This window comes from Episyrphus balteatus, chromosome 1, assembly GCF_945859705.1.
Source record: "Episyrphus balteatus chromosome 1, idEpiBalt1.1, whole genome shotgun sequence".
In the NCBI taxonomy this organism is placed as follows: domain Eukaryota; kingdom Metazoa; phylum Arthropoda; class Insecta; order Diptera; family Syrphidae; genus Episyrphus; species Episyrphus balteatus.
In genome coordinates, this window is record NC_079134.1 from 13090652 (window position 1) to 13317947 (window position 227296).

At 31.3% G+C, this 227296-nt stretch overlaps 5 protein-coding genes, 2 long non-coding RNA genes and 1 pseudogene across 14 annotated transcripts; 6 read left to right on the forward strand and 2 right to left on the reverse strand.

Moving 5' to 3' along the window:
• Positions 1-15339: 15339 nt before the first annotated feature.
• On the forward strand, positions 15340-16967 carry LOC129905552 (uncharacterized). Its single transcript, XR_008770616.1, has 2 exons — positions 15340-16653; positions 16723-16967. It is a non-coding gene; the product is annotated as an uncharacterized LOC129905552 (long non-coding RNA).
• A 12653-nt stretch (positions 16968-29620) lies between these two features.
• Positions 29621-115621, forward strand: LOC129907406 (uncharacterized). Of its 7 annotated transcripts, XM_055983592.1 has the most exons (7): positions 29633-29719; positions 53275-53369; positions 88679-88706; positions 105873-108272; positions 109443-110203; positions 110267-111017; positions 113871-115621. In XM_055983592.1, exons 4-7 carry the CDS (start codon positions 105960-105962, stop codon positions 115473-115475), a joined length of 5430 nt encoding a protein of 1809 aa, XP_055839567.1. In that variant the 5' UTR covers positions 29633-29719; positions 53275-53369; positions 88679-88706; positions 105873-105959; the 3' UTR covers positions 115476-115621. The 7 variants fall into 7 exon arrangements, with proteins under 7 accessions (XP_055839563.1, XP_055839568.1, XP_055839569.1 ...); XM_055983588.1 differs by lacking the exon at positions 53275-53369 and having other exon boundaries at positions 29621-29719; XM_055983593.1 differs by lacking the exon at positions 53275-53369 and having other exon boundaries at positions 29621-29719; positions 109455-110203.
• A 5036-nt stretch (positions 115622-120657) lies between these two features.
• Positions 120658-126145, forward strand: LOC129907206 (uncharacterized). The gene is made up of 4 exons (XM_055983303.1): positions 120658-121698; positions 121751-122337; positions 122407-122833; positions 125208-126145. The coding sequence occupies exons 1-4, from the start codon at positions 120784-120786 to the stop codon at positions 126090-126092; spliced, it is 2814 nt and encodes a 937-aa protein (XP_055839278.1). The 5' UTR covers positions 120658-120783; the 3' UTR covers positions 126093-126145.
• Positions 126146-130571: 4426 nt separating this feature from the next.
• LOC129906021 (DNA mismatch repair protein Msh6) lies at positions 130572-141186 on the forward strand. Of its 2 annotated transcripts, XR_008770702.1 has the most exons (5): positions 130572-130893; positions 131001-131890; positions 140277-140405; positions 140473-140785; positions 140919-141186. XR_008770702.1 is itself a non-coding variant. In XM_055981645.1 (4 exons), the coding sequence occupies exons 1-4, from the start codon at positions 130779-130781 to the stop codon at positions 140524-140526; spliced, it is 1188 nt and encodes a 395-aa protein (XP_055837620.1). In that variant the 5' UTR covers positions 130572-130778; the 3' UTR covers positions 140527-140907. The 2 variants fall into 2 exon arrangements, 1 of the variants encoding a protein (XP_055837620.1); XM_055981645.1 differs by lacking the exon at positions 140919-141186 and having other exon boundaries at positions 140473-140907.
• A 2598-nt stretch (positions 141187-143784) lies between these two features.
• LOC129905755 (heterochromatin protein 1) lies at positions 143785-151472 on the forward strand. The gene is made up of 4 exons (XM_055981315.1): positions 143785-144017; positions 144184-144369; positions 144453-144587; positions 150617-151472. The coding sequence occupies exons 2-4, from the start codon at positions 144217-144219 to the stop codon at positions 151106-151108; spliced, it is 780 nt and encodes a 259-aa protein (XP_055837290.1). The 5' UTR covers positions 143785-144017; positions 144184-144216; the 3' UTR covers positions 151109-151472.
• A 14816-nt stretch (positions 151473-166288) lies between these two features.
• LOC129905153 (uncharacterized) lies at positions 166289-173053 on the forward strand. Its single transcript, XR_008770553.1, has 3 exons — positions 166289-166653; positions 172422-172563; positions 172624-173053. It is a non-coding gene; the product is annotated as an uncharacterized LOC129905153 (long non-coding RNA).
• A 2155-nt stretch (positions 173054-175208) lies between these two features.
• On the reverse strand, positions 175209-188947 carry LOC129905154 (inactive hydroxysteroid dehydrogenase-like protein 1). The gene is made up of 6 exons (XM_055980556.1): positions 188148-188947; positions 176867-176989; positions 176678-176788; positions 175834-176054; positions 175549-175776; positions 175209-175481 (listed from the first exon to the last, which is right to left on the reverse strand). Exons 1-6 carry the CDS (start codon positions 188353-188355, stop codon positions 175368-175370), a joined length of 1005 nt encoding a protein of 334 aa, XP_055836531.1. The 5' UTR covers positions 188356-188947; the 3' UTR covers positions 175209-175367.
• Positions 188948-193703: 4756 nt separating this feature from the next.
• Positions 193704-203207, reverse strand: LOC129907067 (hydroxysteroid dehydrogenase-like protein 1; annotated as a pseudogene).
• Positions 203208-227296: the final 24089 nt, after the last annotated feature.

The following is a 227296-nucleotide window of genomic DNA, read 5'->3' on the forward strand; positions in this document are numbered from 1 at the left end:
AAAACTCTACTTTCTGTATTGGATACCTAAATTTATCCATTGTTTATCGTATGTTTAGTTGTTTGAGTTGATTATATGACGAAAAAATGGATATTCGAATATTTATACTTGCTAAACTGTTGATTTTCTCGGCTTACGAAGTTCGCAAGCTTGCTATTTATCACAAATAATTTGGATCAATGTTGCTACAAGTTCTAAAAAGTCACAAAATCATCAGCAAATAGTTTGCCACTGTTTGCGAACTATTGCGAAAACATGTTCGGACGATTTGCCTGCATGGCACATATTAATTTTGTCAAAAATTTTGGAATGGTGCTCATAAATCTGCATTGGCATCAAATTTTATCAACTTAAAAACAATATTTTGGCCATAAGACAGTGTGAATAATAATTTTAAAGAAAACAATTAAAATAAGTGCCGTTTCAGTTATATTTTGTAAAATGAAAACAAGAATAGTAAACCATGTTGGTTATCTTCCATCAAGAAGTATCAAAAAATTTCACATTGCACCTGAAGGAAATATTGCATCTAAAATAATTATAGGTAGGCAATTTTGTTGACCGTCATGTAATTGCAATGTTTACTTTTTCAGTGAAAATTTCGCTCAAGACTTTTTTTTTAGGCAACTTAGATTTCAGAAACGACTAGCCAATTCTTAATTGACTTCACCGTCAAATGCCAAACAAACTTTTTAATTCTTTTTTTTTATCAGTCTGCGTATTTTTATTTGTAATTTTTATTTAAACATTCTCAGACAAAATAAATATTATGAATATGTATGTAGTTAAATTTCATGGTCAAAATATAAATTCCGTTAACAAAAAAAAAAAAAAAAATGAGAAAAAAACTCTCAAAATGACAAGCACACATCAGTTCAGATCACATTTTGTCTCTCTAAATCCAACAAAAAATAAAATAAACACAAAAAAAAAGCTGTTCAAATATATTCAATTGAAATCTATCATAAAAAAGTGAATAACCGATTAAGCTGCTATAAAAAAATAAACACTAACCAAAAAAAAAAAGACAACAAATCAACAACAATCTATATACTCTCCAACCCGATGACGTCCCTCAATCTATTTAATCTCATCATCATCATTCTCCCTTGGTTATCACTTCCGCTACAGCTCTTCTACACCGCCTCTATCACAGAATTGCCAATTATCACAGAGATATTCAATTAATTTGTCCAAATTACACTAAAAAAAAAAAAATTATTTGTGTCAGTAATAGCTCTTGGTCGCTACGCCTTTTCAAACATTCCCTTTTCATTCGCTCTTTTTTTTTTTGTTGTATTTTCATTTTGATCTAATTTCCGTGAAAAAAAAAATCAAAAAAATAATAGATAAAGAGAAGAATTGTTAAAAATACACACAAAGCTTAACGTTTAATTTATCTAAATTTGTTAATTTTCCAATTCAGCGAACCACCACAACTCACCACGTTTTTTCGTTTCTTTTTTGTTGTTGATGATTGTTGATATTTTTTTTGACGTTTTAGACTCAATGGTGACCATCTATCTCACTCTCTTTGTTTGTATTTTGATTACGGTTTATGGTTTGTGAGCATTTTGAATATATTTTTGGACTCTGGTCATAGAAATAATGCGTAATCTATCTGAATGTCTATCAATGGGCCTCGCATTGTGCGCCATTTATAGATTTTTTTTTCTTTATTCAACTCCCCAAACCTATACACTTTCAATTTCGATGGTATTTTTTAGTTTGACCAACTGACCATTTGAACATGATAACAAGCCAATTCTTTTTCTATTCATTTTGGCATCGTTTTCGTAGTTTTTTTTTTCTATCTTTTGTCTATGTATTCTTGTTTTATTGCTTTTTTTTTATTTTTCGTTTTTTTTTTTTTTTGTTTTTTGCTTTGCTGTTTGTTTTACTAATCACAGCCTCTGGCTCATTATGTATGGATGATGGACAGGCATGGCTGGTTGTAGGTGAAGGTTAAACGCGTTTACTTGACTAGAATTTTAGTAAAAAAAAAAAAAAAACAAAAGAGAAAAAAAATTAAACGTTGTTTTCCCTTTCTTTCTGTCTGTCGAAAAAAAAAACAGAATTTGGGAAAAAAACAGTTCATACACATTTTTTTGTTAAACATGGTAAACAAGAAAATTTTGACCAAGTATTTATTTTGAGCAGCAATGTCATATTGACGTATGATCTGTCATCTGTCAGTTTGTCCTTTCTTTCCAGGGATGGCTGTTTTTTTTTTTTTTTTTTTTTGTAAATAAATGTGCAATTAATATTTTGTTAATTTTGTTGACAGAAAGAAAAAAAAATAACAACAAAACAAAATTAACATCTTCTTATTCTTTTATTGTTTTGTTCAATTATATTTTCTGTGTTTAGGGTATGACTCGAATTGTTAATGAAAAAATAAAAAAAAAGTTTAATTTTGATTAAATGATTATGACACTATGGTTGATGTTTCGGTGAATTATTTCTGTTTTTTTTTTATTGTATAATTTTTTCTTTTTCTTTTTCGTTTTGTATTTTTTTTTTTTTTTTTTTAACTGGTAGCAAGCACTTGTTGACGGTGATGATTATAGTGATGATGGTTTTTTGAGGTTACACAGAGGTTTTTTTTTAAGTTTTAAGTTATAGGCCGTGTTGTGATGTATTGTTGATGTTGATGGCCATAAGGGCACGTGCTAAGTAGGAGAAAGTGACAGATGGTTTTTTAACGAGGTTATTTATGGAATTTATTTGTATAGGGATTTTCAATGCAATTTATTTTTTAGTCATCAATATAATAAAAGAGAGTTATTCATATGATTTTTTTTGGGGCACAGGGTTAATATAAAATAATTTTATATTATTTTTATTAAAGTGCTAAATGATGTCGTACATAATTTTTGACGGCTACTGGAGATACATTGAAGTTTTTTTTTTAATTGTTTCCTGATGATAAATGTGTCTGCTGACCTTGATTGTGGTTTTTACAGACGTCTTCTAAAAATATACATACCAACTACTTATTATTATTTTTATTGTTTCAAGTAGGTATAGGAACTTTGCAAATTACTTGTCTATTAAGTGCATGAAGTAATAACATTTTTTTTTAATAACAACTTTCAGTTAAACATCATTTCTTATAACATTGAGATTTGAGGTTTTAATAAGCACGTGGGTTGCAGTTTTTTTTTTTTTCTAAGGAAAAGGTTTTTGTATCTTAGAGAATTATTCTTCAAGTTTTGCTGTCTTGGAATTTTTTAAAAGTTATGGGTGTGTTTGTACCTAAGGAATTGGAATATTAAATTTTTCAGTGCAATAGAAAATATTGCTTAAGATACATCAAAAGAAACTTTTGAATAAAGTCAAGGTATTGTTATCACATTTTAAATGATTTTCACATCAAGCTTTTTCATTGTAAAAAGTATTTATGTTTGTTTTAAATGCAGGTTTCCAACAAAAAAATCAATTGCTGAAAAAAAAAAACAAAATGGCAGCTTCTGTCGTAGGAAAATAAAAAAAAAAATGTTTAAATTAAAAAAGTGCCTTATATCAGCCTTGTTTTTCTCACATCACTCCCATGAAAGTACAAACTTACCTGGAGCCTTTATCATCACTTCTATATGATAGTTGACGTCTTTTTTATAATCAAAAGCTAAAGGTCCCAATTTAATAACAGCATCATGTTTAAGGATTACCTACTTGTTATTAGAGGCGCAAAACTGCCTCGCGTAACAAGTGACATTACAATGGTGACAAGTAGGTAATGACCACTAGCTACTGCCATTGTTTAAAATTGGATTTCTATAACATGGGCCTTATTACCCGACAGTGAATATAACCTCCATCTTCCTTTTCTAGTAATGAAAAAAGTATGCAATAAATTTACTGCACTAAAAGGCTGTAAGATCTTGCTTATGCTCTTCGAAATTTCTATTGACTAATTCTTTTAGAGAAGCTACACATATAAACAAACCAATTTGACTTTAGTCACTTTGGATGATTCTCACCCTTTCCTTAAGCTCTGCCCATAAATTCTCAATATAAGGGCTAGGCAATGGGCTGGCCAGTCCTCATACAATTTCTCTAAGAAATTCAGAAGATTACACGCAATTTGGCATCGAGCGTTAGAACATGACTCGCTATCTTTGGTCAACCCATCAACCGTATGTAAATGATCAAATTAAAGTCGAGCTTGAAGGTGCATTGGAGTCACTGCACCTTCGTTTAAGGTTCTTTCCTCTTAATTAGCTAAGATATTCATAGACATGAACTCCAGTTAAAAGACGAATTCGTAGAGAAGTCATTACGAATAACCTTTAATCTCTCTCAGTGTTGCAGCACAGACATTCAGTTATTGGCTTTCGTTCACTTTCTTCGGTTTCCCTAAGCCGTCTTTACATTTTTTTTAAAGCAAGAAGAGCTCAAATGAAGCTACGGCTATTTGCATTGTATGGAAACTTGTTGGTTCACTGTGGTGTATGTGTAACAATTTATTGTTGTTAATCAAATAATGTATACAGCTGGTTCTTGTGAATCATAAATTAATGCCTGTGCATTTTACGTAATAATTTTCTAGACCATTTCCAAAATTAAGTTGTTTTAAAATTAAACTACTTTATTCGAATCAAGCGCCACGTGTAGGACTCTGTTAACAGCCACTTGCGAGTAACTCATTGTTAAATGTTTGTGGGGAAAATCCTACTGACTTAAAAAAAAACTTGTACCTGTAAATATCTCATTTCTCATGAACGAAAAATCCTATAAAAATGTATGTGGCGCATATTTGGTGGCTTGGTTGCCAAGAAGGGTAAAAAGTGAAGAGGAACATAAGGGCTTGAAAATCTGCGGAAATTTTAAGACCTTATTGATAGACTCAATAAGTGTGAGTGAGGTGCTGGGCACCTGTTAGTTGCCACGTCAATGATATTCCTTGATTAATAATCTTCGAAGATCTAAGACCTTAAGATTTTCTTAAATACTGACGATAAAGTGAAGTATAATAATCTAATAAGAATACCTAAAACTTTTAAAATTCCCTCCAAAAATATCAAACTCACAAAATGACTTTCCATTTAAAATTCCAAAGTCATTATTCTCATGTGAACAAAAAAAAAAAAAAAAAAAAAACAAAACAACCGAACCACAAATATGCAAGCCAATTAAAGATCTACACCTTACAAAGTCACAATGCAATGCTTCAAGGATGAGAACCATTAATTGGCAAAGCTAAAAGCACCACCACCGCCGCCACCACTATCGTTGTCGTTGGTCGTTGTCGTCTACTCCACCCAAATAGACGCGCAATAATTGCTAACAGATCATCGCAATTAATAGTGGAACAGTGTCTAGTGCAAAATAAGATAAAAGTTCTTATTTTGTTCTGAATTTTATCCAAATTCAGATACAATAGCTATACTTTTATATGTTTTTGCCTGTTTGTTCCATCAGCATGTTTTCTAAAGTACTCATCTGATTTTAACCAAACTTCACAATGTAATAGATTACAGTCGGAGGATGAACATAGTCTATCTTTTTTCCAATTTTCATACTGTTCTACCCCACTGTCCGGCTCAACCACGGTTACAACTTTACCCTCCAAACTCCCCCGCTATCGATACCTATATTTAATTGCAGCAATTCATTTTTTTAATTAAAAATAAAGTTAACCAAACCACGGAAACACATTAAGAGAATATTTCATGCGGAGGAGGTAAGAAAAAAAAAATTAAAAAATTGGCTTTTGTCATAGGAATACCTCAGATTTAAAAAGTCACAGACGCAAACGTACATAAGTTATTCGTCAAAACCTCGTAAGTCATCGTTGTTGTCGTTATGATCGTCGTCGTTTCAGTGAGACATTTGGTTCCGTGTCCGTCAGAAGCAAATTCAAGGAGAGAACAATCAACCATCAATGTCGAAGATGACAAATCGAGACCTGGAATCCTAATTAGTCACAAGTCACAAGCTCCACAAGTCAACTTGTAATTTTTTATTCATATTTTGTTTTGTTTTTTTTTTTTTGTTGCCACTGGCTGTCTTGGTTTATTATGTTTATGTGTGTTCCTTTGGACGTCTGATGGTGGTGGCTGGCTCCCCAATGATGTACTAGGTGATTGTGGGCGCGTGCTCATAAGACCCCAGGCTCGATTTACCTTATAAATGGTTTTGATTTATTTGTACTTTTTTTTTTCGTTTCTTATCGAAATAAAAAGACAGAACTCAAGAATGCATTTGGAATTCTTGATGCGAACTTCGTCCGTCGTTGTCCGTCGTCAATCGTCAAAATCAATAATAAAGACGACTTCGACGACAATCCGAGGTAATTTAAGAATCAGTTCTGATACCTATACCATTTTGGATGAGGAGGAATGCGTTTTTGTCGATATATGACATCGCCATCGACATTCAAATGCGCGTTGCGGTGTGCTCCTAAGTGCTACCAAAGAACGCAGTCTCTCGCAACTCGCAGCTCAACAACATTATAAAGTTACACTGCGGCACTGGCAAGCTTGGATTGGAGCTCTGGCCATCTAAGTTAGTGCAAATTGAGACGAGGCTTCTGGCCTGGAATACTAATGGCCGAGACTGTTCTTCGGAACCAATTCACCTTCGCAAGCTTGGCTGCGAGAACTCGTCGAGAACTTTGCCGACGACGATAAAATGCCTTGCTTATAGATGTTTTGTGATTTGTGTTTGGTGTTCAAGTCGTCTCGCGCGCGATGCATTTGGAACTGGTGCTGGCGAATCAATTAAAAAAAAGCTGAATTTTTTATTTCATTTTGCTGAATTCTAAAGCAGCACCTCTAATCGTGTTCTTTGTTTGTTTGTTTAGACGAGACGAGGAAATCGAATTGGGTTGGGTTTTTGTGTTCTCTCGAGCTACTTAAGATTTTTTGCAGGTTGTTGATGGTTTGGGGCGGATTTTTCAAATTTGGTGGCATGTGTCAGATATGGCAGTCAATACCAGGTAGATATATGTGATGCATCGCCATCTGATGCAGTATGCGGATGATTTTGTGTGTCGCGCCACAATGATGCATAAAATGTCTCCACAATTAATCACTCTATTGGATCTGGTACAAAAAATATACAAACTTCGATTTGACTAATTTATGCAGACTCTGAGACTTATTATTTTGCATTGCATATTGTAGTTATATTTTTTGTAAGCTAAGCCAAATGATGTATGCACAATCGCGTACTCGGCGGGGAGGCTGTTATGACTGACTGCATAAGGACGTGACATTAAAGCCAAAAGATCTTAATTGCGCGACGAAAGACCGCGAGAGCTTATAACTATTGTTCGTTTGTTTGATTTTTTTAAAATCTTATCGTGCGTCTTTGGTGGCTATGGCGGCAGTTACAGACATAAAAACATACAAAACAAAACAAAAAAATGAAAAGTAACTTTTGACGCATGGACATGGTCAATTTTGGGATGATGCTGTTAGACATGGTGTTTTACGTTGTTAGACATTTGTTTGGTTTTTTTTTTGTTTTTTGTTTGTTAGACGATTTTGAGAGATTTATGATACCTTAGTGAAACTGAGTAAATGGACCTCAGCTACCAACAATAACTTGCAGAAGATGAGAAAAGGTTTCGTAAAACAAGATGCTTAGCCATCAGCCGAATTGACAAAGTGCTGCGAAGACCTCGCTTTCAGATACTCAAGATGAAATTAATCATAGCACATCATCATCAGATATCACTTCATATTTCTAGCCCTCTTTACAAGCTTCAGTTTTCTAGTATTCGCAACATGTTCCTAATGGTTACTTACAAGAGTGTTAGAATTAAGGAGTTTTTTAATGAAAACTATGCAAAGTAAATTTGCAAAATTTTTGCGAAAAGAGACCTGAACAGATGTTCCACAATTACCTTTACTGATTTCTATTGATTTCCACTACGCTTTTGCTGTTGGGCTTTATAAGATTTTAACTGACTGATATATAAGGAGTACAAAAGATTATAGTATTCGTCATAAAATTGAAATAAATTATTGCAAAGTAACCCACTCCATATCGTGGGCACAAAGCCATAACCACGAATCTGCAAAATTTTTGTTTTGAGAAAAACGCCTTCAAAGTTTTGCAAACTCATTTAATCTTATGGAAACTCGTGAATTGATAGTTTAGGCATCTAGGGTTCTAGGCAACAGATTTTGGATTGGGATTTGGGATCGACGCAGTGAATAGAAGGACCGATAACAAGTAAAATGAGTCACTGTAATGCCTCGAATGCAGATTCGCCATTTTGGCGTTGGTTGTGTCGACGATATTATCGTTAAGTTAAGACAGAAAAGTCTATCCATCTTCAATATTGATATTCATAGTTTGGAGTTGATTTTCGCCTTATATACAAACCATTAACGTTACACGTTAGACTTTTAAAAAATTTCATAGAAATTTTAAACCATATTACCCATAACTTTTTCCTCTTATGACTGAAATCTTTCATAACTAGGTAATCAAGTGCACCTTAAACAACCTAAAACTTGGTGATACCGATATCGCTTCATACTTATGTATATTATAATTTTACCTTTTATTAATATATGGTTATATTTACATTTATTACATTTATTTTCGTAGATTTCTTAAATTTTTGATTCTGAAATTTCCTATTTTTAAGATGCAGAGGTAAGAAATATCTCACAAGAATGGGCTCTACAAATCTTTATTTAGGTCATGAGTTTAAAAATCCAACATTTATTCCTATTTCGTGACTCAAAATAATGACACATAAATATTTCACAAGAAAAAGTCAACACAAGAAATAATAATCGATTTAATTATTACATAATGCCCAGCAAATACAAAACCAACAAGATTGTTATATATTTTCCACTCTGCATCTTTCTATATTTATTATCTAACAAAGAACAAGAACAAAAAAAAAAAAACCCTTATCATCTTGATAATAACACAGAAAAGATGCCTCTCTACTATGTATTCCAATTCCAAATTCCAATTTTCATCTTTGTCAATGTCATTATATTCCAAATGTAGGTACCTCTATTTATTATAATGAACAAAACTGAATAATAACAACAACGACGACGTTGATAACACACAAATTTGTTTAGAGCTAAATCCATCATCACAAAAAAAAAAAAAAAAAAAAATGTGGTAAACATTTTGCAAAAAAAATTTCATTCCACACAACAGAATAACAAGATCTTTACAACAATCACTCAAGCTTTCAATTATCCATTAGAAAACAAAAAAAATTAGAAAAAAAAAATGCAAGATGTGAAGAAAGAAAACAATACAAATAAAAGTCTTCCCAGCATGCACTTTTGTATAGAATCTTCACGTTTTCTTCCTCTCTCCACTTATCACCATCAAACCATCATATTTAGTTATATACCGAGACCTCTACCAAACCAAACGACTTGCTAAAAACTTACGAAAAACACTCTTAATTCCCTTTGTACCGCGCGCGACACAGTAAAATTCCATCTAACACCCAAAGCTAGCCACCACCACCATCAACCCCAACCCCCTTAACGGCGTCGGCAAGTCGCCGCCATTATTCGCCACCAAACTCAAGCCCAACCACACCACACATTATACACAGAAAGTTCTCTCCAAAAAAAAAATAACAAAAACTTACAAATTGTACCCGAAGGAGAAAAAAATAATGTGTGCTAGTTGTTGTTGATGCCCACATTTTTAGCTTAGCACAGCGCACTGCACGAATGCACTGCTGCTTCATCTAAAAACATCATCACTGCTGCTGCTGATATCAAGCTTCAAGGTCAGCATTCTCCGGCATGCTTTACTCGATGCGATCCTCCTCCGTCGTGTCGTCTTCCACCCTCTCTCTCTCTCGCTGGCTACTAGACCCGCGCTGCGCTACTGCCTTCTTCCGCTTTAGGTTTTCTTTTACGACAATAGCTTGCTTGCTTGCTGCTGCTTAGCTTTCAAGACCTTCCCTTTAGCCCTCTAACCCCCTCCTCAAAAAAAAACTAAACTTAACTATCAAGAATTTTCTTACTGCCCTCGGCCGACTGACTGCAAGGGGTTTAAAAAAAAAGTCGAGAAAAAAACGTACCGAAGCGAATGCACCGAACCAAACCAAACCGAAACCAAATCGATCGTGCTGTGCCGCTGCTGCCGTTGAGGAAGAAGAGAAAAGAAAACTTGTGCATATTACACTTTTATACTTCTCCTGCTTTGTTTGTTTGTTGCCTCCTCTGCCTATGCAAAGTATCTATACTTTTTTTTGTGTACTTACACTCTTCTACATTTGTATCTGTAAATTTTCTTTTGAATTTTCTACCACGATCACCACCAACAGTTCTCGTGGGGCGGTACGACAACGGCAGCAGCAGTACGTTGGGCCAGCAACGCGATCGCCGCAGACTTCCTTTTTAGTTGGATCGCTGCCACAATCACAAGTGCAAGTCCACAGAAGTCTCAGTGAAACCTACCAGCAGCAGCAGCGGTTTATTGTATCAGCTTCAGTACTCTACTCTAAAAAACAGCCCCTCTTTGAGAGAAGCCCGAACTTTAGTCCGAACGAAGTACAAATACGCTTTGACGTGTCGGTCGTTCTCGTTGATCGTCGTTGTTTGATCGTTGTTTGTCGATCTCCGGTCGTCGCGTGTTTTTTGTTTTTGTTTCGTTCTGTGTTAAGTTTTTCCAAGCATTTCCAATCCCGCGCATTACAATCATCATCAACATCATCATCGTGCACGAAAGCTTCTTCATCGAGGCACAGAGCGCTAGTGATCTTCCTCCACCAGCAGCAAGCAGTGTTTTTTTTTCTCGCTGTAAGTTATTATTATTTTTTAATCTTTTTTTTTTTTTTTTGTATATTATTACTGGGGTTGAAAACAGAGAGGGGGTGTAACGAAGTCGTAAAATATAGAAAAAAAAAAAAGCTTCACAAAGTTGTCGTGTTCGGTAGAAATAATAACAACAATATAACAATGTGACCTCGAAATATTGCTCGTCATCGTTTGGCGTCGTTGTTGTCGTTCGTATATATATAGTTGCTGTGTGTGCTCCAAAAGGGGTGGAATAATGCAACTTAAAGAAGAAGAACAACAACACAATATTGAGAGAATTCTTTCTATTATCATCTCGCTCTCTCTCTCTCTCTCAATTTTGTTTTTCCTCTCTTTCTCTTTTTTCTTTCTTTTTTTCAAAACATACCAGCACGTAAGATTGTAAGACAGAACGAAAAAAAAAATACAATTTCCAAAGTAGTTTTCTAGCAATAGATTCCAATCTTTTCATATGCCTCTTCAGGGCTGGATTATGGGATAGAGGGCCCTCGGGTGACGTAACTTCAAAGCCCATTGTTTCTTCGAAATTTTTGTTTTATTTTAGTGAGGTAGTTAATTTTGAAAGTCGGTTGACCTGCTTTTTTCCTGGTAAATGGTATGGTTTGCGAACTATTTCTTCGTTGATTGTTCGAACAATATTCGTTATCAGGGTTTCCATTTCGAAAAAGTACCCCGAACCAGAATTTCGTTATTGAGAGAGAATCTTCAAAGATATTTCCGTTCTTGTTCTTCATAGAGTCACGGATAACTGGGTTGTTTCCGGACTTGTCCGTTAAAGAGAAGTTGAAGCCCCTTCAAGATTCGGCAGCTGTACCCAATGACTGATCCTAAAAGCTGGTCCGTTGTTTCAACCTTCACTCCCTCATGTTCTTAGGTCCATTTTCTTCACTCGGAGTTGAACAAAACTTGAGAATTTTTATATTAAAAATTCTCAAGTTATGTTCAACTCCGAGTGAAGAAAATGGACCTTAATCATTTCAAAGAACTTATTGCATTTTGCGCTCTCAGATTTTATAGTGATGTTTTTTTGTTAATGTGGTTCTAAAAAAAAAAGAAGCAACTCATGAAAGGCCAAGGCTTTGTGGCTTACAACTCTCAAACAATTCTATGAACCCGTAACTATTTTGCTAAAATATAGGGGACTTACAGTTTTCTGGTTTGAAAGGTAACATGTCACTTCCTCGCAAAAGGCAGTATACCTGAAAAAAGTATTGGTGGTACATCTGGCTGTCTCCGAGGAACGCTAAGATATTTATTCACGAAGCCTTAAATGCCTCAATCATTAAAAGTGCTGCCTAGTTACTTGGTTAATTTATAAGTTTTTTAGTGTCATGTGTCAATGTAAGGTTCTAGCACTTTTCACCTACCTGGCTACTCATATCCTTTTAGTGCCTTATCTTTCATGAAAAGCCTTATTTTTTTTTATTTAGAGTTCTACTTTGGCAATTTTGTGTTTCATTTTCGGACGTAATTGTCAGTTATAGTTTGTTGTTTGATTTTCAAAGTGCTTTACATAAAAGTCCAAGCTTGTCCTGAGTATAATTCCAAACTTTATACACTTAACGATTGAATAGTAATTTTCGGAAGAATTAATGGAAAATATTATTTTGATAGTCTTCAATCCAATCGACAATTTCTAAAAGCATCATAACTCTTCAGCGTGAAATTGATAAAAGGTATTGGGCGTTAAAGATGTCTGGTAAAACATTTTTTTGTAAACGGCTCTGACTTTAGTAGAGATCAAAACTATCAAAGGAAGTAGCGAAAGCACCTGTTATTGATGCAGAAGAGCAAGAAGTAATGATATTTGGAAAGAGCTTCTGCTGATGCGAGAGATCTTTACTGTCTTCGTAACTGTGTTTTTGAGAAGAAGATCCTAGTGTTGCAAAAGGTCATTACTGTCTTCGGTAGCATTTTTAAGGGAGTTAGCTTAATGATGAAAATCTCTGATACAGAAAATCAGTAATTCTTCGGAAGAATTTTAACTGGAAGTAGGTATTTGTTGTTTAAGACACCTAATAAGTACTTCTTCAGAACCTCAGACTTCATTGCCGTCTTCAGGAAGTCTTTTTAATGGAAGAAGCAGTTGTTTTGGCAAGATATAGTAACTTCTTCATAAACTTCCTTTTGTGAATAAAATGTTGTTGGTGAAGAGGATCATTACTTCTTCCGAAACGTCTGCTTTTTTTTTTGTGTCGTTATTGCTCACAGCTTTGGTTTCTTTTCTCCAATTATTCAGATTAGTTTACTGCAGTTTGTGGTATGGAATGTATTTCGGTAAAATAATAGTTAGTCCCTCTCTAAAATTCGGCTAAACTTTTACATTAAAGTGAAAATACTAGCGCCTACCAAAAGGGCCTTGGCATGGATTTGCTTATGGTGCTAGTTTATGAGTGTTTCTTTTTTGCTTAGTCATAACACAAGTATTTTAAAATTTATAGAATAAAGATCTGAATAACTTTAAACAGCTTTTAACTTCTTTGCTTAGAAGAAATGGAAAACAATCGCAAAAACTACACAGAATTAATATGTTTTTAGTTTTTGTTTACTCAAACCCAAATTTTAACGAAATATAATTTATCTAGACATTGGGACCCCAAATTTAATGCATGGGCCCTTCATAATAACACACTTTGCCTTTTATTCAATCCACCCCAGTAATTTTTTTCTCTGTTCTTCTCAGCCTCTATATAACTTTAGCCCCTATATTACTCGTATATGAAGCAAAAAAAAAAAATCATCTTCTCTCGTCATCACCTACTTTTTTTAGGCTTATTTATCTCAAGACTAGAATAAGAGTAGGTACTTATTACATCTAATGCAGTCGAATACATCATCTTTTTTTCTTTCTTTTTCTTCTTAGAGAATTCTCTCTAACCAATTTTAACCCACAAAGATATACAAAATACAAATAAAAAAAATAAAAGATGATGATGAAGACGAACAAAAGATACTTCTTTTTTATCTGCAACAGATATTATTTATTTGTTGTATATTTGCATATGTTTTTTTCATAAAAAGTAATCTGGTATAAATTTTGCTTCCTCAAAAATATGCGATGTTGTTGTTAGGAGCAGATTCTGAGGAAGAAAAAATCAGGTCGAGGATTTGGAAGGGTGGTGGGGATGCTTGGTGCTTTCGGGGGAGTCTATATACACACACACATTTACACACAAATGTATAATCATAAAAACACTTCATCACCGTGGAAAATCGTTTATATTTGACTCGGTTCGGGTCTTTTAATTTTTACTTTTACAGGAAAGATATTTATTTTGACGTTTTTTGTTTGATATTTTTCACCTGTTTTGAAAACGTTCTAGCGTGTCAATCATTTTTCATATAATAATTAAGTTGCAGCTCATAAAGTATAGAGAAGCGAATTCAAGTCTTCAAGGTATAGGTACCTTTTTGTCGTGACTCTTTTTTCTTTGCTATTTTGTGAATTTTTTTTAAATAAATTTAATTAATAATAATTTTTCTGCTACTGCATAGAAAGAGACAGAAAGTATATGCATGTTCAGGGCATAAATTCAAGTGTATATTGAAAGACCTTATCGCCATTTGGTTTCCGTGTACTTCCTCATTACTGAGTGCAATCAAGTGTGCAATACAAAAAAAACGCACCTTAAAGCTATTTAGTCTCGCATCTTTTTCTTCGAGAAGATATTTTTTTTTTTTTGTTTCTTGTTTCGAAATGAAAAATGTCACAGATTTTTTTTTTGTATTTTTTTTTTTTTTTTGTGAGGAGCTTACAAGTTTTCTCCTTCGATCTTAAAAAAAAAATAAACAAGCAAATATTATTATTAATGCTTGTGCACGTCTTTAAGAGGTGGGGTGGGCTATAGGGGTATTCTATAGGCTTGAATTTTTATAGGTTTTTTTACATCAGTCAGAGAGTTGACAGAGAAAACATTTTGTGTGCATTCTTTAGGGCGACCAACAACAACAACGACAAATAGTGTGTGACGTTGAAATATTTATCCATGATGATGTTGGTGATGAAATCTTTAAGATGAATTTTTTTTATTTTTATTTAAAAGCTCAAACATTGGAAAGCATTAATTTTCTTTTTTTATTTTTAAAATACTTTAAAATATTAGGGATTTTCCAACTAATAATTCTAGGAATGATTTTTCGTTTCGTTTTGGAAATTTTGTTGTTTTTGCAAAATACATTACACCACGCGATTCTAAGAAAAGTCTTTTCGATTAGAAAAGTCAGTCGAGGTTAAGAATGATAACATCTTCACTCTTAGCCTTTTTTTTTCTATTCATCGTCTTCATTAAAATAATGTAAGTGTATTTTGCTAAAAACACACTATAGTATCTATAAGTTTTGTAGCCTAGTTTTGTGGTGAAATAATAATTATTGTAATTATCAGTTCTTGAGAAAATTGTTATAAGCTTAGTCATATAGTCACGTCTATATTTGATGGAGGAATGGCGTTTTACAAAACAACTATCTTTCAGATTCTATTTTTCTCAGAATTAGAACCAGAAAACAAGAATATAAGACTGATGTTGCAAAAGTCTAAAAGTCCAAAATGAATATCTACTTGAGGTATTTTGTCTGTCACATATTGGGTGTGACACAAAATATAGATGGGTCATTGCAAATTATTACATTTCATTATTTTAAAACTTTAGCACCTTATTTATGACTTTTTCTCGTTTGCATAGTAAAAATCTAATTCGGTTTGTCATGATATATGGAACTGGGATGTAGCGGGTGTGACATTAAAAAATGACGAACTTTATATGAGTTTTTCTATTCTTTTGCACATTTGAGAATTCTCAAATAAATAAAAAGCACTTAATTGAGTCAAGAGTATAGTAAAACATGAAATTTGTGTCACACCCAAAACTCCATGGAGTTGTAAGTCATTTTTGACTTGCGTTTATACATATTTTAGACATGATCTTAAGGTTTAACTAAGTTTTCTGTTAAAACTAATTTTAATATTGTTTGAACTCAAAACTATTTTGTAACGAAAAGTTAAAAAAATAATGTAATATCATTTATTTTAATAACAACTAAGTTAAGGTATCAAGAGGTGATACAAAATTTGCAGGAATAGTATAGAAACAGAACAGAATATGAACTTATACTGTACCTTGAAGTACACCTAAATTAAATATCTTTCGTGTCAATTAGACAATGACTCATTTTTAATTTAATCTTGTTGTTCGCTGTGTCACAAAACAAACAGACGCTTTGTCACATCAACAAACATCTTTGTTATAAAAGGGCTCTTTCTTATTGCAATGGCTGAAATGTTTTGTAAACCACTCAACTGCTGTTGACATCCCTTTCTATAACTTTAAAGTAGCCCGACAAAAATATGTTTTAGTTAAAAAAAAAACCGTTTCAGGTGCTACACTAATATAATTATTGACAGCAGTAGCAGTATTATAGTGCTAAAGGCATAGAAACAAAAAACTAATTAAAATCATCAATGTTAGTATGAGATTCTGAATTGATGGTATTCGAACCTCACGTTGGGCGCCATTTGGTTAATAAAATTAAATGCAATTGTCTCTTTTTGGGTACATATTTATTTTGTTAACTGCTATCACAAAATCAAAAAAATTTGTCTCCCATTCCAAAACTTGCCCAATCCATAGATATAGGAAAGAATTCTCGACATAAATGCACACAAAACCACTCAATTAAGTTCCGCTAAATTATTTCATTTGAAACAAAAAAAAACTATTGCTTGTCATTTCAATAAAAATGTCACATTCTTTCAAAATAAGTCGTCAAAACAGCACTTCTACGCGATTGTCACGTTCATCGATGCAATCGAAATCAGTGCTTTGTCAAAAAAAATTTGATGGCACTCGATATCTTCGAAAAAAAAAAAAAACTTTAGCGACAGGTTGATCGTTGCCATTGCGTTGTTTTGCATAAATATTTGGTATGAATATTTGTGTTTTTCTTATCGAAGGTGGTCTCTTCTGAATATTACTCATCGAGATCGATTGCCATACAAAACTGCATGGAATTTATAATTGATTTGGTTTTTTTTGGGACTTTTTTTTCATACAAAAAAAGTCAAACATCAATCAATGATCTCACCATCAATTCAAGCCTAAAAAGACGCTTGTAATGCTGGACTCAAAAAATTTATAAAATAAAAATATTAAAAAAAATTCCAAATGATTCATAAGGCGTGTGCATACGCAAATTGCAGATATATTGTTTTATTTTTAATTTTGGCGAAAAAAAAAAATATCAACCTATCTAGAAACAAAGAATTTTAACAACCCAAAAAAAGAGTGTCATTGTACGCGACTTTGTTTTAAATGCTACTGACACCTTATTGTTAAACAATAAGAACAAAAAAATTATGAGATAAAAAAAGTAAAACGAACGTGTCTATTTTGTACTTGAAACATTTCCGAACTTAACACCACAACAAACTAATTGGAGATAGAAAAAGTCATAACCATCAATTTGTCATGTATTTGAGTAATTAAGCCAACTATTGTACCGAACATTTGTCACGAATTATAGCGAAATAGAGAAAGAATTTGGTGTTTCTTTTGTTTGGAGAAAAGGTGTGTGCTACTGTATTGGATACTGCAGCTGATTCTACATTAGATATGACCACATTTCTTGGAGAAGAAACAAACAGAAGGAAACAATTTCTAAAAAAAATATATGTCATCAAAAGATGTTTCATAATTAAAATTCAATCAAGCTCTTTTGATGTCTTTTTAAAGTTTAAAAAAAGTAAAAGAAGTGGAGTACCACAGGGTTCCATTTTATCACCAGATCTCTTTTTTAAAATTTTTGAAAATACCAGTACAAGTTACTTTTTTTTATAAATTTCTTAATTTTATTTTTAAACAAAACAAGAGAAAAGACTGACGAAAAAAATGTTTTAAAGGATTTTCTGTATTAAAAATCTGACACTTTTCTTTTCTCCGTTTAATATTCAACCACATCGAACCAGTGTGTGTTACAAGTAACATATTTCCATTATGCTTAAAATACTGCCCTCAAATAGCCCGCGAAATGCCTATTTTACACATTATTTATGTAGGTTTGTTATAAGTCAATAAAAAATAAAAAAAAAAAAATACTCTTTACTTACTGCCGTCTGTCGCGTCGTTATGTCATGATTGTTTCACTTTCTCGCATCGTTTATGCCACTTCACACAAAATGTCAATATACCAAACATAAAAAAAAAGGATTTCAATTGATACACCATAAGGGTCGTTGCGTCAAAAATAAAAGTGATAGCCTTTGAAAAATAAATAAACAAACAACCCAACCAAAACATCAAACATGTAAAAAGTGTGTGTTTTTGTGTGTACATTAAAGGGTCATCAATTTAATTTATGCGGTAAAACGAATGGCTTGTACTTCATGCTTAGAAATTAAGAACCAAAATACCCTTTGATTTTTTTCATATAAAATAATGAGACAAGAAGTATAAAAAGTTAAAGGGAGTGTTAAGGTATTATTTGACACATATTTTGGTTGGTTGGTTTTGAACACAGTTTGAACAAAGTTTGACCTGTATTTGAGGAAAAAAAGTATTTAGCGCCATTGAGAATTCTGTAGTTTCACCAATAACAAATGGCGCCCAATGCGGGGTTTTAACCTCTTAAAACCGTTTGTAGAAACAAAATCTCCTGCTTTATTTGAAATTTCTAAAATGATGTTTAATGCGCATTTATTGCAGATATAATATACCCCATCATAAAAATCTAGCTTCATCTTAGTTAATAGCGCCCAACGCAAGGATTAAAAGTCTGTGATCCATATAAAGATTAAACAAAAAACTCATGTTCAAGTCCATTGCATTTCTTAAGTCACATCGTATGTTAATTTTAAGAAAAGAATACGAGTCCAACAGAGAATTCTTCCATTCATTCTAACAAATGGCGCCCAACGTGTTGTTGGTATATACCCTACAATCCAGAATGTTATCAATTAGCTTATCTTTTTGCTTAAAACTTTTGTTAAATAAGCCCTTGAGTGCATTTTAAGAAAGAAGAAAGTCCAAGAGAGAAAATTGTTTTTTTTTTTATAAATGGCGCCTAACGCATGTCTCAAAACATTGCTATTCAGAAATAAATTAATAATCTTATGATCGATTTTAATGCTTTTGTTTACAGATATCTGATGAGTATTTTATGAAGAAATTATAAAACTCAACAGATATATCTGATTTCATTTTAACAAATGGCGCCCAATGTGGGATTCAAACATATCCAAGTAGGGAATTATTTTAGTAAAGGCTGATGTGTATTTTAGGTAAAAGTTTTATGGCCCAATAGAAAAATCTTGTAAATTAAATAAATGGCGCCCAACGCGAGGTTAAAAGAACTTTTTATCCAAAGAAAAATCTTATATTCAACTTCGTTATTACTAATGTGCTTCTACACTGAGGGAAAAAAGAAATTGAAGTTGAAACGTCTTTATTTTTAAGGTGAACTACTTTGATTTATGTGGCTTTAAAATAGGTTACCATCAAAAACTAACGTTTTTTCCACGTTGATTTTAAAATGTTTATCTTCAACGGAAAATCATTTCGAATGATAGTTAAATCAATGTGGGTTTCATTGATTTTATGTTGTTTTATGATGGCTTTTCCCTCAGTGTAGGAAAACACTGTACAGCACAACTAATAAATTTGGACTTCATTTTACCAAATGGCGCCCGACGCGGTGTTCAAAGAATCTCTGAATGTTTAATCACGCTTAACAAATATTGTCTCATTTCGTTATTTAGATTCTCAATCATAATCTAATGAATTTATTTGTGGTCTACGTTGGGCGCCATTTTATAAAATAGGCAAAAAGTTATTATGAAGGAGAAATTGATTTGAGTGAAAATAAATAAATAAAAACAAATCATTGCCCTAACTGTCTGCCTGTCAAATCAATTTACAGAAGTTATGCCCTTCAATTCTTTTTATAATCAAATTATTGTCACTGTTTAAGCCAACATTATGATTAAAACTCACACTTATCGTAGAGTTTTCTATATTTGTTCACGAGTTGCGGGTGTTGGCTAACTTATTAATAAAAATGTTATAATTTATTTGACCATGAAAAAATGTGCATGCGGTAGCTATAAAACCAGACATTAAAGCAGTTAAAAACGCAACCATAAACAAAAACCTATAATAAGTGTCACCCATCTCTAGCCCAAAACCCCCCCCAATCCAACTGCATAAAAACCAATACTCACCCCCTTGCCATCGTCAATTTTTTCTTAGTGGCTATAGAGACTGATGCGGTATTAGTGTTGGTGTTATAAAAATAACAAGTGAATTACAATAATATCTCGCCTCTCATCATGTTAATTAAAATATGCGCCAATAACACCAACAAACTATAAACTATGATAAGTAGTACTTTATAGTATATCACTATGAGTACAATGCCATTAACAGGAGACTCACCCACTTTACTCCTCGTACGTTTTTTTTTTTCCGTGCCGTGTCGTCGTAGTACGTATATACTCTCAAACGACAACGACAAAGTCATAATGCAGCAGCAGCGGCAACAGTTTGGTGTGCAAGCAGACGCGCGGCGCGTGTAATTGATATTCATAGCGAGTTTCTGTGTATGATATGTCGCATGTCTGTCATGTGAAGTATACTCTGGGACTCTCCAAGTCAGTCCATGCGGAGAAGCCCCCAGAATGTTTGAAGTGGTGCTGATTGTGTGTCGTAGAGTAGAGTCTTCGTCGTATAGTAGTCATTTCGTAACTTTAACCCAATTTTTTTTTTTTTTTTAGTTTTTTTTTTTTGTCAAAAAATTTGACTGCTGATTGTTGAAGTATGCTAGAGATGCTGGTACTTCAGAAATGTAACCTTCCAACCATATATCATCATCATGTTTTCTGTTTTCTGTATTTTTTTTTTTTTCTTGAAGCAGCGGCTTCCTTTTCTCTTTTCATGTAATTTTTTTTTTATTTTGGGGAAAATTTTCACTTGAAATTTGTTTTTGGGGTTTTCTTTTGTTTTGTTAAGGAAATATTGTCTCTTTTTTTTTGGTTATCGTTGTCGGTGTCGATGTTATATAGAGTGCTTGGCTTGTGACACATTTTGAATATTTGTTTAAGCATTGTCTCACTTCGGATGTTTGTTTTTGAAAAGAAACCACTGGAAATTCTATGAATCATTATTTAATATTTATTTTTGTTGTATTTTTTAGTTTTAACAAGTGTTTTTTGCCAAATGATATCAGAAGAGGTTATAAATTGACTCTATTGTACCTGAATTTAACGGAAATTCCATCTAAGTAATATTTGATATTTTTATGAACAAAATAGTAAACATTAAGTTTCGGTAAATTATCGAGAAGTACTCATACTGAAAGACTAAGTTCACGTTGGGCGCCATTCGATACATCAGAATAATGATTATTTCAACTTTATATGAAGCTTACTGACTTCTGATACTGGCTCACTGGCTATCTGACTTACTTATCTTAAATTTAAATAATTAACATATTTTTTTATATTGAGTCAAGAACTAGATAAATAAATCAATAAAATGGCGCCCAATGCGAGGTCGAACTTTTAGCTCTCATGGAGATAAAATATTTTGTTTCCGATTTGTATGCACACGTAAGTCAAAGTAACCAGGTGTTATTAAAAGGACAAGAGTCGAGAAACTTGACCTTAACTGTTATAAATGGCGCCCAACATGGATCCAAAGTTTTGATTTTTGGATATAAAATTTTGTTTTAATTACATGCCGAACTGTATGCAGATTGGACATAGATACAGGTCATAATCAATGAGACAAAATTAAAACATAATACAAATTTGTTCATAAAATTTAAAGTCTTACTAACAATAAATGGCGCCCAACATGGATTTTGAATTCTTTGTCAATCTATTAAATGTCTTATTTCCAATCAATAACGAATCTTATGCGCATCTAGAGCACAATAATTTTGAGGCCAAAAGCAACCAACAACGGGTATCAATTTTAAAGTAATATAAAAATGCAGAGGTTCGGTAAAGTTCACGTTGGGCGCCATTTTTTTCGAAACTGTTTTATTTGACGAATTTTGATAAAACTAACGTTCCACATAGAAGAAATAACTATCACCCTTTTTCCCCTCATAATTGATCCTAGATAACCGTATTATTTTCTGCAATCTAACACCAATCCCCTCAATCATTATCATGATTCTTGTGAACAATCTTTCACAAACTATAAAAAAAATTCTTTTATTTCAAAACTTAAAGAATCCCATATCTTTTGTACAATTTCAAATCTAAACTAGCTTTATGGTAATCCCCTTTCGACGAGGCAACTTACACGAATAAAACTCAAATATCCCCTTCAATTGTGAATCCCCCATAGCTTATATCTCGCACACAAAACGAGATAAACAACACAAATCCTAGCAATATTTTTTTTTTTTGTATCCTTCATAACCGCTATATCGCCTTTGCCTCCTCCGACATTGCGCGTCGCACATTCTGTTTTATTTTTATCATTTTCTATAAAACCTTTGAGTGAGCTCTGAAATATGATATTCATCTCCGGACAGCAATATTCATATTTCCTCTCTATGAAATAGGTTCTAGGAGGGTTTGGAGGGAAAAGTTGGAGAAGAAAAAAGAAATAATTTAATGAAAAAAATCCCAGGATTGAATTAAAGTTTTTTTTCTTTTTTTTTTGACGTTTGTTTGAAGAGAAAGTAAAAGTGCTAAAGTGTCATTAAGCTTTCACAACACCCAACAGATGATAAAATAAAGCAAAAAAAAAAGAGGAAATATAGGCTTGGTCCACAGGTATATCAATCTAAACGTGCGTTCAAGATCACAAACAGTCAAAATCATCATCATCATTGGCAGGATTTCTGTCACAATGACAGTTGAGGTATACTGTCGCCGTGATGGCGTTACGTTAATAGTTTTGGGTGCTTTCGATGGGTATGATGATGATGATGATTTTTCTGCCCTCATTCATCTTTAATAAACAAACAAAAAGACACACAAAAAAAGGTACTTTAAAGAAATAAAGAGAAAATCATAATAATTCAATTAAAGTGTCACGACTTTTGTCATCATCAACATCGTTGTTGCTGTCGTTGACGTTATCATCGCGCTGTCATCCCAAAAAAAAAAATTATAAAACAAAAACAGACCACCGCGAGCAGCGCCGAAATCCATTGTCAGTTTCAAAGCCTGAAAGAGAACCACTCCCATCCGAGTTGGTTCGGTTCGGATATAAAATAAAATTATGTTAAGCTGCCATTTTTGATACGAGTATGATGATGGTGACCTCAAAAACGTACGTAGTCTGCGTTCCCTTCGAACTTCTCTCGAGACTTCGTCGAAATCCACCTTGAAATTTTTTAAGTTAAGTGGCATTGTTGATATTTTTAACGTTCAGTGTGAAGTCCTCTTGCGCGAACAACAATTTCTTTGACACTTGAAGAATCCTTTTGATAGGTGCGATTGCGATGTGCAATGGCGAACAGAACTTTCTTCGAACACGTCCCATTGTACGCACGAATTGGGTACAACTTCTGCATCCAAAATAAACAAAAAAAAAAATTAAACTTCTTTTTGTTTGAAGTTGATATTCATTACCAACTGTGATGACAGAAATGTCAGTTCATAAGAAAAAGAAGAAGAATAAAAAAGTGACAAATGTCAATTGTGTGTACAGAAGGTCTTGAGATAATTTCACTTTAGACTTCTTTGTCCTGTTGGTGCATTATTGTGAGTAAACAGACACAAAAGTCAAGAGTCAAAAGTGAAATTATTTAAACAACAATAATTAAATTTTTAACATTTTTTTTTTAAACACTTTCGAGAGATTCTGTCTGGATGTCTCAAGACTTAACCAAAGTTCATTTTTATTTTTAACTTTTTTTTCTTTCTTTTTTTCACATAACAAAAAACTCTGCTTCTTTTTGAAAAATGAAAAGAAAAGTATTTAAGACTGAGAGAATAAAAGATAAAAATATGTACATTTATATAAAGTATAAACCAGCTTTTTGGATGTGAGTTGACACAGGTGAAATGAATTGGGCCAATAATGTTTACATTTACTTGCTTTTGTGTTATAAATGCGATGATATAGACCTCTTTTGAAGATTGTACCATTCACTGAATGATGGTATTGAAATTGACTTAAGACAAATAATAAAATTGTGACAAGCAGAGCGGAAAGTTTTGTTTTTGTTGGTTTGGGTAAAACCGAATACAGTCAGACCAATCAGATTGAAAGAATTCGCTTCTGGTTTGACAGAAGATCAATGACGCGAAGTGGATTGGAATTTTTTGGAAGTTAAAAATGGCACGAGGTTGATCTTTAAATACAAATTATTTTTTTTTTATCGTTATTTTTGTTTTTATAATTTTGTCTAGGTTCATACCACTCACATTGTTTTCTGAGGTATTTTGTCGTTCTTATAAATTCGTTTTCTGCTGTTATTGTAGGTTTATAAATGAAAGCTTGAAATAAATGAAGAAATGGTGTCTACTATGTTTAATAGACGATGATGTGCTCCATCTGAGCCTTAAATTCAAGTTTGTCATAATGGCGCCCAACGTGAGGGAAGTAGATGAGTTAAAACATCATGTTCTATATTTCATCTAAGCGTAGAATTTAGACTTTGAGAATGGAAACAATTAAGAATCGAGCTTAGCTTTTGGAAAAGTAATAACGAGCTTAGAATGGCGCCCAATGTGGAGCATAGATCTGTCTCCAGTCATAGGAAGAAATTCTGAGTTTTACCTGAATGTATTGTTTAGATTGGATCAGAAGAAACCACTCATTAATGAGTTTAGCTTCTTGAAAAGTAATAAGTTTGGAATGGCGCCCAATGTGGGCGCTTCTTTAAGCTTCGTGAAGCTTCTTAAAAAATTAACACAAGGGCGAAAACTGTGAAAGATATTGATGGGCGCTATGCAAAATGTATGGACACACTGAAATACCCCCAAACTCAAGTTTGTTGAAATGGCGCCCAACGTGAAATCAACCGCGATAAGGAGTTCGAGAGCTATTCATGATGAAGAAAATAATTTGTAATGGAAAACTATAAGAAAGAGCAGTGATTGTACAAATTTACTCTTTGTAAATGTGGCTAAATTAGTTTCGTTAAGTTTCAATTATTAGTTTTTATTGAAAGAATAACATTTTCATTTGAAAAGAATCAAAAAAGTAACAGAAAGGAATACAAAAAAAGTTTCGTTAAATTTTTTCATCCATTTCTATTAGAATAATTGACATTTTTAAGTCAGATGACATACGACAACATTTTATGTTATGAAGAAAAATACTAAAAATTTGGTCCTTCGAGCCGGATAAACTTTTTTGTTTCCGTTTATACATTATTCCCTTTAAGAAAAATAATATTTTCCATAAATTCAATAGAATAATTTTCGTATAGTTACATTCATGTACAGACAACCAGACTGAAAAAAAAAATCTTTCCATCTTCATCTTTAGTCTCCATAAAGACCCATCGATTGTAATCTCCCATTCTTCAACCAAAAAAAACCCACTTCCAAAATAACAATTTCTAATTTATGCACACTCAAATATTTTTTTTTTCAAACACTGACAAAATGTAAGAAAAAATAAAACCCTTATAACACAGAGAAGACCACACAAAAAAAAACTAAAAAGAGAAAATGAATTCCGAGGTCAATAGGTCAACTACAAACAAGCAAACTATGCACATCATTCACCGAATCAACAATCGGCGGCGGTTGGTCTCATTTTTTACACCCCAAAAATAAAAAAAAAAAACAAACAAAAAATACAAAAAAATAACAACAAACACATAGAAAAGAACCCAAATACACAAAAGTAGAAAAAAGTGTCCCATAAAAAAAGTGAAAAAAAGCGCGCAAAAGACCCCCCAATCCAACACAGAAAAACTAACCACCACTACCGTTATTCATGAAGAACTTAAAAAAAAAAATGTAAAAATAAAGAACCACAAATACTACTACAAAAGGACGGACGACGGACTCCTCTTGGGCACATTTAAATATTCAAATTGCCCTTTGGTGTAGTTTTCTGTCATTCGTTTTTTTTTTACTTTTGTGACTTTTGTTTTGTTGTTTGTCATTTACTCAAATTTAATTCCTTTAGTTCTTTAACACATTCTTTTCATTTGAGAATAGCAAGCGCATAAAATTTGACACCCTATCGCGCGACAGTCGAGACGCCTTGACGTTTTTTTTTTTTTTCAAATGTTTAAACCATGAATGTGTGATTGAGGTTATGATATTCTTTTTCTTTCAAGAGGCACAAACAACGCTAAACAAAACATTGACACTGACACACACAGAGAGATCATTCTCACATTCTTTGGGATCTACTTCTCTCCTGTTTTAAAGATAACATGCCAAAAGGAATTCGTTAAAGATGTGATAAAATATCATCATCATTTTCAGAGTGAGAGCAGAGGAGATATGGGAGCCTCAAAAAGCATAAAATATGCAAAATGCCTTATTCTTTGTCAAACTCACAGCACCCAGAACGCACACGATTCTTCATGTGTTTCAATTTTCAGACGAAAGAGGGAGCGAATGACGCACAAAAAATCCAGGTCTTTGACAGTTCTCATATCTCACTTTCTCTCTCACATCACTCAGCATTTGGGTATTTAAAATGTCAATGGGGGTTTTTTAGTTTTTTTGTTTATTTCCTTAGGCAATCTTCTTAACATCCATGATGATGATGATGATGGTGTCAAAAAGGAAAATAGAGGTCATCTCCCCATCATCATCATCATGACGACGCCATTCGTCCTCTAGAATTGTTTGCAGAAGTTGCAGCATTTTGTTGAACATACATTCTATCTGTCACATTTGACTTTTTGAGTGTTTTTAAAGAAGACATACTTTTTTTGAGGGGTTTATTTAGATGGAGAGGGGGTTGAGGGACATCGACAAGCAAGGTTATTCGGCCTGATAGTAAATCACTTGATATACACTCTGTTTTCTCTGCTGTCGTGTCAAAAAGTATGGAAAAGGATTTCTTGTTTTTTTTTTTTTGTCAAGGAGACTTTGCCAAGTTTTTTTTTTCTTAAGTAACATCAAGCACGAAGGTCATATTATATCTAGTTTCTCTATTCTACCGCTGCCATCACATGGGTTGGCTTTAACAATTTGATAATATTGGCTAAAGATGGAAGCACTGTATAGTTGTGGGAGTTTTCGAGAAAATGTCCTTCGATGAGTTTCCTCCACTTTCTACAATTTATATTGTTTGCTTGTAGCATTGATGGAAATCACTGCAGAAAAAGAAGTCTTGTCCTTTGTGGGAAAAGAAAAGGATTCTTTCTCCTTCTTCCGTTGGTAGTTGATTTTCCTCGTTGCTATGAAATATTTCTTTGTTTTCTTTTTTTTTGTTTGTTGTCTCCCTGTATAAAAGCTGATTGATGCAATTATATTTGTAAGCATTACCACAGTTGTCTTGGTGACTTTAATGTCTTCAATTATATTTTATATTCATCGTAGTTCAAATGAACGGAGGGGGATTTTTATTTATTTGTGTTTATGAGCTAGGGGTCAATTTGTTGAACAAAGGGTATTCCCTCATTTAAATTATATATTCTTCGATGGTTTTTCTAACTAGCACAAATTCAACAGCTAACACCAAAAAGGTCTGCTTTAAGTAGTTTCGTTAAGTTTTTATTTGCATGTTTCACGGAAATGATCGTCTTTTCTGAATAAAAAGAAGTGATATAATCATCTGCCTTAGCTATCTTACCCATATTAGAAGTTTCGTTAAGTTTTTTCATGCATTTTTCATTATGTGAATGACGTTTCGTTAAGTTTTTTTTCATGCATTTTTCAAGCTGTGAATGATGTTACAATGAATTTAAAGCCAAAAAAACTTAAGCACACGAACGAATGGCCTTAAAAAAATAGTTCAGTTTAGTTTCGTTAAGTTTTCACTTAGTTACACACAGTTCATCATCGTCTCTAAATAAAACTCAAAACTTTATTTGAAAATAGGAAGCAGCAGTGGTGTTTCAAATTCACGCCATTGTAACTTACAAGTAAAGTGTTTTCGTTAAGTTTCCTATTCATTTCTTATAAAATATTTGGAATTGCTGGAATTATAGGAATAACTTGGAGAGACACACTGGGCGCACTAATTAATTTTTTGTATAAAATTTCAACATAGCATATGGTTGTTTCGTTAAGTTTTTCTTGCATTTTTGAAAGAAAAAAAATGTATTTTTGTGAATAAAAACTGAATAAACAACTCTTGAAATTGTCAGAATTTAATACACAGAAGAGTTCGTACAAAATCTATCTTTGTATGAGCTATGAATACGCTCTCTGAATGTTCGTTAAGTTTTCGCATACATAATGGAAGAGTGGGTTTTTCTCTAACTAAAAATTGAACTATAATATTCAAATCAGCGCTGTTTACATAAAAATTCACTGTTTTTGTGAACTATTATAACATCAATTTGAGTTTCGTTAAGTTTTTTTTTTTTTTCTGGAATGAATGCCCCTGTGACAACTATTGTGCTACAGAAATGCATTTTCCTTACTCTCAGAAACATACAAAATTCTGAATCTAAATTAACAATTACAACGAACACACATCACTGTCACACACATAATTGCCAAATGGCATTAAAAAAAAACACCAACTAAAACTCGTAAATTTGACATTAAATTGTCAACCACAACATATCACAGCGAATCACTAAAAGTGCCAATGAATTTTTTTTTTTATTTTCTTATACAAAAAAAAAAATTCAAATGACAATCTTAAACTCCATTAAAAACCATTAAGAAAAAAAAAAGTTCAGCAGTGTCATTACCAAAAGACTTGACATCTCTTAACTGATATATACTTTTTCGAGTGCATAATAACTTGACGCGTTTAGTTGGACACAAAAGTGTCATATAAACTATTTAAGTTGGCTGTCATTATAATAGTAGTATAAAGCTAATACCAAGTCTACTCGCGCAGTGCCAATTTTTCAAGGTGCATAAGGAAAAATCGTCTTGAGAATATAATTATTATTATTATTTGTTGTTGCTGTTTTTTTTATGATTATTGCTTCTAACTTGGCTTTGCATTCGAAAGAACTTTGCGTTGTCACAAACAAAACATATTTTTAAAATTAATATTGGTAACCTTGTTGATATGTTTTGCCGCGAAATACAGGGCTTGACTTTGCACAAAAAACTAAAACTGAGCGTGTCTTTAATAGGTTGCTAGAATTGGAATATTTTATTTTTACTTCCACAACCGCAAAATCCCTAAAATCCAAAGTGACTAATGGCGCTATTTTAAAATACAACAAAATTAAATATTTTAATTTAGTTTCTTAGTGTCTAAAAGAATTAGAAGTGTCACTCCAGTCCAGGAACGCTTATTTCCTCATTTTTAGGATCAGAATCACTTTTATGCTTTGTTAAGTGGAAAAATGTAAGAGTTCCTTTAATTATTTTAAAATCTTATTGAAAATTTTATAGTTAACGAGGGAGAGCCGACATGTTATATCTGTGAGCGTTCCCGTAATAATTTTTTTTTTTTTTTGTTCAATATCGAACGATAAATTTTGATAAAACGTCATCTATAACACGAACTCCATAAAAATAAATAATTTATAAATAAGCAAAATCTGTTAAATGCGTTCCCGAAATGACAAAGAAATATTATATTAAAATAAAAAAAATTAATTAACAAAAATGAGTAAACACTTGTTTGCACTTTTTGAACAATAAGAAATAAATTTAAGATAAAATTATTGTTTTAAGAAAAAATTTACTTCATTTAATTTTAAGCATACCAAATTTATTGATTTTATTTGTATTTTATTAAGTTTAGTGCTTTAATATTGTTTTTTTTTTCTTCTATTTCAGCAATCAACTATAACTACGAGTTAAATTGTTTGTTAATATTCAATGTGTTCTTTAATCACATTTTTGTCAATAAACTTTATACAAAATCATCAAAATGGTAAGCTTTTATAAATTAATATTTTAAAATTGAAAAACAAAAATTAAACTTAAAATTATGAATGAATGAAGAATTGTTTTTTTTTTATATGTGTGTGTGATTTTGATTTTGCGAATTTGTAGTTTGTATTGAATTATTTGCCCAAGAATAGTCGAGGTAGAAATTGAAAATGTCAAGATAATAATGTCACTCGGAAGTCATAGCCCTTCAAGCAAACAAGTCCGACCTCGGTCCGAATCCGCTCCGCCTCAGGCGGAGTTGAGTCCGACTTCGGCTCAGAAACTGGTCCCAAGGCGGCTCAAATTAGTATGGAAATTATAATCACCGCTGAGCCGATTTTATATGTATTGGTTTTTTCACCTCGATTTCTCCTTCGACTTTGTGCTCATACACAAAAAGTTGCAAGTGTGTGAGTGCAACCCCGCTTTTCTCGGTCGGAGGTCGGAGTGTCTTTTCTGAACTCCGTTTTCTTGCTTGAAGGGAGGAATTGCTTATGCCCATTTTCTTTTACAGAACAAAATGTTAGTGACAACACTTTTTTTTCAATTCTCTAAAATCCAAAATATGTTTATATTAAAGAAACATCAATTTATTTTATCTCCGTCAAATAATACATCTAAGACAATTGTTCTGAAAGTCACTTTATGTCATGTAATAGCCTTAACACTTCCTAGATGCATCTTAATTCATGTCACGCCAGAATATGGTTTACTAGCCTTCCTTATAAACACAATAACCATACGAATTTTGTATGTCATCTTTTTAATAGTCTGGGAGGAAATGATGCAAACAAAAAATATTTATAATTTTTTATTCTACCGTAAAACTCAGTCATTTTTTCAAAAGATTCGATTTTAAAATTTTGTTACTAAGTCTAAAGTGTTTGTCATACAAAAAGCTGCTCAACAAAACTTTTATTTTTTTTAACAGTTTTTTTTTTTTGCATTTTAGGTAACTCTATATAATAAAAGAGGTAACGCACTATGTCTGTACATAATTTAAGAAGTAACGCACTGTTTCTGTAAAGAAATTTATGAGGTAACGCACTGTTTATTAACATAATTTACGATGTTACGTACTACATATTTTTGTGAATAATTTACAAAGTATCGCACTAAATCAAATCTATTTATAACTCCTTTTTTACAATCAGAAATAACACTGTTTTTCACTTCAAATAGTGAAAAATTTGAATTTCAAAAAACCACCCAACGCACAGTGTGGTAATTCGCCAATCTGACTGGACAAAATAGAAAAAAAAAAGTTTAGCCACATGATTTTAAATCATGAGTTGAGCTTCTCAATACAATGGGTAACTGTAATTCATGTTTGGTATTTTGGTTTTCATCTCGGATTAGCGTAAGCTAAGCTTGAAAGTTGGTTCTTGTCAACAGTTGGATGGAGATAATACAAAGTATTCTATTTTTCGCTTGAGTTTGGTTGACGATTAAAAACGCTGTGGTAGTTTTTTTGTTGTAATTGTTTTTTTTAATTGTTAATCTACATTTGAGGGTAAATTATTATAATTTTTATTTATTAATTATTATTGCAACTATTAAAAAAAAAAATTCTGTAAGGAGGCTAGGAAGTACAAAAAAAAATATCTTTGTTTTTCAATTAGAGGTAAAGTTAATTTTTCCGCATTTTTCCGGTCTGAAATTAATTAATTAATGTATTGTGGAGTGTTGTCATTGAGATTAGCTATTTACATGTCTCGCGTTTTCTCGACCGCCATACAACTTTTTTCACTTTTCAAAATGAAGTCAAGATTTTCAAAAAAAACAAATTTTCGAAAAATGTGTCAAAACTGCCAAATAAGATCGAAAAGACAGTTTTTTTGTACTTTCAATGAGCAGGTATCATCTTTGGAACATTTTTGACAATAAATAAAAATTAAAAACATATATAAAAGTTTTGTTCTTCAAGTTAAGCGAAAAAAAAAAACAAAAAAGGTGGAAGACACTTTGGACCGCTCTTTAAACTGAATTCCATTTTGCTTGACCAATATTATGTGGTAACTAAATAAAAAAAAACAGTAGATAGTAAAACAAAGAAGAAAAGAATTTTTAAAAATTAAAAAAACGGGAAAAATATAACAAACGGAAGGTTAAAAGTGCACCTATCCATTAGAAATAGTTTAAATCAGTAGAATCGCTCTCCGCAAAATTAAAAAAGCATATTCCAATAAAACCGTAAAGGATTTAACGAAATTTTCTTTGAGTGGAGGATCAAAATGTATAAAAGATTAAGGTCTGATCCTCTGGAACCACTAAACCACTGGAATTTTCAACTAATGAGGCATTATCATTGATGAATGATGCTTTTCTGTCGGAACACCTAAAAAAAGTTAAATGCAAAAAGCAAGCAAGTGTAAAAGGCCAGAAATAGGGTCACGAAGAAATTTAGAGAATTATTAGCTTGAAAAACATCGAAGGTAATATAAACACAGCTGTTTTTAATAGGCCCTTAAGTTTTAAGTTTGCATCGCACGAAAAGGAGTTACTTTTTTAAATTATCTGCAGATATTTTTAAAGGTGATGCCATTTTTTATGTTTGGGAAACATATATAATTAAAATCATTGCTAAAATTTTAATTTAAAGCATGATATTGACAAATAAATCATATATGTCACCTGTCAAAAACGTGTGTAAAAGTTCTATTTCTTAATAAAAACTAATTATTCTGCCTCTCTTTTTTCGTGAATAGCAATAGGGTTTTTATTTATTGAGATTTTTCAAGCGTTTTTTTAAATAATTAAGTATATCCAATCAGAGAATAGGTATGTTTACAGAAACATAAATTCAAAAATGCATTTTCTTCATCACTATTTTGACCCACTTTTTGCAGAAATTATTGATTTATCTATTCACATTCATTTTTTTAAAACTGTTTTGAAAAAAAGTCGATTTAACTCGAGTTATTAATTTTGTCCAGCTAGATTCGTGATTGGCCACACTGTGCAACGCAGCGTTACCTGAGGAGAACTATCTTTTAACCAATAAATTTTGCAGTATTTTTTTAAAGACAGTAACGGAGAAGATCTTAAGTGTCTACCTTTAATTAGTTTTTTATGAAACTTAATTTAGTCCATCAACTACTGAGCTTTTAAGACTCACCAAGTCACTGGATAACAATTGTCTATATTATGTCATCTGCGTTACTTTGAAATGGCCGTTATGCATCCCTCAACTAATAATACTGCTTCTAAAAAGTCTTACATAATGCTACTGTAGCTTCTTTAAAGCCTTATAAAAGCAGAATTTTTAGTTGGATCATTCTAAAATGCAGGAAAATGAAAAATTCGGTCAAAATCGGTTCAGGAGATCGTGTGGATGTTTCGTTGAAACTCATTGTTCTTATGAAAAATTTTTAAAATCCTTGGATAACCTAACTTCCGAGACTATAATTCTTCATAATGTCCGCCGATTCTTGAAGAATTCTTTCATTCCTGATTCCGTACTATTACATCACAGAAAAAAAGAAAAAAGAAGAATAAAGAAAAAAAAACTCAAGCTAACTCTGTTTGTACTTTTTGGCATCTATTCGACTCGTCCTCGAATCTATTAAGTGCTTTTAAGTAAAATTGATGAAAATATTCCGTGTTTAAATGTTAGATTTCCTCCTCCTTCTTTTTTTTTTTGTCTCTATCATTTTGATACAGAAGAAAGGGGGTTTTTCCATTCCGATTCCCCTTAATTTTTTTTATTTTCTTTAAATAAATATAACTTGCCGCAACAATTAAACTATTAACCGCGATCTAAAGAAATAGACCGCACCATTCGTCGTAAAATAAAAAAAAAACTTATGTGTTGTAACTTTTCATAGAGGTATATACAAAATTTGTGTGGGATGATGATGTGAATGAGAGTATCTTATAACTACATTTTATTAGCTCACACCAAAGAATGTATGACATTGAGATAGATACTCTTATTTGTTATAGGCTAGCTTTGCGCCTGCAAGCTGCTGCTGCATTCCATCCATGTGCAAGTTTAATGTTAATTTTTTTTTCTCATTTTTTTTTTCTTAATTATTATTAACAAATGCGCACCATCTCTCAAGTGTTTGGTTGATGATTATTCTGCGGTGTTGACGATGATGAGTGTTGTTTTTTTTTTTTTTTTTCATTCTGCCTCGATATATCTTATAGATTCAAACCGAACCAGAATAATAATAATAATTCCACACTTTCATCACGATCTCGATTTCCGGGCGTGGTTGTATATCAAGCTACTACTTCCATTTGAAAAACCATCTATCTATTAGTTACATATATCAAGACTCTACCTTATTTCTGCTTGCTGCTGTGTGTTGCTTAGATGTGCCGATGCGCTTCGCCATTACAACCGAAATCGGTTGTGTAAATATATCAGTTGGTTTGAAATTAGAACGCAGAAGATGCACAACACATCGAAGCAGCAGTCAGCACACGTGTTATAAATTTATTCTCGATAAATAGATGCAACTATAACTCTTCCTTGGAACGAACGTCGACTAAGACGGTTTTGGACATTTATTTTATTTCTCCGACATATCTGGAGTAATTGGAGTTTTTTTTTCAAAGAGTAAGCAATACGACAATCGTTGATCAACCAGATCGATCTTTGAGAAATGTATTATAAGCTGTGACAAATGTCGGTAATGTTACGTGAACATAACATATTTGCGACCTATTGACTTTGGGCGATCGAGCGGCAACACAAAAAGGCGAAGATACAAATGTATATTCTATATATATTTGTCGTCTCGATTGGCAGATTGGTATGGATGACGGTCATTATGGGAACAAAAAAAAGATCGGATCAAATTTTTTACTCCTATAGAAAAAAAAAAGACGGTTAAGCTTGTAAACCTATACAATATGGAGATGTTGGATATTATGGAGGAGTGGTTGATGATGCATGGTTTGTGCCTTATCGTTTGGGATGATTTAATTTATTTCTTCAATTTTTTCGATTACGAAATCACAAAAGCTAGGTATTAAATTGCTTCTGAATTATTAACATTTTAGTAGATGTCACTGTAGGCTATATTTTTTTAAATTGAAGGTTCGGGTAAAACACTAATAATATAATTTGTATGTTTTATCACTAACTCTTCTTTTTAGAAATAAAGCAAATCTTAACGAAAAAATTAATACTGAACGAAATAAAGCTGAATTTCGGGCACTTAGATTAAATGAAATACTGTTAAACAAGCTGGCAACCTTGATGTCCGGACTTGTTGATTAGTATCGGAGTCTTTTGACTGAAATTATTCCATTCTTATCATAGTTTTTTCTAAGCTGTTGTTCTTTGCCCATCGGTCAATGTAAAAGGCTTTTTCATGGAGATGGACAAAACCAAGAAAAACCAGAACCTCGAAAATTAAAAATCCCGAAAGTTCAGAGAAAGTTCCAGAAAATTCCAGAATTTAGCTAGAAAATACTGAAAATCCAAATAAAAAAAAATCCAATGTTTGGAAATACTCGAAATTCCAAAATCCACCATATTTTTTTTTATATATATATATTTTGCAACTTTGGAATTTCGTGATTCTTGATGGTGAGTTGGATGCTGTCCTGAGAATGATTGCGCACATTGGACAAAAAATGATTATGAAGATGGACAAAACCGAGTAAAACCAGAACCTTGAAAATCAAAAATTAAAAAATCGAAAATCCCGAAAGTTCAGAATTCCAAAATTCGAAATTCTAAAAAATACTGAAAATCCAAAATCAAAAAAAAAAAAATTAAATGCACGACTGGGGTCGCACGTACTTGCTCTTATGCTTAAAGTAACTCCAATGTTAAAGCTTTTTATTCAAGAAAATTAGGAAAAATTTGATATTTCCAAGAATTTCTAATAATTAATTAAACATCGTTTTAAATGATGTTTAAAAAAAAAAAAACCAAGTATGCCATTTTATTACTTGTATAAAAAGCTATTTTTAGAAAAAAATTTTCGAAAATCGTAGGAGCCGTTTTTTAAAAAATAATATTTTATATATAAAAAATGTCTAACATTTTTCAAAAAAATAGTTGGTATGCCATTTTGAAGAAATAATTAATTTACACATAAAAACTAAATTTCAAATTTTTTCATTAATCCGTTTTCAAAAAATTGATTTTCAAAAAAAAAATTTTTGAAATATTTTTTAAAAATCCAAAAATGCGTTTTTTGAAAATTTTAATATTACTTTTGCTTAAACACTTTTGTATAAAAATTTTCATTAAAATCGGGTTAATGTTGTACGAGATATTCAGAAACGAAAAAAACCGTTCTATGACAGGTACCGTTAATAACGGTACAAAAAATATTTTTTTTATTTTAAAAGTTGGCTACAACAAACAAAAATTTGAATCAAAATCGTTTGAGCCGTTTTTGAAAAAAAAAATAACTTTTGTATTTCCGTTATATGGTAACGTGGTCATAAAAAAAAAATTTCAATTTCCCCTCTAGGGAATCACCAAAAACTGTTAACTACCAAGTTTGAAGAAAATCACTTCACTTGTTTAGGCTACAGCTCCAGATAGAGACAGACACACAGACAGACAGAATTGCCGGACCCACTTTTTTGGCATTCTCCATCATTGTAATGTCATGTAAAATTGTTATATCGAGTTCGATTTTTTTTACGAATCCTAAACTTGCCCTATAGTACCTATATCGGCAACAAAAACAAAGTCCCAAAAATCCAATATTTAGAAATACTCGAAATTCCAAAAACCTCCATGTTTTTTTTTATATAACTTTGGAATTTCGTGATTCTGGATTTTCGGAATTTTTAATTTGGTGAGTTGGTTGGTGTCCTAAAAATGATTGTACAAACTATGTACTAAATTCTTGACTTTTTCAGGCACTTCGGGGCTTTGAATTCTCTCCGGAGCTGCCAGTCATTATAGCTGGACTGAGTTCTTGAACAAGTTTTTTATTTTCATAATATTGAATTCACTCTAAAAAAAAACTTAGGACTAACACTGTTCTTGAAATTTACCTCTTAAGTGAAGCCGGTCAAATAATTATTGGTATCTTTCTTTAAAAATCAGCCGTTTTGTCCTGCTTCCGGCAAGCAGTCATCCAAGTGATTTATATTGCAACACCGATAAAAAAATTAAATCTAGAATTTACTGCTTCTATAAAGCTACTTTAAGGCTTTTATAAGAAGATTATAAGCTTTTAAGAAAGTCTTAGCGCATTTCGGTAAAATGTCAAATATCAGATATCAAATCAATAAAGCTTCGGTTAAGCTTGTTTTATGTTTATTACAAGAAAAACCTTTTCGAAGTTTTATCGAACTCCTATAGCGAATTAAGGAGAGTTGAACCATGATTCTTCTCCATATTCATGGTTTCATGGTCTATCGCTATAGATATCCATTTGATTCATAGTATAGTTAAAAAAATTCAAGAAAGATTTAAAGAATTCTATTAATTTTTTTTTGTTAAATATACGTTTTTTAATGACAATAACCTCTTATAAATTGAATATAGTCCCACCCTTTTTCATTACATCATCCTTAAGCAAATTCTCAAGATGAAGACCCAACAGTCGAAATCTGAATCAACAGTTTAATGAACGTAAAAACTTTGGTACTTGTTGAATTTATTTGTCTCCTTTTATTTTCTCTTTTCTTAACCATGACGCCAAGCAAAAACAAAAGCAAAAAAAATATCGATTCTTCAGCTAATGTCTTCTTCATGACGCATCACCCTTGCTATATATCAGTTTTCTTTTTTTCTTTCCCTTGAGTGTTGACCACAATTGCCACTGGTCTACTATACCACCCTCCAAGTGTCCACAAGAGAATGAAAGAAATAAACTTACTTGTGGTTCTATGCGTTTGAAGTATTATAGTAGTTTTCCCCTTCCTTAAATACTTTTTACTCCCTTTTTTGCATTCTTTTATAAATATTTAATTGAATTTCTTCACTAACTTGCTTGTTCTTGAGTTTTTTTTTTTGTTTTCTTTTTTGTGTTATAAAGTGATATTTAGAAAAAGAAGAAGAAATAAACAAACCGCACAAAAGCAATCAATTTGTCAAACTTATACGGTGTACACATTAATAGCACCAATTAGTTTATAGAAAACATAATCACGTCATCAAAAATTATCATTGTCATCATCGTCGACGATGAAGACGAAGAAGAAGTTAACAAAAATGGTTTGGAAATTAATTTTATAAAGAATGAAGATGTTTTAAGCCAGTTGACAAGAATTCTTTTAAATAAAAATTTCATTGTTGTTCTTTTTATGGATTATAGACAAAAATAAACACAAAATTACAGAGAATTAGAAAGAAGTGACCTTGACTGAAGTTTTTTTTTTATAAGCTTCCATTTTAAGCGTGTGTTGGTGGTTTATTTATTTATAGTGTGTCATTAGAAATGAAGATGTGGTTTTCTTAGAAAAGATATAATAAAGACCTGCTGCAGACGACTGCGACTTATTGGAAGAAATGACATTAACACGTTTATTGAAAAGAAGAAACACCTTAAGAATTTTAAAGACAAGTTATTAAGGTTTTGGAAAGACAACTTTTGGGAGAAAAGTCAGTGGAACGTAGTAAACTTTTTGAGAGTTGGTTCTTGGTTTCTTGTTCTTAAAAGACGTATAAATTAAAATTTGGTTTGATAAAATGTCAGCACTATTTCTAACATCTTGTTCTCGTTCCACCAAATCAGTTTCCGAAGGCAAACTCTAATATTTCCCGTATAATTTTATTATAAAAAAAATAGATTGTTGCACAAGCAAGCAATCTTCAAGAGTTTTAATCCAGATTTCCATTATCATTCTAGCATATTTTCAGCAGAAATAAAAGTCCAAAAGCTCTTACTTTATACAAAGAGCATCAGATCAGGTACATCAGCAGCTATTAGAAAGCCTCCTATTGGTTTTATTGATAGCTGGAAATAGTATTAATAAAGCCTTCTAAATCAGCATCAATTAGCAGTAGCTCAGGTACAACACCTGGACTGGATACCACTATAGCAGACTTGTAAAAGCTTTTTTGGTAATTCAGCAGTTGAAATGTAGATCAGCAGGTATGGCCTAGGAAACAAGTGTTGTTTCATCGACAGAAGGAAATAGCTTCGGTAAATAAGCATTGGTACATCAGTTGGAACTTTGTTAAAAAAGAAGGTTTAACCCTCTGTAGGCACACATCTTTTTTGCGAATTTGGTTTATACTTTTTCATGTCGCTAGAACTTTTTTCGGTCTCACTATTTTATAGAGAATCATATATGAAATTGATGAAGAATATTCCGAGGAATTCGAATATTGTATTCACAATTCAAAACAAATGTATTTTCACCCTTATAAAGACACTTTTAATTTGTGACAAGTAAATGCACACCTCCCAACACTTTTCTAGAAACTAAAGACTTAGAAAAGACATTAAAGTCCAACAGCACTGATCCCAGCAAGGAACTGATTAATATAATATAACCACGGAAATGACAGAAATAAGGCTTTTTCGCCAAGTCTTTTAGGACTAATAATATTGTCGTTTCAACACAAACTGATTTCAATAGTTACTTATCATCATCATTCTGAAATTGTGTTGATTTAATAACAGCTTTTTCTTTCACGGAAACCATTGATACTATGCATCAAGCTTAATTGCTTCCAATAACCTACCTCAACACTATTAACTCTGTAACTTTTTTGTTGAAAAAAAAGAGATGACCTATTAACCCTTCTTTGCATTCCTAGAAGAAGAAGCATCATCATAGTGGATGGATATAGAATAAACAATGCCCCGCATCTAAAAATCAAATATTTACCATGATGTTTTCTAACTCATCCCACATTGTTTACAGCAAAAACAGTGTCACGTCCGGTTCCGTGTGTTTGCTTATAACTCTGGGGTGTGAAGAAATAACAAAAATAGAAGCAAAAAAAAAAAAATATCCGTCTGGGTTTGTCTGCAAAAAATAAAATTCTGATCATGCGGTGGACAAGAGGGATTAAATGGAATTAAATTCTTTTGCTTGTTTTATTTTACATTTTTTAGTGTAGAACGACACGACGAGTAGTTGAGAGTTGCTGCTGTGTTTTTCAAATGTATTCAACAGATGCAGATTAAGTTCAAGTGTTTTGTTTGGTTGGATATCTGATTAAAAAAAACACTGTGTTGCACGTTGACAAGCGACACATATAAGAGTCACAACAAAACAATTGTTGACGATTCCAAAACAGATTGATATAAGGTTGCAATATTCTCTTAAAGATTTCTTTGTCTAAAAAAAATGACAGATTAATAAGGCAAAGTAATATGGTGTCAAATGTTAAGTTTGGAAAGTAATAAGAGGACAATTGTTAAAGAATATAAAGATGCTTAAGGGGATTTAATGTTTAACAGAAGATTGTGTGAAAATATTGGATAACTTCATTAAGAATCCAATTTCTATGTCACATCATGATCTTTGGTATCGCATCAAAGAACACTGAAAAACGCAAACTGATTCTTGCACATGCGACTAACCTGGATATAAGATATCTTAACAGGGAATTATTGAAATAAAAATTTTACGTGTAACCAATTAATTCTCTTGAGTTTTCTTCTGAGAAAATATTTTTTGTTTCTGTCGTTAAATTAATTTAGCAAGAAAAAAGTTTCTAATGTATTTACTATTTTTTGTTCATCAGAATGACATCTTTTACACAGAACGAATTCGGAAAATATTACTTTCAAAACCTCCCTATTAACAATTTTGCCCCCTTTAAGCTTTATAGGTGCTACTGTAACTGATATAAAGCTTTATAGAATCAGTCTCCTACCCTGTGGTAAGTTGTAGGTGACATTGTGATTTTTAAGTTGCTTATAAAGGAACAGCTTAGTCCTCTGGTAGAGTCCGACACCTTTCGTATCAATTTATACATACAGTAGAATCGAAGTTTGCTTTCTATAAATAATAAATTGAACTGGAACAGCTCATTGAATTCTAGTGACTCTACCAAGAAGCTTGACTGTTGTAGTGTTTTTTTAATAAGCTATAGAATCGGGGGTAAAGTCTAGGCACGAGATCGCCGGCAAACATATGAGACTTGCCGCATTTTCAAAATAGTGTTGATCTGAGAGGATGAAAAGGAATCGTCCTAGTTTGGATCCCTGTAGAACGCAGGATTTTATGACTTCTGTTGTTGAGAAGCAGCTATTAAATATGAACGAATATCATGAGGCGGATGGATTTGAACCCAGAGCTCTGACTTAATAGTTCATAGCATAGTAAAGAGATTATGGTAAAATCAATTCACTTTCGGCTATATTAAGCCAAACTCTATTTTAAAGGTATTTCTTTATATCGATAAAATATTTTTGAACAGAATCCAAAATTTATAAAAAAAAACACACACAAAATCGATGTAATTTCGTTATTTGTTTTAAGAATTTAGAATAGAAAACTCAACGCAGATAAATGCCTTCACCTTCAAGCTTTTGAATTTGATACTGGCCTTGCTAAAGCTTCTATCAACAACTCAGGTACCTACATTGCATTGTAGCCATGAAATTGTTATCTCTTTTCGTCGCGAATTTATTAGTCATCAGTCTAAGAAAGTCCCTCAAAAGTCCAAAGACTTTAGCTTGACATTTTTTTTTTTTAGAAACTGTCATAAAACCCAAAACCTCATGGTCAAAATGATGAAATATCAACATAAATTTGCACCAAACAAGCAAAAAAAAATTATTTGTCTTCTTTTTTTATAGCTTTTTGCCATAAAAAAAATTATAAAAAATATATAAAATTAACCTCTTGTCCACTTGCACTTATCTGTCTATCTTTCTCTTTAAAATAAAAAAGAATTAGATACGCTTAAAAAAATTAAGTAAAGAAATTGATTTCATTTTTTTTTGTTAGCAACATCATCATCATCATTTTTTTTATGGCTCATCTTCACTTTCGATTTCTTAATAAGAAAGTACCATCATCTCTGGTTTGATGAATGTTATGTCATTAACACAGTTGTTTATAGAATATTAACATCTATTTTTGTGGTGACATATCTCTTGTGGAAATATATGTGTTATTATGAGTGGACCATACATCATTGACCTCTTCCTCATTTCAATTGGCCCCCCAACTGTGTGAAATACATATAACAATTGGACTCTTTGTCACAAATTGTTAACTATGTTTATGTACAGTACTTTGCTGCGCTGCATCTGTCACCATCAGAATTCAGATGCGTAGCTTGAAAGGGTTCGCATTATTCATTGAAAACAGTATTATCATGTCAAAAATTCACCGGAACATAAGAATCCACATACATTCCACAAATGATCGTTTTAAATAAATTAATATAATATCAAATTTCTGTGTAACTAATTTTTTTCTAGAGTTAACGTATTGTAAAGATCCAAAAAGGATTGTGGAACGTATTCATTTTAAGAAATAAAAGCTGTGGAATGTAAAACTGAGTTGCTATTACTTTTTGATGTTCATTCAAACTGAGAAACGTAGCTGATTTATATTCAAAAGTGATTTCTTAGCCTTAAACTTTGAAAATATCGAATGTGGATCGTAAATGAATACGTTCCACAATGGTGAAATGTGTGTGACATGTGTCAAATCATCATTTATAGTTGATTTAATAGATATGGGGAGAAACCGCCAAAGGTTTTTTGTTGTAGGTACAATTTTTCTGAAGAGAAAAAATTACAAATACGTTCCACACCTTGTTTAGATCGGTTATCCGTACAAAAACGACTTTTGAAGCCAGTGGATCGTAGGAAAACAAGAAAGATAAAATAGGAAAACTTAAAATTTGTCAACGGAACTACAAGATTCTAAAATAGAAGGTGTGGAACGTAAACATTTCACGCAAGTGAAACTGAGTAAAAGGTCTTAAGTTGAAGTATTTCACCTCCCTTAGATCATCGATTTAAAAACTTTTAATGATTTTTCACCATCACTTTTTCTTCCACTTCTCATTTCTCTGTAAAAAATAAACTTTTTTATGTTATCAATCCCCTTTTAAAGCTACGGCTTTTCTCTATATCAATCCATTCCCATCATCAAATATAAACCCTCGTTCGACCATAACATCCAGTAATTGTTCTTTTTATCTCTTACTACACTTGCATAGATACATATATAACGACTTTATAGTTAACAGATGGTTTTATGCAGGAAGACCCATCATCTATATAACACAAAAAAAAACAATCCACGGATTTGAAAAAAAAAAAAAATTGAGGATTGGCCGATTTGTGGTACTTTTCTTTCTAAGCCTTTAATGGTTTCGCTCCATCAAACATTTTGTCCAATCCTCCACTCTCTATACCCCATTCTTTCTAATCTCTGATGTGTCTATATAGAAACAAAGAACCAAATCATAAGGGTAATACGCTGCTTAGTTTGACAACTTATACAGACGACCAAACCCGTGGCGTGTCACAATTCCATATGAATAAATAGTGGTGAACGGAACCACACGAGCTATTACAGCACACAAAGATTAGAAATCTGCGGACGATATACAGCTTTAATGTCCACACCCTAAATTTCGAAATATCGGCCGGCCTGAATTTTGAAGAAGACAATAAACACAAATAAAAAAAAACTAATTTCCTTCTTCAAGCTTCTTTGGTTTGAGAGTTCTTGGAAGAATTCGGTAATATCGAAGATTCGAAGACCATGGAATATAGACTTATAATGTACGTCATTAATGGGACATATAAAATAGAAAACAAAGTGTTCTTTCTGAAACGCATACTTTATCGGTGATCTCGCAAGAGGTTACCCCAAAGCATTACCTCCCCTGAAATAAGCTAGAAGTTATTTTATGTTCGTTTTTTTTTTTCTTTTTTTTTCTTGGGGCTTGATTATATTGAGACATAGCAGCACTTTGTGTTCACTCACCATTCAAAAGACTGTTTCTTTGGAATCTTGTCCTTCTTTTGCGATGTGCGTCGTTCAGTTCTAACGATCATCGTCTCTATACTCGATGTCATTGTCATTTGCCCTGGTTTTTTATGTGGATGCCCGAGAGTTTAAGTAATGTTTCCGTGGTATTGTGCGTGGTGTTAATTTTCATTAATTTCAAACCAGCACACACAATAATTTTGGCATTTAGATTGAGTTATCATTTAATCTAAGAAAAGAATATGAGTGCTTTGTGGTTTTGAATGGATTTTTAGAATGTTTGGCCGGGTAATCGTATGCGTGATCGAATAAGAAAAAAAGGAACTTCTAATTTCACCATGCGATCATTTCGCAACTTGTATAAAACCATTTTATTCAATTTTATTAGATAGTTTACCATTAATTACGGACTTTTGTTTAGTAAATGTAACTTATGACATGTAAAAATTTTGCAAAATGTGATCTGGTGTATGAAATACCATTTCGCATTCAAAAAGTTGTTTCGCATTCCACAAAACGTTGTTTCGCATGTTGATTTCGTCCTTTTTCAGAATACCAACTGGATTGTTTGGACTTGAATGCTTCTCCGTGTTGCATTTGTTTTTTTTTTTTATATGTGAGGGCTTCAGTTTAACATGATCCTTGCGAATCGCAATTTTATTTGCGAACTAAAATTGGTCATATTCTTTTATTACTTCTAAGCTTTGCTGGACTTTATATAAGCACTATGCTCTTAGTTAGTTAAGTTCTGTGCTGTTGTTTTCACGCAAAATTTGCAAAAAAAAATTATCGCCTTAATTCCTTCAAGATCGCAAAGTAAAAATGTATTTCTTTTTCTTATTAATTATTTACAAGGAAACTATTAGCAAAGCTCTTGAAATACCTGAAAAAAGATTTGCATTGCATTGCGGTGCACGGTTCAATATTTGGTTTGACTCATACTCATAGCATAAAGCAGTTTTTTTTTCGAATGCAAGTTTGCGAAGCAAAATATTTGTGAAATAAATTCTTTCAAAATTGCGAAATCGATAAAAATGTTTCCAAGTTTTTTTCTATTCCAATTATATTTACAAGGAAATTTTTTTTATTCATATATAAAATATTGCTAGAGTTGCGAAATCAGTTTTTAATTTTTTTGGATGTAGTTGAAAATATTCAATAATGATAGCAAAAAAAAAAATATTTTAAAATATTGAGAATGAGTTGCGATATGTGCGCAGTTAATTTTTGGGATTGTGTTGGACAATATGCAATTTTCTTACCAAAAGATTTCAAGTTAAAAGTGATTTATGGGGAGTTCATGAGTAATTATTTCACAATATTTTATCACAAAAATATTTATTTCTCCCGAAGTTTGTAAATAGAAAACTCTCAACTTTCTCATTATGCCAAACTTGTTGCAAATTTTTCAATTTTGATTATTTTAAACCTGCAACTTGTTGTTTCGCAATAATTCATTTTACTGAGAAGAGATTGGCAATAAAAAACTTCGCAAAATGACACTTCGCAATGTCATGTTCTTTTTTCATATTACTTTAAATCGGCGTATTCAGATTTAAAATTAAAAGTTTGTACCAGGTTGAGTAAATGATAAGAAGAGGACCTAATTGACTGCCTTGAGGGACCTCTGATTTAGAAAGCAGATTTAAAATTTGAAAAGGTTTAATGTTAAGACCGAGCATTTGAAAGAATAGATGTTTATGAAGAAATATTATAAAGGTCCAATCCTAAAAATTGTGCAATGACGTCAGTTTTTCAAGAACAGCAGGCACTGAAAATCGCAAATTCACAAAGAATTTTTTTTAAAACTGTTAAGGTTTCTGTAAGCAGTCAAATGTTATTTGCCTGCCTGTTGATTCTTATGAAACTTTCTTAAAGTGTCAAATACTCCAACACTATCAAACACTTTATTGTGTGGTCTTTCCTATTTCGCATATATAGATAGAAAATACTAAATGAAATATAAAAATTCAAAGCCAAATCATTCCATTTATCTCTTTAGGTCAAGATAAGATTAAACAATCAGACCAAACTAAGACAAAATGCTTATATATGTGTGCCAATAATGTTCTCTATACTTAAATATATATATATTTTTCAAAGTAAATACTCACTAACAACACACAAAATGAAAAACAACAGACAACAACAACAACAATACAAAAATAGCCTTTTTTCTTCAATCATCTTATGGCAATTCTTGCGTATCTATCTATTATGGGGACTATTTGTAGTCTTTTGAAGAGATAGAGAAGATGTATACCTACTTTATTCGTATCTTTTCAAATGAAAATTCACATCTTTACGTACATATTCAATTTATATAATGTTTGTATGGTTATATTTTAAGAAAGAACTTCAAGTCCATACAAGTGACAATTATCATCAATCATTCAAGCATCTCTTGCTTTAAGAAAATAACAACAACAAAAATCATTGAGGGGTTGAACTCCCCCCCCCCCCCCCCCCCCCATCATGCTATACGCATTTTGTGAAAAAGACGCACAAGGTTTGTTTGTTTTATGTATATTTAATTTTTTTTTTTTTTGTGAGTTGAAATGATTTTGAAAAATGTTGTTCCTACTGACCTAATAAGATGTGTGTTTTTGGAAAACAGTGCAGTTTCTATCAAAAGTAAAATGAAATAATTGGATTTTCATTTGTTTTATCATTTTGCAAGACGGTGTTATCAATCATCTGAATACTTGATATTTTATCCGGTATCTGAAACTATTCCAACAAGTGAAAAAAGAGTAATGAGTTCTACTCTTTGTTGTGACACTCTCATGAATTTAAGAGTATGAATTTATATCAAACCTCTTTCTAAACCCTATTTTTGTATACAACAAATATTTAACGAAAAATCGTCAAAAAATATAAGATATCACATAAACTTCTCTAAATAAAAAAATTGAAATTCTGGTAATTTTTTTAAAAATCACTTCCGAAATTGCAGAAATTTCGAGCTATGTAAATAGTTTTAAGTTTGTTAGCAACTCATTTGTGGATATTTCAAACTACAAACTTATCAAGATTTTAAATAACTATCATGAAATATCTCTGCAGTTCAAAAGCTATAGGGGAGAGGTGCGGACAGTGAGACACCCTTTTTTTAAATTGCTATATCTTAGAATGTTTTCAAGATAGCTTAACAAAACTTTGAAGACAGTTAAAGACACATTTTATCTTAATGTTGCAAAAAAAAATTGTAGTTAAAGAATGAATGAGAGCATTACATTGGACTTAAATGTAGAAAAAGTCAAAACGTCTCACTGTTTGCAAGGGGTGCGATCAGTGAGACATTCTCAGGTGAAACAAAAAATTTACGAAAACGTCAAATAATTAGGTAATTGACAAGTATATAAATAATTAATTTAACCCATTTTTTCAAATAAAAATAACAAAAAGCCCAAAAAAAAACGAAAGAAAAAACACTTCGAAATCATATTGAACATTCTAAAATAATAGATTTTTTTAAAAACTATATGTCTCACTGTTTGCTTTTTAAAAATCGTATGTCTCACTGTTTGCTTTTACATAATGTCTCACTGTTTACTTTTTGTCATTTTTCGGAAAATATAAAATTATAAAAACAAGAAGGAATTCTAATTACATGATATTTTTTTATGAAAGAACATATAAATATAATACATATGTAAAAAAAGTTCTCTCCACTAACCAGATTTTTTTGTGTTATACACTCTTTTTATAACACTCCAAAAACTACTTTCACCTGATTTTGTGTGATATTTTACGGTGTAGGGAAATGGACAGCTTTAATTAAGTCGGGACAAAATTAAAAAACGCAGACGGGGAAATAAACGTTTTGACCCAAACTAGCGTTACTGTACTTATTTTCAGTCTCACTGTCCGCACCTTTCCCCTACCCAATTTTTAGAAAGAAAGTCAGTGAAGTAGCCAGCACTGTGGAAGCCCTGTATACGAATTATTTTGGGTGCCCTCCCATCTTCATCATAGCTTAATAAGCCTTTACGGGACTTTTCTTGGTCGAAGATGCATACAGATTTGTGCTGATATAATAGAAAATGCCTGACTGGGTCCTACGATTTTGCTCTTAATGTTCAATTTAACTTAAATTTTTAACTAAATTTCGGCTCCAAGAAAAGTTGCAATTTTTTAAGAAGCATTAAAAAAATATTCAAAACCTTTACAGGCGCTAACATTTTTTTTTTACACGCGTCTTGTGTTTTTTTCGGGAACCTTTATTCCGTGGGCCCTGTTATGAATACAGCTGATACAGCAGTAGCTACGCCCCTGAAGAAAGTGCTTCTTTAAGGTTTTGTCTAAGCATTGAACTATTTTATCAGGATCTGGTTAAAATCGTCATTCTTTGGCCAAGAAGCGAAAAAAAAAACTTCCTCGAAGATGTTGAATTTGTACTCCTTTTTTTTAAAAAGCTTATTTTTTTGTCATCAGAAGAGAGTTTCATATGTGCTGAACGCTGTATAATGGTGACGTGAAGTACACTAGTCCGAAACCTGGGGTCAAATTACGGGATACGATTACGAATTACGATCATACTTTAACGTAATTGAAGCAAAGATCCTATTAAAATGTTAGATTTGAACTCAGAACCTCGTTACTATTTTACAAGAAGTTTGCTTTAATAATGTGAGTTTTATTTTCTATGGTTCTAAAAAGTTCTGCCTCAGAAGTTAAATTTCCAACAATAAAATTCTGTACATTTATTGATTTCTATTTTATTAAGAATTCATAAATGACTTTACGTCATCATACAAAATCCCCTCATAACATTACGTTCTTAAAAATCTCTATAATACTTGTTGATGTTGAATAAAAACATCAAGTTTTATGATTTATTATTTACATTTTAACAATTCTGATGCCACACAACATGTGCATCGGACTATTTAAACAAAATTTAATTTACATAAAAACATAAAAGAGGCTTTGCTAATTAGTTAGCCAGTCATCTTATTTAAAATGATAAAATTAATTTATTAAAATTGTTTAAGTGTTTTTTTAAGTCTTCAAAATGACTCCTAAAGAATAATAAAAATCAAGATAAATGGTCAAAAAAAAAAATACAAAATATGAAAAAATACAATGTTAACGCCTTTTTATGAGCTTGTGAGTTCTTTTTAAAAGATTTATGTATTTCTTATGTTTTATGATTTATTGCATTACGAAGTGATTTTTCCTTGATTTTTTGTTTGTAAAATAAACTTAAGTCTAGTAAATGAAAATGAGAAAAAAAAAAATACAGGCCCTTGTGGTCAACCTTGAGGTACTTCATGTTCTTACTATTCTCAATATTTTCACAAAGTGACATTGTTCTTTCAGTTGAGTGAGTCATTTTGCATTATTTCCCTTTTGAATAACTAAAGACATCTGCACTTAAATACGCCCCATAATTCTCCTTTTCAATTTTCCTAATTACCCCGTCGATACTTACTTAATTTCTTTTTTATCTTTAATCTTCCACAACCAGAAAACTAAACGTGCAACTAAAATTTACAAAAAAAAAAAAACTATCCAACAAACATCTGCTTTTCTAAAAACCACGCATCGCCAGCGGACTATCTGTGTAAGTCATTTTTTCTGTGTTGTATTTTCACTTCAGTGCAATGGGGCTAAAATGTAGGTTAATAGGTACAAAGCGGCATGAGTTTGCTATAAGCTACTATAGCCAGCCCAGTTGTTGTTGTTAGTGTATAAGTATATTTGCCGACAATCTGCAAATAATTTTTGCTGCTTCTTATCTATCCATAACTCAACCCTCTTCTACTTTATTCTCGTTTTTAAATGAAAAAACAAGCAAAAAACAACCTAAAACAAGCTACATACGAGAGTATACTACAAAAATGAAGTATAAAGAAAACATCCTAGAAAAAAAGATGTGTAGTATGCGCGTTGTGCTCTAAATTTGTACTCATTTGCGCAGCGATGCACTTAAGAGAGTAGCCAATTTTTCAAGTCATTCGTTCTAAAAAGCTACAAAAACAACAACAACAAAAAAAATGGATGCAAAATCCAGTCATCCATCCATCATATAAAAGATTACATAATAGACGAACGTGCCTCTGGCTGCGTCGATTTATTGATTTTAATGTCTGCTTTTCGTTCTTTTTTTTTGTTTTTCTTTTTTTATTTCCACGAAAGTATTTTTAAATCTTACATGATATATGTATGTACTTACGCCAAAAGATCGAGGCTGTCAGTCTGGGCTTCACTTGATGTTAAGTTATTTTGTACACACCAAAATTTAGAAAAATACAACATGGTATAGTTTCTTATTTAAAAGAATCTATCCAGCTATTTAAAAAAAAACCTCATTTCGGGAACGGATCTCTCACCATTTTTGGGGATATTCAAAAATAATTTTATACTCGTACATTTTTATATGAAACGATAACAACTGTTATTTTATTTTTAATAAACGAAACGAAAATCTTATTTTCTCAAAGTAGTAACTTGAAAAAATTCCCCAAAATACGCGTTCCAGGAATTCAAAGAGTCATTTATAAATTTTACATTTTTTCAAAATAAATACCTTACAAGATAGGCTGTTTTTATTTTAAAAGTGTTTGTAAAAAACAAAAAAAATTTGATTTGCCCAAAAACAAAAAATACCAACTGCGTTCCCGAAATAACAAATCTTATTACTTTTTATAGAAACAATAAACAATTTTTTTCTTGGATTGATATGTTCACGAAATGACAACTTGTCCTCAGACAACTATTAAATTAGTTTTTAAAATTACAGACGCAGTAATAGCATTAATAAAGCTTTATAGAAGCGAAATTTATAGAACAGAGTATAAAATTCGACCATTTGAGTCTGTACATATGTAAAAATGTGAAATTTACATACACTATTTTTTTTTTTATTTTTTTTACATTTCACAGCTAATAGGTTCTATATGATTTCTTGAAAGCTTTCATCACAAAGAGATTTCTAAACTAATAGAAGTTAGAACATCTCTTACAACTTTTTTCAAGTTAATCAAAAGTGTTAAAAAGAAGTTTAAGCGAACTTCGATAAGACTTCGGTAAGTAAGCTTAAAGAATTTAGAGTACTTTGGAAAGACTTCTTTAACAGCTTCCGAGACTGTATACCTAGATAAATTCGATAAGACCTTATAAAGAATGTTAACGAAATTTTTAAAAAATTTCGATGCTAATAAATTATACTAAGTTTTCTTAACCGTTACCATATATTCTGTAAAGCATTAAAGAAGCAAAATTCATAGATGGAATAGTAAGACAGTAAAAAAATTATTCACTTTGCATTGTCAGAAAACTGATGAGAAAAAAAAAACACCTGTAACCCAAAATATTATTTTATATAAATATATTTTAAAGCAAATATGAGACAAATTCTTTACTTCAAAAATTCCATAATTGAAATTCTCAAAACTCATACTTTCTTAGTCATATAATTCCCTTTCCACTACACAACACATCATAATCCATTATTAATTAAACAGACAGCAAAAAACCATTTAAATTCACTTAAAAATTTGCATTCATTTTAATTGCATTATGAAGAAGAATATTTTATGTTAGCCCCGCTTGCTTGCTAACCAAAAAAAAAAAAAAAAAAAAACACCATCTCTTTGTGCCAAAAAATCCAAGTCCATCAAACTGAGAAAGCAACAACAACAAAATAAGAACCAACAAAAATTATATTCAAAATTTATTACATTTTCAGTTGCTTTTTGGTTGACGTTTTGTTAAATTTCGTCAACCAAATCATTTATGCGCATCAAGACAACTATATACATAGCTATAGCGAGCTGTCTTTCCATATTTTTTCACTCTCTTCTCAAATAAAAATTCCACAATCAAAAAGAAATTCAACTCATGTGCATTCTTTTTTAAATTATTTTATATCTCCATATCAAGTGAATTATATATATCGCTCGGTGACTACGAACGACTGACAGACAGACAAACGCTCCGAAAATGGTCACTTATATTCAAAACTTCGAAAAGAAGATTGAAAGACTTGCCACCAGAGCGACCGGTGGAGGTGATCGTATTTTCTGAGCTGATATTTTGCCTTTGATATATTAAATGACATTGACATTGTCCGAGTTATGACAAATCTACTGCTGGCTGCTTGGCCAGATGTAAAGTGTACAGAACAGAACAACTAAATGGAATTTGTACTGAGATTAATATCTGCATGCTGTTGGATCCGTCATTCACCGTATAATCGCTACTGTCCGTCGTTGTTGTTTTGTGGGGGCGGATAATTATGATCCTTTGTCTTTTTTAAATCGTCAGACAAAGGTGTTTTTCTTTTTTAAGCTTTTGAGGGAAAAATTAATAAGCCATAAAGATATAAGCTGGATTTGGATAGTTTTTCACTGCTAAGGTGATTAAAATGTGAAATAAACAACAAATAAAGAAAAAAAAAAACAATCCATCCTGACCCTGGAGATCACACATAAATGCATTAGCACAGTCATAAACTCTAAGTGGGAGCACCAGCACCTTAATGAGGTTATAAAACAGTAAAAGCTCCCTTAAGTGAAGACTCAATGAGATCTTTCACTTCATTTGTGTTTCAAATAAGAAATAGCAACGCTAAACACCTGTCATTTATGACTCTGCTGATGATTTTGACACATCTAAACTCTAAGTTATTTTTGAGAGTTTCAAATTCAAAGCTAATGAACATTCTTAAAGGCTTTGAGATTGATTGGAACGTGTTTTGAGCCCGGCAAGTTGCTTTTCCAATAGTTTGAATGTAAAACTCTCATAAGTAACCCAACATTTAGATGTGTCAATATCATCAGCAATGCCATTAACGACAAAAATGTGACATTTTATTTCGAAATTTGTGTCAATTTCCTGGAACTGTCCACCCTATCTGGTCTTTCTTTAATGAGAACTTTTACTGTAAAAATTTCAGTGGTTAGAATAAGCTTCTAAAACCATGCCCAGATGACATCATGGGGGATAGTAAAATAAAAACCAACAAACATCGCAGCAAAAAGTGTTCACATTTTTTTTTAACGATACTTTTGTTCAAGTTAGCAAAAGTCCATTGTTAGATAGTCTTGTCCAGCACATCACCACATGCCAGCAGAGCGCCAAAAACACTCTTCTATCTCCATCACCTCTGCCCTCTTTTCTATAATACATACCTATTTCTGTTTTGTCGTAAAAATCCCCCTCTCTCTCACCCACACAAACATTCACAGATACAACAAAAAAAAAAAATTAAAAAAAGATAAAATTAACTTTTTTGACAAAAGAACGTCAGCTTTTCAGTTTTTCATCATCATCATCAACATCATCCACAAAAACCAAATGCATGTGTGATGCCTCTGCTTCCTTCACTTCCACCTCCACCCACTTACAAAACAAAATATAAAATAAAATACAAATTCCTCAAACAATTTGGACGAACTGTGCCATGCCGATGCCGACGCTGCTAGCCGATACCGCACCGTTGAGAATTTTGTACCGAGACCGACAAGCTTTTGTAAATTAGTTGGCTTTTTGTCCGTTTTCGTTTATATTCGATGATGATGAGTTTGAGTATGTGTAATAAAGATGTGTGAGTTAGTAATAGAATGACGATTTAACTGAAGCCTTGAAAATGAAGAATACAAAGAATTTGTTTTGTAGTACTTCTAAGCTTATAACCATTCTCTCTATTGAAGATTGACAAAGATATCCATCAAACAATTAATATTATCTCTATAGGTTTGGCTCATCGCGGTAACTAACATCCATCTACATCTTTTTAGATATGCACATTTGAATTAGCAAACGAAGCGGCACCTTTTGGTTTTATATTGGTAGGTATCTATATAATCTTTTGTATATAATTCAAACAAAAGTCGATTCTATTGGGAGGTTTTTTTTTGTACTGGAGAGTCCAGAAGTCAGATATTAACTCTTAACTTCCAATTTTCTAAGAGTTTTTGTATGTTTGCGAAAAAAGTGAAAAGTTTCAAACGGGTTGGGGTCAAAATTCTGCCGGGGTCAAAATTCTTTTGTCAAAATTCTGCTTTCAAAATTCTGCTTTACAAAATTCTGCTTTCAAAATTCTGCTTTTCAAAATTCTGTTTTTCAAAATTCTGTTTTTCAAAATTCTAACATTTTCCAAACCCTTTTTTAATTTTTTGCAAAAATTTGTAAAATCATCTTCTTGAAAAATGTTCTGCTTATTTGGTTACTTACCTTCATAATTTGTCATTCTTTGGAAGCAAATTAATTTTTGTTTTATAAATGAATAAATTTGAAAATATTAAGAAAAGGTTTTAAATACATTTCCGAAATTAATTAAAATTTTTTTAATTTATCAAATAAAGATGAATATTCAAAAATTTTAATAAGAAAAGGAATATTTTGTATCAAACAACATCGGTTCCAATAAGTTAAACATAGATTTTATTTGAAAGAAAGTCAGTCTATGCATTTTAAAAAATATTTGCAACACTTAAACAAAAAAATTTAGGAAAGTACCAATGTTGAATTACATTAATGAGGTGTATTTTTCTTTAGTCAGCGCATATGCTATAAAAAAAAAAAGAATTGGCAGAATTTTTTTGTTCAAGTATAATGGTGGCAGAATTTTGAAAAGCAGAATTTTAAAAAGCAGAATTTTGAAAAGCAGAATAGAAAAAAAACAGAATTTTGAAAAACAGAATTTTCGTTAAAAAAGCAGAATTTTGAAAAGCAGAATTTTGAAGCCAGAATTTTGACCCGATCCCGTTTCAAACCTCTCGGAATTAAGGAATTTCAAGACGGAATAAGACAATACCTTAGGCCGTGTGTGAATTGCGTTAAATAGTTAACACCGTGTAAAATTTTTGACACTATTGAGGTGAATAAAACATTTTCAGCTGTTAAAAAATTTATTGGGCTCTGGGACCTGGTTAAATTTGAGTTAAATTTTTTTTGCAAATGGTTTTGTTTTGTGTTTTTTTTTTTATTAAAAAGAAGTATCATGACAGAAAAAAGGCAAACAAAATTTTAAACAATACCTACATTTTTTTTTTAAATTTTTTTGTTCACCTCAATAGTGTCAAAAATTTTACACGGTGTTAACTATTTGACGCAATTCACACACGGCCTTAATTTCAATTGAAGATTATACTGTGTCGACCAATGAACTAACTATTTAAGCCTGAAGAAGTTAAAAATAGTGAAATTTTTACAAATGAGTGTCAATTCAAGTCGAGATGACAGTGGACCATTTGTCTAACTCTATTTCTCGGTCTTTACATAAAAAGAAGGATTTTGTTGATGTTCAAAAAGTTTTGTATTTTATGCGTTCAAATTTGAGCAGAAATTATGAAGTCGAGGCGAAAACTTTTCAACACCGGAGAATTGTTGTGCAATCTTCCTTGCAACGGAAATGGGTTCGTCAATGCCATTGAAGAGATTGCAGAAGTGATGTTTCTTGTTTTCTTCTTAGTCTTTATAGGCTCTTGTTTGGAGACTGTATTCTTGAGATATCCTTTACAAATTTTCAAGTTGCTAATTTCTCGAAAATGGCTCTTACGATTTTGGTTAAACTTTGCAGACGTTATATTCAATCGTGCATTTTATTTTGTATACAGTTGTGCATTTGCATAGAATTCGTATACACTGAACCAAATCCTTACTTAAACACAACGAAAAAATTCGTTGAGCCAACGAAAATTTAACTAATTTTCAGCCCATGAAAAATTTAATTGGCTCAACGAAATGGCTTTCATACGTTAACGAAGAACTTCATCAATTAACGAAAACTGTCGTATTTTAATGAAATTTTTCATAAAAATTTTTGATCGAGAATTACCTAATGAATTTTTACATCACTTAACGAAATTTTTTCATCAATTAACGTAAACATTCGTAAGCTAACGAATGTTTTCGTAAATTTTATGAATATTTTAATTAAATTACGAAAAAATATTCGTTAGCAAACGAAACATTTCGTTGTATTAATTATTCTTTTAGTAGATTATACTTACTTGATTTTTGTAATACCTACTACGAATTTTTTCGTAAGCCTACGAAATTTTTCGTTCATTTTTCTTCCCAAAAATTTGGAATTAAAACCTGAAATTAAAAAAAAGTGGAGCGGATCGAACATTTTTTACCATTAAAGACAAAAACATTTGTTATTTTGAACTTGAATTTTTTATTTTTAATAATGGGAGGGGATATTTAAAACATGGAACAAACAATTAAATTAAATATATTCCTTCAGGGATATGTTGTCCTCTCCTATGCCAATCAGGAATGGTTATTGTCGTTTAATTTTAATTAAGTACACATCCATAAGGTAACTTAGGATGACATCTTTGGGATCTGAAAGAAAAAAGAAATAGAAAAACAAAACAAAAAGTCAGAATACTTCAAAAAACAAAAATATTTTTCATAAAATATAGGAAGCAAAAAGCAATAATCAAATGGTACTTACTTTCCAATATCTCATCGTTTAACTCCTCTTGGTTAGGATCAGCTTCCTGGGTGCTTGCAATATTATAATTGCCACTTATTTTTCTTACTTCTTGGCCTTTTGATTGATTTTTAACACTTTAATAGTTTCTTTTGTTTTTTAATGAATTTATTATTTTTACTTATTACTTTCAACTTTTTCAGCACACACTATTTGTTTTATTTATTACGCGTGATAAGTCTCCCCGCTTGTGACTTCGACTATCAGAAATGCACACAACAAACGAAAATAAAGCGTGCTCTGTATGCATTTTCTCGTTAGTCTACGTTTTTTCGTAATTGATGTAATTTTTCGTAAGCCGATGTAAAATTTCATTAGTCTATAAAGAATTTTCATAAGGCAATTATTTATTTTTTCATAAAATGATGAAGATTTTCGTTAGTTAATGTTGAATTTCATAAGCTAATGAATTTTTTCGTTACTTCATTAAAATTTTGATAAAGTAAGGAAAAAATTCTTATTTTTATTCTTTAAAATGAGTATGAAATTTTTCGTTAAATGATAAATCTTTTCATTAAATTGGATTTTTTTGGCACTAAAAATGTATGAAACATTTTCATTAATTGATTAAGGTTTTCATATTACAAAAAATTACATATTTTCGTTGAGGGAACGAAAGTTTCGTTGGGCCAACGAAAATGTAGTGTATGAAACGATTTTCGTAATTTTACGAAATTTATTATTTTCAGTGTACAAACTCTTAAAAATACCATTTAAGGGAGCTAAACACAAAATTATAAGTATTAACGCCAAATTCTTAAAAAAACATTGCAATCATGTTAACCTAATTCAAATAAATTTAGAATCATAAAGAAAGGATATCCGATCATCATGAAAGAGAAAGGAAAACTTGTATATCCACCATCGATCGCCTTCGAACTGCCAATTTCCGGTATGTTTTTCTCAAAAAATTCAAATCAAACAGTGTTTATTTTTAGATTAAAAATTTAGTGTGCCAAAGATCTAAACCATAAATTTCTAACCCACAAACATCTAATAAAAAAAAAAAAACTTACTTTACCACTGCATTTCATCCATAAATAATTTTTTTTTTTCTGAAATCAATCGATTTCCAAACAAAAATATAGAAGGACCCTGTTGCAATTTAAACAATAAACAAAAAAAAAAAGTTTTACTCTGACATCGCCATCGTACCGTTTCACACGTCTTTCCCCTTTCAAAATGTGTGTTAAATGACGCGAAATGAAAACAAAAATTTTTACGTTGTTTTCAACATTTTTCGTTCTGTGAAGAAATAAAAAAAAAAAAACTCGAAAACACTGTGTTGTCCTCCAAAATTAGTTTTTTTATTCTATATGCGTGACGTTAGAAGCGAATTATGATTTCGAATCACCACCGTGGTAGTACGTTAGTCAAAGCAATAACCCAGAAGCGCCTGATGTTTGGCGATGTGTTTTTATTGTCGGAGGTAAATACAAAATTTGACTATTGGATTATAGGGTTGCCAACTTGCAGATTTCACACCTAATGATCCAAAACACAGAAAGTCAAAAGATGTCTTAAACCATTCTAATATAACGACATTTTGTTGGGCTTTTAAATTTCTCAAATATTGTTCTTAGTTTCGAAATAATGGCAACCCTGTTTAGAATGGTCATTTCACTAAACAAAATTGAAAAAAAAAAAAAACACAAAAACTAAAAATTTTTCAAATGAGAAAAACTGAAGGAAAAACAAACTGAAGAAGCATCACAAGCAATAAAGTAGATTACCCCAGTCCCGGTCCAGAAATAGAATTTTTTTCTTTCTCCCTACAGACAACAACGACACGGACGCCGAGCGTACGCTTCTGCTGACGCGAACTAAAACAAATAGTTGGTCTGCCTCACACTGCATTTTTCACTTGTACGCGTTTGTGCCATGTGGAAAGAAATGTGGATTTGATGAAATTTATGAGAATCCAAATGCAAACGTTCGATGACTGCGAGACTCTTGTGAAATATTGACCATTGATGGAGGTTAGGTTTGTAGGGAGGCTTTTTGTTTTCTTGTATAATTTTGAGTTCTTTGTATAGAATTTTTAATTGAGTCACATTTTTTTTCGTGGAACTCAAAGGATACAAAGATTTAAAATGAAAAGGTATACAAACAAAAGAAATTTAAATTATTTTAGCAATTACAGGAAAAAAGCAATAAATGTAGCACAAAGTTGTCACAAAAGTGTCACAACTTAAAGATGTTCAAAGTGTTTATGGAATATTTGATTGACAGTTAAATGTGTAACACAAGTTTGTCTTTTCCACGACAGATTGACTTTATGAAATTAAAACAAACTTTGTTGTCATTGTTTTTAAGATATATTACCGGAAAATTAAGGAATTAAAAGACGTTTTGAATATATCAAGGAAGGAATTTCTTTTCAGTATTTTTTCTCAGAAAGTTAAAGAAATTCCTGTTAATCTCATTACCATTTAAAAATTAAAAACCATTGAAGTTGAAGAAAAACTTTGTTTTTAATTGGCGCCCAATTTGAAACCAAATGGCTTTCTTTAGTTTATTATAAAGACTTTAACACCGATTTGTTATGATGCTATCTACACTGATTTTACTATGGCATTTGACAGGGATTCATTCATTCAAGGATCACTAATCGAACTAAATCTATATAATAATTCATTTGGTTTTCTCAAGGAAACCACATAGGTCAGGCTGTTGTAAATTCATGCGTACAGCATTAAAAAAATAATCTTAAATAAAATGCACGTCTGTGTGGTTAAAGTATTGATTTGTTTTAATTTGATTTTATTAAGAATTCTAAAAACCGTATAAATGTTTTAAAAAATCGGAAGATGAACATTTTGTTCAACCACTGAGTGTAAGTGTTTATATAATTCCGAATAGAGTGTGTTGGCATCTGGGCCAAAGTTATAATTCACATTATTTGCACGTTGTCAACATTCACTGTGGCGTATACGTTTTTTTACTTGCTCTATAGGGCAAGTACCTATTGGTTTCGTGTAGAAAAAAAAAATCGAGGTTTTAATCAAAACCAACATTACGATGATGGAGAAGATCAAAAAAGTGGTTTTCGTCATGCCGTCTGTGCGTGTGTGCGTGTGTGCGTCCATCTGTACATCGAGCTACGGCCTAAACGGATGGATGGATTTGCTTGAAACTTGGTACAGATGATTTTTACGTAATTCCCTAGACCCGTTTTTTTTATTTTTTTAATATCTCCATTTTAACGCATACCTCCCATATAACGTTTTCGAGGTATTGCAAATTTCTCGAAAACGGCTCTAACGATTTCGATCAAATTTGGTGTGCGGAATACTCTTATTGATTCCAAAAAAACTGCGTTTTTAGTTTTTTTCAAAAAAATGCGGAGAACGGAAATATGGCGTTGCCGTTTTTTAAAAATTGGCATATTTTTTAAGTTCATATATGTCATCAAAGCATTAGTTATTTTATTTAAAATTTACAGAGATCATTAAGTATAAAATGTTAAAAAAAAATATTTTTAAAAACATTTTTGAAAAAAAAAAATTTTTTAATTTAATTTTTTAACTTTTGATTTTTTTTTTTTTGATTTTTTTTTTCTACAAAATCTTAAATTTCCAATAGATATTTAAGATAAAGATACTGTGAACTACAAGAGCAAGTACGTGCGACCCAGTCGTGCATTTTATTTTTATCAAGGGGCACGGTAGTGCCCAGCCAAGTTCTCTAGCAACTTTGGCACTACACCCTTATTTACAGGAAACAACTCAGGCCAATTTCGACCCCCCTCTAACTTCTACACCAAAGATGCTAGAAATTTCAAACTCACTACATTTGTTGAGCTGGTCGAAACCAAACACCTCACAAAATTTCAGCCTCCTACGATGAGTAGTTACTGAGATATAGGGCTTCAAAAATCGCAAAAACCGTAACTGACTCACTGACTCACTGATTCACTGACTCACTGACTCACTGACAGATCATCAAAATTATGGAGTACTTCCCGATGTCGTAGAAACTTGAAATTTTACACGGTGATAGGACTTGTGGTGTATACAAAGGAAAAAATCGAAAATTTGAGATTTTCAATTCAGGGGGCGTGGCATCCGCCCATTTCCGCTGAATTTTCACCAAATATTATAGAGCACTTCTGATAGTCGTAGAATCTTGAAACTTGGTAGAATGGTAGAGCTGGTAGTTTATACAAAGGAAAAAATTTAAAATTTGAGAATTTCAGCCAGGGGCGTGGCAACCGCCCATTTCCGCTGAATTTTCATAAATTATTATAGAGCACTTCTGATTGTCGTAGAATCTTGAAATTTGGTAGAATAGTAGAACTGGCAGTTTATACAAAGGAAAAAATTTAAAACTTGAGAATTTCAGCCAGGGGGCGTGGCATCCGCCCATTTCCGCTGAATTTTCACCAAATATTATAGAGCACTTCTGATAGTCGTAGAATCTTGAAACTTGGTAGAATGGTAGAGCTGGTAGTTTATACAAAGGAAAAAATTTAAAATTTGAGAATTTCAGCCAGGGGGCGTGGCAACCGCCCATTTCCGCTGAATTTTCATAAATTATTATAGAGCACTTCTGATTGTCGTAGAATCTTGAAATTTGGTAGAATAGTAGAGCTGGTAGTTTATACAAAGGAATAAATTTAAAATTTGAGAATTTCAGCCAGGGGGCGTGGCAACCGCCCATTTCCGCTGAATTTTCATAAATTATTATAGAGCACTTCTGACTGTCGTAGAATCTTGAAATTTGGTAGAATGGTAGAGCTGGTAGTTTATACAAAGGAAAAAATTTAAAATTTGAGAATTTCAGCCAGGGGGCGTGGCAACCGGCATTCCCGCTGAATTTTCATCAAATATTATAGAGCACTTCTGATTGTCGTAGAATCTTGAAATTTGGTAGAATGTTGGAGCTGGTAGTTTACACAAAGAAAAATATAAAGTTTGAGAATTTCAGGCAGGGGGCGTGGCAACCGCCCATTTCCGCTGAATTTTCATAAATTATTATAGAGCACTTCTGATTGTCGTAGAATCTTGAAATTTGGTAGAATAGTAGAGCTGGTAGTTTATACAAAGGACTAAATTTAAAATTTGAGAATTTCAGCCAGGGGGCGTGGCATCCGCCCATTTCCGCTGAATTTTCACCAAATATTATAGAGCACTTCTGATAGTCGTAGAATCTTGAAACTTGGTAGAATGGTAGAGCTGGTAGTTTATACAAAGGAAAAAATTTAAAATTTGAGAATTTCAGCCAGGGGGCGTGGCAACCGCCCATTTCCGCTGAATTTTCACCAAATATTATAGAGCAATTCTGATAGTCGTAGAATCTTGAAATTTGGTAGAATAGTAGAGCTGGTAGTTTATACAAAGGAATAAATTTAAAATTTGAGAATTTCAGCCAGGGGGCGTGGCAACCGCCCATTTCCGCTGAATTTTCATAAATTATTATAGAGCACTTCTGACTGTCGTAGAATCTTGAAATTTGGTAGAATGGTAGAGCTGGTAGTTTATACAAAGGAAAAAATTTAAAATTTGAGAATTTCAGCCAGGGGGCGTGGCAACCGGCATTCCCGCTGAATTTTCATCAAATATTATAGAGCACTTCTGATTGTCGTAGAATCTTGAAATTTGGTAGAATGTTGGAGCTGGTAGTTTACACAAAGAAAAATATAAAGTTTGAGAATTTCAGGCAGGGGGCGTGGCAACCACCCATTTTCACTGAATTTTCATCAAATATAGAGATTTTATATTCTACAGCCATACCTTGCAAAAAGTAGTGAAATCACAACAAAAACATTACTGTTAAAAAAAGAGCCAAGTTCTCCTATGTTGAAATTATGCTGGCACAAAAAGTAGGTACTGAGATGTAAAAGTGTACCAAGTTCTAAAGTTTGGGTTCAAATTCGTATCAATAAAATTTTGATTGTTTACTTGGCAATTTTTGAAATAACTTTAAAAATCGATAATTAAGAAAAATTGTCAAGAGAACAATCAAAATTTTATTGATACGAATTTGAACCCAAACTTTAGAACTTGGTACACTTTTACATCTCAGTACCTACTTTTTGTGCCAGCATAATTTCAACATAGGAGAACTTGGCTCTTTTTTTAACAGTAATGTTTTTGTTGTGATTGGTTTTAATTGGTTTATTTCATTTAGTTGCAAATTAAACGATAATAAAGGACGTTTTTTTCTTGTATTAAATTGAACGTTCTACAAAAAAAAACCTTTTTATTCATAATTTTTTTTTTTTATAAACCACCCGTTTCGAAGTTATTCAACTTTAAAATATAAAATGTAATGTTTTCTTAATTTTTTCCAATTTTTTGACGAAATTATTAGGTTTAAAAAAAAAATTGGCACAGTTTTCAAATTTGGTTGTATTCTATGTTGTTTTTTGTTTTCACAGATCCTTTTAATTAACTGTCAAAATCCTAATCCTATCGTATTAGAATTTTTTAATAAATTCGAACTATTTATTTTTTTCAACTAAAAATAATTTTTTTTTTTTTTTTTGTTTTAATTTTCTAAAAACATTTTTGTAGAGCGTTCAATTTTATAAATGAAAATGATTCAATCTAGCCTTTTTGATGAACCATTAAAAAGTTATAAAATTACAAACTCAAAAACTCAATCTTTCCCATGTAAATCATAAGGGAAATAGAAATTTTCTATGCGGCAGTACTTAGTATTAATATTAAGAGCTGTAGCTTTTACAGGATTTTTTTTCGTCATTTCCAACAAACCAAAAAAATATACATATATATTTTTTTTTTGAATCAGTCTAATATACAGATACACCCTGTGAATAAAATGCAATAGGTACCTACTTATGAAATCAAGTGAAAGGGTGCTTTTTTTTGACTTTTTAATTTTATTTTGGAGAATTTTGAGAATTTTTGGGAATTTTGTTCTGAAGGAATTATTTTATTATATTTAATATTTAAGAATTAAATATTAAAATATTTTTAGAAGAATATCATTATAATTGAAAATGCCTTATTAATATTTAAGCTTTATTTAAAAAGCAAAATACAAAAACTCATTTCCTAGAAATGAGATCATCTGCCACGAGCTCAGCAAAGATACTGATAACAAAAAAAAAAAGACGGATAAATAAAGAAATTCCCCAAAAATGAGCTTTTCACACTTCATTGCATCAATTAAGCAAAAAAACTATAATCTACTTAATTTCGAAAACTCAATTTTCTACCCTGTAATAAAATCATCACTTCATAAGGCACATAAACTAGGTATACGATACTTTCAAAAATTTCATAATTTATAAATCCCAAAATAAAAGAAAAAAAATCTCAATTTGTATCCCCAAAAAAAATTGTTAAAGCAGCTTATAAAGCACCTCTCAAAACAAAGTACAAAAACAAAATACAAACTATTACAAAAAAAGCTTTTGCATTCCATCATCATTAATCCGCTTCTACTTATGAAAAAGAACAGAAGTTTCCTGCTGCTGCTGCTATTTCTGCTTCCTAACGAAAAGATTGTGCTCGCACGTATGAGAACTAACCTTTCAACATAGTACCTATCCGACACCAACCAACTCCATCATCCACATTTCCACATCCATCTTACTTCTTACCTATTGAAAATTATAATTCAGGAAAACACTTTCTTATACACATTTCTCTCTCTCTCTCTTTTTTTCTGATTTTCAATCCATCGTCGATATAAATTCAATAGAACTCAGCAACAACAACAACACAAGGAGAGCTTATATGAGTACTATAGGAGGAAAATTGTTGTTGTTTTTTATTTGAGATATCGAAAAGAAGGAAATTTTATTACCACCACATGGAACCACCACATTGTTAGTTGTTGTTTGTTTGTTTTTTTTTTTTTTTTTTATATTTAGAACTCAGGTTCTTTTTCGAAGCTTCTCCCAACAACACCATCAGCCTCCCCCGTGTCGTCGTTGTCATCAACATCATCATTGGGTGGAAATCGTTTCTTTTACACTTTTCCTTCGAAACAACCCGATTGCGCCATATAAACCCTGATTCACCATTCTTTTTGGATGATGGTCTTGTATTCGGTGTTGCCGGATTCTTTTAAGTTGCTTCTGTTTCTGATGGTGGCTGCTGTTGGTGCTGCTAATGTTGTCACATGCATACCTGAGCATCCAAAGCGCATGAGCTCTCTTTTTTTTGTATTTCTATTTTTTTATTATTTTGTGTCATGTTAGTCTCTTTGGAGATTTAAAATCTATTATTAGACAAGCCATTTGGGGTGCTTTTAGGGTTGCCAAGAGATTAGTTTTGTGTTTGATAAAAATTACCTTATTTATAAAACAAACCTGCTATACAATATACATAAAAGAATACAATTGAACCAGCAAAGGAAAAAAATTAAATAAATGGTATAACACACATTTTTTTAATACGATTGGTATAAAAGTTAATCTACGAATTATCTCAAGCTTAATTTTAAAGCAATCGAAAGGTAAAAGAAAAAATCGGTGATTTTTTTTAGTTACAACCCTGTTTTTTACAAGCTATAAATTATTTCCACCTGAATGGTATAAAATGAAAAATTCTTAAAGAATACAAACTTTTACCTCGCATAAGAGTAAAACCTGTTGGTGAATGTGTTCTTCAGTGAAATTCATATAACTTTGCAATTCAATCCTTTTATTTATATTGGTAAGGATGTCGAATTAACCTCCTCAGATCACTGAGGCAAGTCATTCAATATTAAATTGTTACAAAAGTATACTATTTGTACATATTGTACTTTAAAAACTAGAAGTTTTAATGACAATACCTCTTCTCGTTCTATTGACAAGACATGAATTCAGTCATAAATGTTCAATGTAATAATTTCAGCTAGCACCTATAAATGGTATAAAAAAGTAGCCCATCAAAAATGTGTGATATTTTATACGGTGATTTTTTAATAATTAATTTTTAATAGTTCTAGGTTCCTATAAAAGTTTATACCAAACATCCAAATTAAAAAATTATATGTTAAATAGCTGTCTAAATTTGTATTTATTGTTTCGTTGGTTGCTTGACACAAATTAAAAAGTAATGAAATATCTTACATACTTACATATATGATTGGTATAAAAAAAACAATTGAAAAGTAATACTTTTTTTCACTTGTACACAAATTAAAAAAAAAATAGCATCAAATATATGTAATTATTTGTAGATTTCTATATTTTATGATTGGTATAAACTCACCCAATCTAAAAAAAAACTAACATCTGAGAATCATAAACGGTGTTACTTTACACTAAAGGTACCTTGGATAATACCATATCGCTGTTCACTACTCAAATATTTTTACCTGATTGGTATAAAAATCAACACTTGCTGTGATTGGTATAAAAGAGAAACCAAAATCAAAAATTACAAGATTTTGGAATTAATTATCTTGATTGTATAAGAAGTAAATCTTAGCCAACAAAAGAGATTAGTATAATGCCACTTATCCATTTAAAGCGGCATTTTCATAATTTCAATACATTATTAATTACCTGAATGTTATATAACAACAAAAGTTCTCTATCGTCATTTCTACCAAAAATTATTGTTGATGTTTCAAATCTTATTGGTATAAACTCACAAAGTCTCATTTTGAAAACAAAACTTTAATCCGTATTTATTTATCTATATAGATAATGTTATACCAATCATTCTCGTGTGGGCATTTATACAGCTTGACATATCAATCTTCGGATTGGTATAAGCCGGTATAAATTAACTTTGACAAATATGTACATTTTTTACTTGCCCTAGGGCAAGTATTGGTTTCATATCGAAAAAAAATTTGAGGTTTTAATCCAAACAAACATTACGATGATGGAGAATTCCAAAAAAAGTGGGTCTCGCAATTCCGTCCGTACGTCTGTACGTCTGTGCGTCTGTGTGGTTGTGCGTCCATCTGTACACATTTCCACAGCCTAAACAGGTGGACGGATTTTCTTCAAATTTGATACAGATGATTTTTATGGAATTCTGAAAGTTGGTTTTTTTTTGTTTTTTTTTATATCTCGTTTAGAACATATACCTCCCATACAAAAAAATACGATATTGCGAATTTCTCGAAAACGGCTCTAACGATTTTGTTTAAACTTTGTGAACGTAATATTTAAAGCAGTGGAAATAAAACTGCATTTTTATTTTTTTTTTAAAGCCAAACAACAAAACAAAAATTTTCATGCCCTAAATGTCGGCTCTTCCCCCAATATCAATTTTTTTTTCAATTAAGAGCCAGCTTTTAAAATCTACAAGTAGACTAACATAAACTGCAAGAGCAAGTACGTGCGACCTCAGTCGTGCATTTTATTTTTTCTTGATTGACGAAAAAGGACAAAGTCAAATTGATGATTAGACAAAGCATTTGCTTCTATCAAAGTTGCTTATAGAACTTTATACCAATCATGAGATAAATTGAGGAAGATATTTGTAACATTGCTGGCTTAATATTTTGTGACAGTGGCGGCGTTTTAAAGTGAAAAGAATAAATATTAAATACTCTTTTTTCCAACGTTACCTTTAAAAAAAAATTTCTGCTCGGGCGCCATTTTTATAGTTTAAGAGTTTTTTTTTTCATTTAATTGTTTTGATCACCCGGGCTCCATTTTTTACTTCCGAAGGCAATTTCAGTCGATTTCCTACCAATCTAGTCTTATTTGGGGTTAGGTGAAAAAAAAATCATTAAAACATCCACCCGATGGCAACCCTAATTGCAGAAAAACCAGCAACACCAACCAAACAGCAGCAGCACCAGCCCACCACCAAGCACAATATTCATCCAAGAGTTTGCTGCTACTTCTGTTGCTGTTGCCTATGCTTGTGCTTCTACCAGAGAAGAAAAAGTCGGCTTTTTGAACGTGTTGTTCTTGGAAAAGTTAAATCAGACATTTTGACGAGAGCTTTTATTTTTTCGTATATGTGTCTCTCTATAGATATTATACCTATAAGCGGCATGCCACACAGAGTTGCTTCATATAGCTTCGCCTTCATTTCGATACTTGTATAGTTTCTGTCGCTCGAGAGAGAGAGAGTTGAATGAGATATATGGTACCTAACAGCTAGTCAGTATTGGCTCATAAGTTCTCTGGTGATGTGGTAAAGGAGAAGACTCTTTTTAAACAAGAAAAGCACCAGAACCAGCCAGCTAACAGCAGCGCAACAATTTATAAAAAAACAACAACAACAACAAAAAGGGAATAATATTGTTTTTCGGTTTTTTTTTTTTGTCCACTTTATTTTGGCTTTAAGCCAATGAGACCAAATAATAACGACCACCGCATCAAACTGAAGCAGAAGCACAGTACCCAGCAGCTGCTGCTGCTATTGCCGTGAGACGAAGACGACCAAACGACGACGACAACATCACCAGAATCATCAGCGGCCGTGTTTTTTTTTTTTTACTTTTTTTGCTGGTATTCATGTTCAAGCCTTTGTGTACCACACATCATATCGACATCACAGTCTGCTGCCGCCAGCAGGCACTCTAAGGTGTACGTGAGTGATTTTTGAGTGCGAACCGCGTGCGATTTCGTCGCCATAACGCCTTCGTCGCCGCCAGATAGTCTTTCAAGACCCCAAACTTTATTAGCTCTTCTTCCAACTTAATCGGTCAACTTATGTAAAAAGTGAAGATAAAAAACAAAGTTGAAGATCTCAAAAGAAAGTAAAAAGGTGACGCCGCGACGAAGACCGTTCGTTGGGGCCAACACATTACCGGTGTCACATTACCCGCGACCCACATTTTACTTGACTTCTTCGTGCCATATAGCCCCTGCCCTATTCTTCTAGCCGAAAAACTTTTCGTCGATATTCGTCGAGCAATAATTTTTCCTCGCGACCTCGTCTTGCCGCAAACCCTAAAGATAGAAATTCTCCATATGCAAAAGAGTGTAGGTTACTCGCAAGTATCTTTTACTGGATATATGGCCTTTTAGACCATCAGCGTAATAATTGTCATTGTTAAAAAGCTGAAGAAATTCATTAGATTGCTTTGCGGTTCGGTTTTGGCTTTTTCCCGTTTTTTCTGTGTTGGTTTTTTTTTTGTCGTCTATTTTTTTTTTTTTGTCTTCTTGGTCTTGGCTGCTTTTGGCAGGAAGCCATGTTCTGGCCGAATTCATTGTGAAGTGGTGGTGGCTTGTTTTTTTTTTTTTTTCTTTTTTTTGAGATGTTTACCAAAGTGCGGTGGATGTTATTTGTATCTGTTTTTACAAGAGTGCGACAGTTTTGTGGTTACGCGAGTGCTGTCGGTATATGAGTCAATTTGGGCCAAGGTATTTACCGACAACACAAATACGAGGCAAGGCGAATTGAGTCTCGTTGTGTTTTTTTTTAGTTTCTGTGTGTATAAATGTGGAGTTAATGAAAAATGTTATGGAAGCTATTTTAAATCAAACAAAACAAAAAAAAAAAAATACACATAAATTTAAAAATTAGAGGATTATAAGATAGATTTGAGTATCTTTCTAATACACGAAAAGATACTATCAGGTGGGTGTTTCTATATTATCTTTAGAATAATAAAGAAGAAGTAAAATTTTGTGTGTTTGTTGTGTTTTCTTTGTGCTGAGATGGATGAATGATTAAAAGGTAGGATTATTTCCTAGTACTCGTATCTTGTATCTATTTTTCTATCTAGACTATTTGATTGGCCTTAATTTTTTTTTTCCCTTCTTCTTGGTTTCACACTTTCATCATCATCATCATCAAAATATGTATAAATTCTTGTGTAAATTTTTTTTTTGTTTTTAGTTGCTTTATCATTGCATTGTATATATGCGAGTTGAGTATAATAATAATATCCTTGGTAAATCCTTGAGAAAATGTTTCTCTTTCTCTCTTTGTGTGTGGTATTTTTTTTTGTTGTTGTTTATTTTCTTTAAGCGTTTAACTTTGACCTTAAAATTATTAAAATTATGTAGAGGGTTGCTGCTTGGTGCTTTGTTGTTGTATATCCAAAAAAAAAACCCTCTTTTTGATAGATGATTTGATTTACATTTTAATATTGATTTTGGAAATATTTTATTTTTGGGAGCAAAATTCAATGTTCTGTAGTACATAAAAGCATCTTTGGCAAATTTTATATTAATTTTTAATTAGATTTTACTGGAAGAATTTTGTAGAAGGAGTAGGTGTGAGGAATGGTTGAGGAAATTTAAGTGAATACTTAAGCCTTAAATTTGGTGGAATTTTTGTTCTGATAGGGTATTGAATATTTTATTAAAGATGGATTCAAAATTTAAAGTGTGTTTTGGTTTAATTGAACATTAATGAAATTGCACTAGGATTTGGAAGGATTTGTGAATTACCCGGGTTATTTACTTCATTGATCCATTTTAGTCCTTTTTTTTTAATAAGCCTTAAAACTCTTATAAAATTGACCCATTTAATGATTTTCATTTGGCCTTATTTATATTATGAAAAATTATAAAAATTGTACACCACAGTTGGAATTAAATTAGAAAAAAATATCGAAAAACCGAGTTCTTAATCTTAAAAAAATTTTGTTCAGTCTGTCACGTATAGACAAATTATGTCAAAAGTGTGCAACAGAGTAAAAAAAAAATTAATACAATTTTATTTTGGCAAAATATTAGTCCAACACTTCATTGCCATTAATTCTATATTTCACCCTTTTCTTTTCGGTTTAAGTGAAATACAAAATTGACATTCCAGTGGTCGGTTTGACGTTTTGCTATAATATTATTTTATCCCTCGAAAGAACACAAATCACTCCACAAAGTCTAATTAATTTGATTTATTGTTACAATAGTATTTGTATCAATTTTGAAAAATAAAATTTTAACGGTCACTAGGGCGTATGCGTAACATTTTTTTCAAAAAAAATTTTTTTTGGTTAGGAATCCTTTTTTTAAATCCAGTTGACATTGGAAAGTTATCAAACCAAATTAAACATATGAAGGACAGAATTAAGATAATTTTAAGGAGATAAAGCTACATTAATAGATGTTCAAATTTGTTGTTAAAACATTTTTTGATTTTTTTCTAGTTCATATAAAGTGGTTAACTATAATAACATAATGCAGCGATGTCTTCAATGATGTTTCTACATTTATTACAGTTAATACATCGAAAATCTAAACTTCTGCGTTAATTTACTACAAATTTTAGTTTTACAAATATAACAGTTTTAAACTATACGAGTAATAACAACAAAACACAGAAACATTAATTTGAATTAAAATATTTTTAATACTTTATATCATTGCGTTACCAAAAATTAACTTCATAAACTTTTATAAAAGGCTCCATACAATTTTTTCGCATCTCCTTTACATTTTGTCAAAGTTAGTGTGCTTGGTATTAACATGTTAAGCAACTATTCAAATTGTAACAAAGAGTGTTTTTATGGCAACATTTCACAATAAGCTGAAACATTTTATTCTCTATGGTAACGCATTGGAGCAGTAACGCAGTTATAAATTTCTTATTATATTGTAAATATGAACTTCATTTCAAAACAAACAGCAAAAATGTTGTCACTCTCAAAAAAAGTTAGCATTAAAACTCTGTATAAGAATAAAAATACCTAATACAAATTTGGTCTATACTTATCTCTCAAATGCGGTAACTCAGCTGTCACGCAATAACACTAGTACCTATTACAGTACTTATCTCAAGTAGCACAAAAGTCTAAAATACACCAAAATATTTGGGGTATTTTTTGCACTTTAGTGATATGCATTTTTAATATATAAAAAATATACCATTTTTTTCGTATATAATAAACTCCGCTGGTTAAAAAATTAAACCGATTTTGGTATATAAATAGAGCTAGTGGTATAAAAAATGAACTGGTTTTTGGTGAAAAATTATTCCTTTGAAATTGAAAAATACACAATAAATCTATGGATAAAATAAACCATTTAAATTATTCTGATTTATAATTTGAACCAAAGTTTATTTTTTAACCTTAAATAGTTTGATGAATTAAAATGTACACTATTTTTTATGAAAAAAATGAAAATTAATTATTCTCTATCACAATACAATTAACTTATGATTAAATATGAATTTGAGTGCCTAATTTAAGAACGAAACAAATTCCATCTACTTATTTTAGACACTACCCCGTTTAAAAATCGAGCGCCTCAAAAATTTCAATGAATTAATGATTTTTTTTTTCGATTTTAAAAATCAGTTTTTCAAAAATAAGAATTTTTTTGTTGTTTTTAAATTTTTTTAGAAGCGTTCTCTTATTATAATATAAACGAATCGAAAAAAAGTAAGAATGCGGGATATTAGGGCGATATAGTACTATTATAGTAAAATAATTAATCGCTGTTTTCATTATTTAAATGGCGGCCATGGAAAAATATGACGTCCCCCACTTATACAGTCTGGTGAATTTTATGTTTACAGGGTGTACTTCCTACACCAAAGAGAGTTCATTTGAGAATTGAATAATTTTATGCACCAACAATGGTGTATTATAAAAACAATTGAATATCGGTGTATCTTAAAAGAAATGTTGAAATTTTGCACAGAAAAGATGATGGTATAATTTTTATACCATCTTTTTTGATAAATACACCATTTTTTATTCAAATTTCTCAATTTTACACCAAAATTAATGAATTTACACCAATTTATACACCAGTGTGCTACTTGAGATTGGTCTAGCCCACCTGACCAGTGTCCATAATTTATTCAAAGAAATTATACATGTCAAACTAAATGGGGAAACCGACGAAGTTACGAATACCAGAGTTACAGGCGACAGAGTTACGAGCGTCAAAGTTACGCGAAACCGAAGTTACGAAAAACTAGAGTTACGAATTCTAAAGTTATGTTAAGCTATGACATGTGATTTTTGGGTTGGCAACAATTGCGAGGAACGACATGGAATTATGGAAATACAAACAAGAGATTAACATTTTTCTCATTGGTCAGAACTAAATAAGTAAAGCGAAAATAGATGTTATTTAATCTTGTAAAATTTTGATTGGATATGTATAGATAAACATATGTATATGGTTTTGTTTTTGTGAGAAGATTGCAAAAACGTTGAAATAGAAAAAAAAACATGAGTATACTTATGTAAGTTTGGGGGACATAATTGAATTTAACTTCTTATTTGTCTAACTAATATTGCAAATACGTATTTTTTTTTTCTATTAATTAATATAATTATTCATAGCGTATTTTTTAATACCCACTTTGTTATTATTTATATTAAAATAATAACCAAACCACCCCTTTTTTTTACAGACGTTATTTTGGTGTGGTGAACTGTTGTTGCTATTGTTGCCAACCCAAAAATCACATGTCATAGCTTAACATAACTTTAGAATTCGTAACTCTAGTTTTTCGTAACTTCGGTTTCGCGTAACTTTGACGGCCGTAACTCTGTCGCGCGTAACTCTGTTATTCGTAACTCCGTTACCATTTCAACTAAATGAGGTACTCTTTATTAAACTATAGTTATATTAGGTTTTGTCACATGGTAAAGCAATGTAGTTAAAATGTTGTTCCTTAAAAATAATAGTGTTCCTTTACAATGTTTGGTTTAAAGACTTAAACTTGTAGTAATATTTAAGTTTTTTAATTCGTGCCTTTAGACGGTGCCATATTTAGTTTAGTTTAGAACCTTAATTTATGTAGCCTCTATAACCAACAAAAAAACAAGACGCTTCCAACGATACCTTTATTTGTCACATTATGATTAGTTAGTTAAGAAAATATGATAGAACAGATGAACATAAACTGTATCTAAGATTTGCATCCAAACTTTCAAACTGTCTTAAGTTTTCGCATAAAAAACGTCTTTCACTTTTTTTGGAAAAGAAATAAATACAACACAAAATTCGTCCCAATTTATTCCTCACTTTTAAAGAGGGTTAAAAGTCATTTAATTCTTGTTTAGTGTTAATATATTTAATCATAGTAAAAAACAAAACGCCAAATGACATTATTTAAAGCGAGGAAAAGACATTTAAACAAAAAACAAAATAAATGTATTTGACAAAAACAGACTACAAATTTAGCACAAGGATTTGCACACACATACCAATTTTCATATATTCCTAAAACAAAACAAAAAAAAAAAAACTGTTAGATGAGATAAAAATCCCCATTTTTATTTACTTCTCTTCCTCACTGTCATTTTTTTTTTTTAATTTTATTTTTATTCTTTTTATTATCCTAGCGCAGCAGCTCTAACACACACATTCTTCTTCATATCATCGCAGCACCTACAAAACTAGGCAACTAGCTATTTTTCATTTTTATGATGACAAAATCATGCACACACATCAAGTGGAGTCAAACGTCTGCATGACCTTCTGCTTTGACAAATTCACTCGCCATCTCTTGTTTTACATTTTTTAGCACTCGCTCTGTGTCTCTTCCTGTGTGTGATATCGCTGTGTGTATATTATACAACTATACTTCAGCTCCCTCTCTTGTCATTCCTCTGTAGCCCACTTTTTCAATGCAATGTCCTTCTTCTTCTTCTTCTTCTTCTGACATGGTCCCTCTGTGGTTTGGTAATAACATCAACAACAGCTGTGCAGAGCACCTACTTCTCTCTTTTCTATACGAAACATACATTAGGGTGGCGCGCAGAGGTCCTTTCTAACAATATAAACTTAGAAAAAAAACATAAAAGTTATTAACAAAATGGTTAGAGTTGGTAGTTAGAGCGAAATGTAAAAGTGGGACTAGAGAGATAGAGCGCAACCTTACGGTGGGTGGCGGAAGAAGGGGGTTTGGTTTTGTTGGCTGACTAAAAATGAAGACAAAAGCTTTTTCTCATCTCTACAATAGGTATGTGTCGTATACACGTATACAAATGGATATAGAGAGGATGACAGCTCGTTGAAAAGAGGGAGAACAGAGAGGAAAGGGGAGACAAATCGTTCTAATGTGTGTTGTACACACACATGTGCTACAGGGATTAGTTCCAATAGCTTGTTCTTTTTTTGGAAAAGTATTCTGTGTGCATCTGGGTATAAGGTGGATTGAATGATACAGCTTTCCCTGTTCCTTGTCTCTTTGGTGCTGTATAACTGTTGTTGGATACCATCCCATCATCATCATCATCGACCAACAATTTTCTCTCTCAACCACTAAACCCATATTGGCAGCATTGTCGGTGTTCTTTGCTGCAAAATTCGTGCCAAACATCTCAGATGAGGTTTTTTTTTCCTTTTTATTCGTTTTTGTATGTTTTCAAAAGATGGCCTTTGCTGCTTTCAACAAAACGTCGCTTCTCGAAAACCGGATGTACGGAAACGGGACACAATCAGGTGTTTGATGATGTATGGCTCTATGAAGGATATATAGTACGACGTGTATATGTGTATGCCACTTAGATTTAGAGTGGCAAACAACGATTGGTTGCGCTTGTCATTCCGAGGTAATTTAGATAAGTTATAACTTTTGTTACAATTGGTTTTGAAGTATGATGGAGTAGGTATAGTAGTAAGTTGGTATGGTGTTAGTACTTTAATAAGTCCTTGAGAATGCAGGTGCCAAAAATGTATAATGTCATTTAGATTTTGTTTTGAGTGGTTGATGATAAAAACAGAGACAGAGAGAGATACTTTTTACAAAATTCCTGTCATACTTTGCATATATATCTTGCTTAGAATATCTTCATGTCTTATACATTATTTTGCCTGTAGTTATAAATTCTCTTTTTGTGATTTATGAATATTCTATTTGACAAATAGTTTGAAAGAAAACTTTCATGTACCTATGGCAAGTGCCTATAGATTTCTGGTAGGATACAAAAGAAAAGCCTAAGGTGTTTAACTTAACACGAATGTATACCAGGGATGGATTTAGGTTTTATTACATGAGAATTATAAGAAAATGTAAAACTTACAACGTTTACATTGTTTTTTTTTTTTCACCAAATTAGGCGTAGCAAAAAGGAAGATTGTGTATTTATAATCACTATGTGTTTTTATCAGAGATCAGAAATAAATCTCAACCTTTTGAAAGGTTCCTTAATAACTCTTATTTGTCGCCATTTTCAATAAAGGTCATAAAATAACCTTTATTTTTAAAAAAGAAAAATTTCGGTCAAGGTCTGAGAGAAACCTTTATTTTTTGTTTTTTTATGTTTCGGTCAACCAGTGAGATTTATCACTGAGAGAAAAAAATAAATCTCATCTGGAAATGTATCAATTCCTAGAGACATGGGAGTGGTGCCATATGAAAGCTTATATTCTCAACTACCCGATAGTGGCATAATCGGGTTTTGGACTTTTTTTTTCAAAATTCCGAGAAAATCGCGTTTAAAAGTTGGGGTCAAATTTTTTTTCGAAAAATCCCCGAATCTTTGAACGCTCCTGGAAGCTAAACCTGACATGGTCCCTCTGTGGTTTGGTAATAACATCAACAACAGCTGTGCAGAGCACCTACTTCTCTCTTTTCTATACGAAACATACATTAGGGTGGCGCGCAGAGGTCCTTTCTAACAATATAAACTTAGAAAAAAAACATAAAAGTTATTAACAAAATGGTTAGAGTTGGTAGTTAGAGCGAAATGTAAAAGTGGGACTAGAGAGATAGAGCGCAACCTTACGGTGGGTGGCGGAAGAAGGGGGTTTGGTTTTGTTGGCTGACTAAAAATGAAGACAAAAGCTTTTTCTCATCTCTACAATAGGTATGTGTCGTATACACGTATACAAATGGATATAGAGAGGATGACAGCTCGTTGAAAAGAGGGAGAACAGAGAGGAAAGGGGAGACAAATCGTTCTAATGTGTGTTGTACACACACATGTGCTACAGGGATTAGTTCCAATAGCTTGTTCTTTTTTTGGAAAAGTATTCTGTGTGCATCTGGGTATAAGGTGGATTGAATGATACAGCTTTCCCTGTTCCTTGTCTCTTTGGTGCTGTATAACTGTTGTTGGATACCATCCCATCATCATCATCATCGACCAACAATTTTCTCTCTCAACCACTAAACCCATATTGGCAGCATTGTCGGTGTTCTTTGCTGCAAAATTCGTGCCAAACATCTCAGATGAGGTTTTTTTTTCCTTTTTATTCGTTTTTGTATGTTTTCAAAAGATGGCCTTTGCTGCTTTCAACAAAACGTCGCTTCTCGAAAACCGGATGTACGGAAACGGGACACAATCAGGTGTTTGATGATGTATGGCTCTATGAAGGATATATAGTACGACGTGTATATGTGTATGCCACTTAGATTTAGAGTGGCAAACAACGATTGGTTGCGCTTGTCATTCCGAGGTAATTTAGATAAGTTATAACTTTTGTTACAATTGGTTTTGAAGTATGATGGAGTAGGTATAGTAGTAAGTTGGTATGGTGTTAGTACTTTAATAAGTCCTTGAGAATGCAGGTGCCAAAAATGTATAATGTCATTTAGATTTTGTTTTGAGTGGTTGATGATAAAAACAGAGACAGAGAGAGATACTTTTTACAAAATTCCTGTCATACTTTGCATATATATCTTGCTTAGAATATCTTCATGTCTTATACATTATTTTGCCTGTAGTTATAAATTCTCTTTTTGTGATTTATGAATATTCTATTTGACAAATAGTTTGAAAGAAAACTTTCATGTACCTATGGCAAGTGCCTATAGATTTCTGGTAGGATACAAAAGAAAAGCCTAAGGTGTTTAACTTAACACGAATGTATACCAGGGATGGATTTAGGTTTTATTACATGAGAATTATAAGAAAATGTAAAACTTACAACGTTTACATTGTTTTTTTTTTTTCACCAAATTAGGCGTAGCAAAAAGGAAGATTGTGTATTTATAATCACTATGTGTTTTTATCAGAGATCAGAAATAAATCTCAACCTTTTGAAAGGTTCCTTAATAACTCTTATTTGTCGCCATTTTCAATAAAGGTCATAAAATAACCTTTATTTTTAAAAAAGAAAAATTTCGGTCAAGGTCTGAGAGAAACCTTTATTTTTTGTTTTTTTATGTTTCGGTCAACCAGTGAGATTTATCACTGAGAGAAAAAAATAAATCTCATCTGGAAATGTATCAATTCCTAGAGACATGGGAGTGGTGCCATATGAAAGCTTATATTCTCAACTACCCGATAGTGGCATAATCGGGTTTTGGACTTTTTTTTTCAAAATTCCGAGAAAATCGCGTTTAAAAGTTGGGGTCAAATTTTTTTTCGAAAAATCCCCGAATCTTTGAACGCTCCTGGAAGCTAAACCGCTTGAGAGCAATTTTTGAGAGTGATGCCAAATGATAGCTTGTGTCATGGGCCTACGCTTTACACATTGTCAGATTTTTAAAAAATTATCTTCCATGTTAAACTGATACATCATGCCTATTTTTTCAGAATCGGTCTTAACTTTTTTTTTTACCTTTAAGTTCTCCTGGTTTGAGAACGCGTGCACTTACAGGGACGGTAGTTGTACCCAAATTTTTTTCATTTTTTTTTTTTTCAAAATTCCGAGATATAGCCGTTTGAAGTTGGGCGGGCGAAAACGCTTCTGGAATCTGAACACTTTGATCTAGATATTAGAACATCGGTCTCCTGAAATATTCGAAATTGCATTGGTTGTGCTTGACGTCCCAGCGTCTTTAGATTTTACTTTAAACGAAAAGAGATATACTCTTGGGTCTAAAGAAATTTGAGAGTCTATTTAGTTCATACATTATTTAATACATAAACTTAGAAAAAATATCCTTTTCATATTTATTTTTGCAATATAAAGACATTCTTGACATATTTGACATTTTCCTTTGAATTGACCATTTTTGATTTATTTTCAGCGAAAACGGTTAGAGGTTGACCTTTTTCATTTATTTTTTTGTAAAAATCTCAACCATTGAGATATTTAAAAAAACAAATTTCAACCTTTAACCTTTATTTTTGATTTTAAAAAATAAATCATCTCAAACCTTAACCGAAACAATTTAAACTAATGTGGTAACTCTCAGAGAGAAACCGATTGAAAATAAAGGTTGACTGTTATTTCTGGTCTCTGGTTTTTATTTGTTCATATGTTCCCTCATAACTTTTAAGCTATTTGTCATTATTTGTCAAAAAAGGTAGTGTTGAAAACGTGTTGTTCTCCTACTGATTATATAGATTATAATGCCATATTAAATTGAATACAATATCCTCTAGAAATAAAACCAATTTTAACTTCATTAGGCAGGACAAAGGCTGACAGTAATCTCGGCATTTTACCAAAGTTTGTTTTTTTTATAACAATTATTTGGACTTCCAATTTTTATCTTAAGCTCTATTCCAAAACCTTTGAACTTCAAAAGATGGTGGCTTGTCTGCTCTAGGTAATATATGTCGGAAAATTTAACTTTTTTTACTTGAAGCTGAATCCGACTTTTTGCGTTTCGTTTAAATTGAGTATGAACTATATTCCCAAAGAAAACGTTCTTTAATATACTTTAGGCTCTTTCACATTATGAATTGCTTAGAATATTAGTGGACCAAGCATTTGGCACGCCATACTGTACGATTTCCTTAGAGTTTCTTCTGCCTGTTATAGCTCTCCCTAAGGTGCGTTTCTTAGTCTTCTTAATCATCTGCCATCTTACCTAAGCCATTTCTGAACTCAGTCTTAACCTTCCCCGATAATTTTATTAATTTGCTGTTCGGTTTCACCTTCATGAGATAATACTCCCAAGAATGGGACTTAGAATGTTTATATTATGAAAACAGGGAGGTCCAACATGAAATCCTATTTGTTCAGCATTAATTGTGGCTTCCAGGTAATCTGTATTCCTTTCCAGCACTTTGTTTTATCAACTTCATAAGGTCAGATCTATTCTTTTGGAAGCTTGAAGATAATTAAATTTTCCGCTCTTCGGGAAAGCATTCGCTGACCAAGACTGTCTCTATAAGTAGTTGCGAAAATTCGATGGATTGGTACCGCTTGTAACATTTCTCCGGAAATGCTGTCAAATGATACCGCTTTGTTATTCATTACTCTACTGATATTCTACTAGGAGAGTGTGTTACGCAATCCGGAATTTTCGCTTCGTTATTGGACGAATGTGTTATTAACTTTTAGTTGAAAAACTCCTTTACTTTTCACTGATACCTACCTCCTCTTTGAAAATTAGAACATTACGTTTGTAGACTCTAAGATCTTCTTATGCAATCTAAACCAAGCGGAATTGTGAAGAAAATATAAGAATTCTACCTGCCTTAATTTCTCCAAGGACGTATTAATATCAAACCTTTTCTTATCATTTTGTAAAACTTTAGAAATTCTTTCAACTTTCTTGACGTTTCTTGTATTGTTTCTTCTTCCCAGACCACTATTCAACTTTTTTTGTTGTTGTTTTTTTTTTTATATATTCCACTTTGGATAAGAAAAAAAATCTATATTTATATAAAGCCTACCACAATGTCTTTCACAGGATGCGGTGTCCTCTTTTTTTTTTTGTTTTTTGTTTTTGGATATAATCCAGTTCACTAAGATTCGCTTCGAAAACAATGGAGCACTTTCTATGTCATGGCTATTTAAAAGTTATTACGCCATTTATTGTCTATTTTTTTTTTGTTTGTGTTTTGTTCTTGATACTTCTGCTGTTGCTTTATTTTAAATGGAAGGACTTTTTCTTGTTTCATGTTTCTTCTTCATTCTCTTCTAACACATTCTACTATCTACCTTCCATCATCCATTTCTGTTATTAAAATTTTAAAGTCACGTGGTAAACTCACACCCAGACTCTTTGTACTTCACAATATCATTCTATACCATAATATAAGTAAGGCTTTGTTGTTGTTGTACAGATACAAGTAGTATAGAAATTAGTTACAGTAGGTACTCGCTCTTGTCTATATCATCTACATACTCTTCTACACACAGTTATGTGGATGCACCTTAATAAAAAAAAACAAAAAAAAAAACAAAAAAAAAACTAAAAAAAAAAATGATGAAAAAAAAATTAAGAACACACCCACACACACAAGCAAAAGAATAATGCCGAAGGACAAAAGTGTATAATATTCCAACTCCCATAGCTCGTAGTCGACACATAACACTATAACAGTAGCAATAGCAGTATAGAGTACACTATATCGCTTTGGCAGTGTATAACCTTGGTGTATCTTATATTGGCATGTGGCATGGATGGAGGAACTATGTCAAAGAGAAGTACTCCTCTCTGTATGTAGTATAGCAAACTACGAGCAAGTGATGTTCTTGTTTTCTTTTTTATCAGATATCTCTAAGTCATCATCATCATATCCTTGAAGGATTTTAGACGCCCATCTAAACATAACACACACGCCACCACACATCCTATAGAAGTTTTTTTTTTCGGTTTTTTTTTTCTTGATGTAAGGTTCCTCTCTGATGTTGGCAGCATGACCGACCGCACTTTCATCATAATCATCATCAGCAGCAGCATTGCTGAATATGCTATACTATGAGCCTATAAACCGAGTCATGTGGTGTGTCTACGGCTATTGGTTCTGGTTCTGCATAGTGGTTGAGGTTGATGTTGAGGATCGAAAGATTGGGGTTGAGATTTTGTGGTCGTAGGCTTTCTTATATGCGATGTCCTTGTTAGGTAATTATACATACCTCAGCTTCTTCTAAGAAATTTTTTTCTTTTGGACTTTGTTATGTTTTTTTTTCTGCTCAAAATTTTCCATGGGCCACCCTTTGTTAATTGTTCAGGAGGGTGGTTTTCTTGTATTTATTTTATTTCACCATTATTATGACGCATTGTTTCTGTTTTGACATAAATTTTGTTGAGGAATTTCAGTGTTCTTACTCATACCGATGCAGGAAAATAAGTCCTCAAGTCCTCTTAAGTAAGCGCGGGTCATTCCCAGCTGACTAAATCAGTTGTTGATAATTCGTCGCTGCTTGGCTGCCAAAAATTTAACATATTCGTCAGCTGGTAGCCGCCGAAGCTTGATATGTTGATATGTTAAACTCTATCAGCCAAGTACTGCTATCATGAGTTTAAACGATAAAGGCTATTTCTAGGATCTTCGCGGTGGGCTTTTTTAAACTTTCTGGTACTTAAACCTCCTCAATCAGTGGAATAAATTTAGCCAAATAAATAAGCTGAAAGCCAAACTGTCAGACATCCAAAGAGCTTAAAATACTTATTTTAACTTCACAGCTGACTTATTTTCTTAACAGGTCGAATTATTTTAGTAAATGAAGCCGTTCCATTAGCCTTAGACGAGAAGAACTCGAAAACACTGTTTGATTTGGTTCAAACAGTATCTCAGTAGGTATCAGTTGAAAGACTATAATTTCTATGCGTGTTGCAGCCTTGAATAGTTTGCAAACCCTCAGGAATGTCCCTCTACTTTTGGGAGCTTGTCATGCTTAAGCAACTTCTTTTCCGCATTAAGGCAAGTAAGTAAGTTAACTACGATTCAACTTTACTCAATACCTATATTCAATAAAAGTATTAAAGATCAGCTTACCGGAAAAAATGATAGCCCTTCAGTTTCAAATGAAGATTAATTCCATGATATTCTTCGTTGTCTTAATGCTCTGTCTCAATTTGTTTCCTTTGTAACTTTCACTAGAAGGTGACCGGTTCATAAAGCAATATACTCCAATATGAATTCTATTAAGAAATAATCAAAAAATCGTATAGTATTGATAGTAGCTCCGAAGAAGTAATGGTGTGTCGAATGAGGCCTTGAGAATAACTTATCAAATTATTAAAAAGAAGCTCCTCTAAGATAAGGTACTTTTCACCAAAGAAGATGTCACTCAGTTGACGTTTTCCTTATAGTGACCGTGATATTCTTAAGTCATCATTTACAAAAAAAAATACCTAATTGAGTTTAAAATTTTTTTGATAAACCTTTCTAGCAAAAACCCTAAAGATGAATCGCTATATTTTATATTCGTATTTGCATCTGAGAAAAAAAAAGTGATGTTATTGACAATTGTTCCGAAGAAGTCATCCTGTCTCAAATGAGGTCTTGAAAATAACTCATCAAACTATTAAAAGTAAAGTTCTCTAACCTGAGGTACTTTCTACCAAAGAACAATGCATTCACTTGATTACTTCATTATAGTGACCGTAATTTCCTTATTTCATAATTTGTATAAAAACCAAAAAACGGATTCAAAAATTTTTTTTCTTTAACAAGAAATACTATGGACATTAAATTTTTTAGTTTAAAACCGAATGCAACCTGAATACAGCTTATTTTAAAAGCAGACAAAAATCCTTCAATAAATTTAAAGAAGAAAATTTTTATGTACCAGAGTTAAGGCTTTCAGTATAATGTTCCACAAATATTGTTCAATGCAAAAAGTATACCTAAGTTTATTTTTTAGTTTTCTACTAGTAAAGCTAATAATCTCTTTTGGAATCTTTAAAAAGCCGCAATCAGTAGTTAGTTGTTGAAGATTCTTTAACCATCTACCAGCATCACTTCTTCATTAGATTCTTCTTCGTTTGAATCCTTCTTCATCTTCTTCATTATTGCTAGTTGTTGTTCTTCTTCTTATATATATTTTTTTCTTCGTTCATATCTCTTTTTCTTTCATGATAATAATCATCCTTGGCTTTTCTGTACAATACCGGAAAATAAATGAGAACACTTCAAAGACAAACCATCGGTTAATGATGTTGCGCTATAATATAAGAGATGCTTCTTCTTTTCTCGAACACAAGCAGATATCAGCCAAAGCTAAAGCCGAAGCCACTCTACGCCTTCATCATATTCGTATCATTGCATGCATTTTTTTTTTTCATCGTCGTCGTCTTTTCTTCATCTTCTTGTTTTCTGATGCACACACAGCTTTTTGGTTAAATTCCTTCATTTTTTTTTTTTTTGTTGTTGTTATACTAAATCATCTTCATCATGCATCAGGCCAACATCATCATCATCTTCACCGTCATATTCATCATCATCATCATTATCATCACCCTCTAGTTCACCTTCGATTTAGCATTTTTTTTTTCTTCATGTAGGCTGAGGCAAGCATCTCCTTATGAATAGTTCGTTCGTTCTTCTTCGTCATCATCTTCTTGGGTCTTATACACATATTTGAATGCACTTGAAGACTAGGTAGGTTGTATATTCTTCTCTTCTTGCATGTATCTTCTTAGGCTTGGTTGCATTCATTTTTCGCAGCTCATCTCTTGCTCTTGTCATCTTCAACCATGAATTGGTCTTTAATGGTGAATGCAACTCATTAAAGGATGCTCTTACAGCAAATCTGTGTGGCATATACACACACACAACAAACAAACAGACGAAACGACAAAAAAAAACTTGCATGAAAAGATTCTGGTTTTATAGATACTTTTATTCTTTTTCGTCATCCTCATCGTCCTCAACATCGTCGTCGTATTATAATTTTGTCTTCTTCTTTTCTTTTTTTTTTTCCTGCTAAAACTGAAGTGATGGTAGTTTGTAGATGGAAAGGTCATCTAGATCAACTTTCTATATTTTTTTTTTTTGTTCGTTTTGCTCCTTCCTCGAAATGATGATGCTGTGATGGTGTAGTAAGCTTCCTTTTTTGTGCGTTAATCTTATATTTGCCCTTCTTTTACATACAGACGAAGGACGACGAGGACGATTTTGCTTGAGATGAAGGGAAATTGGTGAATCGGTAATTTAAGTAAGAAAAGAAGAAGAAGAACAACAAAAAAAAAGAAATAGAAAGGAACAATAACCTTGGATTGTTCCGGATTGTTTGATGTGGAATGGGGAGTCCTATAATGAGGTTGATAGCTCCTATAATGCTTACTACTACTACTACTGACTGTATGCGCAGCAGATGGTGTAAGGGAAAAAAAAAACTTAAGAAGCTTTACACTGCGTAGGATATCCTATATACTCTCTCTATAGCCAGGATAAAATATAATTGGATTTTCCTTGTTTAATTTGGCACTTATTTTTAATCTTTGATTGTTGTTTAACCATCAATGAGAAAGAAGCAGAACCAAAAGCTGCCAACAAGACAGCCGGCGGCGGCGACGAGTACATACGTCCTTGTTAAAGCGACATGGCGTAAGGATAATAATAAACTCATGTTGTTTAATTTTTATTTTTATTATTTTGTTTAAGGATGTAAAATGAAAAAGAACATGTGTTCTGTCAATATTATTATTGTGACTTATTAAAGAAGAATAAGGACAATTTGAAGACTAATCTGTATTGAATGGAGGCAGTTCTTTTTTTTTTTTTTTGTTTTTCCTGGTTTTACTTTCATTTGGAAACACAAAAATATTGGTTATTGTAGAAAATTGTACTGTGAGGATGGGGATATCCCACTTCTGATATCTTGTAACTAAGTTGTTCTTTTCTACAAAATCACTGTTAGAGAAACATTTCTTTTATAAAATAATAGGTAATGAGATCAAGTTGAACATAATTCTGTCGAAAAAATAACTAATTGACATGAATTTCAACACAATTCAATTTTTTAAGGTCATCTTTCTTTAATGTTGGTCCCAATGACCGTATTTCATTGTTTTGTTATCAGCTTTGTATTTATTTTTGTTATATACCTATTACCTATTGCATCTTTTTTTAATAAAAATGTTTAAGAATTAAGAATTCTTAAAGATTGATGAATTTGTTTCTGACTACCACGATAATTTTCGTACAAATTGAATTAATTTTTCAACAAACTAAAGATTCATAACTATACTGCAAACTATATAAAACTATAAAATTTTCACTAAGAAGCAAAACTCCGTCTAACATCATCAATCATAACCGTTTTCTCAGGTGAAATGTATAAATAAATAAATAATAATTTATCCTATTTTCGTGACCTTTTTTCCAATCAAAATTTTGATCCTAAGTGGATCAAAATTTTAAATAAATAATGTTTGATGTAGAAAGTATATCCGAGCATTCGTACTTTCGTAGTACTGTTAAAGTTTTGGCACTACAAGTTGCAAATTTTGAGGTTACATTTTCTTCTTACTTTTGATTTAATTTTGAGAAGATTTTAAAATCTTTTTTTTAGATCAAATCAATTGTCAAAACTAATTAAACCAACAGATAACGATGCGAAGATCAAGTTTTGGTCACTTCTTGATTCACTTTATTAGGTGTTAGATGAATGATCCAATAGCTTACCTAAGCAACTCGGATTTAATTAAATACCTCCTATTTCCGAGTTGAATTTAGCTGGTGAAACGTGAAATTCAAGAAGTTGGGGTTTAAGGATAATTACATTTGTGCGATCCATGACTGTTAAGCGATGAAGTAGTATCGAACGAAAATTTCGTAACGGATTTAGTCTCAAATGTCCTAATCGAGAAAACTGTAAAGAAGGGGGAGTTCTGTTTTGGAAAACTAAACAACAATTTTTCTTCCACTGTGAATGATTACTTTCATAATATTTTTGGAGTTTTTGGTCAAGGATATCAGGTTTTAATTGGTAAACAATATTTACTCAATTTTTTTGTTTTTATATCTTGTATATGAAAGAATTGTTGATGCATTACGTGATTGTCTGAAAAGTTTTGGGGGATTCAAAAACCCTAGCGTTTAGCGCAAACAATTTTTACGGTAGTTAAAAAGCTTGACACTTTTGAATGTAAGTTCTCTCTGACCTTATTTGTCACTTTGGCTTGAAACATAGTTTTTAATAAACTAGAAATATTCAATTCATAGAAAAAAATGGAATTATACCTTGAACAGAAAATTTGATCGACTCAAAAACGCTTTTGGTGATGAAAAAATTGGTTCCTACGCAATCTGTCTTCCACTACTAAATAATAGAATAATTTGTAGTGCAACGATCTCATGATGAATCAAAGCTTACACTATCAAGTCTTTAATTTTTGAGAGTAGTTAATCAATTGGAATGAAGGAGTCATTTCCCTACCAAAACCAGCTTTTGATTTCCATTGCAATTGCTCTTGATAAATAGATGTTTTGAAGGTTTTGACCATTGCTCGGAAGAATACCTTAAACTTTAAAAATCTGGCGTAGAAGTCCAATGCCATAAAATAGCCATTAATAGATACTACTCTTCGACCAAAAACTGTAAATTTTTTTTTTTTTTTCTTTTCAAAAAAAAGCTTCATCCCAACTTACCTTTTCGAACGTGTTTTCAACCAATTTTTTCCAAACTAAATAAGCATTTTTAAACTTAATATTTACTCGGAAATGGTTGAAAATCTACTTGGCGTGCGAAACAGCGAGCTAGCTGGCGAAGCTTGTTTGTTGAGGCCCAAATCTACAGCGAATTGTAGCCGGCTTACGGCGCTGGTTACCCTAAGTAAGTAATGTTCCTGGCCAAAAAACAGATGTTTACTTTTTAATATCATAATGTCATCTATTTAAATATCATTAATTCTCAACTCCTACTATTCTTCAATGACTTAAATCAGTATAATTTTAGTTTTAATAATTTCGTCAATGGAAAATGGAAGAAATCACACAGAAGTGCATGTTTTTTTTCTAAAATTGTATGATATACTTCATAGTTTTATGCTGCATTGTGATTTTCCTATTGTTACTCAAACCAATTTAACTATCAGAATTGACGGAAAATTTAATTTGGCTATGGACTTTGGCTAAGTAGGTTGCTTTCTCAATTTGGAGAATCTACGCTCCTGTCTTAAGGATAGAGTTGATTTTTTTTTTTTTTTAAGACTTTTGTGTTGTGAGTTATTTTCATTTTCATAAACCTTCCTCGAAGAATCTTTTTCCGTTATTCTATTTAGATAAATTGTTTTCACAATAATGTTATTTTATACCAAGAAGAACTCGTTAATAGTCTTTTCGCTAACACTATACTTTTTCTCTCGAATACCAAACGCAAGGTAAAATAAAATTACCTACATATGAAAATAATAACATAACAAAACTTAATATCTCGTAACCTTGTTCTTTCTCGAAGAACACTCTTATTTCAACATCAATTATTATTATTATTGATAACCTTGCCTTCAAAAATTCTATAGTAAAGAACTTCCCGTCCACCCTATATGTACGCCGAGAGACAGAAAGAAATACAGAACCCAACCAAACCCCTACTAAACCTTGATTTGCGTCAAAGGTGTAACATTACTTTACGTATTTTAACACACACGTGAGGCCACAAGCCAATTAATAATTTTTTTTTATTATATTGTCACCTCGACCTTCGATTTGGATGGCCAACTACAAACAGTCGTCGTCGATGAATAAAAATAAAAATTGGAAAACAATATTTAATTTACATTTTATTGCTGCGCTGCAGCCAACAAGCAGTAGCAAACTGTCCACACCGGTGCTGCGCTAAAGCCATGGAACAACTTCATTTGGTATTAATTTCGTGCTTGATACCAAGCAAGGTTAATCAATACCGCTATAGAGTCAAGCGTAACGACGCGACGCGACGACCGGTGCGGTGCCGGACGGTGGTATTATCGACGCAGAAAGCACGATACAGTGACGCTACTTTGAAGCTGGAAAACATCCATAAACGGTGCGAACATGAAGCTCATAAATCTCCTTCTAATGCTGTTCGATCAGCAAAATTATATTCACCTCTCTTCAGACCCTCCTCTTGCAACTGCATTACCCACTTTATCACGATGCATTATCAAGATGACTCTGCATCACGGTGAGTCTGACTGCAATGGCTGCGCGACTGCGTATACCATCGTCTCTCCAAACCACTCACGTAATACCTGGCCAAACAACTTGTGTGTGTATGCTCCAAGCAGACTTGGCCAGACCTCTTGCCTCTGGCCATCTAGTCGCCGCGAAAAGACGCTAAAAAAAAGTGGCAAAACAAGTGCTGACAGCTGCAGCAATGCGCCGCGCGCAGCATATACAAACACACAACGCTCTTACCCACATTGTTGACTTAAGAACCAGGTCAAGGATACGATTCCTTGGACAAAGTCAGAGTTTAAAGTCGTCATCGTTCGTCGTCGTTGTTGTCGTGCCTCGTCGTCTCTGGCCCGTCTCTTGGTTAGCTCGATGGTAAACGTTGCCATAGGCGCAGTAATTGCAGTGCTCGCTCCATTGATCGATGGATAATATGGTCTAAACGTAATCGAGAGTGGTGGAAGCGAAGTGGTGGAGGTAGAATAATTGGTGGTAATATGAGCGAGTGCACAACTTCATAATGATTTTATGGCGCGGACTTGGTTGCTTGGTGTTGTTGCTGGTTGCTGCTGGCTGATCTTATGCCAAATGCAATTCATTAAAACAATTAATTATGCGCGATGCTTTTTATAGCTTTGTGGCTGGTTTGTGTATTGGATGGTTGTTATATTGGCGATCTTTTTGTTGTTTTTTTCTGTTTTTGTTTTAAGAAAAAAACATGCATGAGACACCTTCGACGGTGTCAGGGAAAATTCGCCGGCGGTCTCGTGTTGTACTTGATGTTTATTTTCTGCTGCTACACACTCAACTCTTTTTTTTATCATCGTTGTTGTCGTCGTCGTCATTGTGCGTTTGAGTGATTTTATTTTGGTTTTATCGATGTTTAATAGAACTTGTTTTTTTTTTTTTAATTCAATTTTGTGTTTTTTTTATGATTTTATTAGTGCGGTAGATTATTATATTGAAATGGTTGATTGAATGGATGACGATATGAGTGGTTATTTATTGAGTGGGCGCCTTTGGTGTGAGATTGATGATGATCGTTATGTTTGATGTTGATGATGATAATAATGATAAGATAGTGTTTTTTGTCTCTAATGGATTTTTGATGAACTCACAAGTTGGAAGCTACAAATCTTTAATAATTTTTTTTTTTCTTGTTTTTCTTTATAGAATTTTCTATGACGTGCAGTTAATTATGGTGAGTAATTTTGTAGAATATTGATACTTTGATAGTTTTGGTAATAAAAAGTGTTTTTTTTAACACCTTAGAGGATAGGTAGTTGTTGCATTGATTCAATTATGGCTTATGGGGGTTTTGTATTCAACTAGAAAAAGAAATATAAAATACAAAAACGGTCAAGGTATGCTGCAATATAAATTTAAGTGTCAATTTTGGATTATATGGGTGCGTTCTATTTTAACTTGAATGGTGTTTTGTTGTCATTTAGGATAGTAAATTGCAAATAAAATTGATCTAATAGTACTTGAAATTAAGTTCTAGAAGGTAGAATTTTCTTTAACCAAAACAATGAAAATTTCATAGCAAGATCTTCGATCTAGAGCGTTATGTTATTTTATATGGTTTCTTGTTTGTTGCATGTTTAGAAATTTGAAGATGGTTTCATGCATTTTCTCATAACAAAGAGTCACTTTGTGTTTAATGATCATTTTTTGATTAAAAAAAAATCATGTGTGCAATTAACACGTGGTAGAAGTGAAACCTTAAAAATTATTTTTCTTGCTAAAAATAAAAATCGAAAAAATTTACCTTTTTTTTATTCCATCACCTTTAAACCCATATTTTGACAACCTAATAAATTAAATAATAATAAATTTTATATCATCTGAAAGCTTATTATTTCACCTTTTATATGACTTTTCAATCATGTTTCTACCATGCCTACAAAAAAAGTAAGAATTTTTTAAAGCCAACCATGTCGAAATTGAAAACTGAGATTACGGTACTTCCTACACTGGTGGCTGGTCATTGGCAACAGATCTCCACACGTGTTTTGAGGTATTTTCAAGTTTTTAAATTTAAGATTTTGTTACTTGTAGATCACGTACCGTTATGCCATAGTTTTTATAATTCACACCTACTTTTAACCGAACTAATGATTAAATAAGTACCTAATAATCAAGTTTTCTATAGAAAATCTTAATTTTTAATCTCGAAAAATATGTAATTGTCATTACAAAATTTTTTGTGATAAGTTCGCAGTCTAGTGGCCGTTGAATTGAATTGGAATTCCGACCGTTGAAATAATTGGCAATTAAATTATATACATTAGAATGGTTCTTATGTAGGACATGCAGTTGGATAGCCGTCATTCGGTAAAAAATTTTGAGAAAAAATGTCCCTAATTTTTATAGATATAGATTTTTATTTGACTCCCTTCAATTAAGTATAACCTACAAAAAATAGATACGTGCAATAATTTTAATTAGTTTCCAGATGTCGCAACTTTTCAAATTTTAGAAAAGGTATACCTTGAAAATAAAGGTCTTTCACATTAAACTCTTGAACGGAAAATTTGATGGAGAAGATTTGTACACAATTTGTATATTATTTGATATTTTACATAAAACCATCAACAGGTTTTTCAAAAATATCATTATTTTTACAAATTCGTTAAACGTCCAAAAAGTGTTAAGCTAAGTTCAAAAAATCCATTTGAGACTTATAGGTATTATTACTGAGAGTATCCCTCAAACTTCGTGAGTGTAGATTTTTTTTCCCAATATGTATCATTCGACTCTCAAGAAACTTGGGGAGTATTCGCAAAAGTTTTATCATTGAATAATTGTTTAATTCTCAGATCAGATGAATACGCTCCTTAATAGTATGTGTTAAATTAATGTTTAAGAATGTGGCATTTTTGTTGACTGATGAAAACGCAAAACTAACGAAAAAATGTTACGAATACGCCATAGTGACCCTTTTATGTGTTTGAGAGTTTATGCGGAAGGAAATGTAAAATCTTAAAGTAATGTTAATCTTAACTTTTTTTTCTGTTTCGTATTAACAAAAGGTTCTAAACTAAAGAACATTACCAAAATTAATTAAATGCCTATATATTGATTACTTTTTAAAATTTACAAAATCTGCATTACCGAACATTTTTTAGAATCCATCTACAAATTCTAAATCATCGTGTTTTATCTTTCAATAACATTAGTTGACTTCGAAACCTAATAAAACCAACCCAGGCTCGTGCAACATTAATAAAATAAATACATACATATTTTCCTCCCAAAACTTCATAACAATTTCAAGTTCATATCCAACTTTTTAGTTTCAAATAAATTCACCAATTTTATCACGTTTAACCATTTACATAAAAAAAATAATAAATACAAATCTAGGTTACCAAAGACGAATCTTGCACTTGATCTCAATTGGTCATTGAAAATCGTGCCAAGTCGCACAGTCCAAGATCAAACCGCATCTCCACTGATGGATAAAACCAAAATAACAAATTGCCTCCGATTTATCTGAGCAAAACAAACTAAAAAAAAACATCAGAAAATATAAACTGCATTGCTTTGGATAAAAATCAGATCGTGTCGACCTTGCTCTCCCTCTTCATTCTCGCGTTCTCTTTCTCACACAGCTCTGCAATAACCTATTCCCCTCAAACAACTAAGTTTATGCCTTGTCCACATAGTAAACTGCATTAAGAACCAGGTGTTTCAAGCCGCCGCCGCGCAAAATCGCTGCAACGTTTAACTTAGCATCAGCAATATAATAAACCACTCTCACACAAAAAAATTCATGTATCGGAAACACTGGTGCGCGCAATCATGATTGCTTACCTTAATTATCTTATCTTGGTAATTCAAGAATTATTAATTGAATTTCAAGCATTTTCACGGATCATGCATTTTTTTCTGTAATCTGAACTCCCCCTTAACGCCTTTACGTACAATTCGCATACAAATTTTGCAGAACCTTGTCTTAATGTCAACCGAAAGAGAGCCAAGAAACAGCCGCTGTTATGCTTATGCTTTGACGTTCAACGACGACAACGATAACACCGCCAACATTTTACTAGAGTTGTTGTAGTAGGTATACCACTTTAGAGGGATAAGTGGTTGCACTTGAAGCTTGATTTGGATGACTTTGAAATTTCTTGCCAAGCTTCTCTCTAGGCTGCGTTTTGTGACTCAACATTTGTTGATTCTTTCTTATTTGAACAGAAACTGAAAAAAACTACATTACCAGTGTGACCTCTGCTTTAAGCTTGCTGTAAGTTTTGAAGCTAGTAGCGCTTTATCGCCAGTGGGCCGCGACAACCATTTTTGTATTCCATGCGCACTGACATTACCAGTCCGATGCTATTCTGACTATTTCTGTTTTTGTTCCGACTTGGAACGCATTGCGTTTTTTTTCTCTCCTTCTCTCTCTCTGTTTGTCAGTTTTGTTAGGGGAGGCAGGGGTGGCAAACACAAAACAAGTAGAAAAAAAAAGTATAGAAAATATTCAATCGGTCATGGTAATTGGGTCTTTAAGTTGCATACTGCACTGAACACCCGGAGCAACAGCGCAGCGGGGCTTGAAGTCTTGAAACGCATATGACGACACGTCCTTAAGCTGCTGCACAATTTCATCGCGCGCATATGACTATTCTCTATACAAACTTGCAAACTATTTTTGTTTGTTGTGTTGATATCTTTGAGAATCTAAGCCAATGTCAGGCAGAATTGACTGACTCTTCGCTTTAAATGGTCACGATCAATCGAATACCAGTTGTCGCTGCCTGTCAGATCTGTGTATGATCTCGATTAACTTAATAGATGGACTGGTTACCGTGACTTTTTTTTTTTTTGAAAAACACTGGATGACGTGATATTGCCTTGAAATATTGCGAGTGTGCGTTTTTCAAGGACATCATGATTATCATCGTTTTTTTTTTTTTTGTAATTTTTTCAATGACAATCATGTTGATGGATTCCTAAAGGCTATAGATGGTGATGGCAAGTTACAGATTTACTTGAGAAAACGAAAATTACGGAGGATGTACTTACTTGTAATTTTCTTTTTTTGGTAATTGGGAGCAAGGTGAAAGTGTGTTTTTATTTATGTTTGGGATGGTTGAGGTGATGAGTAATAAATGGATGCACTTTGGTGTTTTGTCGATGTCAAGTTTGTGAGTGACAGATGGAAATTAAACAAATGCTTTGGGCTTTTATAAAACCTAACTGAGCTTAGCTTTTTCAAACGACTTTGAAAATTTTGGTTTATTAGAAATCGTGTTGGACAGGCACTTTTGGCATTTGTGTTAAAAATATGTTTGTGGATGTGGCATTGTGGCTTTATGATAAAAATGCAAAATTGAAAAAAAAAATACGCATACCTACACCATGGTGACCCATATTGATATGCATTCATTTATATAACATTTTACAAAAAAGGTATAACAGACAAAAAGGTATAACTCAAGTTTTTATGTAAAACTGTTGTTTCGTAACAGCAACTGACCCTAAACAGATAAACATAACCAAAAGTAATTCAACATACATATTAGTCGTTATATTTGAAAGTGGTATAGTTCGCATTTTACTTTCTTTAGAGCCAATTTTTCAATCTTCTAATAAACAGTCAGTTAACTGTTCGACGAATAAAGTTTTTAGGCTCATAAACAATTAGATAAAAACATTGAATTTTTCAATCAAGAATAATTTATTCTACAAAATAACAAAAAAAAATTGTCAAATTCAAAAATATTTAAAATTAAACGTCATTTTTATTCATGATTGTTTTTGTTTTCTTGTGTTCCACTGTATTTTTTTCAAAATTCTTTCAAAACAGCTTTGACAACTGACACAATATTTTTGTTGAGATTATTCCTTAGAATAATTTTTATTCGTCTCTGAAAGAAGCAGATAGTTTTATTCTAAGGAATAAGCTATATCTGCTTGTTGAAAAATTGATTTTTTCTCTGTCCTGTACTAAATGACTGTTTAACTGACTATTGAAAAATTGGCCCTTACAAAAATTATCAATTTATTTTAGCTATTTTTTGTTTATAAATATTAAAATTTAGTAAATAATAAATCCATTGGCTGTAATGCTTTGTTAAGAAAAACGATACTGTTTAGTTGGGGTTAATTTGAATTTGAATGGTTTTTTTTTTACATTAATGGATCATATTTTGATTTTCGTCATTTTGAAGTTTTACTACAATATTAGGTCATACTCGTGTTCGAAACAATGCAACAACATTTGAAAGCCAAAAATAACGTCTGGCGTTTACCACAACACGCTCGATTTGGGTGACAATTGATTAAACTATCGAATGCATTGAGACTGAATCCCCTGGGGGTAAGGCGAAGTGGAACACTAGGGCTAAGATTGTCTACGATGAGAGGTTCTCCTGCGAAACTATTGTTTAACTTTCATAAAGTTTTGGAACGAGTTCATTTTCCCATTTTATTTTCGACAACAGACTTTAGTCAAAACTTGTGATTTTTTTTGTCAAGGAGTCATAATACCACATCTTGAAGTATTCTGGAACACATTTAACATTTTAAAATTCATAATTCTTCCAGTAAATTTTAAGTTCTGGATTGTTATACTTATTAAAATTTCACTGTGTGGATTTTATTTAATAAAATTTAAACCTGATTTATTAACCTTACATAGAGACGAAATAACGCAGGGATAACCTCACATCTGGTATATTTTACTTTATTTCTTGTATATTGAACTTATTTCTGGTATATTTAACAATATTATGATTAAATAAAGTTATCCCTGGCGTAATTTTCTCAGTTTAATTGAGGTTCTTAATTTTTTTTTTTTTTTGTAAAACTATAGCTGCGTTCCTTTGGAAATATTTATCTACTTTTTAGTACTTAAAACTACTTTGAACTACTTTGCTATACTGAAAAAGTAGTTCAAAGCAGCTTTAAGTACTAAAAAGTAGATAAATATTTCCAAAGGAACGCAGCTTATGTAAATCTCAGCTAAAACTGGTTAGTCTTAGCTTGAATCAGGAATCTAAACAATAAACTGCTTAACCTCTGCTTAGACTGGCTGCATACAGCCGAACTGTTAGATCTCAGGCAATGTTGGTAATATCAGCAGAAACCGGTAAAAATTCTAAATCTGAAAATTAGCTGCAACTCGTAACTCATAGCTAAAATTCCTTAATTCGAAAATAATTTATTACAACCATTTAATTATCTCAGCTGAAGCTTAATAATATCTACCGAACTGCTGAATATTTGCTGAAACAAATTAATCCTAGCTGACTGATAAAATTTCAGTAAAAACTGTTTTCTTCCAGCAAAACTCTAAGCAAAAAAAAGTTAATCTTACCGGAAACCTGCATTCTTTCTAGGAGGATCCAATTTTATCTTCGACGTTTACCTTCTATTCGATTTTCAAAAATTTCAAACCCTTCTTCAATTAACATGCAATCAATTCACTCAAACTAATTTCTTAATTCTTGAATTGGTTAAGCCCTTGAAATACCCTCAGGTATTGAAGTCTTTTTTCCAGTGATTGCTCTCAAGTTTGAGGTTAACAAGTAAAAATTGTTAACCATCCAATCCAACCCTCTCTCATTTATTTTCAATATTAACATCATCGAAATCCAAAATAAAAGAAACAAAAAATAACAACAAGGATATATTTTCTGTTGAATAGGTAAACATCTTCTAAGCAACAAAGCACTCAACAGCTTATAACAGAACACATAGATGATTGAAGTAACTCAACTGGAAATGGTGTCGGTTTTTTTTTAAATTAACTTTTTTTTTGTGTAATCTTTTAATTTCGGTATTTTTTTCTGGTATGGAGAGTTGGTAACAATAGAAAACAAAAATTAAACATTTTTCCAAAAACCCTACTTCACGGTAAGGATTTTAAAATGTATTTCCTTCTCTTATCAAAAAGTAAAAAAATCCCAAAAAAAAAAGTAAAAGAAAAACACAAAAAAAACGTGTCTGCCTTTAGGAACCCAATACAAGTTGATGTAGCTCCCTGAAGAATGTTTTACTTGGCAAATATGTAACCCGGGTAAATACCTACACCAACACACAACAACAATCCCTCTGACATCCTTCACTCTGCCTTTTACTTCCTTCTTACTTTTTTTCTGTCGTTTTTTTTTTTTTGGTTGTTGTTGCTGTTCGATGCAAACAATAAACCATATAGCCGATGAATATAAAGGACCTAGCAAAGCAATAGAGTTCCATTTCATGTCGTGTTTTTGCTATTTTCAGCATCCAACTGAGGTCATTCTGTCATCTACTTTTACTTCCATTTCATTCCATTGGCGGGCAGGGGGTGGCAAACACACCCCCATGGGTATAAGCCTTTTGTCATGGTATATCCTTTATTAAACGGTTTTTTTTTTTTTTTTTGGTTTTGGGTAGAAATATCCTGACTCTTTTGGTTGGTTCTTTAGTGTGCTATGGCATACTGCTAATCGCTTCTTCGATGACATCATTATAATCTTGTCATCCAGCCGTGGGTAGGTAATTTTTCGGCTCCTCTTGGGATTTTGTGTATGTAAAAATTAATTCGTCATTCGAGCGTGTCAAATAAGGAACGCGTTTGCACTAAGTGCTTTTTACAAATTTAACAAAAAAAAAATCTTAAAAATTCGTTCACCAAAAAAAAAAAACAAAAGTAACGTTCGTTCCTATAAATGCACTCGGAAAGGACATGAATGCCAGGATTAAAAAAATGTGCAGTAAAAATAAAAAAGGAGGGCTGAATGAAAATTCCTTGGTGAGCAATGAGATAGATGTGTGTGCAATGGTATAAAAAGTGTAAAACAAAAAAGTCTAGAAATAAGCTTCTATTGTGTGTAGCTTCTCGTTGCTGGTTTGGTTTTTATTCACAAAAAAAAATATGTTGACGTGGTTGATCCTTGGTTGCATATTTACGGCGCGTACTAACGTTCCGTATGTAAAACCTTAAGCAAGGGAGGATTAAGTAGGATGGTGTATTCTTTTCTTCTTTTTTTTTTGTTAAATTAAGTCATTCATGCAGGAAAAAGAGAAGATATAATGTCGATATAACTAATTGAGTCTCAAGATAGCTTTTTAAGCTTAGAGCTTTTTAACACGGAACATAAAATAGAAAAAAAACAAACATTCTCTCAGAGAGTTTCATGACATTTACGACCAGAGATTTTTTTCTGTAAGATTGTGTGCGTACAAAAAAAAATAAAAAAAAAAAGAAGAAAGGGGTTGCCAATCCTTTTTTTTCATAGTAAAGTGCGGGTGGAAGCATATTCAATAAAATAGAAATTTTACCAATTTTCAAGGAGATCCACTTCGCTAAATTAAAAGTTGCAAATTTAGAAAATGCCATGCAGAAGGTAAAAATCATTATTCAGAGCTTACGTCACCAGAAGTCTTTTTTGACGATTAACCTCTAACTTTCTATGATAATTTCATGGGATCTGTGATAATTATAGAGACAGCCCCTGTTGATTTCGATTAAATTTCTGTGATACTTGCTTGAGCAACCCGTGATATTTATCGAGAAAACTCATCATATTTACCATCAGGCAACGTATGATATTAACAAGGTTAATCTTTGCCTCTTACCGGGCAAATCTTTGATACCTAAAGAATTTCTTTCAGCAAAATAAACGCTTCCCGGCTAGGAGTATGGTGTCTTATAGTTCAAAGTTCTCTTTTAATTGATATTTATTATAGTTTACCGTGATACTTGAAATTATCTTGTGATACTTACTGAGATAACCGGTGATATTTATTAGGACAACTGGTGTAACCACCCGAAAACTTGTGATACTTATCGAGCAACCCATTATATTTTCCATGATGCTTTAAAATTTAATTTACTTGCAAACTAGAAGTGAGTAAAAGAATGTCTTTCATGAAACTCACCAAAATCCTATGATACCACTGGTCTGCAAAATTTAACTTCTTTTTTCTCCTTCAAATAATTTTTTGATATTATGAAAGATTAGACTTTCCTGAATCTAAATCTGGTTTCAGAAAAATTCTATCAGGTACCATTTTTGTAAAAATGGTTTTTGAAAAATGTGGGTAGTTTCTAAAAAATCAATATTTTAGATTTATTTGAACTCGTGCAAAACTAAAACTATTTGTAGCATTGAGCTCAAATTTGGAGGACTTATTCCTCGTAATATGGCCTATCGATTGACACCATATATGTCCTTTTACATTAATGTTTACTCATATTTTAAAATACTGATTTATAAAAAAAAGCAGAAATATCGAAATCCTTTACTTTTTAGTAAATCCAACAAGAACAAAAACACCTTAATTATAGAAAATGTAAAATATTAACGCCCAATATATTTAAAAAGTCAAATATGTAAAGAAAACCATAATAAAATACATTAAACAAAATTTTTACGTGTTTTTTAATTTTATATACTATTTATCTATTTAGAAATATCTTATTTGTAATAAAACATTCGATAAACTGCCTTGTAAAGCTTCAGATTTGTTTCTCCTAGAAACCAAAGTATACTTTTCTTATAGTTTTTGATGTGCTGAGTTAGAATCCGAAGTCAACAAAATTCTATCACGTGAGGATTTTAAGATATTGGCATTAAAGTATCACAAAATCAAGTTTTTTCTTAGAAAATCTCAATAAAAAACTACTATATCTCACAAACCAGAGCTGACCGAAATTTTTTGAGTTCGGATTCAAAATCAGCACACTAAAGTCCATTAGAAAAGTATATTTTTGTTCTAAGGAGAAAGATATATTAATTTTTAGAGATCAGTTTTTTTTTATGATAAGATATGCCAAACCTACTAAACTTACTTAAATTAAGATTTTCGGTGAACATCTACTTTCAAGTTCTATCTGTTTGCTTTGCAATTGTGGACTTAACGACCTGTTCTCTGTCAGATATCCTTAAATTTAAACTGATATTATTCTTATAAAATTTTCTTTCATATCAACAACCAATTACTAAATAACTTAATAAAGTTAACCACACTGAAATGTATTAATGTACATATATATCATCGCTATAGAAGAAAATACCTCTAATTTATTTTAGCTATTTGCCACTATTAAACGTTCCAGAAATATTTCTTAAAATAAACAAAGATAATGTGTTTGAAAGTAAAAATTATAAGGTCTAACATTTTTAAGCTTCTATTAAGATTCCATACAGTTTGTTTCGGCCAATATTTTTTTTTTTTTGTTGCTTATAATCTACAACGAGTTTAAGATTTAGGGTTTTATAAGACTCTTTAACGAGATCCTAGTTAAACGGACCAAATTCAACCTATTCTTTTTCGATAACTCTGAGTATAGAAAAATTTCCACAGTCAAGGGAAACAAACTCTATATCCAATTGCGCAATACCTTTTTGGGATTTTGTCTTGCAGATGTTTGTTTTGTTTCTAAAATGCTTATATATTTTGCAATCCATTAATATAACTTCAATAAAAATACCAACGAAATTACTTGTCAAAACTTAGAGTATAAACTTCTTTTTCACTATTTATAAACTTTGCTGTGTACTACCTATTACCCTATAAAACCTATTTTGTACGTCTTCAGAAACATTCACAAAATTCAAAATTTCGTTAAAATAATTAAGTGACTTCATTTATTTTCTTTTTTATACACATACTTTATGCAATTCTTTTCTATAACTCTAATAAGGTCTTCATTCAAATCTTATGGAAACAACAAAGTAAGAAGAAAAGTAGGCCTAAAAACTCCTTGTGTTTTATTTGTGAATATTAGATTCGAACATCATAAATGGTTTTGTTTTTCAGTCATTTTTTCTTATTTCAAAAACTCAAGATGGCAACCCTATAAACGCGCAAAATACATTCTTAAAAAAGTGCAAGAAGTCCTTCTGACAAATCAGAGAACACCAAATCGACACCATGCCAGACCACCCAACACACAAAAATAAACACACACACAAACACACCATAAAGAGAGAACACCCTAGCAGGGAAGGAATATACAAAAAAAAATATATAACCTTCTTCTCCGAGACAACGTGGTTGTTTCTGCTTGGAGATGGCAGAGCAATGGTCTACCATAACCAAACCATACCATACCATACTACCACTTAGACTATTCTGCTTCGTATGATTTACAATAGCTTGCGCTGCTGCTACTCATCCTACTCCATTATAGCTTTGGGTTAATGGAGAGAATCTCTGCACGGATGGATGGATTTTTCCATCCATCCAACCAAACTAAACAGCACCACCAGAACCAGCAAGCAGTACAAGCAGCAAGCAGCAGCCGAAGCACCACCAATCGAAGCAGTGTTTCTGGGGACTCTTATGTGTTTGCCGTGTTGTACCCTCACACAGTTCTTTCACTGGCATCGTTTAGTTAAGTGTAACTGGAGCTTTATTTTATTATTCCCCGCGTTGACTTCTTTTCACACTTTTTTTTTGTTTCTTTCGCAAAAAAAAAAGAAAAAAAAAACTGTCAGTGTACTATAGTATAGAATAACGGTAGCTATTTAGTTGCTGTCATTTTACTTTTTACTCATCCGGTAATGGTGGTGTTTTCCCGTCACTCTACCTCTACTCTTGAGTTTATACCATTCCAGCGACATAGCAATGACGACGATTTAATTGTTGTATTTCCTCGGTAAGTCCTTCATTTGGAGAGAGAAAAGATACCCAGCTATGAAGGACGTCGTCATCCTTCTCGACGTTGTCGTTGTCGTGTCGTGGTTTGAAGGATGTGTCTACCTTTAGCACATTGCAAGAGTATAGTAAAATCATTTTAGTTCAGATGATGCAAAAGCAACTACAACAACAAGAATAATTAAAATAACTGGATATCATTCAACTCGAAACTGCAAAACATTAATATCAACGAGATTCCGTTGAAAGTAAAACATCTGTGTGTTGTTTCTATTTATTTATGTATTTCTTCCTTCTTCTTCCCTTTGGAATATTTGTTTAACTGCTTTTTTTTTGTACATTTTGTGATCCTTGTGTTATGATTTTTTCTTCTATCTAATTAGTGCAATTGTGGAAGGCAAATAATAACACAAACACATTTAGTCACTTGAGGGTGCGAGCGACGATTGAGTTTGAATTTAACAGGAAAAAGTGTTAAAAATGATCGCTTGAAGGGGTTTATTCCTATGCTTTTGTCCTTCTAATTCCATTTCTTTGAGAAGCAACAATTCAATAGTAGGTGTTTTTTTTTCCTGTCCTCAAACCAGGTTTTTGTTTGATGGAATTAAATTCCTCTCGCTCACTCTCATCCAACTATAATGAGACTTATGAGTCCCATAGTGATGTGTGTGTTTGAAATTTATGTTAGCTTCCAGTCTAAAGGAGTCCTTTGGGAGAACTATGAAGAACCCGGCAAAGGCATACAAACAACAACCATCATCATCATCAACTACCGTTGCCGTCGACACTCTCATATCCATATGAGCATCGAGAAAAATAGAAAAAGGGTTTATCCTGTAAAAGGATAAAAAAATATATATATAATAAGACCAAATTCAAAACAGCAGAGGCAATCAGCTAAAATGCTCTCGGTTTCTGTGGCGTATACGTAATTTTTTTCTCTATTTTTTTTTTTTTTTTTTTTTTGTGGTAAATTCAAAATGTTTATTTGTGTGCGTGTGTAACCTTGATGTAAACAACTATATCGTGTGTTTTATATTTATTTTGGTGTTTTTTTTTTTCTATATATCCTTTTTATGAAAATATACAATTCTTGTGTCCTTAAAATGTGTTCATTGGGTGGATAGTTCAAATTTTTTTCTCTGCATGTCTGTGTTTTGTTGTATTTATGTGCACATGTTTGTGCAGACGACATTATTATATTCCATCCATTCAGGCGGGTAATGAACTTTGTTGAGCTATAAAATTCAGCCAAAAAAAAGTGCGTTTATTGTATATACTTACTACTTTTTTTTGTTGTGTTTGATGCGCGGTTAACGAATAAAATTGGTTGTTGATAAATATAATGTAATAAAATTGAATACACTTTTAACCATACACATACACATTTTGATTTTAAGGTTTTTTTTTTTTTCTGGACAGATTGTTAAGAGTTTGATGTGTCGTTGAAATTGAAATGATGACAAAAATTATATAGGAAATAATATTATTATGGTATTTGATGAGACCACATTTATGAATCATTACTAATTTTTATTACAAAGTAAATATTATTATTAGATTGATTTTTGGATATAAAGAATGGTCAGATTTTACTAGACAGAAAAAATACATTTCGAGTTGAATGAAAATATTTCATATTTTTTTCACAAAATTTCTCATCACGTATGGCAAACGATATCGTTTTTGATATCGATAACGATAGCTATGCTTCATATATAAGAATAAATAAACGTTTATCGTTTGAACAACATCGCGTAGAATATTAAGTTTTGCTACACGTAAGAAAAAAAGCTTTCGTCTAGTCGATATCGTATGGAAGATAGGTTTTTGAATTTTCTTTGCATTTTTACTCTATCAGTTTTAACAACAAAGTATAAAATATAGACAATAAACTCGTTCATGGTTTGTAGAACCAATTTTTTTCATTTGAGTAAATTTTTGTTTTCCTTGAAAATGATTTCAAATTCTAATTTACTTACAAACGAAACAGTTCAAATCCAACCCATTTTGTTGAGATCGAAATTCATTTCGAATAAATTCCTTGCAAGCTTTCTGATTTAAGAACTCTAATATATTTTAGCAGTTTTCACTTTATTAGCAATTCTGAGACTCAAGTAGAGGAAAGTAATAATTATTTGAAAATATTAGAAGAGATGGACAATTTTGAACAACTACATCAACTAGTCTCAGTTCGAAATCTTATAAATAGTTGTTCACAAATTTGTATCACTAGATGTGTAGTAATATACATATCGTCGCGACGGCTTAGAGTGTAAACCTGCTAACTCCATTAAAGTAAATTTTACAGGAAAGAGAAAAAACTTCTCAAAATGGTTTTTATTAGAGATGCCGCGAACATTCGGCCACTATTAGGTATTCGGCCTATTCGGCCTATTTTTCAGGTATTCGGTATTCGGCCGAATAGTTTAACTATTCGGCCGAATACCGAATACCAAATGGAGAAGAAAAAAGACATAAATTATTATACCAAAATGTGTGTTTTATTAAAAAATTGTAATTTTAGTACTTATAATCTACTAAGGCAGTTGTGGTGAATAAAAACTATTTGTTCCGCATTTGTTGGTAGTAAATGATTACGTTTATCTTCGTAGACTATTCCTCCTTCGGAAAATAGTCTTTTACTGTAAACACTTGTCCCAGGAGACGAAAGGTAGACTTTAGCAAATGTTGTCAAAATTGACAGCTGCCCATTGAAATTGTTATTGTAAACAAATTTGTCTTGGAAATTGTTGTTGCTTTTGACTTTGCCAAATTAAACGTCAAAAACTTATTACTCCATTTTGTAAAATGGCGACTCTAATGATCATACCTTGGGTTCTTATACCATATTATGGGTCCGACGTTCGATCTTGGCGAACAGTCTTCATATATAATTCGATTTCAGATGTCTACTTTTGCAGTAATAGGTAGTGTGTTCAGACATTTATCTTAAAAGTAGTTCAGTTATTCATCGTTGCAATACGATGTTGTTGGGAATTTTTAGGGCTACATATTTTCTTATACAAAGTATACCTACAATTTTTGATATTACCAACGTTTTTTTCTGAGTGTCCTTGGCCGAATATTCGGTATTCGGCCGAGGAGCGTGACCGAATATTCGGTATTCGCCCAAACCAATGTTCGCGGCATCTCTAGTTTTTATCAATTTATAAGAAAAATCCAAAATGCCATGTTGTGTGTTGAGTAGTGATCTTCATTTCTATACGAAAGCAGATTCAAAAAAAAAGTAGTAGTTTCGTATCTTTTTAGTATTTTTGTGAGTTAGCAGGTTTTCTTCTGTTAGTAATGCAAAAAATATTGGATTTAGCAGGTTTTCCTACAAAAATTAAAACAATGTTATGAATTGTTTACCAATAGATTTTTTTATTTTCTTGTAAAACCAGGGTAATTCAGGAGGAATGTGCCAAGAAAATATTCATAGAGGAGTGGGGGGGGTTGGTATTTCCCAGCCCTATAGACAGGACGGCCAATTTTCTAAAAAATTGACTTAATTTAGAAAAATAAATATTACAAATCAGCTGTTACACCTACTAAAAGTGGTGTACCTTTTTGCTATCCAAAAACCTCGTCTATTTTCTTGTTTAAAGCTGTTTTATGTAATAGTTTTTGAAAAATGAATTTTCAAAGTCAAAATTTGGAAAAAAAATTTTTTACAAAATTAATGCAAAACGTTAATTCCCTTCGAGGAAAGAACAAAATATTTCCGGGTGGAAAATTGTCTATGTAAAACCCAAAATAGGGCTAATTGACACCAAGAAGAGTATAAAATAATAATGTGTAGTTCATTTTAACGCGTATCAGTGTCAAATACAGAATGGAACTGGGTACATAATGCGGTTCTTATTCAAACGGACTTTTTTGCATTAGGTTTTTTTCATTATCTCACTCAGCCTCATGTTAACTTCAGGTGATTTGAATGCCAAACATGTAATCAAGAATGCAGTTGTTCTTACATATTATGAGAATAGGTACTCTTATTTCTTATTTATTAATAAGATAACTGTTGATTTAAGAAGTTTTGATGGAGTTAGCAGGAATTCTTTGGGAATAATGGAGTTAGCTGTTTTACTCATCACGCAATTTGGCTGACTTATAAGTGGAGTTGAACGAAAATTTTGAGATCAGACGATGCGCCTTCCCTAGACCTTTCAAACTGCATATCTAACTCAATTTTGCCCAAAAGTGGAGTTAGCAGGTTTACACTCTAAGCCGACGATATCATCTATAATTAAACTATCGACTATTTACTCTTAGTTAATTCCTTCTCTTTGTCACATATCCTCTGCGCTCTAAGAAGCCCGTTTTGGTTCGGAATTTTGAATGGCTACATCTGCACGCACACGAAGTTGTAGATGAATCACCTTCACACGAAGTTAATTGTGATATCGTAAATAAAAGTATGACTCACACTCCCATACAAGATAGTATAATGGACTATCACACTGAGGATTCTGGATTAAAATCCAGCCTATACCTACACCTTGAATTTTTTTTACCTTGGACGTTTTTTGAACTTGGCCAGAAAATTGTTTCTTGCAAACTATTTACACACAAATAGAAATGCTTCGTATTTCTAAGTGTAACAGGTCATTAGGAATGGTTTAAACAACAATTTTGCTTAACAAAAAAGCGATTGGAGCTTTGGTTAGGTAGTTATGCAGGAACTTTTAATAAAAAATGTTGTAAAATGTAAAAACAAAAAATCCAAAACAGGAACCGAAGAAATGAAATGCAGGAACGCTGATTTTTTTCAGTTCTTAAATAAGATTGTTAGAAAAGCTAAAATCCTGATTTTCAGGGCGCTACCCCGCGTTTTGATCATTATTTTTGAAACTATTAGATAAAACGATAAAAATGTTAGACCAAAGTTGTAAGAAACATAAGTTAAAAGTACCTTCTGTATAATCATCGATTCTCTTTTTTTTATGGTTATACTTAAATTAAGTTGTTTAATACAATTTGAAGTTCTAAAAAAAAAAATTAAACAAAACCGCCATCTAGAAAAATATACCTTTTAACAGTAAAAATTTTAAACAAAACTTCTACATAACTTAAGAATAAAATGTAGATTTTTGAAATTAAATAATTATCTTTGCCAAAAAATTTAAGTGGGATGTAATGTGACGCCAAAAGTTCTTCAAAAACCACGTTTTTGACCTGTTTATATTTAAATATAACATCATTTTTCTTGGTTACATATCTTGTAATGTCGTGAATATATTTTTATCATTGATTCCTGCCTATCCGCCATATTTTCTTTCGAAAGATTATTCCTTTGGAGAAAGAAAAATCTCTGCATTCTTGCCGTTTTGGGTTGACTTAACCTCAAAAATTCGTTTCTAATATTTTATTTAAGTCAGCGATTACTATTTTTAAGGCTAATGCTGCAGTTTTCTATAACCTACAGATTTTGGAACAATGTAGAAATTTCATCTAAAATTTAAGAGCTGTTACTTTCCAAAAAAAAACTCTCCTTCCATAATTTCTGATATTTTCCCAGAAATTTAAAATAATTTTATCACAACATCGAGTTTGTTTTTACTTTGTTTGTCCAATTTCTTGACAAAAATTCTTAATATTATCAAAGGTTCTCTGTGAAATAACTAAAAAAGTCTTTGAAATCTTTTCTAAGAAAATTTATATTCCAATCAAAGCCGAAAGAAGGTTCCGTAAATTTCTATTTTATTTCTTTGAATTGAAATCAATTCCTTTTATTAATTTCTTCTATTTTTTTCTTTTCCAGATAACTGAACTATCCCAAGTCTTCCTTTGAAACAAGAACAAAAACAAAAAAAATTAAAAATAAAATCCAAGACTGTCCTCAACGACCATGGATGTCCCATCGATGGTCCAGCGTTCAGGTGATACATTAATAGTCCGCAGTGTTGTTAGCGGCAATCAAATATATCTGGACCAAGAAACTGGCAATGTGGTAAATAATCCACCGCCAGCGTCGTTATTTGCTGCTGCAGCAAATCAACGACAACAACAACAAAATCAGCAACAACAACAGCTACAACAACAACAACAACAACTACCACCACAACAACAACAACACAACATTCAGGAAAACGATGTTCAAAATAACGCTGAACACCTTAAAGACGAAGGTCTACCGCAATGTAAAATCAAACGGAACTATTCCTGCAGTTATTGCACCTATTTCACCCAAAATCCCCGATATCACCTCACACATTTGCGCGATGTCCATGGCGAGAAAATTGTCATTAACAAATGCAAGCTGTGCTTGTACGCTTCGCGACACTATCAAAAGCTCGTCAGACACATGAAAATGGTTCATGGTTCGACCGAAGGTATTGCCGGCAATCATGGTCAATCGAGAAAGAGAAATGTCAATCGGGATGCTGCCGGCAAGCGGAAGAGCGATGAAGTTGCGAGAGCCAGAGCTGACAGAATAACCCAGCGAATGCTGGAATATGAAATAAAATGCGCTGTCAAACAGAATATGGTGATTGCCGAGGAAGAGCGCAAACGCAAAGTTGAACAAGAGATGCAAAATCTCTCCACCCAACAACCGGATCCCCAACAGATCTTTCAATTTTCAATGCCAATTCCCAAAACAGAATCCCCTACGGCTGACGAAGTGCCTGTGCACCGCCTTCTAAAGTGCAGTCTCTGTGATTTCACAACTCTCTACCGAGCACAGTTGGTCGATCACGAGCAGGAAGAGCATTGCCGGACAAAGTTCTTCCGCTGTGACAAATGCACTTATGTCACGCATATCAAAGCACGATTCAGCAAACACGTGAAATACCACTCCATGCCGATGATCAAGTGCGTAACGTGTGACTTCCGAACGCCATACAAATGGAACCTGGATCGCCACATGAAAAACCACGGCGGGGCTGGACCGTTCAAATGTGCGGCTTGTGATTTCACAGCCGATATCAAACAAAGTTTAACCGTTCACGAGATGAACCACCACGTGCCGCCAGTCGGTCATGCCGCCGGCATGAGCTTAGCTCGCCGCCGGAACAAAGTCGGTGGAACAGACATCTCCGACGATTATCTCAGTGATCCCGGTGATCCTGACGATCAATTCAACAATAACAACAACAACATCGATGACTTCGATGAAAGCTACGCCAAAAAGTGCAAATACGAAATGCCCGACGATGATGACGACGACGAAGAACAACCAACCGATTTATCACAAAAAGGTGGCGGTTCCGATGCCGGCAGTCAACATAATCAAAAAAAATTAGTCCGACCAGTGCCAAATCTTATACCAATTCAATCGGCCAATAATGCACTTAATCTCTCCAAAGACTTGGCTTCTTCGAGAAATTCCCTAAAAGACATTGCTGCATTGTATTTTGCTGAAAATCAAATTCCCGAAATTATAATGCAAATGGATAAAGCCGATGCGGCACAATTATCCCCATCGTCGAATCATTCGACAGCTAGTAAAAGAAAAGCAACTAGTTCGTCATTTTTTGACGAGCTGAAAAAATCCTTCGAAGATGAATCCGCCCGTAATGAGAATCTCTCGTGCAATTGTGGCCACATCTCAAAGTGCCTCTCCGAATCCATCATTCATAAGAAATCGTGCAGTTTCTCGGATGAGGATAAACATTCCACTAGCATATCACCGATTAATCTAACAGTGAATTGTAATGGTTCGTTGCGATGTCAACATTGTCGCCATCGATGCAAATCGAGTGCGGATCTATTGAATCATTTGAAGAATTGCTCAGATGCTGGTCGTTGTCAAAATGACTCCTTCGATTCGATGTCAACATCGGGCGGGAGTAGTGGCGGCGGTGGTCGACATCAGGAGCACGATGACGATGGTGCTGGTTCGGAGGATATGAGCAAGCATCCGATGGAAAATCGTGTGTTTGTTTGGAATAAGATGCCAGAAATGGGTGGAAATGGTGGGGGTGGCAATGGTGGTGGTGGAGCAGATGGTGCTAATGGAAGTGGCAGCAGCAAAAGCGATGTCAATGATAATTTAGATGTTAAGAATGTGATGTTGATGGGTGGTGGTGGTAGCGTCGGCGGTGGTGGTGGTGGAATTAGTGGCGGTGGTGGAGGTAGTGGTTCTGGTGGAAGCACTAGTGGCGGCAAAAACGAGGACAACAGCTATTATGGCGTTGAAACGGCGCCAGGTTATGGTGAGGTGAGTGATTTTGTTTGGAGAAAAACCGTGTTTCTATTTTTTTTTTATGGTTTTTTGATTTATGATGCTTTTGGGAGAGAAAGTCATGTTTATTATGAAGAAAGAGTTCATTTTTATCGTCTTTGTCTAAAAGGAGCAATATATTTTCTTTTCATGTTTTATTTATTGAATAGAGAGGTGGTTGTTTTGCATTAAATTGACAGGTGGAACAGTTTTTGACAGGTGACAAGATTATGCAAAATATCAATTTTGAGCTTGTGTAAAATGTCTCCGTGAAAAAAAACTATCAAAAATGTTTTCGAAAATGATGCTGAATATTTGTTTTCCAGATGAGTTGTGACATTTCTAACATCTGTCAAAATTTTAACAAGTTTCTAGAACGGGCACTTGTTAGTGTTTATATAATAGAACTTAAGTTATAGCAAGAGTCACAATATAAATTGATCCTAGCCGTTGATTTAGTCATCTTTATGACTCCGTTTAGGTTTATGTATAACAGTATAACAGAAATATTTGAGTAGGTACTGTGAATGCGTTCTGAAAAGAAAAAAGAACAAATATTAGAGTATTATAACTGTTATACTGTTATTTAAAACAAAGTTTTTACAAGAAAAGTTCAAGAATTGTTATATTTATCCAATAATTGGAGTCAATATTTTTATGAATGGTAGATCGGTGGTGTCAAAAGCTGATTTATTATCTAGTTTACATACAAGTATAACAGTTTTTTCACATTATATTCAATGTACAAGCACCCTCACAAAGCAATTCTGCAAGTTTTCATGTATAAAAAATATAACTGTTATACAAAGAAGGCCTTACTTAATATAGAAAAAGAAATATATCTTATTGGAGTCAATATTTTTATGAATGTGAGTGGTGCCAACCGATGATTTATTTCACATGAGTCACAATTAGCCCCCTGTATCCCTTGAGTACTTGAGTTTAGGAAGCCGCTAATTACAACTTATTGTGATCGCAAAATTTTGCTCTGATTCCGTCAGATAGTCAGATCTTTTGACACAGCCGACTGATCGGTAGAGGTTATTTTTTTTTTTTTTATTTTAAGCTCTCATACATTATACCAATTTATAACAGTCACAAAAATCTGCTTTTAATCGCATTTTAACAACCATTCCCAATGAAATCTGAGACTTTCAATATTTCTAGGTAACCAAAAAGATGACACCCGAAGAAGAAGCTGCCAATTCATCCCTGAAAAAAGTCTACAAATGTCCACATTGTTCATTTTGGGCATCGACAGCATCACGCTTCCACGTTCACATTGTTGGACACTTAAATAAAAAACCCTTTGAATGTTCTCTGTGTGCCTATCGTTCCAATTGGCGTTGGGACATTACCAAACACATTCGACTAAAGACTATTCGTGATCCAAGTCATAAAAATGCTCGGGTGCTAATGAATGATGAAACGGGCCGACGCAATTATACAAAGTACAATAAATATATAACTTTGATGAAAGTTACCGATGAAGATGGTGATCCGAAATTGATGAAGTCGGGTGAAATGACACCGAATCAAGTTGCTTCGTTGGCTTTTCTAAATGATTTCAATAAAGCTGCCTCTGAATCAGGGGTAATGGTAAATGGGGTAAAGAGTAATCATTCACAAGATGGTAATTCACCAACGAGAGATCATCAACAACAACAACAACATAAAAATGACAGTTCACCGGATTCGGTTGTCGATACAAATGGTTTTATGCGTTTGCCTTATTTAGCGTCAGCAATGATGAATGCAGCCATTGCGCAGCAAAAGGAACAACAGGAACAAGATGTTATTCCAACAGCTTCGATGGTTAAACGTAGTCCACCACCGTTAATTAAGCCCAGTGACGATCTAATAACAGATGTCAAAACGGAAGGATTTGTCAAGAAAACTTTCTACAAATGTCGGAAATGTCAGTTTAGGTAAGTCAAAAGTCTCCATTGAACTTTTCTGTCAAAATTTAACATTTTTTTGATTGTTTGTAGACATGACAACCGAGATGCAGTGTTAGCTCATGTTAAAGTCCATTATCAGGAACCCCTGATGTGCTTCCCCTCTCCATCCAAATCCAATCACAGTACACCCCTTCAAGTAGCTGTTAACCCAACGAACCTTTACATGAATAAGGTTCTGGCAGCCGCTATGTGCCTTTCACAGAAACAACTGCTTCAAGAGCAACAACAGAAGTCTCCAAACAGCAGCAGCAGTCATAGCAATAATCAACATTCCATTCTATCACCAGGTGGTGCTGCTAGTCTCCATCATACAATCTCTCCAAAGGCTTTGGCTGCTATACAAGCCGCAGGTACCACCATCGAGCATGGTGACATGATCGATGAGGCAAGTTCTTCTAATCCTGTTATTGGTGGTGGTGATGGTATAACAACAACACCAATGCATCCAGCGGCGGTTATGGTGGCTAACAATCCAACGGTTGTATGTAGTTCAACTACATCGACTGTTGGCGGTAGTATTACGCCATCAAATAATAATATTCCTCTTCTTAATGCAACTACTACTACTACTATAAGTACTCCAACTACTTTAACTACTTCAACGGGTGGTACTACTTCATCATTCATTGGTAGTGATAATGCTCGTAATAATTCGAATACGGTGGTAATGGGTGTAACACCAAGTTCTAACTTTAGTAACGATAGCAACGAAAGGCGAGAACCATCACCCTTTCGTTGTGGTCATTGCCATCAAGTATCAAATTGGAAGCATGTCATTCAGGTATATTGTATAAGAAATGCACACAAAATGGACATTATTATTATTTTACACACATTTAAAAACTAACATTGAGGCAACCCTGGTCAGATATTCGATTGGAGAGTTTATGATTCGACGGATATCTGGAAAGGGTTGTGGTACATATTTTACTAGTCAGTGTTTCTGAAAGACTTTGAATTAAACTTTAAAGATTCTTTTTTTATATCCAGGTCGAAGGACCATTTTCTGTTAATTAAAAATGCCTTCAATTTCAAGAGTTTTGTGTTTATTTGTTTAATTTTATGGCTGTTTTTCTAAAGTGAGACATTAGACTTATCAGTCATCAGATCATACAAAAGAATTGGAACTTATGTCCCACTTAAAAGAGTACTTTAAAAAAATATATAGCATTTTTTAACTCACTTTTTAAGTGTTACTTTGATTTTAAAATAGAATCGAAAATACTATATTTTTCTAAAGCATTAGTTTTTTAGATCCATTGACTAGAAAAAATATAAACATTTTTTTTTTTTAATAAATTCAAATCCAAATTTTAATTTGTATCCTTTTTTATAACCTTTCGAATATCGATTTAAATTTTTTTACTTTTGCTAATTTTTTATCGTGAATTTTTTTATTCGTCTTAGCTTCTTCCCAAAAAAAAAAAACACCCTTTTCTGTGTTTGTCGATGTAGGTATAGTTTCAAGCTACTAGATAATTGTTATCAACATTGTCCTAGTGAAACTTTTAAAAAGTTTTTGTATGTATTCATAAAAATAAATATTATTTATTTTTTTTTTTTAATTTTAAATTAGAAATTATGTCCGTGTGAGTAAAGATTATACATTTATCTTATGCATAGATTTGTACTTTTTTTCTTGCATTATTTTACATAAAATTTCGCGGTGGGTGGTGTTAATTTATTATTTTTATAAACTTTATGTCTGGTTGATGGGTTATTTTTATTGGCATTATTAAGTTTTTGTATTTATGTTAAATTTATAGTATTTATTCGGTTCATGGTTAAAAAAATACATTCCAATTCATTATGGGCTATAGAATGGTTTAAAATTCATTTAAAATGGTGCAAATGATGGGTTTAATGTTCATACTTTTACATTACATTCAAATTCTTCATCTTCTTTGTTTAAATTAAGTTAACGTATTTCTGTTGTTGGTCACTCACAAGTACTCGGCAACCCTAAACTTTGGCTGAAAAGGAAGTGTTTTTATTGATTTTTTGCATTTGCGTAGGGTTGCCGAGTGCTTGTCTGTATTTTATTGAGAAGATTTTCTCAGCTAAAGTCTGATGTATATATTTTAGCCTTTAATTCTATCAAATATCATACATTTTGGCTGCTGAAAAAGAAGACTTTTCAGTGATTTGTTTGCATTTGAGTAGGGTTGCCGAGTACAGTATTTTAGAGGTGGCACCCTAAATTATTAAGCTAGAACAGACTATCAGCTAAATTCTGATGTATGTTTTAGCCTTTAACTGTATTAAATATCATAAAATGAGTTGTTTTAGTGATTTTTTGCATTTGCGTAGGGTTGCCGTGTACTTGTCCGTATTTTAGAGTTGGCACACGACACTTTTTAAAGAAAGAGGAGAGTGTCAGCTCAAGTTTAGAGTACAGTTAAGCCTTTTAGTGTACAAAAAGTTGTAGTGTTTTGTTCAAAGAAAATTTTTTGCCGAGTTGTTTTTATTTAAACAGGGTTGTCACATTTGTAAGTTTACATTTCTTAAATTATTTTATTTATTTTATCCACTATATAGGCTTTAGTTTAGTATTTTAAACATTTTCTTGACTGATTGAACAACAAAGATAAAACAGCATTAGTTATACGACGATTTTTCCTTCAAAATAGGGTTGCCACATAAAAGTTCCCATTTTAGAAGTGACAATCTCATTTTTTCATTTTCAGTTTCACTTTATCTTCCATTTGTTACCAATTTTAACATCTAACCTTATGAGCTAATTAACTTGACGGTTACCGCTTGGACTCTTAGGTATTACTGGAACTGTATACATCCAAAAATTTCCGTGAGACCCCTTTTCCTTTTTTGTCCTAAAATGTATTCTTGCCCATCGGTAGTATTATGTCTTTTAGTAGTTGAATCTTGAAAATAAAAACAAATCGCATTTTAGTTTTACATTGGGCGCCATTTTGTCAAATTTATTATAATCTGTTTAATTTTGTATTTTTTCAAGACTACACTTTTCAATTCGAGTATAACTATGCTCTTATCTCGTAGTGTAAATTTTGAAAAAAAAAACATAAAGAGAAAGGTTGACGTTGGGCGCCATTTAGTGATAACAAAAAAATGTTTAATTTGTATTTCTTAATTTAAAAAAAACATTTTTTTTCTTATCTCGTAGTGCAAATTTTGAAAAAAAAAACGTAAAGAGAAAGGTTGACGTTGGGCGCCATTTAGTGCTTACAAAAATGTTTAATTTGTATTTTTTTTTTGTTGGCTAGTTGTTTCGCAGTAAAATGGAGGTCATACTTAAACTTACATTTCCATAAAATATATTATATATTTCTAAGGCATAAGGTATTACGATTATTATAAAGAAAAACATGAAACTCATGGTGATGGAAAATGTTACGTTGTGTATTTCTTTGTAGCTGGTCATAACATAAGCAATGCTCATCAAAACATCCCAGTTATTTATTTTTAAGGTCATTACTTTCATTTATGTTTATATTACTTTATGTTTTTATTTCATTTGGAAAGGTTATTCTTTTAAGTTTTTAATAAAACATTTCCTCCCCACCCTTTTGCTAACACAATTTTATAAAAATAATATAATTTCAATATAAACCATATCAATTAACTAATTTAACAAAACTTTATTTAACTTTTACAGCGTCACTGTCGCTTAAAACACTCTGGCGACATTCGCATCGAATCCCTTGATCGCAATTGCGATGCCCCAGTTTATCGTCCACTTGGTCTTGGTGGCAATGGACAATCATGTCATGTCCTTGGTCCATCAGCAGACAATTATATTCTTGGAGCAATGAAAGCAAATCATCTACAAAATCAGCAAGCACATAATAACAATAATAATAATAATGTACTTAGCAAAGATGATCAATATCCCCAATCTGATTCACCAGCTTATTCAGATCAACAACAACAACAACAACAAAAATACAGACCTGATATTCCATTAAATCGCATTGAAATCACACGAATACCTTTAGAAGGTAATCCATCAGCAGCTTATATCAATCAATCTTCTTCAGCATCATCAAATAAATGCAAACAACAAAAGTGTCCTTCATGTCCATACATTTCGGAAAGTAAATCCCAAATGAACTATCACATATCCCTGCATAAACCAACACAATACGAATGTAATTTATGTTCGTACATTTGCACAAAGAAACAACATTTAAGTAATCATGTCAAGGCGATGCATGAAAGTGGTGGTCTTTTCATTCAGGATGCTCCAGCTGCTATTGATCTTCGATCGAAGCATTCAAATTGCAGTGATGATGAAGAAATTATGGTCTCGTCGAAGCTTATTTCGTACTGTCCGAAATGTCCGAAGAGATTCGTGAATAGCACGAATGATTTGATGCAACATTTAAGAGCACACGGTGCTACTTTTGACTTTAAATGTGAAGCTTGTGATTATTCGACAAAACAGGAGAATATCCTTCTTTCCCATTCGTTTGTCCACACAAGTACGTATCAGGAGAAGACAGAACAAATTGCCGCAAGTGCTAAGGAGGATCCCGAATATCCAGCTAGAAAAATGCAACAGCTGAATTTGCCCAAAACTGGTGCAACCGTTTGGGTAGTTGCTGATGTCAAAGAAGAGACTTCATCGTCCTTTGGCGATGGCGATGGTGGTTCGTTGCTGAAAAAGCAACTAGAAACTGGCTCAATTAAAGAATCAGTCTCGCATGCTACTTCAACATCTCCCAGTTCGAGTTTGGTAAGTGAAACTGGTGAACCGGAGAAATGTTCCCATTGTCCGTTCCAGACCACCTGCAATGATACATTCAAACGCCATTTGCAATATCACATTTGTGTGTCTAATCAACCTGAAAAGTACACCTGCGAACATTGTGACTTTAGCATTTGCACAGAGGCCGCTTTGGACGAGCACACGCGTATTCATTTCGAGGCGATTGGAAGTCGAAAATCGGTGAACTTTTTCACGTCTTTGGACAATCTTGAATTGATTGTTACAAACGATGATGATTCTAGGAAGGGTACACCACCGAAGCCAATAAATTTCAACTGTGATTTCAAGAACCCACAAAATTCTGACACTAAACCGGATAAGGATAATGTTGCATCGAACCTGCGTCGTAGCAGTCGTTCGAGTGTGCATAATGGAGAAGATAAAATAACATCGCAACAACAACAAACACCACCATTACCACCACCGTTACCGCCAAGCCATAAAACTATATTAGTGAATCCCAAAACTGGTCAGGTCATCAGGAGGAATTAATTTTTTTTTTTTCATAATTTTTATTTTGTTTAAGTTTTTTTTTAATTTTTAAATTTAACAAAAATTGTTTTTTGTTTTTAAGTTAAATTTTAAAAATAATTAATGAATACAGATGAGGTGTTGAGGTAAACTCAAAGCCTGGTGATCATTTTGCAAAAAAAAAAATGTTATGTTTGTTATTTTTTTTTTTCTAAACATTTTTATGTTTTTGTTTGTTAAAATATTAAATTTTTATTTTGTAGATAAAACAAAAAATAAAAATAAAATGGAAACAAACAAAAAAGTCTAGTAAATAGTCTGTTTAATATTATATATAGATTAAAATATTTTTAAATAAACAAAACAAAATATATATATATACATACCTTACACTTTGTGGAATAGCGGGGCCATATTTATATAAAAAAAAAATAAAAACAAGAAAACTAGATAATTAAATATTAAATGTAATATTTAAAAAAATATTTTCGTTTAAATTTTTTTTTTTTTTTTTTTTGAAATTAAATATAGGTAACAAAGAAAAATGTGACTAACATTTAAATTATTATAATTATTTTGTTTTAATTATATTTGTTTGTGTATTTTAATTTTTAAGTGTTATATTATATGTAATCACATAATGATTTATTATTTGTTATTTACTAAATGTTTTTTTTTTTGCATAGAAAAGAATTTGTTTTTTTTTTATGGATTTTTATGTCACCTTGTTACTAATCAGGAAAAAAAGGCACCAAATTTAAGTTTTTCTTTTATAATTTTTAAGTTTAAAATTAAGTTATTACAATATTTAAGAATTATATTATGACACCGATAGCATTTGCTAGTAAATTAGGTACAACATATAAATATTTGGAAAAAAGGTAAAGCAAAGACGTAATTTATCCGGCTCGAAGGACCAGTTTTAGTTTGAGGGCTTTCAATTTCTCAAGTTTGTTTGATATTTCTTTCTTAACAGAACAGTTTTATTTTTTCAGATAAAATGGAAAATTTTTAAGCTTAACGTTGCGCGCCATTCAGCAAAGAATATTATATTTCCCCATTAAATATAGTTTTTTAAATCATCATCAAGACCTTATCTGGCAGTGTCATGGTCATTTCTAAAAATAGATAAACTCAGATTTAAGATTCACGTGGGGCGCAATTAAGTAGAATTATTTTGTGGTGAAAACTCGGCCACAAAGAATATTTTCATTTATTTATTAAGTCAAGAAAAAAGTCATATTTTAGTTTCACGTTGGGCGCCATTTCAATTCAAGCTGAAATTCAGCCATTCAGCGAAAGAAACAAAATAAATGTACAGAAAGTTTAAAAAGTCTAATTAAGGTTTCACATTGGGCGCCATTTAGTCACTTCGATGCAAATTATTTTTTGCTAGGTGCATATTACAAAAATGATGAAAGCATATTGCAACTACTTGTGACTTTCTAACTTCAGTTGAAATTCAAATTTGAACTTAAGTATGATTTTTGAAACACAAATATAGATTTCACATTGAGCGCCATTTGAAAATTAAATTAAATTTTATAAAACTAGTTTTTAATCGTAAAAAAAACTGTTCTATAACAAGATTAATAGGTGGTAGCTGGAAGGCTGGAGTTTAAATACGTTTTTGCAAAAGGTATAATAACAACACAAAAAATATGTAACAACAGAAGAACTTCTTTTAATTAATTTATTTATTTAAAAAAGTCTTGTTTTAAATAAAATTATATAGGTGTTAATTATATATATTATTTTTCTCTTAAGGTATTTGGTGCAGCATTTTTTTTTGTTAAGTTTAAGATTTTGTTCTTATAAAATTACAAAAAAATAAAATTACTTATCCTTATCCTTAGAAAATAAAATTCATTTAGATAATTATTATTATTATATAAAACAAAGTTCAGAATTTAAATTAAAATTTATATATATTAATAAAATATAACAAAGTACTAAAAATTACTAAATTAAAATTTTACAACAAACAAAAAAAATAACAATAAACGGTTCTAAATTTAAATAAAAATACATACATTAAAAAAAATTAACAACAAAAATTAAAAATCAACAAAAAAAGAATTATTTTTTAATTAGTTAGAAAATTGTCAAACAAAAACAAAAACATCAACAAACAAAAAATAAAATTAAAAAGAACAGAAAAATCAAACTGAAAATATAATTTATATACAATAAATAAGAAAAAACAAAAATAAATATATATATTATACAAAAAATATATATACACCATACATACATAAATTCTACAGACATTCGAATATATACATTTAAACTATTTTTAAAAACAAATTCTTAAATTAAAAACAAACAAACAACAAAACAAAAAACTTTATTACATAATTAAAAAAAAAAAAACATAATATTAAATATACTACTAAAAATTAATATGAAAACAAAAAAATAGTTTATAAGTGAATGATACAAGAATGTAAGGGAAAATCTCATTTCATTTTGATAAGAAAATATATAAAAAAGGAAACAAAACAATAGATATATATTATATATTAACATTTAAAATAAATTAGATATTTTTACCAAAGCATTAAATGCCAAATATTTGTTAAACATGAAAAGTTAAATAATGAAACAAAAAAAAAAAATAAAATAAATGTGTATAAACTTACACACATAAATATGTACATATACACACAAAAAAGTGTATGTAAATTTTAACAGAATGTATGTTAAAAAAAAGTGAATAATGAAAATAAAACACTTAAGAAAAAATAAAAAATCTAAAATTAATATAAAAAAAAAAAAAAAAACAAAAATCATACAAATTTATGTAAATTAATTTAATGTTGCAATAAAGTGAATTAATAGGAAAAATGTTATTGTTTTATTACTTTCTTTTTTCTCCAAACGACCGGAAGTACCTACCATGAACGTACAGGTACACTATACAGGGTGATTCGCATACGATTAAGTGGAATCAAGAGATTTTATTAAAAAAGATAAAAACGAATGGGAGGGACGAGCGACAGTTTCCTAAAAAAAAAATAAGTTGAAATAGCAAATATTCAGTATTTAGAAAACAAGACATTTTTCCATCTATATCGAAAATTGGAGACGTGAGTTCTTCAAGGATGTTTTTTTTTTTTGTGATGGAGGTCAATTTTCCAGATGATTTCATCTATCTATGTATATAATGTATAATTAATTTTGCCTGGAGATTCTCTTTTACCGCCATCATTAAATTAATGTATGCATTTTTCTACAAAATTGTGTAGAATAAATGAAATTTTTTACTCGGAATTGACAATAGGAGGAAAGTGAAATAAAACCCTAACAATAGAGCTGATTATGCTAATTAAATTCTTTTACTTGCGATGGACCGAAGTGTCCACTTTATCATCATGTTTACTTTCAAATATATTTTTTTTTGTAATTTATTTTTTTATTCAAATACCTAATTAAATCGGAATTTGCTTTAAAAAACCATAATTTTGATTTGGAAATATCATAATTTTCTATTCTCGATGTCTTATAAAATATAGCTTTTTCAGATTGCATAAATAATTTTGAAAAAAATTGACGGTGATTCAAAGTCAATAGTACCCAAAAACGTCGTTTTTGAACCGTTACTATTCAAGTCTTTGAAAAATGTGACTTGCTAGTCAAGTTTTGAGTTAAAAAAATTTAAATCTAGGATATAGGGCCGTTTTCTTACAAAAAAAAAATATATTTTTTGTAGGTATACAAATTTTGTAACGTTAAAAAAAATAGGTATGTTATAAGTCATTTTTAAGAAAATATTGGAAAACGAAATTTCGAAAAAATTTATAAACTTAAATTTCAAAAAATTGATTTTTTAAAGAAAAAAACAAGTTAAATATTTTTTGAAAATCCAAAAATGTGTTTGATATGAAAATTTTGAAATTTTAATTTTACCGTAACTTTATTACTTGCGTGTAGTCTTTTTTTTTTTTAAATCGTTCACCAACGAGAAATTCAGAATACGGTTTTGTGGTAGATAACGTTCAGAAAATAGTTTGTTTTTTTGTTTTTTTTAACTGGGTCTTATTTGCAACATTATACACACAAAAATTGTAGGTAATCAAAATTGGTATAGCCGTTTCTGAAAAAAAAAAATAACTTCTCTCTTTTTGTAATTTAGCTCTTTTTATAAGGTATATTGCCTGAATAATTTCATATTTGTATTTATAAAACAAGTTGCAGTTCAGTGAAAATAGCCCTTTTTGAGTAAGACAACAACCAGCAACAAAAAATATAGTTATGTAGGTATACCTAACCAGTTTTCAACTCAGAACAGAAAGAAATTATAAATAAAAACTTTCATTTTTTTAACCCATAAATGTAAATGTGGTCCAAAATGTAGCCTAATTCTAGAAATAGAATTTCTTAAAAACATTTTTGTCAAAAATTTTTCGTAATGCGGTTAAGTTTTGAAGTTCAAAATTTATTTGTATTCTTTTTTTTTCTCCTTTGAAAAACAAATTATTGGTTTTTAAAGTATTTTTTTCTCAATTTGCATACCTACATAGTTGCTAAGTGCTTTAAGAACTCATTTCATCTTTATTTCTATGGCAAATTAAGCTGGTGCTTTCATAACGGTAACATATTTTTTTCTTGTCTATTTTATTTTCGCTATTAATTGCTTCCCTTAAAAAAAAAAAAGAATTTTTCACATCAAAATCATATATGTACAACATCGTAACATCAAATCAGCATCCCCCTACCTCTTTTGTGTCTCTTTTAATCTATCATTAATTTTGAAAATGAAACGTAGGTAATTAGGTTTTACCAAGTTTCTTGAGAGCAACAAATTATTTTATTCTTCTTTAATTCGGGGCTGTTACTGCCATTAATAAATAATATGTATTAACATTTTTATAACGGTTTTTATTTCCGACTAATACTCTTATCAATTTACGTTTAGTGTACTTTCGCAAAGCGTCTTAATTTTTAATTTTAGATTTTGTCTTACCTCTTACTCTTACCCAAAGCATAAGAACAACCACTTTTCATTGAAAAATTTTAAAATTGCTATTTAGGTTCAGTTATACACGTAATACTAGGTACACCCAAATTAATAATAATCCTTTTGTTTACTATATGAACATTTAAAACAAATTGCAATGTCCAAAACCTTTAAAATAAAAAATAAAAAAAAAAACACTTTAAATTAAACCAAAAAATATCTACCTACCAAAATTCAAACGAAGTTAAATAATCAACTTAGCATTGGTTTTTCAAATTCCATTGAAAAACCATCCACACTTCAGTCAATTTTGAAAATAAAAATAATTTCAATTTCAACAGAAATACATTTGATCCCTCTTTCAAAACCATGAATTACCCATCATCCCGTGATAATAACAATCAAGAATATAAAGACTTGCCTCAATGTAAAATCAAAAGAAACTACTCTTGCACTCATTGTTTATATTTTACTCAAAATCCTCGATTTTATCTAACCCATTTGCGAGATGTTCATGGCGAAAGAATAACCCTAAACAATTGTAATCTCTGTCTATATGCTTCTCGTCACTATCAAAAACTAGTTCGTCACATGAAAATGGTTCATGGCACAACAGCCGAAGCAATTCCTGGACAAACATCACGTAAGCGTCCTCTAATCGAAGAAGTCGTAACCGATTCCATTGTCATTCCGCCTCTGCCAACTCCACCCAAATGGATTATCGATATTGACAATCTGTCCTATGATCTTAAATCATCTCGCAAAACACTCAGAGACATAGCTGCCATATATTTTGCTGAGAATGATATTGAAGAGATTATGGCCAAAATGGAAGCTAGTGATGTTGTTGAAGTTGTTCCAGAAGTAAGTAAAGTTTCAGGTTCTATGGGAATGTCTGTTGAAACAGTATTTGGTGATCCAAAATCCATTGGAAGTGAAGATTTGGACATTATCTGTGAATGTGGTTACGTTTCCACGTGTTTCTTGGATTCAATCATTCATGGAAAGTCTTGCTTAATGCATCAAAATGTGAAAGACTATGAATGTACACCATTGGATCTTAGTTTAAGGTCCTTGAATGGTAATCCAACAAATGGTATACAAATGGAACCACAAGTAGCCAAACAGGTTAATTCAAAAAAGTCCTTTTTGGAGCAGTTTGAATATTTTTCCAACTGCGAAGACATTGATTTGACCATAGAAAGGGTAGAATCTTCAAAAGAAGTCATATGGAATCCAGAAATAGACATAAATGGAACAGACAAAACAGAAAATCAAGATGAGGTGAGTATAATAATTTCAAACTGATTTCCGTTTTAAATACAAATTCTTCCAGACTCCTATTATCGCCAAAGAAGAAGTTCCAACTCCTAACACGCATAAAAAAGTATTCAAATGTCCACTGTGTTCATTCTGGGCATCGACTGCATCTCGATTTCATGTCCACATTGTTGGCCATCAAAATAAGAAATCATTCAAATGTTCTTTGTGTGCATATTGTTCCAATTGGCGTTGGGATATTACAAAGCACATTCGTCTTAGGACCCTTCGCAGTCCGAGTCATAGGAATGCTCGAGTTTTGATTCATGGAGAGATTGATGGTGGCCGACATAACTATGAGAAATACGATCGATATATTACTTTGGTTAAGATTTCAGAACAAGATGACGATTTGAAATTTAAGAGGTGTGGTGAATTGGTAGAGAATAAAGAAGATTCAGAGGATTTGAGTAAAGATGATTTGGAGACTCAAAATTGTAGTCTTGAAAAAGTTCAAATACCAACGGTTATATCAAGTCTACCGGAAGTTGTGCAGAATGAAACAAATTCACAGTCGAAAATCAAAGAATGTAGTCCTCGGACCTATTTGATTTTCGAGGATGGTGAGAAACCTTTTTACAAGTGCAGTCAATGTTATTTTAGGTAGGAGAATCGACCTTTGCCATATTCAAAGGGAATTTTTTAATCTTATTTCAAATATTTTATTTCTAGTCACCCAAATCGTGATGCAGTTTTAGTGCATATTAAATTCCAGCATCATGATTTGCTTACGAGTCTTATGATCTCATCCAAATCAGGGAAAACCAATGCAGGCAAAGTTCAAGGTTCCAAGGAATTACCAAACGATGAAGTCAAGAGTTCCACTGGATCAAGTAATTCTTCAAAGAATATTACAGATTCAACATTTATTGATGTTGAAAATGATGATATACCAAAAAGTGAGAAGCATGTCTCTACTGACTTTACTTCATCCCCAAAAGATTCATTGGAATGTGTTGATATTAAAGTTGAAGATGGTCAGAAAACCGTTGATGGAGGAGTTTCAAGTTCAAATAATGATGAATTTGATGCAAGAACTCTTGCTGCTTTTCGCTGTTGGCATTGCCATCAAGTTTCGAATTGGAAACATGTTATTCAGGTAAGGAATTTCTGATTTTGAAATTTGTACAATGTCAAAAATAGTTGCTATTTCTTATACTATACATGAGCGTTCAGCTTGCTCATCCTAAAAAGTCTTTCGTCTTAAAATAATGGTACTTTTTTATAAAAAAGTTACAATAAGGCAATTCTCGTGTTCAAAAAATGCAAATGCACGACTGTCTAAAGTTTTAAGGTGCTTACACTTCTAAATTTGAAAATTTCAATTAAATTTAAAAAAATATCAAAACATAATTGGGTCTTAAAAGAATTCAAATGAATAAAAGGTCAAAAAAAAGTCAATATTTGATTTCTACAATAAAGATCCATTTTCAGAAATAAATTTTCAAAGTTGGCGAAGGCATTTTTTAAAATTACATATTTTCAAAAACTAATATACTTTATGATTTTTTAAATACAATTTAATTTTTTTTGAAAACGGATTAATAGGTATGTTTGGTATTATGTTCTAAGGTAATGATTAACAATTTCTTAGGATTTTTTTGTTTATTTGAAAAATGTTGGATGTATAATAATTTAAAAAAAAACTATTCTACCATTACTTCATTTAAGCTCTAATTGAATAATTAAAAATTCCTTGGGAACCCTGCCGTACAGGTCCGATTTTAATAATCTTTAGATATACATTAAAAAAAAACTGGAGAATGAACAATTTTTGAAAAATTCTTGTCCCCGAAACCAGAATTTTGAAAAAAAAAAATGTATCCTGGCCCTGGGTTTTTTCAAAATTTTTGATAAGAAAATATAAATTTATTTTTCCAAATTTTCTGGTCATATTTATTGTTAGTTAAATTTAAAAAAAATTAATTACAAAAATTTCATTGAATTTTCTAGATAAAGACAAATTTTTTAATTAAAATATTTGATATTCTCTAAAATTTTGACAAACTTTTTCTATTTGACCTTCAACAATAAAAAAACTATTGAATGAAGAAAAAATAACTTTATATTTAAGTGTTAAACTTAAAAATAAAATAAAATAATATAAAATAAAATTGTTTTTGAATTTATTTTTAAAGTTCAGATAATTCCCTCTTATGAATTCATTAATTCCCAAAAATAATTGAAAATAAATTAATTAGGAAAAATTCAAATTTTATTATTTATTTTTTTTTTTTTATTTTAAGGTATAACTACAGCGGCCACTTTTGCAAAAAGTGAAAATTTTCAAACTCATTTTGTGAGAGTACCCTTTTAGTACATATTTTTGCACTTTTGAAGGTTTTGTGTTCTTTGACGCCACAAAAGTGTAAAAAAAAAATTACTCCGGAGTAATTTTAGTACTACGGAGTACCCCAGATTTACTCCACATTTTTAGTCAGATTTACACCGATTTGCACACACACTTATGAATTTGAAGTTTGACATTTTAAAATTTTGTTTGAAAAGTGAAAAATGCGAAGAGTTTTTAACAAAAACAACCATTATGAATATATTTTTTACTGTATTGTATTCCGCCAGATATATTTCTTCCATTTTATTCGTTAATTCTTCACTTTTCCAAAATGAAATAGAAAACCGAATAAAAAAATTTCTCAGCCAGTGCTCTTCATCAATAAAAAAAAATCCTGTGCCAGATAAAAAAAAAATCCCATTTTTTTTCTGCGATGATGGGATATTTTTATTTTACAATTATCAAACTAAGGGTGTGTGTCAATTAGGCTGAAAAAACCGATCAGATAATGAAAAATATACCAAAAGTAAAACTGAGTCCGCTTCTACACGAAGACGCAAAGCGCGAGACTCACATAAGAGCAAGGGAGAAATAAAGTTCGAAAAAAAGGGAAGGAAGATTTTCTACCGTGAGTCTCTGGTACAAAATTGTGTGACTCTTTTTGACGTTTCTTTTTGATCTTGTTCTTTTTTTTTTTGCTGGTTTGCTTGAAATTAAAAAACATAGTCTGCTTCTACACGAAGACGTAGACGCACAAGATGCACATAAGAGCAAAGGAGAAATCGATCTTTCTCTCTCCCTTGTTCTTATGTGCATCTTCTGCGTTCACGTCTTCCTGTAGAAGTCGTCATACGAAAACAAGAACAAAATAAAACCAAAGAAAATAGCTGTCAAATTTGTATCTTCTAAAAATACTACGTGTAAAAGCGCGCGACGCACCGAAACGAAAATCAAAAGTAAATTCGAAGATAATTTCTGCGCCTTGCGCCTTCGTGTAGAAGCAGACTAATCAACGAACGCTTATTATGCTTCATATGTTATTAATATTAATTTTTTTTTTATTCAATTTATAAATTTTTTTCCCTAATTGAATCTCATATAATTTTAGCAATTGATTTTTAGTTTTTTGATTTTGTATACAAAATTTTAAATAAATTAAACATTTTTCATATTTTTTTAGCGACATTGTCGACTCAAACATTCTGGATCGATTCGCATTGAATCCATCCATCGCAGTCCTGATACAAAAAGTCCCATCTACCGAATGTTGAATCTTTCATCAAACTCATCTGCTTCAGAAGCAGTTTCCGAAAATGGCGCCCAACTTGAAACAAAAACTAATGACCAGAAATACAATGACATAAAAAATAAGTCCATCAATTCAGATAAAGAGAATGAAAAACTTCCCAAAAACTCGAAAAATAAAACTCCACTAAAAATTACTGAAAAAGTTGAACATAACCTACTAAAATTTGCATGCATCCATTGTCCTTTTATTGGCAAAAATGAATTTGGTTTAAATAGACATTGCGCCATAAAACATAAGGCATCAAGTAGTATTCCTAAGACACCTGAAAAATCTATTGAGAAAGAAGAAGTCATCAAATCAACTGCTATTTCCGAGGTGAAAAAGGAAATTTTAGATGAAAATGATATAACATATCCTCCTGAAAAATGTCTATTTTGTTCATTTGAAAGTGGTTGTCCATCTGCAATGAAATTTCATACACAAACTCATATCAAGATTTCCAAAGTTGAAGAAGTAAATATCAAAAAAGAAGTTGAATCAAATATCAACCAATCAGAAGAAAGTAGTTCTAAAAATACGAACCATCTCGAAATATTTCAAAAACTAGAAAATTCCTCATCAACTCACAATACTACTCCATTGAAGACGAATTCCGCGTTAAACTGTGATAAACAGCCCCAATTGAATTCTAAACTCAACAAAATTTCAAATGTAAAACCAAGCAACTATAAAATGCCTTCAACTCCACCAGCAGCATCCCCCAACAAAACTATTTTTGTGAATCCAAAAACTGGTAAAATTGTACGGAGAAATTAACATTCCTTTTTATATTTTATTTTATTAATAAAACATCAGTAAATTATACAAAACTTAGTTTTATTTAAAGTTTGTAGTAGAACTATTAGCGGTTTTAAGTGTATTTTTTTTTACATGCAAGAGGTTTTTCGAAAATCAGGCGTGACAAAAACTTTGTAGCTGTCCGGATAGTTTGTTGTGATTAAGGAAGGACACACATGCGTTGACTTGAGAAAGAGCCTTTGGACACTAGCTGCGTGCTTCTTTAAAATTGGTATAAGTGCTTATACTTACTACTTTTTTAACCCAATTCCTGTTTGAGTAGTCAGAAACTATGTAGAGCGCTTCGAGAGAAAACAATTTCATCTTTTTGAGTGTGTTTCTTTATTTTTTCCGGATAAGGAACAGAATAGACCGGCACGTCGGCTAGACAAAAGCCCTGTTCCATTGGAGGTGGTAGTTTACTACTAGTAGATGTTTTGGTTAATCTAGTACTATCATCTACTCATGCTCTTCTTCCCGAGTAGATACGATTTGTATTGAATTCGTTGAAAGTGCGTTCCATTGAAAATCGCTAGTAAACTACTAGTAGTACTTTGCCACCTCCCAAAGGAACAGGGCTAAAATCGAAAAATCCAATGAAATTGGAGTAATTTTCAATTTTTTTTTTTTTTTTCAAAGTCATCATATATATCATATCATATATATTACCTTTTCTTCTTGGGAATTTAACTAATCATATCTATGGCCAAAATATTTTTAAAAATAAATTCATATTTTATTACGAAAAAAATTACGAAAAAGTTTTTTCAAAAACTGTTCATTAAATTTTGTGGATTTAAATTTTATAGATAGGAATGAGCTTTTGGCTTTTTTAAAATGTGTTTTTTAATATTGTAGGTGTTGCTGTTGTGTTCTAAATATATTTTTTTTTGTGTTTGAAGTCAGTTTGTGTGAAAATTGCATTTATCGCTTAAACGATGGAAGATTGTCTTTTACTTCCATATATATTTTTTCCTTAAATTGCCTAGAGAATCTTTTGGTATAATTGATTTTATGAAATTTAAGCAAACAAAATGGTTTTGTTCAAAAAATATTTAGTTTTAATTTTAAAAAACACTACGGCAACATCAACCCTGTTCCAATGGAGGTGGTAGTTTACTCGTGAGTAGAAATCTAGTACAACAACTACACATTCCTATCTCCTCGAGTAGAAGATCATGTGTTAATTCTAGTACTAGTAAACTACCACCTCCAATGGAACGGGGCTATCGGCAATTTTCAACCTATAGACTTTAAAGTATTTTTAATTACTGACGTTTGAAAAAAAAACATCAAAATCAGAGCTGTTTGGCCGGGTTAACCCGGGAATTCCCTAATAATTTGCTCAGTTACTTCACTAAAAATATTAAGAAAAATTGTTCGAAAAAGAATACAGTTTTGCTATTTTTTGTTTCTTTATTTTTATTTTTTCTCAATCAGTGTTGTTAGCCCCGTGCCATTAAAGGTGTTAGTGGTAGTTTACTTCATAGAGGAAGGAATACCTAGAGAGCCGACTCGTACCCCCCTTGCCTAAAACACCCGCAAATTTAATTTCAGATAATCTCTCTTATTTTTCTCTTGTTTTCCTATCTGTGAATACGTGTGAAAGGTACAATTCGTTTAATACCTTCCTTTCACCAGTAGATGTCCTCACAAACTTTGAATTTAAACATGATTTTGGTTTGTACATGAACTTGAATAGCTCAAATAGCTCACTCCAGACACCCACCTTTCAATAAATATGTACAGAAATAAAAAAAAAGGTTCGTGTTTTGAATTTATTATATTATTTTTTTATGAATTAATTCCTCTACTGAGCACTTAAATTGTTTTTAATTGTTTTGAGCCCAACTCCACAGTTGAATGTGTTGGTGCCATTTAAAATGCACGGGAAAACTACCACATATAAGCACTGTGGAGTTTTTCCTCTCATTGCAGCTTGTAGGGTGGAAGAGAAAAACCAACCGAAGTCGCGTCTCTAGGTATTCCTTCCTCTATGGTTTACTTATTCATGAGTAGATCTAGTACTAAATTAACAAGTGATATTCTACTCGATGAAATAGGAATGTGTAGTTGTTGTTCTAGATTTCTACTCACGTTTAAACTACCATCTCCAATGGAACAGGACAGGACTGTTGTTTACAGTTTTTGACGTTAGGCCTGGTACGCTGCTCGCGCTAAATTAAGCCAAGATAAAATTTCCATACAAGTTATCGATAATTTGTATGGGACTCATTTTAGCCCAGCTAAATTTTTTCGATAATTTGTATGGGAGCTAAAATTTAGCGCGACCAGCGTAACAGGCTTAAAGAAGAAGCAGAAAATTTTGTCTTTAAAGTGTTTGGTAACTTTTGTTCAATTTTTCTTTCTCCGAGAGGACTTTTTCATCCTCACTTCTTTAAATTTGACAGATTTCTTATTTTTGTCCGAAAAAAAACCTATTCTGGGTTTATTAATCATTCTGTCTTTTAAGAAAAAATACATGTTATAGAACAAATTATTTATTTATTTTTCTCTCAACTTCAGACTTCAAGATGAAACGGTGGTAAACCTCTGGGCCCTATTCATAGATAATACATCACATACATTACATACATCATACATTAAAATTTTTTTAATACATTACATACAATTTTTTGTTTCACAGATTTCATTGGAAGTAATGTATAAAATCTATTCTGTTGTAGTTGATGTATTTATTTTGACATTTCGTTTGAATGAATTGTGAGGTTAGGTTTCGTTGAAGTGTAGGAATTTTTTTTACTGACTAACCAAAACGAAAAGTAGCAGAAACTTGCGTGTCATAATATTTAAAAATAAAACAAGAAAAGACAATGAATTATTGTTTTCTTTGCAAAAACACAAAATATAATATGTGGATATTCTTTATGATTAAATTATGAACAAAAAAATAGCATTTCAATACTTTCATTAAGTAAATAAATTTTGTTTACAGCAAAAAGACTTGCTGTATGAAATGTATGAAAAATTCACACAAATTGTATTAAAATGATGTATGATAAATTTCTATGAAACAGTATCATACAACATTGGAATACTTCCAGTCGATTCTCCGTTCATACACTGATGTATGACAGTTCTTCATACAACATTTATATGAAACAGAAATAATACATCAGAACTGTCAATATCATACAATGTATGTAATGTATTATCTATGAAATAGGCCCCAGGTTTACCAAGAGTTTATACCGTTGCATGAATACCCTTTTTATCAAAATCCAATACATTTTCCCATTTCAAATCAAAAAACTCTTCATTCATTTAAATCTATTACATTCTACTATACTAGATTACCCATATAAAATCCACATAATCCACACCACCACTCAACGAACACATCCATTCCAATATATCAAATTGGAATCCAATTCAGTCAAATTTATGACAGATTGTTGGTGCAATTTCAAACAAGAATGGCTGCGTTCACGTACCGATCCAAGGGTATCCGGATACCTTTCTGTTGTTGTAATCCCATATAAAATCTCAGTGATGCGTTCTTTTATTCGACAATGTTAACTATTGTTAACAATAGTTAACTTTCATCGTTCCTAAATGAGAAAAAAGTTACAAAGTGTAACATCGTGACGTCACAACATCGTTCCTAAATCCAGTGTTGAAGTGTCAAATAGTTACATTTTGTTACTTTTTTCAACTCAGCTCCTGGACTTGAGTTTCAATGTTAATCTGTCAAACACAACTAAATTGGGAAGAGAGGGGATGATGTGAGAAGAAAATTTCTTGTTTGTTTCCGTATTTGAAATTATTGAATGCATATTTTTGTTTCAATTTGCTTAGAATTCAATTAAAAAGAATTATTTCAGTACGAAATTAATTTTTTCTTGTTTATTCATTCATAAAATTAATCTCAAAAATTTTTCTTTTGACAGATCAACAGAATGTAACATTTAGTCGTTCCTAAATCAAAGTTGACATTTTGTAACAAAATCTAACAAAAACAAATACAACGATTTTTTTGACATAACAACAATAGTTAACATTGTTCAATAAAAGAACGGACAACAGCTGATCGTAAACATGTGTTGACAAGCAAAAAAATCTAAAGGTATCCTAAAAATTTCTGGATTCTCGTATATCTTATGGGAGATTTGAAGAACAGCTGATTCGTGTTCACAAACGTATCGGATACTAAGGTATCTTGGATAGGGTATCTGTGCGTACGTGAACGCACCCAATAAGTTAAAAATTTATAAAAATCCAATAAACCACTTGAAAAATCAAAAAATTCTCCATTTATACAAATCTTTTACAATCTACTATACTAGATTTACCCATATAAAATCCACACACTATCCACACCACCACTCAACCAACACATCCCCCATTATTCCAATATCCATCAAATTGGAATATCCAATATTCCAATTCCAATTCCAATCCAGTCAAATTTATGACAGATTGATGGTGCAATTTCAAACACAAAAGTCAAACACAAAAATAAACAGACGAGAATAAAAATATAAAATAAAAAAAAAAAATTTTTTCTCTGTTTGCAAAAATTTTTTTTATTTTTTTTTTATAATAAAAAAAAATACAAAATATTCCTTTTTATTTTAGTTAAATATTATTTAGTAAAAAACAAATTTAATAAACAATTTAAAAGAAAAAAAACCCAAATGCACAATGGATTCAAAGGGTGATGATTCCGGCAGTGATACTCTTGATCAATCCTTGCAGAAAAAATGCGTGGTCGCCGACGATGACAGTTCAACATCTAAAAAACAGCCGGATGCAGCAGGTAATTTGTAATATATAAAGAAAATACAAAATTACAAAAGAAACTATTACATTTTTTTACCAAAAAAAAGACAAGAATTTATAAATAAAATTTTTAAATGATAATAGTGAGCGAAAAGAATGCTGCAGACGCCCCAACCACCGAGCCCGGAGGAATCAATATGTCTGACCCCAAAGATTCACCAGCATCACCATCGCCACCACCACCACCAACAACAACACAATTGTTGTCATCATCGCCGACAACAATTATTAACATTTCAGAAAATAACATTCTTCAAGTTGAGTCTGCTGCTGTTGCCGTTGCCACTGCCACTGCCGATGGCGATTTAATTGTTGCTAGAAATAATGACAACACTACGACGAGTAGCAGCAGCAGCAGCAACTCAAATTCGAAAGAAGACTCTCGAGGCTTCGAGTCGAAAGTTAGACAGATTTCAGACGATCTTAAAGACACGACTTTGGCCGATGAGAATAGTTTAGAAAAGGTCGTTGTCGATGGCCAACAACAAAAAGATTCGTTGGTGACACCTTCCTCCGATGAGACTGTTGTTGCTACTGCTGCAACAGCGACAACCTGTGTCGATATAAAAAACGATAGCGATGGTTATGATTCGGATAGGACAATAACCTACGAATCGCCATCGAAAAAATCATCTAGTTCGTCGGATAAAAAGAAATTAAAGAAAATTACGAAAAAAGTTCGATTCAAGTATAATCAACATGGTAAAGTGTGTCCCGATGAAGGTGATGATGAGGACGATGATGATGAAGATACTTTGAATGAAGGAGGTCGGAGTAAAAGTATATTAGATCCTTCGCAATTTCCATTGTCCTTTGAGTCGGCACACGATGAGGATGATGATGTTGTTAATGATGATGGAAGTGGTGTACTACAACTGGTCGCTGGCGATGCCGATTTGGTGGATGATGATGAATTGCCGCCGGAGGAGGGTGGAGTTCAGAGTATTTTGGGAAAAGTTTCGCAAATGGGCAAGGTAATAATATGTTGATTTTATTGATTTTTTTCTTAATTTATTTGGATTTGGATAAATTATAATATAATTGGTGGTGGAAGGAACAGGAACAAAGAAATTTCTTAAAAGGAATTCAATTGGATTATTTAAGATTAAGATTAGGGTGAGAGGTGGGAATAATACACCTTATCACTGCGGCCTCTGATGGGCCTATTGTGATTTCCTCTTTATATCCTGAGTTTAGAAAACTTAGAGCCATTTTCTTCACTACAAGTTGAACTCAACTTGAGGATTTTTATTCTCAACTTGTGATTTTGTTTTTCTTCACTAAAAGTTTACAGTTTCAACTTTCATTTTTCAACTCTCGAGTTGATCAACTTCTGGTTTTCTCAACTTCCAAAATAATAGAAGTTGAGAGAGCAAAATTGAGATTTTTTATGAAATGTCATGTTTTTTCTTTCAATTTTTTGTTTCAAACGTTTTTTTTTATGCTGAATATCGCGATAAAAACAAAAAAAAATATTTTGTTTGCCTGAAAAATGTCACATGAAATGGCTCTTAGGATTTTTTTTAAAGAAAAATTTAAACATTACGTACATATGCACATATCAGAGGGTTTACTTTCACGTTTATTTAAATCGCTCATTGATGCACTTTAAATCAAATTTATGAAAACATATTTTTCCAAGGCAGACAGTTATGATAAGATAAAAAACTATCATTTCAAAATTATTGAGAGGCACACACACAAAGCAAAAAAAAAAAAAAAAACAAAGAAAAATGCATTCTAAACAACGATATAATTTTATTTCTAATTTAAAAACGAATTTGAATTTTTGAACAAAAAATGCACAACTTCATTTTAAATGACATACACGATTGCTTTTCATATTTAAAACTGACAGATTTCTATTAACTGTCACAAATATCCCAGGGATATTTTTCAAACTTGATGTTGGCCAACTTCTGTTTTTAAAACTCGAGAGTTGAGAAAAAAATAGTGAAGAAAACAAATTCTCAACTTGTGTCTCCACTTTCGAGTTGATGTCAACTCTCAAGTTCGGCCTTAGGCCCATTTTCTTCACTATTGCTCAACTTGAAGCAAACTTGAGAGTTGGTGAACTTGAGAGTTGACTTCAACTAGAGAGTTCAAACACAAGTTGAACATTTGTTTTCTTCACTTTTTTTTCTCAACTCTCGAGTTTAGAAAACTGGAAGTTGATCAACTCTCAAGTTTAAAATCGAAAGTTGAAAACGTCAACTTGGAGTGAATAAAACCGAATTCGGAAGTTGAGGATAAAAATCCTAAAGTAATGTTCAACTCCGAGTGCAAAAAATGGACCTTAGTATGTATGTTTTTGGGTGAACTAGCGGCGATGTTTTCCGCTTCGAGATAATACCCTCCGAGGTGACGTCGACGTGTATTGATCAAGCAATTACAGTGACACAGTATGTGTTCGGCTGTTTCTTCGTCTTCGTTGCACATTCTTGTGTAATGCTTATGGTCTTGAGGTGTTTTTTTACTGAGCAGTGTCCAGTAAGAAAGCCTGTGGTTATGTGAATCTGACTCCTGGTGAGTGTGAGGAGTTGTTTCGTTCTGGCTTGGGAGATGTTTGGTATACATTTCTTGGGTTGTCTGTTACCTTCCGCTTGCGTCCAGTAATTATAAGCCATATCTCTTAGCCATTTATTTATGTAATACTTTGCAGTACTTGTTGGTATGCCACAGAATGGTCTTGGCATCATAAATGCAGATGCGGAACCTTTTCTGGCTAGTGTGTCTGCTATTTCATTTCCTACGTGACCGCTTTGACCAGGTATCCAAATGAGTTGTACTCTGTTTGTACTGGCAAGTTGGTGTAATAGTTGTGACTTCATTGTTTCTAAGAGCTAGGAGTGCGGCCTTGCTGTCAGAGAGAATATACATTTTTTTGTTTATCACAGCTCTGTTTAAGTTTTCTCTGAGGCAGAGTTCAGTTGCGAATATCTCTGCTTGAAATACGAAATTAAACTTGACCATGCTCTGGTGTAGTAGGGTTTGAATCTTAATTAGTTTGTGATCATGTTGGCTATTCTTTTGGAATTTTGGGAAGAAAAGTGTCATGTTCAGTTTCGTTACACCATTTTGATGGGCGTTTTATTTGTCTTGGAAGGGCTAATAACAAAGCCCATGGGAAGTTCATAAGGCATTGGGTATAGGTTTGTTTTGGCAAAGTTTAGCCAAGTAACCAACTCCATGTCAGTAAATAAAAATAATCCTTTTATGATGTCTTTTGCAGATGTTTAGTCCCGATTGTACAGTTGAGGGGTTGATTTGGGTTGAAGTGGAATTGGGGTCTGATTGATTGATATTTGTGTTATAAGATGCACTACGACCTATAAAATCTATTATACCCCCTTTTAAGCAATCTGAGCTAGTTCCTCATATTATAGCTCCTCCTCTAACCTAATTCCTTTCATGATATTGAGTATTTGTGGTATTTTTATAGAGTGTAGTTTATCCTCTTCGACCTGGTAGAGACCCATGTGTTTAAATCTTTGGTGTATTAGTGCATTGCAACTACCCAGAATGCTATCTGGTGTATCTTCTTTTTCGCTACAGAATCTACATGTTGCACTATTTACTGGGTGCCTTCTCAATATTTAGGTGCCTTGTTAATTTACAGTGGCCCGCGAGGAGACCAGTGATTATAATCTGATATTGTTCCTACTTAGTTAAAGTTCCCGAGAAGCGTTTTGGCTTCTCTCAGTTTCGGTAGTTCTGCCCAGTTTCTTTTTCTCCTGGTCTCCTCGTTTAATAACATTTTCTCCTATTCCGCAATACGGTTCAGGTCCCATTAAAGGCAAATTTGCTCCCGTTTTTGCTAAAGAGTCCGCCTCCTCGTTCCCCTGGACACCAACGTACCCAGGTACGCAGTGCAGTGGAGAGTGACTTTGTTTATTTTGACAAGTTCTTTAGGTTTTGCGATACACTTCAATACTAGCTTGGAGTTGAATTCGTAGGACCTAAGTGCTTTTAGATCAGCTTGACTATCAGAAATAATGACAATGGTTTTGTTTCAGTGATTTAATTCGAGGTTTATTTCTGCACATTTTACAATGGCATTTACCTCAGCTTAAAATATACTAGGGGATTGATCCATTGGTATGGAGAGTTTGGTACTAGGCCCAAAGACGTTAGATAATGCGATGACTGATGAAACACATTACCCAGCTCGCTTTTACCAAGACCTGAAGAGAGTTGGTGTTTAGTCACATTCAAAAATTGACTCTGTATAAGAGTAGAAACCAATCTTTTGGTGTCTATTAGGATTATATCAAAGGTTTCCATGGATTTAAAATACCAAGTTGAGGATGTCATTACTTTATAGTCACCCTTTTTGGATAGAAAGTTGGGTTGGTTAGTGGTGTTTAGAACAAGTTTATTTGCTTATTGCATAAGATACTGGTCCAGTGCCTTAATTTAAAATTTCCTTAGGCTCGTTTGCCTCGGAAAAGCTTCGAAGTTTAGTTGGTTTTAAAATGTTACTTTTGAAACAGGAAGTCCTACATAGATATCTTGGAGATGGTATACCAAATACCACACAGGAAAACTGTATATGATGATAAATCCAAGTAACTAAGTACATATATGTTAAATGTTTCTTTGGCTGTGTTAGTCATGTTCGTCTAATAGGTATTATACAAACTGAGAATCCTTGAGTGTAGAATTTGAACAAATAGCTTATGGCGTTTTTAATTGGCAATCTGGAAGCAAAAAAAAGCAATCTGAATGCGTTCAATTGGGCAAAACTGACAGTTCTGATTCTGAAAAAAAGAGAATTTCTCTTCTGGTTTTAAAAACAGAATCAGAAGCAGAATCACTCACACATTCATAGATTTTAATGTCAGCAGTACAAAATGTTTGCAGCACAAATACAAATGAAATTTGGCGCGAATACACATATATGTGAAACACGTTAAACTCAAACAATACATTCACACCAAACTTCAGATTCTTAGGAATAAAAAAAACTGTTCAATTGGGATTCCGAATCGAAGAACAATTCCGGATTGCCAATTAAAAACGCCATTATAGTGACTCTTCACTTCACTATTGGCTTTATTGTGGCTAAATCCTTATGAATGAATGCGTAGGCTATTGAGGAACACATGTTCCAGCTCCGATTTGCCGTTTCGAATTCACCATTTGAATTTGTATAGCAACAAAATTGTAATAAAGTAACCCTTGCTGCGTGATAAACAAGCGTCACCAAAAAATAAGTTCCGCCATTCAGATGGCACAGATTAATTTCACGCTATCAGACTGTAGAAAAATCCTTGAGTGACTCCAACTTAAACAGATTTAACTGTATACTTTCATTTTTTTGAGTTAAACGAAAAATTAGATCGAAGAAATATATCAAGTAAACGTCATAATTGGAAAACCTGTTCGGGGTTATAAATTCACAAGTGGAAGCGGTGATGCGATGCGTAGTGCGTCGACCTCCCAATCGCTAGGTCGTGAGTTCAAGCCTCGCTTGGGCAATTTTCAAAATAAATTGAACATAAGCGGCTTAGCACCACTGAAAGGAGTCTCATGATCGGGTTGGTCCCCGTGATATAGCTATAACTCCAGCCTATGAACTTGGTGGTAAAACACACAAGTTGTTGTTGTTCTTTCAATACTTTCAAAATATTATTTTTGTTAATGTAAATAAGTTCAAGTATTCAAAGTTTTTTTTCTTTTACTTTTCGCTGCGACATGTCACACATGCGACAGCCCATCGAAGAGCAACGTTGCGATGTGAATTAAGTGACTTTATCAAGTTTTTTCATTTAAGTTTCAAATTCGTAATAGTAAAAATGAGTATGAAAAGTTGTGGTTATTACAAAACAAATAGCAAAGTTATTTAATAGATGTGATGTTCGGCCAGAAAATTTATTCTATCAGACAGATACATATTTCACACACTAAAGAAAACGAAGAAGTACTTTACAAATGTGGTACTGCTAAAGAAGACTATCTGCTTTAGTCGATGAGTATTTATTTTGTCTATCGTTTTTAAACTTGAGAAGAAGAAGAAGAAAACATAAACAAATTTTGTTTTTGTTTATGCGAAACACATAATTTTGGACTAAAGATCATAACAAATCAATAAAAATGAATTTATTTCAAACAGCCAAAAAAAAAAAAAACAAAATTGTATTTGTTTTCTTATTCTTAATAATCACGGACAATGTTGTTTTAGGTGTCTGAATTTAATCAAATTGGACTCAAATTATATATTTTACAGTGAGTTTTCGCTGCAAAATACATATATATGTGTTGATAATTATCAACTGGAAATTTTGCGAAAGAAGGGTACATCAGCTTCTAAAGCATGAAATACACGGTACATTTTTCGTACGCGATTTGAGTTGTACCGATATCGTTAACAATATCGAAAGAAAGCATATACACCATGCGATTCACTTACGATTTCATTATCTGCCAAATAAATTTTCTCATTTTTATCCATTATTTGGATGTTTTTAATTAAAAAAATTGAATATAATCTAAAAACTGAATCATAGGTGAATTAAAAGCCCACACACGGTACAACCCTCATCTAATCAATCGCATACTACCTCTTGTTTTCCATCATCAGCATTCGACCGTGCGATATGGGTACAGCGGTTACATTGGTGCACACACACGATACAATCGGTACGATAATCGGTACTAGGGATGTTGCGGATGTGGATTTTTTCATATCCGCGGATGCAGATGTGGATGCGGATTTTTGAAAGTTAACATCTGCAGATGCGGATGCGAATGTTTAAGATATTTTATACAAAATTAATATAAATAATTTAAAATAATGATACAGTTATAAATTACATTTTTTTTTATTTGTATTTAATGAGAGAAATTAAAAATAGGTGCTTAGTAAAAAGTAAAACCACCACCTTCTCTGCATCAAGTCGGTTACACAGAGGTTGGTTAATCAAGCCCCACTACTAAATAATTGTTCCTTAGGAAGACTGGCTTATGGAGTGGGTAGAAATTGTCGTTAAGTTCTTTACTGGCACTTTTTTTTGTCCGGAAAGAAAGATCTTTATTAATAGCCTGTTTTCACCACAAATTTTATAATTTCGCAAATTAGGTCAGTTCGTATTCTAAAAATTTCCTATACAATTTGAAATTCGACTTAAGGCTCTAGTGAAAACGGACTATATTTAAGACTTTTGCATTTTTTCTGTGCTTTGCCTAAAAAAATCAGTAACAGACGTATAATTACTCGGTGTGACTCCCACTAGTACGCGCCATTCGCTGGCTCCACCCAACTTCTTTCTTGTCGCATCTTCTTTGCATCCGCATCCGCATGAAAATCAGCATTTATTATTGCGGATGCGAAGGCGGATGCGGATGTCCCAAATCATGCGGAAATTCCGCATTTGCGGATGCGAATATTTGCAACATCCCTAATCGGTACTATAACGGCCATTTTTTTCACTCGGAGTTGAACATAACTTGAGAATTTTAATCCTCAACTTCCAAATTCGGTTTTATTCACTCCAAGTTGACGTTTTTAACTGTCGATTTTAAACTCGAGAGTTGATCAACTTCCAGTTTTCTCAACTTGCCTAGAAGTTTGCCGACCAAACTTTAGAGTTTGCTTCAGATTTTTTTTTTAATTTTTCTGTCAAAATTTTGTTGGCAATTATTGTGTCAACAAATTAATATTCCAAAGCAGACAAAAATCGAAAAATTAAACACAAAAAAGAATACAAATATGCTATGGATATGATGGATTCAAATTTTAATTGACAGTTTTTGTTTCATATTTCATAAATATCCAAGGGATATTTTTCAAACTTGAAGTTGACCAACTTTAGATCTTCAACTGGAGAGTTGAGAAAATAATTAATGAATAAAAAGAAATTAAAACTTGCGTTTGAACTCTCGAGTTAAAGTCAACTCTCAAGGTGGCAAACTCGAGAGTTTGCTTCAAGTTGAGCAATAGTGAAAAAAATGGCCCTAATTGTACCGTGTATTCCATGCTTAACTTCAAATCTTTTAGGCGTCGAAATTTGTCTCCTAAAAAGAATTTTAGAATGCTAGTGATGTCGTCATATCAAAGTTACGAGTACAATCGACTCCCTCTAAGTCGAATTTCCCTCTAACTCGAACTTTTTCACCATTTTTAATAAAAAAAAATTGAAGAAAAAAGAATATATTATCTGTGTTTTATTATTCCTGTGATCCAAATCAGATCATTGTTTTTAATTGCTGCAGGATCTCGCTTTGTTATTGTAACGCTAACAATGTTCTGATCTGGATCACGGGAATAATAAAACACAGCTATTATTCCATCTAACTAGAACCCATTTGTGTGTCCCATGAAAATTCGACTTATATGGAGTCGACTGTATTTGTTCTGGTGCAAATGATTGCAGCTTCAGGTTATCATTCAGGTTCATTGTCTATTGCGGCTCGGTGGTAAACTGTTGATCCTCATCACCAATTTTTAGCTATTTAAAATTATCTCCAAATATTTAACCAACTTTTACCAACCTCAACCCCTGTTGTGTGTTTTGAAATTGTGTATGAAAAACTTTTTCGGTTTCCATCAACAAGCATTTATGCATCTTCTCGACTTCACGCTGTTCTTTTCTTTACTATTATGGGACCATAGCGATCAGGAAAATGCTTAAACTCGAGAATTTGTGAAATTTCAAGCACATATCCCACAGTAATCGATAAGAAACCATTGAGATTTGGTTTTCCAAAATATGGTTTTCCAAAAATTTTGAATTCAACAATAGTTTATTGTTAAATATGAATTTTTGTATGTTACCAATAAATAAAGAAATGCATTTTCAACGAAGAATAGCTGTTCAGTTGGAAGTATTCTATGCAAAACATATTCTTTCAGTGATTTTCTATCGCATGAAATACATTTAATTTTCGATTTAAAATATTTTCCTGATCCGTTTGCCTGAGTGCTAAAACCGGCCTCTATATTAACAATTTTTTAGGTTTTTTTTTTTTTTTTTGAAAAACGATTATCTCGTCTGGTCCAATCACTTTTCCTTTTTTTTATCACTACTGTGAAATCAAGAACTTCTTCCAAATGTGTTCTTTTTCCGAACTCTCTGCATTATGTTCTTCTTCTTTTCTTCTACTTTTCTCTTGTAACGTTTGTAATCCACTTTAAGGTCTCTTGTTCATGTATAATTAGAGAGGTGTCCAACCTTTGAAATCCATTTTGTCAGCCTTAATAAGACTGCAAGTAGCTTTCGCTTAAGGCTCACTGAATTCTTTTGAACTTTATTTTTATTAGTTTCGATATGAATGAATTATGTAATTGTCTAATAAAATGGAAATGTAATCTCTCACAACAATATTTGAAATATGTGTAATTAACTTATTTTCCTACAGATTGAATATCTCTTCCGATGGGTTGATAAGCCCGGCGTTCAGTGGGAAAACGAGGAAGTGCTCAAAGAAATTTGTCCAAATTTAATCAAACTATACGAAGAGCAACGTGCTAAAGAGCGTGAACAAGATGTAAGTCTATCGAAAACCTAAGATATCAAATTCATACAGTTTTTCTACTTTTTTTTTCTTATTACAGATGCATTTTGCAGTTCGTCGTAAAAAAACTCGTCAGGGTCTTAGGAATGTTTAAATATTTATAAATATATTTTTTTTTTTTTTCAAAAATCAACTAAAAATAACCTATTTTTGTTTATAAAACAATTCCGGATAATTCCAAGAGCTACTAAACATAACTCCGGTTCTCTTTCTAAACAAAAAAAAATAAATAAATAAAAATAATAAATTTGCAGCAGCGCTATAAAAGCAACAAAAACAATTTAAAGGAAACAAACTAGTTATGCAAAAACAAGAAATTAAGAAATAACAATTATAAGCGAAATGTGAACGAAGTGAGGGAAAAAAAGCTTGTGTTATCGGTAGACTAAGTTTGTTTAGTACTTTAAGAATATTTCTAAACAAATATAGTTTTTAATAAAACAAAAACAAAAAAATAAACATTGATCAAATTTTACCCTTTTTCAGCTCAGTTTAATTGCCTTACTTTTTTTAAGAAAAGGGCAACATTGGACATTTTTATACGGACTTAATATCCATAGAGACTGAATGAAGAAGATGAAAACAAGTTCAGCTTCTACAAGCTCCACGCTAAAACATATGAGCAATGTCCATATAACGAAATTAAAATGAGCGATTGGGAGATTTCAGGGTCAATATTGTAAAGGACATCACTTCCGGAAACGAACTAAATTTCTACCGCAAATGAAAACATCAACAAGAGAATTTTCAGAAGGTAATACCGTACTCCATACTGAAACAATGCTCAACATTTGGGTAAAGCATTTAATTTTTGTCAAACATTGCATATTTATGTAAGTTGAGCTGAATATTATACGAAATTTACGTAATGAGAAGGTGTCTCACGATAAGTCAACTGATGATTCCAAGTGAGCTATACCGGGACGAAACTCCAAATTTTTGTAAGAACTATATTTTTATAAAGATCCAACATTCCACCAAAGATCAACCTGGATGATAATCTAAACGTAACCAAAAATGAGTTGAAGATAGCAAACAAGAAGTTTAAATCTAAAAAACCTGCCGGATGAATTAAACTCAGTACCATCTTGCCGATTTTCGAAAAAAATTAATTTGAATAAAAAAATAATAGAAATATAAATTAAAAAATTCAAGAAAAAACATCCGATAATATGTTTTGAAGCAAAAACAAAACAAATTTAATTTCGTTCAAGATTTCGTTAACGAAATTTTATGTGGAAAATTTCGTTTCGCATCAGCAGCGTACTAGGCTTAAGTCGTTAAAAGAATTTGAATTCTTGTATTTTTAAACGAACAATTAGCTTTTTATTCTCTATCATGTCGTTAAAAAAAAAAAAACAAATCTAGACCAATTTTCGAATAAACAAATCAGTCCCTAAATTGCATGCTTGCACCAAACGAAACCCCTTTAATCTGAATCTTTCGATTCACATAAATCGAATAGCAGAATAGTGTTGTATTTACCAAAAAAATAATTTAAATCTTAAAGCCTTTTGCTCCAAAAAGTGGAAAACCGATTTCGTGATGGGTTTTTCAGCCAGAAAAATGATGCGGAAAAGCAAAACGTAGCTAATACCGTTAAGGCTTCATAGGTTTATATACTTTTATAAAGCTTCTTTAAAAATAATTTTAACCAATAAATCCTGGTACGCAGATCTAGCTAAATTTTAGCCGAGATAAAATTTCCATACAAGTTATCGATAATTTGTATGGGATACGTTTTAGTTCGGCTAAAAATTTTCGATAATTTATATGGGAGCTAAAATTTATCTCGAACTTGTATGGGAATTTTATCTCGACTAAAATTTAGTTCGAACAGCGTACCAGGCTTTAAGCCTGGTACGCAGCTCGCGCTAAATTTTAGCTCCCATACAAATTATCGAAAATTTGTATCTGAGCTAAAATGGATCCCATACAAATTATCGATAACTTGTATGGGAATTTTATCTCAGCTAAAATTTAGTGCGAGCAGCGTACCAGGCTTTAACAAATTATAAAGTCTAATGCCAACTTTTTAAGACTCATTTTTTGCCGAGGTGCGAAATTTTTCAGAGAAAATCCACTCGTGTGAATGCAAGGAATATCAGGTGACTAAAGTCGCCTTTTGTTGTGATTCGTTTATATTATGCGGAAATAATCGACTCGTGAAAATTCGACTTTGAATTGGCACTTTTTAGGTAAAATTGAAATTTAATTTTGAGTTTTTTGAAAAAAAAAGCGCAAAATTATTTTTTTTAAAACTCAGTTTCATAACTGAATTCGTTCATTTTTAAAAACTGAAAAAATGTTGGCAGTTTTAATTTCTGAACTGAACTCTGTCATTTGAAAAATTCTTAGAATATATCGATTATCGATTTTGTTTATGAAATGAAATCATTCAGCTCCGTAATGCCGGACTGGTGAGCGTGGTCGCCGAGTTTGTACTTTTGCAAAAATTGTCAAGGCTAGATTATGTCAAAATATGTGATTCTGATCATGTTTCTACATTTTAATATACGATGAACTAAGGAATTCGATTCCCTTTATAAGTACATCTTCATTCTTCATCTATCATCCGTATATCTTGTCCAGAAACTCAAGTGATTTAGAATTAAAAAATAATCGAGTATTAAATTTGTTTAGCGGTTTCTGAACTGAATTCACTCATTTACAAAATTGTAACCGGACGGAAGAAGCTATCATCTGACATTTTGACACGGACGCCATTTTAGAAATACAAAACGTAAACATTCGTCCTGTTACGTTAGCCCTATTCCATTGGAGGTGGTAGTCTACTAATAGTAGATGTTTTGGTTAATCTAGCACCATCATCTACTCATGCTCTTCTTCCCGAATAGATACGATTTGTATTGAATTCGTTGAAAGTGCGTTCCATTTAAATTCGCTTGTAAACTACTAGTAGTACTTTGCCACCTCCCAAAGGAACCACAGGGCTATTAGTTCAAAGTTGTTGAAACTACGGCGCTAGTAGTTATGCTCCAATCGCCAATTGTCTGCATTTTTGTTTTGTTTTTCAAATAATAACCAGCCGACATAAAAGAATACTAATATTTATCAGAGTACAATAAATTATTTATAAATCAGATAGATTCAAATCACATTTAATATAGATGGTAATAGGAAATAAAGCATTTTAGCATCCCACATAAAGTAGTTAAAAAAACCCCTTTTAGTTACTGAATACATTCATTTATGTCCCACATGCATTCCACATTCAAACATTTACCATCCAAATTGTTATCGATAACACTAATTTGTCTGCCAAAAAATGCCCGACGCCATTTTCCTCCATCCAAATTATCGCCGTGATTTTAGACCACAAACCAACACTTCAATTATATTTGCGAGAAGAGGAATGTGCTTGTGTTTTATAAAAAAGTTTTCGAACTCTGGATTTTTTTGTTAAAAAAAAATATATATAATATAAATTCATTAAAAAAATCTATAATTTATCACATATTTGCCTCATTAATGTTATCTAGTTTATTTTAAAAAAAAGTTTATCACATTCGTAAAGCAATTAATTGACGACGAAATATCAATTCGAAAAACAACCGGCGCAAAGTAAGTTACATGAAATTAAAAAAAAAAAAAGTAGCTATAGGTGAAACAACATCCACATAAAAAATCGCGTACAACTCTGCAAAAAGAGAGACGCCACCAAAATTATTATAACCAAGCCAGCAAAGAATTAAATTTTTATTTTTTTTAATTTTTCGATTTTTCACAGAAAAAAAAACACAAAATTTCCGACAAAAATAAAATGCGTTCCAAGAAGGGATCCACAGAAACGAAGAGTGTCGAAGGCGGCGAAGACCCAAAGAAAGCCTCATCCACGCCTCCCACAGATGAAGAGTCTTCCGAAGAAGAATACGCTGTCGAAAAAGTCGTAGACCGAAGGACGCGCAAGGGAAAGGTTTGTCTTTTTTATTTTATTTTTTGTCATTTGCCAAAAATAATTGCTTTTCTTCTTTTTTTTTTTACTAAAAACCCGGTTAGATTGAGTATTTTCTAAAATGGAAAGGCTATCCGGATGAGGACAACACTTGGGAGCCAGTTGAGAATCTCGATTGCAAAGATTTGATTGCTACTTACGAAGCTGATCGCAAGAAGCGCGAAGAGGAGGCAGCTGAGGTGAGTTCTATTGAATAATTTTCATTTCTTTAGGTGTTTTTTAAAAGGAAAATTGCGCTTTTCCCCAACAAAAAAAAAATTTCGGATACTTTCTTTTATAATTTTTTCTTCTGTTTCATGCATTTGCGCCCATTTCGTGTAGAAAATTTTTGTTGTCGGGAGGGAAACCTTTTTTTTCTTTTTTTTTTTTTTTTCTTTCTCTTTGCACTTGCACACGTTTGTGTGTATGTGTGTGTGTTTGTATCTGGTGCGCCGTTTTTTTTCTATTTGGGTGACAACATACAAACAGGGGCTCTTTTTTTTGGCGGGAAATGTTGACTTGGAATAATTTTTTTTTTTATTTATTTATCGTGGAGATTGAAAATTTTTGTATTTTTGTTTACATTTTTGAATTTTGATTAGAAAAAAAATTAGATTTTGGTATATTTTTGTTTATTTATAAAGAAAAAAAAAAGAGATTGTAGTATAACTGGGTTTGGTGTAATTCTAAAGCTTTTGTTTCTATTCCTTCTGTACGACCTTTGGAATTTTTTCGTTTGTGTATTCGCTAAACTAAATTGTCTGTCTCATCGGTTTTTTTTTTTTTGTTTTGTGATTTTCAATAGAAATTAGCACTTTGTTAGCATTTTTTGCAAAGTTATGTAAATATAGGATGCTAGCAATTTTCGAATAGTTTTCAGATTTTGGTTTTAATATATGTACCTTAAGGGGGTCCTTATATTGCTTTTTGTCGAAATTCCTCGATGGATGGACATCAATTAGTTGTAAATAGCGGCGAATTTTAACCCTTTACCGCACAGTGGCTTATATATGAGCCAAACCATAAAAAGCAATTATACTTTAAGGTTAAAAAAAAAAAATCTAGTTTTGTTTATACTTTTCGAATTAAGTAATATAAGGCCCTTAAATATCATTATAAAACGCCATCTATAATGATTTGGGCGAGCATAATTATCCGCTAAAGTGGCCGAACTGGTGATAGGCACGACGGAGCATATTTGAAAAATTGAAAATTGAATAAAAAATATAAAACAATGAGTAAGAACTTTTAAAAAAATATGCCAATAAAGGATATAATGTCATTATTATTGCTAATATAATTTTTTTTACATTAACCAAGTTTTAGTCATTTGAAAGTGGCATTATGTGAATGGATCCTATATGAGCCACCGTGCAGAAATGTTCCTCTCCTGTTGGTCCATATATGAGTCATCATACAACAAGGGAACAAATTCTTTTTTTTTTTTCTTATTATCTATACCCGTTTTTCTTTACGTTTACGTGCGGAATGTCATAGGTACATTTAATTTAAAATAGATTAAAAGGCCTTTTAATCTATTTTATTGAAAGTCATACAGTTCCAGCGCGTAGTTTTTAAGTACATATAATTAATTTAATTTAATTTTTTTTTTCGTTTTCTGCTCAATGTGCCAAATGTGATTCAAACCGGAAAACCCAAAATTTTCTGACTTTTAATCAAAAAATTGAAAAATCCTGAAAACGTGTATTTTTATTTAACAAAACTACCATATCGACGGTTAAACTGCAAAACCTCATAAGTCGTTTTTGGCTCTTTGTTTAGATATCGAAAAAAACATCTTAAACAATTTTAAAAAAATTAAAGAACTAAAAAAATAGTTGATTTGAGTTATTAAATAAACAATTTTTTTATTTCCTTCATTTTTTTAATTGTTTTAAGTGGTTTTTTTTTCGATTTCTAAACAAAGAGTCAAAAACGACTTACGAGGTTTTGCAGTTTAACCGTCGATATATATATTTTTCACGCAAAAAAAAAATCATGCGGTAAGGGGTTAATTTAAACTGTCTAGTCTCCCGATACAATCCAGAAAACACCATATAAAATTGAATCGTCAGTTTTAAGAACGGAATAAGTCCACTATTTTTCGAAATTGACTTTTGGATGCCAATGTTATCTTTAGGCGTAGACAAATCTTCTAAAATGAAAAAAAAAAAACAAAAAAAAAAACAAAAAAAAAAACAAAAAAAAAACAAAAAAAAAAACAAAAAAAAAACAAAAAAAAAAAAAACAAAAAAAAAATATTTTTGGGGTCGAAGTTACAGGGCTTGAAAAATTTTATAAGTTTGAAAAACAGAATAAATCCAGGGGTGGAATCGGCTATTGTGATTTGTGATTGATGATAGTCACAAGAATCAAATTTATACTGCGTAAATCATATTTTTCAGAGCAAATTGGTCTTTTGAGATTTTCACCGATCACAAATCACAATAGCCGATTGTGAAATCCACCCCAGGATTTCAGGCTACTGATTAAGTCTTAAACCGCGAAGAAGATACAAAAACTAATTTCACAAGATTTTATTTATTGTTTATGTTCTATTAAATATTCTCTTTTAACTTATTTAATAAAGGCTTAACTACATAAACCACATTTTGCTAGCGCAATTGTTTTGTAAAAAAGATTATACAAATTGTTTATTAGACGCGAAAAATAAGCTTTCTGTATCATTTGTTTTAATTTTTCAAGCCGAAAAACTATATAAAAATGCGTTTGAAAATTTTCACTTTTGTACTTTTTCAGTTTTTGAGCTAATGTAGTTGAGTCAATTTTAAAGTTCAAGTGACCTCAACTCCAAATTTATAAAGCGTTTCGCCCACGTATTTTTTATTATTTTTGTTATTTTTTCCTCGTTACAATGTAGAAGGTTTAAGAAACAATTAGACATCATTCCAAAGAGAGCATGTTTTTTACTTTGATTACCATTAGTTTGGAGGACAATAATGTGTTGCAGAATTGAAATAACTAAAACGTCAAACGAAAACCTGAAAATTTCCGGTGGGAACGCATTTCGAGTTTTCAAATTTTAAATGCCTTAAACCTCGTTTTGGGTTTGGTGGGAAAAGGCTATAGGTCACAAAGTTGCACTTTTCGGGTTTTGATGAAATAAGAATAAGCTCTTTTTGCTCTTTAATTTGGTATCAAAAACATAAATTTAGAGCAACTTTTTCCTGTAAAAATAAGAGGATCAATGCTCAAAAATGCATCGATTTTCATACATTAGCTCAACTTAAAATTGACTTAACACCTTTGTACCCGGCGGCAAAGATATTGTACTAACTAACATTTCTATTAATTTGATCCTTTTATCATAAACCAGCACAATTATTTTTCATACTTTTACTTATGCACTTCACTCCCTAAAAATTCTAATTTGTATGAAAATTTAATGAAAAATAAAAGCAAGCTCTTTAAGTTTGTCATGAAAATTAAATATTCCATGGTAAATATAATTAAAATTTGTTTTATTTTTGGTTCTCATAATATGTAGGTATAACATTTGAATGAAGTCCAAAAAAAAATGCATAAAGTTTCCATGTGATGCAATGGTACCATTTCAAAAGCGTTCTTTCTCACTAAAAAAAAAACCCTTTAACCTAAAATATTTTGATGGCCATATTTTATTATTTTTTTTTACATGTTATATGAAACGTCCATACAAAATTTTATCAGCCTAGCACTCTTTTTTAAAGAGCAATTGGTAATATTCTGATTCTGGATCTTTAAGTAAAAGACTATTTATAAAGAGTCCAATAACTTTTTACATGATGGTCGAGACATTTTGGTATTAATTTTATTCAATCGGGAGTTAAAAAATACATCGAAATTATATTAATATAAATGTTTTATTACTATTATAGTATGCTATGCAACAAAGTGAGTGCTACACAGAAAAACTCTTGTATCTACCCTTCCGAATGTAATACAAGGTAGCCCAATTTCTCAAATTAACTCTTATATTGAGTACTACCAATGTTGTAAATATCATGATTTTATCACAAAGTACATAACGAACATAACACTTTTTTGTTTTGATTACTCAAACTCTTATCAATAGTTTAATTATATGTTTATTTCATTCAAAATTTCGCTTTTGGGTGAAATTTCAAACCGTAAGTTTTAAGAACGGAATAAGTCCAACGTTTTTAAACCGTTATACCTGTCTACCAGAAAATGATAGAAATAAACGATAGACTCAAATCTACATAATCTTTATTTTATATGAAGGTCAAACATCTGCAAATAGTAAAATATTGAAATTATTCAGTATTTTGCGTTTTCCCAAAAATGTTTGCAAAATGGAATGCCGTTCTTAAAACTAAGATATAATTTTTTTTTTATTGGCTGCATGGGCAATTCTTCAATGACTGAAAACCTTACTCGTATTCTTAAGTTAAAAAAAAATAGTTGAATTACTTACTGGTGGAATAGAATGCAAACTCGCTTGTAGCAAAGAAAATCGTCGTAATACAAGATCTCGAATAAAATCGCTCAAAATGTAGAAAAGATAAGCAGAATATGTAGCGCATTGAAAAATCAAGTGCGTTGAAATTAAAAAATATTTTAACTGAACAACCCGATTACAAACATCAAAAGTCATTGCGCTTGTAGCTTGAAGTAACAGTTGACTCGACTTGTACCACAGCGAATTTGCTTGCTACAGCCACAGCTATGTACGTTTTGGCACCAATGTACTAATTTCATACTTTTTAACTTTGACAGCGCTACAAGCTACAGCTAGCCAGCTACATCATTCTGTTCCGCCAGTTAGTGTTTCATCCAAATAATAACGTCTTCAAATCAGTTTAGTGTAGAAAAACTAAAACACAACACAGTAGAACAACACAAGTGCGTGAAAAATGTCACAAAAAATTGGTACCTGCCTATGACCAAAAGTACAGTTTGTGTTTTTAAAATTTTCCCATCAGTGAAGATGAGAATTCAAAATTATAGTTGGAAAAAACTACAATTAAACTAAACAGCATATGCTTGACATTTTTCTTTTTCAATTACTCTTAATCAATACTAGGAGCACACATATTTGGTTTTTCCTCGTAGAACACAAAATAAATTCATAAAACACATGTTGTTTTCTATTTGCTTTTGAGATTTTTGTGTAAAAATCTCAGATTTTTCTTGCCAAATAGAAAAAAAGGAAATCTAGTTTTGTAATTGTGTATCTACGAAATATGTTCATACAAAAAAATCCTTTTTTAAAATAAAACAACAACAAATGTTCAGACAAATGTCAAACAAAAAGGTGTGTGCTTGTACATATGTGTGAATCTTAAGATTCAGATTTTTGAAACTCGAGTCCATTTTTCAAAATGGCCCTCCGAAGGTAAGGGCTTGCATGTTGAATGCAACGACAGTAAATAAATAATTTTTCATGAATTCAGTATATATGAAAAATACAGTATTGCAGTTGCAATTGTTGCCTCGAAAAAAGTGCATATAAAGAAAAGAATTTCTCAATGAATTGATTAAGTGAGAATCTCTTCAATCGTATCAACTTCATAACTCCCTGAATGCAAACATTGCAAGCAGGCCCAAACCCCCTCCAACCACTGCACCGAAAATGCTAAATTGTTATCTGTATTAAGACTATTAACTACCTACCGACCTCTTCCATTGTAATTGCACATCCTTTAGAAAGATCCGTCCTTCATATTGGCGTATTTTCTTATGTGAAGATGTTCTTCATTCCTCTTTTCTCAATAATTCTAATGGCTTTATGATCATGCTGGTTCTCAATATTTGCTGCTAGTTACATAGTACTTTTAACGATTTAACTGCAAAAAAAAAAAATCATAAAAAAATACAAGAAGATCTCGGTGTTTGAATTTTGAGGTTTGAAAATTACGTACTACCTTTAAAACATTTCGCCGGTAGAAGTCGAATAATTTTAATTGTTTTGTTGTTGTCTTCTATTCTCGGTATAACGATAAAATCCTCTGATATTATTTAATATCACAACTAAGAACCCACGTTTGCTTATACAGTCGACAGACACTAATGCTTGCTTTTTAAGTCTGCTATCAGCCTGCACAAATTATTAAATATCAAAATGAGCACTGCTGACAAGCTACCAAAATTCTCCATACCCTTTTGCTTGTGCGTTTCGTATATCAAGTTGCTTAACGATTTATCATTTAAGTATTTCTATCTAGCAATTTCTAATTATGTATTTTCATAAATTTTCTCATTACAGAGCAGCTCAACAAAATCAGATAAGGCAAAGCCAGCATCGACTGCTAAACCCGGCTCAAAACGCAAGTCCGATGAAACAACAAATTCAAAGGAAAAAGTCAACAATACGTCAACATCAACGTCGGCTAAACGAAAAAAAGCTGACGATCACAACCAGGACTCGAACAACAGTACGGCGACAAACAACACAGCAACAAATAACAAAAAGAAAGGACGAAGAGAGTCATCAAAATCCGATTCGGATAATGATTCACCAGTAAATGATGCAATCGGAGCAATGAAACCCGAAAAGAATGGCTTCGAACGCGGACTCGATCCGGAGAAAATTCTCGGAGCATCAGACTCCACCGGAAAGCTTACCTTCCTCATTCAATTTAAGGGCGTCGATCAAGCCGAACTCGTGCCGGCTACCATTGCCAACATCAAATGTCCTCAACTGGTGATAAAATTCTATGAAGAGCGACTGTCGTGGTATTCGGACGGTGAAGATTAAACACGTTTACAATGCGTGTCCACATTACAAGTGACGAGGATTGTCCACGTCCAAGTTATAGTTATATAATAAAATATAAACAAAAATCAATTTGTATACTTTCCAAAATGTTATCAATCATACAAATCTGGAGGCATACATCATAACAAAACAAAAACAAAAAATCATAACGCGGAATAACCTTCCTCACGACAAAAAACATTTCAATTTTATTTAATTCTTCTAACTCCTCTTGCAAATCAAAGAGAACTTAGAACAACAAGCAAATCAACACCAACTAATAGAAACTAAGCCTATATCGATGAATAAACAAATTTGTCGTTTATAGGACAAAAACTGCTCCTGAAAAAAAAAAAACAACAAACTTGTATTAGAGATTGTAGTCTTCATAATATTGTTCCCCCATATTTTTTTTTTTAAACATCTTAAACTTATGTGTTTGTTCTCACCACTCGACGAATGAGCGAGAGTTGTGCTATGAAATAACTTCTTAAATAAAATTACTATTAATATAATTTTTTTTTTAAACTTTCATTAGATTTGAAAATTAAAATAAAATCAAATTGTTTTTTTTTTTTTTTTTTAATTTTGTTATTGACTGATTTCGAGTCGCAAAAGAAAAATTATATAAAGACGATGCTAAGGATCGTAATGAGACTCAAGGACATGACACACATGAACACACACTCCTCAGACAAACAAAAATGCCTTTTCCATCTTAAGCAGTTATTTAAAAAAAAAGATATTTTAGTTAAAAATAAAAAAAAAAAAAATAAAATGATATTCAATATTGTTTTTATTTTAAACCATGGAGAGTTCACAAGGTGGATGGACCAAAAAGAATCAAAAGAAAAAATCGGGATATATGTACATACATATCAACGATACTGAATTAAACGATAGTCACTACGAAGAACGATTATGTAAAACGAGTAAAACGATTTTCGTAATACGTAGTCGCATTTTAACAAAAACGAAGTAGTTTCAATCGTTTAATCGTTTTACAAAATAGGGCCCCTGTAAACGTTTTTGTAGATGGATATAAGGCTTGCTTATAGCATTTTCGAGAATGTTGAAGGAGTGTTTCGTTCAATTTATTTTCGGGCGTATTTTGGTGCATATAACCGAAATGTGATTACGCAGTTTTATAACATTTATTCTGAAGACAAATTCAAAAGTCTGGCAGCTATAATTCGCAGCTTTAAATTCAGCCTTATTCTCCCGGGAAAATGTGTTTGGGAGAAGAGCTTCCAATTCCAATCAATCAATAGGGGTTAAATTGTCCAAATAATATGAGAATTATATGAGGCCAAAGTGACACAAAATTCATATATGTTAAATACACATAATATATAAAAAAAACTGCTGCTGTCAACATCTACGATTTGACCAACAGAAATGATGAAGCTGTTTAAGCGTTTATGATTTGCAGCTGCAGCTTAAAAATCTTTTCCAACCAGGGTTCGAACCTCGGTCATGAAATTTTGGAGCAAATTTGAAAAAAAGTGGAGCAAATGCAAAATTTCCGGAGTAGATTTGAAACAAAAAAAAAAAAAAATCTTTACCTTTTAGGAACTTTTTTTTAATCAAAAATAATTAAGTCTTAAATTAAAGTCAATTCAATTCATAAAAAAGAACTATTTTCTGATAAATTCACCTTGGACCAATTTATATTGTTTTATTAGCCTCATTAATGCAAGTGATGGTTCAAAAATGTGTTTGCAATTCTAAAATAAGTACAATTTCGATTTAAAACATTCCAATCTGGTTAGCAAAGTTAGTTCAGGAAGCAATTTTTCTGTGTGGAAAAAGTGGAGTTAAACCTGAAAAATCGGAGCGTTGGAGTAGATTATTTTTTTCCCTCAAAAGTGGAGCAAATTTGCTCCGATCGGAGCAAGGTTTTAACCCTGTTTCCAACTATACATTTGTGTCTGTCAAAATTTAGCGCACCGAAAAAAGTGAAGAAAAACGGAGAAAAAAAAAAATGGCAGGAGGTAGATACTAGGGCTTTCACTTTTTTTTTCAATGCAACAAATCTTTAATTTTTATTTCTAATGCTGAAATGTTAATCAGGAATAAACAAGGTTGTCAAATAAAGGAGGACATTTACATGTAGTCCAGTAAGCTTTTTGATTCTATTGGGGAAGACCGTGTCTTCTGGGGCACCATTTTGTATTACGAAACGAAAGGTAAAACAACGATATCCAGGAAAATGATAGTCACGACATAGAGCGATTAAGTGAAACTATAATGAATGCATGAAAAAGTTGCCAAATAAAAATGAAAATAACACTGGTCAACAAGGTTTTTGCCACAAGAACCAAAATATACTTTTCTAGTAGTTTTTGGGGTGCTGAATCCGAATCTGAATTCAGAAATATTTGATTGGCCTTCGTTTTTGAAATATTACCGTTAGAAAATGTCAAAAAACATAATTTTGGTTGTTTTCGAGGTTATGTTTTTATGTGGAGTAATTAATTGTGAATAAATTTGTAACGGTGCCTATAAGAGCTAGTTTAATTCTTTCAAAAAATGTTAAAATCTTTCCGATATCTCTTTTATTGCCCGAGATATTTAAAATTTAAGTAGCGGTCTTTGAATCAGAAACAACACTGGCCAACCAAATTTCACTTTTTTTGCCACAAGAATCAAAATATACTTTTCTGAAGGTTTTTGGGTTGCTGAACTCGAATCCACAATCAGAAAAATTCTATTAGCCTTTGTTCTTAAAATATTACCGTTATAAAATGCAAAAAAGGTTTTTTTTTATAACGGTTATATTTTAAGAACGGAGGCTAATAGAATTTTTCCGATTGCGGATTTGAGTTCAGCAGCTCAAAAACCTTCAGAAAAGTATATTTTGGTTTTTGTGGCAAAAATTCTTTGACCAGTGACTTAAACTTTAGATTAAATTTAGTTTCTCTTTGACTTATTAAATGAAACTTAAGATATCTCGAGCAATAAAAGAGATATCAGGAAAATTTAAACAGTTTTTGAAAGAAGAATATTTGTTCTTATAATAACCGCTACAAATTTGTTTACAATGAATTACTCCACATAAAAACAGAACCTCGGAAACAGCCAAAATTACGTTTTTTGACATTTTCCAACGGTAATATTTCAAAAACCAAGGCCAATCAAATTTTTCTGACTTCAGATTCGGATTCAGCACCCCAAAAACTACTAGAAAAGTATATTTTGGTTCTTGTGGCAAAAAAAAGTTAAATTTTGTTGACCAGTGTAATCGATCTTATCACGAATTCCATTCGTATCGAATATTTGCTACAATTCCCGAAAAAAACAAATACAAATCGTCACAACGATCGGATTTTGTGATTGTTTTTTTTTCGGCAATCATAGAAAATTGCCGATACGAATGGAATGCGTGATAAGGCCAAGTACATACATACAGTGGCGACAAAATAAATAGCACATGTACCCTAAAATTTCTAAAATGAAAGTTTTTCGCACTTTTTTAACTTAAAAGGGTTGTTTTATTAATGAGGAAGTAAGAACACAGATATATTTGATTTATTAAAAAAGAAATTAAGTACATTGAATTCTTTAACAAAAAATAACAACAAAATCATTAATACAGCTCAAGTTTTTTAGGACAAAATAAATAGCACACTTCCTAAAAACCAAAACAAATTAACAAAAATTTTAACACAGTTAAAAGAAAATAACTAGTATTTGGTTGGGTAACCCTTATTATTTATCACAGCATAAAACCAGCGGTTAATAGACGTAACAAGACTCCGAAATCGTTCAAAAGGTACTGAGTACCAAGCTCGTCGAAATTCCTGCCAAAGTTTGTCCAAATTTGAGGTATCAGACCTGTTAATCGCTTTTCCCACGTCACTCTACAAGTCCTCAATAGGATTCAGATCTGGGGACTGGCTTGGCAATTGCATAACACCGATTTTTTGGACGGATAGCTATTGTTTCACAGACTTAGTCTTATGTTTTGGATCGTTATCCTGTAGAAATGTCCACTTTAAAGGCATTTCCTTCTCAGTAAAAGGTAGAATAGTGTCCCTTAGGATTCCCTTGTACTTAAGGTGGTCCATAATACCCTCTATCCGATGAAATGGCCCCACACCATGCCAAGAAAATAATCCCCAAACAAGAATACTAGCCCCACCATCCTTAACAGTCTATATTTTATACTGCGGGTAACATTTCAACTGCCCCACGCGGGGAATTTCCGTATGGGGCATTTGGACATGCCTCTTATGCCCCATAGGGGGCATTTTCAAATGCCCCATACGCAAATTCCCTGCGTGGGGCAGTTGAAATGTTACCCGCAGTATAAAATATAGACTGTTAAGGATGGTGGGGCTAGTATTCTTGTTTGGGGATTATTTTCTTGGCATGGTGTGGGGCCATTTCATCGGATAGAGGGTATTATGGACCACCTTAAGTACAAGGGAATCCTAAGGGACACTATTCTACCTTTTACTGAGAAGGAAATGCCTTTAAAGTGGACATTTCTACAGGATAACGATCCAAAACATAAGACTAAGTCTGTGAAACAATAGCTATCCGTCCAAAAAATCGGTGTTATGCAATTGCCAAGCGAGTCCCCAGATCTGAATCCTATTGAGGACTTGTAGAGTGACGTGGGAAAAGCGATTAACAGGTCTGATACCTCAAATTTGGACAAACTTTGGCAGGAATTTCGACGAGCTTGGTACTCAGTACCTTTTGAACGATTTCGGAGTCTTGTTACGTCTATTAACCGCTGGTTTTATGCTGTGATAAATAATAAGGGTTACCCAACCAAATACTAGTTATTTTCTTTTAACTGTGTTAAAATTTTTGTTAATTTGTTTTGGTTTTTAGGAAGTGTGCTATTTATTTTGTCCTAAAAAACTTGAGCTGTATTAATGATTTTGTTGTTATTTTTTGTTAAAGAATTCAATGTACTTAATTTCTTTTTTAATAAATCAAATATATCTGTGTTCTTACTTCCTCATTAATAAAACAACCCTTTTAAGTTAAAAAAGTGGGAAAAACTTTCATTTTAGAAATTTTAGGGTACATGTGCTATTTATTTTGTCGCCACTGTATGTCCATTTGTTAAACAACGCTTAGTTTAAAAATTTTTTTTCAGAAAAGGCAAAACATTGCCTTTGTTGTCTCGTATTCGACTCCTGTTTTCCCACTTTAATTTTGGTGAAGAACAAAAAAAATAGTTTAGCGGAAAATGTTTATTCCCTTCGAGTGAAACTCGCAATAGCTTTTAAGCATCCGGTCTGGCGAACAAATTGTGACAATCGGGCTGAAAAGAAAAAAATATTTAATGAAAATAATTTGCATTGAAATTTTATTTTTAAACATGGCCAACAATGCAGATTGAGCTAAATTTGTACACCCATTCAAAATTCTCAGAGCTAAATTTTGTTCAAGAATTTCGGTTGAGTAGTGTGCAGATCCAACTTAAAAATCGTTTCCAATTGTAAATTTTTATCTATCAAAATTAAGCGCACCGACAAAAGTGAAGAAAAATCTACGGAGAATTTTATTTTCAAAATAATGGCAGCTGAAATTAAGTATAATCTGCGTAGTAAAGTTTTTCTTTTTTTAAATTTGAATGCAACAAATTTTAAATTTGCAATAAATACTTTTTGTTTTTTAATTTCGAATGCTGAATTGTCAACAAGGAATATATAAATACTTGCACCAAATATATATACAGGGTGTCCCAAAAGTAATGGATCAAACGAAATATGCTGATAGGAGAACTTAAGGGCTCTCAGAATTTGGTAACTTGTTCATCCCAAATCCTTACGGTTTTTGATTTAATGCAATTCTTGTGAAATTTCGAAAAATCCCTACTTTGCAACAGTATTTTGCTTCCTGCGCCCATTATTGATTTTTGTTTTTTAAAATACTTTTATAAAAATATTGCTAATTAATTAGGAACAATTAATTAATCAAAATATTTTTTATTCCATACGCCATTTCGCTGCAAATTAACTAACAGTTTCAAGTTTTATAAAAAATCAATTTCTAACTTTTATTTGAGAGCAACACCGCAAAAAAAATTTGTACGGTGTGAAAATCGTTTATTATTTTAAAAAGTTGCCCTGTTATTCTAGTTTTCAAAAATGATTTTTTGAAATTTCACAAGAATTGCATTAAATCGATAACCGTATGGATTTGGGATGAACAAGTTACCAAATTCTAAGAGCCCTTAAGTTCCCCAATCAGCATATTTCGTTTGATCCATTACTTTTGGGACACCCTGTATTTACGGTACACTCACATTTGATTTCACATATTCAGTCCTATCGTGAGTTTTACGTGAACAAGATTCCACCCGGAAAAAATTTAATTTCACTTTTCCCCTATTGTTTTGGGCATTTCCCTGTGTGGGCATTTCCCCGTATTTTCAACATTTTTTTCAGGTGATTTGCGGATTATTCGACAGCTCTTCTCTCACTTAAATTGTAGTGCCGAATAAGAAACTAGTATAGCGGAAAATGAAAATTCCCTTCGGGTGAAACTCATGATAGCTTTTAAAATTCCGGGCGAACAAAAATATTTCGGGCGAAAAACATTTTACGTGAAACGTACGATAGGGCTGATCGTATTTTCTATCGATCTGAGACGTATTTATTCGCAAAATGTATACATAATTAAAGTAATTAAAGGGGAATAAAGTAACTCATTGTATCTATACCTACTTATATTTACTGCGATGTTATTGTAAAATAATCTTAGTTCAAAAACGTCCATATAAAAGTATGTTTTAAAAATTTGTTTAACTCAAATTTATAAAATGAAATTTCCCTGCAAATGCAAAATTAAAAAAGAACAAAGATTATAAACAAATAAATTGAGTTCTTTGAGTATCCCAGGAAGAGCTACTCTTGTAAAAAGTAAGTATCTAAAAGTGGCCCCTTCACCACTACTTAACCCTCTACCGCATACTAACCCATATATGGTTTATCGACTTCATATCGATTTATTCCCGTTATATTGCACCAAATGTCAAAAAGAAAAAACTTTAATAAAACTATGTCTATTTTTTTATAATTAACCGGTTTTTATTATCAGTAAGAGAGTCGAGATTCTGAAATAAACTCATTGTTTCAAGAGCATGTCTAAAGTGCAAATCAGTGAATAAAAGTGTGAACTTTTCAAGTGTTTTTTTTATAATAAATAAGTAAGTTGCATCCAATTAAAAATAAGTTTCGTATGAATTTATTATACTTTAATATGTTTACGAAGTTTGTTTTTTGTTTTTTTAATAATTTTTGTCTTTTTTTGCGTTTTTTCCAAAACACCATATATGGGTTATCATGCGTTGGCGACTTACATTACTGATTTTTGTGGGAATTTTATTTTTTTCTGTAAAATGAATTCGAAGACTTTCTATGGAAAAAATAAGTGTGATAATGCTAAAACTGGTGATGGCTTTCGAAGTAATGACGATCTAGCTTCAGATTCTGAACCTTTTTAACATCAAAAAAGCCATCTCCGAGCATTTTTGCAAATCTGTAACACCTACAATGTCACCAAAAAGGGGATGCCCTTCAGCTTTGGCAGGTGATCAAAGCAGAGATGGAACAAAACAAAGCTGAGGGAGTTATATACAAGTCACGGAAGTCCAGCCCCATCTAATCCCGAAATTTCAATTCACTCACAACAACCAAGGGCAAAAGCCGTTGAATTCAATGCTAACTGAAAACATGGACCATATCCCTGAATGGCAAACAAAAACACCAATATGTCAAATTTGCGGACTGAAAACGTTTTGTGTGCGTGTAGAAAATGGAAGGTGTTCTTCTGCAACAATGATAAAAGAAAGAGTTTGAATAAATTCCATGAATAAGGAAAATCCAATGTAATAAAAACATACTTTACAAAACATACCTTGAATGCATACTAAACCATATATGGGTTATTAATTGTTTGCTGGAAATCGACTTGCTGCATACTAACCCATATATGGTTTATGTTTCTAAAAATTTATATACAGTAGCGAGCAAAAAAAATGCAAACGAAAAAGTTTTAAAGAGTTTTGAACAAGAACTAAGTTACCAAATTTGGCATATTGAAACTGTTTTATTTTCATTAAACAGAGTCAATTTGTTCAATATTTTACCCCAAAAACATTATTTGGTCAAAAGTCTACCTTAGTATGCGTTTTTAGACGAGCAAAAAAATGCAAATGTTTTTATTGTTTGCATTTTTTTTGCTCGCTACTGTATATGTAAAAAAATAAAAAAATTTATGTAATACCTTTTTTCAACCCCTAATAAACCTAAAAAGTTGTTAAAAAATTTTTTATTTCATTTCGTTCATAATTCATGCAGTAGAGGGTTAAAGCAGTATTGAAAGAATTAACTGATATCAACTAAACTTACGAAATTTGAAAACCAACATTTTGGAAACCATTATAGACGGAGAGATGGATGCAAGTTTTCGGACTCACTCGGGAAATGGAATTTTTTTTCATGAAATTGTTGGATGGGGTGGGTTAAGCAAATGCCAAATTGGCAGAAAGCACACTGGATGGAATAAGCGAAGGTTTTTTGGCAAAAAAAAACTTTCTCGCTTTACGCCACATAGTGATGATTTAAGACTCTAATCCTTATTTCAACATCTTGAAGAGCTAAAATCAATAAAGATTGAAACATTCGGGTATTTTTCTTTTCATTTTTTCCATTTTTGACAATGTTGCATTCGAAATTAAATTTTTTCGAACGAAAAATTGATTGTTCATGTTCGTAAAATGTCCTTTGTTGAGACAAATTTAGGGTTAAATTGGGATGCTGATTTGGGCTTCAATTTTGAAAATTATATTTTAGTGGAAAATTCGTAATGTTTACTATGCACAGCACTGTATAAGTATATTTTAATAATTTTTGACATTTTTTATTATTTGTTGTTTTGGTTTTTTTTTTGCAAAAATGAACAAGCGCAACCATTAATGTATTACACGTGTATGTTCTAAAATCAAAATTTATGAGATATTTTTCCTTCAGAAGTAGTACCTATCTACAGGGAATCATTGTTAACCTTAAAACCAAACTGTATCAACAAAACAAAAAAAGAAGTTTCGAGATAATCTGAAAAACGATTTGACCCAAATTTAACATATGTATAAGCGCGTGCAAAAACAATATCATAATAAAAAATTATATTAAAATAAATTCAAAAAATATAAATTAAAAACTAAAAGAAAAATAAAATAAATAAATATAAAATAAAAAAAAAAATTGAGATAAAATTAAACAGCAATAAATAAATTGATTGTATTCTCAGAAAAAAATGACCAATATTTCTATTTATATATTTTTAGCAATAAAACCAGTGATATGTTAAACAAAAAATAAATAAATAAAAATATTTACTAAGGGCCAATTTTTCAATAGTAAGTTAAATAGTCAGTTAGTACTTATTCTTAAGGATAGAGAAAAAATCAATTTTTCAACAGGCAGATATAGCTTATTCCTAAGAATAAATCTATCTGCTTCTTTCAGAGACGAATAAAATTATTCTAAGGAATAAGCTCAATAAAAATATTGTGTCAGTTGTCAAAGCTGTTTTGAAAGAATTTTGAAAAAAATACAGTGGAAAACAAGAAAACAAAAACAATCATGAATAAAAATGACGTTTAATTTTAAATATTTTTGAATTTGACAATTTTTTTTTTGTTATTCTGTAGAATTAATTATTCTTGATTGAAAAATTCAATGTTTTTATCTGATTGTTTATGAGTCTAATAACTTTATTCTTCGAACAGTTAACTGACTGTTTATTAGAAGATTGAAAAATTGGCTCTAAATCAGACAAACCACCTCGTAAGGTATAGACATTAGAATAGGAATTTGAATTTATTTGTTTCTCTCAATAATATAATTAGGTAAAAAATAAATATTTGAAACGTCAAAAACTTATATTAGATATTTGCTGTAGTGTGAATGACTTTTGTGTTTATTTGGAAAATGGGCGCGGTTCAACACCACTTAAAAAAAAAATATCTTTTAAAAACAATTCAAGAGACAAAGGAAAATTAGAGTGCATATGTATGTATGCTTGGAACAACGATGGACAGCATTGTCACAACACACATGTTTTAAATGGTCCCCTTTCCACCCACGCGTGGAATATTATTTTGTTTTTTGAAAAAAAAAAAAAACTCAATACGCTTCATTTAAAAATAATTTATTTGTTGATTTATTTACAAAACAACATTTTCTTCGTACTTAATGTTGATGAAGTCGTCTTTTGTTAAGAAAAAAAGATACTTAGTAAATATTTTCAATTAAATAGAAATATTCTATATTCATGCACACTTTCGCTATATTAATGACGCAGATGATTTTTTAATTTTATTTTTTTTATATAAGATCGTAAATTATAGAAAACTAAAAATAAACATTTTTTAACGCATTTATCAATTAAGAAAATTCCAAAACATATCCAACTATAATAAAATGGTGATTTTTTTATTAGAAAAACTTTTTCTTATAATTTAATTATTAATTTTATTTAAATAAAATGAGTTACTACAGCTTTCTTTTATAAAAAGTAAACATTTCTGTTGAAAATGTATTATTCATTTGGCACGCATTTTGTCAACCTTTGGCAATTTGTTTAAAAAAACTAAACACAAAATACTCAATTCTTTGTTATTTTTTATAAATTAATAATAAAATAAGCAAAGTCCATATGATATATAGCTATTTTCGACAGCCGGTATATTTTTTTTTTTTGTGTTGAGAAATTCCATTTTGTTAATGTATTTGTCAACATTTCTGCGTATTTTTCATGAGACAAAATCTTTTTTAAACAATTTTTTTTGTTCGCATACATACAAGCATAATGTGTTAAATGTTGATTTTTATATACCTTTCTAGATTTTTTTTTTTAATAATAAATCTTTTGGAAAATTAAATAAAAAAAAACATGCTTTGTTCAAGAAAAAGTTAAGAAATTATATTAGAAAATTTAATTCAGTTGGAAATCAGGTCTCTCAAAGTTCGGTACTTCGATCAAATTTTATAAAACTTTTTCTTCTTCGTCGTAAATAAAAATCTCAAAAGGTTAGACACTAATTTTGTTAAATTTAATTTTTTTTTTCAATAAATATACCTATTTTTTGTGATAAGATTTTATTCCTAAAAAGTTTTTTCCCAATAAAATATTACACTCGTTATTTAATATTAGATTGTGTAAATAAAATACAAATAAATAATTTAGAAGTGAATATTAAATATTTGATTGTTACAGACAGAAATAAAAAAAGATTTAAAATTTTTAATTAAAAAATTAAATAAAATTTTTCGGACACTTTGTGGGTGGTCATCGCATTTTGAATAATCAAAATGCACAGTGCATTCTCAGTAAACTTATAAATGTTCTTCAAAAATAAAATTAAGTTATAAAATAATTCAATTTCATACGAAAAATATATCAATTTGTTATTAAGTTTATTTATAACTTTTAATTAATGCATCGTATCAAAAGGCGATCATTTTAAATATAACTTAAATATATTTTTAAAAAATTTCAGAACAAAATCGGATACAAAATTTCGGGATAACTCAACCTGCTACGCTCTGTTTTTTTGACCAAAAATTAAAAAAAAAAAAATATTAAAAACTATTAAACTTATCAGATTATAAGGAATTAAAAAAAAAAGTCAAAACATAGATAATAAAAGAAAACTGTTTTTTAATTAGCTGCCATAGATACATTTTGGAGAGTTTTTATTTTTCTCAAAAACGACTTACTCAGGCTTTTATAAAAAATTTCAAATTAGATATTTCTTTTGGTGAAAAAATTTTTCTTCAAAATTTATATTTAACTACATATCTCTTGAACGACTCAGTCGATTTGATGCTAAATTATTTACATGGTCTCAACTAAATTAAACTAAATGGTTAATTTAGTTTGGAAAAAAATAAATGGGTTTTTTATTTGATGATGAATCAATTTTTGAAAATGGTCTTAAAAATTCATTTGAAATTTCATTTTCGAGTTTGGTAAAGAGTTTTGACTACATTAAATTTTTTTTAATTTATCTTCATAAATTTACTCTTATGTACACAATATTTTTAATTAAAAGGTTAAACAATCAAAGCAAGTAGGTACATGCAACCCAGCAGAGTTTTTTTGTATTCCTTTCGCTATGTTGTTAACTATTTTATTGTATTTACTTGCAAAGCTTAGATAATGTATTAGACTAAGATTCCGCCATAGAACGACCGTACCGCGATAATTTTGTTTAATGTATATATTTATGTACTATGGTCGAGATAAGCAAATCGTAATAGGGTTGCCGCCCAGTATCCCATCATAGCAATTTTTAGTTTATTATTAAAAAAATTAAATTTTTCTATATTTTGAGGTGGCAACCCTAGTAGATACATTTTTGTCAGAAAATGGTAGAATTCCACTTCATGCCACAGATCCATTTCCTCTAGAGTCTAGAATATCCAACCAAACATCAAGTGCATTTGGCAAGGATGAAGAATCTTCACTGATTTGCTTCATAATTCAACAGAATATCTTCTCTAGATCAAAAGCATTTCATCGGCTTAGAGTGTAAACCTGCTAACTCCCAGCTGCTAACTCCACATAAAAATGATTTCAAAAATTGATTAAAAATACAAAAAGCTTTCAAATCTTATCAATTCTTTTACATTTAATAGTATGAAATCTAAGCAATAGCTTTATGCTGGCTTGAATTTATTCAAACATTTAGAAAATATTTTATTTTTTAACAATTTTGTCACGATTGTAAAAGTGGAGTTAGCAGGTTTACACTCTAAGCCGACGGTTTGCTTTTTTTAGATGCAAAATTCTATCACAAAATGTCACCACCTATGAAGAATGTTGTTTTGATTTGATCTTTTTCCACCTGATCAGATGCAATTTCAATAAGGATAGGCACATTCCATATGTTTCCTTGCATCACCAGTTTAAGAAACAACAAACGTTAACTGGCATCGAAATAACCAAAATACTATATCACGTAAAATGCAACTCTTTTGCATTGGTGATACCGTTTGGTTTCTTACACAAAAGGATCAAAATGTCACAGGTGGGAGAACTTTAGATTTGATGCAAATACTTAAAATATCCTTTGAATTGATAAAGAATGGAGGTCAATCGCTACATAAATAAAATGCACGACTGGGGCCGCACGTACTTGCTCTTATGATAAAAGTAGCTTTTATGTCAAAGATTTAGAAAAAAATAATTTTGAATTAGTTAAAATTTGATTTTTTTAATTCATAAGAAATACAAAAATACAAAAATACGAAATTATTTTTTTTAGTTTTTCTTACGCCATATTTTTGTTACTCGTGTTTTTTTTGACAAAAACAAAAAATGCAATTAGCTACATATATTAAAATCACTTAAAGCATTATGTATGTCAAATTTAGTCTAGAAAATTGTAATAACTCATTAACGGTGTACGGGAAGAGCCGACATCAAAGATTAAAAAAAATGTAAAGTCATATTTCCATTATCCGTATTTTTTGAGAAAAACTAAAAATGCAGTTACGTTAGATTTACGTATAACATTACTTGTGTAAAATTTAATCGAAATCGTTAGAGTCATTTACGAGAAAATTGCAATAACTCCATTAAGATGTACGGGAAGAGCCGACATCCGCGATTTAAAAAAGAGTTAATGTCATATTTTCACTATCCGCATTTTTTGAGAAAAACTAAAAACGCAGTTATGTTAGAACTACAAACAGCATTACGTATGTTAAATTTAATCAAAATCGTTAGAGCCGTTTTCGAGAAAGTTGCAATAACTCCAAAACTTTGTATGGGAGGTATACGTTTAAAGCGAGATATTAAAAAACAAAAAAAAACCAACATGGGAAATTACAAAAAAATCATCTGTACCAAATTTCAAGAAAATCCCTCAACCCGCTTCATGTACAGCTTTTTGTGACGACGCACCGACGCACAGACCGACGGACGTCATGACGAAAACCACTTTTTCGGACTTCTCCATCATCGTTATGTTAGTTTTGATTAAAACCTCGAATTTTTTTTTTTACACGAAACCAATACTTGCCCTATTGAGCAAGTAAAAAACTAACGAATTGAAATTATTAAATCAAATAATATAATTTGAAATGAAAATAAAATAATTGTATAAAATTTTATTTTACATGTAAATTAAGTTCTGAGAAAATTATTTAAAATTTAACTTTAAGTCAAACAAATGTAAACACACTTTATAAATTTTATTTTGTTTATTAGGTACCTACATATAATTGAGTTTTTAGAAAAATATATACAAATGATAATTCGTAAAAACATTTACCAACTTATAATTTTTTTTTCCGTTTACAGCACAAACATGAGTGAAGTCAAGAGCTTAATGTCAACATTCCTTATTCTAGTTTCACTTCTTATATTCCTGTGGGCTATCTATGCTGCGTTTAGCTCTTAAGCAACATGGACAACTATTTAAAAAAAAAACTTAATTTTTTACTCAAAAACTTTTAGAATAAGGATAAATAAATCATTAAAAGTAAGTATCTAAATTTATCATACAAACATCAATTAATCATATAATTTAAGAACAACTAACAATTCCCTATTTTTTTTTTTTTGTAAACATAAATCCCCGAGACTTTCACTTTTTTTCAAAAGTAATTTTTTAAATATTTTCAACACCTAATAACTCATACAAATAAAATTAATTTGAATATTCTTTACTTGACACAAATTTTCTTAAGATGTCTTCATTATAAAAAAAAAACATGAAATACAAAATTTTGTATACGTCAGACTAAATTAATTGCTAGGCTCTATTTATATCATGTAGTGTGCCCTCAAATAATTCCATTCCTACACCTATAGATCTTTTATTGAAAACTAAACAATTATACCAAACAAATAAACAAAAATACAAATGAGACTGTAATAAGGCATGTAACATTTGTGTACTTAGATTTTGAATTGTACAAAAACTACATGTAAAATTAATTTTATAACATAAAAAAATCTTTTATCAAAAAAAAAAAAATATACATCATGGAAAACTGAAAATCCAAAATTATCTTCCGAATAAAAAATCTAACAAAATATACAGAACAAGTGTTGGAGATGCTATAGCAACCAACAACTTGGAACACATATAGCTATTTGATTTTTCTGATATTTCAGAAAAAAAAAAATTCCAATATTGTGGAAATTTTGTGGAAGCACGCGTCCCAGTTTTTAGTTAGCGTCCGGTTAGTTCAGTATCATCAATCGAAAGGAATCAAACCCTTCGTTTCCGCAAATTAATTGAAATTCGTTTTGATCTCTCGTGTGTTTAAAACAAATTAAAAAAAAAAAAAAACATTCAAAATGAATGAAATGACAAGTTTGTTAACTACTTTTACCATCTTGGTATTCCTATTGGGATTATTATACGCTTTTTACGTTACACTATCTTAGGCGGTTGTATTAATTTTAATTAAAATAGTCAACTAGTTGTATTCCATTTATTTTGTCATCATGTATTATTAATATTGAAGAGGATGTAATTTTTAACGCTTAACAAGGTGAGAAAAATATTTCATATTATGGTTAATTTAAAACTATAAAAACAATAAAATTTGTCCCTTTTTGTTTGGTTTAATAAATTGTTTTGTCAATAATTATATTGACGGAGAATTGAAAAAAAAATTAAGATCAACGCAAACCAAATTGGTTAGTGGATAAATAAATAATTAGAATTTTGTAAAACAATTAGAAAATAAAATGCACGACTGGGGTCGCACGTACTTGCTCTTGCAGTTCAAAGCACTTTTATGTTAGTCTACTTTTAGATTTTAAAAGCTGGATCTAAATTTTAAAAAAATTGATATTGGGGAAGAGCCGACATTTAGGGCAAAATTTTGTTAAATGAAAAAAAAAATTTTTTGTTATTTGACTTTTTTGAGAAAAAATAAAAATGCAGTTTTATTGCCATTGCTTTAAATATTACGTATACAAAGTTTAATCAAAATCGTTAGAGCCGTTTTCGAGAAATTCGTAATATCGTATTTTTTTGTATGGGAGGTATACGTTCTAAACGAGATATAAAAAAACAAAAAAAAATCAACTTTCAGAATTACATAAAAATCATCTGTACCAAATTTGAAGAAAATCCATCCACCCGTTTAGACGCACAGACGCACAGACGCACGCACGGACGGAATTGCGGGACCCACTTTTTCGGAATTCTCCATCATCGTAATGTTGGTTTTGATTAAAACCTCAATTTTTTTACGACACGAAACCAATACTTGCCCTATAGAGCAAGTAAAAATAACTTTAAAGTGGTTTTCTTTTTATGTAAAAAATGAAAAAAAAAATCACTAGGTATACTTATTATACTAATTATATTTATGTATTCATATATTTAAGTTTAATTTTCTTTAATTTATAATTTAAACCTTGGCCGAAAATGTTATAACCATGGCACATCTCATAAAATTTTTAGTCAACAATTTGAAATTGTTTGGAGTTTTTTCACCAACCTTTAATAGGCAAGATTTTAAAATATTTAGTTTGTACTTAAAAAAAAAAAACTAGGTAAAACAAACTAGTTTTATCATAAACAATTTCTTTAATTTTGAATGAAAAAAGTCTTCTTCTTTATTTAGTCAACTTTTTGTTGACATTTCTCATTTAAGGAAGAAGAAGACTGGTTTTATAATACAAATTCTATTTATACTACTGAAATCAGTAAAGTAGAATTGGACTTGTTAAATTATTGATTTAATATAGCTTTTAACGGCCTTTAGTCCAAACAAAAACATTTTGTTTCAAACAAAATTGTATCTAGAACGTTTGCAGGATAAAGTGTTTTGTTTTGTTCATGCTTACTTTTTTTATTTATCCATAAACAAAAATTTTACTTAAGCAAATATAATTTAAAATACAAGCAGCCTTATTTATTAGATTTCACTAAACAGCTCTAAACGGCTGCATAGTTATACAATACATAAAGTTTTATGTAGCCTTTATGCAACGTTACATAAATTTCTATTTTTAAAACATTTTCTTAGCCATTATAATTATGCTAGGTTTGTGTCCAAATAAGTACTAAAAATGGAAAATTAGTTCGACAAACAACTCCATCTGTCGATAAAATAACTCCATTTGATTCAAAAATAAACAAAAAAAAAAATAAACAAAAACGTGAGCGAAAGTTCTCAATGTCATATGTAGAAGAAAATCTCTAAAAAAAACACATTTCATTTGATAACAAATTGTTCACATGTATGAAAATGTAGGCACATAAGAAAAAGATGAATACACTACACACATGATTTTATATCTCGTAAATTACATCAGGAACAAATCTCCAAATTTCTTATTTTTTGATTTAGTTGACTTCAAGTTGTTCATTTAATTTAATTTTAATTGAAAATGTAATCAAAAAAATAAATTCTTCAATGAAAAAACAAAAATATATACAAATATTGATATTTTTTCTTTCTCTGAAAATTATTTGATGTTCAAATGACATTTAAGCTAAATAAATTCTTATTCAGGCTCTAAACAACCTAAAAACTCGTTTAGCTTATACAACCTTTATTAAACTTTGCATAAATATTATAAATCACAATTTTTTGTTTAAATACATTATAAAGAGTACATAATGCTATGTACTCTCTATGATGAATTTATAAATAGGGCTGAAGGTGTTTTTTTTTTTTTTTGATTTAGCTAAAACGGAAAAAGATGTTTGAAATGAAGCGGGCTAATATATATTTTTTTTTAATAAAATAACTTTCCTAGGGACACTCGGGCGTATACGTGCTTTTTTTAAAAACATTCATGGAGATCATAATCCAAATGGAATAAAAGTGAAATTTTTATTTTTAAAAGTCACCTCGGCTGTCATAATAATATCATTGATTTTATAGTCAGCACATTTTTGACATCATTTTTGGCTTCCAAATACAAAAATGCTTCAAAAGATTCTTCAAAGAAAAAAAATTATTATTTTCATGATATCAGATACGAGTTTTTTTCTTCCGTTTTTTATATGGATTGGCATGGAATCAAGAATTCTGGCAATATTTAACACTGTTTTTTTATAGCATGATATAAAATAAAGCTGTGGTTATTTTTTAAATTCATAATTTATAATCAAAAAGATTGTATTAATAAATACAAAAAAACATGCACAAATGTTGCCAATTTTTAAACTGACACACCCAATATTTTTCAAAATTTTTTTAACAATGCTTTGAAAAAAAAAAAAAAATTGACATGAACACCACCGCATAATAAAACATTTAATTAATCAAGCGTCAACAAGGAGAAATATTTGAGAACACATCTAGTCTATTCTATTTTCAATATATTTGATTTCTTTATCATTTTGATGTTTACTCTTGACTGATGAAAAATATTGGCTCTTACCTTCAAAGAGAATCTCGAGAATCATCAAAAATGCATTAAATTTATGGTTAGCAAAAATGTTTACAATGAAAACAAGTGTTTTTTTCTTAATACATAGCAACTTATTTATGTAAACAAATAAAAATCGAGTGTTTTCATATTATTATTTAATATTTTGTTTATATGGGTATGTAAGCACATAGGACCAATAACATAGCTTTAATACTTTCTCTCTTAGATCTAATTGTTACTAGTTTTAATGGCTCGATTGAAAAAATCTATGAACATAAGAAAATGAGATCCAATTGTAAAAAAATTTAAATATTAATAGACCATTATTAATGGTACCTGTCATAGAATCGTTAATATCTGACTTTCTCTTAAATGGTTAAACCGATTCAAACGAAATTTCTCATACAAAAGTGTTTGAGTAAGCGTAATATTAAAATGTATAACAAATTTTAAAACCTTCAGTGTTGCATTTTTCTAAAATATTAAATTTTTCTTTTTGAAAAATAAATTTTTTGAAAACGAGTTGAGAAGCAGAGATGTAGGTACTTTTTCAAGACAATGATACTCTTGGAGGGTTTGATCCCTCGCAACGGGCATTACCTCTTAAAAATTTTTTTTTTTTTTTAGGTAGAGGCTGGGTATGGAACCCAGAATTCTGGCGCTAAGGCCCATCTCACTTAACATCCCGCCAAAGGGTAACAACTATTTATGGAGGTCAACCATTTTAAAAGGTGGTTTCGTTATTTAAAAAAAAAAATAATTTGTTATCCTTTTTCATTCTAACCTCCATGTTGTCCAATACTTCTGCACGGTTATTTTCTTTAAAAATCCTAGTTAATCTTTTGGTGTTACTTAGTTTATTAAACTCTCAAACAATTTTCGGGAAAAATTTGTATTTGTTCGTAAATGAGGAAATCCTCAACTAAAAATGGCTCATCAGACGCTCACTTGAGAAACATATCGACTTAAGTTAATATTATAATTAAGAATTTAGCTTGAACGAATTCCTCCCTACCTTCCTACATTTTGTTTTACCTAAAATTAAAAATGACTTGGACCCTAGTTACTACTTACAACCTTACGATACCGCCTTTTGTTTAAGTTCTTTTAATTTATTTAATTAAGATATATCAGTTATTTCCATATTATTAAATCTTTGGCTCAACTCTTATAATATTCCTTTATAAAGATAATTCTGATCACTCGGGCGTATACGTGACTTTTTTTCTTAAATAACACTAGTTTACAAGGGTTTTGTTGCCGAAAAAAAAAATATACTTTTCTGAAGGTTTTTGGTGTGCTGAACTCGAATCCGAAGTCAGAAACAACTAATCAGCTCCCGTTTTTGAGATAATACCGTTAGAAAATGCAAAAACAGGTTTTTTTGAATTCTTCGGACCTTATTCTTTTTTATAAAGAAAATTGTTTGAACATATTTAGTAACGGTTTCTATAAGAACTGTTTTCCATCTTTCGACACCTGTTTAAATCTTTTCAATATCTTTTATATTGCCCGAGATATCTCAAACTGAAGTAAGTGGGTTTGGCTTCATACATAAAGAAGATAATGACGTTATAAAATTTATAAAAATACCAAACAACTTAGGATATCTCGGACAGTAAAAAAGATATCGGAAAGATTTAAACAGATTTAAAAAGGTGGTAAATAGTACTTATGAAAACCGTTACTTAATATGCTCAAAAAATGTTCCTTATATAAAAGAATAAGGTCCGAAGTACTGCATTTTCTAACGGTAATATTTCGAAAACGGGAGCTGATTAATTTTTTTTGACTTCAGATTCGAATTCAGCACACCAAAAACCTTCAGAAAAGTATATTTTTGTTTCGGCAACAAAAAAAAGTTTAATTTTATTAACCAGTGTAATTTATTTCGCATAAAAAATGAATATTTATGACGATATAAGCATCAAACTTTTTCTCTTGTCATATTTTACCACTGCTGAAATTATGAACAAGTTTCTCGATAGCTCTTTTTGAAAATAATAGCTTAAAATATTGAACAAAAAATCCACAAAGACATATTTTAGATCACAGCAATTTTTTATTATTTTTTATGTGAATTGTGTTGGCATCAAATCAAAAATTCGTATGTTCTTCAAAATTTTTTATTATAACTTTTTATTGCTTAATATAAAAATAATCAGCTATTTGTTCATAAAAATGCTTTTAATGAATAAAAGGAAAATTTAAAATAATATAAAGTAAACTTTGCATAAATTCAATCATTGATCTCAAGGCTGTATGAAACAAATTAAGTAAACACGTATTATTATTTACTTAATTTCTTTCTTAAAAATATACTTTGAAATAAAGACAATGTACCAGACTATTGTTCTAAATATTAATTATATTTTCAATATCTCATGCCTGATATCAAGTATATTTTTCTAGTTGAATGCATTCTTCTTCGAGTAAAAATAAATAAAATTTAATTGAAAGACACAAAACTACCCCCAATAAATTATCTTCATTTAAATCTAATTACCAAAACAAAAAAATACATTCATTCACAAGCAAAGAAAAAAAAAAGAAACATTTAAATTAAATGAAAAATAAAAAAAATTTCCTCCAAACAATTACGAACACAATTTAGTTCAATTCAAAGTAAACAATCGAATGCAATTAGTCAAGTAGATTCGGTCGAGTCAATTTATTGCTACCAATTTAAACCAAAATTGCGTTTTTTTTTTCGAGTTTACTCAAAAATATTTTCCTTTGCCATTAGAATTCTGCTCATCATATCTGATTGTGTGGAATTTTTTTCAAAACCATTGCCAAAGATTTTGAAACCGAAAGCAATCTGTTTTGTTTCTTAAAATAACTCCCTGACAAGATTAAAGACACACATCACGAATTAAGTTAATTTTAATATTTATTTTATTTTTGTTTTGCTTTACAGATGACGTAATGACGGATATGGCGCCAAGAAAGGGAACAACAAAAACGGATATGCAATTTCAATCATGTAGACAATATTTAAATTGGCCAAAATAAAAATTACCCGCCTACAACAGCAAAGGTGATGAATTCAAAGACAAATGGTAATTGTGAATGTGAATTATAAACTAAAACAAAATTCTAATACAGATTTCATTTCACAGGTTTTTTTTTAAATGGATACTTCTGTCTGTCATGTGTGTTGTTTAAAAGCGGCCTGTTAAAATCTCAACGTCATCTTTAAAAACAAAAAAAAAAATCAAAACATCAACACTGCTGTATTTAATTTTTTTATTTTTAGCAATTATTCGTCATGTTCAGTTTATTTTAAAGGGTGCACCTCTGTTGAATTATGCGTTTTGTTTAATTTAGCTTACTTTTTGCAATTTGTTATAATTTCATTTCAATCAATGTCCATCGATTTCCCGGGATTGATGAGATATCCATCAAGTTTTATGGTAAATGTATTTATATTTTTTTTTATTCGCTCTTACCAATGAAATATTTGCATTTTATTTTTCTATACACAAAAAAAAAGAATATTTAATAAAAATAACGATCCGATAAATAATTTTCTTGATTTTAAGAAATAAAACAAGTTTAAAATAAATATTATATTATTTGATAAAAAATGTATTTTTAATATTTTGGTTCACCATTGGCAGGTGTAAGTTTATCAGAAATAAAAAAAAAAAAAAAACAAACGGAAGTAGGATTGGTTTTGTTTTTAACGAACAATGCAATTTGGTTGCAATCACGATTCCTATTTTCAAAAATGTAGCATTAAATCCATTCATCTGCGGCTATATGTACAAAGGATCCATATTTTTACTAAAGACGTGTAAATAATGATCTAATATTTCTTTTTCAACTTTTTAATGGGTTTATTAGATGAATTATAGCGGGGAGTCTCACCACCTACGAAGATGTTAACTTTTACACGTTGACTTCCATAGAATAAACTATGGCATATATGAACCTCTACCTCTAAGAAAGCTTTTAGTTTGGAAATGATAACTTTATGCATTGGAAAAGTCTTTGTGAACTCAGTCCCCTTTACTTCGCTGTTCTACTGCATTTGAACATTTTCTATAAACAAGGAAATTTAACTGATTTAATGGCCAGCTCGAACAAAAAGAAAAGGGGCGGTACTAACGTATTTTTTCGCTCCACTTTAAATAAAAATAATTTTTTATTATTTTTGTTATTTTTCTTCGTTATTGGTACTAATGTATTTCTACATTTCTTAAAAGAATTGATCAATTGTTATTTAGAGGGATAGTGTTTTTGACGCAGTTAGTGCTTCATCAATATAAGTAAACGTAACATATATTATTAATTCCTATCACTTAAGTGTTCGAAAAACAACTGAAAGTTTGCTTTCCTGAAGTCAGGAAAATATGAGCAATGGATTGTACACTAGCCCAAAAAAAATTAAAGGAACACAAAAAATTCGTGATTTTTTTTTAGTGATTTTCGATAGGCTGTATCTCCGTAAAAAATGATTGAATCAGGACAAAACAAAAAGCTACATTCTTCTTGTTTTAGAATTTCATAAAAAAAATAGCTAAATCATAGGAACTTTTCAAAAACCAAAATTTTCCATTTTTTTATTTTTATTTTTCTCTTATGTCGTTTTCGATTGGCTCTCCGGAAGGGTCCGGAATCATTCAGAAGCCTTCTGAAAGTGTTTTATTCACACGAATATGACAGGCAGAACGCTTCTCAGAATAGAAATTCTCTTCTTGATTTCAAAACAGAATTCAAATCAGAATTCACTCACATGTCAAAAATAAAACACTCAATCAGTGTTTTTTTGTTTTTCATTCAACAATTTATTGTTTTCTGAAATTTAAATATATATATAAATATATATATATAATTACAAATCAAAAATGGATACATTAATGGGTTAATAACCATTTACTTCAAATAATAATTCATAACTTTCCAACTCTAACGCCATACCTTTCGTTTGCAAGAAAAAAAATAATACAAATATTTGACATTTGAAATTTCAGAGAAATAAAAAAAAAAACAGAATTGAGTGGAAGCGATTTGACCTGTTCCATTCGATTTCAGAATGAGTCAAATCTTGAGTGAAACCAATCGAAAACGACATTAAAAAAGTGGGAAATTTTTTCTAATTAAATGATAATTATTTTTAGAAAGGCTATTTATTTAGCTTCAAGATTCTTTTTGTTTGAAACTTCTACGATTTTTTTTAGACTGCGAAATCAGTCATCAAACCAAAAACCACACTCTTGACTTTGACTATCAATACCTCAACAACGAATCACTGTTAAATTCAAGGATACAGAAACAGTGAAACAGTCTTTAGATTCGGTTTCAGCGACCCAAAGAAAACAACATATTTTTCACCTACAGGCCAGATTTTTTTGCTGTGTATCTACACCTCTACACTCTACAAAACATAGAACAGTGTTTAGGAAAAAAATCTGAAGTCACAGTATTTAAAAAAAAATTTATTAGGTACGAGTAATATGAAAAAGATGGTTCATTATATCTACTAGTTAAATATTTACAATTATTATACAATAGTTATTTATCAAAACCAAATTCATATCAATTTGTTAATCAAACATAATGCTTCCCACCGTAAAAAAAAATTGATAAATTTGACTCTTAACATTTGCTTTCCGGTATGTCAAGACTAACAAACTTGAAAAATGTATGGCAAAATTTGAACGATGAACTCTTTCTACAGTCTTCAAATATTTGTTCATATTATTTTTTTGAATTCAACAAGAAGTCTTAAAAATATTTCAAAAAATGTGTACATCACATGAAAAACAATAGTTATTTACAAAGCATCCTTAACACAAAATTAAAATTAAACTTGTAATTTTATATAAATTAGGCACATTAAAAATCTTTGCTACAGTCTTTATGAAGTTTTATTATCGACCAGCGAATTTAAATATTCCGTTCGAAGTCTTTGTGTAATTCTGTGTCCAATTTTCATCCGGATCCATTCAGGTACAATTTTACTAATGGCATACTTTTAGAAAAACAAAAAATTAAAATTTAATAAAAAAGTTACATTGGTAAAATATCGTAAACTTTACCTGAAGACCATGGGTCCAATAGCCTGTAGTTTCACTAGTCCTTCCTAACGTGAACACCGCCGATTGAGTAAAACTCTTAACATCTGGTATAAGAAAGCCTCCACTCATAACCTTCTTTGAATACTGATTCATTTTTGTAACCAAAAATAATGGTGTAACACATTGTACAGTGATTCCATATTCGTTAAGTTCTTCTTGCAAAGCTAATGTAAGACTTTTAACATATTTCTGCAATGGACAAAAAAATAATTTTCAATTTCTTTAACAAAAGATCAAATAACTCACCTTTGTTGCTGAATAAACTGCCATATAAGGCAATGGTTGTAGCTCACTTCCGGATGATATATTAACAATGGCACCTTTTCCGTTCTTTTTCATTTGATCAATCAACATTCGGCACATCATTGTACATGCTGCAACATTGATGTTAATTAAATCCCATAAAATATCTTCAGGCACCTTTGCTAGCTCATCTGGATAATCGTACATTTTGCCAACATTATTAACTGTAATTAAAAGAAGGTAAACATTTGAATGTTGGGAATTTTTAATTACCTCTTCTTTGACATAATAAATAATTACATGGTACAATTGTTGTTGTAACAACATGATATAGTAACCGTGGTAAAGTAATGTTGCCACCTCGAAATAAAAATGAAATAGTAAACATGAAGTATTGCAGAATTGCAGAGGAAAGGCAAAATGAAACCTCAAAAAGGTTAAATTGTAGCCATGAAAGCATTTGGTAAGGTCTGGTCTCAAAGACAAGGTTGATCGAAGAACGGTAGACACTATAAATTTCTTTAGGGCTTAAACAGTTTATGTGTAATTTGGAGGCTGAAGCTTTAATTGGACCTTATAACGGCCTTGTGAAGTATTTCATGAACTACTATTACCCATATCTTTTAGTAGTTAAATTAGTAGTAAGTTTTTTAGTAGTTAAATTAGATTGAATAAGTTTTATTTCGATATTTTTTTTTTGTTGCTCCCAGATATTTTAGAGTTGGGATATAGCTTTGTACTTTGGCGGAAAAAGAGAAACAATGAGGGGTTGCAAAATTTCAGTTAAAAAAAACCCAAGGTTTTTGTGATGGAAAAAAAAAATCAATTTAAAAAAAATAAGACCCACCTAAAATACCAACTGGTATCCCATCCAATTCTTTTCGAATGTGTTCATAAACTTCTTTTCCTTTGGCGAAATCAGCAACAATCCATTTGGTCTTGACTTTAAATTCCAATTCTGTAATGAGTTTGTGTTTATTAATTAAGATTAATTGCAATAATTTACAAATATGTATATCATTTCAAATTTATTTACCAATCTCTTTTGCAACATCGATCAACTTTTTTTCTGTCCTCGATATGAGTACAACATTAATTCCTCTCTTGGCCAATTCTTTCGCATATTCCTTACCAATGCCATCAGTTGAACCAGTAATTACTACAAGAAGAAGAAGAAAAAAAAAAGAAATATTAAATTTATATTAAATAAAAAATATCAATGACTTGCACACATTAAGCGCGAATTCACATTTTCGTAGTTATTAATTCTATAATAAATGGTTTTAACCTGATTAAAGTACAAACGTGATTTAAGTGGTTATTTTGTAACTTTATCAAATATTTTTACAACTACCAATAGATATGTATAAATGTGTAATAAATTAAAATTTTTTTTAAAAACGGATATTGGATATTTAATTTAAAGTAATTTATGGGTAGATGATTTTCAAAAAGAAAAGAAACAATAAAGTAATAGATAATGACTTTAAGGTAATAGAGTGATATCACTTCAATTCTATTTATGAGTGATTTTGATACAATGTTATGTTAGCACTTAAAGTTTTTAGGGTGCATCATGCCAAGTCATAACTAAGGTTATCAGATATGCTGATTTATGGCTAAAAGATCGACATTTCATTTGGCTACAGAAAAATAAATGTGGTGACGTGTACAAGTTGATAACAAAAATGGGGATTTTGAGTTTGAACCAAAATCCAAGTATATTTTTTTCAATTTTATATTTTTTTAAATTCTATTTTCTTAATGCAGCCATTGTAATTATGCTCATTGTAAATATGGATTTTTGTCCTATTCCTAAACAACTATGCCAAACGTACTCGATTTTAAGGTTAAAGTTTCTTTAAAGGTTGAAAATTTGTAAATTTATTGGAATATTCAATAGAATAATTTTAATTTAATTTAAGCATTAATTAAATTAAAAATTGAATTAATAAATAAAAATTAATAATTAAAAAATATAAGAAAAATATAAAAAGTGTTTTTTAACATCACGAAAACACTTTTTTAAATTATTTTAACGCCCTCCAAACGAAGTATGATGACATTTGGTTTCTCAGATAACAAAGAATTTTTTATTTAGTTTTTTGAAATTGTTGGAGTCGTTTTAAGAAAAATAGTTTCACATTTACAAAAACAAATTTATATGTCATTCTGAAGATAAAATTAATCCATAGATATAAACGAAATTTCAAAAAATTTTACAGACTAATTTTCAAAATATTGATTTTTCAAAAAAAAAAAAAAAAATAATTCTGTTTGTCGAATCCAAAAATAAGGGATACAAAAACGTTTTAGTAAAAGAATGCTAGAATATAGTCCCTCCATCTGATTATTTAAATGTAGTTCACTATTTTTACAGTAATATTTCTAGCACAAGTAGGCCAGTTAATGGGTAATTTTGCCCTTCAAAAGGTGTAATCGCATCAACTTTTCACATGTTGACTCTACATACATACACATCTACCAAAAATCAAAACAACCAGATTTAAGGCAGGGTCCTGCTCTACCAGAAACGACTGTACTTACTATAAAAATTCATAAATTAATTATTCTGACCCTATACTCGTAGCTACCCTACCTTTCTCATATTTATTATTCGAAGCTCAAAATCTTCTCAAAATACTAGTTTCACACAAATGTATTCATAACCATAATAACAGTTTTTATATGCTGAAATATTTGGAATGGAGGTTATAATATTGGCCGTTAATTTGGATCCTTTAACAAAATAGAAGCAAATTATTCAAGTTCTTGTCTTGTTTATAAATTTTTTTCCTATTTTTTCTCCGACGTTTCGAAAGATGTTTCAATCTTTTTCAAGACGTTCATCATCGAAATTTTTCGATGATTTGAAACGTCTTTTTCACGACTTCAAATTTTTTGAGATTTAAAAATATTTAAAATTAAAACAAATAAATTTTAACAAGTTCTTAAGATTAAATTCTTAAGGTTAGAAGACAGAATACTCTACCTGAAGAAGAAACGTTGGAGAAAAAATAGGAAAAAATTTATAAACAAGACCTGAAGCCCACTTAGGATTGAATTTGAATTAAAAAAAGGTCAACAAAATTATTGAAGCAAATTATTTTTAACTTTATAACTTGTTTTCAATTTTTTTTTCAACGTTAGATATCATCAGGCCTTATCTTTAAAGCAAATAAAAGATTCAATCTGCCCTTCAAAGACTGCAAACAAACATATAAAAGTATGATCATCACTTCATCCGATTTGCAATCTGACGAACTTTATATAAATGGAAAAGTAAACCCGACTGACCCACATACCTTTTCCACTCTGCCATTTTGGCACTCAGCCATATAAGTCTTTTCATGGAATTGCATCTTGCTGCATTTTTGCAGCTAAATTTACCACTTGCATCCTGCAAAAATTCAAGAAAAGCTGGCTTTAATGTCTGCAGAAAAAAAAAAAATAGAAAAATCTCGTTTCGGAGTATGGCCAACCAAAACCGCAAAACAACCAGTTTTGCGAATTATGCAAGTGCAATCTTCAAATAGTTTTTTTTTTTTTAATTTTTATTTATCCAAGCAAAAATTGCAGACTCTTGTTGTTGATGAGGTTTTTTTTTTGTGTGCATTTTGTATGCAATTTAATGATCACACGGTAGCGGGTAGCTCACTTACTAGTTGCATCAAAAGGAAATATTGACCAACAACTTCTACCACTGACCAGTTTATCGTCGATCAGGTAGTCATTTGAGCTGCTAATGTGTTATATTGCATAGTATTGTTTGGCGGAGCCAATGTAAACTGTGAGTTTTTTAAATGAAATTGAAATTGCACAGTGCAGTAGCTTAGATGACTTAATATGTATCTGTTACTTGGTAAATAAACTGGGAATGTGTGGTTAAGAGTTTGTTAAATATCTAATTTTAAAATTAAATTCAATTTTTGTTTGTTTAATAAAATTAGTATCGTAAAAGTAATTTTTTTACATAATAAATTTAAAATTATGAAAAAAAAAACTCAAATACACTTCAAAATTTTACAAAAGGAAATATTATAAATGAACTTGTCGGTTTAACTTTGTCATAATGCAAATGACTGTAGGGTGTAGGTGAATGCAACAAACTCTTCTACATTCAAGGTAGTTCTACTTACAAAAATCACGTCCTCTAATATTGTAATAGATATCTTGCATCAGCAATCACAATAAACATCTGCAAAGTTCGACATTTAATCATCTTCAATAGCTTTTTCATATAACCATTACCACAAACCACACATGCGATTTGGTAATAAAACGTGGTTTCATTTATTTAAAGTTAATAGATCTCAAAATCCAAATAATATCTAAATAAATAAAACATTTACAATTGGTTTTGTCAGTTGCTCTTCATGCTTGTGCGTTCGATAGTTATCGAAGTTTTAGCGTTTTACTCGACAATCAGATATACAGGGCCGTCTTTAACTATCCTGGGGCCCTTGGGCACACAAGAATTTGGGGCCCTTTTGGAAAGTAAAATAACTACAATAGTTGGCTTAAAGGCAATGGTTATGGTTAAAAAGGGGTGCCAATATATCGTTCCATATAAAGTACCTAGTGTTTTATTATTGACAGGGGGTGCCATTAATACGTGCATTGAGACATCAATCGTTGCCACTGCCAATAATTGTACTTTTTATACTGCCAATAATTATACCCTGTATCAGTTATAAGTTTCAGTTTGAAGAATTGGAAAAAAAGAGCTCAAACGGATTGATAGATTTGCTAAAAACTTGGTACAGACGATTTGTACGTAATTTCCAAGAGCGGTTTTTTCTTATTTTTGTTTGTCTTTTTATTTTAATGTCTCCTTTTCAACGCAAAAAAAAAACTTGTAATGCTGAAAATAAGGCCGCACTTTTGAAAGAAGAAAAATATTTTTTTGGATCGTTATTAACGGTACCTACTTGCCATAGAACCGATTTCTTAATGTAAACTACACAACCGATTTTAATGAAAATTTTGACATAAAAAATGTTTATACTGACATTAAAATTAAGAAAACTTAAAAAAAGATAATTTTTGGGTTTAAAAAAAATTAATTTTGTTTTTTTTTTTTTTTTGAAAAACAATTCTTTTTAAAGTTATTTAATGAATTTTATGTGTCAGTCTTTAAATACGAGAGCAATTCGCAATGCAAATAAAAAAATGGTGCCAACCATTGTACCATGGCATTTTCGATTGAACCAAAACATTGATGTACCATCGACGAGCCGGCAAAAGTTTTTTCTTAAACGTTTTCCAACGGAAAAAGTATTGATGTTTTTTTGCCGACGAATTGATTCTTTTTCGTCTTTTAATGCAAATCTACACATATTTTTACACTGATTTTAACACGCACTACAAGTTTGACAGTTTTGCAAACTTCAAACGAAATTATTTTTTAAGGAAAAAGATAATGGAAGAGAATTCGTTGTTTTTATTAATAAATAATAAATAATCTTACCTACAGTGGAAAAAAAGATATTTTTCTTGTTTTTTGAAAATGTTATTGTCTTATTTTTTTTTGTTGAAAATTGAATTTGGGTTTGGTCGTTTGGATTTAAAATTTTGTCCGTATACAACGCCACATAATTTGTTTTCTTTTTGAAAACATAATTATATTTGCCATATAAAAACTAAAATTTTTTTGTAGATGGTCTGCCCGACAAAAATGCTTGAGAATAAAAGTGTGCGAGAAATTTGCGTACCTTCGGGGCCCCCTGAGAATGGGGGCCCTGGGCACTGGCCCCGTGTTCCCTTATGGTAAAGACGGCATTGCAGATATAGTTGACCAACTTTTTAACCCAATTATCTCGACAAGCGAAACTTTAAAATTATTATTAACGTGTACCGGCAAACTATTTTAAAAATAAAAGTTATTCGCAATTTAATTATTTTGATGTTGAAGTTGTATGCCCGCTAGGAATGTGTAAGTAGGTAAGGTAAGGCAGAAGATAATTAAATACCGTTGTTGTTACTTTCAAGGTCACATGACTTTTTGTTTCTATAACCAAGAAGGTAATGTTGGTAGTAGGTAAGATACCTGAGGTATCAAGATTCTCATTTAATTGCACCATGGAAAATGTTGAATGGTTGAATTATATGATGATGACCCCTAACTACCTGGTGGTTTAAAAAAATATTAAAACTGTTTGTGGTTTGTGGATGTACCATGTACCTACACGATAGTTGAAAGAAAATCTGCAAAGTCTCTGCGTATGATACTTCATGTTTTCAAGGTTGTTTAAATGTTGTTTGCATATACCGTGAGAATTTTAATGAATGGTTACCATCAATGTTGAGGAAGGTATATCGTTTATATATACCTACTGTACATATACGTTTATAGTATTTATCATATATGATGCAAAATAATTAGGTACCTACACGCGAAATTTGACATTGTTAAATATTATAATAATAATCTTCAAAACATTTGACTCATATTTTTAACATACATTTTCAATTTTATACGAATTCAGACCTAGCGATCTTTACTCTGTTAAATTTTTAACCGCTTTTCATCTCGCAGAAAAAAAAAGATAATTTAATGAATTTAAGGTCCTTCTTCTTCTTTTTCCTTTTATGCCTTTCATTAATTGGTCCAAAGATCCTGATGATAAAACTTCTTTAATTCCTTTTAATGTCAGTAATGATTCTGAAAGTATAGTTGTGGATACTTTCTCTGAATTCGGATTAAAGCAAATAAATTGCTTTCCAAATAGTTTGAATAGATTCCTTGACTTAGTGTTTGTTGATACCGAGTTCAGGGTGGGTATTCACAACCCAAACCCACCCCCATTGAGGAATTCTGACAATCATGTTTGTCTTTCTCTAAAATTTTCCTTTTATAAATACTTAAAACTGCAAAATAGTAACCTTTCTTATAATTTTAAAAAATGTAAATTTAATGAAATATCCAATGTAATTATATCTTCCTGTCAGCCATCTGTCTTGAACAACTGCGAAATTAACATTGCATATAATTTTCTTACTAATTCTTTAAAAGAGGCAATTGATTTATTTATACCTAAAATCTCTAAAAATTATGCATCAAAACCTAAATGGTTCAACAAAAAACTAATAAATATTAACAACAGAAAAAACAAAGCTTTTAAACTATTTAGAAATTCAATTAATGATTTAGTTCTCTATAACAAATATCTTCGATTACAAAAGGAGTTTGATTTTTTAAACAAATTCCTTTATAGACAATATGTCTTGAATATGGAGACTAATCTCAAAAAAAATAGTAAATGTTTTTGGAAATTCATAAATGAAAAAAAGAGCTCAGCTGGTATTCCAAACATAGTTCATTTCGATGGTGAAACATCTAGTGACCCATTTAAAATGTGCAATATGTTCGCAAGCTTTTTTCGTTCAGTGTACAAACCATCTGTACCATCAACCATGGAGAACTCCGATTCTAACTTTAACTTAGTAAGCATTGGTGATTTACAAATATCTTCTGAAGAAATTGAAGATGAATTGAGAATGTTGAACGATGATAAACATCCAGGAGCGGATGGAATTGTTCCATTAGTGTTAAAAAATTGTGCAAAAGCTCTGGCTTGTCCACTCTCAGTCATTTTTAACCGTTCCCTTCATGAAGGTATTTTCCTCGATGCTTGGAAATTATCATACATTCACCCAGTTTTTAAATCAGGTTGTAAGAATGAAGTTTGTAACTATCGTCCGATCTGTAAAATTCCTGTAATACCTAAACTATTCGAAAAAATCGTTTATAACAAATTAGTATTTCTTTTGAAAGAAGTTATTTCTCCTCTCCAGCATGGCTTCGTAAATGGGAGGTCTACTACTACGAACCTTGTAGTCTTTAATAACTATTTAGTTAACTCCCTTGAACGTGGTTTTCAATGTGACGTAGTTTATACGGATTTTTCGAAGGCTTTTGATCGCGTAAATCATTCAATATTGCTATCAAAATTGAAAAAAATTGGGTTTTTCTCCTCGATCTTAAAATGGTTAGAATCTTACCTTACAGGTAGAACACAACGTGTTCAAATCAACAATATTCTTTCTGATTCTGTAAATGTTACTTCTGGCGTCCCGCAAGGTAGTCATTTAGGACCACTATTGTTTCTTATTTTCATTAACGATATTCCTGATCAGTTCAATAATTGCAAATGTTTAATGTATGCTGACGACATTAAACTCTATATCAGAATCAAGTCAACTCTCGATTGTATTCATTTACAAAGAGACTTGAATAGGCTTTTCGAGTGGTGTGAAGTTAACGACCTTCATCTAAATGTTTCTAAATGTCAGTGTATGTCTTTTTATCGAAGTCAATTCCCAATAATTTTTTCATATAGTTTAGGTGAAACACCTTTAGCCAGAATTATTGAAAAAAAAGATCTTGGGGTTATATTCGATCTTAGATTAAACTTTTCTGATCACATTGACTATATTGTCTCCAAAGCAAGCTCAATGCTTGGTTTCATTTATCGTAACTCAAAAGATTTCTCAGATCCTTTTACGTTAAGATCACTATATTTCAGCTTCGTTCGATCTATTTTGGAATACTGCTGCATTGTATGGAACCCTATGTATAAAACTCATTCTATGAGAATTGAAAGGATTCAAAAGCGTTTCACCAGAATGGCTATCAAAATTCTTCATTGGAATATTGATATGCCTTCTTATACTTCGAGGTGTTTGTTATTGGGAATTCAATCTCTTGAATCTAGAAGAATATATTTTGAAATAATGTTCATAAGAGATATTATTAACTTTAAAATCAATTGCCCTTTCTTGCTTTCTTTAGTCTGTTGGTATGCTCCTGAGCGTAATCTTCGTTCTCGATTGCTATTTGAGATCCCTTTTCACAAGGTGAATTATGGTTACAATGAAGCTATTACTCGTTGTTTAAGACAGGCTAACTCAGTTTGTAACATTACTGACTTCAATATGTTTTTAAGCAGAGATGTATTTAAAAAAAATATTATGTCTTTTTTCTTCTCTGGTGGGTAGAATATATATATTATAAGTCTTATTGTATTCTGTAGTCTATAAGAGATTTATAACTCTGCTTGACGAAATAAATAAATAAATAAATAAATATTCGGCACTACATGTTGACTTCAGAATTTGGCGGCAAGCCTCCCAGTTTTCTATTGTTCCATTACTGAGACCAACCGAATGAGTTTTAGCAGCGGCGGCCTTACGAATTGCGATATTCAATTACTACATAATACATTTTTCAATTATGTTTTAAATGCGTAAATTAGTTAAGTAATTTTATTTTTACTTACCGCTATGTTATAACCCGAATAAAAAATTAAGAAGCAAAATCAAAAGTTTTAGATAAAAAAAAATATAGTGAATAAAATCCATACATGTTTTTAAAAAAATTGCTTGGGTTGTTGCGTGAGGCCCCTGCAAGAGCGAGGCCCCCGGGGGTTTGCCCAGTTCGCCAACCCCTAAGGCCGCCACTGAGTTTTAGGCCCTAATAAACAGCAAAGCGAAAGGACTCGACCCTCCAAGTTGGGGACCCTTGCCACTATGGACGTAGAAAAAGCAGTACTCGTACGTTAGTAAGAAATGAACCAACTGTTCAGATGTAAAAGATGTAAACGAAAATTGGACAATCAATTTCGGATTAGCACGTGGAATGTCCAGACTTTAAACAGCTCACTTGCAACCACACAAATACTGGATATCCTGAATATATAGCAGATGTTGCAGAAAATACGTATGGTAGGAAAGAGCGGCTTTGTGGTGAGTAGAAGATTTAGGTAAGAAGTATTAAGTTCTTAGAACTTCGAGCCCTTTTTGCCATTTTATCTTATCTACAATTATCTTTGGCAATTTTAACGCTAAGATTGGAAAGAAAGTTAGTTTTTAGTTTCATCTGCGAAAAGCATAGCTTGTACGAAAACATCTCCGGTTACATGCTCAAGTAAATCGACTTGACAGCAAAAAGCACACCTTGAATCGAACTCATCAAAAACAATCATGAAGGAGTTTTACTTCAAAAGAGACTACAAAAAAAAGGAGCCTTTAAAATTATAAGACATTAAAGTCTAAACCAGAACTGTTTTTAACAATGCAAGTCACCTTGACTTTAAATTGCAACAAACTCCTTTTTTGGAATTTTGTTTAAATATATGCCAGGAGCTAACTGTCTGGTACGCGAAAAACCGTTTAATTTTCAGACTTTTTTTTTTCAGTTTTTAACTTACCAAAGGTTCATTTTATAGTTCAAAACTTCTTGAAATAAAACACTTCCAAAGTTTGATATTTTTCCCACAAACTAAAGTAGGCAATATATGGCGTCCAGCCATGAGACTGGTAGCCAGCGTTGCCAACCCGTTCAGTCAAAATTATGCCTCACTTGAAAAAAAATTATGCCTTTTCAAATAAATTATGCCTCAATTTAAATTTCTTAGTTTATGCTTAAAAATTATATACAAAAAGTACACAAGTACACAAAACGAAATGTTTATTTAATCAATTTATACATTAAGGGCCAATTTTTAAATAGTCAGATAAACCTCAGATAGAGATTATTCCTAGGAATAAAATTTTTTATATTGAAATTTATTCTTCTGATAGTCTAACTGACGATTGAATAGGCAACTTATTTGTCACGTAACGGAAACTTTTTTTCTTCGAAAAGAATATTTCAAGACGTTGCTTCATATAATTGGAAGAAATTAGCGGCCAATTTTTTTCACCAATAAAAAATATTAGCCTATTTGCAAGCGTTTTAGACCTTTTTACAGCAACAAAATTAGATTCTTTTCTAGTAAAAGTGATAAGTGTAAACAAAATTCTTCGAAAAATTAAACACTACCAAGAGATGGTAAAAACAAATTCTGTATATAAAATTTCGAACAACCTTTATTTAAAAGACATAGAAAATATAAGTTTTTAGTCTTTTTATCAAAATATTTAAAAAAAATATAAGAAAGTTTTAAAATATAAATCAAGAGTAGAAAGGAAAAAATTATGCCTTTTTGGCAAAAAATAAGCCTCAATGCCTTAGCTAATAAAATTATGCCTAAAAGGCATAATTATGCCTCAGTTGGCATCGCTGCTGGTAGCTGAAGGCTACTGCATGCAAAGTGTGAACATTTTGAAAATCGTATACATATACAAATACATGATTGGTACATATATTACTTTACACAGTAATATCTAAATATATACCACAAAAACGATCTTCAAAAACATCACGCTTTATATGCAACAGTGTATAGATTTTTTTAACACCAGTCTCATGGCTGTACGTGTACGCCTTTGGACCTTGCCCCATATAATTTTGCCTTATCTCCTTTCCAACTTTTGGAGTTATTTATTTCAAGGAGTTTTGAACCCACAGAACTTTAATCAAAAAAGTTAATGCAAAATGTAGGTATCTTCTTTAACTAGTTCCTATTGACTTTTTACATAATATGAACTTTTTGAAAAATATAAACCCTAAAAAGCGTCAAAAAATTTCCCGGTTTTGCCCAAAATGATCTAAGTTTATCAATCTCTAAAGTTCAATGTCCTGCAACATAAGAAATGCTTATTCATAGCAATAAAAAAAATGTGTCTCATCTTGGGTAGTTATTTACGTTAGAAGTTAAGAAAGATATGTTTGTTTAAAGTTGCAATTTTAAAGAAAAAGAAAATATGTAGATTTATGAAAAGATAAACTAACATGTGATGGGAAGTTTGACAGTGATGAGAAACCTACTTTAAAAAAAAAATTGCAGAGAAAACAATTGCATTCAAATTCTTCTTATTGTAAAATTCCTGTAATAATGTCATGAAAAACGTGTTATTTTTTTTTGGGTGCAAAATGCCTTTGTGGCTCTTGTCCAAAGAATGAAAACATTGTGCATATATTGTCTTCTTATGCAGTGGTAGGTAACTGGTTTGCATTCAAACCTATATTACATGCACCTGCATTGTTTCTTATTTATCTGCAAACAGTGATATCTCTGTATATAAATTTAAGGCAGTCAAAAATAAAATAAATATCTTCCTCATAAGTTACATATTTTGAAAAACAAAACTTAATGACTCATTAATTTATGTTTTCTTCATTTTGTGTAGGTATTTATGTTTTCTAATCACATTTAAAAAAAAGTTCAGATAACGACTCGTATAAACTTCAGGTAGTATCTTAAAATTAATTAAAATTCTTTCCACATTTATTTTTAATATATCAAACCATTAACAAACACACACAAAAAATATTTGATTAAAGAAAAACAATAAACAAAACATAAAAACTCGTAAATATTTCGATACACCATTTGCATGCATATTACAAAATTTATTTCATTATAACTCACCCGCCCATTTTCCATATTTTTCAATCAACGACTTTTGAGAATTCGGTTGAAAGTATGGCTCCAAAATTGATTTGATAATTGAAATCACTGATTTAAAATTATCATACAAATAAATAGATAATGCGTAAATACCAATAAAATATATAAATGTTTTCCAGTAATCCAAAAGGATACCAATTCGAAGGATATTCAATAGATTTTCAATCATTTTAATGCTTTTTTTTTAAATTGAAATTTAAATGTGTTTCAAACGAACACGCTACAAAGTTTCTTATCACTAAAATAAATCGTTACACTTTGATAAGAAAGATTATAATGAAGTTCAACTAATCGCACTTTAACAAAGTAAACATTTTTTTTTTAATTTTTGTTTATTTACAGTAGCAGCGTGTACTATAGCACCACCAACCGACCGTAAGTGTTGATTAATTTTTAGCTTCCTTCTGCAAACAAAGATCATCGACTGAAGCCACCAGTTGAATATTTTCAAATCCGCAGCCGCATCGAGGAAAATCGTTACAAACGTTGCCGCACTCCAAACAAATTCACATACATACAAATCGTATGAATGTGCATGTGTTTAAAGTGCAGATAAGTATACATTTTATACTAGCATACCACCGCATCAGGCCGGCAACCGTACTGAATCTTGCCTCCTCCATGGACTGATAACATAACTCACATATGCGTGTTTGTCTTTTATTTTTGCTTGTGAGTTGTGACGTATTAATTAATGACGAAACGGCTTTAAGTAAAGATTAGTTGCTATCAGAGTACAACAACCTAATAGTCTGAGATGGTGAGTTGCATTACGTAAACAAATTCAGTGTTCATTTTTTACTTGCGATTCAAATGTAAGTTTTTTTTTATTGAAAATCATTATTAACGGTACCTGCCATAGAACCGTTTTTTTTTTTCAAATCCGATTATCTCCGAAAGTGCTTATTCGATTTCAACGAAACTTTTTATAAAGAAGCATTTATATGATTTTAGTATAAGCCAAAAATAAAATTTACAAAAAAATAATTTTTTGATTTTTGAAAAAAATTTTTTTTGAAAAATCAAATTTTCGAAAAAGGGACATTGAATTTTTTTGAAATTTTGTTTTTAGATGTTGATTAAAGATTTATATAAAATGGCATACCAATTTTATTTTAAAACTTTTTTTCCAAAAAATTATTTATAAATAATTAGTTTTTTAAAAAATGGCTCTAACGATTTTGAATTTTTTTTTCTAAAAATGCATCTTAATATATCAATCAAAACTGCATACTTGTTTTGGAGGGCAATTTGATTTCAGATTTTATTTTATTTTTTTAAAAAACGAATTTTATTTTATTTTTTTTTTAAATTTTTTTTTTGTTGTACCCATATAGTAGGTACCTACATTTTCCAAACTTCTATATAAAAAGTCTTAAAAAATTAAGCAACTTTAACTCTAAGAGCAAGTTCGTGCGACCCAGTCGTGCATTTTATTTTTTTACAAAATGCTAAAACAATTGTCTAAGACACCATTTTGCAATACAACAGGAAATGACAAATTTGTTATTTCTTTTCTTTGAGCTGAATAAATTTTGGCAATTTTACATAATGCCCAACGAAACAATGAAGAAAGGGACATAAAATTTGAAGTTTGGCTCTACAAAGATATTCAATTGATATGAAGCCATCTTACTATTATTGTGTTTCCTCATTAACAAATTTGAAAGGAAAAAGTATTACATAATTTTAATGTTTGAAATATTTTAATTTGTTCCTAAAAAAAGATATGAAAAACTTTGTTTATTTGAACCTCTTTTTACTTTTTTTTAAATGAAGTCCAAATAAAAGATCAATTAGTCATTGGAATAATAGGTTAAATAAATGGTGTTTTTTTAACAACTCCACGTCTCAGACTACAAATCTAATGTGGTTGTGACCATTCTTGCGTTGAATCGGCATGTCTGTCTGTAACATTGTATTACTCAGATGCGTTGACCACTTTCACTGAATAGATGAAAATTGATTAGGTTTCCGTATGCAACATGTTGTATACATTTAACGATTTTAAACAAAAAATAAAGTGTACGACTGGGTTGTAGGTATTTGCTTCAAAACTCAAAGTTGCAACATTAAATTAAATTATATTAAAACTATTACTTTTTTCAATAAATTGAGTGTCAAGCCATTTTTTATAGTAATTAATTTAAAAAATAAAAATTGGAAAATCTTCAAATCCTTCAATAAATATTTGCTACGCGTCGGGTGGTACTAGCTCGAGAAATGTGTACAAAAAACTAAACTCGCAGTAGTTTTATTTGAAATTTGACTAAAATATTGTGTTTAATTTTTCAACGAAAGTGGAATGTTTGTGTTCCTTTATATCGAAAATAAAAGTAAATAATGTGCACGACTGGGTCGCACGTACATCTTCTTGCTGCAGTTCAAAGCACTTTTATGTTAGCTTAAGCCCAGTACGCAGATCGCGCTAAACTAAATTTTATCTCGACAATTTTTATCTCTACACGCGTTCGCTAAAAGCCAAGATAAATTTAAATTTAAAAATAACGGCTGAATCACAGTTTCATTTACTTATACCTGCTTACATTCAATATTACATACATATTTATTTTTACCTGGAGAATACCTTTTTTACGCTCTCATTTTGTTTTGTTCCTCTTCTTTTACTATATTCCAAGGTTTTTTTGCCTCTTATTCCTTGCAGCAACAACAACGACCACAAAAATGTCAAAATTTGTCTGTGAAAAAATGCGCTGAGCATTATTTCGCGAGCTAAATTGAGTGGAGACTTTTTGCAAAAGTAGTAGATGACAATTTGAATTTAGCGCGTGAACTGCGTACTACCTGGCTAAAAATCCTCGCTAAAATTTATCTTTGGAGGAAATTTGTATGAAAGATAAATTTTAGCGTGATCTGCGTACTAGGCTTTACTTGTAGATTTTAAGAGTTGCCTCTATATAAATTTTAAAGAAATTTTGTTGATATTGGGTAAGAGCCAACAATTAGGGCATTTTGTTATTTGAAGAAATTTGAAGTTTTTTGAAAAAAAAAACTGAAAAACGCAGTTTAGTCAAAATCGTTCGAAAAATTTGTATGGGAGGTACACTTTCTAAGCGATGTAGGGTAGGATGGTATAAGAGTGCGCGGTTGATAAGAGTGCGCATAGCGATTTTCTACGGTTTGAAAGGGAATATAAGACTGAATACACTTATTTTGGAAAGATCTACGTGAGTTTGATCTGCTGTCAAAATTTCATGTAAATGTGTTTGTAAACAGAGGTGCTAGTTAAGTTTAAGTTTTTTAGCACTTTTTTTTTCCAATTTTTCTTGCCAAACAAATTAAATTTTCCGCTTAGCAACAAAAAATAAAAATAAACAAAGTATTTGACATTAAAAAGTCAACAAAAAGAAACATTTAAGGAACACGTAAGATTGGTCATAAAGTGCATTGTGAAATACATACATATTCTTCGATTACATGTCTGGACGTGTAAGAGTGCGCACCATGATGATGTATAAGAGTGCGCGGGTTAAAAAAGCAGTAAATGCTATCCAAGGCTTCAAAATAACTGGCATTTGTCCATATACCAGCAAACAGCAGCTAGAAAAAGCAATTCCAACCAAAAAGAAACCAAATACAAGTTTTACAAAAAACAAGCGAATGAAAGGAACTAGGAAATATTGAAATTTTCTCGGAATTATTAATCGAAGACTAAATAGATTGTTCCTCGTGCAAGGAGTAATGGGTCGATAAATAGTCTGTTTATTTAAAGATAGGCAGTTTTATTTGCGACTTTTGTGCGAACTTACACCTGTACGCAGCTGCGCACTCTTACAAACTAAGCCGCGCACTCTTACACAATAGGATGTATAAGAGTGCGCAAATTACTTAATGTGGTATTTTGTTTATAACTATTGAATTAATAAATTTTTGTTACCAGTTTTAAGTTTTTTTCGTTGCTTTGATTATAAACTAAAAACTATATATAAAAAAAGTAGTTAAATTCTTCTTGTTATTGTTTTATTTGGTGTTTTCTCTAAAATGCGCACTCTTATACCACCTTACCCTATATAAAAAAAAAAAACAAATTTCAGAATTCTAAAAAAAATCATCTGTACTGTACCAAATTTGAAGACAATTCTTCCACGCGGTAGGCTGTGGAAATGTGTACAGATTGACGCACAGCACACGGACAGAATTGCGAGACCCACTTATTTGGACTTCTCCATTATTGTAATGTTGGTTTTTATTAAAACCTCATTTTTTTTTCTACACGAAACCAATACTTGTCCCTTAGTGCAAGTAATATAAATTATCATATTTTTTAACTAGACAAAATAATTAAAAATATAAACAAAATCTAAGTGTACAAATTGTGTTAAATTTCCAAAGTAGGTCAATGAGTTTGTTTTGTTCTTATTTTTGATAAACTGAAATAAACAAGAATCAGTTGATATGAGTGGAGGCGGAGTAGATGATTAATTAAATTAATCATTGGATTTGAGTAGGTACAATCATAATGTTTTATGTAGGGAAAGTGGGGGAAAGACCGTTTTTCTTCTATGTTGTATGATACAAAATATAGAATAAGTTGCTTTTCGTATGATCGATCATCGGTGTATGTGATAGTTCAGTTGGTTAGCGATTATAATTTTTATATTTGTTATATTTGAGTTTTGCTAACAAAAAAAAAAAAAAATGTTACGCATACACCACAGTGACCCATTCATACACACGTCGTCCGATTCGTCTTAACAGCTTTAGAAATGTTTTTAAAATATAACTTAATCGAGATTACCTTATAAGGGCTATCTTCTGTCGAAAAGGTGCGTATTTTTTTTTTTAATTTCTAGTGTTCTTTCTAATGATAACGCTTGTATACACCGATCTAAACGATTCTCATGAATCAAAGGAATTAGAAAAAAACAACCGCTCTTTTTGAAATTTTCATTTTTGGTGTTGATTGAAAATTAATTTAAAATGGATAAATATTTTTTAATTTATTTGTTAAAAATATTTTTGTTTTCTAAATGGCTTTAATAATTTTTATATGTATTCTATTTTTAAATGCATTTTTCTAAAAAAAAATAACTGGTCTTTTTTTTTCCTAAACCTTTTTTTAAAGAAGAAAATTTAAGAATCGTAAGAAGTTGAACTTTAAGAGCAAGAACGTGCGACCCCAATTCAGTGGGTGTTTTCAAGCACAATCAGAATCATTATTTCGTTTGAGTAAAAACAAAACATAAGCTATATACAAATAATACGAATAGTAAAAGGTTGTATTGAATTCTAATATTTATAATGTATCCATCATTGCAAGAGTAATTTTTGAAAAATCAATAAAAAGAATTCAAATTGAAGATTATATCTATTGAAGAGGCTTGTATTTTTCATAAAAATACCACTTTTTTAACATTATAACTTCTAATTAAATATATTATTTGTTTTTAATTTGTAAATCTAAAAACAATTAAAGATTAACGCTACCACAATTGAACTTATTGTTATACAAACCGGCATTCACTAAATTTGTTTTGGTCAAAATGTTAAGAAATCTAGACATGAAATCCGAAATGAAAACAAAATCGATGCGCATGCCTTTGGTTGCAGCCAAAACTTTATTGGAGACTTTACATTTTTAATGAACTCTACACAATCCAAGATCCAAACCAAAATGCAAAAAAAGCTCATTGCCATACTTACGAAAGCTAAAATTGTTTATTTAAATTTTACAATTCAAATGTCATTATGTATCTACTTCTACATAAACAATAATAAAGATTAATTTTATATTTTGTTAAAATTGTACTAGGTAATACTTATTAATTTGTCATATTTAAACTATTTGTTTGATGTTTTTTTAATGCTCTTGATATCCATGCACAAACTAAACAACGTCCTCTATATGGAACAATACTTGCTACGGTATTCTAAAGTACAAAAATATTTATAAAAAAAAATGAGATAAACTATGTAAGATCCAATTTACCTGTACAGCATGCCAAAAATATCCAGTTGATTGTTTTGTTCTTCCTAAAGTGAAGACAGCCCATCGAGCGTATGTTTCTGCGTTTGGTATTGTTAGCCCTCCACGCATTATCATTAACGAATATGAATTTATCTTTGTCACAATGAAGTACGGAGACAATAGTTGAATAGTAATATTGTAGTCAGCGACTTCGTATTGTAAGGAATATGTAAGACTTTTTATGTAGGCCTGGATAAGTTTTAAGTTAAACCAAAACAAATTGATTAATGGGTGTTATTTATTTGTTATGAGAACAATTATGTTTTAAAACAATTATCGAACATGTGTTGCTTGCTTAAGTTATGAAGATATTGTTGAGGTTTTTTTTACAATAAAAATCTTAAATAAACTATCAATTACAAGATTCTTTGGTTTATCAACGATAAACAGATCACAACAAAAACATTACTGTTAAAAAAAGAGCCAAGTTCTCCTATGTTGAAGTTATGCTGGCACAAAAAGTTCTGAAATGTAAAAGTGTACCAAGCTCTAAAGCTTGGCTTTAAATTTGTATAAATAAAATGTTTATTGTTTGCTTGGCAATTTTTCAATTAGCTTTAAAAATCGGTAATTTTAAGAAAAATTGTCAAGAGCAAAATCAACATTTTTATGTATACAAATTTAAAGCCAAGCTTTAGAACTTGGTACACTTTTACATTTCAGTACTTTTTGTGCCAGCATAACTTCAACATAGGAGAACTTGGCTCTTTTTTTAACAGTAATGTTTTTGTTGTGATTTCACTACTTTTTGCAAGGTATTGCTATAGAACTTAAAATCTCTATAATTGATGAACACTCTGAGAAAATGGGCGGTTACCACGCCCCTTGTCTAGATTCTCAAATTAAAATTTTTTTTTTGTTTAAACTACCAGGTCTACCATTCTACCAAATTTTAAGGTTCTACGACAGTTAGAAATGCTCTATAATATTTGATGAAAATTCAGCAGAAATGGGCGGTTGCCACGCCCCCTATCCAAAATTCTCAAATTTTAAATTTTTTATTTGGTATAACTTACTTTTTTACTAATTTTCGATTTTTTCCTTTGTATACACCACAAGTCCTATCACCATGTAAAATTTCAAGTTTCTACGATAGCGGAAAGTTCTCCATAATTTTGAAGATCTGTCAGTGAGTCAGTGAGTCAGTTACGGTTTTCGCGATTTTTGAAGTCCTATATCTCAGAAACTACTCATCGTAGGAAATTGAAATGGGTTCGGCCAGCTCAACAAATGTAGTGAGTTTGAATATTCTGGCGTCTTTGGTGTGGAAGTTAGAGGGGGTCGAAAATGGCCTGAGTTGTTTCCTGTAAATAAGGGTGTAGTGCCAAAGTTGCTAGAGAACTTGGCTGGGCACTAGAGCTGTAGCAAATCGTATGTATTCGTCACTAAAATGCGGGTATTCACTTCAGTAACGAGTAACGAAACGTTACTTTCTAAACAGTATCGTTACTCGTATGTTTCGTTACTGGGTACTGAAGTAACGAAACATACGAAACGTACGAGATACGAAACATACGAGTAACGACGCGATTCCAGTTTCAATACTAAATCCGATGTAAGAGATACGAAATGAAGTGATACACTCAATTTGTCGCATTTCGCATCTCGTGTCGGTATCGTAACCATAGTCAGAATACTAACTGCAGATAATTAACTGGAGTTTACTTTTGTCTCAATGAAAACAGTTAAGGTTCAATAATAATCATTGTGTTGTCGATAATTTACAGAAATATCAAAAGAGACGTTTTTTTATTTTCTCTATTTGGCCGAAATATGTATATCCACGACACAACCAATCTGTTTATGGCCTTGGTGTTAATGGTATTGATATTTAGCTTAAGAATGAACAAAAGTTTTTTGGTTTTTCAAAAAATTAGTTTATTTTCGGTGCAAAATGTTCACCACAAAAAAAAAAAAAAACAGAGAAAACGAGGTTTGAAAATCACTCTCAATAGAAAAAATAAATGAAAAATTGTTCGACATGGTTGTATTGAAGTGTTAATATTTCGAGATCTGCGCGTTGTACTCTTGAAATAAAGGTCTCTAAAGAATTGTGATATGATTACTGAACGAATATAAACAAAAAACTACCAAAGTTTTGTCGGAAAATTTGGAAAAAAATCAAAAAAGTTTCCACGTTTGATTAAAAAAAACGAAAAAAATTCAATATAGCTACCTTTAAACTCTTATTACATGAGAATCCCGCAACTAATTTTAATGTTTATGACCTTAAAATGTAGCTTAGATTATAGAAATTGTTTTTGTTTTTTTTTTTCAAAAAAAAATTTTTTTTACACCCTTATACCAATGTACGAAACATACTTAAAATACCAAACATACCTACGAAACGTATCAAATACATGAAATATACGAAATGTACGAAACACACGAAGCATGCGAAAGTAACGAAATATGCGAAACATGCGAAACACCCGAAAAATCCGAAACATACGAAATAACGAGTAACGATATTATTGATGCGGGTACTAGTATCAAAAGTAACGTATACATGCGGGTACTCATTTTGTCGTTACTTTTACAGCCCTACTGGGCACTACCGTGCCCCTTGATAAAAAAAAATTAAAAAAAAAAATATTGTTTTATTTTTTTTTTAATTGACTTTGAGCACTCTTTTATGAGAGTAAAACTTAACTAAACAAAAAATAATAATTCAAACTGTGATGCATTAACGTGACCTTGGTGTGTAACTTATTTAAAGTTGGTTTAAGTGGTCTTCAAGTCAACACAAATATTTCTGGAGAGTCTGCATATATGAAAATGCAAATATTCTAAAAGGTTTGTATTCCGATGAGACTTTATTAATTTTAGGAGTTCTTATAGTTATCTAATAAAGCAATCAATTGATTGCATTTGTTCAAAGTGGTAAAGATTATGGGGGGATAATAAAGCTTTGTTATTGCAAGGCTGCTTTATTTAATATTTAAAATAAAATTTTTCATGACTTCACACGAGTACCTACGATTAGATCTAAAATAAAGATTAATACGATTATACATTACACCTACAATTATTAAGATTAATATAACAACAACAAAGGCTATCTAAAAAAAATTTCTTTTTCAAAAACATTATACATACATATGTATATGTATTGATTACACAAGTCGGCAAAAGACAAAACAAAGTCGGGAGCAAGAACTCTGTAGGGTGATTTTGATTAACTTGAGTGCGCTGAATTCAAAACTGTTTATAGATTTCGCTATAAAGTCCCAAAAACTAACTTTGAATTAAATATTTTTTGACGTTTGATCCAAAATATATGTAGTTTAAGGTAATATTTTACTTTTTTTCATCCAAGTCAGGAGTCGAAAACTGAAATTGATTCCAATGTGCTTCAAAAAATAATAAGTTACCTTAACCATCAAGATTTTCAGATATCATACATTTCTTTATCAGATATCTTTTAGAAAAAAATTATAAAAAAAAAATATACATGTTTAAGACGATAAAATATAACTTTATAAAATTTTGACTTCGGATATGGTTTGGTTCAAGCTCTATATTCGTTTCCGACCAGTGTTTTTCAACAAGAGATAGCCTTTGTTGCTGTTTGTATCGAAAACAATTAAATCCATTTAAAGCGATACAAAAAAACTTAGATGCATGCCGGTATCCGCGCTATCTGCGCTTTTTCTGAGAAAAAGTCCATAAGTACAGTTTTTTTAAATGCTCACGAAAAAAAAATTGAAATGTGAAAAGTTGGGTGAATTTGACTGCATTATTATTGGCAGATGGTGATGGATTTGTTAAATCTTTTAATCAGAAATGGAAAATCTATTGTAAAGGCAGCAAAATTTTGTGTTACCTACCATATTTATTTAATAAAATTGCACTGTGATCACTTTTTTCTGAGAATTGGCCCTGAGAATGTTATCGCTATAAATGGAGCTCTTTACAAAATATTAATATAAATGGGATATCAGCTCTGGACTAAGAACAATTTAAAAAAAAATTCAAAATATTTTAAAATTTAAAAATATAAAATTTAAAATAAAATAAAACAATACGACTGAGCTAAGCTTGATAAAAGCTTAAACCTTAAGAATTTCTTTTTTATACTTGCAGTGATACTGCCTGTGTAATCAATTTATATTGAAGGTTTTGAATGAACAACAAAAAATTTGTTCATCTAAGAATTAGGTTCTGTGGCTGAAGGTTTGCATTACAGGAAAAAGTAATTTTTTTACTGATTGAATTTGCATATTTATGCTATTCTAGTTCCCTCAGACCAAAAAAATTTTTCTAGTTTAAATTGGTACTAAGAGCGAATAAAATGAAGAGCGAATAAGTTGGTTGATATAAATTGCGAGCGTTAGCGAGCAAGAAAATTTTTGTGAAGAAACAAATCTTAACCATTCTAAGACTTTATACAAAAAATTATTTCGCACAATTTTATATATAAAACATTTTATGTATTGAGTTCTAAATTAAATCGGCAATACTTAAAAACAAAAATTTTAAATAATCCAAGTTGTTTGGCATGAGCTAATTATACTTCACTTTAAAAATTATGATCCTAAGTGGGCTGTTTCTTTATTCACCAATATTCCTATTGAATTGGCTCTAGAATTAGTTGAACAAAGTTGGAATATTATCAAAGATCATACAAGAATTCCAAAATTAAAATTCTTAGAAATTTTGCGATTCTGTGTAATCGACAACAATTATTTGGAATACGATAAAATATTTTATCAACAAAAACAAGGAGTTCCTATGGGAAGTCCTGCTTATCCAATATTAGCAGATATCGTAATGGAAGCATTATTAGATAGCGTATTTGATAAAATTCCAAATAAACCAAAGCTAATTACAAAATATGTCGATGACATTTTTATTATTCTCAAATCGAATCATGTTAATTCAACTCTAACTGCCTTAAATTCCTTTCATCCAAAAATTCAGTTTACTGTTGAGTTGGAAAATAACGGAGAACTTCCTTATCTTGATGTGTTAGTAAAAAGAAAAAATAATAGATTAGTATTTGATTGGTATAAAAAACCAACATCTTCAGGTCGTCTTATTAATTTTAATTCAAAACAGCCGAAACATGTTATTATCAACACAGCTAAGAATTTTGTCAACAGAGTATTGGATATCAGTGACATTGTCTTTCGTCAAAAAAACATAAAAATAATTACCATTTACTTTCTAACTCCTTTCCATTAAACATAATAAGAACAATATTGAATCAATATTTCAATCCCTTGGTTCAAACAAATTTGGTAACAAATGTTACACAGTTTTCATACAAAATTATTCTATACATTCCCGGTCTTTCAAATAGAATTTTAAATGCCCCCATAAGAAATAAAAACAATGTACGTTTAGCTTTTAAATCGTCAAATATCTTAAGAAGTTCATTGTTTTCAAATTTAAAAGGTGAATTTTCGAAAAGTGAAAGATCAAATATTGTCTATAAGATAAAATGTCTAGGTGACGGAATAAACCATTGTCCTTCCGTTTATGTAGGAACTTCTATGCAAAAGCTAAAAAATCGTTTAGTTGGTCACAGATCAGACATAAATAGCGGACACTCACAAAAAACAGCATTGGCTTTACATTGTATAGATGAAGGACATAGGCCAGACTTTAACAATGTTGACATTTTACAGACAGAAAAACACTATAGTAAACGTATGTTATTGGAAATGTTGCACATTTTAAATACTAATAATACTGTTAATAGGCGATCAGATTGCGAAGGACTGAGCAATATCTATAGCCAGTTTGTCCATAGAAATATTTTAGGCTAAATTTTATATTTGACCTGATTTCTGAAGATCGTGTTTGATTTTGAAAGTCAAATTTTGATTTTTTTTATCAAATGTGAAATTTAGATTTCATTATTTTGAAATTCGATTGATTGAAACGTCTTTTTCAAGGCTTCAATTTTTGAATTTTGAAATATTGCAAAAATATAAGAAATAAAAAAGAGATAGCAGAAAATTAACCAAAACAAATTTTAAGAAATATCTTAAAATTTATTATTTTATAATATTGTAAGTATAGATTTTAATTTAGATTTTTTTTTTAGTCCATTTAGGATCATAATTTTGATTGAAAAAAGGTCACGAAAATAGGATAAATTATACTTCACTTTTAAATTTAACAATAAACTGAAATTGTTCAATTTTATAATTTGAAACAAAAAAATAACGAAATGTTGTACATACAATTTTAAAGTTCAAGTGACCTCAATTCTAAATTTATAAAGCGTTTCGCCTACTTAAAATAAAAATAATTTTAATAATTTTTTATTATTTTTGTTATTTTTCTTCGTTATTAAATGTTGTACATAAGTACTACAATACTGAATAAATGGATACATTAATTTTCGCTTATATACTGGATTTTAGCTTAACATAGAACAAAAGTGGGTAACAAGCAACTGAAGATATCTCGGACAGTAGAAAAGATGTCGGAAAGATTTAAATAGATTTAACGGTAATATTTCAAAAACGAGATGTGGTCGAATAAGTCTGTTAGTGTCCGACCGAAGCTTCGGATTTGGCCTTCGGCTTCGGCCGAATTCGCTCAAAAAAACAACATTCTGCCAAACGTTCGGCTTCGGCTATTTTAGGCCGAAGTTTTGGCCGAAGCCGAAGGTTCTCTTTATTATATCGAGCATCGTACTAGGCACTGGAAAAAATTTCAATTTTTGAAATTTTTGAATATCTAAGAAAAGATTGCAATTTTTTCTTCGGTAGGTATTCAAAAATTTCAAAACAAATAGTAGCCGCCGAACAAAATTTCAAATTTTGAATTTTGGAGGAGAATTCTTGACTTTTTTTGCAACCTTAGGCTTCGGCTTCGGCCGAACATTTTCTTTCAGCCTAATAATTCGGCTTAGGCTTCGGCTTCGGCTTCGGCTGAAAATCGACCTTCGGTCGGACACTAATGTCTGTCTTTGGATTCGAGTTCGGCACACCGAAACCCTTTGAAAAAGAATAGTTTAGTCTGGGCACCAAAAACCTTGCATAAATACTTGTGGTATTTAAAGGGTTCTTTAAAGAGCATTTTAAGATGTTAGCATGGTGCTTACCAAAATTTGTAATGGTCCAAAAAAATTTTGTTTTCCATTATAAAACTTCATCACCTTCTTTAACGATACAAAATTGGTAGAGACTTTAAGGTAGATTTTCAGATAGGTAATCAAATAACTAAAATACAAAAACAAACCATTTAGTGCTGCACATATTAGACTTATGTATATTTGTTTATAATATATATCTTTTGATTTTCTGAAAAAAAATTTCGGGGGGGGGGGTTAAACCTCATAACCCCCCCCCCCCCTAAATACGGCTATGCTTAGAACACTACCTTGTGTTACCCCAGCCACTATTTCCCTAGACTCTGAATAATCATTTCCGTTCCTAATGCTGAAAATTTAGTTCTCTAGATATACTCTAAGAATTGTTAAGTCTAGAACTGTGGGACTTTACTTAATTTGAATTTGAGGGCTTCGTGTCATACTTTGTCAAACACATCTAAAAAGATAACAGAAAAAAATTTCTATCTACAAAAGCTTTCTCAGGCGCTGGAGAAATATTCTCTAAAAAACCTTCGATATTACAGGAAGAAGTGAAGTGGGTCCGTCAAGTTTCAAGACCATCATAACTTCTGCGATTTTCCATTGACTTGAAATATATTCTAACCTAAAAGTTGCATTCATTATTTAAAGGAGGTTTACTGAATCTTTTCGTGGGAGTATTCTAAGAGTTTCTATAGTTATTATAATAAATTGTTATCAGTGAAAAATTCTTGCCGAAACATTTTTGAAAATATCTATTATTATCTAATAGTAACTTTTAAGACAAAATTAATGTACGAGTATTACTCACCTTAGACGCTGCATATATGGCACCATATGGCGCTGCTTGAGACTCAGTAGCCGAAGAAACATTAACAATTGCACCTTTTCCACTAACTTTCATTTTATTGATCATCATGCGGCACATAATTGTTGCAGCGCCAATATTAGTATTCATAACATTCCAAAGTACTTCTTCAGGAAATTCAGACATTTCATCAAGTCGCCCGTATGTTCAGCCGACATTATTAACTAAAATTATGAAATATTTTAACTTTGTCACTTCTTATATAAGTTGGTGTTAACATACTTAGAATACCAACAGGAATCGATTCTAATTCCTTGTTAATATAATCATAAACTATTGCACCTTTGGAGAAGTCAGCTTGAATCCATTTAGTTTGTACTCCATATTCATTTTCTGAAGAAAATGTTTTAATTTTTAATATCAAAATAGAACATTAATATTACCAATCTCTTGAGCACAATTTATTAGTTTCTCTTTGGATCTTGCAATAAGTACAATATTTATTCCTTTTTTAGCTAATTCCTTGGCATAGGCTTTTCCAATTCCATCAGTTGATCCTGTCACAACTAAAAAAAGTCATACAACCAAATCAGTTCACTTTTTTCACCAAAGCCCTATGCCATATTACCCGCCCATGATCCAAATTTTGTATATAAGTCCAATTTATTTCCAGGGTCAAGGTAATCCTTGATGAGAGATACTAAAATCTTCACTCCCGATAGCAGGTGTTCATATAAAAAACACAATAACACATAAAATCCAATAACACTTAAGAAACATGTCCATATTGACCATAAAGTCCACTTTTCATAGTAATAAGTACTCATTTTTTTAAATCTAAACAAAAATCCAAAAATAAACAACAAAGATTTATTTTTTTTGCAAGAATTTTCTACGATAAGTTTTACGCTAAAGATGTTACATGTGGGAACTCATTCCGATCACTACTTGTGAACTTACAAAGTCAACAATTTGTTTGAGCTTCAGCCAACAGGGAAACACTTAGCGTCAGTTGTTGCCAATATTATGGAGAGAATGATACCAGAATACAAATAGGCTTTAATTTTGTTTGATAACACTAAAGGTACAGCGTTTAGTAACGCAACTGTATAAAAATAAAAACATTATAATTTTATTTTTATTATGATTCTATTTTTGGGATCAATATTTTGAAAAGTGAAAATTTCAGCACATAAACAAACTGTCAAAAAAATGGGATTTGATTTGAAGTACCTACCACTTGACAAGAAATAATCAAAATTGAATAAGAGTGAATTGAAAAAATTCAATCTTAAGGAGTAGAAGCTAAAAATAAATTTGCATATAAAGAACCTAATGAAATATGACTAACCTAATTCTTACTTAAAAAAAAAAAAAAAATAAATGAATTATACTTTAAAAAGTCATTGGAATACTTAATAATATGCGCAAAAGTATGCAAATAATTTTGTATACCGAATTCAAAACATACATTGCAGAGTTCACAGTGGTGGCATTAAAATTGAAACCACCTTATGAATAAATTGAATAATTTGTATTATTTTATTTTTATTATTGAATTATTACTGAAGCAAATTTTATTTTTAAGAAAGAAGAAAAAAATTGTTTTCTGTTCCAAAATGTGTCTGATTTTTGGTGTTAGTTGTTATTTTTAATTTTAATTCTATTTTAAATATTTTTGAAGTGCTTTAAAAGAAATCCTGTTAAAAAAATATTAATGTAGGGGAAAGGTGCGGACAGTGAGACAGTGCAAACAGTGAGACAATCCATTTTTCTCTTTTCTGAAAATAAGCACAGTAACGCTAGTTTGGGTCAAAACGTTTATTTCCCTGTCTGCGTCTTTTAATTTTGTCCCGGCTTAATTAAAGCTGTCCATTTCCCTACACCGTAAAATATCACACAAAATCAGGTGAAAGTAGTTTTTGGAGTGTTGTAAAAAGAGTGTATAATACAAAAAAATCTGGTTAGTGGAGAGAACTTTTTTACATATGTATTATATTTATATGTTCTTTCATAAAAAAATATCATGTAATTAGAATTCCTTCTCGTTTTTTATAATTTTATATTTTTCCGAAAAATGACAAAAAGTAAACAGTGAGACATAAGATTTTTAAAAAGCAAACAGTGAGACATATACATAGTTTTTAAAAAATCTATTATTTTAGAATGTTCAATATGATTTCGAATTGTTTTTTCTTTCGTTTTTTTTTTGGGGCTTTTTGTTATTTTTATTTGAAAAAAATGGGTTAAAGTAACATAAATTAATTATTTATATGTATACTTGTCAATTACCTAATTATTTGACGTTTTCGTAAATTTTTTGTTTCACCTAAGAATGTCTCACTGATCGCACCCCTTGCAAACAGTGAGACGTTTTGACTTTTTCTACATTTATGTCCAATGTGATGCTCTTTTCATATAAAATAATGTTAAGTATACACCACAGTGACCCGTAATTCGTTGATTTGTCATAAAGGATGATTATAATAGAAAAAAGTATCCCAACTATTATATTTTGAAAAACTCTGTGGATTTTTTTCATGATGAAAAGTTTATTTTTGTTCGGAAACTTCATTTATAAACCTTAAAAACTATTTTCAGTGGTCTAAGCCTTAAATGAAGCTTAAAAGCCCCTAGACATTTCCGAAACCCATGCGCTCCGAACCTACCACAGTACGAAAACAAAGGCTTTAAACGCATTTTTTTCGAAACGTGTTTTTTTCCGCGCCGTGCAACATAACTCAAAAACTAATGAAGCTATGGACTTAAAATAAATTACAAATTACTCGTTAACTCACTGGCCATTGCATAAACCTAAAAGTTCAATATAATTTTTACAATAAATATTTTTTTAACAATTTGTTTATAAAAGAATTTTGTGTTTTTTTGTTTTTTAGGTCTCTACTTTTTATTTTACTAAATTTAGGTTCATGCAGTGCATATAAATATATGTTAATGGAAACAAATTTCTCTTTTGATAGTAAATAATTTTCTGGGCCTGGGCATTGCAAAGCGCAAATTCGAGGCGTCAACTTTAAAGGGCTGTAGAGCCGCCATTTTGTTTTTTTTTTTACTTAAAAAAAATTCATAATGTCAATGACATCATGTACTTTTCAAAATTTAATAAATGCTTTCAGTTCTCCAAAAAAAAATTATTGTAAAAGATGTCGTCCAGAGGGATTTCCCCACTTAACTGTTATTTCTTTAAAAGTGCACAAATATTTTATTAATTTTTTTTTTTTAATTCATGCTGGAAATAGAAAAAAAATATATACGAGTTCATTCATAAAAGTCACATTAGTTTCAATTCGCAAATAGAAAACTTGTTTTAGTTTTTAAAACTGCCTTTTATTTAGTATAGCATTAATGACTGCAGAGATATTGAAGTTTGAAGACATAAATGTCATTTTTTTGTTCAAAGTCTAATGCATTAAAGATCTGAAATGCATTTAACATATTATGACCCTGAACTTTGCAGACAATTTAACTGCTGGTCTTTGGACTTCTGCCACTGCCGTAAAACTCAACTGATTTTCAAAAACTTAACGGCAATCGCTTTGTCTCAACAAATACTCGATACGCCATTTTTTAGTTTTTTTTTTATTTACCGTTTTTACGAAGTTTTGGCCAAAAGAGCCAAATTCCTCAAAAAAAATGTCGTCTAAAACTTCAGACCTCTGCCACTGCCGCAAAACTCAACTGATTTTCAAAAACTTAACGGCAATCGCTTTGTCTCAACAAATACTCGATACGCCATTTTTTAGTTTTTTTTTATTTACCGTTTTTACGAAGTTTTGGCCAAAAGAGCCAAAATGCTCAAAAAAAATGTCGTCTAAAACTTCAGACCTCTGCCACTGCCGCAAAACTCAACTGTTTTTTAAAACCTTAACGGCAATCGCTTTGTCTCAACAAATACTCGATACGCCATTTTTTAGTTTTTTTTTATTTACCGTTTTTACGAAGTTTTGGCCAAAAGAGCCAAAATGCTCAAAAAAAATGTCGTCTAAAACTTCAGACCTCTGCCACTGCCGCAAAACTCAACTGGGAGCCCAAAAAAAAAAAATAAAAACATTCTTTTGGCCGAAACTTCGTAAAAACGGTAAATAAAAAAAAACTAAAAAATGGCGTATCGAGTATTTGTTGAGACAAAGCGATTGCCGTTAAGTTTTTGAAAAACAGTTGAGTTTTGCGGTAGTGGCAGAGGTCTGAAGTTTTAGACGAAATTTTTTTTGAGCATTTTGGCTCTTTTGGCCAAAACTTCGTAAAAACGGTAAATAAAAAAAAACTAAAAAATGGCGTATCGAGTATTTGTTGAGACAAAGCGATTGCCGTTAAGTTTTTGAAAATCAGTTGAGTTTTACGGCAGTGGCAGAAGTCCAAAGACCAGCAGTTAAATTGTCTGCAAAGTTCAGGGTCATAACATATTGCATTTAAATTTTATAAATATGTATGTCACTGTAGTTATATGTACAGGCTATGAATCTTTATAATAATTTGACTCAAAAAAATGTTCATGGTTGGTGCACCAAAAAACAAAAAATAAAGTATGTGTACACTTTTGGTTGCAAGCTATTTCTTAGATCCATGTGATAAAGGTGGTTTTAAAAATGTTCTGAATAAAATATCTGAAAAGAAAAACATTGAAGCTTTCAAATTATATTTTTGAAGCGTTTTTCACTTATTTGCAGCCCTTAACAAAAAAAAAACACTAAATAATCGAGTTTTGTTTACCCTTACTTTTTTTTAATAGTATACTTTGATGCTAATATCGTTCTAGAAGTTTCTGGAGTTCTTGTAGAGAAATTGGAAAACAATTGAAGGAACTTGAAAAAAAATATCATTAAAATGGAAAAATGAAATGATCAAATTAGAAAATAATTAAAATTTTAAAATTTGTAAAAGGGGGTTTGTTTTAAATCATGCTTTTAGTATTCTTGTTGGTGGGGAATGAATTAAAACACATTTTTTGAATTATCTTAAAAAATTAAGTTAAAAAATCCAATCATTAAGAAAATAAATTTTTCTACAAAAATTGAATTGAGTAAAATTTTCAAATTCGACATCTTGCTTTTCCAAAAAAAAAATCTTCACATCAGTATTAAATATCCATAGTTTATTTTGCACAAGTGTGTTGTTTTCTATGTTAATAAACCAGACTATATGAAGCCATGAGTCCAAAAATGCCGTAACATACTTTTTACTTGCGATATAGGTACTATAGGGCAAGTTTAGGATTCGTAAAAAAAATCGAACTCGAGATAACAATTTTACATGACATTACGATGATGGAGAATGCCAAAAAAGTGGGTCCGGCAATTCTGTCTGTCTGTGTGTCTGTCTGTCTGTGTGTCTGTCTCTATCTGGAGCTGCAGCCTAAACGAGTGAAGTGATTTTCTTCAAACTTGGTAGTTAGCAGTTTTTGGTGATTCCCTAGAGGGGAAATTGAAATTTTTTTTTATGACCAAAACTAACGGTACCTGCCATATAACGGAAATAGAAAAGTTAATTTTTTTCAAAAACGGCTCTAACGATTTTGATTAAAATTTTTGTGTGTAGTACTACACATAAGAGCCAACTTTTTAAATAAAAAAAATATTTTTTATACCGTTATTAACGGTACCTGTCATAGAACGGTTTTTTTCGTTTCTGAATATCTCGTACAACATTAACCCGATTTAAATGAAAATTTTTATACAAAAGTGTGTAAGTAAAGATAATATTAAGAATTTAGAAAATTTTCAAAAAACACATTTTTGGATTTTTAAAAAATATTTCAAAATTTTTTTTTGAAAAATCAATTTTTTGAAAACGGATCAATGAAAAATTTTGAAATTTAGTTTTTATGTGTAAATTATTTATTTCTTCAAAATGGCATACCAACTTTTTTTTTGAAAAATGTTAAAAATTTTTATACAAAAAAAATTTTTTTAAAAAACGGCTCCTACAATTTTCGAAATTTTTTTTTCTAAAAATACCTTTTTATACAAGAAATAAAATGGCATATTTGTTTTTTTTTAAGATAATTTAAAATGGAGTTTTATTAATTATAAAAACAGATTTAAGTTTTTTATACTACTTATGAAATTTCTTCAAAATATCAAATTTTAAATTTCTTGAATAAAAAGCTTTAACATTATAGTTACTTTAAGCATAAGAGCAAGTACGTGCGACCCCAGTCGTGCAATTTATTTTATTTTCAAGATGAGTCTTACTCATAAATAAATAAATAGAAAACAGTTTTTTTTTTATTGCCATATTATTTTGAGTAAAACGATTTCAATAAAACAATTTTTTAAATTAAATTGATATATTACTATACCAATTTATTCACTCTCAATTATATTTAAAGCCGCCATTTAAAATCTGTCAAATCGTATTGAAATTTTAAAATTTCCCTTTTCAAATGGTGCCTTTAAATTTAATGAAGTGTGATTAAAGTGGGCCTGAATTGAATTTGAATTGAACTCCCAATACAGGATACCAAGTTTTGTATTTGAAAGTTTTTTTTTTTAAATTACAGAAATTATTTTAACATTCATAATTTTCTATCTTTGTCACATAACAACATAAAAAAATAAAGACAAAGTATAAAACTGAATGCTTCAAAGACTAAAAAAATTCAAAAATTTTTGTCCTCATTACAACACAATTAGCAAAAATTAGCATACAATTTCTGATGACATCTTCCTAGCTAATAAAAACAAAGCATATTCTTTACCAACACAAACTCAAAACAACTATTATTTTTTTTTTCGAATGACACTTTAGTCTTGATAATTTTCATGGACCATTAAAAAAGTTGTAAGTCTTCCCACAAAATTGGCTTTGTCTCCCACACACGAAAAAACCAAAAAAACAAATGAACTCAAGTTTTTGTTTGCATTGCCAACTCACACCATCCAGTTTTCATATCCTTTTCTGAAAGCCCAAATATACTCTGCATAAAAACCCTGTGCTTGCAATGGGATTTTTCCGCCAAAGTACATCTCATCAAATAAATTGCCTCGTTTCCGGTTTTTTTTTCTTCCGCCGCGCTTCGTCAATTTGGTTTTTGCATTTTTTTGAAGGACTCAATCTTTAGTCCTTTGGCTGAGATCTGATTCACATATAGGCCTTCAAACAATTGTCTTATTCTGAGTAATTCGTATTCAAAAGGGCATGTGTCATTTTTTTTGTGTTAGTATTTCCGTCTTATGCGGGTAACTCCTCTTGAAATAATATAGAATGCAATAATCATAAGGACAACACTTTTACATCAAGGCGCAGACAACAGAGCTATCGTCATGAAGTCTCAATAGAAAGGGAAAGGGAAACGATTGCCGCACAATATTTTGCAATATTTTAATGTTTGCTCTAGCGCAATTTTTCTGCCTTTGATTTTTGGGTATTTTGAAAATATGAGAAGGGAGAGGTCCTTGTTTGGTGATGCTTTCAAGCACTTAGCAAGCGCAGACAAAACGATACAAGGACAAAACGCGACGAGCAACAGACAATGTTGTCTTTATTACATTTCTGCTATTATGGGATAAGTTATGTGCCTAAAAGGCAAATTCACATTATAATTGGAAAGATTTATTTATGTCCTTGGAACTATTACTATATGCAGTGTGCGTGTGTAATTGCTAAATGTTAAATTATAATTTTCTACTTTAATCCTTTAATGAATTTATTCTCCTTGAAGTTGAAAAAATCGTTTAAACTTGAAGTAGGTATCTCTCTATATCCATTGTCGAGGATAAAAGTAAAGTAATTAATTGAATAGACAAACCCCTTTATCCTTTGCTGAGGATATTGCATGTGTATATATGGAAGAGGAGGCGATTATCTATATTAGTGCTGGGAATTTTAGTGTTTGCGGTAATTTATCCCAATTTTTGGCACCAGAAATTGAACAAATTTGAAATCCTTTCCGCCCGACTAAATCCTTACAAACCACATTTTGGTGAAAAATCTATGCATGCGGGCATAGAAGCAATTTTTCAAGGATCTCTTAGTTGAATCGACTAGGTACTGTGCAAATGAACATTTATATAAGTTGAATGGGATATTTTTTTTGAAATTTATTTTTAAATGGTGAACTAATTTGGGAGGGACATTCACTTGACAAATGTTGTGTCATGTCCGGAATCCATGCAATTCAAGATAGTAAACTAAAGCTCTGCAACTAAGTCAATAACGGAATTTTTGATGTCTATGAGCAGTGTTGCCATGAAAATATTTCGAAAAATCTTCAAAAACGACAAAAAAAATTGAAATGCAGATTTCTTAAAATTTGGGAGACTTTGACAAATTTGCGAACTGATTTCAAATAAAAAATTAATTTAGAGAGTAATTTTCTTGGTATAGAAATTCTTAAATTGTTATAAATAGTTTCTTCAATGGAAGTGTTGTTTTATTCTATTGTTGGGCTTTTATCAATATAAAATAAAAATGTACTGAGTTTTCTTATAATTTGCATTTTTAAAAATGAAATCAAGAACTCAAGAAAGAAAAAAATAGAACGTTATGAAAAAAACACGACAGCTGATTTGAAAACTAAACTTAAATAAATAGGAAATATTGTACTTTTTTACAAAATAAATGATGTTTTAGTTCGTCCTTGGCTTTAATTTAATTGATATTTTTGTGGAGTTTTTGGAATGCAATCCTTTTCCGTTTTTGAAACGTTAAATTTCAGCTGCAGATAAAATCTGCACTGCAGATTTATAGTTCTTCTTGATTTCTGAATTTTTTATAAGCAACTTAGCCGATTTCATCGGAAATTTGTGTAAGAATAAGAAAGCGTTTAAGTAATTTTAATTTAATAAGAAAAAGATTTCAAAAATATAAATTTTGGAATTTTTTTTAAATACGATATTTTTTTAAATCATTTTTTTTTTTAAACGGATCTCTTGATTGAGGCAAGAATACAAGAATCTTGCTCAGAGTGGCAAGGAAAATATATTAAACACTTCGAAAATCTAGCACATTTAGCTACTGACTGCATAAAGTTCGTTTTCAGTGTAATAGTTATATAGTTTTCTGTATATTGCGGTACAGTGAAAGAAATTGATGAGAACTTTTCGTTTACATTAAAATCATCAAACAAAAGATGTATTTTTTAAGTTTAAATAAGTCTGTGGATGTTGTACCAAAACTATTTTCTGAAAAATTGAATATTTCCTGAAACAAGCGACAAATTTGTAAGAAAAATGAAATACATAACTTGTACATTGATAACAATCTAGATAGGTTATTCAAGTTGCAAGTCGAATGATAAGCATTAGGTAATGAATTATGATTTTTCATGTGTTCCTAAGTCTTAAGGATCGAAGGAAAGTTCTGAACTAGATCTTATTATCTAAAGGTGGGTCACTGCCCAAGTAACAATTTTACTTGCATAAGATCCATTTTCTTCGATTCGACAGGCTATGGTTTGTATACGTTTAGTTAAGGCTTACTTACGCAAGTCATCCATTTTGGAAAGAAAGGAGGTCTCCTTAAGGCTATCTAGAAGTGCTAAGAAGAAGCCTTGTAAATATCAGTTAAAGAAGACCTTTATAAGACCTGTTTGAACCGTTCTAAAGAAGCCTTGTATTTTCAAGTGACAGAAGGCCTCTATAAGACCTGTTCCAAGAGGTTCTTGTAAGTATGCAATGTTTTCACCTGTAAGTATGCAAAGTTTTTATCCTGCAGATATTCAATATGTTTGTAACGCATTAGAAAAAAACATTGCATTTCAATGTGAGGTTTCAATTAGCTCCCAATTTTCCACTCATCTTTAATATTCGAGCATGGTCTACTGGTAAGGTATGGTATGCAGAGGTACGTGGGATCGATTCCTGGCCAGGGCCATGTGATGAAAATAAAAAAATTGTGTTCTATTTCAATTAAAATAATATTCTCATCATTTCAGAACAACAGAAAAAGCAGTGGAATTTCCAAAAAAGGAAAAGAAACAAAATAGGAAAAAATTAAAATAAATAAAATAATATGTAGAAAATGCAAAACAGAAAAAATCAAAATAAAATAAAAAAAATGAAATAAAATTCAATTAATTCTTTTTTTTTTATGCATAAATTCAACATTTTCTACAACACCTACAACAACTTCTATAAGGCCTTATTATAACATCCTACGCAAGTAATCCGGTTTGTGCATTAGATAAACCCTCTGTAGGAAGACCTCCGTAAGGCCATTTTAAGCTGTTTGTCACAAGCTTTTAGCTTGTGGATTACCTGTGAAGGAAAGTCCTATGCAATTTCGGTAAAATGCGCCAAAATGATTTGCATAAGACCTGTCCTTCTTGTTATGAAAGCCGAAAAATAGCTTGCATTGACCCTTATGAAAGCTAAATTGTTACTTGGGTGTGGCGTATGTGTAACCTTTTTTTTTTTTTAAGTGGGTGACATTTTTCTCGGAAACCAATGACCGAAATGTACTTGTGGGACGTGCTTTGGTCTCATATCTCATTAAATTTATTTTATGAACTCAGAACATTCCCTTAATTTATAAAACACAGTTCAGAATATTTTTTTGTAAAATAATTATTCTTTGGATTTAAATTAAAATTTCACCTCAAATATTATTTATATCTTTTTTAATTTCTTTGAATAAATTTATCGAACAAAGTTTAAGTTTCACAAAAAGCACCTAAATTCTCATTCACTTGTACCATAATTCATAATATCTAAGCTCAAATATGATTATCGGCTGCCATAAGCAGCAGCAAAAGTCAGAACAGACAAACCTCCTGCTACTTTCTGCATACTAATACATCTTTTTCACTTAATTACGACATCGTTTAACGTATGTAAGAGAAGATAAAATATACCAAAAAAAACCTAAGTTTCACAAAAAAGAAAACAGGGAATTATTCCTCCGCCCTACTAATTTTCATTCATAAATCTGTGATTTTTATAAATTCCACCAGAAAGAATGAATATTTTATACTTATAAGCATTTTGACTGAAGGAGATGAAATGGAAAAAGGCCAATAGACCGACCCTACCATACGACCTAGCCAAATGCACTTACAGAGAATGAAGCTATCTTTCTACATACTCTTCTATAAGTAACGTTGCGGTTGGCAGTTTAGCAAGAACTCATCCTACTTCTGATTTTGTTATTCTTCTTTTAGGGAAAAATGTGTGGGTTTCGTATGAAAGGGAATGCTTGAGTCTTTTTGTCGCCTAAAATATAAATTTCAGGAGATATCATGAACATATTCATATTTTTACAGCCGTTTGCTGGAAATTTTATTTTTTTTTTAAGGGAAAGAAAAGAAGGATACACTGCAATGGTCAATAAATGGAAACGAGGTCATAAATAGCCAGTTTCTGTTCTGCATTTGCATCTGCATCAAAACTCCTTTGTGCAATGAGAGTGAATGTTTTGATTTCTGGCCAATGCTGAAAGTGCATTTTTGTGAACTTTGGTCAATTTGAACAAAAGGGAAAATAATTTATGATCAAAATGTTGCAATTTGATTTAAAATTACACGGCATTGAAGGCTTCCAATTTATTTTATTCCTCAGTTTTAACAAGTTACAAAATTTCTAAAGACTTCATTTAATGGAGTAAAAGTTTGACATAAAGTTGTAAAAAAACTCATAAAAGATGAGACTTGACAAGACTTTTAAAAAGCCTTTATGAGGTATGGGGACTTCCTGGAGTAAAATGTTTGACCTTAAGATGTAAAAACATTTAATAAATTATATTCTCTGTGCAACAGTTTTATGATATTGAAAATTTAATTCTTTGGTTAGGTTTTGACTTTTTTCTGATTTCATCTAAAAAAGGGAACTGGAAACTTATCTCGCCTGCGGAAGTGTTATCGAGTCAAGCTTACTCTTGAGCTATATAATTCTTTATTTAAAATCAATTCGGATTAATTTGATCTATTTTATCTAACCTCCTTGTCGCTTACACAGATACCTACTCCTGTCTATTTTTTTTTTCTCATGACAGATTCACCACCGTACCTTTACTCAAACCCTTTCGACCAATTCAAGCATTCATATCGGAATCTGTTTTTTTTTTTCGCTGGTGATTTATAAGTCTGAAATATTTCATGGCACTAAAATAAACTATCTCTCGAGTCAAACTTCAACCCTCTTTCGTCCCCAAACAAAAAAGAAGAAGATACGTCCTTCTTAAAGATGAATTTATCGAATGACTTGCTTAATACAAACAGAAAGCGTCTTGGACGATTTATGACCAAATAGCTTTCATATAAACAAAACATTTTCGATTCTTATCTTCCATCGGCTATACACACTCAAATACTCATGTTGACTAGACAGAGTTTTTGCGTAAAAATCTTAGGAATAACAAAAAAAAAAAAAATAACGAAAAACTATGTACGAGTGCTAGTAAGTAGATATATATTGTGTTAAAAGAATGCCAAATCAAAATGTCGACATCTCGAATTATAGGTAGGTGAGTATGTACTTTTCTTTCTTTGAATGATTAAAGTCCAGTAAGATGAATAATTATGAATTCAAAATACGTTCGCCCGTAATTCGCAAATGGGAACACCGAATACAATATATTGCGTTTCTGATTATTTTTTTTTTTTTTTGTGATGCATTGTGAAAGTCTATTAAGGTAGATCGGGCCAAAATCAAATGCCATACGTGCACTTCAACAAATCAAAGAGTTGCAGATAGCGAAACAGAAAAACACTAACGCGTCAGCCCACCGACCGAAGACAATCCGTTGAGTGCACTTTCGTCTACGTGCAGTGCATGCATGTCAGTTGTATTAGATGACATTTTCCAAGCAGGTGTAGACGATCATATTAGAGAAGCGTTAGCTATACAGGCGCAAGCACTGGCACAGTCACCAGCCACAGTCACAGCAGTTGCAAAAAAAATGTTTTGAGATTTAAATTTAAAATTGTATTTGGTTTTACTGTGACACCATTAAAAAAAGTATATCTGTTTGACAGTAGGAATTAGAAGTAAAATACCAAAGAACTTAATGAAAAATTACCCAGTTTTGCAAAATTAACTGTGACAGTTTCATCATGAATGTGATAATATTGATGAACAAAAGCAACAGTTACAACAACGAGCTGTACTATTTAAAGTAATTCATTTTACCTCAATTACATAAAATGTTCCCCGTTTTTAATTTTCCTTCTAGGGCTTACCGATTTTTCTCTACTCTTTATTTTGTATTGGGTCACTACGGCGTATGTGTAACCTTTTTTTTTATTTTTAATTATTAATGCTTAATGCAAAAAATTCTCTGACCGTTTAATTGTTTTAATTCATTTCGCAAAGTTTAAAATCATATGGAATAGGATAAGTTCGAATAGGATAAGTATGAACATAGATGCAAACATTTAGGTTTTGGGCGAACACGTGAATTATAACAATCGTTAGTCAATACGACTTGAGAGATTTATGGCACAACTGCGCCATGTGGCCTTATCATTTTCACATTATTTAAACTCTACATTATTTTGAAATCAAAAAGAGAAAACCAAGCTAATCAACGTGACTCATGGGCTTGCAGATTTTTAAGAGAAAATTTCCGCCAATTGTGGTGTAAATAAAAATATCTGGAATAAAATAGATAAATGAATGCTGCGCGTCGTTTGTGGTCTATATAGGTACTGCTTTAAAAAAAATAGTTGCGATGAATGTGGGCTTTCTAATAAAAAAAAATATAAAGCTTATCGCCATATTGTACCTACTCAAATTTTCTTTAAGTAATTTTTAAATTAATTTAGTTTTTTGTAAAAATCTTCAAACAAATAGAATCTGTATTAAATGAGAAAATTTTTAGATGCTTTTTTGCTAAGTTCAAATTTAAAAGAATCCATTCAATTAAATAAGAAAAATATTTTATTTTTATTTGAAGACATTTTAATTTAAGGTGGAATTCCATTTAAAATAAAGTGTAAGGACCTTAAATACAATACGTTTTCTGATTTAATTTACTTAAATCTCTTTTGTTTTGAGGCGGGATACAAAATGATACAAAACTTTAATATTAGACGTTTTTAAACAAATTTTTTACTAGATATTTTGACAAAAATGAAAGTCTCTATAGGGCAAGTATTGGTTTCGTGTCGAAAAAAAAATTTGAGGTTTTAATCAACACCAACATTACGATGATGGAGAATTCCAAAAAAGTGGGCCTCGCAATTCCGTCCGTGCGTCTGTGCGGTTGTGCGTCCATCTGTACACATTTCCATAGCCTAAACGGGTGTACGGATTTTCTTCAAATTTGGTACAGATGATTTTTATAGAATTCTGAAAGTTGGTTTTTTTTTTTTATATCTCGCTCAGAAAGTGTACCTCTCATACAAATTTTTCAATTCAAACCAAATAACTCGAAAACGGCTATAACGATTTTGATTAAACTTTGCAAACGTAATATTCAAAGCAATTTCAATAAGACTGCATTTTTATTTTTTTTCAAAAAAAAAGTCAAATAAAAAAACATTTTTTTTTTCATTTAACAAAATTTTGCCCTAAATGTCGGCTCTTCCCAAAAATCAAAAAAATTTCTTTAATTTAATATAGAGGCAGCTCTTAAAATCTACAAGTAAACTAACATAAAACTGTTTAAACTGCAAGAGCAAGTACGTGCGACCCCAGTCGTGAATTTTCTTTTTTATGGAAACATCTGGTCAATTTTTTCATTAAGCTTTGAACTGTCAGAAAAATAAATTTTTTTTTGAATTTAATAAGAAATCTTGTTTTTTTAAGCTGATGGGATTATAAGTAGTAGTCTTCTTGAGATAATTATAACCTAATTTCGTAACTTTGATACATTTTTATAAAAAAAAAAACATATTTTTGTTGTTAAACTTTTCGTCTTTACTGTTTGAATTGGAGCAAATTCAATATAACTGGATAAGAAAAAAAAAAAAAAAAATCAAAAAGAAATTTTTCTAATTCGTTTTGTCATGCTGTTATTTCGATTGCACTCTTACATATTTTTATGCGCATTTACATGTATTTGGGTTTTTTCATTATTTTAATTTGAATTTATTTTTTGTTTTTTTTTGTGTTCGTTTGATTTTTTGCGCGCCACTTTTTATTTCTTGAAATGCATTAGTGCGACATTCGTATGTCGCGCTGTCTAATAGTTTATTCGCTTCATGTCTTTTAGGCAGATGTGAAATTAGAAAACACGCGGCAGTATATCTTATTTTCGAAAATTTTTAAACTAACAGTTTGGTTGTAGACTACACACAACAAATGTTTTTTGAAACCAACAACAAATATAATAAATAAAGATGCATTTGAATTATTGTATATGGTTTGTTAGATATTTGCATTGCAGCGAAAAGTCTATAAATATAAATTTTTCAAATTGCCCGGAACTGGCTGGGCTGATGATAATGATGACGATGCATGCAGCCATAGTGTTGCATGTAAGAACATTGAATGTTTTTGTTCATCTTGTTGATCCAACAGATGCCACACAGTCTAATATTTGAATTCTCAGAAAATATAAAAATAAAGTATTTTTAGATATTTTTTCAACTGAATCTATGTTGTTGTTTTGCCATGTAGGATATTGTACCTCAATTACACATTAATCATTCTATATCCCAAGTCAGCCAACCAGATATAACCTCCCAAACAAAAACGTTAACCCCAAAATGACCCAAAACAACCTTCCCAAAAAAAAAAAGGAAAAAACATTTACCAACTAAAACCACAACGTTGACAATCATAAGCAAGAAATCGGCTGGGTAGTATTGCTTTTATTGGTCCTGACCTGGCAATTTGGAGTGCTCCCAGGATACATTTCAGGAATTTCCGGTTGTCAGTGCAGCTTAGAGAGTTTTGTTTATTTTTTTGATTTTGTTTTTTGCAGGTGTAGTAAGTCATTTTTTATGACTTTTAACCTAAAGGGATAGCAACGGTAAAAAACAGTTATTGTGCATAGAGAGACATAGAGATCAACAGACAAAAAGGACATTACTTCAATCATAATTTACAAGTGATTGCAATTTTATTGTCTGGGTATTGCTACTTTTGGGCAGGCTTACTCTATGATATCACTTCTAATAGAGAAAATGTTTTAGATAAACTGGGCATAGAGTTTTTGGGAAATTTATGTATTTAGATAAGTGGCACATACTAGATGCAGCTTACCTTAGGTGGAGTTGAAATGTTTTTTTTTTTTATCGATATTAAGTTTAAAAACTTTAATTCAGGAGGGATTTGGTGCTTAAAAAGCAGTGCGGCAGTGCCTCAGAGGAATACCATTCATTCGGCAATTTAAACAGCCAATCGAGTAAAACTAGAAATTGAAATTTATTTTGAAGGAAAACAAAAAAAAAAAATATTTCTTGGCCGCCGCACTACAGCCGCATCGCGCTGTTTGCCGAACTACCGCCGCATCACCTCCGAAGAACAGCCGCACGTCAAATGACTTCGTTGACGTTTAAAATATTGTATAAGTACCAACGAGAATCTAGTCAAGGCTGCCGCCCGGCGCACAGTGGTGCATTTAGTGATTTTTGGCGTCAAAATTCATTTGCACGGCCATTTATTGCCGAAATATCATGACATTTGGTATACTGAAGGATATTTCTATGGAGAATACGAAAAAGCTGCCAAATATTTTTTATTCAAAATGGCGGTTCCAAAATGGCGGAAAGAATGAGCCTAAAAATAGAATTATCATTTTCAAAACAGTATATAAGCTAGAAATTTGACTAAATTCATGTAAAAAAGGTGTTAGATCTTAGATTTAGGATTCATAGATTCATATTTAAAAAAAAATCAAAAACTTTAAAAATAAAGTTCAAAAAATTCCAAACTACTAAAACTAGGTTATAAGGTTGCCAACTATTTTTTTAAGTAAATATTAGAAAACATGATATAATAAAAATTTGAATGTTCAATAAAAGTGAGAATTGATTTTTTCGGTAAACCAAAATATAGAGATATAAATAGTTGAAAATTAATTTTTACCTACGATAAATCCTTCAGTATGAATTTTGACGCCAATAAGCACCAAAGTCACCACTGTGCGGCGGTCGGTGGTTTGGCACTCAAAAATACATGCGGCGGTGCTGCGGCGACGGTTAATCGGCGAAATTATATTTTTACTTGCGTAGTCGTAGTGAAAATTTTGAAAATGTCCTTACGCCATAAATTTGACAAGAATATTTATTAGGGTGGGTCAAAAAAATCGAAATTCTTTTTTTTTGATTTGGTACTCCGAAAAATCGATTGCTAGATACCTTCTAGAATATACACACCAAATATGAGCTCTTAATATTAATGGGAAGGTCCTCCGATTCGCAATTTTCCATTTTTACATCAAGCTTCTACAAAAAAAAATCATTTTTTTTAAATCGATTTTTTAGCAAATTTTTTACATATTCTTGTAGGAAATTGAACGCTCTACAAAAAAGGGCTTGTACACATTTTTTGTTAATCTAACCGTTTAATAGATATTTGAGGTCCAAAAATCGAGAAAATCTTTAATAATTTGTTTTTTGTTCTTAATTTTGTAACAACTTGAAAAATTATAATAATCGTGCAAGACATATTCTTCTAGGAAAAAGATTGTTCCACAAAATAGGTCTTAATAACTTTTTTCATTAATCTAACGATTCTAAAGATATTCGAGGTCAATGTTAAAAAAAATTATAAAAACATTTTTTACTTTTCAATATTTTCTAATTCACTGGAAACTCATTATTTTCAAATTAACAAGATATATTCTTGTAGAGGCTTAAACGTTCTATAAAAAAATTCCTGCAATCAAATTGATTGCTTTAAGCGTTTAGAAGATATTCGTATCCAAACCAATGCTCACTGATTTCAGTAGTTTTCTTATGACTCGTATGCATTGCGATTTGGATACGATTATCTTCTAAACGGTTAAAGCAATCAATTTGATTCCAAAGAAATTTTTATAGAACGTTTAAGCCTCTACAAGAATATATCTTGCTTATTTGAAAATAATGAATTTTCAGTGAATTAGAAAATTTTGAAAAGTAAAAAATGTTTTTATAATTTTTTTTAACTTTGAGCTCGATTTTTCGGAGTACCAAATCAAAAAAAAGAATTTCAATTTTTTTTACTCACCCTAATATTTATACTGCATAAAGATGTTCGTTAAGATTTCCACGTCTTCATCAATAAATTGTCCTTCAAGGATTGTTGCGCCATTATTCATGTGTGTCGTAGCTTTCATATAAGCTGAATAATAATAATAGGAACCAATTTCGAAGAGTCCTTAAGCACATCCAAATAAAAATATTCTAAAGACAATTTATATAATTCTAGTGTAATGGTCAAATATCTTGATAACTCTTTTATACTCATGTCTGTAAATTTAAATTAACATATTATTCCAATAAGACGGTACTTTAACTTCATAACATACAAAATTAAGTAATCCATGTATCCTTTCTTCTAAGAAAAAGCAAACAACTTTCTTGATAACATCATTTTATCTACCCTAGAAAAAAATTAACATAATTTCTAAACAACACTTTACAATCAAAGAAAAAGGATTAACATATGTTTCAAGTATGTCCTCAAAAACCAAGGTGTCTTTTCCTAAAGTCTAACTACTCAAATTGACTAACATATTCCGACCCAAGACAAAGGAGTTCAAGTAAAAAGGTGATAATTTGTGATTTCCTAATCCCAAATGCCCACATATCTTACCAAGAATTCTCTTGTCTTCCTTTTCAACACACCCAAAAGGATTACTTTGTATTCATTGCACAGAGAATGCACTGTAAAACCAGCAAACCTTCTGCTATCGACAAGTTTTCAGGTCATTAAGTTTTGGTCCATGTTTTTTAGGAGGAAAAGAGGCGACAAACAAAAAACTAGAACACCAGAACATTGTCTGGGTTAGATTTTCTCGGTTGAATGGAGATTAAATCTTTGAGGACTTAAAGAAAAAATGTTTTCGTTTTTCTTGGTAAGGAAACTTTAAGGGCGTGTTTACTATACTAGAAATGGTATGTGATTGCCTTTGAATAAAATTAATATTTTCAAATTCAATTCTTTAAGGATTTTTTTGTTGTATGTTATTTGACTTTTTGTAAGAGTACCTAGCTCTTCAATCTCATCCTTTGAATGTTCTTTGGAAATTTTTTGGCAAGAAAATCAAATTGTTTTGAAATGAAATGAGGAAAGAATCAGGGAATGTCCTTTGGCCTTAAATTGGTACTTTTTGTCATTTGTACGTTTTGTTTCTTTTTCAGTCGTTTAAATATTTTTACATTCTCAATTGCTCGCTGGCAGTGAGCTTATCTGTATGCAGTTGTGATATCTGTACGGGTAGAAATATGGTTATGGTTAGTAAAGTAGTGGTTGCAAAATATGTGGCCCATTGTGAAAGGGGAATGGGTGTTAATTTAATATGAAGACTATAAATATGTCATGAAATGCAATCTTGGTTTATTTTTTGTATTTTTCTTCATTCATAGTGATTTCTAAAAATAACGAATATTTTTTATTATATGTAAGTTTGCGGTTTTTTTTAATGGTTTCAAAATTCAACTTCTGATCTGTACACATGTACATATTTAAAATACACTCAAATTTATAAACTTATTTTATTCGTAATTCTCATTGGAAAGACGACATTTTTTAGTAAATTTCGTAAGGGTAGGTACCTTTTATACCATTGATTTTATCAGACTTATAGCGGATTTCCCTTATTTTCCCAAAAAAAAAAACACCCTTTCACTTAAAATATTTGTATAGACTGGTTAATTTCTGTGTTTCTGTTATAAATAAAACATTTGTACCAATTTTCATTGGTGTAACAGTTTTTGTAGAAGGTACCTACTAATTCCGAATTTTATCATTTTTTAAAAAACACCCTTTCACTCAAGATAATTTTTTAGACTCTTCAGATTCTTAGTTCTTATAACAAACAAGTTTGAAAAGTAAAAAAATTTATGTCAGCTGTTGTGATACCTTTGTCTTACATAAATTAGCCCATTCAAAAAACACCCTTTCACCAAAAATATTTTTAAAAACTTTATGAATTCTTTATCCCTGCTTTATTCAAAACATTCATTCCAAATTTTACCAGTGTATGTATCATGTTTTTCACATGGATTTTGATCATATTTTACCTGAAGTAAAAAAACATGCACCCTTGTTTTTAATCGGCAATAACTTTTCTTAGAGCAATCGTAATGACTTTGTTTTCATTTAATTAGATTCAACATCAAAAAGTACCTTAAAAACATGTGTCATATGATGATATTCGACAAACAATTTTGTTCACTATATTTTTGACCTTTACTCCCTCCCTCTTTTCCGCGAAAAAACACTTTTCCACCCAACTTTTTTTTATAAACTTTTTTGATCTTCTTAACTAAAAAGAAAAATTTTTACCAAGTTTCATGAGTTTAACAATTTTTTTTTTGTAATGCCTATTTTACCTGTCCTAAGCTGAAAGTAACAAATATTGCTTCCGAAGCCAAAATCGAAGGTTTTTGAAACATTTTTTTAAGTTTTCCATTTAGTGCAATTGTCGCTTCTGTACCGCAATCTGAGCGTTAACCCTCTGATTCTAATCCTATAAAACACAAAAAGGGTTTTTGTTAAAATCTCCACGGTGCCGGCCGGTAGTTAAACTCGAACTGGCTTCAGATGGGCTTCTATTCTTTAGGCAGACTAATATCGGAAATATAGGTTTAACTTATGTTAAGAAATCATCGGCAAGCGGTACAATTGTCATGTTCTAAGATATGTTGTCTCAGATAGGGTCCTTGTGTTTTTGTTTATGATGTTATTTCTTAAGGACTTATTTCTCTCCGCCTCAGGAACTATGCTGTACCAAATTTTACGAAGTTGCAAAGGATAGAAATAATTGCTATGAGTTCAGAAAGGTCTTTGTATTGGTCCTTCTTCTGAATAGCCACCATTTTTGAAAATTCTATAAAATATCAGTTCGGTATACAGATACAAAGTTGTATATATTTAATCAAGTCATGTTTTCTACTTTGGGTGTCAAATGATGTCATGGATTTCCTGCTGAACCTAGCATTCCCCTAATAAAACTGCACTTACTAGTTCCTCCTCTTCTTGTTTACACCTTTTTTGATCACTCAATTTCAAGGGTAACACACATATTTTGAAAATATTGTAACTTTCTAAGAACAAAAAAAAAATCCGTTAAAATCCAAGAAAAATCTGTATGGTAGATATCGGCTTAGCTTCCATGAGATTACAAATTATTTTTTTACGAATTATAAACTTTCTAATTTTTGTCTCAACCAACAGAGACATTTGTTCAGATAATGGTCTCTTCTGATTGAATAATCAAAAATTAAACAATTATTAAAAATAAAAATACGTATACGCCACAGTGATCCTGTAAGCTTAACTGCTGGCAAATAATGCATTTGCTGACTGAAAATTGAATAAAGTCAAATTGTTCATAACCTAAAAAAAAATCAAGAATTGTAAGGTGAAAATGTTCTAATAACGCTTTTAATACGATTGAATACACATATTTTGTGACTTGTTCTATTTTAACACCTAACAAATTATTAAACCGTGAAATAATCCAATTTTTAATTTTAAACATCAGGACCTTTTTTTTTACTCCTTTTAAATATCTAAAATTACACCACTTGCAATGTACCTATGTGGTTGCAGTATATCAGTGATAAATGATAACAACAACTCCATACACAACCAAAGTTTAACCCTCAATTCATTATACCAAAAAGCCAAAAGGTAGTACATGAGCCACATAATTCAAAACTCCTATCCAACCCATATTTGCATTAGCATATACTCGCTAAATAGACCCATTGAGTTAGAAATAACTTTATCGTTTAGGATAGGGACAACCCTCCACCGCACCAGGGATAAACAGGATGACGACAGCAGTAGCATTAGCAGGCAAAATAAAAATACCAACATTTCCAACAACGATGTCCTTTCCGTTTCGTCGAATCGAATTTTATTCGCTGTGCCTGCAACCACCAGCTGCTCTAACTTACAAAATTTTTGAAAAACCACGTGCTAGTCCAGGCTAGCTAATACAACCACCACAGCATCATCGATGTTATCAATGGACAAAACAACAACGTGCACCGCGAACCATAAAACATGCGCCACACCGATGTGGCTGGTTGCTCCAAACAAAACATATTGGAGAGCAAAAGGATGTTGTGTATTTTTTTTTTTTGTAAGGGTTGTAGTACAGGATGGGTAACCTAACTCATAAAAGAATGGGTAATTTGTCCCGACACAACGACTGACAAGATGAAAAAAAAATACCGCCAAACTGAAAGACTCACGATTAGGTAGGCAAAGGATGAGGCTAAAAGTCCTCCAAACAGATTTGACTTTGTTGCCAAAATCGTCCGTGTCCGTCAGAAGACAGAATGCAGGACAAACAAAAGGAAACGCATAAAAACTACGAAATCATAGATAAACATCTTGATGTTCACTCTTTTTGCAAAAGGAATATTTTTGTTTTATATATGTTGAAGGACTCTTGAAGTCACGAAGTAGGTACTTTTTTTTTAAAGAAACTATAACATCTCTTGGCAGGACATGACCATCACAATGGGGTGGCTAGTATTGGCACAGACCAATAGAAGTACCTACTCTCGCCGCAAAAGAGACCGTTTACTTCGGATGAATAAGCCAAATGTCTTCCAGTCTTTTGGTGTATCTTGGATATGAAACACGCATAAGAGTGATTTTCTACATCAAACAAAGAAAATTACTCACCTCGATATTTTTTTAAGGATATTTCGTCAAAGGACTTTTGTACTGACGTTGATAATGTTTTTTTTTTTTTTTAATTTTTTGTAACAAATGCATGTAAGTTTTTGCTCTCGCGCATTCGTCTTTGGTGAGAGGAGATTTTGTAAATACTTACACAGTGTTGGAGAATGCATTCCATATGTATTTGTGAGCCATAAATGCACTGCAAAAAATGCACAGATTAAGAAATTTTTATTCACATAAAATAAACATTCTTTAAAAACATATTATTTTTAAACGTTTTAAAATAAAAAAAAAAAGAGTGTGTGTACACATGTACACGCGACTGAAGTTATACTTCTCATTCAGTATATATAAATGAATTTCATTTGATATTTTTAATTTCTATTATTAAATTAATTAATCCACACTTCGTTTTTTTACATTTTTATTTATGAACAATAATAGTACAGGAAAGTTAGTAAAAAAACAAGCATATTGTGGAACGAAATATAGGACGGCTGAATTTTTCAAATCTGAAAGAGGGACACTAGAAAAGCTTAAGTCCTGGTTTTCGGGACGCCACCCCCTGGCGAAATCCGCCATTTTGGAAAACGCGAATCGCTCTATATATCCAAAACTATTTATCCTAGAGAAATGATTTTTGGACCAAAGTTCTTTGAAATTTAATTATCTTTTTCTTTGTAATACATTATTCTTCTGAGCGGCCAATAGTTTTAAGGTTATGTTGTTTTAATTTATTTTTTTTTCGGTTTTTTTAAGATTTTATCATTCCCGGTATTAGTTACATAAATTTTAATAATGTTAAAGTTATAGACCATCAAATTTCCAATAATTTGGTATATTTTTGAAAGTCATGCGATGTAGAAGTCGAAAGTTATTGATCTGAAAACTATAGTCTAAGTACAGGAAAGTTAAAGTTAGTTGAGAGGATACATTGATTTTTATTTGGAAAGTATAATGAAATATGAAGATATTTTAAACTTTTATAAAACACCATAGCTTAAGTTGTTTGTTTCTAGTTATTAATGGAATTATTTTAACACATAGATATTTTTATAAATAAGACAGATAATTTTTCGTGATCTTTTCTCTTGGTGTTTTTGATAGTAAATATATTTCTATTTTTTTAGTAAAATATTTATTTTTTTATCATAAAAAAAAATTCCGGTACAATCCGGTTTTTCGACTTTTTTTAAAATTCCGAGAAAATCAGTTTTGAAAGTTGGGATAAATTTTTTTTTCGAAAAATCCCCGAATCTTTAAACGCTCCTGGAAGTTAAACCGCTTGAGAGTAATTTTTGGGAGTGATGCCAAATGATAGCTTGTGTCATGGGCCTACGCTTTGCACATTGTCAGATTTTTAAAAAATCGCCTTCCATGTTAAACCGCCACATCATGCCTATTTTTTCAGAATCGTGCCTATTTTTTTTTTACTTTTAAGTTCTCCCGGTTTGAGAACGCGTGGACCTACAGGGATGAGAGTTGTACCCAAATGTAGGTTAGAGTCCCCGCTACCTTTTGGCATCAAACAAATTTTTTTCATTTTTTTCAAAATTCCGAGATATAGGCGTTGGAACGCTTTGATCTAGAGACAGGGGAGTGGTGCCATATGAAAGCTTATATTCTCAGCTACCCGATAGTGGTATAATCCGGTTTTTCGACTTTTTTTAAAATTCCGAGAAAATCAGTTTTGAAAGTTGGGGTAAATTTTTTTTTCGAAAAATCCCCGAATCTTTAAACGCTCCTGGAAGCTTAACCGCTTGAGAGTAATTTTTGGGAGTGATGCCAAATGATAGCTTGTGTCATGGGCCTACGCTTTGCACATTGTCAGATTTTTTAAAAATCGCCTTCCATGTTAAACCGCCACATCATGCCTATTTTTTTCAGAATCGTGCCTATTTTTTTTTTTACTTTTAAGTTCTCCCGGTTTGAGAACGCGTGGACCTACAGGGATGAGAGTTGTACCCAAATGTAGGTTAGAGTCCCCGCTACCTTTTGGCATCAAAAAAATTTTTTTCATTTTTTTCAAAATTCCGAGATATAGGAGTTGGAAGTTGGGGCGCTCACTTTCAGCTCAGCTCACTTTCAACTCAGCTCAAATGAGCTAAGCTATGGTACCTAGCTCAAATTTGAGCTGAGCTGTGAGCTGAGCTGAAATGTGAGCTTTTTGCAACCCTGGCAACTTGCCACATGAAAATTACCACATGCAACTTGCCACATGCAACTTGCCACATGTAACTTGCCACATGCAACTTGCCACACGCAACTTGCCACATGCAACTTGCCACACGCAACTTGCCACATACAACTTGCCACATGCAACTTGCCACATGCAACTTGCCACATACGACTTGCCACATGCAACTTGCCACATGAAACATGTAACTTGCAACGTGTTGTGTGTTTTATGTTTGCCGTACTGCGGCGTACTGCATTTTTAAATACTAAAGTACTGCCTACTCTAAAGGTGAAACGACAGCCCTGCTACCCAGGGTGATCGCGTCATAATCCCTTTGACATTCTTGTCAAAAAGTAAATTTTCATACCCACCCTCCCATAAGAAGT

Coding starts and splice junctions, on each gene's coding strand:
- LOC129907406 (XM_055983588.1), top strand. CDS start 105,960: ATGGATGTCCCATCGATGGTCCAGCGTTCAGGTGATACATTAATAGTC. Junction 108,273..109,442: donor CGGCGCCAGGTTATGGTGAG/GTGAGTGATTTT, acceptor CAATATTTCTAG/GTAACCAAAAAGATGACACC. Junction 110,204..110,266: donor TGTCGGAAATGTCAGTTTAG/GTAAGTCAAAAG, acceptor GATTGTTTGTAG/ACATGACAACCGAGATGCAG.
- LOC129907206 (XM_055983303.1), top strand. CDS start 120,784: ATGAATTACCCATCATCCCGTGATAATAACAATCAAGAATATAAAGAC. Junction 122,338..122,406: donor TGCAGTCAATGTTATTTTAG/GTAGGAGAATCG, acceptor TTTTATTTCTAG/TCACCCAAATCGTGATGCAG. Junction 122,834..125,207: donor ATTGGAAACATGTTATTCAG/GTAAGGAATTTC, acceptor ATATTTTTTTAG/CGACATTGTCGACTCAAACA.
- LOC129906021 (XM_055981645.1), top strand. CDS start 130,779: ATGGATTCAAAGGGTGATGATTCCGGCAGTGATACTCTTGATCAATCC. Junction 130,894..131,000: donor AAAACAGCCGGATGCAGCAG/GTAATTTGTAAT, acceptor AAATGATAATAG/TGAGCGAAAAGAATGCTGCA. Junction 131,891..140,276: donor AAGTTTCGCAAATGGGCAAG/GTAATAATATGT, acceptor ATTTTCCTACAG/ATTGAATATCTCTTCCGATG.
- LOC129905755 (XM_055981315.1), top strand. CDS start 144,217: ATGCGTTCCAAGAAGGGATCCACAGAAACGAAGAGTGTCGAAGGCGGC. Junction 144,370..144,452: donor GAAGGACGCGCAAGGGAAAG/GTTTGTCTTTTT, acceptor AAACCCGGTTAG/ATTGAGTATTTTCTAAAATG. Junction 144,588..150,616: donor GCGAAGAGGAGGCAGCTGAG/GTGAGTTCTATT, acceptor TTCTCATTACAG/AGCAGCTCAACAAAATCAGA.
- LOC129905154 (XM_055980556.1), bottom strand. CDS start 188,355: ATGATTGAAAATCTATTGAATATCCTTCGAATTGGTATCCTTTTGGAT. Junction 176,990..188,147: donor AAAATATGGAAAATGGGCGG/GTGAGTTATAAT, acceptor TTCTTCTTGTAG/TAATTACTGGTTCAACTGAT. Junction 176,055..176,677: donor GATACCAGTTGGTATTTTAG/GTGGGTCTTATT, acceptor TTTTAATTACAG/TTAATAATGTTGGCAAAATG.